At 40.7% G+C, this 247,749-nt stretch overlaps 7 protein-coding genes across 17 annotated transcripts; 3 read left to right on the top strand and 4 right to left on the bottom strand.

Moving 5' to 3' along the window:
• Positions 1 to 4,352: 4,352 nt before the first annotated feature.
• On the top strand, positions 4,353 to 20,212 carry dtx2 (deltex 2, E3 ubiquitin ligase). 3 transcript variants are annotated; one of them, XM_051402573.1, is made up of 10 exons: positions 4,353 to 4,978; positions 5,641 to 6,223; positions 8,519 to 8,577; positions 12,272 to 12,538; positions 14,378 to 14,445; positions 14,731 to 14,898; positions 15,571 to 15,732; positions 17,661 to 17,750; positions 18,511 to 18,797; positions 18,842 to 20,212. In XM_051402573.1, exons 1-9 carry the CDS (start codon positions 4,669 to 4,671, stop codon positions 18,781 to 18,783), a joined length of 1,980 nt encoding a protein of 659 aa, XP_051258533.1. In that variant the 5' UTR covers positions 4,353 to 4,668; the 3' UTR covers positions 18,784 to 18,797; positions 18,842 to 20,212. The 3 variants fall into 3 exon arrangements, with proteins under 3 accessions (XP_051258533.1, XP_051258532.1, XP_051258534.1); XM_051402572.1 differs by having other exon boundaries at positions 18,511 to 20,212; XM_051402574.1 differs by lacking the exon at positions 12,272 to 12,538 and having other exon boundaries at positions 4,354 to 4,978; positions 18,511 to 20,212.
• A 2,758-nt stretch (positions 20,213 to 22,970) lies between these two features.
• On the bottom strand, positions 22,971 to 56,487 carry gtf2ird1 (GTF2I repeat domain containing 1). Of its 2 annotated transcripts, none has more exons than XM_051401425.1 (27): positions 56,054 to 56,487; positions 49,409 to 49,538; positions 48,915 to 49,056; positions 47,400 to 47,474; positions 46,832 to 47,015; positions 43,497 to 43,813; positions 42,740 to 42,835; positions 41,606 to 41,689; positions 40,699 to 40,882; positions 38,663 to 38,688; positions 37,041 to 37,167; positions 36,452 to 36,495; positions 36,089 to 36,169; positions 34,729 to 34,872; positions 32,413 to 32,466; positions 31,714 to 31,794; positions 30,768 to 30,951; positions 30,278 to 30,339; positions 29,074 to 29,145; positions 28,596 to 28,863; positions 28,227 to 28,255; positions 28,059 to 28,106; positions 27,879 to 27,956; positions 25,561 to 25,753; positions 25,097 to 25,134; positions 24,892 to 25,001; positions 22,971 to 24,033 (listed from the first exon to the last, which is right to left on the bottom strand). In XM_051401425.1, exons 1-27 carry the CDS (start codon positions 56,146 to 56,148, stop codon positions 23,965 to 23,967), a joined length of 3,015 nt encoding a protein of 1,004 aa, XP_051257385.1. In that variant the 5' UTR covers positions 56,149 to 56,487; the 3' UTR covers positions 22,971 to 23,964. The 2 variants fall into 2 exon arrangements, with proteins under 2 accessions (XP_051257385.1, XP_051257384.1); XM_051401424.1 differs by having other exon boundaries at positions 47,298 to 47,474; positions 56,054 to 56,484.
• Positions 56,488 to 57,550: 1,063 nt separating this feature from the next.
• clip2 (CAP-GLY domain containing linker protein 2) lies at positions 57,551 to 98,937 on the bottom strand. Of its 6 annotated transcripts, none has more exons than XM_051401075.1 (18): positions 98,217 to 98,937; positions 96,197 to 96,422; positions 86,828 to 87,333; positions 81,366 to 81,490; positions 79,383 to 79,596; positions 76,788 to 76,985; positions 76,549 to 76,652; positions 75,410 to 75,470; positions 73,538 to 73,642; positions 69,697 to 70,080; positions 68,741 to 69,316; positions 68,574 to 68,631; positions 67,880 to 67,963; positions 65,689 to 65,845; positions 61,910 to 62,069; positions 60,404 to 60,592; positions 60,021 to 60,084; positions 57,551 to 59,929 (listed from the first exon to the last, which is right to left on the bottom strand). In XM_051401075.1, exons 2-18 carry the CDS (start codon positions 96,309 to 96,311, stop codon positions 59,913 to 59,915), a joined length of 3,117 nt encoding a protein of 1,038 aa, XP_051257035.1. In that variant the 5' UTR covers positions 96,312 to 96,422; positions 98,217 to 98,937; the 3' UTR covers positions 57,551 to 59,912. The 6 variants fall into 6 exon arrangements, with proteins under 6 accessions (XP_051257035.1, XP_051257038.1, XP_051257039.1 ...); XM_051401078.1 differs by having other exon boundaries at positions 60,025 to 60,084; positions 98,217 to 98,936; XM_051401079.1 differs by lacking the exon at positions 73,538 to 73,642 and adding an exon at positions 71,484 to 71,534 and having other exon boundaries at positions 98,217 to 98,936.
• A 7,019-nt stretch (positions 98,938 to 105,956) lies between these two features.
• Positions 105,957 to 112,873, top strand: cldn2 (claudin 2). Of its 2 annotated transcripts, none has more exons than XM_051399921.1 (3): positions 105,957 to 106,090; positions 108,416 to 109,109; positions 110,891 to 112,873. In XM_051399921.1, exon 3 carries the CDS (start codon positions 110,899 to 110,901, stop codon positions 111,718 to 111,720), a length of 822 nt encoding a protein of 273 aa, XP_051255881.1. In that variant the 5' UTR covers positions 105,957 to 106,090; positions 108,416 to 109,109; positions 110,891 to 110,898; the 3' UTR covers positions 111,721 to 112,873. The 2 variants fall into 2 exon arrangements, with proteins under 2 accessions (XP_051255881.1, XP_051255880.1); XM_051399920.1 differs by having other exon boundaries at positions 108,389 to 109,109.
• Positions 112,874 to 115,151: 2,278 nt separating this feature from the next.
• rbm41 (RNA binding motif protein 41) lies at positions 115,152 to 121,769 on the bottom strand. The gene is made up of 8 exons (XM_051399917.1): positions 121,492 to 121,769; positions 120,963 to 121,053; positions 119,562 to 119,678; positions 118,269 to 118,461; positions 117,701 to 117,905; positions 116,518 to 117,038; positions 115,612 to 115,759; positions 115,152 to 115,425 (listed from the first exon to the last, which is right to left on the bottom strand). Exons 2-8 carry the CDS (start codon positions 120,968 to 120,970, stop codon positions 115,286 to 115,288), a joined length of 1,332 nt encoding a protein of 443 aa, XP_051255877.1. The 5' UTR covers positions 120,971 to 121,053; positions 121,492 to 121,769; the 3' UTR covers positions 115,152 to 115,285.
• A 122-nt stretch (positions 121,770 to 121,891) lies between these two features.
• On the top strand, positions 121,892 to 190,633 carry klf8 (Kruppel-like factor 8). Of its 2 annotated transcripts, none has more exons than XM_051399919.1 (7): positions 121,892 to 122,228; positions 155,123 to 155,470; positions 173,105 to 173,374; positions 173,472 to 173,706; positions 179,538 to 179,649; positions 182,945 to 183,084; positions 183,691 to 190,633. In XM_051399919.1, exons 1-7 carry the CDS (start codon positions 122,202 to 122,204, stop codon positions 183,870 to 183,872), a joined length of 1,314 nt encoding a protein of 437 aa, XP_051255879.1. In that variant the 5' UTR covers positions 121,892 to 122,201; the 3' UTR covers positions 183,873 to 190,633. The 2 variants fall into 2 exon arrangements, with proteins under 2 accessions (XP_051255879.1, XP_051255878.1); XM_051399918.1 differs by having other exon boundaries at positions 121,898 to 122,228; positions 173,102 to 173,374.
• Positions 190,634 to 198,091: 7,458 nt separating this feature from the next.
• On the bottom strand, positions 198,092 to 223,319 carry klf5l (Kruppel-like factor 5 like). The gene is made up of 4 exons (XM_051401363.1): positions 223,027 to 223,319; positions 209,939 to 210,872; positions 208,747 to 208,806; positions 198,092 to 201,002 (listed from the first exon to the last, which is right to left on the bottom strand). The coding sequence occupies exons 1-4, from the start codon at positions 223,165 to 223,167 to the stop codon at positions 200,824 to 200,826; spliced, it is 1,314 nt and encodes a 437-aa protein (XP_051257323.1). The 5' UTR covers positions 223,168 to 223,319; the 3' UTR covers positions 198,092 to 200,823.
• Positions 223,320 to 247,749: the final 24,430 nt, after the last annotated feature.

The following is a 247,749-nucleotide window of genomic DNA, read 5'->3' as shown; positions in this document are numbered from 1 at the left end:
CTTGCCAATAAAGGAGGTTTGTTACACAAGTGATCAATTGGGGGTTAAGCAAACAACCCAACAAGGGAAGGGCAGGAGGCAGAGTCATGGAAATAGAAAAAACTAGTCACAAAGAGCTCAAAGTGCTGAACTGGTTGACACAAAAGTACTGAGAACACACACATTAAATACTCTAGTGAGGGTAGAATAACAAGACACAGGTGAAATCTACTGGGGCGGGGGCAACAATCAAACTGGCTGGAAAAACACACGGGTGGGAGATAAAGTGGTCTGAAAGGAGTTAATGTAAGTAAAAAAAATAAAACAGGAAACAGGCTCGCTTCAGCCCGTTGCAGGTCAGCCTGTTCCTCTAAAAGGACAATGTTCAGTGCCCGACATGTTTTATTCCCGAGGGACCAGAATGTCCCATGGGGAATGGATGTGCTAGCACATGAGTGGCCACAGGTTCTGTTCTAGGCATTTACACCCAGACTCATTCAAGCTAACAAGAGAGAGGGAGAGGACTTCTCATTGATACTGATAGCCCCAAAGTGGGCAAAGAGCCACTGGTTAATGGAGATTGTTCTGCTACTCTGCAGCCAGCCGTGGCCCTTTCTGCCGCACAGGGGACCTGGCACCCCGAGAGGACATATTTCATTATTTCATCCTCAGCTGGAACGCCTTGTCTTATAAGCCTGGCCCATGATAGGTTTAGTTTGAATGCAGTGGGGCTCATTCATGTCACTGACACTATTCAAAGTGCAGGGACCCTGACCACAGAGACTCTATATATGCAGGGTTTTGAACTGTGGTGTGGAAAATTGGAGACATTTTTTCATTGCTCTGTGGCTGCAATTGTCATTTTCTTCAGGAAATGTCGGATAAGGACAAGTCTGTGACACTGAATCATCAGTGTTTCTGTAGTGTTTTACATTGTAGATTCTCTGACTAGTGATGGAAATTATCATTATCAACTGAGCCGTAGTATTTCCATTTTATGCTTCTTTATACTTCAACTTCACAACATCTCTGAGACAAACCTTTTACTCCACTACATTTGTCTGACTATAGCTACTTTTCAGATTTAAATTTTTCATACCTTTCCTGTCCAGTGTAACCCACATATGTCTAAATTTCAGGATTTTAAATGTGAATGTTTGTGATAACCTGAAGGATTAGTTGTTGCTCTATGGATTGAGAAAACTCCTCTACTCCTTAAACTACATATACTATTTAAAAACCCCCTTGGATTAGCTGGAAAATCATCGGCACATGATAACAGGGCTGTTCCTCTCCGCTCATGAAAAGTTGACTTTAGAGATACATGGTTCTCACAGGACAATGGTGCAACAGACATATGATGATCTAATAGAATATGATCTTTGCTGTGGATTAAACTACCCAACAGCAGTAAAAATGCTACATACACATTAATGTAGCAGTAATATTAATCAAAATACAACTTTTTTAATATACTTTTTATATAGTTATATATTAGATCCATGTGTGTGTCCTGTATGAAAAAGGTATCTCTCCCCATAATGAGGCATGGAAAGCTATCCAGTAAACCCATTCTCATGATAAAGGTGTTTCACCTGAACAGACCTACATGCTTTTTCAAACATGCTGCTTCTGAAAGCCATAGAGATCCTATTAGACACCGGCGAGGTCTGTACCACCTCATTTTTTGTACCTTCCAAACTTGTCACTCCAACTATGCCAGGTGTGCTCAGGTGTAAAAATGGGAAGAGCTCCAAGCACTCCTCAACCTCTACTCTCCACATTCCTCAGATTCCTACATCCATGAACCGCATTCACTGTTGAACCGCATTAAATCACGCCTGTGATGACAGTGATGGAGGTGGCATGCTTTCAGGAGAGAGATGGGAGAAGTGAACAGTGTCCATACATTCACCTCCTTTCAACATTTTTGAATGCAACTCTCGCATATGGTAACCATGCACCAGGAGATGTAAATAACTACATCTGATGTACCCGTTCATACCAAGGACTGGTGCTGCTTTATTTTAAGGTAAGGACTTGACTTTTTCCATTGTGTGTCATTAGGTGAAATATGTCAGTATGTTTGTCAGGATGAACAGCATGAATCAAATATAGTAAAGGTCCAGTGTGTGGAGGATCTATTGGCAGACATGTAAAATAATATTAGGCATATTTTTATTAGTGTATAAAATAAATTGTGTTTTTGTTACCTTAGAATGAGCTGTTTTTATCTTATTGTTTTATCTTGTTTAGAAACAGGTCCTCTTCTACAGAGTCCACCATGTTGAACCGCCATGTTTCTACAGTAACCCAGTAAGGACAACTAAACAGGGCCTTTTGTGTTTTTTATGAGTTTCCCGGCCGCTGTAGTTTCTTCTAAATGCTTGGAAGACAAGCGGTATTCTGTTGGTTGAAATCTATAACTTTACCACTAAATTCCACTAAATCGTGTACACTGTTCCTTTAAGAGACCATACTAATTCTAATAATCACTACACATAATTAATTACATTAATGATATATGTGTAGAGATTTGTGGTTCTTATTTCGTGTGCTGGAAGGGAGACATAAACATTTTTTGCTTATGAATTATTCTTTCATATCCTACATCCTCTTGCTTCCTGATTTAGCTGATTCACAGTATCATAACCTTGTTGCACATATAGTGTATCTGTCACTGTTTTGGCTTCCTAGCCCTCACTGACAACTTGTTTAAAAATTGTTCAATTTAAAGAAGTGTATGACCTACAGCTACAGTAAAACCCAGATTGCCTACCTCAGTATTAGAGTAAATGGTCCCTGTGAAGCCTAGTGACAGTGAGCTGTGAAGATTATTACCAGGACATGTTTTAGAACTCATTTCTCAACGTGAGCTGTGAACACCACAAACAAAATTCCACTTACCTTCATTGTAGTGAAACCTCAGAAGCAAATATTTTACAACACGGGCAGATAAAACCAATTCTATCTGACTGGCTGGATACCAGAGGTAAATGGAAAATATGCTTGGTTTGCTTTTTGTAATTTGGACGAACTGAACCTCTAATCTTTGCCAAATATTACACACAAAATGTTTCCACTGCCTATACATCATGTGGTATGAGATCATTTCAGTGTTAACATAGTAACATAGTCTCATGTTCTCATTGTTTAATCATTTGACTCACATAGGGCTTGGATCCCATTATTGGATGCATGTTGCTCTTTCTCCCTTTTATTGTATATTATATGTAGAATATTGATTATATTGCAAAAGCAGAATAGAACAATGTAAGCTTTATATTGCAACATACGATACAATAAAAACAACAACCAGAGGTTCCTATTATTACATTTGTCAACTTGATATGGACTTAGCTATTGATTATGTGTCAGTTTATGGGTTAAATGGAATAAACTCAAATCCCACGAGGGCTGTAATTCAAACAATGTCCAAACTGGTGTCAGAGCTGTCGAGTTCTGTTATCTTTTATGTGAATTTAATGAACACCCTCCAGATAAACAAAACCCCAGTATCCCCCCAGGATATAAAAAAAGATCAGAACGCACTTTATTGTAATCTTGAGTATTTCCTATAATCCCATGTTGCATCTTTTGTGCTGGCTATTGTGGACAGAATGAAATTTAGTTTAAACCTGCTTTGTATATATTTAGGTCACCGGCTTTGGCTTTGAGGAGTAAAAACTGATGACTGTAATAACTGATTAAAAACATACTTTATTTTAAGTCGGCTTAGTTGATGACTGTGACCAAGAAAACTACAGAGATTATAATTTCCATTTTACAGCCTCTTGCGCTTCAGTATATATTTTTGGTTGAACAGCTGAAGATGGGATTTAATGATGATTTAAACAACCAGCCTGAAGTATTAGACGGATATAGACTGTTATTCGTGCCATACACATTCATCTCCAGTTGAGGGCAGCATTACTGTTGAGGGGGCTCTAATCTCCTTCAAATACAGAAGCAGAGAAAGAAGCAGAGGATGGACAAGAGAAGAAGAATTGCAACCTTCAGGTGCATTCACGGATGTATGGGTGCATCTTTTAAGCTACTCATTTTAGATGAGCTTTTGCCAGGAATTGTTGTTTTAAATATATTTTTTGCTGATTAATAATAAGCAGTCACTATCCAGCTGAAATAATGCCACTTCCTTTAAAAAAAAAAAAAAAATTAATAAAAAAAAAGTGAAAGGGTGTATAGCTGTTGAATATATGTGAAACAAAACATCATCATACAGTGTTAACACACAACTCAACTATAAATCCCTATCACATAAAGACCCCCAGGAGGGAGCTGCCTTTGTTTCTTATAAAGTTCCCATCTAATGGTTGGTTGCCACAAACGTGCCTTGAATTGCGAAAATTCCCGGCGGTCCCTGAACGCAGCCGCACAGGAGGAAGGAACCCTGGCAACGCTGTCACAAAGCTAACAGTGCTAAGCCCTCTGAATGCATCAGCTTTGTCAACATGCACCTCAGTGGTTATCCGGGCTGTCTACCAATTGATCGACACTTGGTAGCTTCATCAAAAGCGTGTTAACAAATTTACAATGGTATTTTTTAACGAACCAAGCTAGCCCAGCTTTTCCCCCCCTCCCCTCCTCCCTCTCTCCCTTCGTCGTATAGCTACAATCATTTGACCAGCTTAACCAGAGCCGAGCTGTTGTTAGCTCAAGCTGGTGAATATGGCGATTGTGTCTGGCTCCTGTGCCAGGGTGAACGGGTCTAGAAATGGGCCGTCTGTGTCCGCTACGCCTTCCGGATCCGTGGGACAGTCTCAGCCCATGATTGCGGTGTGGGAATGGCAGGATGACCTGGGGTATTGGCGGCCTTACAGCGGCCAAGTGAGCGCCTACATCGAGCGGTGTCTGGCACCGCGGGGACAGAGAGGAGGAGGACCCGGCTCAACGAGCATCTGCCTCGGACAATCAGACCCCAGCCTGTCGCCGTATCTCATCGACATACCGAGCTTGAAACAGTTTCGCCAGGACACAGGTGAGCACAGTGTGACGCGACGTGGCATGAAATACGTCCACAGTAACGTAACGTGACATTCATAATCCTTTTTTTTTTTTTTTTTTGTTTTGTTTTGTTTTTTTAATGTTGTGCCTCGATATTACACAGTTTATCAGGCCTACTTAGCATTAGCTTACGGGGCCGCTGTTGTGTTGATCAGTGTTTACATAGCTACAAGCCAAGAGGAGCCAAGCACACCAAGATAAAGTTTTAAGCTTTTTTACGACTCTGTTAAATATTTCTCTGTCCTCTGACTTTCGCTAACGTGTCCACATATAACCTTTAACTCGTCACACTGCTGACGCTTGCAACATTAGCATATTGTTTGGCTCCTTTGAGCTCAGCAGTGTGAGTGAAGGGCGACAGACAGAGCTTGTGAAGTAACAGTGACAGTTGTTTTGAAGCAGCCACAATGTTAGGAAAATGCCTTTTCAAACTAAACCAGAAAAACAGTATTATCCAAATCATTTCACTGGCTGCCATTAGGGATCATGATGTTTACAGTCCTGACTGTGACAGTTATTGTCTGTTATGACCCCACTTTGGGATTTATTTTTTTTGTTGCATATAAAGCTTGCGTAGTGTTGCTTTAATTCACTTTAATCATAGAAAATCATCTTTTTTTTTTTTATTACTTCCAGGAAAGACACGCTCAGTACGTCGGTCCCTGTTCGCCCAGTCCTCAGGCCTCGGCAGTGGGGTCTACTGGGAATGGGCCAACGACGAAGGAGGATGGACTCCGTATGAGACTCGAACCTCTATCCTCTTGGAGCACAGCTATCAGGCCCGGCAAGGCACGGCAGACTTGGGCCCGCATGGATACAATTACATAGTGGATCTCACATCTCTGGCCCAAGTTAACAAATCCACGGGTTTCAGACGGCAGGTCCGACGGCAGTGTAACCTCCCCTACCCCCTGGCCTCCTCCGGCCCCCCAGCCATCCCCTCGGGCCCCGCCTGCTCCTGCCAGCAGTGTTTGAGCCACAGCAGCACAGGACCCATGCCCAGCCGTTCACGCCATTCCTTTTCATCGGGCAGTCTGAATCGGCCCAGCCTCCAAGGGCCGGGAAGGGCTGTAGCAGCTCACCCCACTTCTGTCTATTCGCCATACCCTAGGAGACCCCTCTCTGTTGGGGGAATGTCCTGGGGCAGCCCCTGGCCTCCACCGCCCTCTGGTAGTCACCCGCCGCTTCTGACCAGCTCCACCAGTGCCAACGGGTTAAGGTTGGTATCTGATCTATGTGTGTGTGTGTGTGTTGGATTGTGATTTGGTTTGCAGTTTCATATGGTTAGGTTGGAGTAAAACAGCAGCAGCAAGGTGTTCCTCTGACTCAGTTAGTCGTCCTGGGATGCACGGCATGGGGCCCCTCTCCACCCACCCCTCCATTTCGCTTTTGTCTTTCCTGTTTGTCTCCACTTTGACCTATTCTGTAAACCAGGAATGACAAAAAATGGTCTGTAGCTCCAGCCCTGCAGTGGCATGTTTGTTTTGGCTCAGTTCCTGTGTCTCCTTGTCTGTGTCATCTCCAGCCCTCATTCTCTTGTGTTCCTAACGGCATACAAAAACTGCTTTCAAAAATGAAGGGCTCAAGTTCGTGTAATGAATATGCAGTTCACTTACACTTCCTCAAGGCACAAATTTTCTTCCACATTAAGTTTCATTTAGTGTATTCCCAGCCACTGGAAATTAATAATAGGATAGGCAAATGCTGGATGTTTTCCACCCTCTGTAGCACACACTGTGGTCTGTGTTATGAACTCATCTTCTTCATTTTCTAATAGAGAGAGCAAGAGAATAAGAAAGGCTATGTGATTTTTAATAGTGGTCACTTACCACTATTTACCACTACTCACTCTATACAGGGATTTGAAATGTTGTTACAGGTTATTTATATGGTTACTGTTGAATCCCTTTATGGGGTATTTTGATTCCAGACATTCACCCCACAGCTTCTTAGCTGATGTCAAAAGGGCATCATTATGTCAGCGACCCATTTCCTCCTATTGTTCTACCGTGTGCTCTTATTTGGATGACAAGCAATATATAAGGGTCAAAGTTCCACACACTGATTTTTATGTTTTTTGATTGTTATTTCACGTCTGCATTTTTTTGTTTTTCAAGCACTTTACGTCGTTATACGCTTGTCTTGATGATTAGAGCATACACTCCCCTGACTACAAAAATGGAGATAAACAGGATGAGTGTCAAAACACATGGTCGAGGATTTGATTAGTCGATTGACAAAAATCTAAGCAGGAATCAACCTGGACTTTTTATGTCTATGTGACTTATGGGGACGAGAACGCTGGTAAACTGATGTACAATGTACAAGTTCTTGTTTGTGCCACTGATATGCTCAAATTGTTATTATAAGTGTGACAACATTCTGAAAATGACCGTACAGAGATAGACGTTTTTGTTAAAGATTAAGATCCTTTTTGTTCAATCAGAAACAGCCGTTCTGTCGCTCTGTCCAAAGCTACCACACTCCGTTGACAAAAGCAGTAATTTTACCTAACAGAACACAGGAGTTGCTCTACTGCTGCCTCGGTCGGTTAGTTTGTTTTGTGTTATTGTGTGACTTTGGTGTTGGATCTGAACTAACATGTTAAAAACAAGCTCTATTAGTGGATGTACATTGAGGATTACAAGGATTACATTGTCGTCTGTTTCGCGGCTGCTGGCTGCAGCACTCTCGTGCAAAATGGAACTGGTTGTCTCCGTTAGTCACTTGGACACACAAACGTGGGAAAATAGGGTTGAAAAAAGTTTCCATTTTAAGTTATTTATTAAGAAATCATGCCAAAAAGTTTCTGCTTCCATCTTCTAGATTTTAGTCTTAAAAGTTTTTACACTATTGTAAATTCATATTTTTACATTTTCGACTCTCTTGTCATACGAAACAAGCACTTTGAAGAAGTCACTTTGAACTCTGTGAAAAATGGCGATCAGAATTTCTCAGTTTTCTACCATTTTATAGAACTGCATTACAAATTACAAAAAAAGTAATTAACAGGTAAAGGAAGTAATTGTAATTGCAGCCCTAAACTGGATTTGGTTTAGAGCAACATCATACTTCAGTCCTGACTATTACTCCTTTCTTTTCCCAGAACGCCGCTTCGCACAGTAAACAGATTTGCTGTGCTCATGTTCGTCAATATATTGGGAGTTGAGTCACGCGCCCTAGTTGCTCTATGAACAATCGATTGTAAGGTGTAAGGCTAATAAATCTCAGTCAGAACTTCAGTCATTTACTGGCCAGTCCAACAGTGGTTAGTGTTTCAGCTATTAAAGTAAAGGTAAATAAACATTTGCAGTTAATGCACAGGCCGGTTTTATTTTCTTGTCTTGATCTGGTGCCAGAACTATCCCTAATGTCACCGTACCTGAACGTTTTAATTCTGTGGAGTGGATCGGAAAGCGAAATCATTCAAAGTCTTTGTTTTGTTCTTCCTGCTTGGTTCATTGTTGCTGTTTTTACTGACTGAATGTCACTGTCCTTGTTTCCTGTCCTGCAGTGTTCCTTCCATCTCTGTGCAGCTGAACGGATCCACCAGTGTAAGCTCTGCCCTGGCAGGTAAACGGGTCACTAAGCATCCATCCTGACTGTTACCTCTGTTCTATTCTGCACACACACTTTTGAGTTGGTTACAGGTTTCGTTCAGTATGGTGTTTGCAGTTCCTGTTTCCTTGTTTTTTTTGTGTGCATTTGTCCTGTGAGTGTCAGTCTGTTAAGGTAACGGCATGCCACAAAAAGCTGGAAGAAGGGGGTTAGAAATAAAAAATACACACCGCAAACGTTAAGCAAAACTTGTAAAGAGAGGGGAAAATGATGTCCCTTTTTTTATTATTGTTTAAACCACCAGAGAGAGGCTTCCATTCAACAAGAAACAAAAGTGATGTTATCCTGTTTGTTACATACAGTTTTTATTGAGAGCCTACGCAGGTTTCCTCACAAAGCCTTCGGACCTGGATGCAAAAGCATGATCGACTTCAGCTTTCAGTCTCGTTGCAGCGAGCCAGCTGTTGTCCCACCTGACGCTGATTTTTGTATGATGGCTCAAGGCTAAGCAACATTATAGATGGCACTTCTACTAATAACTAATACATCACACCCCCATGAGTGGAATGCATTGACTGAGATGATTTGCATATCCGACAAATTATTTGAATGTTAATGCACAGAATTTCTTACGATGGCAAAAATGAGCCAGCCACGTTTTCCGGCACCAACGGCAGCTCATGATTTATTAAGTTTAATGTGTTTCATGTGTGTTAACTGTGTGATTATTACATTTTTTTTGGGGGGGTCGACAATATTGACAATATGCTACTTTTGCCATGCATTTCTAATTAATTATAATCTTCATCATCATGGATCATCATACGCGTAAACTATTAATTTATGATTTGTGCATGAGGGTGATTCATGACTAATTCACTTTAATAAAGATAAAACAAGATTAAACAAGCACAGTATTATTAACTTCAGATCAGAAAATATAGATAATAAACTTTCCTAGTCCCAGTCGGTCTGCGCGTCGAATCGCCGTTATTCATTTCTCTATTTTGGAGTCAGAATGCAGTCCACCCCCTACCCACAGTAGGAAAAGTGAGCTTCCCCGAAAGCCATGGTACAGTTTGCATACTGCTCAAGAGACGTGACTCTATATGGGGCTCTCAGTGAATTTCCATAATTGCTGTTGAATGTTCAGAAAAATCTAAATTTCAAATCCAAAGATTATTGACAAATGCATCAATATGGTTTTTTTTTGCATCCTCCTGTACCTTTTTTAATATATTCAGTCTGTGTTGCTTTTATACGGCCTTCCTGCTCTCCCATATTTGGCTTCTTCTCAATAAAAGGAAAATTATTCAGCAGAACACAAAAAAATGAAAAATCAAATCTGTCTTGAAATGAAAAGAATCTGCACTCAACATCCACAGAAGCTATTTATAATGCATTGCTTGTTCATTGCGCCCGGCTCACTAGTGTCAACATAATGCAAAATCATTTTTTTGTCATTTCATCATGTTTAAATATCAGTCAGATCTGATGAAAAAAAACTTCAGCCCCACAATGTGGTAATAAGGTAGAGCTGTTTGAAGAGCTAACGCAGTAGTTCAAAGTATGCATATTTATCAGCTACATCTATATCAATAGTTTATTGGCTCAAGATGATGGGCAAATTCCTGGAATGAGAACTGAGGTTTAAAAAAGAAAAAAAAAATCTTAATGGAAACCCTTTGACTGCTGAATATATTTATTAACAGCTTTTGGATAACTCATGCTAATACCATTGATTGAATTTCACATGTGCAGTTTACACGCATGGTCGCGTATTTAATGCTTTCATTTTCCCCTGCAGTTATGTGATTTAGAGTGTAGTGTAATACTGTACGTCAGCAGGCTGAGATATAGCAGGCAGGCAAGTTGTAACTGTCATAAAAAAAGGGAAAATTGACATGCGAAGTAAGCGTTCACTGTGTTTTAGGTTTTTTTCCTTCTTCTGCTGCATACTTCTCAAATTATAACTCAGTTTCTTGGCTGCGATAAGCTGACTGAATCAATACAATCAGCATGGAGGAAGCTAGAGGACCAGAACCTCATTACTGAAAAGCACCGTACCATGACTTTGGTGAATCGTTTAAAATGGAAGGTCACTCATGTGGTGTCTGTTCTAAATGTGCAGTCTTAATGATCATTAGTCAGTAATGAACATTACTGGTGATCAGCTTTATATCTTAGGCTCTGTTTATTTTGCCGTTTCAGTGTTGAACACATGCAATAAATACTCCCACCTCCATCACTGTTGGAAGTAGAATTTGTATGTTCAAAAACACAAATTTGACTTTTTCCTGTTCAGTCTGCGACGGTTCAATATGTATTTTCTTGAGTTAGGTTTGAGATTAATGAGTTTTGCTTCCTGTTTTCCAACAGGAAACTATGGCAGCTATTCCGGGAACAATGTCAAGCTTAGGGCTGTACTAAATTTTAAACTATTTGTTCCTTCTTTTTTTTTTTTTTTTTTAGCTCAGGGCCACACTAAACTCCTATATCAGCAGTTCCTTACGTGTTTACACAAGTCTGACGTTTTAGCCTAAACCTCACGTTTCAGTGCTTTTCTTCATCATCTTCGATGTAAAAAAAACATCAGATTTCATACAGTCAGAGAAATTAAAAGTGTGCGTACTGCTCATAGTTTAGTTCTAAACTTTCAGGGCACCACAGAGCATCTCTCCTGCCGGGCTGCTGCAGCGCTGTCAGCCATAGAGTCAGTCACAGTGGGCAGCAGTGGAGGAGGTTGTACCACTGTCCGGTTCAAAAGGTTCTGGTTTAGCTGGAGCAGAGCGCTTTGGAGCAGCCGCTGCCCCGCATTAACTATCACTCCTTTCTGCTTCATCTCAGTTTTGTGGTTTGTGAGCATTTTGAGACTCAGTTTGTGAAGTTTATAGCCTGCAATGCAGTCACTGTGTGTACAATGGCACAGCTAAAAAAAAAACCCAAAAAGAGCAGAGATTCGACTGACAAAATGCGATTCTACTCGGGGTCTTTGGGGTCAGCCCTAGTCAGGTTTCAGCTAAACTGTCCACTGAAGTAAACTCACCAATCTAAGGTGAGAAATGGGCCATGGGATCAAGGTGAATGCCAAAAGATGGGGTAGCCCAAGTCGAGGAAGTATCTTTATTGCTCATGAGTTCAACTTTTCATTTGTAAAACAACTTCTTAGAAGGTACATAGTCTTGCTTTAGATGATCGTGCTAAATCTTAGATCTGCACTGCCAAACCGTTCCCAAGGATTGTGGTTGTCACCGTGTAAACCATTCCTTATAGTCTGCTGATTGATTGGTCTGACTTGCAACTTCTGGGTACCATCAATCCTCACTCGATCTTTCCCAGACTCCCAAGATAACTTGCAGTTTTCACGTGGCTCGTGAGATTAATGCTAGCTTTACAACAGAAGTCCTGATTGCAAAAACAGCTTTACTCATTAATCACAAGAGGAGAACTCTGGTTCATAGTCAGTGAATAAACCATGGCCACATGTTAAACATGATCAGTTTGGTTTTAATTTCAAAGTACTTGTTGCTGTGTCTGTTGAGGGTGAATGAGGGACACAGTGGAAACATCAGTTGCTGCTACATTTCTCATACCTTTTGATTTGTTCCTTTCTACTCCTGCATTTCTCCACTTACTCTCAACCCCTCACCTGCTCCACTCTGCCCTGCCCCACCTCAACCCCACCCCACCCCACTCTACCCTGCTCCAGGCATGGCCTCCATTTTGATGTCAGCAGTGGGACTCGGCGTGCACTTCACCACTGCCCCCCTCCCTCAGCAGCAGCAGCAGCAGCAGCAGCAGCAACAGCAGCAGCAGCAGCTACAGCTACAGCAGCAGCAGCAGCAGCAACCTGCTCCTTTCTCTCTTCCTCCTCCTCTCCTCCCCCCAGCCAGCAGGCCCAGCAAGCCCCACAGCAGCAGCAGCAGCAGCAGCAGCAGCAGTTCAGTTAGGAGAGCAAAGAGGCAGCACAGGAGAGGTAGTTACCACGCCACCAGCCCTTCCTCCACCTCTTTTTTTTTTCTCTCAGTCGTTCTCTTTTGGTCCAGTTATCATCAGCACAGGCTTGAGGAGCACTTCATCCCGCATCAACTCACTTTCATTTGTCTTCACATGCTCATAGGGTGTTTTCACATGGCTCTCTCTTCTGATTGTTGTGCAACTGTCGAATAAGTCTAGTCAATGTGCTCTAAACTGACTTTAAAAATCAGACTGCCTTTGGCATGTCTGATTCAGCTATGACTGACCTCTCTGCTGCTACCCCCTCCCTCCCTCCCTCTCTCCCTCCCTCCCAATTTCATTCCAGTTCTTGTCATCATTATGTGCTGCTTAAAATCCTGCATTTTTTTGTTTTCAGCTCTCAAAGATGTGATTTTGCACTTTCCAACCTCCTCTGTGCCCATTCTAACAAAAAAAATTAAGCAGGGAGTCCAAATAATGTGAAATAGTGGGAACATAGTGAACAAATCTTCCATGTTTGACAGGATTTCAAGTCTTGCCACAGGTGTATATACAGATGAGTAACAAACTAAAAGACAAGCCAGAATAAACGAGTGGAGAAACATAACAAATGCAGACGCTTGTGTACAGGATACTAGATAGATCCACTAAATGAGGGAACGTCTTGCCAAGGAGCACTGAAGTGGTTCTGGAGGCTCAGGGTGTAACGACAACTTTATGTTGGGTTTCGATTTGATCTGTCACCCATCTGTATATCAACACATCATCGCCTGGATGCTCACTCACTCTGTGCTTCTGGAGCAGAGGACCTCGCTGATCTGCAGCCAGTCACGTCGCCGCACGTCCCAGCAGCCACTGCTGCAGTATAGAGCTGCTGAACTTAATGCGTTAGTCATTCGACAGCAAATTAATTGGCAGCTGTTTTGATAATTGATCATTTTGAGTCAGTTTAAAGCAAAAGAAAAGCCAAAACGTTGATGACTCCAGCTTCTCAAATGGGAGAATAACCACCATAAATCAACCATTATACGTCACATTCACTGTCAAACTGTGTATATTAAAATGGGTTTGCTCATAGATAAGTTAATACTGCTGTGTCACAACTGAAATATTAAGCTTCATTTCATTGCGGCCTCTTTATTTCTGCCTGATTGGGTCCCCCCCCCTCCCACATCTCTGCATTCTCATGACCATAAATTACACATCCTCCACTCTCATTGTCTGACACTTTTTAACTTGAAATCAGTACACAGGACATAAAAAGCGTTAATGTCTGGGAATTTATTCTTATTTCTCAGCTGGGAGAAAAATAGCTAACCTCCCAACCTTTTGTAAATCTGAAATTCAATGGAGCTGTCTTGTGTAATAAACTCAAAAAGACACTTGAAGATGAACGTCTAGATAGCTGTCAGAATTTTATTTCCTAAACAGACTCGACACTCACACGTGTGTGTATGTGAGAGGAAATGGTAGTGATATGCTCTAAGTGTCTCTGTCCATCCCTCATGCTGCCTGTCGTGGTTCATTCTGTCATCGTGCGCTCAGATTGTCTCTGTGGCTTAATGTGTTCGCATGTTCTTGCATCCTGCGGCCATTTCCTGATTTTATGATTTGCATCAACCCGGACTTTCTTGTATGTAGCAGAGGCAGAAACCCATATCTTATGTGGCTAATGTTCTCATGTGAAATTCTAAAGTGAGATAGTAAATTACTTGATATTGTGAGGGGGAAATCATTTCATTTCAACTCACCAGAGTCTCATCTTTTTGTTTGGCGGTTTGTTGGAATCGCCGTTTTAGTGTCTGGCCTGTCTCTGCTCATTCATCACTTTGTGGTTTCTCTTTTATCCTTCTTTTAGCCTCTGCTCAGAGACCTGAGGAGGTAATTCAGCGCTACATGGAAGTAGTGGCCGGTGTACCGGATGAGGTAAATGTCTCATGGTCAGGGGGTTTGGGTTTTCCCCCCCTTCCTCTCAGACAAACTAAAGGAAAGAGTTATTGGTGCTCTTTTGTACAGGCAGATGTATCACAGTTTATAAGGGTCACTGTCTGTGGTGCATGTCATGTAAGGTGCAACATAAATAGACTTTTAAAACACAGCATTTTGATAGACTGTTTATATGGGGGTGTGTGCTGCTGGCCTTTAACTGGGAAAACAGTCCCAGTTTTTTTTTTTAGTAATTGTGACACACATTCCCTCGTCCTCTCTTAGGACTGCATTATCTGCATGGATCAACTGTCCAATCCGTCCGGCTACGAGACACCCGCCACAGAGGATGGGGGCCAGAGCATCCTCCCAGACACTGTGGGGAAATTCATCAAGTGTGGACACACCCTGCATATGCTCTGCATGCTGGCCATGTACAACAACGGAACAAAGGTACCGAACTGTTACATACTGCATGCCGACTGTAGTTTTTTTATTGTGTGGACGAATTGTTGGCAGCATTACAATGTGATGTAATGCAGCACAGATTGATGTGACAGTCTGTACCATGTGACCGCAACCTTAATTTGACAAACGCCAATGAGGAATTGTCTTGAAGGAATATGAAAAATTAATCTGTGAGTTAAATACGGGGTTACAGTCAGGAGGCGATTAGCTTAGCTTAGCATAAAGACTGGAAGCAGAAGGGAAACAGCCACTTCCAACCTCACTGACAAGAATCCAGAAAATGACTGCACCCTGCTACTGGTTGGCAAGAAATACTTTCAGCATACCAACTCCTCGTACAACCCCAAGCTTTCTCTGTCTATAACATGTGTTCTAATGTTTTTTTTATTTATTTTTTATTGTAGCGGAATTAATGTAAGGTGTCGTATATAAACTCAGTACCAAATAACTACAGTATATCACTTTCCACACATACAAGCCTCAGTGGTTACTGGCTGATGAGACCAGAGGTATAATGACCTGGTGAGGGAGGGTGGGGGGGGACACAAAACAAAAAGTCTCATCAGCGGATCGATGAATAATTTGATCAGCACTTACCTGGTTTGTATTGATCGCTCCCGTTTAAAAAGGCACTCTGGTTGTGTTTTTCCTCCTCAGGACGGCAGCCTGCAGTGCCCGTCGTGTAAGACAATCTACGGAGAGAAGACGGGCACCCAGCCCAAAGGCAAGATGGAAATTTACAGCATCGCCCAGTCGCTGCCGGGCCACCCGGACTGTGGCACCATCCAGATCATCTACAGCATACCACCTGGCTTACAGGTACGCCTGCACGCTGAGCCACCACCTGCTGTTCAATCAAACCCACGTTGGGATTTTTTTGTACCTTAATTTAGATTGTTCCCTAGTCTTTTCTTTCATTTTGCAGTAATCATTTGTTTTCTACCAAGACTGCAAAATCAGAGCAGAATTTGAACCTTAAAAAAAAAAAAAAAATGGATTCGATAACAAACATTGGAGTTTGGGCCCCTCCCTACAGGAGAACAACCAGGCCAGCGGTCCCCAGGAAATTTGAATTTGAGATGTGGTCACATTGACACATTGACCCAAAGATCCGATGAATTTTATTCATTTATGGAAAGAGGTGTTTAAAAAGTCGGGGCCTTACTGTGGCGGTTCTGACTCCGCAGGTCTCCGCTCAGGAGAAAGGAGCCCAAGAACCAGTTCTCAAACCTCGTTAAAAAAAAAAAAAAGTAGACTTTGGAGAACAAAACTGACAAGTACTTCAACAATGAAGAAATGCCTCTTCTATAATAATGAATTCCTAAACCACTAAAGACTGCGCTGGTACAGGTACTAATGGGGGTCTGTGTTCACCCAGAATCACTTCCAGTTAGAAACAAGAGAGACTGCAAATATAGCTCTAAGTTTCTGGGTGGCAATGTCTGCTCAAGTGAGTTCTGGACTAATCTGAGGAAGGATCAGAACGCCCTCGGCGCATAGTTCGCCGCCTCTCTTATGCCTTTAAGAATGGGCGTGGTCACACCCTGACTGGCCGAGAGGGGAATCGCCAAGCTGCTCTCAGTCACTGTTGATGGGTCAATCCCCACACGCTGTGCAACAGGTGATCCGAATGATCCTGTAATCAGCGCAGAGGAGCATGAGCCAAAACCAAAGGTCAAATGAAATGGCAGCAAATACAAATGAATGAGGGACTGCTACAATATAATATTCAAGGACTTGACAATTATATACCCCCCCACCCCACCTGACAGAGAGCATTACAGGTTGCTGCAGCCTGAATGTTCAGTCTCTATTGTCCTGCGTGGGGAATTCGGCTCACAGCACGGCAAAAATAGAAGCACCAAAGCAGCGTCATCCGTCAGTAAAACAGATGAAAAATGTCACTCACTAAAATAACAATCTCTTGTTGCTAAGCGGGGCGAGTTCCCTGTTTATTTTTTTAGAGTTAGTCCTAAAAGTGTCAGTCCAGCTTCACCTGCAGGAGCTTCCGACAGCTCGTGTAATACGTTTTGCTGCCACGGAGGAAATAACTTTGAGTTGGCGAGCACTTGCGGATGTGTTTACTGTCGCAGGAAACCACATCATTTATCAACAATTAGCCGTGTTACTCAATGTCATCATGACGAGGAGCAAAATGAAATACGCAACCAGCAGCCCAAGAAAATCATCGAGGCGATACGCCTGTGTACGTGTCGTCTTGGACTAATAGTATCTCAGGGAAAACTTCCCCAGCAGTCTGACGTCTTCCATCTATTCAAGGAGCCTTTTTTTCCAGAAACGGGTGTGTCGTCAAGGTCACTTCATGTTCGGGGGTCGGTACCAGGTACCTTTTTTGATAAGTTTGAAAGGGGGAATCTGAACATAATAAATGACCGGAGGAGAGACTGCAGTCTAGACTGAAGCTCTTTCAGGGTTTATAACAGATTGATGTCCAGGCTCGAATGTGGGAGAGATTTCTCCTCCTCGCAGCGTCGCCCGCTCTTTTGTTACGGCCTTTTGGGAAAGCCCTAATTTCTTTCTGTGTCCTGCTGTAACCACCGGTGCAGATGAATTGCAGAAAAGGGCCGTGCCCACCTAAAACTACAGGAACCTGAATCAGATTTGTATCGAGCTGTTGGTCTACTGTTCAAAACATGTTATCAGATTATTCCATTGCACCGACTGATCCCTAATATTAAACTTCATATGTTTCCATTCATCAGTCAGTCTTTGTCCTTCTCCACCAGGGCCCGGAGCATCCCAACCCGGGACAGCCGTACACCTGTAGAGGCTTCCCGCGCTTCTGTTTTCTACCGGACAACGACAAGGGCAGGAAGGTAAAAAGCAACACGCCTGCAGTCTGCCCTACAGACGCTTCCAATGTACACAGTGTGAACACATCTCAGATATCAGCATCTATACTCGACCACAGGTCCCAGATTATCAATAAGTTCAGTCACAGCAGAACGCCAGTGGAGCTGGAGAGAACAACCCGACACCTACTGCTCGATACTACCAACACACAACCCCTGCGTAGCGCTCCGTCGGGATCGTACTGTTTCACTGTGATTAAATTAAGAACATTTTGTGCTCATTATGAAGTTGTGTTGTTTCCATGGTGAATTAGGAGCTCATTTTCCTGCTTGCTGGCGACGGCAGCTGCACACTTCAGCCTCTATAAATAATCTCTGATGTAATTCACTAATGGAAAACTGGATTAAATTATTCCAGCTGTAGTGTATCTGCGCGTAGGCCTCATCCTCGAGTCCCTGGTGTGATGCCCTGGTGGACGCTGCCGGTCCCACTGTGCAGTGAATGGCGAGTCTTTTTACTGGTTAAAATCAGAAACACAGTTCATTCTTATCAGTCAGGCAGCTTATCTGTCGTCATTAACTGGTGTTAGATAATCGCATTTTGGTTAAATTATTGGCCGAGTTAGATCTTTGCGTGTTTCTAATGTTAGCCGTACACGCCACTGACTGCAGAGAGTCAGCGTACCTGGTTGAAATCAATTTTAAGAACAGTTGCTGGTTCATTTTCGGACTAATGGATTCATTGTTTCGGCTCTAAAGGTTCGTGTCTCTCTCTGTTGAACAGGTACTGGAGCTGCTGAAGGTCGCGTGGATGCGGCGCCTCATCTTCACCGTGGGAACTTCCAGCACCACCGGCGAGCCCGACACGGTGGTGTGGAACGGCATCCACCACAAAACAGAGATGATGTCCAACTTGTCGGGCCACGGCTACCCCGACCCCAACTATCTGGACAATGTTCTGTCTGAGCTGGCCTCTCAGGGCGTGACAGAGGACTGCCTCAAACCTCCAGGCGGTGGCGGTGGCGGTGGTGGCGGCGGTGGCGGCGGCAGCAGCTAGGTCGCGGCTAAGAGCTTCACACACACACACACACACACACACACACAGACACACACACACACACACACACACACACACACACACACACACACACACACACACACACTTCCTCTCACTGCTGACCACTGAATTTAACCCTTGAAAATCCACCTGTGTTGCCAGGTGGACCTCCTGCAACCTCTGTTTGTCGTTACGTTAATGTCGGCACCTGCCCAAATCTCATGGAGTGAGGAAAAGGGGGAGGACGGGGGAGGGGGAGTGAGCTGGATAGAGGTCTTAAAGAATGCGAAGTGGAGTGCTTTGCTGAGAATGGTTCAGGCTCCACTGCATTCCTGCTCATCACCGATTCCAGGAGACAGAACTCAGAGAGAAGAATGGGGCTCCCTCTCACTGAGCCTCATTTATCAAACCTCCACTAACTGGAGTCGCGCTTTTTTTTTTGTTGTTTTTGGGGCGGGGTGTTTTTTTTTTTTTCCCGTTTAGAGCCTCATCTGTATCCCACCGCGTCGAGTTGCCGTGAGAATGGCAGCTCGCATCGGGGATGAAAATCTCATTAAGCACTTTAGTTGTGACAGTGCATTTAGCTGACAAGATGTGGGGTTTTTAAAGGGCAGTTAACTTGTTTTTAAAATTGGGGAGGTTATGCAATTAAAAGTGTTTCTGCTGAAAAAAACCTTGGCGGTTTGCGCACGAAGACACTGAAACGTCTAGAAGCAAAGTGAGTATATATTAGCCTATTTGATGAAAAGAGGCAATACTTGTACTAATGTAAATAAAAAAAAAACATGAAACAAGAATATTGTAAAAAACAAATACAAACAGGTTGTGTCCACAAATGACAAATGAGAGTAAAGTTTTTAACATTGAACACTACTTCTAATTTGATCCATCTTTCTGTTCTATTTGATTCCCTAGCCCTAATTCGATAAGCAGATGTCTAATGCACTCACATTTTGATTTATTCATGTTTTGACTTTGCAGTAACAAAGCCTCGGGGTGTTCTGCAGCCATTGTTTATGTCACTTAATATGTTAGTTTGTGTTGCCATGTACGCGGGAAGGGACAAGGTTACATCGTATATAGCTCGACGACCTCAATCCTTTTGTCTGAAACAGATGGGGAAAAAATGGCTGAGATTAATAAAAAAAAAAAAGGAAAAAAAAAAACTCTGGTAAAGAACATTTTACAGTGTGACAATCAAGGTCATCGAACTCGTCTTGATTAAACAAGACACGTGAAGCGGCGGCGAGCGGGTTGATGTTCCCGCCGGCTGCAAACTCACCTCCTGTATTCACATGCATTATTCTGCTCACAGTACTGCAGTACAGTTGCTGAACTGAGTCTTGACATGTATACAAGCAAAACTGAAAAAAAAAAAAAAAAAAAAGTCTGCAATAAATACAGAAATAAAGCAAAATGAATCCTGAAACTCTGATGTTTAGTTTTCTTTGTGAAGAACGGTGACGAAGATGCTGATCTACGTCCAACAACGCTGCGGTGAAGATCATGAAAAGTGTGATTTAACCCTAATGCCGGGCTTATGAGCCTTGAATATTGAAGGGAATATTGTAGGGTTTAAACAAGAAGTGCTCCTGGTCTTCCCAAATGGCCTCATATTACTCTGCTGTTGTATGACCATTCAGAGTGATCATCAGAGCTAATGGCGCTCATTACATAGTTGCCTATAGCGTTATAGATTAACCATCATCTCGTTGATAGGCACCTAATCGTGTCCTGACCTCCAGAGAAGAGAAAGACAATCCGATTTGTAAAAATCTAAGAAAATAAGATAAAACAAGAGCAAGGCGATGTTTTAGGACAAAAATCTGAGTGTTTGCTTTAACTGAAGGCCAGTGCTTTAGTACACTGGACCCAAAATAGTAAAGCTTAAAGGTCCAGTGTGTAACATTTAGTAGAAACTATTGGTAGCTATGTAATATAATATTCATAGGTATGTTTTCATCAGTGCATACTCACCTGAATATAGGCGTTGTTGTGTTTCCGTTACCTTGGAGTGAGCTGTTTCCATCTACAGGTCGCCTTCTGTGGAGTCTGCCATGTTGAACCGCCATATACACGCTTTCCAGCCCGTTCTCATTCCCAGGTTGTCTAATAAAGCCGCGAGCAGTTTCAGTTACTCGCAGTCTGTAGCTTCACCTCTAGGTGCCACTAAATCCCACACACTGGTCCTTTATTATCTAAAATAAACTGAAATGGTAAAACTCTGTTGGTACAGTTCTCTGTATAACAAAACATACATATTCTTGCTTGTATCTAAAGTCAGTGTTTGTCAAACTCAGGTCCAAGGACCAACAGGGGTCCTTGAGTGGGGTGTATGGAGACCCCAGATGAAGGAGGAATAGAATATAAAATATTTTTTGCCAGTTGGAACATCAAGGAAGGAGATAGGGTTGGCTGTTTTTAGTGATGGTATTTTATAATGATGGTAGATTGATCAAAGATGATGATGATGATGATGATTAAAGGGTTGAGGAGAAAGGGTGGACAGCTTACTGTGGCTGGTTGGTGGAAAGCTGGTGGGCAGGCAGGTGAGGTGGAAGTCCTGAAGCTGATTTTGTTAACCAGGAGTTTTACACAAGAAACAAAATACTTCTGAAAGTCTGGGACACGAAGGAAGCCTGAAAAGCACATTATCGCTGAAGCTACTAAACAATCTGAGCGGGGGGGCTGAGGCGCTGAGCCGACGAGCAGATGCAGGGCAGGTGAGTCAACGGGGGGGGGGATGATTCCAGACAGGTGTGCAGAGGAGGGCAGCCAGGAGCCAGAACAGAAGTCACACCCACAACACACAGACACAGAAGGCCTTTGTCTTTCTCACAGCACCTCTCCTCGGAGGTGAGGAGAGACATGGGGGAGAGAGGCCCAGAGAGACAGACAGGAGACATGGGGCGGGGGGGGGCACTTTCTGGTGAACAGCCATGACCATTACGAGGAAGGCTTTATAATCATGAAACCTAAAAAATAAAAGAATCAATTCAAGTTAAAGGTCGCTGGCCTACTGTGGGAACCCGTGTCTTAAACATTTCTCTATAACAAGTATCCTTGACTAGAGAGGCAACAATCAGACGGTTGCCTCCCCCAACAGCTCCACCGCTGTGATCACATTTTGATTACGATGAATCTCGATTTGTGCGTGAGGTTAAGGGAGTTTCCCATCAGCGTCTTCGGTGGAGCTGCTGGGGCTTGAACCGGCTCTTCCCGCCGAATAAATGCGTCTTTAAACATTCAAACATTTACGTGTAGTAGAACCGTTAAGAAAAGAACATGACCACTTGGCAGGGAGTCTCACTTCATCTCTGTAGTAATGGACTCTGTAAGTGCACAGCAGTACCTGAGCAGGAAGTGAAGAGTGATGGATGATGGGGGAGAAACGCGGGCTGGAGGATGGGGAACCGAGGGGGGTCTGCACTCTGACCTCAGCGAGGGTACTGTGTGTGGATTTGATCCAACTGAACGCTGATAAAGAGACAGTTTCCTGGGAGTGCAGCGTACAGTCAGTTGCCAGCCAGATAAAACTAGTGCAGTCTAATGCAGCAGTCCTGCAACGAATCCTTCCTTCAAGGTTACAATGTCGACGACAAGATAACTGAAGTTCACCAAACTTTAAAGGAGAAATTGTTTGAGTTTGTCTGTGAGCAGGGTTGTTAGAATAATTATGGAACTAACGATTATTTTCAATATTAATTATGTTGATGATTTTTATCAGTTACTCGATGAGTTGTTTGGTCCAGAAAATGTCAGAAAATGGTGAAAAATGTTTCCCAAAGACCAAGGTGACTTCCTCAAATGTATTATCCACAACACAAAGATATTCAGTTTATTGTCAGGAGACTAAAGAAGCCAGGAAATATTCACTTTTGAGAAGATGAAATGAAAAATATATATTAATCGACTAATCATTGCAGCTCTCCATCTTTACTTATCATACTCATTATACTAGGACTGACAAACTCTACATGCTACATGGGTCATCAACTTTTTGGCAGGGAGAGGCAAAAGTACTCTTACTGTAAGAAGAAAAAGTTAGCCTGCTTACATTGGATCTTGTACACAGCTTCACTGACCACGATATAACAGACAGACACAAAGTTTGCAGTGAAGACGGCCTCCCGTAGAGAAGACGTCCCGCCGCAGTACCGCACGTCAAAAAACAAGCTCCAACCAAATGAAAGTGCAAGGCAACACATTTTATTTCAAAGGCCTAATTGGCGTTAAGGTACAGCATATTAAATATTAGTCCAGAGACAGTCATTGCAGAATAACATACCATTCTTTCCTTTACATGATACATTCAGGCTGACTTTAAATGAGATATTTTACATATTGTTAATGTGGTGCTAACATAATGAGGCTGTTTGCTGAAGGTCTCGTGTGTTTACTGCAGGTACTTCCTGCCGCTGTGAAAGCAGAGGTTCTACCCGTCAGGCAAACTTCCGTTTTGTCTCCTTTTAATTTCTGATGGCTTGCGATCGCCCCGACACCCAATTAAGACACTTCATTGCTGCTGTTTAATTTGATTTCAGCGCTTACCTGTAGTTACTGAGTGAGTAGTAGCATCTGTGTTAGTGCTGTGATAGTTCCTCAAGGAGCCGTATAACAGAATAATGTATTTTACATCCCTGCACATAATGTTATATTTCAATAAATATAATAAATAAAAAGTACAAATATCTGAATATTATGGAACCAGATCGTTATCAAAGACATTTTTTTTTTTTTTTGTCAGTAATACATTGCAACCGAATGCTGGATCCGACAACATGACTCAGTGGATGGACACTTCGTAAATGCAAGGGCAAATAACGTGACTTCAGTAATGTCTTTATGCTTCGTAAAAAAACAAACAATATAACTGTCGCGATCAGCTTTAGGAGGAGAACCAAAACTGACAGCTGTCCTGCTGGCACTGCGTGGAGGCAGGAGACAGAAAACAAGCCAAGATTTTTGCCCTGCAACGTTTTGATCCACGTACATTCTGTTGTTCCTCAACACTCAGGACGTCATTCACAGAGTCAAACCTTCAGTTCTCTATATTCAGTCTGGAGAGATTGTTTAGTCTTAGCACTCTGACAAAGTGTTAGTGTCGCGTGTGGAAGAGTCGGGAATATCGCTTTGACAAACTCCTCCTTTTATCCCTTTGCTGCAGTCCAGGTTTGTCCTTCAGTAATTGACTTTCCCGGGAATCTGCACATTCACTCCGCTGTAGTCCATCATGTACATGGGCCACTGCTGCAGGCACGTGCGCACACACACACACACACACACACACAAAGACAATGATAGAGGAAAAGTCAGTCATAATGATGGAGAAAATGCTTTCATTAGTACAAAGAGGTTGTTGACCTTGCCTCAAAACGCAGTTTTAATATTAGGATTCAGTAATTACAGTTAAACACACTGATGTGTGTTTACATGGAGACATTTAGCTCGAAGGAATTACATTGGATTACACTCTGATCAAAGATGCAACCGTACTTGTAACGTTTCAACTATTATTATAACCTTTACACATTTCAAGAGAAGCGTCGATGTACTGTTAAAGGGTAAGTCTGACATTATTCTATAATTATATAATAATTCCCATCCATCTCTCAGTGCTTCCTAACCTCCCTGCCTTGTCCGAGCAGTCAGCCCCCAAAGCCCCACTGGGTTCCTACCATGCAGCAAACTCTGTGGCCGGCAAATTAAGCTAACATGGACGTTCCAGAAACTGCAGTTCCCTGAACGGCCACAGGAGGCTGGCTACAGAAGTGAGTCAATCTCTGCAAGGCCACATATTAAAATGCAACCCTAAACCCTAAACCCTAAGCCAAATGTTTACAGCCTGTTACAAAAAGGTCTCTATAGCTAAATTCTACATAACTCATCAGTATAAATTATATTAAGGTTTAAAGTGATGCATAATTAATGCTCTCTACTGAGAACAACTATTAAACATGATGGCAATAGCAGGCTCAACTCGTTTGGTTTGGGTTTGTCTGTTTTTGTTGTCGTTGACTATAGTACAAATATAGAACGTCACGAGAACTGTTCCCTGTTTGCTTCAACCCTGCGTGCACAGATCTCAGGTCACACTTTCAATCTCACCATCACTGGAATCTGATTGGTTGATATCCCCAGGTCAGAGGAGGCAGGTACTCGGTTGCTCTCCTGGACTCTCTTGCGCTTCCGTCGATTGGTGGAGGCGTTTGTTCCTACTGGAGACACCAAGCAAATGTTGTTGTTTTTTCTTTAAACTTTTTATACGGCACAGCGCCCTGCTTCCATTCACACAGGAAACTCAAACACCTACCTGTGTTACAAGCTTGGCTACAGATTTCTGCAAAGGGTCTGTGGAAGAGAAGAAGTCTGCAATTTCAGATGATACAGTACTTCAAATAATCTAAATAAACACAAATAATAGAAGCTGACAAAATAAAAACAAAACTAATTCAGATTTGAGTACAGTTCAGACTCATTTCATACCTAAAAAGCAAAAAAAAAAACAATTGCATGATATAAGTGTTCGCCTCCATTCTTTCATCATAGCTTAACTGCTTCACAGTCAAAATATTGTTCACTCTTTCACGTTATTTACATTCGCAGCTGAGGAAGATTTATTCTTTGACATCTCAGAGGCTGGATTTAAATCCAAAGCATAAATAAACCATAATGAGCTTAACTACCAAGAAGCAAAAAACCCCTAAATTCCCACTGAAATATACAGCGTGGTGACAGCTAACAGGCTGCTGAATATTCAGGTGTCTCAGCACTCACTGTAGCTGGCTCTTGATGTTGAATGTTATTTCATCCGCGGCTTGAAGGATTTTCTCCAGGCACACAATGTCGTAGGTGTTGGGGTTTCGGAAAGGGATATCATCTGGAAGGCCACTGACTTCTACAGACTCTGGACTGCCACGGATTAGCTTGTATGGGACCACGACGGAGCGGTCTAAGCCCAGAGCCTCACCTGAACACACAGCGCGACAATATGATCAAAAACACGCGACAAGGCAGGAATTAAGCTTTTTGATCACCTACAAAGAGGACAGATGCTGGTTGTTTTCCTGCCGGCTCTATAAAAAAAAAAAAAAAACACAAAGAAATACATGCAAATGTTCATATAAATAAAGTGTAAAGTCACGACTTTGAAAAATGATAGCGTTGAAGTGTGTGTATTAAGGGTAAGTTGTACTTATGACTGTAGGAACGAGCAAGTAGAACTGCCTGAGGAGAACGTGGGGTGAATATATGAAACCAATTAGGCTAATGGCGATGTGCATTTTATGCAGGATACAAGGCATTTTTAATTTTTAATTTTCATAGTGTGATACTGCTCACATATTGAGCCTGAAGAAAGGAATGTTCATTTAAGTAATTCAGGTAAGCAAACAGTAGCTATTAACCACGTGTAAATGACAGCATGCAGAAGGACAATGGTACTGATTAGTGTTAATATACATTCAATGCTGACACTCCTCGGGACCCGCAGCCTGACTGCAGCACGTTGGGCCTCATGCAAGAACATTTTCATACTTTTCTCCTCAACCTCTCGTTCCCCCCCGTCAACTTTGCTCGCACAAATCTGATGTCTGATTCAACAAACCTTCACTTCAAACGCGTCTTAAATTTCTTTGGTGAACGCCGACTGTTCGTGAGTGGGCGCATTGTTTGTGAAATTTTTTCATCAGCATAACTGAAAAAATTCCCTGGAACTGTCTTACAGGGCTCTCTGCTCCGTTTGTAGACAGGATTCACTGATCTCTGATTACACACGAGCTGCGGTTATATGCACATTTTTCATTCTGATTGAAGATTTTATATCAATACGCACCAACGTATTTAATCAATACAGCTGTGCAAAAGTGATGAAGGTGTCCATGCTTTTGTAAAAACAGAAACTTGGTTGTGTTGACTTGTTGTTTTGAGATTTAACCTCATAACAGGCTTCAGAGTTTTCCAGCTGTTTTTTAGTATGTCTGAAACATCAGTCTATCCCAGCTTTGTTCATTTTATTTTCTTGGACGAATTTCTGCATAGGTCCAGTTCAGCTTGGAAGCTGCCATTCTTTAGAAGTGGAGACACGAATGTCCCCACACATTTACTTCAAGAGGGAGGGCGTGCGCAGAAAGAATGCAGCCAGAAAGTAATCAGATTAAATCTTTTACATTTTTCTTCTGATTGCTTTTTGAAAATGTTAAAACAACCCCTCTGAAAACCGACTAAACCGGTTTATTGTGAATGAGGTGTTTATATGGAGCATTTCTATTCTGTTTGGGCTTTTAAAACCAATTATTATTTTATTATTATTATTATTAGTCCCTATATTAATATACCAACTGACTCCAAACCACAACCGGTTTATTTAAAGAGGGAATGCTTTGATCTCATCATCGTATCTTAGTTAGATCAAAGTGTGTGTGACTGATTTCCAATAGTCGTGTACCTACATGTGACGTGTGTGTGACTACGCTCCTCCTAATGAGCAACAGTCATTCATAAAAATGCCAGCCAAGAGTAAAAAGAAGCTTTTAACACTCTGCTGACAAATACATAAACACATTTAGCAATGTCAGTGGTAGACGTGAAAAACATCACTACAGCTGTCAACACGTCGCCGGTTGGAGGTTGGTTTGGAGGGGAAGTTACCGGCCAGAATCAGAGGACATGACAGTGACAGAGAATATACTCCATTACTGGATGTTCAGCTGGACAGGAACCTGCATAAAGACCCTTAGGCAACTGTTGATGTGTGAGAATTTTCCTACCATCAACTGAAATGTCAATGTCAAGCTAAAATACTTATACCAATAAACTGTTCCGTCTCTATATTTTAATTGATTTGGTAAGATATTTAAACTTCAAATGAATTCAGCTGAATGCATTTTAATGCTTAAGTCAAACCAGTCAGACTATATGTACATGAGTCATTTGAGTGGACATGTACAGACACATTCTGAATATGAGAAAATAAATGAGAGACGTTGAATCGCTCCTACGTGGCACTTAGGAACGAATGTGTTTGCAGTAGTGACTCTTGCATGAGGCCCTGAAACTGAAGTTGATGCATCACACGAGACTCCGGGACTACTTGCCGTATTTCTTGTTAAACAGTTCCTTGACTTGCTCTCGAAGGACAACTTTCTCCCCCATCCGGTTAATATCGTCATCGTCTGTCGGGTGAAGAGAATCAGTTAATGACAGCTGTTTAAAAGAAAAGTTCCTGATGAAGCAACAAACAGGAGAATGACTGCTGTCAAACATTTTCTACTCACCACTTATCGAGGCGTAGGCCTTCTTTAGTAAAGTGACACGTCGTGGTGCTGATAAAAATGATGAATCACACATTACTATTAATATTAGATGACATTAATATTAGTTGTCTGTGCTACGTTTTTATTATTTAATCAGATTTTAGGATGAAAAACAAATTCTGTTCTTACCTGGTTTTGGAATGAGTCCTTGAAAAGGTCTGTAACAAACAGTGACATGAAACATTAATTAAACTTGAAAGCTGTCCTGGAGTGGTAACGTCTTCTTTAATTGTGTGTTATCCAAGAAATTATATTATCATGACAGCTTTTATAAACCTAAAACCAAAATTGTTGACACACTCCAAATCAATTATTATCTTTAATAATTATTATTATTTTTATTTTTTTTACAAGAAATAGGTCCAACCTGTCTGTAAGTGTACTAACTGGCTGCTTGCTAATGCCTGTTAGAAAAAGAGTCAGCCACTTAAGTGTTAATGGGAAGGACAGGCAATAAGTAACTGTGGTTTAAGTGATCATGTGACCGGGGCTTCCCACCTGGTGATGGTAAAATTGATTTTGTCAGCGACCGCCAGGATCCTCTCCAGGTTCTGGGAGCCAAAGGTGCACGGCTTTCTGAAGGGGATGCCGGGGGGAAGGCCCTCGATGATGACCGAGTCCGGGTTGTTCTTGATCCTCTTGTAAGGCACTTGGACAGGGTACTTGATGCCCAATGCCTCCCCATACTTCCTGTTGAACAGATCTTGGACCTGCTCTCGCAGCGTGTTGGCCAGGTCGATCCTGGACAGTTTGGACTCCAAGCACTCTGGAGACAGGAGACAGGAGACAGGAGACGCTTTGAAATTTCATCTTTTTACGTTTCCATTTCAAGTGCAGTTATTCAGCCTTTTCCACTGCTTTGTTTTAAAAGGCAGGGCGATAAATGTCAATACACGAGGCTGATTTATGTTCAAACAATATACAACATCAAATCTAAGCTTTCAAAGTGGTGACTGAAGGGGAAACTTGGACGTACCTGAGAATCCAGGTCTCTTGGATATAGCTGCAGTATCCTCTGTTACTGGTGTTGTGTCCTTGGCGTCCAGCTCTTTGGAAAAAAGCATTTAAAGGTTAAACTTTTCTTTTTGTCGTTTCTTGAGATTTACTGAACACAACAAACATTAAGATCTGCTCCTTCATCCAGCAGCAGGAGCTTTGTCACAAATAAAAGGTAGCGATAGCTGCAGGAAATCCCTGCAAGGACTTTCTCTTTCCTTTAGAGGAGCTATTTTAAAAAATAGCGTATGAACTGGATTTGACCTCATAATTTCATGCATGCAGAGGACAGTGCAAACAGCATCTTAAACCTGCATTATGAGCTTCCAGATGGTGGAATTTTCTCCATACAGCCTGCCTACTGTCTGTAAGGATACTGCTTTATCTTCAGAGCTGCACATATGACAAAATGTGGAATGGCTGCAGGTTTATATCCTTTTCTATATGTATGCTGCATCTACAGTAGAATTAAAAAATTACTTTGCTTGTGTGCAAAAGGTTAAATGTTAACTGATCAAGACACTGTAAAGAAAATCAATTTATTGACCTCTGAGTAGAGTTTTTCTTCTAAATACAAACAGAAATATTAGTGTAAACCCCTAAAAAGAGCAAACAACTGCTTTCAGTGATCCACTGAGAATCATGCCACTGAAGCCCAAAGCACCTTGGTAAATGCAGTGTTCAGACTTACTGAATTTGACAGCTGTGACAGCAGCCACTGCAAACATTCTGTAATCTTGTATGCAGAAGAACACGTTAGTGGAGTTGCTGTTGCAACAATTTGCATGATTTAAATGATAAAATGACTAATGTAGGCAAAACAATGGGGCTAGAAACATGTAGAAAATATTTACATATTCATGACCATAACCAGCACTAAATGGCTTTATTATTATTATTGCTATTATTATTATTATTATTATTATTTTCTTCCAGTAAACTACTAATTTTATTGCACAGGGTATATATAGGAATATCCCACCCTGTTGTTATGTTGTTATGTTGGTGCACTCTTCTCTTAACAAACCCCTTGTGTGTGTGTGTGTGTGTGTGTGTGTGTGTGTGTGTGTGTGTGTGTGTGTGTGTGTGTGTGTGTGTGTATGCCGGAAAGCTGATGATTTTTTCCGTTATTCAGATTTAAATGTATTATAGATGCGTGTCGAACACGTATAAGACGGACATACCTGGGTCACAGACGGGGATGGAAGGCATCTCTTGTTTGACTTGTTCAGTTAACAGCTCAGGCCTGGAGACAAACACAAAGGTTATTACAATAGTAAACAGAGCAGTGAATGAATCCCTAAATTAAACTGTCAATTCCTTGTCTAACCTTGTTTAACTGTTAATATAAGAGTGATGGATAATGAAGTAGTGTTAAAAAAAGGATGTCATTTGCAGCTGAAATAATATACACTACGCTAAAATACATTACTGTACTGTGCTTTAGGCGCTCTTACCTTTTTAATATATAAGTATATTTTTGGGGCTTTTTATTGCCTTTATTATAGTGACAGCTGAGGATAGACAGGAGAGGGGGGCAGAGAGAGGGGATGACACGCAGCAAAGAGCCACAGGTCGGACTGGAACCCTGGGCCGCTGCAGCAAGGACTCAGCCTCGGTACATGGGTCGCCAGCTCTACCCACTGAGCTATCCGGGCGCCCAGGTGCTCTTACCTTTTGATGACAAACTGGATCTGACTGCTAGCAGCCAAGATCTTGCGCAGCTTAGCCGCTCCGAAGCAGTTGGGCCTCCGGAGGGAGATTCCCTCCGGCAGTCCGGTGACGTACAGATCCTCTGGGTACATCTGGAACTTGGAGTAGGGCACCTTGGCTGGTTCAGGAAGGCCCAGAGCTTCAGCTGAGGAAGAGGATACGGCACAAAAGGAGACTTACTTCACTGATTGTGTCCAAATGTGATGTGTGTCATTTCAGAAGTATTAAAGGATAATTCAAGATTATTACAATTTGGATATTATTTTAGTAGGTCTGGCCATCATTCCTATAACAATACAAACATAACTTTTAGCAGGGACCACATCCTCTCAATCCTTGTGTCCACTTGTATTATCCTGGCTTTTCAAAATAAAATCATATTTTTAGATCAGAAAAAAAAAAGGTGATTTTATTTACGTAGTGCTATCCAGTGCTGCTCACTGGTTGCTAGCTTTATAATACAAGCAATGTCTTAAGAAGCAAATTACTACACTATTCACTATATTCCCCTAATTTTGTGGCACACTAATACTTGTTACAGTAGACTGATGTTGTCGATCAGCTGCTTCCTTCATACAGTAACTGAAACATTACAAAACTGCTCTGAAAATACTAATGTTTGGTACCTCTCTACTTAAACTCCTCTGACATGAAATTGAGATTCATCTTCTCCAATTCGCCCCACACAAAGCAGACGGATTCTTATGTGTTCAATTATTAAAATAAAACATACAAGTTAAAATACTAATATTCAAATAGACTATAAAAGCTTCACACTTGCTGTATACTGGTAAAGGGTGTGTACATGTGGAGGAGATTAAAGTCTTACTGCAAAATGAATGGGTCTGACTTAACTTCCTGCCCTCGTATGAATGCGAGTTAATCTCCGTCACTACAGGTAGCTTACCGTACTTAATGCTGAAGAGGCTCTCCACTTGTCTCCGAAGCTGAAGAATCATTTCACCAATGTCCTCCACCAAACTCCCCGCTAAAAGAGTCAAACATTTGAAGAACTTTTACACCAAGCGCGTCAAAAAAAAAAGAATTATTACATGAGGGCAGCTGGGTTAGTGGGAGTCTGCCCACCTGTGAACATTACTACTTCTGCCCCTGCCAACTTTATTTTGATAAATTCCACCTGCCCCACACTGACCTGGTAATGACAAACTGACTGTGTGGTGTATTAATCACCGGAGACCGTAACAAATGGACACAGGAGAGGAGGGTGCAGAAATGGGGCTGATAAACAAAGTAGAAAATATTTATTGGGGTGGATGTGACTAAAAGCACAAATTAACTGTGCTGCACCTGAAGTAAATGCAAAAAATTCTTTACCATGACTACAAGCTGCTGATCCCACAGTGAAGCAATATTTTCGATACTTTATTTTTTCTACTCCATACGCAGGTGACTAGGTGAAAATAGCCCTTATATTTAACATATACAATTTTTTTTTCTTATGTATAGTATTTATAGGTGTGTGTGTGTGTAGCAGCCTGCCTGGGTCAAAAGTTAGTATCTATATTCATTTTATTCTAGTGAGCCCCTCCAGTAAGATAATCTTTTGGATTCAGCAGAGCATAATGAACGAGTCCGTCCACCCTACCTTCAGAGGATCTTCTGATGCTCTGGGAGGCCGTGGTGGGTGACAGAGCTTCAGCTGCAAGACGGAAGAAGAACGTGAGCGGAGCAAACACACACTTTCAAACATTTATAGAACAGATAATTCAAATAATGTGGCAAATTATTCAGGAAAAAAGATTAAAGACCAAGGTTATTAACTTCTTGATGGTTTACTGTTAACTGAGCTCACAAAAACATTGTCACTGGTTCTAATGCACAGGAGTCAGCGTGAGTGAACATTCATTACAGCCATATGGCCCAGTCCTATTACAATATAATGCAAGAATTGAACATTATAAAGTTGACAAACATAGTATGTACTGCATGGTGCCATCTTTGGACTGCATTAAAATACAGAATCTTCCTGCTACTTTGTACTTGTTCAGACACATTTACAACTCAGGACGCACACACGCTTTATGACAGCTATTATCTGAAAGGTGTCTGTAGACCTGGAGAGGTGCTGCAACCTCAACAGAATCACCACAGGTCCTGACGAGAACTAATGAGGTGTGACTCTTTTGCCAAAGGCCTTCAGCAACATAAACAATCCCACAGACATTAAAGTATGCCCTGTTGAGTTCAGATAAAATGTCAACATGAACTGTTCTTCCAACAGGCCGGGAACTGAAAGATTGTTCAGTGTACTCAATATGAGTTTATTATCGCGTAGTGTGCTGTCAAAACGCATGCTGTGGCTTACACATTTGATCGAGTACTTAGGCCTCCTTATAGATCCTCACATGCACAGACACCTCTGTTTAATTTAGAAAGCAGCAGCCCACAGCGTGTGACGCTGCAGAAGTGCTTGTGTGTGAAACAGAAGCATGACGGAACAACCTGCTCTATTAGTAACCTCACAGCAACAAATAAATAAAGAGCACGTAACAGCAAATAATACTAAATATGACATTTGCTGCACTTACCTTCATTTTATTTCCTTTAGTGGTCATTTGTGAAAGAAAAGAAAACTTCAACAAAGCACAATCAAATCAACAAAATAAAACAAAACGCCTCCTGAAAGCATTGTATGCTAAGCCCAAGATCACGTTGAGTAGACTCTTCATTCTCTGTTGTTATAGCGCTTCATTCAAATGTCAAAATAAGCCTCATTGTTATGTTAACGTCACTTGTGACATTTTAGGTTTTCCATTAATAGTACAGGAATTTTTATGCTAAAATTGTGAGCTTTTAGCCTTCAAAGAGTGCAGAACTCATTTTTTGAATTAGTTGTTTTATACAAAAATATCCCAACAACCCAAAGACTTTTACACAGCCATCCTTTAACCGTTCTATAATGTCTCGTTTGTAGAGGACAGCTTAAAAGGTCAGTTCACCAAAATCAGAGCAAAGATTTCTGCTGCCACCCCAAGATAATGAAGGTGGAAGTTCATTTGGTGTTCACAGCGCTGACAGATATCTCAGTGACAGATTCTCTATCTCAAAACCTGAGACAAATAAAAGCAAAACTATCTGCTTGGCTGGATACCAGCAGAGATAAGTGAGAAAAAATATGTTTGGGATTTGGGTGAACCAACCCTTTAAGGTGAAAAATAAAAAAATAGCTTCTAACCATGTTAATTAATACTTAATAAAAGAGGCTGGAGCGGTTTAGAAAGAGAGTGTAGTCTACTCAAACGTCTTGGTAGCCTCACTCTAGTCATCTATACTTTAAAGGTGAGAGCTGTTTCAGTCTACGCACAGTTCTGTGTTAGATAGACGTGGGATTTGGGGAGTTTTGAAAGGATCTTTAAGGAGCAGTTTGGTCTCTCTAATACATGAACTAACTCTAATCATTCTGGGCAGCAGGACTACAGGACAGTGTAACTCCAGATCTGGAAATATGCACAATGCATCAGTCATTATACCTTAAATGGCAAAATTTTTAAAAATTTCAGTTTACAAACTGAAATAATGACTGAAGGTGACTCAGCTGATACATGGTGCCTTTCACAGATGAGAGCTGGTATGTGTAAGACTGGGAGAAGAGAAAAGCTACGGTAGGCCAGTCTGGGGAAGTGGGGGGGGTCTTAAGGGTGGGGTTGTAGCTACTAGTGGCTGGGGAGGTTTGGTCATGGGGAAGTGGGAGAGTGGAAGAAAAAGTAATCTGAGAAAAGTGTTTTCATACGTGTGGCAGCTTTTTTAGCTCCCTAAAAAAAAACAACCAGCCAGTGTGTGGGGTGGTAGTTGCGGGGTGCGGGGTGGCACCGGGCTGTGGGGGTGGAGCTGGCATTCCGAGAGCTGCGGTGAGAAGGAGGTAGATGAAATGGAGGTGGGGGGCTGACGGGGCTGAGGTTACCTGTGTGGTTTTCCATGGGGTGATGGGGAGCGGAGGGAGCGGAGGGAGCGGAGGGAGCGGAGGGCGAGGCTGTGGCTGGACACGCTGCAGCTGCGACCGGCTCGGCCACAGACTCGCTGGGCTCCTCTCCACTCGTACCAGCGTCTGGAGAAAAACAAACATTTTTTTTTTTTTTTTACAAGTTTCAATGTTTTGCACTATAAACAGGAAATACAGTTCGCTGACATTTCCTGTAAGATTATGATATTTCCTGTATCACTGGTTTCAGATTGTCATCATTTGATACCGGCAGTTTTTAGACAAAGCCAAAACCAGCCCTTGTGAGACTCTCATGTGTGACTGGAGACGGTCTTCAATGTATCCCATTAGGAAATTTGGGGAAGCAACTGCAGCCTACTTTTAACCTCATTTTGGGGAAGATTACATGATGTGCATTTGCCAAACAATTCAGTTAGTCCTCATCCTTAAGGTCTTTAATCTTGTAAAAGCGAAAAAATAACATTTGAAATAATATTCCAGATAAGCATGAACCTCACCTGGCACATAGTTCCAACACCACAGGAACTTATTGACCCATACCCTGAACTCTTTAGAACCAGTAAGGCTTTTTTTTTAGGAGATATGTCACCAAAAACGGAATGATGCCATTTTTATGCGCTAGTAGGCGAGTGCAGTTTGCATGAATCTGACATGGAAAATTGTACGCAAAAGATGGAAAACTTTAAAGGCAGAGAGCAAATCAACCTCTCCTAAAATGCTGCTGAAGGACTGGACTCCATTAGGACCAGTGTGTAGGATTTAGTGGCATCAAAACGGCTCATTCTAAGGTAACAAAAACACAAAGATTCCTGTATTCGGGTGATTATACACAAATGAAAACATGCCACTGAATATTATATTCCATTTCTGCTAATAGATCCTCCTTAATGTTACACAGTGGACCTTCAAAAGGGTTGTTTCTGGTTGCAGCAGACGTAGCAGTGAACTGGTTAATGCTGTGTGCAGTGGTGACACATCAGCTTGACCAGTCACAACCGACAGAACTGCTAGCACCACTGAGAATACCTGTAACTTTTTGTACCACTTCTTGAGCCCTGCCGAAATGCAGGTTCACAAACTATTAAGTTCCTGTAATAGTAAAAGGCCTGTTTGTGCCTTGAGTGTGTCGTAGTCACACACACACACACACACACACACACACACACACACACACACCATACATTGCTGTGTTTGACACTGTTATCACAGACCTGTGATATGTCAGAGATAATCTATTAAAGCAACATCCCTGGACACTGTTTATAATTCAAGAAGTGAAGTATTTTCAAAGCTAATGGCTGCCAACCGTGTGCACACTTACCTGGCACTGTAACTTGAATGATCTCCCCATCTGGAGGCTCCGTTTTAATCCTTTTCAAAGGAATGCAATCTCCTGACGGACCTGCGGGGATTGAACAGTTCATTCTGCCTGAGTTCCCATCAGTGTGTGGCACTGTGTTCTATGGCTGTGTTAAACAGATTTAAGTAGGTGATAGAATGTGTTTGAACTGACTGGACTGCAAAACATGATGGGAAATTTTCCTTAGAGGCTCCTAAGGACTGTTAATATCGATTTAAAACTTTAATTTGATACTTGGGCTTTGAATACTTTCTTACTTCAGACAGCAAAGTTTCAGGGAAAACAAAGTTTTTATGATGCAGAAATGCTTTCAATTGCACATACCTGCTTCACAGTCAGCCAAGGGACTCACGCATGCACTTGTTGATCTGTGATATTAGATAAAACACACTCAGGTGAGGACCAAATTACAGAACTGATTCATTAAAAATACACAAGCCATTCTGTGCAGAGGGACACACAATTGCTAATGGCCCCAACACTGGAAACTTGAATGAGAATTATTAATTTCATTTTGTTTTGTCTGAAAAACCAAGTAAACTAGGCACCAACAAGCTTTTCTAAATATGCATCCTTGTCAGTTAATTTATTGGATAAACATGGCACTGTTTCGTTCACCGGCATACAAAAACTAAAGGCCTATTAGAAGGGAAACCAAGGGATATAAACCTTCTAAAATAAGAGCAAATGAAAATATGAATTAAAGGCTGTCGCTATAATCAGTGTCACGGTAGAATTGTGAATGTAAATTCTATAAAACAGTATATTTTAACTGTTTATTTCAGTGCACGTTATGAGTAATGCCGGTTATGAATGCTGTACAATTTGGCTGCATCCCACTGTCTTATATTTCCACATTATAAACAAAGTCTGCGGGGGTGATGCTAAATTTCTGTGAGGGCCGTGCTCTGACCTGCTGCTGTGGGGATTGCTGACCAGCTCGGCTGCGGTGGGCGGGATGCTCAGATTGTCGGGGAAGCTGTCTTCAGGCGTGGAGCCCAGGTCATGCTTCCCCTCCTCCCTTGCAATCTTGCCAGCAGCTTCAACAAACAAGACACAGACGATAAACAAACACTGCATCCCATTAGCGAAAAAACATCTGTGGGGTGTAAATATATATATAAAAGGCTTGACAGAAGAGTCCTCCGTTAGATGGTTACTGTAATTAATTGTAAAGATTCTGACAAATATTGTACGGCTAAATGCCTGGCTCAACAAAGCACACATGGAATCCTTCCAAAATAATTACATTTCACCCAGAGTTCCCTTTGAAAACATGTAGATCATTTGTCATTTTAATGAAAATGCAGGCTACTCTTGTGCAATGAGCCACACTAGCTGTGATTTTATCTAATTTTTACTCAATACTGGAAAGTCAAGGTTTGTGCACAACAATCAGGTAACCAAACAACAATTATTATCTTATACAGTCAGTTGGCAGTGTATTAGGTCCATCTAGCATAAACTAAGGCAGTCTAATGCACCAGCCCTGCAATAAATTCTCCTGTCATGAGTGCTACAATGTTCTGTTTTCTGTGATAACAGAAATATTACAGGTTCACTGCATGTCACACTGTGCGAGATGCGTCTCATAAAATCTCGGTTGCGATCTGTGTGACTGTACGATGTCAGTTTTGAGGCATGTCAGTTTGTGCATTAAATGCCTAGTAAATCAAAGTGTTTTTCTATGTCACTGGAAAATAAATATATATGCAAGCAGAGACACATCATCATCCATCTGTGCCGCTATGCAGCAAAAACAAGCTTCAGTCTTGCCAGTTTTTTTTTTTTTTACTATACTAAAAATGGCACTTAACATATATAGAATGTGGTATCTACGTGTATGTGTCTTTGAGTGCCTACTAAGCCTGTGTCAGCCTTGTGTTCTGTGTCATTTCAGGCCCTGTCATTTGGAGACGGGGGTCTTAACAGCAGTCACATGATGAGAATTTGGTCCTAAATTGTGATCTTTGGTCACCAGATATATTCTGTCCACTCCATTTATACCAGTGAGGATACACTAAACATTGAAAACATCTCTCTGAAAACGTTTTTAACAAAAGAATGAACATTTTAACCTTTGTGAAGAGAGGATTTATTGTAGAGCTGATGCATTATGTTCAGCTATGTGTACTTAATAAACTAACAACTGAGGGATAATGCCTTCAATACATACACAAGTCAGTGCTGCAGTAGGTCAATAAGATATAAAAAAAACATTTGTGTTTTCAGACAGTTTTGATGTTTAGTTAGCCGGTTTAGTGTAACTCACATGATGACTTTTAGCCTGTGAATAAATAAATGAGTAAGATTCAGTATAGAAAAGGAAGGTAAACTATTCTGCCACCAGCTTCCCAAACAGAAACTAAACTAAACTTCTAGAAACACTGGCATATTTTCAAGTACAATTAGCGACATTGGCAAAGAAGTCGTAAAGAGGCAGAGCAACGGTGTTTCATTAATTAATAATCACTGCTCATATGCATGCACAAATGGTATTAAGACAAACAAACAAAAAAATAATCACACTCTTACCGGTGAAAATCCTTTCATCGAACATTCTGGAATATAAAAAGGGGAGGAAAAAAAAGGGCCATTAGTCAGTGAGTTCAAAGAGCGTTTCAGCTCTCGGGGGCAAAAGGATCATGATGCAAACACTGTACATGTGGAGAGGAACACATCATTAACGGCTCTTTAAGCACATTAACTGCTCTTTAAACAATCAGTCTCAGTCAAACAATCAAGTAATTGAGTTATTTCATTCTTATCATTGAATCCCAAAATAACTGTACTTTTGGATCGCTTCCCCCCTCCTTCTGGCACATGCTACCACTCCGTCTGCCACCGAGACATTCCTCTCCTGCTGCGATCATGATCAATCTTTAGACACAACTATTTCCCAGAAGTCTTGTTCATTTACGTCTACTTGTAAAGTTTTGGGGGTTTTTTTTAGATTAAGATTGAATTTCTGCAACTTCCAGCTGGTGAAGAAGAGTACTGTTAACTTTCATCTAGAACTACTTCACTACCAGACTTGTTAAAGCAAGATGACCTCATTTTACATTGGGGTCATTGCTGAACAGGTCTAATAGTCTACAGCTGTTACACACACTGATATCAGTTCTTTACCCCTAGTGGAGTAAAACATTTAAAGTTAGGGTTAAAAAGGCAATACAAAATGTTTATGCTCTGTACGGTGGCCATATTAGGACATGCTTACAGTTAGCCTGTTAACATGCTATCATTACATTTATTTATTGATGGTTGAAATTATACATAGAACTATATTTGTGCTCTGTTTTTAAAGATGCAGTAGGAATGAATGGGCTAAGATATAGACAGTTGTGGTCTTTTCGTGGCATTTGTTGACAGTAAGAAAAAATATATAATAATGTCCCTCTTCAGGAATGTTAACTTGTTAGCATGTTGGTGTTCTAAAGTACGTTAGGAATAAACACCAAGTACAGCTGAGGCTAATTTTGAGGTATCTTTGGATGACATTAAGTTGTAGTCACCACATAAAAAGTCAGTTTCAGTCCTTTATTGACCATAAATATCTGTGCTGAATGTAATCCATCCATTTGCTGTCCAGATATTTAACTCTGAGTGTTTAAGCACTGGGCCAGTACACAAACGACCAATCCCGTCGCCTTTCCTCTGAGCCACAACTCTGGTTTTAAAAAAACATTCAGTGGAATTTTCATTATTACCAAAAGCCAACAATTATGGATCTACTTGCCTATAATTTTGAAACTGAACTGCTCATAACATGAAAATAAAGGTTAGGTTAGGTTGTTCTAACATGTGTATCATCTGGCTATTATTAATAGCAGGGCTACTTTTGTTCTTAAATTAGAACAAACGTTTGGTTGCAATTAAAGCAGAAAGCCATTAGAATTAACGATCAGTTACTTTTAAAATGAACATAGCCTGTAAACAAAGAACATGCCAAAAAGAAGAACATCAGGGCCTACATCTGGAACATCTCTCAATGACAATGGGAATGTGATGTAATTCTGCATTAATCACATTTTCAATCTTTCCTAATTGTATTAACACTAATGAGCTGCCTGCAGGATTTGTTAAAAGATGTGTTATCTCAAACAAGGCATGGTGGCTCATTTAAATTAGCTTAAACGAATGGATGGAAGAGCAGCCGCAATATGCTGGCAGGGGAAAGTCATTTGGGACATGAATGGAAATGGTTTACCAGTCAGCGGGACATAGTGTGCTGAAGGAAACAGACGTTTAACAGACAGATGGTATAGGCTGGCTCGCTCGGTGGCTGCTTATTAAAAAATCTTTTCTAAATAAACGTTTCAGAGGCGATGCCATACTGTAATTTGGTGGAGTGGAGATGGACCATAATGACGTAGCAAGTGGATAAACCACGATCTGAGCCCAGTGACTAAATTGGACTGAATTACACATGGAGGCATGCATTGATGTGTTAAAATCTAGTCTGAGAACTACATCAACACTGTGCATTTGTCCCAGAGATGCATACCTGCTTAAAAAGGTGCTAACAATATGCGTAAAACAGCACTTGTGATCTTAAAAGCGTTGGTTACCGTTTGACAATGAAGCGGATTCCGTGGCGCTCGTCCAGGATGCGTTTGAGCTTGGGGACTCCGTAGGTGCAGGGTCTCTTGAAGGGGATCTGGTCAGGGATGCCAATGATTTCCACAGCCCCTGGGTCGCAGGCTATTTTGCGGTAGGGGACAGGCACCATGTGATCTAGACCCAGGGCCTCAGCTGGAGGCAGAAAACCAGAGCCAGCAGGCTTTTTAGAAGAACAATGTGATGCTACCGAAATAAAATCCTTTAGATGTTGACTTGAAGTCTTGAAGTAATAGTTTATTCAACTTTAAGCACATGTTAACTCTACAAACATGAATTTACATAAGGAAAAGCAGCCTCCAGTGGGACGCACGCCCCGTATAAAGGTTTACATAAGTGAAAAATAATTCCAGCTAAATGAGAAATGAAACTTTAAAAGGAATGATAATCGGTGCTGACGGCTCGGATGAAAAATGTAAAAACAGATCCCAAGTGTTTTTTTTCCCTTAATTTGTACAAACTGCTTGTAGACATGCTGTATCCAGTACGTACACTGCAGTTGGACTGCTTGCAAGCCTCTTTAGAATACCTACAAATAAGTGGCGAAACAGTGCAAATATTTCATGAAGTTAACTTATAATTAGCGGTATTATGCTTCTGATTGGGCTCTTTCTTCTTTGTAGCAATTGACGGCATACTGTGGTTACAAATACATATGTTGTGTATCACTGAGGAAAATATGATCAAACCAAAGCACTGACCCCAATCCATCAACACCCATAGATACGCACAGAATCCCCACTGTGCATGAACAATTGCTTGAGCAGGCAGAGATACCTTTTCCAAATCGCTGCATGTATGTGATACTGAGGTCCAAAGAAAACCTAAAATGCCACAGACAGAGAGACAGCGGCTTACCGTATCTGCTGTTGAACAAGATCTGAACACATTCTCTCAATGTGTTGATGTCTTCCGTTTCCCGAATGAAAGAATCCCATTTTTCTGCAAGAAACAACCCCCGTTAATGCTTTCGCGTACAATGAAATGGACAACCGCTTTATTGGAGCTTTAACATTCAAATGAGCTTTATTTCACTGTAGCGCTAAAGATCCGAAATTAATCGTCTCCATCAGCTCAATATCAACTCGGGAAATGAGTGCAATCTTCTTATAGGATTACTAGACATCTTAATAGCTTAGCCCTTAATGGTTAAGTGTTAGTATAGTTTAGCCTTTGTTCAGTAAACAGTTACTTGGCCGTTTTTTGGCCTGCAAAATCCAAAGCAGGACAAAAATCACAAAATCCTCCTTTTTTGATATGGATCCCGTTTTGGTTACTGACTTTGCCAAATGCATGCTTGCTTTTGCAATGCTTTAGAGCTCTTAACTTCTCTGCGGACTATGCTGGTGTCACAGTTCATAAACTACCTCAAACATATCTTTCTGTACAGCAGTTTCTTGTTACTTAACAGCTAACTTAAACACTGATAACACTATATGTGTAATAAGCTAATATTGGATGATATAACGCTGTACAAGATGCACATATGTTCTATCTAACACCACATCACACTAAAACTCTGTCACAGGAATAGTTGTTATTGAGAGATACACAGCTGTATGAAGGTAATCCTCCTTCCAGTACGTTCTAATGTGTTATATCATTACAAAGTCAGTGTTTTATGACTAAGTTATGCTGGATTGATCCCTGTAGGGAAATTCATTCTCCTTTCTTCTCGCATTTGACCTATCTAAGTACTAGGAGCAGCCGCCGAGCAGAAACTGGAGCACCCGGAGAAAAGCCATGCAAACACACGGATAACATGCAAACTCCACACAGAAAGGCCTTGGCCCAGCTGGGATTCAAACACAGCGCCTTCTTGCTGTGAGGCACTGAGCCCCCACAACGACCATTTTATACTATGGGTTGTAGCCATAAGTGTAGATGTGATATAATGTAAGTGAAGTACAAAATATTCTGTCAGTGTATGAATATATACATTCACAATGAGGCCGACTGCCTATATCCTCCTGGCGTCATGTTCAGCCTCACCTGATTTTTCATGCACTATGGAGAAGAGGAGCCTCTTGGAGATGTGGATGCCAGGAGGGCTCTGACCCTGCTCACCAGGTAGTCTTGTTGTCTCATCTGAAAATGCGAGCCAAAGAATAAACATATTCAGTTCAATTAACTTTCATTTCAGTCAGAAATGTTCACTCAGCATCCAGATATTTAATTAGTTCCCCCAGCATCGATTGATACTAAAGTATTTAATTAACTGCAAACATGCAAAAGTACCAGGATAAAGAAATACACCATTCTGTGTGGGTCTTGTTTTGTAGTGTTTTCCTACATTTTAGAGGTATGACTTCTTCTCTAGGATTTCATATAAAGGTAAGCAACTCAACCTGACTCCTTTTAGAGATAAAAGTAGAACAAGGACATCAAGGTAAAAGTTAAGTGCTGCTTTGAAATAAATAATGAGCGGTATAATAATCTGACTTCAAAGCACACTGCAAATTTGCCACTTGTCTCGACACACTGGAGGCGTAGCATGAAGCACTTCTGAAACCGTTTTTCATATAGTGATTATACTCTTCCTCATTGTTATGATCATTATTGTGAATTTCGTGACAACCTTGAATTTTACCTCCTTTTAAATCTACAGATACCACTGGTTGCCTTAAATGGAGGCCGCCATGATGAACCTGCCACTAAATCCCACACACTGGTCATTCAATGCTGTGACTGTGGAACACCCGCAAGCCCAAAGATCATCTTCCATTGTTGAAACCCACCCTCCTCTTACCATTGCTTCCGCAGTCCTTGACAGATGTGCTCTTGTCGGTGCCTGCAGTCCAGTTCGCCGCTCTGTCCTTGCCGAGGTTGAGGAGGGACATGGGCTTGAAATCCAGCTTCCCGTCTGGGTGAGGTTTGGATGACATGGGCATGCCGTACAGGAAGCTTGACAGAACAGAGTTGCTGGAAGTGGCGGGACTGGATGACGTGACTACCTGGGCAGTAGTCTTCCCCGGGCCGTGGTTGCTCGGTGTCATGACGGCAGTGGAAGAGTTATGATTGACATCAGTGCTGGTCTTGGTTTCTCGAGACAAATCTTCTGCTGGCCTGTACACAGACACAAAATCAAGAGGAAAGTCATTTAGAGGGTTACATACATCACAGCTTGACATCAAGCTTTTTGTTTGCAAACTGCATCACTTGCCAAGTGTCTCTTGGCTTATATTAGCATTTGCTGCAGCAACAACAACTCTTCTTGAGTAGGACCCATTTATCTGTTCCATTAGGATGACATCCCCTTAATAACTTCTCGAAGAAGTAATTAAAAGATAAATAAAATGAGATGTTGTGTTTCTTTGGTATTTCAACTCTTTCCTTTCTCCGTTGTTCTGCAGACAAAATTCAGTTTAAACCTTATTTAAGCCTTAAACTGTCTGTTCTACAAAATATAAAGTTCCATAACTACATAAAAAAAAATGGATCTCAGATCATCTTCTACAGTTAAAAGTTAATCCCAGTGGTATTACTGTTTGTGCCACTGTTGTTAAGCGTCGCTGTCCGAAATGATCACAATCATTTCATCATGCTTCTTTTCCTTTCTCATTTCCAAACTGGTGTTTGGAAATGAGAAAGGAAAAGAAGCATGTTCACTGAAGAATTTGGGAACAGGAATAATAACATACTGCGAGTAACGTCATTGGTTCGCTTATAGGGAACCAATCTAAATGGTGTTGTTATTCTATAGCCATTAAACCGTGCAAACAAGATTTACTTCATAATAAAAAGTTAAAGCAAAAAGGTTTTCGGTTTCCACTTTAAATACAGACAACTGGTGTTGTCCCAACGCTGATAGAAAGCTTGGCTCTCTATCCTCTTCTGTTAAATATACCCTCAGTAATCCAAGTGTTTCTATGGACCAGGCTTTGAGTCTTTGACCAGCATGTCAATTGTTTGGTTCGCTCCTGTTTGTGACGTTGCGAAACTCAAGCCCATTTGATGGAGATGATTATTCACACGTTTATTTCCTCCCTTTTCACGTGTCTTACTATTCCCTGAACTGTTTACAAGTAGCCCAAAATGCTGCTGCCAAGCTTCGGACCTCCAAAAAGGTCACCGATTTTGATGTCTTCAAACTGGCTTTCCATCAAATTCAGAATCCTGTTCTCCCTTTTCCTGACCTTGCATGACCAGGCACCTGGCTACATAAAAGAGCTACTGCAGCACTATATCACCACTGAGGTCCTTTGATGAGGGTTTGTTGGTTGTTCCTCGCTCCAGGCTCAAGACAAAAGGACACTGTGCTTTTGAGGTTGTAGTTTCCAAAGTTTGGAACTCTTTCCCATTGGCCTTATAGATCTTATAACACTTTTCTACACCTTAAAAAGAAGCTCTTGTTTAGACTTTTGTTTAGTTTGAGTGTTTTATTCAGTCTTCTTATTTTAATGTTTTTAGCTTGATGTCTGCATCTCTTGTCTGTCTCTCTGTCTTTTACTAGCTCTTTTATCTTCTGTTGTGAAGCGCTTTGTGACGTCTGCTGATTAAAGGTGCTAGGTTATATAAATAAACTCACTTACTGTTTTGCTCTCTCTACCTCTAATCCTGTGCTTTTCCAAAAAAAAAGTGGCAAAGAGACCAACAAACTTTGAGTATCTGTTTCCTCTTAACAACAGCTACAGTGTGTTGCATGTATTTTTTTTTAAGACTCTTCATATTCAGCTTCATTATACAGCTGTAGAGACAGGAAACCCCCAATTTGCTGTGGTCATGTGGCATGTGACAGTTGTTATTAATCGAGCAAACACAGAGAAGAGAGTCTTTTATGCTCCAAAACAGAGCAGGCTCAACTAGAACTGCGTACATTTAATGAGTTGGTAGATGCAGGATGTTTGGTGTTTTCTAGGAAGCCAACAGGTGATCAAATTAAGTTATAATGAGGTATTCACTTCGTATCCGTTAAAAATGTGCTCAGTCTTGTGGCCCAATCTGATGACCTTGACCAGCTTGACTTAATGTATATTTCAATCATACAAACACTCTCCCCACAAACTACATATAATTAAAGCATTGTGGCTAGACATTAGGCAGTCCCTGTATGACATAGTTTATTATAACTAGATATAGTTATTTTATAACTTAAAAAGCCTTATTTATACCCTTTGTCACCATGACAACTTTCCAAAAGTTGTAAAATTGTGTCTCATAGTCTTATAAACCACTGTGCAGAGTTTTGGCGTCTGATAAGCCTTCAAGTGCATTACTTAAACTGTACTTCCTGGATCACATTTCATTGCTACTGTGGTGCCTGAACAGCACAGGCCCTAGCATTTTTTGTTTTGCTTTTTAAACCACAAGGCAATTTTCCGTCTGAACGCCCACTAAGACAACTATTTAGAGTTCACGCTGCCCTATTATAGAGTTTTATAGAGTGAACGTGATGTCACAGGGACTGACAGGTATCTTGATCAATGGACACAGAAACACACTAACAAGGGAGGGGAACCTGTCACACATCATTCTTTTCAATCTGCATAAATCTGTAAATGCATGTTAGAGATTGTGCCCAACTCCCACCGAGAGGAGCTTTGGCTTCTGGGTAAGAAGCATCAGATTAGGCCTCTATAGAGTTACCCACCCTCAGCAATGCTTGCCAGACTTTACCAGTACGCCCCCTTAATTCATATTATTAACAGGCTTTATGTTACTTGCATCGCTGACATTGACAAAATACATGTTGCTGTCCTAGTCCAGCTTCTGCAATGGATGCTGTTTAATCTGACCAGGTTTTTGTTATGAAGCAAACATGTTCTGCAGAGACTTGTAAGAGTGTATGTAACCTGAGAGAGCGTTTTCCACAACAGAATTAAAACCCTGTCTATCCCTGACTAATACACTAAAGCCTGTCTGCTACCAATAACTAGCTACAAACATCCCAAGGCGGCTACGTGCTTCGAGCCATACACAACCATGTATCTCTGCAAAGCATTAGAGGATAAGCTGAAATGCCAAACTTCCTTCCCCCCCCATTTTAGAGTGATCAGATGGGTAACAGCTGGTTTGATGATCTGATAAAAGCAATCTGTTATCCCGAACCGCAGCGGATTCAAGAATAACAGACAACAGACTCACCTTTTTACTGTGAACTGGATGCGGTGGCTCTGCTCCAGAATCTTCATCAGTGTCTTGGTGTCATACTCGGAGGGCTTCTTCAGGGAGACTCCCTCAGGCAAACCGTGGGCCACCACACAGCTGGGGTCCTTCTGGATCCACTCATAAGGCACAGGGACCAGGCTGCTCTTTCCCACGGCCTCACCTGCACATTGCACGAGGCAGTGTGAGTACTTTGAAATACATCTTATACAGAATTACAGAACTGGCAGTTCTCAAATTAAACAGCTTCTGCTCTGCTCCTGGATAACTTATAATAATTATGATTGGGTAAGGGGAAATCTTCGCTTTGATTAGTTAGGTTAGAAAGGCATTTTTTCCATATAGGTAATATTGAGGATGATGTAAATCATGAATAGAGACTCATCAGAGTGATAATTACGAATTAAGGTAAGTGGAAAACATGTTGCATGTGGTGACGCCTTACTGTAAAGTACAGTGAAGACTTCCTCCACCATCTTCCTCAGAACAAAGATGTTGGACTGAACGTCTGATGGAGCTCTCGGTTTCCCATGCTCACTGTCCTTACTCAGTTTGCTGAGATCGCCTTCCTGGTCTTTGGTATGGGCATTTGCTGTCGTCAGATTCTGCAGACACGGCACCCCTGAAGCCAAATGACAAAAGTCACATCTTGCACATTCCAATAGCATTAAAAAAATAATAGCTGCACAAGAACATTTCAGATGCTAGTAGGTCCAAATGACCTGCCTTACTATATTTTCTCCCTAATGGAGTCAGCGCCTTGACTTTAACTGTTCCAAAGAAACAAAAACAAGAAGATTGAGAATCTGGTTCCCTAAAAGTAATGAATATGTCACCTTTTGAGAAATGGTGGCGTACAAAATGAATGACTCGTCTGTCCTAGAATGTGTCTGGATAAATGTAAAGCATTTCCAACAACGTGATTAAGTAGGCAACATACAGCCATTCACTTCAAATCCTCTTCATTTGTTGCAGTTGAAGGCCAACTACCAAAACAAATGGTTTATTTCTATTTTATGTCTTTACTAAATAAAGTAAACTGGAGCTACTGCTCCTTGTAACTGGCTGGAAAAACTCATTTCACCTTGTGATACGCAGCCTAATAAAATTAAACTGCGTAATGGGAGGTCACAAACCATCAAATTGGTATTGTTAGTAGGGAAACATTGAGGACTCTGAGAGCACTATTTGTTGTACTTTTGCACTCAAGGTCAACAGGTGGGACTTAATGTCCCAATGCTGATTTGTGAAACAGGGCTCAGCTTTCAACCTTGCATATTAGTTTGTTTATAGGAAATGAAAGCTAAAGGAAATGGCTTACAATTTGGTTGAGCCTAGAATATTTACTCACAAGGTACAGGACTATTCAACCTCTTGCCAAAACAAGAGAAATACTGCAGACTATATTCTGAATGCGTTATTAAGTGTTTTATGAGAATGTTTTAAATTCTGTTAAGCCATATATAAGTCCTCTTTGACATTGACTTTAACATGTCATATCAGTTTTATTCAAAGATCAAACAAAAAGAAATAAAAATAAGAGTTAATGAGCAGTCATGTCTTATTTTGCAAACATAACACATCAGATGGTTTCACCAAATGAGATGCAACAAACCAGTTTGCTGATTTATCATTTTGTTCTGATAAAGGGCAAAATGTGTGAAACTGCAACTACTTTGTTGATTCAATTATGTTATGATGACGTAATCTGATATTGAGCAAAACTGCAAGCTGCTGCAGTTATTGGAGATTCTGGTTGAATCTGCATTTGTGCACTCACAAAACTCGCAAAAATCCTACGAGAGACAAGCCTGACACAAGGGCATTTTATGCAACTGCCTCGCAGCTGTAGCTATAATGAGAGCAATCGATGCTCTATCTAGAATGAATAATGGGAAACCACATTGGTTGTGTGTATACATCTGGATGTATTTTGTGTCTTTCATGTAGTTATGTTGTGGTGTGTAATCTATCTATGTACCTATGTATTTATGTGAGGCTCTGTACAGACTGTGGCCACAAATTTCCTCTGAGTCGGATCTGTTTCACTGCACAAACTTACGGCAAAACTTGTAGAAGTCTGTCTGGATTTCCCTTCTGGAGTTGAGGAACACTCTGCCCCTTTCTGTGCCGACTGCAATCACGCTGTCCTCGTGTATGGTGACACACGCCACCTCAGCATTGAGCTTAGACATCGCCATGCACTGCAAAGAATACGGGCATTATTTCGTCATAGGTGATTACCAGAAACTCTGAAGGAGGACATGTGCAACTCATTAAGAAAACAAAGGAATTGGAAGAAGCATTTCAAGCATTCTGATTCTCATGGGATGCCAAAAGAATAATCCACTCTCAAGTACTCTCACATTGTTGTGCATATCATCAATTGCTGGTGTTCAAAGCATATGCACATAAACAAATATTAACCATGAAACAGGTTCAGAGACACAATGCTTTAGGGTGGATTTTCACTAATTAGTAGTTAGTAGTTAATCATCCCGAGACCACAGAATAAGATCTCCGAAATGACATTGTGAAGTTCGATCTGGGACATACCACTGAGTCGAGAGCTGACACCAGGCTGGTGAGGATCTCCTGTCTGGCAGACACCAGCGGGACTTGTGGCTCGCCTCGGGAGTTCGTCCTGATGCCATCACATGCCAGCTTCCTCATCTGAGCCATGCCTCTGCGGGGACCAGATGAACACACTTTCAGGGGGGCAGCCACAGTGTGACAAAAACCCAATATGTGAGCACGCATACATGCTGCCGAGACCTGCATTCAAAGCAGTTTCTGCTGACATCATTCGGTTTGACTTTAAGCAAATATAAGCTTTCATTCAGATTATCGATCTAATGCTGGAGGCTGGGAGATAAATGAAGACAGAGCGTGGACCTTTCGACTCACCCTGGATGCTTATTTCATGCACTAACAACTTACAGCACAGCGGTGCTTTGAGCTAACTGCTAACGACATCATGTTAACATGCTCCCAATGACAATGTTAACATGGTGATGTTTAGCAGGTTATGTCTACTGTATTCACCATCCTAGTTTAATGCGTTGGCATGCAAACATTTGCTAATGAACACTACACAGTACACCTGAGGCTGATTGCAATTATCATTAGTTTTGCTGGTATTTGGTCATAAATTAAAGTATTAAACAAATCAAATTTGGACTTTCGGTGATGGCACTAGAAGGAAAAAGAAAGGGGGGGATGTTGAGATATTCAAGTGAAACATTTCCCATGTTGGTGGTGCTGCCAGAGGAAGGGACCACATTTAATGTCAGTCTGTGTAATAGCTGCTGAGATATTCAAAGCCTGGTCCAATGTGGCAGACTGACCACCACCGCCATCCCTGAAGACCCTATCCATCTGAAATCAGCGATCTTGTGGTCTGCCGTTGTCATTGGGGGCTAATTAGAGCACTCAGATGATGTCATATTTTGTACTTTATTTTCTCTCCTTGACAGATGGTGCAGAGTGAAGAGATACTGCCTCAAGATGAACAGGATAAGACCTTGCATTTCCACAGTAACCGCAGGTATACTACCGCGGTGTAACTGAATAATACATTTTTAGCATTTTCAAACAAAATCATCTAAACCACAAACAACAAAATGGCCAATGTGAATAAAAGTGAAGTGGCAAACAGATAGGAACTGTTAAAGAAAAACTGCTCGGCTAAAGCCAGGCACTATGTTCTCATGGCAACTGAAACCCGTCTCCTTGGAAACTAATCTCGGGGCATTTGAACAATGCAGCTCTGGCCTTTAATCTCTCCAGACACTGGGAACCATTATACTAGCCTCTGGCAAGCCCAAACCACTGACTCAATAGAGAGAGGACAGAGAGGTAGAGAGAGATAGACAGAGGCTGGGGAGAGAAAGAGGAGGGTGGATGGGGTGGGGTTCAGCTGCACCAGTCTGAACGTGCCAAGTCTATTGGCCATCTAAATCTGCCTCCCCTGAGGCCACAGCAAACATTAGCCCCCTCCTAAATGATTGCGGTCTCGAAATAGATGGCCTCTTTCCCTCACATATTTAAAAGGCAAAAGGAAGTAGCAACGAGGAGAAAGGTGGGGATAAGCACAGGCTCAGGATAATGCCATGTCAATTGCACAGGCAAGAACAAGCTCAAGCATAATGTCACAGTCCTGTTATGGCTCTCAGTGAATATCCAACAGTTCAGTGTGGAACGACATTAATAAATTAAGCAACCGGGAGTCAATTATGAAGCTAAAAAAAAAGGAAGATTCTTAGATGCAAATCCCGCAGTTGCTCTGTTGACAGTGAATTACCCAAACTTTGTGGACATGCCAGCACTATTCACTGTGATCTTTGACAAAAGCTCACTTATTCTCTGAGCCCACAAATGTCAGCCAGCGATCTTTGTTAGTGGGAGCTACAGGTTTTATAACTTGCTTCACGTCGTGGACTTTGGATGTTATGAGAATTGTTTGTTAAAAACATGATCAGCAGAAACCAAAAGGACTAGGAACGGCTTCCAACTCCTTACTGATGTCTTATTATGGTGTATCTTGCAGGCTTTTTCCTGCATCTTAAAATCCTGGGCAAACTGCCTCAGTGTCATTTGGAGCTAACCTCTAAGATAATTTAAATTTGCTCAGAAACTGCATAAAATCTGTTTAAGAGGACCTTAAAAAGCTCTGTAATGCGATGAGGCTGTTTACTGACAGAGGGGTGCATTGGCCACGACTCCAAATAATGTCAATATCTACACAAGGTGGCCAACTAAAAAAGCTCGATGTCAGAGTAATTTAAAACACCGAAAGCAGTCTTTGGAATTCTAAAAAGGGGCAAGATGGAGTCAAAAGGTTATATTTACTCTAGAAATAAGGTTTTTTTCACTTAAACCCCTTTTCAAAGCATTTACAGTTTGCATATTAAATCTCTAAACAAGTAGTCAACTTTTGCTTCCATACTCAAATTACTAAAAAGTACTGGCCTGTCCGGCCTGTGTGGCACCTGTCACCCTCTCAGTCCTGCCAGGAAAACACAATGACGTTTCATGATGAATGTTTGAAGAATACACCCTCACAAACAGATGTTATTGCTGTTTACCAGTTGCTTTTTGTTGATGGTAATATGTTCCATTATGGCTACAGGGACTTCACCCAGTCTACCACAGTGGGGGCGAGTGTACTGCATTGCTAATCTTGGCTGTAAATTCATCAACACATCTTTTTATGGCATTGTGTTTGTGACTTTAGGTCACTGTGCTGTTTCTTTATCAGGGTTTTTCCACCACGGGCCCCGAGTCGGTCCACTTTAGCTGTGTCATACCGGATAGGCTCGAGAATGTGTTATCGTATACGTGCAACGAGAGAGATATCAGCCTCAGGAGTTCTGTTTTTGTTGTTTTGAGGCTTTGAAATGAGGAAATGGAGGCCGCGATCAATTGTCCAACAACGAGGCGCAGGGAAGCACCAAGAGATTCGTGCTTTTGTTTTACACCAACACTGAGGAGAAATGCAACGCTCTTGATTGCGTGAGCGGCTAGAAAGTCCACACACGTGATCGAGGTGTGTTGTCCGAGCATGGCTACGCTCTCCACTGAATAAACAGGCTATTAGTCTAAATAAGCATGTGTCCTTTAAAACAAACAACGTTCATCATATGACATAGACGTGGTTTCACAGGATGTTAATATTCATTCATTCATTCATTCGTTTAATAGCTTTACGCTCCATCACATGCACACACAACATTAATTGCAGAGTTACCAACTTGGCCACTTTTATTTACATTTAGCGACTTTTCAGACCCTCTTAACAACGTTATTTCTACAAAGCGGACAACTTATCAGTGCCGGGGTCTCTCCCTCTCCTCTTGTACAGGCAGCCTGTAGGTGAGGCGTGTGGGTCACATTAATGCTTCTCTCTCACTCTTTCATTCCAGATCGCTGGATTATGGTGTTCCTATAGCTATATGTAAATAGTTCATTTGATCTTGTAAATATTTAAATAGCCTAGTCCATTTGATCTTCTCTCTCCCTGTGTAGATGTTTTTTTTTTTCTTTTTTACTTCAAACATACAACGTCCCTGTAGTGAGTTTGAGATTATTCGGTTGAAATAATAATGTTAAAAGTGCGTGCATTTGCACTGCACTTTGCAGTGATGCATTTATTGATCAAACCGTTTGAAATGAACAAGAAACAGTAACTTAGCCAATGAATAAAAGAATAATAACTACTGACACCTGGGGTCAATTTTTGTGCAGAGAACAACTTGCATAACTTCCATAGCGGACCAGAGCAATGAGGTGATGCACGTTACTGAAACAAAGTTATTAAAACTATATTTATAATGCAGAATGAAAAAAAGAACTTACATTTGGGGCTGTGGTTTTTAAATCTGGGACAGATGAAAGGCGAATTCGGGACAGTTGGAAAAAGTTTATTTCAAGTCCTGGCTACATTCCCTTAGACTTTGCTGTTTGATGTTACATCTTTATCAGCTAATAGTAAATAGTAAAGCAGCCGGTAGTGGAGACGCTTATGCGAGAGCATGCAGGTGGCACTTATTTACAGGTGCACTTGTCTACAGGTGGCCAAGAAAACAGCACTGCACATTTTTTACAGGGCAGACACACACCTTTTGTTAGGCCTCAAAGATGCACACAATGCTTTTTTGGTGAGCACCACTGAGTCCAAACAGAAACTTTGTTTGTTGGAGTTTGTTGATAACCACAAGAACTCCACAGGGTACCTTCCACTGCATATTTTTACAGCTTTTAGATGTTGGCAGAGACAATATATATACCATTTTATTTCCATTTGTATTCAGACAGAGTGTGTTTTTATTTGTCTGTATTATTTATGATGCTGTTGGTACACGTCTTATTCTGTTTTACGTGCGTTGCAGCACAGTGCCGTCGAATCAGGTCAGCATAAGAGGCACATGCCATTTTGAGTGGCGAATTTAGATGGCAACCGTGCCCAACTGGCTTAAACCGGCACTGTGCCAGTCGGGATCTGTAGCCCACTCGATGATCAGTGTAATAAGTCTATCTTTTTATGCCCTGACAGGTACAAGAAAACTAATATGAGTCTCGGAGAGATGCCAGTCAAGTGTAATCTGTACATGCCCACACACTCACAGGACGTCTAATTAGGCAAAATAACAGGAAACACAACTATGTGGGAATTCCACAGGTATACAAGGCCCTTAAGACAAATGTTTGGCACCCAAATCTTGGCTGCTCCTCTTTTAGTGGTCTGTGGCCTGCTCAATAGTTGGATGACTACAATAAGTGAATGCCTTCCTTCCAGATGAATCGTAATGCGCAATCAATCTTCACTACACATCTGGCATTTTAGTAACCGAATAAAAAGGACAATTCATTTCTTGAAAGTATGACCGCAATTTTGACATCCAACTTACAAGGTGTGGTTTGACAGCTACTATTTAACTTATTATTAGAGCAAACACCAACGTAATCTCTTTGTTTACACCCTGTGCCTAAGGCTGTGGCCTTTCGGGAATGTCATCACTGATGTTAGGATTTTTAACTACTGCGACGCCGGGCAGGATTCAATGGCAAACAAAGCACGAGAGATTATAAATATATGAGAAATAAAAACGTTCGACCTTCAGACACAGGCTTAGATTTGACTAAATTAAAGCAACATATCGGATGGCAATATCGTATACAACATTTACACACACACACACAAAAACACGAGTTATCCTTTAGGCCCAGATGAACTAACTTGGTTATCTTTTTTTAACTGAAAACAGCAGTTTTTTCCCCCTCTTCTAACAATAAACAAAGGGCTGTGTTTATAAGGGTAATTAAGTTATATTGTGCCAACAGTTCAGTGGGTTTATAATAGGTTAATATAGCCACATAAATTGGTCATTCTAATTCACAAATATCCAGAGTACCGGTTAAGTTAATAGAGAGTTAATGAGCTGTTAATAGGTTAATAAAAGGTAATTGGACATTATGATACGGACAAATACTACAATAGCTGCTTAAAAATAAGGATGCATTTCAACTGTAACTTTACACTGCCATATTCTGAATAGAGTTGGCCTGACACTATATGCATACAAGAGATATCATGGCACATTCAGAGCTGGGAGATGTGGTGGGAGCTCCTTGTGCTGGGAAAAATGCTGGCAGGAGCAACTACTATTAACTTCACATCACATGAGAGAGGAGACATATTACTTTGAAAAGCTGGACCCAGGAGAAAAACGCTTGAAAACCACAGGATGTGAGACCAGGGTGCAATAAATAAAGGATACATCTCTTATCCTTGCCTTGTGAATGCAATCCTTTCAGATAGCAAAGTTGTTTTTTTTTTTGTTTATTCCAGGAACTTTGTTTCTTATACACAACCACACAGCTGGGAGCAAAATCAGGAAGAAAACAGCACTCAATCAGTGTGTGTGTGTGTGTGTGTGTGTGTCTTCAAAATAAATCCCCAAGCAAACACTTCCACTTTTACGTTATCCCATTTGTTGTTGTGTTATCTCGATTATCTTGTTGCCTCTTTAATACCACATTGGAATAAAACAGCAAACAGCACAATTATGTGAGCTATTGTTTTTAAGTTTACTGCGCATTAACACAGCAGAGGAAGGTCGCAATTAACTCAGCAAAAAGAGAGGGGCTTGTTAGTTTAAAACCTTTTTATATTCTGGTTTTTTTTTTATCTGAAGTTCAAAACGTCGGGTTGTCCTTTCTCATTTACACTCGCTACTTTAGCTAGCTGGCTTTGTTGTTACTAGCTCGGTAACCTTATCAGTGATAGCAATATGTTATGTTATGTGTGTGTGTGTGTGTGTGGAACAAGACGCTGTATCTTAATATTAAATATTAAATAAAGACTAACAACCCTCTGGGCTCATTTTCACTGCTCACTAACACTATCCTGTCTTCGCTGGCTCATTAGCTAACGGCGTTATAAACGTTGAGCTAGCTAACTAGCTAGCTTAAAACTGCGTTAGCCCCTCTCTTGCTAGCTAGCGTTAGCACTTTCCTTTCATCTCTCTCTCTCTCTCTCTCTCTCTCTCTCCCTCTCTCTCCCCCCTCTCTCTCTCCCCCAGTCCAGAAATTAGGTTATAATCTGTAAATTTCTGAACGCACGGTCACGAAAAAAAAAGCATCACGCTGTGCGAAAAACACACCATGTAAAAGTGTTTGGGTTTAATGTAAAAATCTCACCTTAATGAGCGATTAAATAGCCTTGTTGCTGCTGTCAATCCCGGAATAGGTTTATTCCCCCGTTTTAATCCATCAGAAACGCTCACAATTCCCATCCACAATGTAGCTGAACCGTCTGCTAAAACATCGTAATCCGGAACACCACAATCCCGACTCCGATCGCACGTTTTACAGTCTATTATTTGTGTATTTATCCCTAAGTTTTATTTCTCTTTTTTTTCCCCCCTTAACAGAGCAGGGTGTCCCTTTCCCCTTTCTTTGTTCTGTAATCCAGTAAAATTGAAACTCATTCGCCTCCTGCTAATCCCAGCCCAACTCAACAACAGCATCTATTGGCTGCAATTTACATACAGGATTAGCGGAGGAACCTCTTGGAAAAAAAAAAAAACCCTCAGGGAGCACAAATTTACATGGATAGGAAATATTCCTGGCACGATTTCTTATTATATTAGAGATGTGACTGTTTAAAATCACTGTGTGCCACTTTGGCTGCAACTTCACACTGTCAGCTGTGCTTTGAATAAACCCCCCCTCCTCCTCCTCCTCCTCCTCCTATAGACTGCATGAAGGTGGTTTGGTGTTATAGTTCAGTAGCCAAATTATTTTTAGGATTTTGTCCAAAGTGGATGTATAAGCAGCTATACACGGGTCTTCTGGCCACAACAGTTTTGCCATAGCTCTTGTGATTGCCTAAAAATAGCCTGGCTGTTTAATACAGGGCAAAGTTCATATGATAGGAAAAGGAAGAAATAGTTATCCTATAATAAATGTAACCCTACTTATCGAATGTATACTCCACTAAATCACTGTAATCTGGTTAGTTTCATTTATTTTGCTCCTTCTAACCCCCCCAGACCACGATATATTATATATTAAGTTAAACTATGTTTCACCCAGAGCAAAAAAATATATTTGTTCCTGTGCTTCATGCTGAACTTGTTGCTCACTTCTGCAAATAAGTAATCACTTATTTATTCAAATGTCACCGGCATAACCAATCTGCCCTCGGGCAAATAACTGGGACGTGTGGATAAGACCTGACATTTGCCAAGACCAGCAAGTAAAAGTGATATATCTGGAGGTTTGAAATTACAAAGATTGTAAATAAACATGCAATTTCTGGATGTTTCATCTTCACCATCGAGGAACTTGGCCCCCTTTTTCCACATGAAGGAATTATTGCCTCCTCTTCTGGTTGACATCTACCAAATATTTGCCTGAGACAAGTTTATGATTTACAGCAGGGTTTATTTTATCTTGTGTGTGTGTGTGTGTGTGTGTGTGTGTGTGTATGAGAGAGAGTCTGGCTGAGAAATATATAAATGGTTATGGTTGCTGGCAGAAATTCCCAAACCACCTAACCTCTTAGTGGCATGAAATCTGACACCACTTTGAATCAACTCTGTCGAAACATACCTATCTTCTGTGCTTTGCCCTCAAAAACAAACAGACAGAAGTGACATGAGAGTGTGAAATAAAACACCACCAGCCCTTGCCCACATTGTTAATATTTAATGACTCAATCTCCAAAACCATTGCAGCAATAATCCATAGGGTATGAACCCTCCAGCTGAAAAAGGCCATGTACAATATCCAATGGAAAATTTAGTTTTTTTTTTTTTTTTTATCTTAGCTGACCAGCGCCTGCCCTACATGTTTTGCTCAGGAGACACAACTCCAAGCTTTCCACACCACTCACCTCTGCGTAATGTCCCCTGTAATGCAACGACGGCAAACTATGGCCAGCTCCAAACAGGATCTCATAGTTTAGTTGACAAATGGATAAAACAATATTTGGAAGACTTACAGTATAAATCCTATGTTGATGCCATTTTTTTTTTTTTTTTTTTTTTGCAAATTAAATCCAGATGTTGTCAGGATGAGTGTAACACCTTACACCCATTGTTTGGGTTTTAGCTCCAGTGACAGCCCTTCAGTACTTAACAAAAGGTCATTAAAGTAATCAGGGACACATTGATACAGCATTAAACAAGGCTGCTATGATGTACCGTATATAATTAATTAATACTAGCGTATGGATGGAGTCTGTACTGATACATAGTCCACAGTAAACAAAATAGCTGATCATTACCGACAGAGTAAGAAGTGTATTGGTACAGGTTCAGACAGAGTTTAAGAGAACGCAAAAGTCTGGAATAATTCACTACATAACATAACTCAGAGCCTCCCAGGTTCATTAATATTAATCTCGAGTCCTAGCGGGGAGTCCACTGTTGTGCAATTGCTAAAAAGGACTGCTTTCTTTGAGGAAATTGGCCCAACAGCCACCTTATCAAACACCTGAAGAGAGGATTAGTGGTTGAAATGATCTTTGTCAGTTCTGTAACAGATCCCCTGGAGGATGATTTGGAATAGTTTATGGTAAACAGTTGTTATGTTGTTGTTATGTCAGTTGTTATGTCACTGGCACAGTTCAAATCAATGGTCTAACCACAGTTTTGAATGGGATCCCATGACGGAATACCACATATTCAAAAAAATTAAATGTAATGTTTTCTCTGATAAGTGGCCATTATATAAGCGTGATATTACACTCACAGGATGCCAGAGAGAATAAAAGCCTGCTTTGGGTTGTGCCTCCACCCTTTCCATCTTTTTTTATTATATCAAGACGCCTCGTTGTGCTTGATTGCTTACTTAAAGATGCAAATCTAAATCTCAAGTTGTTTTTCAGGGAGTATCAGGGAGTCCAAGAGTACTGTTACTTGATGATGGTCAGACAGTGAAGGGTTTAAAACGCTTTTTGTAACTGATTTTTATAAATGATAAAGACCAAAACAAACACATTCCGACTGCTTTAAGATCTGTCTTTTTTTCAGTATCAAAAGGGGCTGTATGTGAGAATTGAGACAGTGTTTTTGCTGTATCTTGATGAAAGAAACAGTGTTTGGAACAGACTCAGCACATGGCTGGAGAGTGGAGAAGTGGATTATGTTGTGGGAGGTGGTTTTAGACATTTCTGTGGACGGTTTAAAACATTTTCCAAACATGAAACTGACCACTGGAATCCATTATAACAAATGGATTCAGTCTAATCACAACCAAGGACGTTGAAATGAAAACTTTATTCAGCTACTTAGCTCTGAGTGTGTATTTTATATTGAAAAGACAGATTTTGGGGTGAATTATTACTTTAAAGGCCCCTTTTTAATACTTCCAATAACTTTTATTGTACACTAAAGCACCGGACAGAGTTTGCTAGTAATTCTCTCATCAGGTATTTAATAAAGTGACAAATGAGCCAAACTCCCTAAAAAATAAGCCACTGTCATCCTTGAAGAGTTGCTCTGAGTATCACTGGCCAGGACAGCTCACCCGTAGAGCATCATTACAAAGCTGAGGAGCAAAGTAAAAGTAATAAATAAAAATAAACAAAGCGATTGAGACCCGGTTCTTCATTTCTTCACATCGTTGTCCATCAGCCGTTTTTTTGCCTTCCGGATCAAAATTCAGAATTGTCACAGAGTTCCCGGCAACTTGTAGCTTCAAATTTTTCTAACTACTGTAAAGCAATCGAAAAGTTGCCATTCTGTATGTTCTTGGGAGTTGTACCGATAATATCTCTTCATGTCCATGTCCCATTTCCTGTTTATATTTTATAGTACTTTAAGCGGTCTTCATGATTGGCTAATAGGTGCTTTCTGCAACAAACACATAAATTCCCTCAAGAGAGAGAGAGAGAGAGAGAGAGAGAGAGAGAGAGAGATTCGCTGTTTTGGTTTTAACTGTAAACTGAAAGGTTCTTCAGACATCCATCTCAGGATCAGGAGAAACGTCGGACGAGCTTTTCTTTTAAGATGTACGTCTGCACGTCCCAGTTCAGTCTTATCTCTTCTGCTCATATCAGTGTTGGTCCTGAAAAAGCCAAAAACAAGATGTCTTAGCACTGAGAGGCGTCAGTGTTATCGCCGCATCTCTGACGCTTTAAAATAAAATGAAAGAATACCAACATCTCGAGGACTGTCTGACTCCTGATGATGAATTCCATTGGCTGAATTCGCACCATGTGCCTGAAAAACATTGTGACACATTATGAGTGAAAGGACTATTTTGACATTTTGAGAAATACACTTATTCGCTTTCCTCCTGAGAGTTACTCTTGCTGGATACTAGGATGGTGGATGTTGTGGAATTTCTTTATCTAACTCTAAAAAAATGTAGAAATACTCTTTTAAAATGGTCTCTGATCTACAGGACACATCAAAAAATTAATTTATCTCTGCATAAAACACACATTTCAAGCCTTTTAACTGACATTAAAACCTGATATGGACACTTCTTCACAAGCTGCCTGACACAAAAACACAAAAAAGATTTTTAAAGTTTTACCGGGCTTTTATCTGGATGCCTGCGCATGGCCTGGACCAGCTGGTCGACTTGCTGGTTGTGTTCCAAGGCGTTCCTCAGGGCGTCCTCGGTGCTCAACAGCCGCTGGCGGAGGCGGGTCATCTCTGAGTCCAGGGCCGAGGGGTCCAGCATGGAGTACCGCCGGTGGTCAGGTGAAGACCGTTCCCGACCCTAAAATAAAACACAAGGCGGGAAGATAATAGTCAGTGCCTGCTGTTAAATCATTCATATCATGCTACAGTATATTTGATTTACATACATTATTCAAACATAAAGAACACATTTTCATATGTAAATATACTAAATTTACTCTCAGAGATAACCTCAATTGGCACGGATTATACAGTAAATATATAAACCAACAGCTTCCTTCACAGTCTGTATGTAATCAGTCTAACTAGCTCGTATATTACTTTGGTACAGATTATGGTGTATCTCTACGTGGACAAGACCCCAATACCAGCTATAAAAACCCGAATAGGGTTGCAGTAAAAATCTCAAAACCCATTTTACACATCAATATCAGTGTATCCATCATGGTTTCAGCCTGTGACAACAGTTGTATAATGTCTTCTGTGGCTCTGGAGGAGCTTCGTCAAGCTGAGAAAATAACCCTGGTGACGTCATCAGCCTGGTGACGTCATCAGCCTGGCGACGTCATCAGGGTTATGTCGGCTGAGATTTGGAGACTACAAAACTTTAACAAGCAGGCTGCGTTGCACATTATAGGTGTGGAGTTTGAAAGACATGGGTGCATATCCTGGCCATAGAATAGCTGGTACTACTATTTATATATATATATTAGTTCACAATGGTAAATCCTGTTCCCAGAGGTCAAAGGAAAACGCATTTTTGGACATTATTATTACAATATTATTAATGTTCTTGCCGATAGTTCAATGACCAGCTTTAGCTAACTTCCTACTTAAACCGAGGGGTCAGAGAGAGTTGTGTCCAGTAATATTTACATTTTCTTCCCCCCCCACCCCCAACCAATGGAGCGACGCCAGCAAGCTATTTCAGATCCTCGACACCACCCCAGCATTCCCCTTCCAAATTTGGCTCTTTAACTACCCGCCGCCCTGCCTCAGTATTGCTGCCGGCTCTTTCAGTCCTGACACCACCCCAGCATTCCCCTTCCAGGCTCCGGCGAGGGTATATTAGGGGATATTTGCTCACCACTTCCCAATATCTCTTTGTAAACATATCTGCAGGGAGTCATGGAGCCTAGACGCCCGTCTGTCCTTCTGCTGTAATAAGCATTTGTCTGTCTGTCAGTTATCTGTTTGAAATATGATTTGTTGACTACAATCTCCCCTTGGTAAGCCCATTTGTTGGGGAGACGTGAATAATGCATTATGCTTGCTGGGGAACAGCATTTCTAGAAAGAGTAAATGTCTCAAAAACTGATAATGACTGATGACTGTCGGGGGTTGAGTGACCCCAGAAGCAGTGTTAACTTAGCATCACAAAGTCCTTCCTTCTCACCAGTAGAAGTAATTTTTCACGCAAGGTCTTGATGTCATCCTGAAGTTTCTGCTCCTTGACCTTCCACTCAGCCTTGTGCACTTCTCGGTTCAGGTCTTTCTCCATGTCCCTCGAATGGCGATGCGATTCCAGGAGTAACACCCTCAGTTCATTCAGACTCCTGGAATAGAAAAAAGAACAACATATAGGAATAAGAAACAAAGGAACCTTGAGTGATTGGTAAAAACTGAAAAATAGAACCAGTTTTGTTGGTGTTTTTCTGGCCTGCAGTGCTGCGATGACTTGCTGTGAACTTTACGGCTCCGAATTGCAATAATGAGAGAGAAGCAGTGCAATTTTACCGTCAAGGATTCTAGGAGTGGTACATCTGCTTAGACCTTGCACAAAGGTCATTATCATTTAAACACTTACCAGCCCATTATGTGAAAAATATTTTAGCCAGTTTGGCCAGTGGGATTGTGGAGGCGGACTCATCTCTGTACATATCAAACTGGCTGGTGGATGGATGCCCCCTTCCAATAAATAGTCAAACTCTCTGATGAACTAGTACTTGGCTGTCTTCCTGCATGCTAATGTCAGTGAACCAAATACACACACACACACACACACACACACACACACACACACACACACACACACACACACACAGGACACTGCATATTAACCACAGGGGCTGGCTAGTTTAACATCTGCCCTGATTTAAAGTGCTATATATTCATTTGTGCACCTCATAACAGAAAAAAACATTTCCTATTACCAATCAGTCCCTCTGGGCAGTTTTTTCTCTTTTTACATATTTTTAAGCTAATGTTTTTCAATGCATCAAATGTGTAATGGGACTTAGGATGTGTAAATGGCCAACTGTTTTTGCTTTGTCAAGTTTATAAAGTGATAAAATGTCAATGTTGTGTTCACAGCTTTGGTCTGCTGGTGGACAAACAAATCGATTAATGCAGATTTAAGGAAAAGTGAAAAGGTTGTTTTTCATTACTGAAGTAATGGTAAATGGTAAATGGACCTGTACTTGTATAGCACCTTTCTAGTCTTCTGACCACTCAAAGCACTTTTACACTACGTGCCACATTCACCCTTTCACACACATTCACTCAATGATGGCAAAGTCCATCGAACAGAAACTAACATTTATACACATTCACACATCGGGAGCAATTCGGGGGTTCGGTATCTTGCTCAAGGATACTTCGACATGTGGCACCAGGAGCCGGGGATCGAGCCACAGCCGCTGACCAATGTTCTCCACCTTAGTGACAATGTATTCTTCCTCTTCCTTCACTGTTTGCTACAGCGCCTCAGGCATGCAACTTAGTCACCAGACTGTGTGCTCATGCAATGTCAGGGCTGTGCTCAGTGACTTGGATTTTGGGGCTGTATTATTGTTTGTTTCTAAAAAAAAAAATCATTATTTCTTCTGCCATGTGACTTGCTAGTAAGTGGCATCTTGAACTGTCTTGTCGACTTCCAAAGATAAAAATGAGTAACAATGTTCAACGTTGACTTTCTTGAGGAAATGTATTAGTTTGTTTTCCTAAAAGAAAGAGCACATTAAGGAAACTAATGATACTACCATCTAATAAAGCTAACTCAAGGGGACACCCACTGATTTTTTCATTGGATGGTATATATTTTTATTGCATACAACATAATTGCTGCCTGTGATGATGCACAGAAAAATATTCTGCTATCACCAGAGGCACTTATTTTTAATGCCTGGTAGCAGTTACTAACATCATAATCATCAATTATGTAAGAACTGCATAATGTAAGATAGCCAATAATGTGGTACAATTAGAGCAATCTGTAGAGTTCCAACAGCACTACAGAAAAAGGCATTGCCTGAATGTGAACATGTGTGGAATTTGTGGTTTAATAAATCCCTGCACGTCTGCAGTGATACAGTGACAGACAACTTTCTCTTTACACTTGGGTGGTTAAATAATGACCTCAATTATCAGAGTTTTACTGAATAAAGCCACTTTTGCAGCTTGAGTTTTAGCAATAAAAATGGACTTGGGAGGTTGGTGGAAAGTGTGCCAGAAACAACCAAGCTCAATCTGAGAGAAGTGGATGTCTGGCAGGTCTTAGCTGTTTCCCTCTGCTGGCTGCTCCCTAAACTAAAAGACCCAGAGACATGGGCCTCTAATTTCATGTTGGTACAACGTTATGAGCTGGCAAAAAGACCAGTGGCAGTATGCGCAAAACACTCATCAGGAAATCATTTTAAAGCTGCAGTAATCAATCTTTTTATATTAAAAATGGATCAAATAAGTACGTGTAACGTGAACTCTGCAGTTCCCTTCAGCTCTATTGAGCATTTTAGTGTCTTTCAGCTCAAAGAACAAAAACAATCCATTAATACTGCTTTAAATATGATGAAATGTGTCCACTTTTCTGCACTTCTTAGTATATCATTTCAAACAACCAAAACAGCCTAAATGTAAAATTGTTATTTATTATGCCTAATGTATGTTATGAAGGCAGCAGGAGATGTGTTGTATTCAGCAGGACCGCACACAAAGTATAGTGCTTTTATGAAAAGCACTTTACAGTTTGCCTCTCAATCAGACACACATTCACACACTGATGGCAGCGAGTTACCATGCGAGGTGCTGGCATGACCATCGGAAGCAATTTGAGGTTCATTGTCTTGCCCAAAGACGCGTTGACATGTGGACAGGAAGAGCTGGGGGACTGAACCACCAACCCTGTAATTTGTGAACAACTAGCTTGTAACCACATTAAATTATGCAAATCCCATCAAGAAGTACTGAAACATAAAATGTATTCAAACATTTTAAAATTCCATAACGTATTTATGTAATTTCTAACATCTTTTATTAAAATACCCCTAAATTCAGTACTGTATTTCTTGACTTTTATCCAACACTACCTTTAATTTATCATATCACTAAGGCCTACACATATATACGCCACAGTGTATTTTTGATATTCTTCTCATATGATTGGGGGCTGTTGAGGTCCATGGTTGGCCAATGGGGCCCCTACAGGTGCTATTAATAAGTAATCACACACGAGCAGCATAAGAGGAATATTCATAAGGCTCTGGCTGTTACTGCCAGTCTACTGCTGTGAAACTAGAGAACCTCTGCTGTCTTCTCCACTGCAACAACTGATATCATCTCATCTTGCTGAATATGTTTATAAAGTTACTCTTTAACATTATGCTTAGTTATGTGTCTTTACTGAAAGGTCTGTGCATGTAGAGAACATATTTCTCCTGTGGGACAACTAAGTTTTAAATGAAGGTGAAGTGAGTCCAGACTGGATACTCCCTGCATCCTCATTACTACCTGTGCTGGAGAGGAAAATTGTATTTTAACCTACTCGCAAACATGCACGCAAGTTTAAATGCAGCAAAAGCTGGTACTTGTACAATTAAGAGAACAGCTCGGCACAAACAAACAAAAAGTGTCCCGATTGAACCACACTGCACCAATGAGAGCAGTGGAGGATAAAGGCTCTTGTTGTAGAAGCTCTTGATAGTAATGTGACTCCTGTCGTAGCTAATAACCAATATAAAATTAAATAGTATGATTCAAATAATACCGTTAAAGTTGACACAAAGGTGCAATAAAATCAATACACTGCCTGTGGGTTCCAAGTATCCATTAACAAATTGATAATACAATGCATTTTGGTGCATCATGTCTGCATGAGCGGAGATATAATTTTTCACTCCAGTTTCCCAGTAAGTGGCAAGGCCAGATTGTAAAATCAATACAGCCTCGACGTCTCCATACCTCTCCTTTTTCAGCAGCTCCTGGCTGATGTTGACCAGCTGCCCAGAGGCATCATGGGACTTCTTGGTCATAGACTCCAGCTCCGCTTCCAGACGCAGCTTCTCCTTGGCCAGGGCTTCGGCTTTCTTTTCCCCTGAGCGAACTTTACCCTCCAGGGCTGGTGCAAGAGAAAAAAGAAGCATGTTTTTGCTATGTATTTAGCATTTATGATGTTATCTTTTATTAATTAACTAATAAATTGTTGATAACACACTATAATGTAGAAATATTGAGGGATATTTTTAGGTATTTATGTGTCTGTCAACCACTATATATATATATATATATATATTATGTATTAAGTATTTCCCTTTTGTTACATTTATTTATTATGTGTATTAATAAAGTATGTATTATATATGTGTATGAAATATTTATTGATTCATAAATACAGAAATAACTTTCCATGAAAACTGAGCAACTCTATATGCTGATGACGGCCACAAGTTGTGGCTGAGGGCCTTGAGTTAATAATTTGTATTACTTCAAAGGTCAAGACTAAACATGTCTTTGAACACATTTATAAAGAATTTTCAAACCACCTGTGAATGATGTGTACATGTCAATTAGAGTAATGTAATGTAATGTTTTATAACATACTAAGAACATGTATCACTAAATATGATTATACCTAGTAACTCTTTAACGGATATGGTCTCAACTCTTCATGTCTTAAGAGAACTCCTGTTCATACTGGCCAATGCTCTTCCAATGTGACTAATGAGGGGCAACATTCACAGTCCTCATTCTGTGCAAAAAAAGTTTGATCTGAAGCTAATTCAGGGCTTCAGCAGTCCAAACCAACAGGGGATCTTCCACAGTTACAGCCTTTTTAATATGAAATTTGCTCTTTGTGTTACTGTTCCTCCACTGCAGCTCAGCAAACGATCATTATTCCTTCATTCTTTGTAATTATTACATCATTCTTTCGAATAATTTATAACTTCTGTAATACCACAGTCTTTAAAAACTCACTACTATTACTCATTTCATTTCTGTAAGTCACATACTGTGGCATACATTTACTTTGTATATATGAGCATATATTGTATATATTTTATTACTGTAAGGTACATGGGCTCTTATTATATTTCTATTTGAGTTTTTATTTTTTACTTATATGTATTTACCTATACATACATTTTAATTCTATATATATTGTGTTAGATCTTGTAATATAATTATTATTTCTATTCTTTAACATTGTGTGAGCACCTTGAACAACTGTAACAAACAAATTTTCTCCTGATGATCAATAAAGTATTTCTGATTCGGATTCTAAAAAGGAAAACATAAAGGGGGGACTTTTACTTAAAACTGTATAAAGCTTTCTTATTAAAACTGCTGAAGTCTCATATAAGCTTTTTTGTGCCCCATCATTTACAAGTATGTTAGGTGTGAGGTCAACTGTTTGTAAAAATCAATTATCAGAAAATTCAAATGTAATTTTATTTAAAGCAACAGTAGAGAAGAGTAACTATACTTCACTTTGTGTCTCCTATTATTCTTTTCTCTTCTTGAATTATTCACAATCCATTCTTCAAAGTGTGTCATTTTGATTATCTGAACTACATGAAGTGTGTTTTGGGTCTTTTTGATGTGACGGAACTTCAAGTTTTCAAAAGACAGCCAGTCGACAGATTTTGCAGCGATGATCAAAGAACGTAACGGTGAAGATGAACACGATCCACCGCATGGCGAACTCAGCACGACTGGTGGGAAATGAAGTGAAGCCTGTACTCATAACACATACGGAGTCACTGCGCCGATGTACAAAGACAGCAACGCCGATAGAGTGACACTAATGAAGGTCATTATCTAAATGTGACACAGATAACGAGTTTATATATTGAGAAATATGTCATATCTTTTCCAAACCAAACCCCTAATTGGTTGGATGGGTGGGAAATGCTTTAGCCAATGGCAAACTTACCCTTGTTTTAACACTGTTAGGGTAACGTGACCTGCTAAAATGCTACAATCCCCCTACAGGCTACGCAGAATGTACTTGTTTTTATTAGCGCTGTTACTGGAGTGTGACAAAGACGTGATCTCTCTGCAGCGATGCAAATATTTAGAGATGACAAACACGAGAGCTCGGGAAAAAAGGTCGCTGACTGCTCCTGGACATGTTCTGGAAAATGGCATTTACCTCCCATCTGGGATTTGAGGGCTTCAACCTGGGACGTGAGAGTCGAGACCTCTTTTTCCCTTTTCAACATCTTCTCCATTGTTTCTGAAGAAAAACAAAAAAACAGTAAGTGTCTTGCTTGGAGCATGCCATGTTCAAGAAACCACAATAAGTGCACTGATGCAAGCTCTTGGTCGAATGTAACAATGTCTGTAAGGTGCATACTGTAGGTGTCTGTCTTTAGTCCAAATGCTGCTAGTAAGGAAATCTTTATTTAGAAATGAGAATAATAAGTGACCAGTAACTTTTTCGATCATCTGCTTCTAGTCTTAATTCTAAGCTAAGATAACCAGCTGCTGTGTGTAGCCTTATACTTAACAGACAGATATGAGAGTTATGGCAACTAAATTTAAAATAAACAGACATATATGAGAGTTCTTTTCATCTAACTAAGCCAAAAAGTGCCTATTGTAAGCATATTTCCAAAAAGGTCAAACTACTCCTTTGAATGGCTTTCAGCAAAGACAATAGTGCATTTCTCTCCAGTCCTTACATAGAAAAATGGACATTATTATCTCAGCAGCTTATAAACTCATATAAAATTAATTAAATTAAAATGTAATAACTTGGAGAAGAATAAATAATCACATTTGGAAAACGAAAAATTGGTTTTCATGAAATTGTACTTGATGTTAAAATAAATGGATGCTGATACCTTCAATTTTCTGTTTTAGCTTCATCTTCTCATCTGAAATTTCATTATCCTCTATCACCTGCAAAGGGATAAAGTTAGAACTGAACCTAAATAAAAGCAAGGACAGCATATCAAATTAGGTAATGGATTTCTGATTTGTTACCAATCACTTCTCCTTGGCCACTCACATTTGCATCATGGGATGTGTAGCGGTCTGCCTGGATGGCCTGGAGCTGGTTCGCTGTCACCCTCAGTTTCTCCTCCAGTTTCTGGATCTCCTCTTGGCTCTCTGCCTGGGCCTTCTGCAGAGCCTCGTAGTCGGTCATCTTCTTCTCCGACAGCTCCAGTCTCTCTCGCAGCTCCCCTGTGCTTTTGTCCTTCTCCATCTGAAGCTTCTCCATCTCCGCCAGCCTCTGCTCTGCCTTCTGTAGCTTCTCGGTAGCCTCTTCAAGGGCCTGTTTGCTGCTTTTGGCCACTACCTCGGTCCTCCACGTATGGTTGCCCTCAGCCAGCTGCTCTTTGGCCTCCTGAAGACGAGTGCACAGGTCTTCGCGTTCCTTGGTCAGCATGGCGGCCTCGATCTTATGTTTGGCTTTGAGATTCTCCATCTCCAGCTGGTGCTCCATCTTCAGCGCCTCCAGAGTGGTTCTCAGCTCCTGGGCGTCCAGCTCTTGGCCTGCTGGAGTAGTATGATCACTACACAATGTGGCCTTCAGTTCCTCCAAGGAACGCTGGTGGTCACTCACTAAAGTGTCAAATTTAGCCTGCAGACAAAAGTGAGAAGAATTATATGATTGAACTGGTTGTATGTTTGGGAAAACATTCATCCGAACTGATTGAAATGTTATCAGTTATTAAAATTCTTATTCTTGTTATCTCTGCTTTGTTTTTCTTGGTTTCTATGCTTTTACTTTTCCATTTTGCTATTATATTTGCAATACTTCACTCAAACCTCTTAATTTTCGCAGAGTATTTCAACATAGAAACTGTCTAATTTGAAAAGAACCCAACCTATTACCTAGAAAATCTGTTACCAGTTGAGCATACAAACTTTCATAACTTAGTGATTCAAAGAGCTCTACTCAAGTGACCCTCCTGCAAGTTTTTTGAACAGCATCGGGTTGAAAAGAATATATCTGAATACCTTCCAGGTGTCCATCATTTCCATGTTTTCCTTGGTGGCCTGTTGGACTTTCTGCTTCATCTCACCGATCTCCTGGTTCTTATTATCTACCACCGCCTTCAAGGCGTCTACCTCCTGCTGGCTCGCTGCTATCGCCGTCTCGTACTTCTCTTTAAGCTCGCTGTTTTCCTTGTAGTGCTCGCGGCCCGCCGACACAAGCTGCTCGCGCAGGAGGAGGGTCTCCTGCTGGGTGTCGGACCCCGGGGCAGCCTCACTGTTGTTGGCTTGCTGTGAGCTCCTGTCTGATCCTCTGAGTTGAGCCTGGAGGTTCTCGATCTCAGCTCTACGGCTGCTGAGCTCATTCTCCAGCTGCATGATACGACTCTGCTCTTCAACTGTGGTTTGCTGAAGAGAAAAACAACAGCATCAGTCACTGCTGCTGGCAGTCTGTCTGATGAGTACCACAGCAGAAAGATGCCAGCCTTTCAAAAGAATGACCTTATTACCGTAACAGGTGGGAGACCCTGCAACAGAATGATGTCATTCCACAGAAAAGGTGACAATGACTTTAAGAGCAGTAATCAGGCCTCAGGAAAAAAGGAAATCAAAGGGAAACCCCATGAAGGTCCTTGCAAGGATTGGAGACGGGCAAGTGCATTCCAGTGAATAAACAGTACAAATAAATTACATTACATGTGTGCACATTGGACAGTGACAAATTGTGTAACAAACTGACTCCCTGCTGTACTCTTGGGATACAAAATGATACAAAGACTGACTAACATTTAAGCAGATCTTATTTAATGAATATGTGTTTCAATTATTCATGTGAAAATAGTCACACTTAACTCCAAATTGTCTATTTCTACCTCTCTGTTTAAGTTAGTTACTATTATTAATAAACACTTATCTAAAAGGCGCTAAAATGCTCAGTTGAGTTGAGAACAGAGTCAGGGGATAATTCTCTGTGGCTTTGTCGCTATGAGCAACAACTACACATAGTTACACTCATTTCACCTAATAATATAAAAATATCAATTAATGTAGCTTTAAGTCTTCTAAATTACAAATTTGCAATCCTGTGGCCTTCCACTATCCCCTTTCTAGTAGGCCAAAATTTAAAATTGCTTATTATTTTTGAGTAGTACCATTAAAGTACTGGCACCACAAGGGGATTGCATTTCACAGAACATCAAAAAGTCTAAACAAACCATTATACTCATTTTATGGTCTTGTTAAATTTGACTGTCCACACTTAAATGTTAAAGTCAGTGTATCATTTCCATCCAAAGTAATAAAACCAAAAGGAGCCAGAGGATCAATGTGTCACTGTCCAAATATTTTTGCAGCTCACTGTATGTGCAAAGAAGTGGAAGATGAGAGGAGAGCACAGCCATTCTCTGATCATCTAGAAGCAGCCAAGCAAATATAATAAAGCCAACAGCAAACCTCCACACAGTGACACTGCACACACACTACTGCAAACACCCTCCAAACACTTGTATCCAATTAAAACAAACCAAAAAAAAGAGATTAAGAAAGAGGACCCGCTGCACAGTGCACAGATGTTAATTTCAACCATCTGGGAAAACAATCTACCAGACCTCAGAGTTACTAGTTGATTCATATCAAAGAAGTTGCCTGAATAGCATTCCGATTACAGCACACACACACAGGAGTAGAGGAGTAAAAAAGAGTCTATGCAAGGTTAATGTCCTTGACAGCATCTGAAGTCGATTTGAAGTCAAGAATTGAGATAGCTCAGCAGCGGATCAAAGCCAAAACAAGATCAAATCTTTTTTTTTCACCTTGGTTCTCTTACCCAACCTCAAGGATACTGCATCATGAGTGCATCTTCCCTGTTGGCAGAAGCAGACCTTACTGCATACAGGAATCCAGCGTTTCAAAGTGTTTTGTTATTTTTTGATGCCTGTAAATTGAAAGCACAAGCTTGTGCGGTTTGATTTGTGATACTATAGTCTATTATTGAAGAGGCTTTCGCTCTTAAGTGTAACACTGCATGTGAAAGTGGTGTAAAGGACGTCCTTTGCTACACTCAACTACTGATGGTAAATGGGCATTACCACCATGATTTGTCTTGAAACATTAATCTAGGAATCCGTGATGAATCCCATTAACAATTTAGAAATTTTTCATGTGTTACTAATTACATTACTGTTAAAAAAAAACACTAGCATTGAGCCCAGAGAGATTCATCCACCATGTTCTCCAGAGCTCAGATGGAAGAATGTAATTTTAAATGTCATGTCCTGGCATCTTAAAGTGCAGCTGGCAACTGATCCGAAAGCCAACCTTAAATAAAAAGGATCAATCACAGTTTAAAAAGAAAACGAACATGAGCTACTGCAACAGAAGACATGTGAGAAGCTGAAGCAGCCGACATTTGTTTTTCCTATCGGAGGTGAATGTCTCAAGGGAAGCTCTGGGTCAACAGTGACGAGCAGTTTTAGTGTGATTCATGATATGACAGTGAAGGAATGAAGGAGAGGATGGAGCGGATGGAGCAGATGAACTCTGCATAATATGTGATTTTTCATAGAAGGTAAAATATAACCATCTATGGCCTGTTGGATAGCATGAGCCACTACTGACATTACTTCTGACTTTGTTCAATTAAACAGTGCATGGAGTACCTAAATACATATACATATATTTAAAAAGTTAAAGCTGGCAATATACTATGTTTTTCTTATTCCAAATCCTGTGAAAGGCCAAAACCAACAATGAACTGATCATACTAACAATTACTTTCTGATACGTTGTTTTCCTCTGTGCCTTAGAGCTCCATTGTTGTCCAAAACGATTGAAAACACATCAATGAGCCAAACGATTACACTGGTTGACATGTTCCTTCTTTTCTCTGAAATATATTTTGACTCGATTCCCAGACCGATGCGAATTAGTCTGTAACATCTGAGTTCTTTTCAGATTTCCAAGGGGCTTTATCAACGGGTGCAGACCAAAATGAGCTGACAGATCTGTCTGATTCCCAGGCTAACAGACACAGCCTTCCTGCTGTTAAGACTCACACTGAATGTGTACTAATCGGTGGCTGAAAATAGTCCACAATAAATGCACAATTTAGTCCTGTTTGAGTAATGTTGGTTAAAAACTACAGTGCAGTATCTTCATTAGAAGCCAGTGGGGTGGGGGCTGAGTGCCATAGACAGGGGCAGAGGTAAAGTGCATTGGGAGATGAACCAATGCATTGATGGTTTTGGTCTTTTTTATGAGATTTGACAGAATAAAAGTGTTTAAACTGTAGGATTTTAATATTGATAATTGTTTAACTTTCCAGAAAGCATACAGTATTTATATCATTTCAAGCATTAATATTATCTTAACCGAAATATAGGTGCATTAATATACAGATATAGTATCTGTTGCATCAGGACATTGATACAGATTTCTTGCACCAACAAGTAAATCTTCCAATATGGATACTGAAAAATGGTTCCTTGCCTGTAAAAAATGATGAAATGTTGATGAAATATGTCTGTCAAAGCTATTATTCGGTTATTGGCAAGAAAAGTAAGGGGAGGCAATGCAGGCTAAATGATTCGTATGCTTGCATCTGTAATTCTGCATGTTTTGTTTTGCACATATCACACCCATAGCTGTTTGTGCAAACTGAGACTGCAAGTCAGATTGATCAATATAATGATTTTAAATTATTATCACACATACATCTCTAGTTTGATCACATGTCAATTTGGACACCGAAGACAGGTGGAGTATGACTTTAACCTAAGGCAGCTTGTGAGTTGTGCTACTATCAACAAAGAAGCAAACAGAACCACACAGGACAGTGGCTACAGGCAGAGGGCTCGTGCTTCTTTACCCTCCTCTTCTCTAAGTCTTTCTGAAGCGTCTCTACTCTCGACTTTTCGAGGAGCAGACACTGCTCAAGCTGTCGAATATGGGCATGCTCCAATTTCGTCTGAGTCTACAGAAAGGACACAAAGAGAAAGACAGAGAGGAACAAAAGAGCGATAGAAAAGAAGAAACTCAAAGGGAAAGAGACCCATAAAGATCCAAGGGGAATGATAGAGATCAGAACAACAGTCAACATAATGATGAGAGGAAAGTCGACAGCAGCTCTGAAACAGACTCTGAAATGAGTTGATCATATGATAAGGAGACTCGAAGAGAAGAGGCTTGTGATTGAGGTCAGTTCAATTTCAGGCTTTGAGGACAACTCTATAACACATTTGTCATGTATAAAAATTCCTGTCTGTATTGTTTAGTGGCCTTGCATGATCGAAAAACAGTGTGCACTCATACACGGTACAATTAACCAACTGATTTAATCATGTGTATATTGATTCTCATTAAAAACATTATTAGTTCAGTCAAACTGTTGATAGTGTGATATGTGAGTTATGTGATTGGCTGTTTTTGGGGATCTCGCTCTGCACGTCCAGGGATGGTTATGATTGAAGGATAAGGTTGGCGATATTCTTCTATTATTGTCAATAAAGTCCTTTAAAAGACCAAAACAAACAATGAACTGATCGAGTATTGTCTGATATAGCCTCTTCCTCTGTGCCACAGAGCTCCACTGTTGTCATTAGTGAGCCACGCTGTTGCACAGGGTAAAATGTTCCTTCATTACCATGAACACACACGCCACACACGTGCTGCAGCCCCAAATAGTCACTAGAGCCCCAAATATGTATTAATCTGTAGCTGAAATTAATCCCCAATATATGCACTATATACTCATGTTTGAGTAACTAAACAACTACAGAGCTCAGCTGTTTTAGAATATTATTTTAAAATTGAAAGTGTATATTTGTGACCATTTTTTGAAGATTTCAGTCTTCGAAGTAATTAGTGTGAGACTGGGGGCTACATACAAAGTAGGGAAGGCAGACATACTAATGGTTTTGGTAGTTTCATGTAATTATTTATCTTTACAAAAAGAAAATTACAAAATATCACCAGCCTTATCCATTATCACTCCAGCCTACTGTGTTTTATCCACTTCTTTGTGTAAAGATTGCTTCCAAACAGAATATTACGCTACATTATAAAAAAAGGAAGAAAATCAGTATTCTCCGCTAGTAGTCTTGACCTTTTTGTCTAAAACTTTTTAGAATACTTCAGTCACCATCTTACAGCCCGTGCAATCAGAAATGTGTCTCCTGCTGTATCCACTTGAAGGCTAAACAGAAGGAAAGCCGCATTCGAAAGTGAACAAATTACATTTACCTTCCGTTCAGGTTCTTTCTCGAGGGACACACAGGAGAGAGGACAGATAGTGCACCTTATCTAACGGATTTCAGACTTTTCTGCATAGCGTAAAAAATGAGGTACAAGTCACACCTTCATTGAAGTAAGACATTTATTCATGGTTTTTAAATCCTCGCATTTTCCTTGACTTTTGCCCCAAAATGTGCTGCTACTGAAAGCTCTCTTTTCGTTTAATATGTGTATTGCTGGGGTAGGCAGGCAGTGCAGTGACTGGGGTAGCTGTCAATCAACTGCTGAGAGGGGTTCAAGTCCAGATCGTCCTCCCTGCTGAAGCAGCACTGAACTCCTCATCTGAATTTCTCTCATTAAATCAATTTGAAATGTTTGTGTGTGGTTAATCTTCCCTCTACCTTCTCAGGGTCCATGATATCAAAGGATACACTGGACATTAATATGTGGAGGCACATACATTGCATTATTGATACAGTTTATAGGTATTGGTAATGCTGATAAATACCTCCAGGTCTCCTTTGGTGATGGATTCCTCCTCTACTCTGAACTGGAGGTCCTCCACTTTCCTGTAAAAACGTTGTGTGAAATGTGGCACAGACGGTGAAAACATCAGAGGATCATAGGCTTGCAACTGTGTAGTATTTGAGTCACTAATAATTACCAGATAGGCTCTAATAAACAAAAGCTTAACTACTTTCACAGCAGCATATGAGCAGCATGTCTTTACTGCTGTGTGCAAACATGGTTACACAAATAAGGGTATTTTTCTCAGCCTCACACTTTGTAGAAATCACAGGTTTTATCCCAATAGTCATGAGAGATCGAGGCCGTATCAGGAATAGTTCAACATTTTGGGAAACAGGCTTATTTGCTTTCTTAATGAGAGTGAGACGAGAAGATCGATATCCATTTCACGTCTGCGTGATGCCGGAGCTGAAGCAAGGACGTGTTAGCTCGCCGTAAAGACTGGATCTGTTTTTGGCTCTGTTAAAAGTGAAAAAATAAACCCACCAACAACTCTAAAACTGTCTTGTTTACACAGTGTGTCTCGTTTGTTTAGTCCGAACACAAACACAAATGTGAAAGCCAGAATTTCTGATATTACGGCGCAACAATTTTCTTGACAAACTGCCAGACAAACTCTGCCCAGTGCTTCTGTGCAGCGTCTCTGGCTATAGCGCGGGGTTGCCGGGATTGGCCCGGTGAACACAGGTTTTGGTATGTGCAAAGGAACAATGGTACCAAAACTGGCAACCTCACTGTGACGATAGGAGCTTCTGTACGAGCACTGTGGCAGGCACGGTTGTCAAGAAATAGTTCCAGCACATAATATATTTCTGTTTATGTACAGATAAAACCAACAAGATGTGCTGTTTGTGTTCATATCAGCCGTAAAACTCAATCTCAGAAGAAAGCAAATAAGTTTATTAAAAACGTCTGAAGAGAGATCAACGTTTCAGACTTCACTTCCCTTGTTAAGAACAATTCTGTTTTTAAATGATGATGTGAAATTGTAATGACTAGGATGAAAGGAACAAAAATACAATTGAATGTTTAATGATCTGAGAATGTATTTTTATAGAGACTCATGGATCCAATTATAATACCAAACACCATACAGGAAGAGTGAAAGTAGTGACTTACCTTTTTTCTTCTTCCAGCTGATTGGTCAGTTCCAGCTTATCTTTCTGTGTGCTGGCCAACATGGCTTTGACTTGCTGGAGGGTGTTCTCATTCTCTGTTACAAACTGTGGATAGTGGGAAGAAAGGTGTTTTACGAGAAGCTACTACAGACAGATTTATTGTTAGGAGTTATCTAACAGTGGCTCTGTTTACGGCTTCTATTCAGCCGTCCTTCCCCGACAGATCATCGTGCTTCGTACCTGCGTGTGCTGCACCTTGAGGACGCTCAGCTCCTTCTCCACCTCGCAGATGTGGCTGGTGGCCTTGGCCATGTCGGCTCGCTCCAGGTCCCTCTCGGCCAGGAGCTGCTCAATGTGCTGCTGCTTCTCCTTCAGGGCTTCCTGGAGCGCGGTGGTGCCTGAGATCTTACGGGCGTACCGCGACGATGTCTCCGTCAGCTGAAAGGGGGAAAAAGGACATAGCATAGGACATAAGATTAGGAAAGTTGAGCAGTAGAAATGATGGGAATGTAAAGGGAGCGAGGGGGAGGGAAGAACGTGGGAAAACAAAGAAGGACGTGGGTGGAGATGTTGGAAAAAGGTTATTAAAAATGTATTAAAACATTTTGAATTTATAAATATTGGACACAATTTAATCAGCTTCATGTTCTCCACAGATCACATCTGGTTATTTTCTCATAACAACATAATCTAATTATTTAATGATCACAGGAAAACTGCTTCCTGTGATCTCGACATAACAGGCTTTGCTTTCTTGGGATCTCTAAGTAATATTTCACAATTATAAGAAGACATACAGTCAGTTTTCATGATCATGGAATAACTATTTTGCAAAACCTAAATTTCATGTAATAGCATTATATCCTGATTATGAAAAGGAAAAGTGTGTTATCCCTAAGAAAACAATGCTTCTTACATTGAAATGAATTAGTTCAAATTAGAAATTTGTTATTTCATTATGTCACGAGACACAAACAATTAAAAATACCAAACACTGAAGTGAACAGTGTTCCTTTAGGACTACTTAGACATTAAAATAGAATATAATAAACTTTTTTTCCCCTCAAATTTTGGCTACACAAGACTCCAAACAAAAATTATTTCTCAGTTTTCTCAACGCCATGGTCTAAATTTTGAAGTCCTGAAAGATGCAATATTTTCTTTGACCACTAGAGTGTGCTCTTTGAAAGGATTCCTGCCTGACCTATAAGACCAGTTCGATTCTGTGGCCTCTCTGTCTAATTCAACAAGCTTATGCTGGTAGCTCTTAGTGATAACATACTGTACATAATCACAACATAAACATTTCACAAATAATTTTTTTCGCAGTATTTCTGGTCTGCAAACTTTGAAAAAAACTGAAATGCTCACAGGAGTTACTGGATGTTGCACAGGTCATGAACTCCTGCTTTTGTGTAGGCGCCTCTATAATGTACTACAGCAAGGACTGCAGGCAAGTAATGTATACTTTGATGAATGTTATTAATATGAACTCTCTTTATTATCATCACAGCCATAAATGCAGTAACCGACTGACTTTGTTAAGTGTGTGCTATACGATTCTTAACTAAATCTAAGCGTCTGTACCTGCAATCCACAGACAACACGACCTGTGAGCTTTAGAATATTTTGTGCAGCGTGATCAGCTTGATAATTCTGAGTGGCTGACACTGCTGCCAACAATTAAGGAAAGTAAAGGGGAGTGTTCTCCATCCAAGATCTGGCTTACAACCAGAAGCTAAAATCAATGTGAGATACCCTGACGTCCCATTCATTTGAACCGTGCCTGAGTATATTAGTCTTAAAGACACAGCGCGTTGGAACGAGCTACTTGAGTTCTCGTTCAGCAGCAGGTTTGCAGATTTGTCATGGAGGGACAAAATGCAAACTCAGTGAATCAGAGGCTCACACTGCACAGCCAGAATATGCAAATTATTAACTGCTCAGCAGATAAGGGAGTATTTCAATACAATGAACCCATTCATCATCCTGCTGTTTGAATGTGTAGACAGGATATTTCACAACACTGAACCAAAAAGTCACACTTTAAACATTTTTACTGCAATCAGACATTGTAATAGATTTTTTTATACTATACATTACTATATTATAAAATAGGGATGTAATAAGAAGAATTATAAAAAGAGATCAATAAGGATAATTGGTATTCAAAGGAGTGGAAATTGAAAAAGTTTTAGTTTTCTACTGTTAAAAGGGGACAATTATAATAAATTATAAGGTATCTTAAAAATGATGCTCAAGAACATGCCATTTCAAGACACTTTTATATGTTTTATTTTTATATGTTGAGGCCAGTCCCTGAAATTCTTGCTGTGATTATGTTCACCTTGAAGCATCTGTTACTCCGGTTTTGAAAGGCACTGCAGAAATAAAGTTTACTTACTCACTTACTCTAAAGGAATAATTTTGGAAATATGCTTTTCAGTTTGTTGCAAAGAGTTAGACGAGAAGATCGACACCACTCTCACGTATGGCACTAGCAGCCGGTTAGCTTAGCTTAGCTTAGCATAAAGACTTTGTTTAGTCCATATTAAATGAATCATGTGTTGGACTCTCTCTTGGCTGGAAACAGTAACTTCCTGGAGTCTCTGCTGGTTTCCTGGCAACCTCATGGTGAGGACACAACTGTTTATAGCTTCATGTTTACTACACGAACATGACAGCGGTATCGACCCCCTCATCTAACTCTCGGCAAGAGAGCAAACAAGCCAAATTTCCCAAAATGTCAAACTATTCCTTTAAAGAGCACATTACACTGTCTGACCAGCCCGTCTGCTTTCAGTATGTATTTAAAGGGTATCGCAGTCATCTTACCAGTCCAGCTCGGCTCGGTCGTCCACCCACAGAGGAGGCCACCGAGCTGACTGAACTGATGGAGGAGCTGCTGGGGCTGTGGGCCAGAGAGGAAACCCCCATGGCCACCCGCTTGCTCTTCTTAGCCTTGGCCGGGCTGGTGGAGGGGAAGCCGATGCGGATCACCTTGTGGTTCGGAGCAAACAGGCCGAACTTGGGAAGACACTGAAAGTATCTGCAGGAAGAGGAGGAGGGAAGATAGGCGAGAGGTTAGGAAGTTCCCAGAACTGCTGTTTGATGATGTTACCAATACATAATCAGTTAATAGAGTCCCTTTGTGTTTCGTTTGGGGTTTCAAAAAGCTTTATTAGGTACTCGGGTACATTAATAAGCATGGACATGAAAAATGCGGATGGAATTTTTACAGGAGATAATTATCTTCTTTTGCCATCTGGAAACATTTGAGCTTCAAACCAGGTGCAACAATGCCTTACAGCTCCTGCTGCATCACCACCAATTAAATGGCTAATCATTAAAATCACCTATAAAGCTTTAAAACAAAACCAGCATGACAAGTGTAAGAAGGCCGGAGTCAGCTGCAGCATTACAGAGCAAGGAATCAGTTAAATGCACAATATTGTATTATTGAGTCATTTTCCAATAAAAAAAGGCAAACCATGCTGTTTCCAGCATGTAGAATTTACTGCTTTCAAGTAGATTTATTTTATTAATCCCCGATGGCAAAATTCTTTTTTCACTCAGTTTATTTTACACACATAGACCTGAAACCCAATCACACACACACACAAAGGGTTTATAGACATCCAGATGTGGAGAGACGGTAGACACACGGGCTGCCACTAAGCGGCACCACAGGAGCAGTTAGCGGTCCGGTGCCTTGCTCAAGGGCACGTCGGCAGTGGCCAGGAAGTGAACTGGGACCTCTCCAGCAACCAGTCCACACTCCATACTGTGGTCAACCACCTGCCGCCCCATTTCTTTGTCATATATGAGAGTAAACTGACTGCTGGACTCACAAATCATCTTTAATGTGTCACTTTGGGGCCTAGGAATGTTTTTTTTTCTCCATTTTTTATTAACTGCAGTTACTTCTACTTATCTTTCTTAGACATCTTTCCAAAGAATCTTCTGACTATCAAGGAGGATTTTCATTTGAGTAATGGCTGTGTTTTGATTTAATGTAAGAATGTGCACGATATAAATAGTTTATAAGTCCCAGGTATTGTTTTGATGTTTTCACTTTTGGATTTTTTAAGACAACATGTGAAGTTTGTTAGTCTGTTTTACTGTTTTCCTTCTCTAACTTCTCTTCATCTATCTTTGATATTGTGAACATAGTTAAGAGGCCTTGAATGAGCCCCTCTGCACACTGTACGTTTTGTTATTTTAATGCCTTTTTAAATATAAACCTTGAATCCTAAATGATTTGGGAAATACAATCAGAGAGAAGATTACAAATTAAAACAAACCTTTTAGAACAAATTTTGAATCAAATAAATGTCTGCGTCTGGTTCTATAGTCTTTGTGTTGGTGAATGGGCTACTTAGAGAACTTTTTCCCTTTTTTGCTAATGGCTTTAAAGTTCAAGCAATACTCTTTAACCATATTTTACCCATTTCCAGCTGCTTTTTAATAATGGTGGGGGGAAGAATATGTGCTGTGCTAAGGAACATGTCTGATGGAAATAATAAATATGATATAAATGTGATGAATATGAAGCCTAAAAACACGACCCAACCAATGGTGCAGACCCGCTCTGAGCTAGAGGGTCAGTCAGTGTAATTTCATGGACAAACAGATGAAGGAACAAAGAACAAACAACTGAACAGATGGACTCACAGTCTTCCACTCAATTTCCTTTTAGGGGAAAAAGCTAAGGAATTTGGGCAGCTTAAAGCATACATTGTGTGTGTGTGTGTGTGTGTGTGTGTGTGTGTGTGTGTGTGTGTGTGTGTGTGTGTGTGTGTGGCTGTGTGTGTATACCTTGTACCGGCTACTGCACCATCATTCTTCCCCAGGGGCTCATCCAGCTCGACCCCACACCATTCACCCTTAGCGAAGTCTGTCTCTCCCATGTAGCGTATGACTCCCATCTTAGAGCCTCCCACCTACAACACAGACACACAGAAAGAAAGAAAGAAAGAAAGAAAGAAAGAAAGAAAGAAAGAAAGAAAGACAAGTTAAATGCAATCTCAGTAAGTAAACATGAAGCTACAGCCAGAAGCTCATTAGCCCAGCTTAGCACAAAGACTGCAAACGGGGGGGGGGGGGACCAGTTAGCCTGACTCTGTCCAAGCATAAGCATATTTCACCAAATATCAAACGACTTCCCTTAAGACTGGTAATAATAAACACTGTTTTGGTTCTGCTATTGATATTTATATTGAAAATCAACATAATAAATCAATTTTCGGTTCAATATCTTTCAATATGTGACTTAAAGGTAACTTAATCACATAAAATGACACATAAAACCTGTGGATAAACCCACACTGACATATTTTATGCATATTTTTATAATATATTCAATGCATAACAATAACAGTATAGAACAACTGATAAACTGTACAAAGAACACAAATAGTGAAAACAATGGATTTTGAGTAGATTATTTCCCTTTGTTAATATTCATCATAGATTAGTTTTTAGAAACGTTTTCTGCAATTCTGTCAGCAATATGTCATTTTTTAAATTTATAATTATTATACAAACTCAATAGGCTTCTTTTAATGCAAATTCAGTGTTTTTTTCCCTAAATGTTATATAGCTCTTTGGTAGTTTTAACTTTTCTAAAGCAGGACAAGGCTGTTTAACAGAGAGTGCAGGCTCTGTGAATATAGCTCGTGTTTAGTTTAAATAAAAATCCAATCAGTTTCTCTACAGCACTGTGGAAGCAACTGACAACATAATGGACATGTTTTAAGACTACAAAGTTATATGGACCTGTGCATGTCATTACTGTGTGAACCAACAAGTATTTTAACAAGGTTGTGTCAAGAATTCAAATGGAAAATCATCTGTCCATGGTGATATATTTAAGTTGCCACATAGTCACGCCTTGAAGCTCTGTGCTTGAAAGATTGGTTTCCTGTTAGGAAGAAGGTCTAACATCCATACTCACTGCCACTTGGGTCAGCCAAAACTGACTAGAACAGCTGCTGAATGTCTTTCACACATGGCGACCACATGTATTAGACATAAAAACTCATCAACATGTACAAACATCCCACGAGTCACAATTTCCTCCAATGACTAAGAGAAACGCGTAGGATAACACAGCAGAAAGACTTCGCTGATCCTCTGTTACAATTAGGTTTGACCTTTTACTCCAAAGAGCATTGTGCTCCCTCTTCATTCATAATAAATCAATCAGCCAATAACATTTTTCTAACTATTATTTTCATTATTTTACTAATAATCAATGTTTTTAACAGTTTAAAAATGTCTTGTTTAATCTGAGCTATAAGTCAAAACCTCTAAAATATTAAATTTATAATCACATTAAAATAAGGAAACCAGCAAAATTTCACACTTGAGAAGCTGAAGCAAAAAGTGTTCTCATTTTTTAATTGAATGACAGATTACCAAAATATTTGCTGAATCATTTTCAATCAATTCTCAACAACTGATAAAATAATCGACGCACTTCTTTTTTTTTTTTACCAGCATCTATACCTGGAGCAATTTATCCAACTATAAGACAGTAATCCCATTCCCAGGCAGTTATTAATAAATTAATACACAGAATGTGGGAAGGCACTGCAGATGTTTCAGCACCACAGCTGCTCATTTATTGAGTTTTATTAATAATGCCGAGTATTCATTTCACATTTAAGAACCACAGCCTTCCAAAAAAGGCTCTTTTTTTTTACTGGAGTGCAAACAGGTCCCATATATAAGCACTACTGACTACCAGGTTTAGTAGCTGGATGCTGAATACAAGCACGAACCAAAAGAAAAGGGTGCAGAGTGAGTCACTCTTCAGCTTTCGATTGTCAAATTAATATTCCACTCCCCTGTCTTGTCCTTCTCCTAAACCAGAGAGGCCGAAAATGAAAACGTGGCAAGAAACACTGTGGTGTCACAAGACATTAAATTGAGATGGTTCGCCGTCAGCCGGACTGTGTGATGTCTCAGTGACTCAGTGTCAAAGCGCCCGCAGTGCTAAGACAGCCAGTCAGTACAAGCCCCATCTTGGCGCCTGTTATTGCCAATCTCATCTAAAAGCTGTGCTCAAAAGGTGGTCAAGGACAGTTCCACAGGAGCTGAACCCCTACCTCAAGAGTCTTATCTCAGGCTGTTACCATCTCTACTTGAACATGCCATACTGAACTACTAAGACGTAAACTGTCATCCTTGATGAAGTCCTTGTGAGCGCAAATGGAAACTAGCTGGGGGCCCGATAAGCAGGCTGATCCTAAATATAAGCAACCAAATTTTATTTTGAACCAAATTACTAATCATTACTTATTAAAACAACAAAAATGAACATTTTATTTCTTGTTGCTTTAGTAAAATGTATAGCCTATTTCATAATGAAAACCCTTTCTTCTACAAAATGTATTAAGTATGTTCTTTTGGGTATGCAACATCAAAAGGCGGCAGGCCACATAACCTGAGGAATTCACTGATCTAAACTAACTACTGGCTAATGTTACAGTGAATTTCCTTGCTAAGCCAGGAGCAGAGGGAAAAGAGGGAGCTGGCACAGGCGTTAGACCCAGTGCCTCTCTCCCAGAGAGAGAGAGAGACAGAGAGAGAGAGAGAGAGAGAGAGAGAGAGAGAGAGAGAGAGAGAGAGGGGCATGTGCATGTATTAATATGAGTAAAGCAGATTTGGGGGCCCATTTACTGGATCTTTTAAGGGCCCATTTCTGGGGGCAGGGCCCGCTAGCAGCTTTGCTCTAGGGTTGGCAATGTCGGCCTGTCGGTCCACTGTGGTTCAGATTGAAATATCTATTGGATGTATTGACATTTATATTTCATTTTCTATTTGATTTATATCTACGTGGTACAGACGTTTGTGGTCTCCAGCCCTTAACTTTTAAGGGATCACTTTTATGCAAATTAGCAAAAAAAACTAAGAAGGTGAACATTACAACATTACACCTGCTTAACATCCATTTTTTTGAGATTGCAACATAATACAGTTTCATTTCTCTCTTAAGATGTTTATTAAAATCATTCAGGCTCCATGGTCACCCAACTACAACCGTGCTATTCTTGTGTTAAGGGACAATTACATTCACAAGCGGCCATTTGAGTGGCTTTCAGACAATCCAAATAAACACCAGCCACATCACATGCAACCCCACTGAAAGAAAACACTCTTTTAACCTCAAACTCTCCAGTAACAGAGACAGCCTCCAGTTAAATGCTAAGCAGAGGAGAGGCAGGTCTGTGCTTCCTGTGGGTGCTCAGACATCAAAGGTGCCAAGGCAAATGGAGACAGTAACCATGTGTTTAGCCTCTGAGGTTGTCTCTCTGTTGGGAAACATTTCTGCAGTTCATTTTTAATTTTTTTTTTAAATATTCCGAGTAACATTCTCTTGAGGCAATCTCTAGATGGCTGCTATTTAGTCTCCAACACACAAACACTTGCCAAGTTTGACCTTAGTTAGAGATCTGTGCAAGAAAAGCATGGCCAGCCACTGCTTAAGTCCAAAAGATGCCTCCAGTTCATCAAAATGTGTGTGAAAACAGTGTCCTACTCCTGCTACTATCACATAATTCAATACCTAGCGGAGGAACATAGTCTTTGCTTTGCGTAATCTGAGTTTCACACTTTGTGCTCATTTCACCAGGTTTTTTTTGAGGCAGTGTTGTATTTCCAAAAGCAAAAGGAGGGGTGTGAGACAACTGGATGGCAGCACATCCAGACCCCCGCAGTAAGATAGATAGATTACACGGGAGAGGCTTAGGAAATAGATGGATTCACTGATCAATGTGTCAGCACTGGTCTCTCCTCTCTTAAGTGCTGAAAGTAATCCGGAGTGATTTACAATATTGACCAGGAGGAAGGCTTCTCGAGCTGCCCGTTTGCAACAGCCCAGCATCTGATGTAACTCTCCCCTGTGCCCATCAGTTAATGGAAAGCAATGTGACCCGGGGCCAATAATTGCAAGCACAGATATTGTATACACTCATAGGGGTCAATGAGAAAATAAGCAAAAAGGACATACAAATGTTCTTCTCCCAGAGGTTGAATTTCATGTTGTATATGTGACTGCCATCTTCTGTTGGGTAAGGGTAGGGTAAAGGATAAAGGTACAATAGAGTATGGATTAAGGTTGAATTAACTAATAATAAACAGGATAAGGATCAACCTGTGGGGATTTGGGCATCAACCTTGTGTCACATTACACTGTACATTGTTTACTTGTGTGTTCTGTCCTTAAAGAGTAAACATAATGGTGTGTTTCTCTGCTTTAAATCTCCTCTAACCTGCCTTTGACTGATTTCTGGCCTGGTGCCACAATGATGATGTAGTATGAAATTCAGTATGGACACAATCTGATATGGTCTGCACACAGTATTTTATTTTGAAAATTGACCAGATTCTCTAGGACATTTCGGATGTCTGACTTCCTGCCAGTGCGATCTGCTCTGTGCTGCCTGATCCTACTTGGAGCAGAGCGGAGACGTTTCTGAGACAAGCCACAGGGCTTATGGTGGAATTTAGAGCATTGACTAGAACGTGATAAGCACTGGCGACTGTGGTGGAGCCAGAACGTGTCACGGCCGTGTCCGGTGGAATTTGGGGGTAAGGGCTTCATAGCACTGTAATTAGCCATCCACTGGCACTTCAAAAAATCCCTTTCAGCCATAATGGATCTCAAACATTTACAGGAAATCAAGTTAAACATTTTTAAATTGCACTTTACAGATTTGCACTGATAGTGGAATTATTTATATTCCCACTTGTTAATGACAATCATTTGCTTTCTGGGGAAGATCAATACAACTCTTTTACAATGTTTGTCTGTTAAATATAAGGCTACAGCCAGCAGCTGGTCAGTTTAGCTTAGCCCCCACCCCCAGCGAACCTGCACAGGATAGAGATATATAGACAATGAATGGAGTCTTTTGGACAACTTATGATACCCAAGGTTCCCACCATTGTACTTGTACTGTAAATTTCCATGACATTCCCACAATTCTCATTTGTCACAAAGTGGGAATCTGGTCTCTCTTCCTGGAATGCTGTCATGTAAACAGTCTGGCTCCCATTACAGATTGGTTGAAAAATAAATTCTGCTATGTACCTATAAACGACCCATTTCTACAATCTTCTGATATTCCCTTGCTATGCCAGATACATTTTCAATTCCCCAGACTTTTCCAGTCTGGGATTGCATTTTTAAATCCAATGATACTCCACAAATTCCCTCACTAGAAGGAGCGCCGTCCAACAAGCCATTTGTTATCCAACACAAAATTACTCACCAAAACTCGATCTCCAACTCGAAGATCCTTGTCCCCAGCTTTCTTAACCGAACCACTGTCAGACATGTTGGACCCCGACTCATTGCCTGTCTTCACTGCGCTATTGAGTAGGCCCTCTCTCAGTGGCACCACTACCCGCTGGCCAGCGGGGGCGCCACTGCCACCCTGCTGAGTCTGATTCTGGGCAGAGAGTGAGTCAGTGGAGTGGCTGTCGCTTCCCTCTCCAACCGGCTGTCGGTTGAGCTTCGAGGGTCGGGTGAAGATGCCCTGGAGGGGTTGGCACTCAAAGTAGCGAACTCCGCCCACTGAACCATCGTTTTTGCCAACTAGGTCATTCAGTATCACGCCGGCCCACTGTCCCGGGGCAAACTGGGTCTCCCCCAGGTAGGCGATAACTCCTGGTTTGACACCGTTGACCCAGACGTGTTCGCCCACTGTGTAATCCCCCAAAACATCGTCACCCTCTTCAGAGATTTTAGTTGGTGTGGTGGGCTTGAGTGGACAGTCTGGAGAAAAAGAAAAACATTATATATTATTTGCCATGTTGTAAAGCAGGAGCAAGTGTTCATACAACTAAAACAAAAGGTAACAGTAGCAAGGAACATGAACATTAGTGAAATGAAACTGATGTAGTAAAATGTGCTTTAAGACTAAATCAATACTTCTTATTGTAAAGACATTCCATTGGCTAAAGCCCTCCTCACTGGAGGGTCAAGTTGTAAACACTGCATACATTGTGAGAACATCATCATTCACAGTCCAGCAGAATCGGCGTCACACTATTCATCATGTTTTTGTGTCATGCCAGCAAAAAATAAAAAAATTAAAAAAAAGCTTGTGTGGCAGCATCTAGCACAACTGTGCAGTTTGTGCAAGATTAGGCATTACTCTAATTCCTACTGAAAAGTGGGTCAAAGAGACGGTATCTGTGATGTGCCGGTGATTAACCCTGCCTTGCAGCCCCTGTGATATCGCCTGTTTGACACATAGATGAGCTGGATCTCTGTTTTTTTCCACAGCAGCCTGTAAACTGAGCAGGGCACCATTAGCACGCGGTCTACTGCACCGCACTGCCAGTAAATGTCTGTGTTTATCTGTGTGTGTGTGTGTGTGTGTGTGTGTGTGTGCTCAGAAATGGTTGGTGCCAGGGCTGTCTCCCCAACACCCTGAGAGAGGGCTTGGGGCTCTGTGAGCCCCAATGGTTGTACTTTATGCCTCAATTGCTCCCATATGTTGTGATGTGAGACACATTTAGAAATGCAAATGGGTACAACTTCAAAGGTTTTAACTTGATGATCAGTATGAAAGTTTTTTAGGAATGCGCTGCTTCTAGTAGATGTTTATTTTGGGGAAAACTGTTGATGACAATTTTCAGAATTTAGGAAAAGACATTTGAAATATTGTAAAATATTTAGTCTTCTCTGACTTTGGGAAAAAAGTTTGTTACATAAATCAGCTGACCCAAAGATATCGATAATCAAAACATGGGAGCACTCTCTGGTTGATCAGTAATGTTTCAAAAGGAAAGTCGCCCAGGGCAAACTGTCATACAGCATCAACATCAGCCATAATTCACACTGTCTTTGACCCACATTGCAGTGCTCTGCAGCTGGAATCACAGCTGGTTTATGAACGCCATCCAAAACACCAGTGACAGTTTAAAAACCTTAAAAATCTTAACAAGGTCACAGTGGAACATTTTTAGTCAAGATTTGGTTTGATTTTGATTTTATGAAGCAGTCAAGATCGACATCAAAGGCCTGTCTCCTGTCCTCCTACCTCCAACCAACGTCCAGATCCACATAAATATTAAACACATTCAAAAGTAAATTTGCATGGCTCTCAATGAGAAGACATTTATCCACTTTGCAATTGGTTCCACGCATTACCGTAGATCCAAGCTCTTTAGCTATGCCTCACTTGCTGTCCTTACTTACAGGTTAACACTGAAACATTACTTCAGAACATAAACGTACCGGGTTATATTATAGGCTTTCCGAATCAGGATTACTTAGTGGCCATGATATAACACAGGATAACCTGACTAAGCACAACAAACACAATTCCCACTCTCTGTAGGAACAATATGCTGTAGAACTGCTAATATCATGTCAATAACTGAGACAGTTATTATACTATCTTAGATACTGTATCAGATCTTTCAGAAAATGTCCACTTGGTTGGGTGTATACCACAAGAAGGGGGCGTTCATGCAGACTCTTCTTGTGAACACAGTAAGCACAACCCCATTTGAAGGCAGCATAAAGCAGTCACTGATTAAAGGTGGAGAGAGATAGTTAATTACTGAGTCTCATTCCCGGGTTATCAAATACTGACGCTTTGGCAACCCAAAATCTTTGCTATTTGAGCACCAAGGCCACCTGTTGTGTGGCTCGCTCTGAGCTCTTTGTTTGTTTTCCATTTACCAGGACCCAAAGCTGGCTGCTAGTATTGAATATTGACTTGAAACTGTGAACAAATATTGACAGGCATCTTTAATCTACTCTGCAAATGTCCTTGTTGAGATCTGTAGCCATATTGTTTTTGTGATTATTGATTCTAAGTAAATGTTAAATTACTGCTAGCTATAACTGTTTTTGCAGTTACTCTTTTTGCATTCAGTGTCATGGACTTTATGTGAATGTTTACCTGATTATTTAGTGTGTTCTACTTCCTGCTGTTGATGTGATAATACTTAGTTTCTTCCCGGCATGAAACACAATGTGAGACTGTATTTTTGCGAATCCAGTGTCCTTGTTACTGTACTAACACATAGCTTTCGGTCTAACTCTTGTTTGTCCATCTCATTTTCTCTTGTTTATACTATAATTTAGAATTCAGTGAGTATGTCCAATATTCAACTGCTCAAAGTAAAAACTTCAAAGGAAACCCAGTGTCTTCTATATTCATTGGAAGTGTGTTTAGCCCAGTGCATAGCTGTGCCACTGCATGCACATCGAGGGCTGGAGACATACAATTATTTTTTTTTTAAGGCATAGACCAGATAAACCAATGCAACATGTGATCCTGGCCAGCAGACCCAGGGTAGTGTTTAAAACCTGAGCTAACCCATGATTTGGGTTGCTGAGGCAACAGGAGAGTGAGGGCAAAAGGATCCTCGGCAGAAGGAAGACTGAAAACACAGTCCTTACTTTCACTATTGTGCTTGGCCACCTCCCACCACCATCTGAATCCCACTATTCATCAGCTCTGCACAATGAAACCTCCACAGCTTCCTCCCGTCCCTCCTCCTCCCCCCAATTATCCCGCCATCTCTCTCTACTGTGGTTTCGCGCACACACACACACACACACACACACACACACACACACACACACACACACACACACACACACCCTCTTTATCTGGCCTCTTTAACTGTGCTTATTTATCATCATTTTCCACAGTGGCAATCATCTTCCTCTAACTTGTTCTTTTTGTTTTAAATTGGACTTATCTGTTAGACTGGGCTGGCATTGTGTCGGTGTCTTCGGCGCTGGTTGTGGCAGCTGCCTAAGGCTGAGCTGCACAGACACTAACAGATGGAGGGGGTTGAGCTTGAATGCTTTTGACTTTTGGTGCTTTCAATTGTACCATGTTTCAAGGTAATATTTTACACATTAAGGAAATCCACAACCAAAGTGTGAAGTTGGACATTTGAGAGGAAAAAAACAGACATTTAAGCTCTTTCCCATGAGCACCAACAGGTTTTTAGGGATGTTGCTCTCCTTTAAATGACCAATTTATCATCTTGAGGTCTAACTTTCAGTAAATCCATTTTCACATGTGGCAGAGCAGAACATCGCTGTATTACTACCTACATTGCATTCTTTATGTCTTAAACAGCAGCTGAATAATTAATTTTTGTTTCCTGTTTGTATTTGGTTAATTTAGCTTCATGCTGCCAAGTTACAGGAGATCTAGGACTCACATGGACTCACATGGTTTGGTAGTTTGTCTACGGGACAGCGACAAAGGAATTTCTGAGATTTTGGCAGGGATGGTTGCAGATGAGTGATGGAGCAAGCAAGAGGGTTCATAAGAAAACTGATTTAAATCACTGTCACTTTAGGCATGAGATCTGTGCTGTGAGTTACCTTCTTTGCCATTCAGTTCACAGGTTAGTCCCTCTATGCCCATTTAACCTTGCTTTTGTGGTACAAGGCTGCAGTTTTCTAACAAAGCATACCAGGGCTGTCTTGAAAGACGACAGTAAACAGCTAAATTAGATAAATAGCTCCACTACTGTTTGAGTGAGTTTGCTTTTAGTAACATTATTTAAAAGGACTGTACTGTCATTACATAATAATGACTGCAAGTTACAGAACAACTGTTGCTATTAAGCCATTATAATGTATACCACCTACAGATTCAGCATGCAGTCTTACCAGGCAATTCACCATTCAACTGTGAAATAGCTATTATGGGACACACACAAAGGGCTGAAAACATCAGAGGATCAAATTGTGGTGTTAATAATGACGTAGGTCTCCCTTTAACATCACTGGGTGTGTCAGGCCATTGTGGGCAATGCTGCAAATACAATGACGGACTGATTTAATGTATGTGAATATTGGATTTACAGGACTGATGCATCTATTTGTCAGGTTTCATTTAGTGGATTAGTCGAAAACAGATATTTCCTTCTGCCTATGTAAGTGTCTCAATTTGATTCCCCCCCCCAATTCAATATATCCCAATATAAATCTTGCTATAAAATTACATACACCATGATAGAAGATCTCCTCCTGGCAGCTCCCTTTGTGAACATTTTTATAAATTTTCGTAGAGCAATTGTCTTCAAACCTCCCGAAATCAGAGAACTGCTGTCATAATAAGAGACCATGATACGTTCTTAATGTTGTGCTTTCTTCTTATGTGCAATCTCACTTTACTCTAAATGTCCTTATGCAGGACTTTATGCATGTCATCTACCTCTCTGCCATCTTTCCAGGCTCTTGCTGTTATCCCACTATAAGCTTTAATCTAAAGCTGCTCTAATCTATATTAATAACCCCTCATTAAGGACAATACTGCAATGTGTTGATGTCTTTTATCTTAAGTTCATCTTAAAGCTGCACATTCTTGTATTAACAAAGGACCAAATGAGCATGCGTAAAGTAAAAGGGGTCTCTCCTAATGACCCTCGGAGGATTAAAACCCAGCTCTCACTTCCTAAAGAGGCCTCTCCTTGCAATCATCACTTTTGACTTTGTTGTTGCAGAACAAGTGACACCCTGTTTACACATAATTCATGAGGTTGTTATAAAGATCAGCTGTACGTGTGATTAGAAACGAGCAGAGGAGCAGAATCACCTTTTGACCTGTGCAGAGAAATGTGCCCGAACCAGGCTCACACTCATGTGGGAAGTGACCTATCGAGGTACGTCCGTCTCCTGCGTGTTCCTGGCGTAACTGTTACAAACTTAAGCATAGTTGAGCATTTAGCAGCCAGAGAAAGAGCCAGATAAGAGTAAGTGGAGAGCAAAACGGAGCTCTGAATAAATACTAGCATTGCTCCACGTCTGCTGAATGTGTAGATATGCAACTTTATGCTTACACGCTCTGAATTAAAAAGGAATAACTCAATGCAGGTTCTAGTGGGATTACAGAAATTGGCTTTTTGGGGTGCAGGGACTGCAGGTGTATACTGTACGAGGACTGTGGACTCCAGAGAGAAACAAATAGCTGAAACTGTACATCTCCAAAAAAGGCAACAGCCCCACGGCGACCGCGACTGAGATATTTCTGCTGAGGAACTAGCTTCCAAGGTCACAGGAGACGTGGCACATCACGAGAGGTGGCACGGCTAGAAAGGAGGCTCGGATACGTTCCTCTGTTCACTCATTGACTACAGCTCTCTCCAGAGGCCGAAGCAGTTCTTTAAAATTCAGCAAACTCTGCCAACTTCCGACACAGTGGCCCCTTCTCACAATCTTTCCCAGCTAAAACCAACAAACAGTGGGTTGAGATTGGAGTAAGAGGCCAGGTCAGTGGTAAGATTATCTGGGGCAGGAAACTAATCCCTTCATCTCTATTTTATTGATTTTTTAGCCAACTTGAGGTAACAAGAGGTATATCATTGAAAAGAATGAATGAATCAAGATAATAATGGATAGAAGGCATCCTCCTATTAGAAACAAGACGAGCAGAGACACTTACACCAGAAATAAGTCTCACCTCTAAAAGGAACAGGTGGGTTCAATAAAGGCTCCCATGTGATCTAGGTGCTGCTTGAGTATTGGTCAGACCAGTTTTCAGCATGATTTCAGTCAAACCTTTCATTCAAAGGAATAATCTGTTAATTAGTAAGAGCAGTTTCTGCCTGTTAGTCTAGTCTTTATGCTAAGCTATGCTAACCTGGCTGCTGGCTCCAGGGTGATATCAATCTTCTTATCAGATTCTTGGCAAGAAAGCATCATTTTTACTGCTCCTTTAAGATATCTCTAATTACATTCTGACTGATAACAATGAACCTATAAGTCAGTTTTGACTCTCTGAAAGATATTTCCATTTAAATTATAACTAGATGAAATTCTTCAATGTGACTGGATACAACTACATTCAGCACATTTAAAGATATCTTAATCCTCTTTTTGATTCAAAACTGCATTGGACATTTTGAATTGAGTTTGAGATGATAGTAATAGATAGTCATAATTCCTTTTAGGATTAAGACATTATGGGTGTCCTTTAAACATAAAAAGCACTGAGTGATGATCCCTTATCACATTTACATAAAATGTAATACAATTACATACAATCACCAGTGAGAATTAAATCTCAAGATATCTTTGATTGCATTCTGATTCTGATTCTGATTCTATGTAGAAAGATCATTCAATATATCACCAAATATACTGTTATAGGTTATAAATGAATGATGGGTATCTGTAATGTAAACGTCTATACTGATAAGATGACATGCAGATCTTACACCATTGGGAAATACTGTGTGCATCGTGACTGTGTATTTTCTTCTTTGGATAAACAGGATGTGGGCCAACTACTAATTTCATGTATGGTAGAAACAAACAGTTTAAACCACAGGCATCAATTTAGATAAGCACTAGTCCCCCATATGGACAGCTGACGAGCCCTGAGCAACAAGCATGGGTCCTGCATGCCACATTGAGGGATTAGGCTTTTTGAGCTGGTAATGGCTGATGATTTCAGAGATCACAGAGAGACACAAAGATGACCTCCAGGCCAAACACTGACTCAGATAAACAAATTCAAATGAATTTTTGCTCATTCTCTTTCAAAATGCTTATAAATGGCTTTAAGAAACCACAGAAAAGAAGGTTCTTATAATGCTTATAGATGTGTCGGGCAGCTTTTCAGTTAAGTCTCTCCGCAGATAAACAGACATAACCAATTTTGTAAAACACATATCTTATTATTATTTTACTAGATCCCATTTTCAAGTGTCAAATTAATGACACAGCTCTTAATATGTAGTGTTTATTTTTAATTTCTGGGAGAGTTTCAAAAAGGATTTAAAAGTCCTTTTCATTCCATTCATCTAACATCCACAACTTATATATATATATATAGGTATAATATAAACCATTATGAACTGGAGTGGGACAGAATTCACATGCAAGCAGACTTCTATAAAGCTTAGGTTCACCACTTAAAACAAAAAAAAAACATTAACTTAATATTAAATACTGCTGGTAGCGCACTAAACTAATTAGAAGTGATATACGGTTCAGCAAAGGAAACACTTCCTGTGTTGGAGCGACCTATATGGCTTCAGCTCTGTTTTCTCCCCCCTCGCTCTCGTGAAATTCCTCAGTCAACATGAACCATGACACACTTGTAGCTGCCTCTGATAAAAAGGCCTCCCATGCACACTGATGCTAATGAGAAACAAGCACACTATCAGCCAAATAAGGCCGGCTATTCTTCTGTTCTGTTTGCGCCGAGCTGGGAGTGAAGCTGTAATTTAGCAGAGACAGAACTAACGTGCGTGTGAAGCTGGTGGGTTGGGGCTGTCATGTGAGCTAAAACTGGGGAGGATAAACAGTGCGGCTGCGTTTGAGGGTGAGAACAGCTGTGATTACTTTTTGCAGGCAGGGGTTGTCATTTTCATTCTGAATGTTTTTCGGTATGTCTAATTTTGGTGAGTTGTCAGTTTTTCAGTAGCTGAAAGGTCAAAGCTGTGCTCAACACAGTCACTGTGTCCATATTTCACCTTTTCATTTCAGATCTCTGATAAACGGACAACGCTGGTGATTGTATATTTTTGTTTCTGCCAACAAATCTGATTAAGAGACCAAAACCAACTGTGCATTTGTCCGTCTTTCAATACTTTCCTAATGAAGGAACAGCCAGTGCAACAGTGTGGCTAACTGATGTGTTTTTAATAGTTTTTGGACAACAATAGAGCTCTGTGGCAGACGGGAGTAATATATATCAGGCCTTGGCTACAAAGACAATACCTCTTTGTAGGAATGTATTAGTGGTTTTTGCTCGTTTAATTTGTTGACGATAAGAAAAGTCTAGAGAAGGGGTGTCAAACTCATTTTAGTTCATACAGCCTAATATGACCAGTAAAACCATTGCATAATGACCTACAAATAACAGCACCTCCAAATTGTTGCCTTTTTGTTGGTGTAAAAAAGTACAAGTACATTCTGAAAACGTTCACAAGTAATGAACCATCCATTTACAAAGCCGATGAACAGCCAGAGATATCTCAAGTAAAATAAGTGCAATTCAAACAAAACGTTAAGTCACATGTATTTTGGAACTGAACAAACAATGCAGTATTTTAATTCTTTCTTTGCCCAGAGGAGAAATCAGGAATAGCAGTGCATTTTATTGAAATGCAAAGTCATCCAGTGGGCCGGATTGGACCCTTTGGAAGGTCGGTTCTGACCCACAGGTCACACAGTCAGGTGATGATTCTGTGTGGATTTGACCCCCTTTTACATTCCTTCATTCCTACATTCATTTAATCCACTTAAGAAAAAAGATGAGTGCCGCTTTAAAAGATCACTACACGAGAGAGAAACTGCCTAAAACCACAAGGCATCAGATTAACATTAAGTCTTTTTGGCTGATTATTTATCGTTTTATATATAAATCTACATTATTCTAAATGCTGAGTGAGGCGTGCATCCAAACTGCTAAGAGCTAACAAGAAAAAGTGGCGATCTGTGTAAATACACTGTTAGATTAAGTTAAAGAAAACACTTCCCAGCTTCTGTGTGTGTAAGTAATCGAATGCAGCTGTGCTCTACTGAGTCATTAACGCAAATAAATGGACTCAGCCACTTCCGGTGATGAGAAGGAATAACTGGAAGGAATAAATTCCTTCCAATTTTTTTTCCGCAGGGTCAGAAGGAGGAAGTTACTTACTGTCTTTAGGGACGACAGGGCTTGAAGTTCCACCCGCTGAGGTCCTTCCCACTGGGCTGGAATGCTTGGGCCCCCGGCCAGGGATTTTCAGTCCACTGGACTTGAGCATATTCATTCTACAGTAGCAGGGGAGACGGCCGGGACCTGAGAGCTCCTTCCTGGGTGATGAAGGCTTGTGGATCAGGCACTAGATGTGGGAGTGGCGGCTCTCGCTCTCCATGTTTAGCTGTCGGAATGAGAAAGGAGGGGAAAAGAAGATCATAAATATAGGAACAATTAACAGAAATCACATGTGAATATGCAGAGCGAGGGGTGTGATCTGAAAAGATGCACGCTCATGTGTCACCTAGCTTTCTATCCTCTCTGAATGGCCCAGACTGTCGAAGGAGAACAACTGAGAACTGGTTTGCACAAGAATATATGAGAGTGCATAAAATCTGTAGCTGTTGGTTCAGTACACAGCAGAACAAAGGTATTTAAAGGATTTCCATACCATATTTGTTATTTTCATTTCATTTTCAAGTGTCATCTTAGGATCCCCCACTGAGGAGTAAATGAATCTGAGGGGGTCATAAAGGATGAGACAGAATAAAAAGTATATTTTTTCTGACTTTTATTCCCTTTTTTCTCATATCTGAGAGGGGGAAAAAACACTGTTTGGTTGTTGAACTACTCCTAACTCATGTCCGCACTGGGCCATAAAGACGTCGGAAAAAATGTCGAAACCGCTGACTTAGAAGAAAATCTCAGTTGTTGATCTGTTGATGTGATTTTTCTTTTTTTACAGCATGTGGCTTCCATTTATCTTCCTGGTCCTCCTGCTTTACACCCAAGTATAACGACAAAAAACAAATAAACCACATTGGGATTTGTTTACATCCAGGAATCTGAGCTACTCCACCATACAGTTCCCAATACGCAGGCACTATAGGGGCTCATTTCTGGCTACGAATGTGTTCCCATTTGTGTTGTTGGCTGCTCATTACAGCAAACCTAGAGGTAGAAAACAGAAATTAATGAGAAGTGGGCTCTATTCCAAAATTGTAATACCACTTCGGTACAATACACTACACTGCTGTAGTGCCTCTGAGCTGGAGCATCTCATTAACCAACAACCAGAAACTGTAGTGGCACAGAGGAACTCCCACAGTTTAGTTGTGTCTTTGTCTAGTTACCTACACCTGACAATACAACAGAAACCTCTAAAGGTAAAACATGACACCAACAACAAGCCTGTTATTAATGTTTCTACCACTACATTCGCCACACTGAGTGTATTATTATTATTATTAATTATTATTATTATTATTATTATTAATAGCATCCCATTGCCTCATATATTCCTCCATGGTTCATTCAACTTATCAATTTCCAACAGAGTAATAACATGACAGAGCCAATGTAGGCCGGTGCCCAAGTGGAGCATGGCCTACAAATCCTGCCCCCCCCCCAAAAAAAAGCCATTAAGAAGATACAATGCTGTTATAGCCTACAATAAACAACACACATCTGGTTTTTAAAAACTACACAGTGAGAATTAGGAAAGAAAAGCAAGCATTTTCAGGCATAGCTAGTTAATCATTATTCATAATATTTACCCCTAATCCAGATAATGGAGGAAACGTTTTCATTTATTAGAGCCATCAATCCTGTTAAAGCTGTCGACAATGATGGTTTTGTTTATAACAGAAGTCAAAAATAAGGCCTTTTAAGTCTCGACTGTGGTTTTCATATGGCCTAAGCTATTCTTCACATGGGCCTGCGTTTATTTCCCCATCCACACCTGATCTGAGTGCACACGGGATCGGAAAAGCGTCAGGATGATAATGCGCACCTCCACAAAATGTAACACAACGCCAGTTTGATCCATTGTTGTAGCTACTGCGGCAACGTGGTCCAGACTGTCCTTCACTTTAAACCCTGAGTCCCCCTCCTCCTCCTCCTCCTCCTCCTCCTCCCGGCCCAAAATGACACAATAAAAAGGAGGACAAAAAGCACATTAATGCAGGAAAATACTCACCTTTTCTGTGTGAAATTAGAGCGTCCGAGGGGTGTCCGACAACCCGGGGGCGGGGGGGGGGGGGGGGTGGGGGAGACAACTTTCAATTTTCTTGCCAGGAAAAGGGGGATTAGTGGTTGCCACTCCCTGGGATGCAAATATGGATGCTGAGCAGAAACTGAAAGGGAGAGTCAGCGTGGATCGGCGGAGGATGGCAACCACTGCACAGTGTCAGCAACCGACCGGTGATGGCTTCAGCAGCTTGTCTACCGGTTCATTATTGTCTCTCTCCCCAGGATGAAAAGAAGCAACCCACAGCGGCGAAGATAACCGACATGTATCGCTGTTTGTAGACACCGAGCAGCGGCACACACGTCCTGACGGTCCCCGACGCGAAACGCAGCATCAGCAACACTCAAAAAAAAAAAAAAAGCCAACTTTTCTCTCTGTCTGGCTCTGGTTTAAACACGGTCTCGATCCGGACTCCCGGTAACCGTGGCTGGGTTTTTTTTTGTTTCCGGGCCTCTCTTCCTCAGCTCTTGTCGGTGTTCCCACACTGGTAATGGATTTCTTGGGTTAGCACAGCCTTCCCTCTGACTCAACCCACCGGCTAGACTGAACAAAGGGGCTGGGAAGCAGAGCCTCCTGGGGGTATGATGAGAGTAAACTACAGTCTAGCTCATCCCCGTGACGTTCTCCGTTTAAAAGCATAGGGGTTTTAAACTGGCCCGAGCTTATCGGTCAAAATGCGTGACTCCCAAAGCGTGACTCAATTCAATTCCCTATCATTGGTGCTGCTTCTTTTATTCGGCATCAATAAAATCGTCACAACAACATTTCTTTCGCAATAAAAGGCCACATTTATGAGCGGCTGCCAGTGTTCATTATCCGCCTTCGCCTGTGCCTCTTCAATTAGAAAACATCTGGCGTACCAATTATAAAAGTTAAAAAAACACACGAATGCACTTCTGTTTAAAACATCACGAGTATGCCGAATTGAATATAGGTTTATAATAGTTCATAATAAGCTATTAAATCACTCAAAACCACAAGTGCACTTTCATGAATAAGTGAGGAAACATTAAATAGATGAAATTCTAATTGAAGTTTGGTGCTGCGTTCTCTGACACCCAAACAAGGGGCACGTTGTAGACAGTTTACAGGCACATCTGAAACATGTATGTATGTATGGAAGAATTAAAGAGCCAATTGCTCAGTTCACCCTCAATAGCCAGGGTCAACACGTGAAACCCACGTACACGCGTGGGCGATTCATTCTCATATTTCTCTCATACTGTGGGTGGGGCCAAAACCCAGATCATATGGATCTCTTAGGCTTTTCCGGCTGGTTTTAATAGGTTGGGATTGGTCAGTGGACCCAGAAGTCGACAACCAGGGGGACACTGTGATTGGTCTGCTTGTTGCTCCTGGGAGTGTCCCCTAGTTTGACAGTTGTACCGCGAAATAGAGACCTCTACTGCTGCACTGCTCACACTGCTCTACTCCCTATGCCACTGCTGGAAGTCAATGCAGTTTGCTTTGCATGCTTGTCTGTGGAGCCTGTATTGATGATCATTCATTAATGTTAAAGTTAAAGGAATATAGCTCCACGTTTATAGCTTCCCGCTGATGGTTTAGGTATAAATATTGCTAAGATATGATAATAAGATATAGACTTTATTGATCCCACCCTGGGGAAATTCACATTGCAACAGCAGCTTCAGATACGCCATCAACAGATAAGAAAAATGCACATGAAATAAACAGAAAAAACTCAAGTTATAATAAAAAAATACTGCAGCCAGTTTAGCTTAGCTGAGCATCATGACTGGTGTCTAAAAGTAACAAAATCTCCATCTCTAAAGCTCACTAATTAATGAATAATAATAAATTCATATGTCTATGTTGTTAGTTTAATACGCTCTGAAACAAAAGTGTAAAATCAATGCGATGGACTGATTTCTTGGTCGGGAGCAGTCACTTCCTGGAGTCTCCACTGGTTGCCTGGCAACTGCTCTTGGAATAGTCCAGCACTTAACCCCTCGTTAAGGACAGTAAGGCAATATTAAGCGAAACACGATGCCACCCTGGAGGCCGCGCTGGATGATCTTGTTATCTTAATAGACCAGTGGGTAGGATTTAACGGCAACTGGCAGCAGTGGTGTGTAGATTACAACCCCCTCGCCTCACCCTGCCGTTCCAACCGGTAGAGACTACGGTGGCTGTGAAACCCGTGAAAAAAAAGCAAAAAGTGACAGTAGAAATATGGCGTTTCAACGTGGCAGCCAGCGCAGAAGAAGCTCCATGTAGAGTAAAACACAACAACTATTATTATAGCTATATGTTATATGAATATTATCATATAATATGTTACACACTGGACCTTTAAAGCTGAAGTAACCAGTATTAACATATTGACAGTGGATTGGTGTAAATGGTCTTGCTTATGGTGAACCCACAGAGAATTATTATCAATCTCTGTAGTTCCCCTCAGCTCTAGGGGGGATTTAAGCATCTTTCAGCTCATTTGGTTTTATGGCATGCAGCTTGGTTCAGTCTCACTGCTCTCATGAACCCCGTTTCCAGCCACAGGAGGCTGCTGTTTTCATCAGAAAGGCTCTGATAACCCCATTTACTCAAGTACTGTTACTTAAGTACAATTTTGAGGTACTTGAATCTTTTCATTTTCTGCTTCTTTATACTTTTACGCCACTGCAATTTAGTATTGAATATTGTACTATACTTGCAGATTCACATAAATAATACAAAATATAATCAATCAATCAATCAATAAATTAGGATGTATGATTACAGGTTAAGATACGATAAGATGGGGCATTCATCAGCTGCAACATTAAAGTGATGTACACTTTAATTTATGTATGTATATTATTCTCATATGGGCCATTCGGTATAATGATTACTCTTACTTTTGGTACTTTGCTGATACTGTTGTACTTATACTTTAGTACAATTTTGAATGCAAGAAGAAGAGATGATGTCTTCCTACAATTGTTTGCAGCTGTATATTTTTCAGGTGATGAGAGATATGATTAATGTTAATGTTGCTCCATGTCTGCTAGATGTATTAATGCATACTTTTGTGATGATTATTATAATAAAGCAAGCATTAATGTAGTGTGCCCACATCTCTGTCCTCCACTAAACTTACACATATCTTACAGCTGGTGCCCTGCATTCGGTCGTGGTTATCAACCCCACAACACAAACCGGGCACTTAACACTCTGGTCATGCCCATACACTCCCTTTAGCTGCCAGAGGAGGGAACACAGAGGCCTTCTGACAGTGTCCCACAACCTCCTACATCCTCACAGAGGGTGACAATATGGATACTTAATATATGGTATATAGTTTATGAGATAGATGAGTTAATGGGGAGCGCACGGTAGCTCAGAGAGAGTGCCTCAGTCCTTACCACAGCGGCCAGGGTTCGATTCCCTTTGCTGCAGGTCATCAACTCTCTCTCTCCCCCCTCTCCTGTCCATCTTCCCCTGTCCTATTAAATAAAGGCATAACAAGCCCCCAAAGCATCTTTAATAACATTTGATAGCCATAAAACACATTTGGAACAGATTATGAAGACTGATATCTTAAGAGTAGTGTTGGTACGTGTCAGTATAGTTTTTAATATTGACCACTAGAGGTCTCTAAAGTTCTGTAAATGAGTCAGTATATTATTATAGTATAATTATATGACACATATGTCACAAAGGAGGGGGTGTTGTATATTGAGTAGCAATGATGTGAAGATGTGTTGAAGAGAAGTCCGCTGACACCGTCTTGATTGTATTTAAAGGTTTATTACAAAAGTTCAGCATCAATACAAGCACCGCGGAGCTTGGAGAGCATCCAGCCAAATGAACAACTCTGTCTATTTTGCATTGAACATAGGTTTATATAGGTCTGTTGTTTACTCCAAAAATGGAAAGAAACATCTGGATTCAATCCAAATATGTAAGGTATAAAGGGGAGATGGGGAGTAGAGTTCAGAGGCCATTGAGAGGCCCCTAAAACATTCCATAGTAAGAATGATGTCATTGAACCTCATGAACTTCTAACACTACATATGGTAACAAAATATCATTTCAACTCATACCAAAATGTAATTTAACTTTATAAGCTTTAAGGTAAGCCTTCAGATACTACATATTTCCCCCTTGAGGCTGATAAAGTCTCGAAAAACAAAAAGCAAAACATACATGTTTAAACACTCGACAAAAATAACAATTCCTCCTACACATGCTTCTTACAGCATAACCTTAACAATACAGAAACTTTATGGAGTGCGAGGGCAAAAAACCTATCCGGCACTTTCTTTCCAAAGTATCCATCAAACAATCTAGACAGGAAAATTCTCCACGGCCCCTCTGCCTCAGGCGACCACACATAGTACTCCAAATCAATTAAAAGAAAAATCTTAACAATTTATTTAGAGATCTGGTTTAAGCAAATACATGTGAAAACCTCAGGAAATAAAATCAAAACAATGTCCAAAGTCAGGCTGGTCGACCCATCGTACCTTCCAATGGACCTGTCCCTGCCTAGACCCCAATATCCCTAAGCATCAACAAAAAAGAAAACATCTGAGGTCCCCATATATTTACCTATAACAGAAAACATCATTCTCCAAACAGTTAATACAAAAAGAATATGATACAAATGACGTATTACTCATGCAAATATGTATATATCAGAGAAGACATAAGAATGTATCACACTGCAGCTCCTCAGCAGTGTCGACTCTCAGTGTGTCGATGATGTGTCGAATCTGAACATTACATCACCATATCCTTGTTCAGAATTCTCCAGTCCATTCTTATTGTCCATATTTGAGTATCTGAATCCCTTCTGCACATTCCCCCAATATGTTCTGGAAGAAAAGAAAAACCAACCAGTATCTTTTGCAAAAACAACACATAAAAATTAAAACATAGAAATTACAAATTAATATAAAATCACAAATTAATATCATTTCTGTGTGTGTTTTGACCCTGGATCACAGGATCACACACACACACACACACACACACACACACACACACACACACACACACACAGTGTTTGATTTGGCACACCTGAAGCTACCGTTAGGTGGAATGGATGTGTTTACAGAGCACAGATGAACTAATATGGAAGATTAAAAACAGGAACTGAGCCTTATACTTCTAAAAGACATTGTTTCCTTATTGCTACAATAGTGTTTACCCAATAACATGTTTGAACATGTTTGTTAAGTAATTAAATATACAATCTCTAACATTTTGTTGCTGATTGGCACAGAGCTGGTTTACTGAAGGTGTTACATCTGAAGCTGTGTGAGAATGTGTGCTTTCCCTAATGGTGTGAGAACAACAAAATGGCATGTCATATTTTCCTACCACTGGATTTTTAAAATGATATAAATTCAGAGTTTTTTTTTGCAGGATTAGGACTGAAAAAAAGCCCCTGATTTTACCTTTTCTTTTAGAGTGATACAACAGTTTGGGGTCTGATGAACTGATCTTAAAACAAATCATACAGTCATATAGAATGGAAATAAAATAAATTTTAAACTATCTAAGAATAAATCACAATGCAGCTTTTTATTTATTGTGTATATTTAGGTCCTATTAGCCATCACATAACATCACATCAAGGTTAAAGTCCCTTAACCCAGCACCCAGCACTCTGCTTTACTCTTACCATCTGCTGTTTGAACACAGACCTAGATTCAAATAAAGAAGTTCAAAAAGCCTCTAACCGGCTCATTATTGCCATCTAGTGACAGGACACACAAACTACACCCTCCTCCTCAGAGAGTATCAGAACTGTTCTTCTTTTCAAGATCTAAAGCTGACAAATTTCAATTCATTGAATCAATTTTTTCCTCCTGTCGTCTTGAACCTTCTTTAACATATTCAATAATTTCCTTTAAATTGTTAAATTGTTCAAACTGTGGTTTTCCTGGTGACAGTAACATCCTTATGGCGGGTCTCTTTTACAGTACTGTACAGAAACAGGATTAGATTAGATGTATAATATTTTATCCAGAATGAACCACAGGCAAAGAAGGAATTGTGGTGAGAGGATTGCAAACACACACATGCAGTATATTCTGGACATGTGCTGTCCTAAATACATTTTGGAGTGGTTCTCCCTAGCTCTCTAGAGACACATTGTTAGTCATACCTGGGGTATTGCCTGGAGACATAAGAGAAAAAACATAAATACTCAGTGCTTGGCAGCTGCCAAAAAGCAATAACACTGAACTGGCTCAAGAAGAAACCTCCATCCCATGACAGGTGACAATAAATAATCTAAGCAATCTACTCAATTGGAAAAAATACCTTAATGCTGAGACTACAAAATGAACAATTACAATTTAAGTCAGTTTGGTTGAAGGCAATCTGGAGGAGAGTGGCTCAGGTGTGGTTCACCTGAGGGACAGGTAGTGGGTGGAGAGTTTATGGGAATCAAAAACAAAACAAATTTCCTGATTTTATGTTATTTTTCCATGATAATCTCATCAGGATGACTGATATTATTAGGTGAGGGTTGGGCAGGAGAGCAAGAGAGCAGATTGGACTGGGTGAACTGGAAGCATTGATGGTACTGGAACATAACCACGGAGTGAATGTTGACAGGGCTAACGAATGCTGGTAAAGAAGAAGTAAAGGTTCTGATTACTTCCTCCACCACTGGTGATGATCAGCAGTTTGTAGTACAGCATGAATGAAATGAAAGCCAGTGAGCTGAGGACAGAATTTGCGTTATGGGTTTAAATGTGTGGTTCCTGTAAGAATTATTGCAGCTGCACTTTGGAGCAATTTGAGTTTTTTGTGCTACTTTAAAGAAGACCTGAGAACAGCACACTACAATAGCCGAGTCTGGAGGAGATAAATGTATGAATGAGATATTCTGCATCTGATTGTACTGAAAAAAAAGTCAAAAGTGACCCCCAGAATGTAATTCTACACTGACAATAGTCTTCTTTCGACTTTGTGACAACACTTTGTGTTTGGCCCTCTCCTGTCAACATTAATGCACCCCCATGCACAAAGCCAAGTTTATAAAGTTTTTCCCAGTTTAGAGTAGAAGAACTTTCACAACTTCCACCACCTTTGAGGTGAACTGACACGCTGACTGCAAACCAGGCTTTATCGCACAGCATCAGTGCTTGACTTCACCAATGTTTATGTGACTGAATGGAAGCAAATCCTTGCAGCCGGATCCCAAAATCTTGTGGTAAGCCTTCCCATAAGAGTGGAGGTGGTTACAGCAGCAGCTTAATTCCCATGGTTTTGGAATGACATGTCCAACAATCACACAGGGGTCTACTGTTCAGCTGTCCACATAGTTTTGGTCATATAGTGCGTGTTGCCCTGTTTTGGAGTACTTTACAAAGTTACACCTTCACAAGTTTGACTGATTTCAGTGGTTATGGTGTTTTGATTTGCATTGTGCTGCAATATATTTTATGTTCCTCTCATTCATTCACATAGCAGACCACAAGCCAGTCACAACAGTATAACAAAGGGTCTCTAGCTGACCTGACCTGCCTCATTTATATGCAGTGTGTTGGGATAATGCCTCTCTGTGATTTATAATAATGGCTCAGTGTTTCTGAGTGTGTGGACGTTGCCCTCTCAGTCCACTTCACGAAGGGGAAGTGACTGGATTACATGCTAATCCCATTATGATGCTGCTGCTACGTGAGGGCCAGTTGGAGGGATTAGAAACTAAAGGCTCGAGCTTCAGGACAGAATCAGCGGCAAACAGGGTGACTGTAACTACTGACACTGATACAGACACTCATGGCACATGGAAACAGTTTGGATGACACCGCCACTGGGAGCATGTCTCTTTATCTGTCATCTGGAGATACACTGACAGGGTATGTATGGTTTGTTTTTATGATTTGAGGGTTTTGTAGTACTCAGCATCAGCAGTCTTCAATTGGACAGCCCAGGAAACGGTTGATGGATGATGACGCGCAGGAGGCAGCCAAGTTTGGTGTCAGCAGAGCAGTAAATTCACAGTATGTTATGGCAGGGTAACAACTATGTTTGTATGGAGTCTAGAAGGTGCCATCAGAAATAATGCTAAACATGTACAGTGTTTAAATATAATAAATTATATTAAAATACAGATTATTTAAAAAAAAAAAAACACATTGATTACATTAATTTGCATATAAACGATGCATCAATAAACTTACAAAAAATTATTAATTAATAATAAAATATTAAACTTAAATTGCAAACAAATACTTTTAAAAAGGGTTTTAAATTTGACGTTTCAGTATTTACAAATGTGCCAATCATATTACATCTTACTCGTCGTTTGTTTCTTGCTTTAACATTTACAATTTATTTTGTTATTGCTTGAGTCTAAAGAGAGGTTTTAAAGTTGTTCCACCAAAGTCCCACCTACAAAGCAGCAGCAGGAGCTGTTAATGGTCATTTTTGTCAGTTTATTAATTAGTTATAATGAAACACATGATATATTCATGTGGCACGCTGCAGTCTACATAACCTTGAAATTACAAAAAGTAAAAGTGAGTTTTTCACATCAGCAGGGACACATTGTTTTCTAGAAATGTTGACTGAGTTTGTGTATATGGTGGCAGGCAGACCTCGTGTAGCTACCATTGAGGGCACTGAGGTCAAGTCTTCGTTTCTGGGAACTGGGGGTTTTAACAACTAGAAGAGGAATTAACATTATATAATTACAAATTATGGGTTTTGAAGGCTAATTTCTGAATTCTAAATATCTCTAAATTTGACTTTTTATTCAAAAATACTCATTTAGAAAACAAAAATACAGTGATTTAGTATTTCTCACCAGAATTATATCCTGCCAGTGTGGAGAAGGCTTTGTAACAGCATTTAAACCATCATGTGGGAGCATAAAATGTATAGAAATTATAGTAGGACATTAAAATGAAGGAATAGAATGAGAAAAACGTTATGTCAAAATGTTCATATTTTTGTGGCTTATCAAAAATATCTTTGTTTGGAGTGACTTTATATTTGTAAAAGTACCCGTTTGAGGCTCTGTGTGGAAGGGAGACACTGACATATTTGGTACATTTTGCTCCTAGAATGAATTCTTTACCATAACTTCTGTTCAGTTCTGCTGTAAGAGATTCCTGTGTTACATCTTACTATCCTAAAACTGTCAATAATGACCGTAATAAGCAGTCAGATAAGAATTTCCTTGAAGAACAAATGAGTTCTTAGTAGACTGGCTTGCTGTTGGACCTTCCTGCTACATTATATGTGCATAAAACACCCAAAAATGTGTCCAATTTTCCCTGTAAAACACTAATCCACAAACATCCATATTTGAATCACTGCCCACATCTCTTTTTGTTCAGTGATTCAGAAGTAAATATGTCCAAGGAAACAAAAAGGCAGTTCAGTAAATATCAGACACAGGATTGCTTCAGCGATTAATGCAAATGTTAGCATACTGTAAGCATGTTGAATTTACTGTCAATAGGCTACTTAATTATATATTATTCCAGGCTTATTTCAGAATTTAATTCAGGTAAACAAACATATTAATCAAAGATTTTTTACCAGTGCACAAAAGACCTGACTTCAGTTCTTCCGAAAACCAGGGAAAGTAGTTCTCACTAATTCTAAAACACTTTATATCCAGTTTTATACATTTTATTTTCTGAAACCTGACATCTGTTATTATTAATATCAAGATTTTATATTTTCATTTTAAAAAAGAATGCAAATTTTCTGACAAAACAGACAAAAAACTCATTCAGACATTTGAAACACAAGTGAATGAACAAATAAAAATGGACTGAATCAATGAACAAAGTCATGAATTCACTGACTGAATAAAGCAATAAGAGAGAGGGGAGCAGGGTACGAAGGAGGAAGCAAGGAAGGAGGAATTGTCTCTAGATTAAATTAAATTAAGATAAAAACAAATTATTTTAAAAGAAATAAAATCATTCCTCTTGCTTTGGGCTGCGTTATTCCATTGCGGATTTTAATTAAGAATACAAAAAGAAAAATTTGAATTTCTGCAGCCTGAACGGAGACCCCATAACATGAAAGGAAAACTGTTTTTTAGCTCTTTTCATTAAAGTAATATGACACTTGCTGAATTAAACATTTTTCACTCAAGTACAGAAAACTAATATCCTGAAATATTCACACTCTTACAGGGGTCTGCTGAACATTTTGTCTTTTAGGACGGAGCTGCTGACGACGGTGTGCTGCCAATTTTGGAGAAATGACCAGTGAGACAATGATTAACCTGGCTGCCAACGAGGGTGTATGTGTGTCACTGTCAGAGGTGTCAGTGTCAGTGTGTGTGTACATGACAGGAGGTGAAAGTCTGGATGACGGACATAGATAACAAATAAAGCAGAGCATTTGACATAGACAGAGCCGAAGGACAGAGACAGAGAGACAATATGCAGGAACACAGACTGTGACAGTGTTTTTTCTCCTGCATTATTGCTGTTTTGAGTGGATAGTCTTTTGTAATAGGCAGTAAATCAAACTCACAAGGATTGTATTTCATCTTAAAAAGCATTTGTTCTAAAAGTGTTTTCTGGCTCGCTTGGTCCAATGCAGCCTGCAGAGTATAAGTGCCATTTACAAGTACAGCAGCAGCAGCAGCAGCACACAAGCTGCGACTATGTCAAGGTCTGAGGAAGCAGTCAGAGTCTGATAGAGCAAGAAAAAAAAACATTTTTTTTTCTACTGGAGAAGCGGGAACAGGTTCAACAGAAATACCAGTGGTGAATACAATCTGTACAGGCTGCAGGCTCTACCTCCTCATCCTCTGCTCCAGCTGCAACTTCAGCTCCTGCAGCAAACGAACATAATCAAATCCTCAACTAGTCCAGCGTCTGGCTCCATAACCTGCGGCAGTCTCAGGTAATGCATAAGTGGGCTGTGTGTGTGTGTGTGTGTGTGTGTGTGGTAATGTATTTTCAGGTGACAAGATGTTTTGAGTCTATGAGGTATTCAGCAGACACAATAATGTTAACACCTCAGGAAATGCATGTTAAGTTAGAATTAATACAGTTATTTTCTATTAGAAAGATGGATGTGTTGGCTTGAATGTCAATTAGGAGCATTTGAATGAGGTCTGGCAAACAGCACTTGAGTTTTCAAATCAACATGAGACGATTAACAAAAGAGTTTCAAAAGAGGCAAATCATCAGCTGCACTGGTCAAAAACAACGCAAAAATCTGGGGAACAATCTGGAAAATAAACACATACTGCACCAAAAAGGAAGAAGACTGGTCAAATACTACCAACACTAATATGACATGCAACCTATGTGACCTGCTATTGTGTCAGCTTGCAAAATGGTCATTTAGTTGTCCACAGTTAAGGTCATTTTTCATAAAGTATTGATGTTAATTTGACCACTCAGTCTTCTTCAGATGAAGCCTGGTTTGGGTTGAAACGTAGTACTGTAGTTTGTTGGGGTTGTTTTGGCTTATTAACTCAGTCCCAGATGGACTTTGCCACATAGAATTCCCTGAACACAGATAATACCGCCTTAACGTCAAATTGTACCGTAAAATGAGCAGCCAAGCCAAGCAGTTTAACCTTTCACATCAATCTATTAATCTAGTTGTAAAGTAAAAAAAGTAAGACAAATTCAGAGATAACAGGAGTTTCTGACGGATCATGATAGAACATCTCCCATGGCATAAAGGTTTACAAAAGTACCAACAAACCAGTGGCAAAATGGCTGAAACCCACCTTTTGCTAGCAGTTAAAACACTACCACAGTTGGTTCAGTTTATTTAAAAGGAGCTAGTGTAACACACCGCACTGTTTGTATGTGATTTCACTTGTGAACAAGCGACTAAAGTTAACTGTAGTAGTTTGCTGACATGATAAAAATCGCTAACTTGAAGTATTTTTCTAGTGTGGCTAGGCTAGTGGGAATATGAACCGTCCCAAGTCAGAAGAATGGGAGGTATTTTATGTTCTGTTATCCAAATAAAATGAAATGAATTAATAGTAAAATAAACTTTTGTCAGCCAGCAAACAAGCTTCTTTTTTGTAAGCGAAGTGTATCACGTTGTTGACCTGCTTGACAGTTACAGAGATAACAAAACAAACAGTTGTTTGTTCAGTTTAGCATTGAAGTGAGCGTTCAGGTGGCTAGTCATAGCAGCTGTTCAACTAGCCCGTTTGAGAGATAGCGAGCTAACAAAGCTGAATACCAGTAGCTCATTCAGGTTAGCTAACCTGAAGCTACAATCTGACAGATTTCTAAGTAACTTAAATTTAGAGAAACATTTATCACTATTTGGAACATGACTGGAACATTGACAGACAGAAACAACAAGGCCCTGTAACATCAGGTTATGCTCTCATCCCAGTGATTGATAGATATCATGCCATTATTGCACATCATCACATTGGTCGTATGAGGGTTAAAACACTGTGGATGGAATATTACATTTGGGTTTAACCTTGAAAGATTGACTTTGACTGACGTGAAGGATGGTATTTATGACTTGAATGTTGATATGAAAGCTATTTTATAAGTCAGAAACTCCAATATGACCATATAAAGTACACCCATCTGCTGCAGACAAATGATTCTGTATAGGTTCAGCAGGAGCTGATGCCGCTGTGTCAGGTTGTTTATCTCCTCTGTGTGTTTGCATTTGGGTCTCCTCTATCACAGTTGTTGCCATGGCATCAGCAGCTCTGGAGCTGATGGGCTTTTTCTTGGGCTTGCTGGGGATGCTGGGGACCCTGGTCGCCACAGTGCTCCCGTACTGGCAGATTTCTGCCCACATCGGCTCCAACATTGTCACGGCCGTGGCCAACATGAGGGGCCTGTGGATGGAGTGCGTCTACCAGAGCACAGGGGCCTTCCAGTGCGAGACCTACAACTCCATGCTGGCTCTGTCCTCCGACCTGCAGGCCTCTCGTGCCCTCATGGTCATCTCCCTGGTGTTGTCTACCGTTGGCATTGCTGTGGCGGTCCTGGGGATGCAATGCACTCTCTGCTTGGAGGGCACGGGTGCAGTTAAGAGTCGCGTGGCGGGCACTGGCGGGGGCCTGTTCCTTGCTGCAGGTTTCCTGTCACTCATACCAGTGGCGTGGACCACACATGAGGTGGTCCAGACTTTCTACCGACCCAACCTACCTGCCAGCATGAAGTTTGAGCTGGGGGAGTGTTTGTATGTCGGTCTGGCCTCTGCGCTGATCTCCATGCTGGGAGGGGGGATGCTGTGCGTCTCATGCTGCGAGGAGCAGGACGGCGGGCGTGGAAGACGCCTCGGCGGGGGGTATCCATATCCAGTCGGAGGCGGCATGCCGGGCGCAGGTGTACGGACAACCTCACAGACCTACCGCAACCCCACCCTGCAAGTGGGGGGCATCCACGCAGCCAGCAGGGGGCAGATGCTGGTCCGCAGCACCAGTGGCAGTTCCCAGCTGAGCACACATGAAACGCAGGGAGCCAAGAAACCCACCGCAGCAGGATATGACATCACAGGATATGTCTGAGGCTACTGTCACTCCATCACACCTTTGTGTAAAATGTGTAACTGTAGCAAACTATTTTACAGTTTTGTCTCTGGGAATGTTTGATCTTTTCCTTACGACTGCACACGTTTCTAGGCGGAAGATGTCATACATTTCCACTACTTTGATAGCAACTCATCTATTATGTAGAAAAGCCATGAAAATGAGCAGCAAACTACACACACAGATGAGCTGAAGATGACTTCAAAATACCCCTTGATCGTGTTTATCATTTTCATAACACATGGCTGGATCTGTCTGTGAAACCAGGTGCTTTGTGTGTGGATGCCTGGCAGTGTCTCAGTCTAGAAATGTATATTCGCAACATTTGTGAAAAATATAACACATTTGAGGGTGTTCACTGCCTCACTGCCCCGTTTTAAAATGTGTTTTTTTTTAAGCCACGCCTAAAGGTTTGGTGCCACATGGTGCCTGTTGACAAAGTACAACATGTTATGATTGGAGGTGCGCTTTCACAAATACATTTCCAAAGATCCAGATTACATTACAGACATTTGCGATCATCTTAACCTCAGCTGCCGTGTTCTTTCTCTACATAAAGCCAAGCAGACACTCACTATTGTAAAGAAAATAAAAATAAAAAGTGTATTTTAACGGCAACGTATGTCAAATTGATTGGTTGGTGGGGAAATGCTTGGATTCTTGGACCGTTTAAACATTCTGACATTCAGTTGATTTTTGGTAACTCTTCATTATTTGGACAGTCCAGTGTTGATACTCATCTGTGAATACTACGCAACACATTACAGTCTCTTTATTGACAGTTAGTTGATACTCTAGTGGACTGCCCAACATGAAGAGTAGCCAAATCAAAATTCAATTGTCTTCCTGATGACAATTCAGAAAGCTGTTTTCACATTGATTAATATTGTGCCTTATTATTGCTATCATAGTGTGAAAACGTGTTGTGTGTTTGGGTTGAGCAGCGGTGGCGGTGAAACCAATTGTGGTCTTTTTGTTTCATTCGCCCTCGGTTGATTGTTCACGATGGCTGATGTTTTCAGGGATGTATCTACTGAACATAAAAAGAACCTTTTGTCAACTTGTTCAAGCCAAGCAGCAGAAACTGTTTCTAGTTTGTTCTTTATTTGGAAATAAATGTTAACTTTTCTTATTGTCGTTTGTTGAATCTTTGCCACCCAAAACACTACATTATGCAACATTATACAGCATGACATGATTGTTAATGTGTATAGATAGCTGCATTAAAAAATGAGCCCAATAATTAAGAATAGAAGGGAGGATTTACATTTCTGCACACTTACTGTATGTTTGCAGTGCATTCACACTGGAAAAATTAAAAGTCAGCCATCATGCCAAAAATGTTTAATTTCTGAGTGTGGTGTTGATGGGAAATATTGTCCAAAAATGCAATATGGACAGACACAAGAGAAGTTGTAGGTGTTGCTGAGATAGCTGCAGAAATATCAGAAAAAATGTTTGAAATTGTTTCCCTTGAGACATTTAAGTCTGTATTGTAGAAGAATATCTTAAAAACAGAACTTTTAAGGTGCCGCATAAGCATACAGTAACTGGCACATGCTGGCTGTTTTATATAGTCGTTGTTAATGAATAAAGACTGAGGTGAGTTTCTGTGTTTTTACAGTGTAGGATGAGAAAAAGATCACAGCCCTGAACTGAAGGCAAACAGAAGATGGACACAAACAAACCTAAACAAACAAAGTTCAGCAAACTACTTCAGTCCGATCAATATGCAGCTTCAGTTTGACTTACAGGGGGATCGTGAGACCGAAATGCACACGATAACTGGGTCAGTTTACAGTCAAACAATTTGTGATAACACATCTGAGATTTTGTCGCATGAGTGACTCAAAACATAAAAGTACATTAGGTAATGACTGGATCTTGATCCTCTTTCAACTAGCAATCTGAGGTACTGGCTCCTCTCCAGCAGAGCAGGTCTTGGGTCTGTGAAACCTTCTCTGAGTCTGGGTCTGAGAGGACTTGAGAACAGTCTAGAGGTCAGAGCTTGAGCATTTTATATTACTAAGGTAATTAGCATTGTAGGACTCCATACAGACCTTTATATACGTCTGTGTGGTCTTTATGTGCATTGCCGTCAAACAGCAAATTAAACATGAAGGTGCAGTTTTTTGCAGACCAGTAAAGATCTTTAGTCCTTTTCAGAAAAATACTGCAGACCACAATCCCTGGTAGTCTAGTCCAGAGGGGAAACTGGAGTCCGGTCGGGATACTGAACTGGTTCAACCAACAAGCACCTGACCGAGAGAACACCAGAGATAACCGAGGACACGTGCACACACACAGTTTGGGACTGCAGGGGAGACAAACACAGTCTCAAAAACATAGAGTTGATGATCCTGAGCACCGTTTGTCGCAGCGGTGTGTGCAACCAGCAGAGCCACGTCAACGTTTCCTTGTGCACCGGGGAGATTCAGATTTTTAGAGGGTTTAGACGAAATAAAGGTCAACAAACACCCAATAAAGCAGATTTTACCACTGCAGTAAACTGATACAATTCTAATATTGTTATTACAATTAGATCGGAATAGCATGGTCACTGTATGGCTTACATTTTCTGCATGGGAAATAATAAAGCTATAGTTAGTAAAACTATCCCAACACAGACTCATTTTAGTTTCTTTAGGAAAAAGTCTAGTTTAGTCCTCAAATATAAAACTTTATAGAAAAATAATCAACTTTTCAATGCATGCGAAAAACACACAGAAAGTTCATGCAAGCTTTGATTTCTTGTTTGACAACTAATAATGCTACAGCAATGTGAGCAGTGTGAGGATAGAAAGTAGGATGAGGAAACAAATAAACAATAAGAATAAAGAAACGTACGAGTGCCGTTGTGTGGCCAAGTCTCCTTTCAAAAGCAGACTAATCTGTAACGACTGAATGGCTCCATCTAGTGTACAAAAGAAGAACGACAGCGAATTTTAACCGAGGAGCATAAAGGGCGTTTCAACTGACCTTCATGTTTTACGCTGCAGTGTAGCTGGTTTATATGTAGACTGATTGTAAGTCTGTGTGTATTAACCCAAATGAAAACTGTATTTTATATGTATATTATGTCTATTTTTGTAGTGTTCTTTATATAAGCAAACAAGCAGTTCTGGGCCCATTCATTCATGATATCGAAGTGCATCCCTGACTGAATATACACGCCTGCATTTGTAGATTACATAATTAATATGATTACGACGAAGTCAAAGGGTTCAGTGTCTGTCTGTCTGTCTGACCTGCCTGCTGACCTGTTCATATTGTAATTTGTTTTTTATTACATTATGTTAAAGCCTGCTTGCTTACATTGTCATGAGTCCTGTTTGATCGAGCTGACAATAAAAAGGTTACTTAAAAATAATAAGTTACTGCAACATGAGAAACCTCACAACACACAGCGGTTTAGGGAAAATAACTGGCATTTATTAATATGAAACATGACCTTTAGTCAAGTAAAAATAAATAATATACAGTCACATTCATCTCAGCCTGTTATTCTCTCTGGAGGATCCATGTTGTCGTCTGCAAACATTTCTTATTTCTTCTCCTCCTGCTCCTTCTTGTCCTTCTGTTTCTCCTCTTCCTGTCGCTCACGGCCAAACTCAACCACTAAAGGTTTCCCTAGCAACCGGTATCCATGGACCAGCTGCAAGGCTTTCTCGGCTGTTTCAGCATCTGCCAGAAGAAAACAAATACACTTAATAACAGATCTAAGGTGTAATGGAAAGAACACAGCTTAGATCATTACAGCTGCTGGTCACTTTGGTCCAGAGTGAAACGGATTGCCGTCAGACCTGTTACACACCATCGCGACCAACAATTATTTTTTTCACCCCTTGTACGTGAGAAACTGCTTCTCACCTGGCAGAGTGATGAAGGCTTGACCCTTCATCCTTCCAGTCAGCAGGCGGTAAAGGACTGGCGGCCCATTTTCCTGCTCGTACCTGGAGAACAGCGCCACCAGCTGGGCCACAGACGCCCGTGCACACAGGTTCTTTACACACAGCACCTACAGTGATACGGACAACATCACACACACTTTCAGTACCACAGACATGAAACGTACACATCCAAAATCTTAACTTATTATTTTACCTCATGTCCTACCACTGTCACACTGTATATCTAATGTTATGAGGGTGTGGTGCAGATGTGCCAGTATACAACAACCATCATCCTTTTCTTCTGACAGACTGAAACAAGTCCAATTTATGAGTCAGTGCTTGTTAAATGACTGTGAGAGGATTTATTTCATTTTAATGCTTCATTTGCAGAGCATCAACAGTCTCAGTGAGGTGCCCATATGACCATTCAAATTGTTTGTTAATAATACGCAATTATTCCCCCTGTTGATACTGGCCATCAGGGTCCATTCCTAAAGCAATTTCAGTGGAAGTGACGGGGGACAAAATCAACAGCCCTCAGGAGAGGGTCACAATGGACACATCACATCCACTGACCAGCCTGTCCTCACTGGTGCCCTCTGCTAGAAGATACAGGGTTCATAAATCATGCAGCTGCAACTAATGATTATTTTCATCAGCGAAGTCAACCAATGTCAATTCATTGATTAACTGTTTGGCCTATAAAATGTTAGAAAATGCCCAAAGCCCAAGGGGATGTCCTAAAATCTTTTCTTTTTCTTAGTTTTGCTCGCAACCCAAAGTTTCCTGTCATAGAGGACTGAAGGAACCAGGTTCATTAACCCTAAAGATCACCTGGTTTACACAGTAACAAGATGTAGCTGGTAGATCTAGCTGTTAGTACCTTGGAGGGTTTCCCCGGCTGGTAGTTTCTGAACCTCGGAATGCTCCGGATCCCTTCTTCAGATTCACGGTTCTTCAGGATTTCTTCGTCTGAGATGGTCTCAATCTCCCCTCTGACAGTCAGCGGACCCCCTGACCTCGGCGTCGCCGCTACGCACAGACTGCCGATTGGCTGGCTTATATCTATCTGCGTTGGAGCAGCCAGTGGGGGTTTACCCGGTCTGTTCGGCTGCTCTGAGGTGTCTGACCTCGACTCTGGCAGCACTGACCAGCTGCTTTTCTCACCCTGCAGTTCAGATTGACCGTCAGAAGCTTCTTTTGATTGGCTGTTGCCTCTCTGCGAGTCATGTGATTGGTCAGATACAGTTCTGTGTGTAGGCAGGTGTGATGCTCCACTTGTTTCTCTCTGAGAGTGCTGTTGTGAAGCTTGTTGTCTCCCCTTCATGAGAACATCTCTGTAGAGAGAGTCCATTGGATCAGACGACGACGACTCCCCCTGCTGGCCTTCCTGGTTATCTTCGTCTGTGAGCAAAAATACAACAACAACACAATTGAGATGTTATGACACACACTTAAGGGACATGACAGTAACTGTATTCCTCTCCTCTGTGCTGTTGGACAGTTTTATTTATCCTCCTGTTTTCCTACTTTACTCATTCTATTAGAAAAGTCTATGTCATGTTCCAAACTTTTCTCTCCTGTGATCATTGCAAAGATCACAGGACATTGGATTTCAGTGATTATATGGCATATTTTGGGGAAAATCTGAAAAATAACATCATTAAAAAGTCAGTGAATGAAAGCTATGTTGCCAATCAAAATACAGGCCAAACAGCAACTTATTGAATTCCACACTAGCAGTTGCATGAAGAAACCACGACATATTGAAGACTTCTAAAACTGAACTGGAGATTATGGAAGGCTATAATTTGAGGCCTGTAGATAACATCATTTTATCTTTCTAGGAACTTTGTTCTAAAGCTGTTCATGAAACTGAAGTCTACTTTAATGTTAAGAGTTTCTGGGTCAGAAGAACTGTTAAATGACTGAAATGTGACAGCAAATGTGTCTCTCTATTACTCCTTCTGACATCTCTTTTATCAATTCACCGTTTTGTCATTACAAAATGTTCAGCATGTCCCTCATCGGTCGGCGGACCCTGTTTAGTTGACAGCACTCTGTACCTCTGTGGTAAAGCGCAGTGAGGAAACCCAGGCGATCATTCCCCTGGAATAGCGCTCGTTCGATCTCCATCTCCCGGCGCGACAGAGGCCGGCTGGCGGCGAAGCGCTGTGGGCGGGACAGGAGCTCGGCCCTGGCTTCAATCTTGTCTCTGATCACCTGCAGGCGCTGCTGCTTCGCACCTGGAGCTGCACACACACCATGGGACTGTTTGGGCACGCAGCCGGGAGACAGACATTAGTGTGAAATCTGGTTTATATTAACAGTTATACGTTTAAATGTTTCAGTAATGTGTTGCTTAATATTGTGTGTAAGTATCAGCTGTCACTTTTGGAGATTTGGAATAATTACATTTGTATGTATGTGGCTACATTTAAAGAATTAATAAACAGATCATAAGGATGTAAATAAAATGAGTTCGACCTCTATTTCTAAGGTTTTTTTTGGCCTTACACTACGAGTAAATTTAGGGTTTCCAATCCATGCGACCTGAATGTGTATCGATTAAGAAAACAGGAGGAGAACATCCACGCTGTTCTGCTCCACCTCTCCATCGCCAGCAGGTTTTACCTTCTCTGGTGCATCTCTGCTCTGCCACAGCTGGATCTCGGTGTCGGTCAGGCCCAGTTCTCGCAAGCTGGCCAGCTCCTGCTCCCCGTCCTGCAGGGCCTGGAACTGGGACAGACTCCTCACTCCAGCTGCCTGTTCCCCAAACGGCCGGTAGAGTGCCGACGGGGCGAAGCACTGCCTCTTGGCTACACATCTGTAGGACAGGATGTGTTTCAAAGGGAGATCTAAGGCTTTTTGCAAACACATTTTGATTCAGTCAAAGTCTCACAGCCTAACTGTTGTTTCTGATGTTTTACAGAACTGACTGATAAAAGGACGGCTGAGTAAGAATATGTAGCCCTGAGGGTTGTGTATAAAACATCCTCCAGGCTGCTCTGTGGGACACTGGGAAGGCAACATAACAGCATTTTCTATAAAGCACAGAGAGCTCTGGAGGGAATAAAGCTGCAAACACTGCTGTCTTTTCCCACTGAGCTGCTCAGGAAGGTTTTATTAACACTGCTTATTGTTGTTTTATAGTCGCTGTGTGACGTCAAGGGAGAGGTTAACCATAATCTGTATTTGAATAAAGCTCTGGACAAATATTTTTGGAAGCAACAGAGCCAACACTTTAACCCTGTGTTTAAAAATCAAACTGATCATCATACAGATTCCTGTTTTGAGGGAGGAATTTGATTGATTATTATTATATATTATACAGTTAAAATGTATGCCATGGAGAATGGCTATAGCTTTTATCTGCTAAATTGAGCTGAATTAAACGAAAAAGAAAATATTTACGGAAATTATTAATGGAAGTGTCAGAATATATAAATACTAAATAGGCTTTTACTATTTGTAAGGTCAGATATTGCCTTATAGTAGCTAGAGTTTTATGCTACTGTCAAGATCTATCTTCACTTGAAATCTACACATTTTACTACAGAATATTTTTGCGTGTTAATTGTCGGGTATTTTTAACAGAATGTACTGTGACATTGGTCCCACTGTGCTGACAACATTAAGCAAGAGCTTGTATCGTGGTATATTTTGTATCTACAATTTGTCCCGACCACAGTGGGTGTTTGCATGACTGCGAGAACAATCTAGTTGGCAAACAAAGAATGTGGCCATAGGACAAAATATAGTGCTAGACTGTAAATCCATATGGAAACAAAACATTCCCATAGTTTATTATCAGGGAATGTCCGTGGAGGCTTGGACTGAACTTTCTCCACACATTCTAATGTTGTGTTTTTTAATGTCGGACCCATCTTCTGGAGATACAAAGACAGAGAGAAGAAAGTTTCTGACCGTTCGATGTCAACGTCAGTGTGGAGCTGCTGCAGCAGGAGGCTGTGAAGCTGCCGCTGGCCTTCCGTCTCCTGCTCCTCCAGCAGCGGGCCGTCCTCACAGGATTGCCGGCTCACTCTGGCCAACACAACACAAAGACATCAGCTCAGACACTGATGGTGGATGCTTATACAACAGTAGGAAAAGGACACATCCACAGCCATCAACAGAGTGTTACTTTCAGGTTCTGCCCTTTGGTGGTGGCAACTAACTATTATTTTCATTACAGATTAATCTGCCAGTAATCCGTAGATTACCGATGAATCTGATGATCGTTTTTTCCTATAAATCAAATAACTGTTTTTTTCCCCCCACTAAAAGTTCAAAGCCCAAAGACATTTAGTTTAATCACAAAAAAATGACTTACATGATTAAAACATGATCAAAATAGTAGCCAATTGATTTTGTTTATAGAACAATCACTGGATTGATTGATTGATTATATAACATATTTCATTCTTACACTGTTTATACTGAGGTAAGGATCTCTTTAAAATCCTTAGGTGTATGAAGCCTTTACAGACAATGTTTCACATCAATATGGGATTTACAGGATTTCTGCATCAATGTCTTTAAGTAATTTAATTCTTAAGGTGTTTAACACTGTCAAACACATACATTCCCATCTTTTATTCTATTTATAAACACAGAATTAAATGTTAAATAATGGGAGATTTTATCCACATCGCCCAACCCAACTCCTGTCCAAAGTGAACTAAAGAAAAGGTGTAACCTAGAGAGCTGTGCAGTGGGAATACATTAAACTCCATGTGTTTTTCCAGGTTGACATTAAGAAAAATCCCAGTAAGGAGCCAGTGAAAGGTTTACAGACCACCTTAGCGTTAACTGGCTTTAGAGAAACAAGGAAGAAGGTTGACGTAACGTAGTGTTTTACTTCTTTCCTACTCCCTTTCGGACATGATAATAATAATAATAATAATAATAATAATAATAATAATAATAATATGTATTTATGTTGTTTATTTGTTGTATAGTTAACTGTTATGTGATTATCTCCAGGGGTAAACTGGAGGAGCACAGCAGCCAGAGACAGACGGAATGTGTTAAGTAATGAGTGTATAGGTTAATAAAAAGTACATTTCCAGTTTAACAGTATCTTAAAATAAAATAAAAACACGACAGCAACAGAGTAGCTAACGCAAGCTTAGCTTGGCTGTAGCTATCTCCATGACAACGGCGTCACCTGCCTGACGTAAAGGCGACGCAACGACTTTAAACTGGTATTTTCTGGTGACACTGGTGTCGAAGCAAGTCTTAAAAACCAAACCAGTTTGATTCCAGTGCCACAATTACTCTAAAACCACTGGAACAGCACACCGACGTCTGAAAGGTTTTGTTTACCTTCGCATGTTTCCGCCTTCCTTGTACTTCCGGTTCCGGCGTGTGGCATCACGGGAAATGTAGTAGAATCCGTCACATGAACAATAATAAACTAAAAAGATAATGGCACATGTTAGATTTGGTGCATTTTAATGTGAAAATAGAGACATTTGTATTATATGTAGTGCAGGAATAATAATAATAATAATAATAATAATAATAATAATAATAATAATAATAATGCTAATTGAAAAGCCTGTTAGGTAAACAGATGGGTGTTTCTTTAACTGTACTTTCTGTTCATACCAGAGCCAACCTCAATGTGCTGCAGGCATATTTTCTGTCATTAAATATCTTATAAATAAAAAACACATAACACTCTTTCAAGAGCCAAACTCCGCTTCATTAGAAAGGGTGTGGTTATAAAACACCCGTGTTTCATCAAACTTGGCTTGCCTTCCCTCCATCTAGGCCTATACGAGGCGGGTTTTTTTTTTATTTTATTCTATCAAACGTAATGCTGCAAAGCCTATATAGAAACCGCTCCTACCCTGCCCACCCAGCTTAAGTGTCCTCAATTAGCCTGCTGGGTGACGTCAGTAAGGTGACATGGGTGCCTCTCTTCACCATCTCTGAGCAATAAGCAGCCCGCCGCTGCAGCATGCCACTAATAGATGGGGGGGGATACATGGATGCGAGCAGAGCCGTGCTGGTTCGCATGCAGCTGACATCGGCCATGCATTAGTGCGCGGTTCTGCAGCAGCTCCTCTCCTCCTCGCTCGCCTGCCTTGCAGCCGGTGTCGGGTCGCCGGCAGCTCGGCTCCTCTGCAGGGCTGCAGGGCTGCGCAGCTCCTGACTGACAGAGAGATGAGGGGTGGGGACGCAGGGTGGGGTCACAAGCAGGGAGAGGCGGAGGAGGAAAAGGCAGAGAGAGAGAGCCCAGCCCTTGAATACACGGCAACAACACGCCGTCAGAGAGAGGGAGAGACACACAAGAGAGACTGGCTGTTTTTTGGGGGGAGCAAAGGGAGTCTTCGACGCTGCGGATATGAACTGAAACAGAAACACTGGAAGAGGCAGGGATCGTGTTTCCTATATCCCGAAAATTTACTGTAAAGGTGGAAAACTAGCACCCCCCAAAAAACCCTCCTCTCTCCCTAACAGGTCTTATTCAGATAGAGCTACACCCAAAGCCCCGACCGACCCCCTCCTGCTCCTGCTGCTCCACCCCTCCGCCGCTGCACCGCTCCGGCAACCGAGATGCACACGGAGACCCGTAACAAGAAAGTAAGTGCACGTTATTGACTTTGCCCTGGTCAATGAAAAAAAAAAAAAAAAAGAAAAGAAGAGAGAGAGAGAGAGAAACATCTATCTGCGTGGATGATCTGCCTGTACACAAGCAGAGCTGACATTGTCATGTGCCAAATATGAATGTCACTGAGTATATTCGTATAGAAGAGTCAGCTGCGAGTGGATCCCTGCAGGCAGGGCAGTTTATTTTGCAATTAGTGGAAGAGTTTTGTAACAACGACCTCATTGCATTGCAAGAACAGCACGCTGAGAGCGCTGTCATTTCCACGGTTTATACGGAAACCTCTCTCTCTCTGCCTCTCTCTCTCTCTCTCTCTCTCTCTCTGTGTGCGAGGTTAATTCAGGTTCAATTTTAAATGCTCTGTGATCTCTGAGAGGCAGGAAGGAAACGGAAGGCAGAAACTGCAGCTTGTAGGACACCATCTTAGCTTTTAAAGGGCCAGCAGCCCCCTGAAACACACACACACACACACACACACACACACACACACACACACACCCCTGGGAAGCAGCCAGGTGCACTGCCTCCAGCTACACACACTGCATGGGCCCTGCTGCCGACTTGTGCCTTTTAAATGAGTCTTTGCCTCATCAGGGTATGTTTATGTGTCAGTCAGGCTGGCATACTCCTAAAGTAAATTCAATCTGGCGGGTGATCAGACTGTTGAGCTGAAAGCAAACACCAGTGTCCACTCTGCAGCTCCAGATCTGTCTGCTTGATGGTTTTCGCAGCAGATGATGGAGACAAGTTTCAGTTTGGCGCACAACTTCCTCAAGTTCCTCAGATAAAGGACGTGAACTTTGACCTGCGGATTTGCATGGTCCGACTAATAGTGGCGATTGTGTCTTGTGTTTGAGCATGGATTTGTTTAATGGAGTCCACTTGCAGACCGCACACTGCAGTATCGCTCCTGCTCTGTTGGTCATTTTATGATGTTTGTTAACTTCACTTTTGCTCTGTTCCATATTTTGTGCGTTGGAGCATTGGTGACATCACATCAGCGTGGAGTGGGGGTCAATTTTGTTGACCTGAAGACAGGTTTGACCTAATCGTCACTCTACTGGGGCTACGACTACCCATATTTTCCCTATCAATTATCAAGTTTGTTAACATAAAATGTCAGAAAATAGTTAAAAACGTCCATCACATTCTCCTGAAAAGTCTTAAAATTGCACAACCAACAGTGCAAAACCCAAAGATATCCAATTCATAGTGATATTCAACAGAGATAAGAGTTAAATCCTTACGTTTAAGAAGCTGCAACCTGAGTGTGCTTCATAAATAATGTTTTTAACGATTGCTCTTATTAAAATTCATTAACTGACAGCAGTTCCAGTCTTACACTCCACTGAAGTAAAGTTTAAAGTTTGCAGCCTGCAGCCATTTGTATGACATTGCTCACAAGTTGCAGGCGATGCTGGTATAAATTACTTGGTGCAGGCGTTTGTCTAATAAGCCTCTGCAGGCGTGGAAGCCAGTTGTGGCCGTTCGGTTTGGTCCTCCCCTGCAGTTGTGTGGACACATCGAGTTTATTGACTTCAGAATGGGATGTAATATACTTGGGCGGCTTCCCAAAAGCTAACGGCTCATTCTGACACCATAATAGTTTACTAGATTTACTATGCAGATCCTTTGCACTGCTTTGCACCAACCCTGAATTTCACACACTTTTCTCTATAAATCTCTCTTTTTTTAGGGTATTTCTACAGACAAGTTGGCGATTGTTGTGTTATGTCGACTGTTGTTGTATTTGCTGGGTGGTCAGTAGACTGTAAAATGGAAGTAATAGCCAACATTGTCAAGATAACAGGGACAAACCTGTCTCAGAGGTATAACTGCTATGGAAGTTGTAATAGGTAATCTCATCAGTGGTGTGAAACCAAAAAGAGCCAATGTTCCAGTAAGGTTCCCTAACTGGCAAAGATGACTAAAACAGAGATGGAAAGGATGTTTCATCAATTCAGAAAGTTTTCTTCCTTATCTAGATAGCCAACACCACGGGTTAGTGCTACTGGTCTTCATCATATCTCTTAAATATCACATTTTTTTCCACTGAGCTTCACCAGAGCAGCTCCGCCTCCAGGTAAAAGTGGTTTAGCAGAGCTAGCGAGCTAGCTGTACCCTGTCTTAGTTTCTCTTTTGTAAAAATCTGTATGAAAGGTCAAAGTACTTTGGGCTCCAAGGCAAACATGTGACTCATTTGCTCAATGAAGGGCTTTTAACTGAAAGTGGAAACCAACAGATCTATCTGTAGCCTTGTGACTGAAGAAGACCGCTTTTATCCCTACGCCGCATAACCCTGCCATTTTAAATGTAGTAACCACAGTAAGTCACTTTCATTTGGCGAGGTGTTGTCATGACTACTCCTTTACAATTATAATAAGCCTCAATGACTCCATTAGATACAAGAGGGGCATTTATGATATTATATTGCATGTCAGTAACCCAGGCACTGCATATGAACACCAGCACAGTCACAGTCCATCTGCAGAAATGTGCAGCAAGTATCGCACTGGAACACTTAATCCTCTGTAGGTTTCAAACACAGTGGAAAGGGTGCAAGCAGAGCACTGAGCACAGAGCTAACTGCTACATGTTGGTGTTACGGCTGCACAATTGATCGAAATTGTAATTGCAATATGGCCAAATTCAATATTCAAATAGTGGGAACTGCACACTTTTGATAAAGGTAATATCCAAAACAGCATTATAATGAAGTACTGTAGAGCTGCAGAGTTGCTCTGGCCTACAAATCTTATTATCCAGATGCAAAAAAACATGATTGTTGGGTCCTCACCCAAAGGTTTCTACAGTGAAAGCGAAAATGATACAGAAATTGTAATTCCTACTAATCATGAGTCATATTGCAATTGTAATAGCTGTCGCAATGTAATTGTTTCAGCCCTAGCTAGTGTTTTTTCCTGCTACCTTTGAGTCTAAAACACATTTAAAACCAAAAGTTGAAGCAGCAGGATTGAGGGAGGGGAAAAAAAAGGCTGCTTCAGTCGTGGCAAACACTGGAAGAAGACATAGATGTGTTTACCAGTTGCAGGCAGCAGCGTAACTTAAAGCGGCTGAGCCTTGCAAGTCAAAGTTATATGGCAAGTGTGTTAAATTAAAATCAATGTCAGTTAAAGCTTTGACTTTGCAGTTCACATGCTGTGGGGGTCTATGACAGTTTACACAGAGCTCTTCACTGGTGCTGTTGGTTACTGTTATCTGAGATCCATCACAGGTCCCATCGTGATCCAGGTTGGAATTATTTTCTGTATAACCGGGGCTGGTAGTGTCCCCTTCTGTTGCTTGTATCTAAGTGTCATATCCCCCAAATGGATCCAAGTTTTTTTTTAGGCACATGACGAGTGTGAACTGTGAAGTGCTCTTTATTTGGGTCTTTTAATGTTTTTGATCGGGTTTTATTATCCTCAGATTTCTCTGCAGATGTCTTCTGTGTGGCGTCTTCTCCTCAGTGGAAAGAGTTTCTGTAGGTGGCACACTTTCTCATTCAAACTGCCAAATGTTCTCCTGTTTATGCTAGACAAATCAGACAAATCACCCTGCCTGTGTGGTGGAGAATGTTTTCTCTTATAAAGAGCTGCGTAACAGGTACTGTCTACAACAGTGACTGCAAAAGCTTTTATGAACTATAATTAGAACAGTTAAATACATATTCAGTCAGTCGATTGTAGAAAACCAGACATTTATTTACACTTTTTAAATATTGTGGGTTATTACTTTAAATTATGTGTTGCTTGTTTAGACGTAATAAGTTAGTGTAATATTGTACAAATAACAGCAGGTAAGATGAATATGACCACACAGTAACAGTAGTGATACATGTGTGTAAAATGTAAGAGGACTGTTAATTCTCTGAATGTGTAGAAACACTCCTCCAACTCTTTCTTTCTTTCTACTCGTTCTTACTTTCTGTCTTTACTTCTACCTTTGACCCAGATAACTGTTTTTGACTCTGTGGGAGTGGAAATCAATTTCATCCCGTCACAGTTAAGACTGTGCATTATTGGAAGTGTAGTTAACTGATAGCAGTGCAGGGATTCTGCATCACAATGGCACAACTGAGCATGCTCCATGGTGTGTGTGTGTGTGTGTGTGTGTGTGTGTGTGTGTGTGTGTGTGTGTGTGTGTGTGGTGATCAGCTGGGCTGCAGACGCGAGAGCAGGGTCAGCTGTACATTCCTGGGCAGGGCATCGGCAGCAAAGGGCCCTTGAATACAAAGTCTGCCTGTGTGTGTGTGTGTGTGTGTGAGAGAGATGGTGTGTGTGTGTGTGTGTGTGTGTGTGTATGTGTGTGTGTGTGTGTGTGTGTGAGCAAGTGAGAGAGAGAGCTGATGCTACACAGTAGGCAATGATTAACTCTGCTGAACAAAGTTTGATCAAACTACTGAGATAATGGATGTATATGTCTATCCCCCTTCACACTACACTACACTACACACACACACATATTATGTACACACATGCACATGTTACTGAGTTGTCAGCATGACATGGATGGATGGATGGAGAGGTCAGAACCGGCCAGTTGTTGCCAGCGTGTCACCCCAGCCTTACAAATTCAGTGAAAAGAGCAGTTAACCGCGCAGCTGTTCCCCGGTCAGATCGACACTTACATTATAGTTTGATGAAATGAGGGGAGAAAATATAAATGTTCTTCTTCTTCTTGCCATCTTATCAGCATCTGGAACATTTTCAGCAGTTGTGAACTTTCTAAACTGATTGACACATTGGTGCAGGTGAATTGCATGTTTCAGCTCATCATGCTTTACAGCACTGCTAACTAGGGTAGAAGAATCTTGCCATACCATGTATCACGATACAGGGGTTATGACTCAATTTACTGCGATGTATTCCAATACTGTAAGCGGTGTGATATATATTGCATATGCATACATCAACATCATAGCCTTAAGTTTACATTTACAACACTGCTATCTTATGGTTGGTGGTTGAAGCCCAAAAAACAATACAGTGTTTTTCAGAACATACATACAATATAGCAATAGGATATTTTTCAATATTTTGTTACACCACTGTTGACTACAATCTGCTTGTTACAACAAGTACCATATGTTTTCTGTTTCATTTTGATGCTTCTATGCAACCATTTGTTTCAGTTAATTTCAGTACATCATAAAAAGTACATCCTAAAAACCAACTTGAAGAGACTTGTAGTAGCTGCTGTGTATAGGTTGTTCAACACAGTCACCTTTATCTTTTGTCTAGTCCTGTTATGTTTTGCATGGCAATGCAGCAGGATTTGCTTTGAATTAGAGTTTGCTTATAGGCAACCAAAACATCCAGTATGTCCATATACATATGTCTGTGTATCTACAGACTATTTCTAAATGCAGTCAGACGCAGGAGGAAATGTATTTTAACGCAGGTTTTCCGTTTGTGTCATTTAGATGTTACTTCGTAGTATTAGTTATGTTATTGTTTCACATAAATCAGTCCCTCCCTACCTTTAGCCACAGGTATGTGTTAGTTACGTCAGAATTTGGTTGAGTCAGCTACTAAACTCTTAGAAACACTCTTAGAAACCTCTGTCAGGTAATTCCATGAAAGTCATATCATTTTTTTGTTTCACACTCTTCCTCACCTAAAATCGTTTCAGAACCATATTTTTGTGAACCGTTTAGCTGTAATACAAGATTGTGTGTGACCAGGCGAGCCGCCATTGTTTCCTGCTGTGGACGAGTCGATATTGTGCAGCCACTGTAAAATTCTTCCTCAGACTTCTCTCTTTAAAAAAAAAAAAGAACCCAGAGTTGTCAAATATAGACGAGAGGACAATACATCTGAAAAACAAGTTGCGTTCTCTGGCATGCAACTGTCACTGTCTGTTCACTGGAAATATTGATTCCAGTATTTCTGTTGTTCAGTCCACCCACGCACATACATTATATTCCACTTCTGAATGAAACTAGTTTCCAGCACGGCTGTGTTCATTGTGAACAGGTTTGCATTGGTCTCTGGTTGAATTACTTCTTGTTTTTATGTGTGTGACTTTGCAGGATTGTGGGTTAAAAACAAAACTCCTTTGACCACAACCTAGTTGTACAGTCATACCGTGGTTCAATCAACCTTATTGCACCATAGAGTGGATTCTGCACCATCTATGTTCAAACCGTCTCTTAATGTTCAGAGAATCTACTTGTGGAAGAATTGATGTGTTGCTAGAGTATCGAGCACGATTTCAATTAAACAAAAACTTTGTTCGGGTAGCGGTGACTCCGCCGTAACTGGCAGTACATTTTGGGAAACTACTTTTGGGAAGGTAGAAGTAGTTTGTGACAAAGTAGGTGCACCAAAAAATACATTACAACATTTAATCGCAAAAAAGAACTTTGTTGGATGCCATAAATCGATCCTTTGTAACGATATAAAAGTATCCAAGGGTGCATTTGTAATTTAAAGGCACTCGTGACCTGGAGATCAGGAGTCTCATGCTTCACTGACTGAGCTAAGGGCGCTCTAATAAGCGTACGGTAAGTGTTTTCCAGGTGGTGAGGAGGTGTCGGAGCTAACCGGCTCACTGCACTTTTCCATTTTCCATTTTATGCGATGCTCTCATTCAGAGTAATTTACGGTGTGCCCAGCAATACAATAAGCTTCACTTCTCTGATCACCAACATTAAGGGCGAGCAGGAGGGACGAGTGCGAAGGGTTGGATGACAGTGTGCTGACAGAAATGTCTCTTGTATCCTCGTGCGGAGACGTTGACATGCTCCCTGGCAGAAGCTTGTACTAACCATAAAGAGTATATGTGTTTGTGTGAACCGACCCAGCCGAGTGGGTGACTGGTTAGTTGGCCAGCTGGCTGCCTGTCTGTCTGTGTGTGTGTGTGTGTGTGTGTGTGATCTGAGTTTGTGTGCGACAGAAGAGATAAATGAGAGTGGGGGTATGAGGAATGGACTGGGTGAGTTAGGGCCAACGCGAGGGTCGTTGGTGGCGCGTGGCGTTTTGGTCGGGTCATTGAGTCAGCTGAATCACTGACAATTAATGGGAACCAGGTAGTCTGGAGAGCAGTAAGGAGGTAAATGTCAGATCTGTGCTTTTCATTAGTCTACATTCCACTATAGAGCCAAACAGAGCTGCACAGAGTTACAATTTTAAACCTTCCTATTCCTGAAAATGATGTCTTTTTGATCACAGGCTGTACAGATAGGTGTAAATATAAACTTCAAACAAATTTACTGAAGGCTTTACTAGCAAGATCTACTATAAATTTAATAAATGGCATTAATTTTGTTTATACTATCCAGAATGGGGTTATGGTACCAACTGTAATCGTTGTTGTATAGTCACATGCAAACACTATGTGAAAAAAAAGCAGTTGCTTTTTCAGATGTCATCGGACCAGTCATGGGTTTTCAAGGGGCTGAAGGAACCTTTTTAATTCCTTGAAAACTAGTTACTGGGACAAAAAATTCTGTGTGGAAGTACGGCTTTAGTTTCAATGAAGGTAAATCTTAAAGCTACAGCACACAATGATATTTTAGACACGGCAAGGTTTGGAGAAGGCCCTTTTGACATGACAACGCCCCCATGCACAAAGCCAGGTCCATAAAGAAATGGCTTTCCTAGTTTGGTGTGGAAGAACTTGTCTAGCATCCACAGACCTCAACCCCATCCAACACCTTTGAGTTGAACTGGAACCGACTGTGAGCCGGACCTTATATCACCCAACATCACTGTTGGACTTCACTAATGCTCTTGTGGTTGAATGGGAGCAAATCCTTGCAGCCAGGTTCTAAAGTCTTGGGACAAAAGTGGAGGCCGTTATAGCAGCAGATTAATGCCCATGGATTGGGAACGAAATGTTCGCTCAGTCACATATTGGTGTAACGTCGGGGTATCCACATAGCTTGCAGAGTCTGGAGGAGGGTTAACAGACTTTGTTGCCCTGAATTCAGCAGAGCAGTGCAGGGGGGGAAGCTGAGTTGTTGGTGGTGTCACAGTGTCTTTTTTTTCTGTTTGCTGGGCGGCTTTGCTCAGGCTGGCCTGCCCCAGGGCTTCAGGGCTATTTATAGAGACACAGCACCGTTTATATGGTGAGTGCAGAGCAGAGTGGAGCTGGCTGATTCTCTTGTCACGGTACCAAAATTCAACCCTTAACACACCATTGCTAAGTTTAATATCTGAACATTTGAAGCTACAAATATAACAGTGAACACGATCGCAGCATCAAGCAATGTACGTACATGCTACAGCCATCTTCACACAGTGTTTATGCTGAGCTGTCGAGCTGTTGATCTGGCCTTGTTTTGGTTTCTCATCTTCTTCACCACCTCAAAGAGGGTTCAGACCTGGACCGAAGTGTGTTTGCTGTTAGCTGAAAAAATAGCACGTGTCACCATCTTGTCACCAGTGTGCACGGTGAATGCAGTGGAGGTGAAGGAGATTTCCGTAGCATCATGAAGATCTTGGTTCATCAGTACAGTGATAAATATTAATTGAGGCCTGTCAAATCTGCTGGACTTGTTTGCCTTGTTTAAAAGTTGAATTATGAGATAAACCCTCAGGAGTGTTGTTATTCGTTCAGTATTTATCAGATCTGTAAACAAAATAGTTCCTCGTTCCACTCCTGGCACCAGCATCGTCGGGATCCAGTTCAAGTCGTGATGGACTATTTGACTCTCTTACAAAATGAGGCAGACTGCAGCTTTGTCTTTTACAGGCCTCCTCCCACCCCTTTTTTTCACTACCACAGTCTACCATTTACGCCATCTGGAGGTGACACTGAATTTAATACAAATTCTGCCTCTAGAACATTGTTGAAAATATTTCGTATGTAAAGATCATCTAAAAAGCAGTGTTCATGCTTTTGGGGTAAGCCGTGACTGTTATAATGGTGAGAATTTTAAAACTTTTTCCCCCCTCTATTTTGGCTTTATGCCTACACTACAAAAACACTGTCAAATACATGGACACATTTAAAAGTTGGTCTCTCTTATTGGTCAGACATATGCATAGAAGTCAGATATTATATACACAAGCCCAAATATCTGAGGCCAACGTCAGGTGTTCACACAATTCCAAACCCAAGTGGAAGTGATGGAAAGGCACATGACCACATGGCATTTCTGTGAAGGTGTGGCAAAGTTCAAGCAGCCGGCCCGTGCACTCTGTAGCAGTCAAAGCTAAATGCAGCATTTCGATTATGGTTTTACCGTTTTGCCCATAAAAACAAGCTAAATTTGATTTGAGTTAACTGCTGGGTTTAATCTGATTAGATGGCTGGCTCGGTGGGATATACACAGACATAGAACTGGCAGCTGTTTGTGAATAATACACACCCAGACTGCCTGTGTCGGTCTTTCTTTCCATCTGTAACTTGCCTGTCAATCACCGACATGACAAGAAAAGCAGAAAAGGAGGTTGGTAGAAATACCGAGATGGAGAAGAGGGAGTGCGAAAGGTGGTGGAAGAGTTGGAAAAAAAACCTCTGTGAGCTTGTTTATACACATACTGAGTTCCTTGGAACAGCTTGGCCAACCCAGTAGCCATCTGTGTTGACTATACATTGAAGTGACAGTTTAACTCTGTCTGTCTTAATGTGCTAATCTGTCATCCTTGTATGTTTTGTGATTCTGGCAACATCTCAGTTCTCCAGTTTTCCTTCCTTTTTATTCCGAACAAACTGGAATTCTGAGGTAGTTACCAGGCAGGGAAGGTTTCGAGGTTCATTTTCTCCATATACAGTATTCAGTGTACAGCGGAATGAACCTGTGTGCTCCAGTGTACACAATAAAGGAAAAAACAGGCGCAAAAAAGAAACAAGTAAGCTGAAATGGGGTAGTTGAACACATATAAAATGTAAAAAACTAATTAAAACAAAACAATTCAACATAACAAAAAGGGATGAAAGCTTTTGAAAATGCTACAGGAAGTATGAATTTTACATTAACAGCTACATTCAAAAAACAAAATGTTTGTATTTTAGATGATCAGTCAGGCAGTCAAACATGTTGTTGCCCAAACACTGCACAGACGTAACCACACATGCATTCATTGAGATAAGCAACAGTTTAATATTAATATATATTAATATTTAAGCTTTCCTTCATTGGCCTGATGGTTACAGAAAACAATAACTTGAATGAATCATTTAGTTTTGAGGTCATATATTAAGCTCCCCCCCCCACACACACACACACACACACTTCTGAAATGACAGGGTGGATTTATTTACATATTGGTCTGATTGAGCTAGCAGTGAGTCAGTGTTTTTTCTGACTGTTTAATAAAACTTGAAAGGCTTCATTTGGGATTTGGAAAGTCTTGGCGGTTACTTTACTCTCGTACTTGTTCTTCCTCCTCCTCCTCCTCCTCCTCCCTGTTGGGTCACGGTCTCTCAGCCTCGCTCCATCCCACCCTCACCGTCGTTACTGTTAACTGAATGACTGGTTCTTCATGGAATGAGAGATTATATTAAGTTGGTTGGCTGACTCGTTAATTTACTGACTCGTTTTCTGACCATTTTATTGACTTGTTGGCATTTACTGACTGCCTTATTCAGCAGATTAAGTAAATATAAGTCCGCTCAATGGCTTTTTTTGGTAGTACAGTGAGTGACTGAATAACCACCGACTGACTGTGTGTGAAAGTGCACCTTAACACAGAAATCCCATGCATGACGAGGGACAGGGGCCACATACTCAACCGTTCATACCACACTGTCGGTCACAGTATTTACCTGTGACGAGACGATGCACAACTTTTGAAGATTTATCACGGTGGATTTATTTCTATTTTTGTTTGCTGAAGGTTTTGAGCAATCTATCTTTGAAATTTTGATCCCAATACAAGGGAGGTGACATTTGTGCCGGTCACAACACTGAGTTTCATTCACGCCAACCTCATGACTTGTAAAATCTTTGGTAACCCTTAAAAAATTGAAATAGTCATTTCAGAACAAATATCTGCAAAACATCCTCATCTCCTCTAGTCTTCCTGGTATCCCTAACGGTATGTTTAGTAGTTTTTTTAGTAGTTTAATGGAGCCCGGTGTGGCTGCTGTTTGTGGAGTTAGCGTCCAGAGTCTTCAGGAGAAAACAATACCAGCACTAATAGGAGGAACAGAGTTTAAGTTTATCTGAAGGTCATAAAGCTGCTGGGAGTTTGTCATGTGAGCTGCTGCTTCAGAAAGCACGGCTTTGTTAAGACTTTGGATTATAACAGCTCACGTCTCTTCTCTTTCTGTGTCACGTCCATGTTCTCTGGCATTTCTTCTTCTCTGCGTTCGTCTGTCTTCTCCTCGGTTTCACCTTCAGTAGTCCTTCTCAGCTTGCTTTCCCATCACATTATGGGATAAATACAGATTTCTGTCATGTGCTTTAAAATGGGGGGGTTCTCTGCTACACCAAATGAAGTATGTGTAAGCAATCCAGTCACATGCATTCAGCCCTTAGAAACCAATTAGTTGTTTTATTTCCAAATCTTCGTACGTTTTTCCAAATACATGTCTTTTTTTTATTTTTAAATTTGACAACATTTGCAACTCCACCCCTCCAGGTCCACCTGTCACTCCGAGCCAAGTATGTCTCTAAGTTAATATCTGTTTGGCGGTATTTCATCCACAGTACCTTTTTATGGCGGGACGACGGCGAATGTGCCAAAAACATTGTTGTCCTTTCTTGCTGTTGCATATTATAAATGTATCCAAAGGTTTCTGGCAGCTCCTGTTGGAAGTCGTAACACAGACAGATCCAGAGTCTGAAGATCATATCACCTGGAGGCTCAATTTTGTCATAATTCTGTGGAACTGGCATTGTGTATGAGCCTTCTTTCTTACGAGTCTGCACCGTAGTTTTCATTCATAGCTGAATATAGAACCTAGAACTGGCAGCAGCATCATTAAAAACAGCTTATCAGAAAATACAAGCACAGATACACAGATAGTATTATAAACCAGTGTGCAGTGTATTAGTGTGACATGAGCATTCATTATCATAATTCATTGATCTCTTACCAAGTGGCCTTCTTGGATTGTATTAAATCGTCTCACCTGTATCGTTAAAGAACACTTCCTCCCCGATATAGCCCCCTTGCCTTTTCTGGTCTGCGATTGTGCTGCTTTTGGGTTTCTGGACCACACCCTTGGAAAGTTGAAAGTAGAACAGATTTACAGCTCAGAACTGTAAGTGTGGAATTTGGAAATGGGAGTTTATTGTGCTGTATATGTATATCGACGTTATAACTCAACAGCCAGAATGCAGTGTGGTCTTTCCTCTTGTTAGCAAAGGGAAAAGGAGAGGAGAGGCTTTGGTACTGGATGTTCAAGGGAGAGGAAGTGTGTGTGTGTGTGTGTGTGTGTGTGTGTGTGTGTGTGTGTGTGTGTGTGGAGTGTGAGTGGAGTGTGAGAGTCCATGAGTGAGGATTCATTATTGGAGGGTTGAGTGTAGCTGAATGTGTGCTTCTGGTGGGAATGTGTGACTGTGAATTATGTGAATGAGTGTGTGTGTGTGTGTGTGTGTGTGTGTGTGTGTGGTGTGGAGGGTGGCGAGGGGTGGGGTCTGTCGAGAATGTGTGTTTGTGTGTGTGTGTGTGCATGCGCTTGTACACACATTCTTCTCAGTGGGCTCCTGTGAATGTTTGCCGCATGCCAGCGTGCATGCCCGTGTTTACGCACTTGTGTGTGTGTGGATTGTGTATGTGCATGCTTGTGTGTGTATGTGTGTGTGTGCAAGGATGTTGGCCGTGTCACCTCAGATTAGGCCATGATGCGGTGGTGGTGGTGGTGGTGGTGGAGAGTGACCCCCTACCAACCACGCCACAGTCATTAACAGGGGGAAAGAATCCCGTCGCCATGGCAACGGCGGCCGCGCTGCCAAAGCGACCACAATGAAAAGAAAAGGGGGACGTGGGAGGGGAAAGGAAGGAGGAGGAAGAGGCGGAGGAGGAGGAGAAGGAGGAGGAGGAGGAGGAGGAGGAAGGTGGTGAAGGGGGTTGGGTGGAGGTTGAGGTGGGGAGGGTGTGTCTGAAATTCTGTGTGTGTATGTGTGTGGTGAGAGATAGAGGCTATGGGAATGATAGAGAAACATAGAGAGTGGTGAGGATGATAGGGAGAGAGAGGGAGATGATCAGATAATCAGGTCACAGTTTCTCAGATGAACACACACACACACACACACACACACACACACACACACACACACGCAGGATTTATTGGAAAAATGATCCAGATCTTATATCTTGACGTTTTGGACATTTGTGTTTATTTTTACACCAGTGGAGCGACTTGAGATCGAACTGGAAGTGGAAACGGGGTTAAAGGTGATAGAGGTCAGCTAATCATTATCACATGACCACAGCAGGTTCCTGTCCACAGGGCACAGGGGATAATGGCACAAACAAAATAAATGCCTCCTTTTTTTTTCAGGGCAATTTTATAAATGTGAGCTCGTGTCTTGCGTGAACACAGTCGATACACTGAGAATGATGATCTAATATTTTTCCCCCTCAGTGTTACTCAAAACAAAAGGTTCTGAAGACAGGCTAAGTAAGCTCCGGGTGGTGCGTTTCATTCTGTGGGTCGACCATGACAACATTTGTTTAGAGTGAGAAAAGGGAACGTATTACATTTGTTAAGTTAGATCTTCTGTTTGTTTTCAAACTATTAGTCTGCGTTTTCATCGCAGCAGGAGAAACTCAGTACTTCCCCATTTGCTGCTTTTCCAAAATAATAAAGCGATTCCCGTAATTTTGGATAAATGCATCAGAGAACCACCTCATCTACCGTCATCTACTGTTTGTTTTTTTTACGCAGACTTTGGTGGTACTGATGCGTTTGTATGCAGTGCAATACATTGAGTGCATCTTCCTACAACAAGCAACAACTAACAGAGCGCTATAGTGCGAGTGTTTTCTTATTTTAATTGGTTGTAAGGAAGTGCAAGCCTGAGGTGACTAGGTGTGGTCGTAAAAGGTGGGATGTAAGCCTGCAGTGGAAGATGGGCGGCCAATCTGCAATCTTGACTACAGTGTGGAGTTCATTCTGGGATCAAAAGAGAAAAGAGCCTTGACTGAGGGTCCATTGAGTGATAAGAGTGCAGTGTTCTCCACGGTTTGACCATGGCTTGGACTTAGGAAGCAGCAGTTCTCTTCACTGCCCTTTAGTCTGCCACCAGATTCTTGAACTGGAGGCGAGCAGCAACAGGGAGCGAGTGAATGGAGAAGAGGAGTGGTAAGTGAGAGCTTTGCAAGGTTTGGTTGAACACCACATGGGGCTGCAGCATTCTGGACTAGCTGCAGAGGTCTGGTGGCAGAATGAGTCCAGACAGGAGCTGACAAGCACCTGGATGAATACTCCTCCGCCTCTTCACTCAGGAAGAAGTAAGTCCTTCTAAATTTGTACAGAAGGAATCTACAAGAGCTACTTGGTCACACCCAGGTTCCTTCCTGTCTGGGCTTCCATCGCCGCAGTTTAGTCACTTTTGATGGACTTGTCTCTGCATGGGAATCCTCAAGCTCAGTCTTATCCAATTTTAGCTTTAGGTGGTGCCTCGACATCTGCTCTAGATATCTGCCAGGCAAGAAGTGATACGTGCCTCCACCAGAGTGTTGGACAGATGGAGACATATGTGTGTGACATTTGTGTGACATAAAATGTTTTTAATTTATAATTTTTTTGGCATTACGCTTTATTTTGGATAGTGACAGAAAGAAGAGAGACTTGAAAGGCAGGGAAGAGAGAGGCAATGACATGTAGCAAAGGGCCGAGCCGTGCAGTGCACATCAACTTGATGGAGCCTGACCGAGCACTTCAAAAATGAAACAGAATCCCATTTATTAATACCATATGCATCTTTATGCATTAATAAAATAACTTAAAACATTAATCAAATCTGCAGAGACACTGAGCTGAAATGTTTATAATGTGTCCCCTTTTTGGCTTTAATCATTAAGCGTTGAACATGCAAGGTGTCATGCACCTGGTATGAAACTAGTTTCACAAATGGTTTTTCATTCTGTTTATGTGTGTCACGTGTGAAAGTGACTTCCGAAACCGTGAGCCTTCAACAGTGACAGGCTGACAGACAGGCAGGTACAAGCTCTGGGTCTGTTACAATAGACCGACTCTAAAGGCTGTGTTGAGATTCCATTAATCCTGTGCGCATTAAAACAGCTGAATGGAAAAAACTACCGATAGTAAGTATCAATCGAAAGATATAAAATCTTAATTATGGACCAAAAACTTCTGACCTGATCTGAAACAGACCCATGGAAAACCTCAACCCCGACATAATTTGTGCATCATTTTCACAAAGCCCAAAGGGCATTCATAACCTGTTCAAAATAGACCTAAGGATATTTATATCAGATCCAAAAGGCCTTTGACCAGAATAGACCCAAACAGAGAGAAAACACCAACACTGGCTGCAGCATGAGGCTCCATCAAGCAACAGTGGCCGAAAAACGTTTCCAATACCCGACACTGCACTGTACCTTTTACACCTTTTAACCAAAACACGTATTTAAATGTTTCGCCCATAATGCACACCATGTGACCAGATAGTGAGGCAGCTTGGATCTGCACGGGTATTCAACATGTTGACACAAAGACCTAAGACCTGCGGCTAAAGAGCAGGACCCTAAAGGCCTCGCCGTGCTCGCTGAAACCGCTTTCTGATGGTAAAATAAAGGGGCCATAAATTTTCAAAACATACTGGGATACTGGGAATCTGGGAGACCTGCCAAGACCTTTAGTGTGGGCTCTGGTTGTCTAGTGTTCTGGGACGTGAACCGTGATGTCTGTTGAATGTTGTTCCCTTTTCTAGAAAAAACAACCGACTAGTAATAACAAGAAAGAAACAAGTTGTATTGTATCTCAGGAGGAGGGTTTCAACTATCGGTTTCTCTTTGATAATGCCTGCTCGCACCGTCTGACGGACTGCAGATGTGTGTTATGACAGTCTCACAGAGTAAATCCTGTGAATGTGTTTGTGTGTTCATGTATGTCTGCACACTCACTCATGTTTGAGGTTACTTCTGGCCTATAAGTGCTTTAACTTCAGTGTGAGCTTTAGAGAAGTGCTCTGACCACAACTTTGTGGTTTGGGCATATGTGTGTGTGTGTGTGTGTGTGTGTGTGTGTGTGTGTGGTGAGTGTTTGTGCATGCATGTGTAGGTAGTAGTAATATGTATTTAACTTAGTGCACAGTTCACTAACTTTGTCTAGTGTGTATGTTTGTGTGGATAAGAGGGTGTGTAGGGAAGTGGTGGCCGACTTTGCGTCAACAGGGTGTGGTGTGATAACAGCTAGGCAGCCTCTCTCTCTCTCTCTCTCTCTCTCTCTCTCTCTCTCTCTCTCTCTCTCTCTCTCTCTCTTCTGCTTGCTTTCTTGGTCTCTCTCTCACTTGCTATTTCTCTTGCTCTCTGCCAGCCAGATGGAGACACACCCAGTTCTTCACTGCACTTCTCTGCGCATATACAGTGTATGTGCGTGTGGTTTTCTTAACCAAAACTTTAAGGACTCTTAAGACGATAGCATGTCACCGCTTTTTGTACCTGCACGGAGATAGAATAAACTAATGTAAACGCATCATCGAAAAGGTCTGAAGTGACTAAATTGCAGTAACACCCCTACAGTAATGGGTCATACTTGGCTGGTTGCCAGTTAGCAGCATCTGTCGGCCATAAAGGAGCCAATCAGCAGCAACATGAGTCAACTAACAGAGCTCCAGAAGAGGCCAAATAATGTGAGCCTAAACAGCAAAAGCAGAAAAAATCCAGTGTGTCAACATGGTAACAGTCTGGAAAATCACGGTAACATCTGGCACACACAGACAAACTGCACCAACAAAGAGCTGCAGTGGTCACAAGCTGAAACTAAACAACAGGGGCAAATAACAAGCATGTATTAATGAGCTTTAATTAAAGGCCCAAGTGACCATGTGTAATATGAAAGGAGTCACTTGAAGTGAGGAGAGTAATCACCAAGTCTTCAGTTTGACTGCGTGTTTACTGTAAAGTCCAGAACATAGTGGAACACCTAGCAGCCAGGTATTTCCCTCAGGCGTTGGCGAAGACCAAAAAGGAGAATGAATATTGGACAAACACGACTCACAAATTTTGCTCTTCTGGATGTGCAAAGAGGTAAGCCACGTTAGCCAAAAGAAACAGGGACAAGGTGTCCCAGGTGTGTGTTGTTTAGGTATTCAAATAATAAAAATTGATAAATTAATAAACACATTAGCAGTGAATTTGCAACTTCACTGCTAAATGCTGCTAAATCCTCCACACTGGTCCTTAAAAACATATTATAAGTTTAAAAATTAAAGGATAAATACAGTAAACAAGATTGCTGAGGAATTATTAATCTTATGTACAGCATGCAGTGCTAACAAATACAGCTAAATGCAAGGCAGCCTTGATGGGACAGTGTTGTGCATTATTGCAGATCTCACTGTAACATCTTTTTCAGTGAAGTGTGCGTGTGTGTGTGGGTGTTATTTCATGATAAATATGACAGTGAACCGGCGTTATAGGATTCCTCTGTGATTCCCACCTCGTCTCGCTCAGATTCCCCACAGCTGAGAAAACTCCCTGCAGCGTTTTCCTCGCAGACGTCGGAGAGATTGCATGAAAGTTTTGGTGCCGGAGTGTCAAACATGAACAACGTCTCAACCTATTGAAAGTCGGCTGAGTGGAAAGAGATGCTGAGACGCTATTAGATGGTTATTTTGATGTTTTGTTTGGGTGGCTGCTGCCAAAAGAGCAGTTTATTCTTGTCATTATAATGGAAAGTTGTGGATTTATGAAGCCAAAATATGATACTATAATAATATTGAGTTTTTGGACAAATGCAGCCGCTTAAAATAATGAAGTGGATTTGTAATAAAACCCAGTATTATATTTTTAAATATACAGATTATTTATTTATTATTAACTTTAGGGTCTTAATAGATTTTTGACTACTGACCACTTCATATTCTTTATCTTTTTCTGATTTAATATTGCGTGATTTAAATAATCGTTTTGTAAGGTTCATGCTTTATTTAATTTTTCTGGTAAGACAACACTAAATGTTGATGCAGTTGAGAGTTTGGTCTGATTTTGTTAAATGAGGGTAATGAACAAAGTGTGAAATTGCTCTTGGTTATTGAAAATCAGGTTTCAGTAATAATACCCAGTCCTAATGAAATGATGCACTCATAAAAAAGAAAATCCCATTTCCCTAATAGGCCAGCGTTTGCACTGATGCCACTGTCGGCGTATTAATGCATCTCTAGATATATGTTTGTCTTTACAAAATAACTGTTAGTTTGGACATTTTAAGTACATTGTGTGTACCTTGCCTCCAGAAAACGTACAACAAATAGCCACAACCACACGTAAATGCAGAATGTGCAAGGGAGGGAGTCTGTTGTTATAATAATGACAAACAGAACAAAAACAGGAAAGTGCTAAAAGCATTTTCATTCAAAGGGGCCAAGCAGAATGAAAAGGAAGAAAAAGAAACTCGAATTAACACCAAATGTTGACGCGTTTCGAGCAGAATGAATCCTCCAAATGGTTCGCAGTCTGTTTGTTTCTGGCAACACGAATGGAAGAAATTAAATTGTTAGTTGTGATGCTCTCCTGATAGAAAATGATGTTTTCTATTCTTAAGTGTTTTGTGAAATCAAATGTGTACCCAGCTGAAACATTTAGAGTCCCTGACACATTGATCTGCTTGCTCTCTTCTTCCTCTCCATCTCGCCACTCTCTTTTCTAACTTTTCTTTGGTCTGTCTCTCTTTGTGTGTGTGTGTGCAAGTCATTATTAATGTCCTCTGCAAGAGACAGGCAATATTGTGCAACAGCAATGACCTTTGACCTCGTGGTAGCCACCTCTGGTTGGCCGCTGTTGACTCAGCCCTCTTGTTGTTGTCAGAGCCTGACGGACAGTCGTCAGCTGTTGTTTTGACTTTCTTTGCGCTTCGATCCAAGTTAGATAAGATGTGTGTGTCTGTGTGTGTGTGTGTGTGTGTGTGTGTCTGCGTGTGTGTGTGTGTGTGTGTGTGAGAGTGAGAGAGAGAGAGAGAATCATGTCATTGTAATCCTTGAATTTCTGGGAATTTCAGAAACATTCGCTCATTGATGGTGCAAGTTCAAATCGAGTCCCAAACGCTGACTGAAATCCCGTATTTGTTGTTGTGCAAAAAAGCTTTTGAGTTGTTGCGATTATTATTATTATTTCAGTTGAGTGGAAAGACAACCCTCCTCAGTAGATTTATGAAGAAAAACCTTTCAACACCCTTTCATTTCATGGCCGTGTTTTCCTTATTTCTGGAAAACTAGACTTCCAATTATGCTACTTCTGTTGCTCTTATTTTGAAATAAAAATGTATAAGTCAATCCACAGAAAATGAATCTACAGGTATTTTGATAGTTGAGCACTCGTTTATGTCATTTTCCAAGCAAATAAACAAAATAATGGTTTGCAGAGGGGTTGGTTGGTACCGAGGCCTTTTACATTGACCGTATGTGACTGAGTAAGCTATTCCTGTGGTCTTCATAAAAACGTCTTCTATACTTAACTTCCAGTGTTCCTGCAGTGACATTCAGTCGTCAAATGTTCTTCATATTTGTGATGGGATGCTGTGCTGTTAGTAACAATGAGCATTCAGCACTGTGTGTCCCCGGTACATAATATCTGAGTGTGAGCACTGGCTGAATAGTTTGATCCGTTATTTCTGACATCAGAAAGAAGTGTAAAAGAAACATGTTTGTCTCGTGCCTTTTCTATTTCTTTTGCTCTTTTTTTAAAAACACAATTCCCTCGTAGTCGATTTAGCAGTCAATCGACAGAAAATTAATCTGCAATTCTTTTGAAAATCAAGCACTTGTTTCTGTAATTTTTCAAGCAGCAACAGAAACATTCCCTAGTTCCAGTTTTTCCTTTGTGAGGATTTGATATTTTTCTTTGTCCTGTGTAATCATAAACAAATTTTTTTTTAAAGACATCATCTTCGTGATATTTTATAAGAAAAACAAACGATCAATCAGTGATCAATCAATAATGGGAATAATTGTGTTTGTTGCACCTCTGCTTTTAACCTGCAGTGGACACCAGTTGGAGGGTGGAGATGGCTCATTTCTGTTGAAGTAGTGATTCAGAGCAATAAAAAAAAAAAAAAAATTAACTATTAAAGTTTTGTTTAACTCATATGAAGTTTTTGGGACATCAATTTTGATTGATCATCAATTATTTTATGTCTGATTTTGCATGGATTTCCCATATTGTGGTACGTATTGCAAGTGGAAAACATCAGAATCCCTCAGCTGTTGTAAATTGCACTCTATTTTTCAAGATCACCAGGCGTCCGTGGTGACCTGGGCTCACGGACGCTCGGCACATCTTGTCTCTCAGCGTGTGAGTGCGTGGGATTCAAACGATTGACATATCTCTTGTTTCTCCAACGAGCGTCAGAGCAGCTCTGGCCTCGAACTCTCTGCAGTCCCCTCCCTGCCCCAGCCCTGCTCCAGGGGAGGCCCCTCTCAGGAGCACCCTGGCCCTTTAAGGGGCGGTGGTCTCTCCTTAGTTGAAGGAGGGGTGGAGGGAGTGAAACCGTCAGGGAGTGGTTGGGGACAGAGATAAGTTTGTCTTCCACAGCGCAGAGGAGCAGAAGACTTATATTTGCATGCATGTGATGATGTAATATTACAGCATCATGTGATCAGCTCCCCCCCCGCACTACTTTTACTCGAGGTATTTATACATTTTTCTGAATGTATTAGAAATTAATTTTTGTAATTACCAAACTGAGACGACAGTGAAGGATTGTGAGAAGAGGAGAGAGAGAGTTAGAGGAGGAGGAGGAGGAGGAGGAAGAAGGCATATGCTTGTAAGGTCACAGCTGTGAAAGAGAGGGTGAGAAAAATTTCTCTCCTTTTACTCCTCTTCCCTCTCTGTCTCTCTAGAGTTTTGTTTTTCATTTTACAGACTTCTTCTATTCAGCTTCACCTCGTCCCACCCCGATTTTATCTCTCTCTCTCCTCTTTATTCCTCCCATTTCCTCTCCTCTCCTCTTAACTTCTGAGTCAATGTCACTGCTTTGGTTCCTCCTCTCCTCTCCTCTCCTCTCCTCTCCTCTCCTCTCCCACAGTCAGAGTTTTGCTCCCTCCTTGCAGGACAATATAGAGATGGCACTGCTTGGTACAGTGAGCCTCAGGCCACAGCAAGATGGCGGGCAGTTGCATGCAACATACACAAAGTGAAGAGAGAAGCAATCAAGCAAATGCAAATGAATGAATGAAAATCGCATTATGGGAGGTTTTGTTGTCTGTACACATTGGTTGAGCGAGAATATATTCTGATAAACAATTTCCAAGGCTGCGTTAAGACAGAAAATACCCCGCCTTATTCATTTTCTGAGAGCGCTGTAGCAAAATATGCAGTATGGATGACTGAATCTGTTTGAAGTTATTAACATTTCTTGTTGGAAAAGTGGGTCTGATCTGTGTTTTTGTTCAGTTTTTAGCCACACTGGTCGCAAGTTGGCTTTGGCGTGGCACTTTCAGTCCACCGCCAGAAATATCTCCCAGAACTATGGATAAAATGACATGAAATTATGGCTTTGGTGATCCCCCTGACTTTTATTTTAGCGCCACTAGCAGGTTGACGTGTGGTGTTGCGTGAAACATCCAACTATTAGATGGATTTCCATGACATTTGGTATACACATTCATGTTTCTTCTTAGGATGAATTGTAATAACTTTGGTGATCCCTTGAGAATAGCTCTGGTTTAAGAAAACAGTCATAACAGTTATATATATATATAAACTGTCACACCGGTACCTGAAGCAACACCCCCCACCAATTTGTATCTCAAGTGCCAGGATGGTATGCACAGGAAGTCCTGTTACACCCACAGTTGACCCTCAAATTCCCTGAAAACCTTTCCAAGAACCCGCACAGACATCCATAAATCTGGACTTTCAGGAAGATCATTTTCCAACTTTTCCTTTTGTTTTTTGTGAACTAAAGCAGATTTCTGGTGGAATGGCCCTGTAGCACCCAACCAGGCTCCACCAAAAACCCAACTGCCCGTCTCATCTCTGTCACTTATTAACCAAGCCCCACCCTTCCTCACGCACACACACACACACACACACACACACACACACACACACACACACACACACACAGACAGAGCAGACCAAGGGAGGTGAAGAGGAGGAAGAAAAATGAGAGAGGGAGGGGAGGGTGAGCAGAGAGGGAGGAGTGTGTGTGTGTTCGTGCATGTGTGAATTTGTCTATATAAAGGAAGTGCAGGCCAAAAGCTTTTGACCCTAAAAGCTCACACACCATAAGTATGCGCACACGCACACACACACATACACACACACACACACACACACACACATACACACACACACACACACACACATTGACATTGAGTTTTCCTTCATTTTCCTTCAAAGTCTCCTTCGCTAAGAGGGGGTCCTCTTGCTTCTCAGGGTTGTGGCTGTAAGGGGAGGAGTGTGTGTGTGTGTGTGTGTGTGTGTGTGGGACTCCAGTTACATGAGTTGTGCAATGTTTGGACCCTCAACTGGAAACCAATTGGAAGTGACCTCCCTGCCCTCTCCCAACTTATCTGCTCCACCTTCTCCTCTCTGCTTTCCTCTTTGCAATTTCATTTGTATTTCATTGCAGTTACTTATAAAATGTAAAGCAAGTGCAGGTAAAACTATCAGGCAACTCCCAGGCAGAGTACAGGTGATAGACACGGAACACTGCTGAAATGTCATTGGCTACTTTGACCAACCTTCCTGCCCTGCACTAGAACTAGGGCCTGTCCTCACGAATAAGGCTAGAGAGGCGGGGCTAATACGCCGTCCAGACAACTCCGGGCAATCTGGCGTTTTCAGATTTTCCCACTCTGGGACCCGTTTCCCAAAAAAACATTTTCACACCCCAAAAACGCTGTATCCGTCTGGACGCGAGGCCGATACGATAAAGTATTTATCCGGATTCGTGAAAAATGTACTTGTGAGGACAGGCCCCTAGTCTTGTCTGTAAATCGATAACTGCCCTCTGGTGTATTTTTCCTTTTTTCCCATGAATAACTGGCCAAACCTTAACAATGTGGTGTCATATGCAAATATTTCTGGCTCCTCGAGTAGAGACTGTTGGGAAGGAATGTTTTCATGCAGTATTTTCCGACAGTAAACACAATGGCCTGCGAATGTGCACTGCTGTAGTGCTAGAGTTGATGATGATGGCTACTACACTTTATCCAATAAAATCACAGAGACATATCAGTGTGTTATTTTTGTGCTAAAAGCCAAAAAGGCAACTGAAGCCTTTTAATTGGAATCAATGGGGGGCCATCTTGGAACATCACCACAGAGGTTTCAACGCCCTCAGGGGCCGCAAATAAAACCAAAATGTCCCGGAGCAGGGGACAGGCCTGGTTTGGTGTGAGGAGTGACTTAATGCTAGCTGTTATTGGTCAATCTGTAACCAACCTGGGACTCCTGCCGTACCTCGTCTTTGTCCCTTTATTTCTCTCCTGCTACTGAAATGTGTCCAAATAATCCTAAAGATGCCATAAAATCCATAAAGATGCGTAACCACCCACAATGACTGAACCCGAGCGTTGACTGCTTTTGCATTCCGTGCACTGACAAATTACAGTTTTATATCTGAATGCTATCGACAGCGTGTCTGGAGGATATTAGACAGCGCTATGAACTGGGATTGAACCCACAGCGGTATGAACGAGCAGCCATTGTTGGGTCTGCTTCTTTTTTATTTTCGGTTATTTCTCTTCCTCTTCTCATGTTGATTGTAATCTTAGTTACATCAAATGACAGTGAAGCCTAAACTGAAGCTGCTGCTGCTGCTGCTGCACAGTTTAAACACATTCCTATTAAAGGAAACTCTAACAGCGGTAGGGTATAGACGGAAACAGAAAACTGGAGCCAGACGGAGGCAAATTATCTTCATCTGCACTTCTGATGAAATGGACTGAATGTTGTGTGGAGTCTGTGTGTGTGTTCCTGTGATAGAGTTTTTTTTTTGTTGGAGATTCTTGGGAAAATTGCTGCGTCCGGGTTCATGGGTGTGGGCATAACCAGACGTGAAACGTGTACGTGTACATATGTGTGTGTGTGTGTGTGTGTGTGTGTGCACCCTGTGGGGCATGAACAGAGTGCGGCTGACTGGGGCAATCCCCCTACCCCCACCAAAAACACACACACGCACACACACGCACACACACGCACATACACACAGGGCCGGGGGGGTTTGGAGAGAGGCAGCAGTGACAGAGAGGAGAGCGCTGACCCAGATAGTGTCTCTGTCCCACCCTCTCTCCTCACACACACACACACACACACACACACACACACACACACACACACACACACACTGTAAAAAGTAATCCCAGCACGTGTTTTTATTTCACAGTGAGTCTTCACGTGATAATGGATTTAAATATGGCTGCAGCTAAGTTATTTGCATATGTTAATCTGCTGATTATGTTTTCAATTATTCTAATAATGTCTGTATATATATATATATATATATATATATATAAAAATGTCAGTCACATGTTCCCAGAGTCTAAGAGATTTTCTCACTTAAAACCAGAATGTTTATAAAGGGTCTCCAGAGTGGATAATCTGGAGAAAGTGGAGATTTTGCACTGTTATGCAGTATAGCGGTTGTGACTCACCTGTATGTGTGTTGATTTTGAAGATGTTACGATCATAAAATAATACTTTTTAACATTTATGAGCCACAATTGAATTACTATCTGAGACTTGTTCTGTGCTCTGACAACAGAAACAGAAAAATATGTAAACGAGAGCGGCTAAATCATGAATTTGGCTTTATCAAAACACAGTGTAGGTGATGGCGGAGTGCAGGCACAGAACAGAGGTTTAATGAACTGGTCTTTATGAAAACAATGCAGAAATGCTAATGTTGATGCAAGATGTTTCAAACGAAAACGTTCGATGCTTACTGTATGTAGAAGTAGTCCAAGGCAGTGTCCTGAAATTGCTCGTTTTGTCCAAAGATGTTCAAATACTATATTATGGAACAGAAAGAAGCTGTGAATCCTCATATTTGAGAAGCTGGAACCAGCAAATGTTCCGCCTTTCTAACTGATGCATGATGTAAATTATCAATCAGTAACAAGATAAGATCACATATCATCCCCAAGTGCTGAAGACAAATGTGACATTAGGGATTTTTAAGATACAACAGTTTTACATCGCAGTGAAGCTGCAATTGTAAGAATCCAACTGTCTTTGTGGTTTAATCTGTCCGATCACTCAATATGTGCTGTTATTTAAAATAACGTCTGTTGTCAGATGACTACATCAATGCAAAAAAGACAATAAAACACAAAAGGAGTAATTACTGACAGCTGAGAGGGTGAGACGATCACACAAAACTGGAGGTTTATGTTAACCGTAATTTTTAACAGTGTATGCATATAAAGTAGAAGCTGTCATTTTTTGCAGCATTAAAGCTTATCCAGCATCCCTCCTATCAGGTCTCCGTCATATATGTCTTCTTAGTACTGCCCATCTACTTCTTACTGCCTCACATTAGAAAAATTAAGATATCTAAATTTTTCTGTTAAACCGCTTTGGTTAGAGGACGGGATGGAAAAACCCTCCTCAGAAACCTGCGACATGACTCTTCTCCTCAGCTGCAGGCAGCTCAGCAGTAACAGGCTGGGTGCTCTGAGCGGGTGTGAATGTGTGGGACCGTACGAGGATGAAGAGTGTTCAGTTCACGCTCAGCCAGCCTTCACCGGATAAAAATAGATGATAAAAATGTTGAGATTGGCCTGTTTGAGACAGATCCTCCAGTGGACGGCTGCAGAACGCACACTCAACAAATCTAACTGCTCTCCAAAAGTTGTGGCGATTTTAGGTCTGCAGATAGTTTTCTCTACTGATTGATCTGTCAGTTATTGTATCTTTTTGATTCATCTTTTAGTCTATTAAATGTCACAAGTTGTTTAACTAATTACATGTAGTTAAAGAACCGGGTCATTGAAAGGTTTGCTGTTTCCTTGACTTCCACCGCAGGAACTTTCCCACTAGGAAGAAGGTCTAAATTAAGTTCTTCGGACATTATTTTACCCCCCACAAAGTCCATGCTTGGGAGGGGGCGTAGTACTTTTCCAAAAGGGCAGGAACATTTGGGGTCTGGGCTTGCAGTGTGGAACAATTCTGGTTGGTCGAGTACTCGCAGAATTTATTCTATATATTTATTAAATTTTTTTTTTTTAATATGCATCCGCAAACCAGTTTGTTTTAAGTTAATTATTCTATGTCACATCAATATGGTCTTACAGAAGGAAGCATGTGACAGAGTGACGACATCATCGCGGGCTGAAAGAGCCTTTTTATTTCCTTGTAGTAGTTCCTAGGTCCAAATGTTGTGGGTACTTTGTGCTGGAAAGGGCAGCTTCTGTCTTTTTTTCAGTCCTTCTCGTCCCTCTCTACCCCCATACCGACTTCCTGTGGTGGGATCAGAGGCTGACAGGGTCACACCCACCCCACCCTTTTTTTATTCCTGGAACTCCACAGTGGGACCCCTCCTCTGGGGGGAGGCACACACGTACTCTTGTCACTCCTCATTTACACACACATAACATGCGCATATAAACTCACACAGTCTCTCGCTATCACTAGTCGTTAGTGCTGCTCTCTCCACACACACACACACACACACACACACACACACACACACACACACACACACACACACACACACGCTCACCTCTTGGCCCCCTCACTGTACTCCTTCCCCTTGACTGCCTTGTCTACCAGCAGATGTGGATCAAGTCGGATTTGCAAAAGATTCTTAGTGTTTGCTTCATTCTGTTCAGAGTGGTAGAACGGGTGTGGTTTGTATGCTGAGGCGCAACTCCAGAAAGTTCAGACGACTTAAAATTTCAATTTAGCGTGTTTTTTTTCTGTGATTTACTGTTTACGTGGCTCTGTCTGAACTCCACCTACCCGGAGCTGCGGGTAAGGTTAAAACAAACGCTGAAGAATTATTTGCAAATCCTATTAAATCCACGTCTGGCTACGGCACTTAACTCTTCCAATCCAAAATATTTTGAGAGGATTTATTCTGGACTCTGGTACACAAGATACTCACAAGTCATAAAAGTGTGAAGACAAGTAAGCAGAATGTAAGGTCTTGCACAAAATATCTTTTTAACTCTGTTGATGAATAATGAAAACAAGAATTTGTGTGAGATTACTGATTACTAAATTCCCTCATTGCCAAAAGGACACAACATTCACAGAGGTAGAATGCATTTAGGCTAATAACAATGCTCATAGATGTTGGAATAGGCTAATTTTATTGCATTTAGTATTTGTAATATTTCAACTGTTTTGTGAATAACAGATTATCCTGAGTAGCATATGTGTGCCAATTTGTGAAAATACCTTAACCAAGATGTTTTTTGTGCCTTACCCAAATCTTAACCACAGTAATATTATATCAGAAAATGGTTTTATTTGTGAAACCGTTGAATTGTTAAATCTCAACTAAAAAGCTGTTGAAATGTTACAAGTGGACTAATAAACTAAATGCAGGCGGAATTTAAATTAGGAGTTAATCAGTGTTTTTTTGTATTGTTTTTCATAGACTGTCAGTGCTAGTTGCTGAACTGCTGTAGCTTTGGAACTAAGTGCTAACACGCTAGAGTTTCTTTCTATTTTCTCTGTAATGTGCCATTTACTCCCTCGTGACATTGTTCACAGGATTGTACTTAAAAACGCTCTCTGAGCTACCGAGCTTGCTAACAACAAGAGCAATCTTGGCAGTTTGCAAGGGTCTTAAGTGCGGTTTATTCTAAAGGCACGTTTCTACCACCGACTGCTGTCCTATAACTGTCTGTAGAGCATTCCTGTTTTGTGCAGCAGTTTATAGTGAGGAGGTTAAATAAAAGTGGTGACTGGATATCTTCCTCCATTTAGACTCACCTTCTGTTCGTTCCCTCAAAGGTCAGCAATGTCAAGGTGGCGTGCTATTGGTCGACGGCGCAAACCCACAGGGTCAAAGTTCACTAACAAAACTCAACGTGAGCAAATCCACCGGTCGCGGGGATTCCAGCTCAATGAATCGATTTCACAGCTCAGTTTTTAAATGCTGTTTTTACCAGGTCTTAAGCGTGAACGGCAGCTGCCAGCTTAAGTTCATGTCCGTTACAACCGATTCCAACAGTGACGTGTTTCTGACTTCAGAAAAAAATTATGAAACCAGGTTGTAATGGAATTTTTTTAGCGAAGTTGGAATTTAGGGAGTGTGTTTGACTTAAAGCTACAGGTGGACTTTTGCCCTTCAGCGGCTCCGTCCTCAGCCTTCAGCTCTTTCCAGCAGACACAAACAAATCCTCCTTACTCAAGACTGTCTGACACTCTAACGCAACTAGAAGGAGGGCTTCGTTTCACGTCTGGCTGACGAGCACCGGATCTGATTTATTAAGAGGTTCTGTTTTTCATTTGCAGAAGTTCCCCTACGACCGCCTTACATCTTTAGATGACAATATGTAAAGAACAGAATGTGGTTTGGCTTCCTGAAGACGGTTCAAGCACCAACAACATCCAATAATCGCTTACATTCACTCTGTCGGGTGAATCTACAATTTGAGGAGAGTTTCAGAAGGTCATGAGGCTTGTCCACAGAGCTGAATGGACCAATTCAGCCTAGAAAGCGGGCAAGAAGTGGCCAATCACAGAAAAGAACAGGTGATAATGAGGGCAGCAGATGAGAAAACATTGTGCTGGAACAAACCTGAAAAAAATGAATGATGAAGGTAAAATAACAGGACGTAAAATGTCTATAATTGCAATCCCTTTTGCTGGAGCATCCCTTAAGTTCATTATTCAGGATGTTAAATTAACAAATGATGTTTCTTTTGCTCTGCATATCCTGGAATCTAGACTTCTTAAACATTTCTCACTCATGCAGTTAACATTTGCATCTAGTTACATTTGTAACGGGAAGTTTGCATAACTTCCTGTTCCCACACTCTAGCATTATATTATCTTCTTAACTCTGTTAAGTACTGTGTACAATATGCAGTAAAGGTCTTTTACGTACTTAAAGTACTTTAGTGCTTCCTAATAATAACAGGAAATCAACACATACCAATGTAAAGATGAATGGAAAGTTGCCCTCCCTATTTAGACTGTAACCTATCTTGTAGCTGCAATGCTTTGCAATGCTTTGTGGTCTATTTCCTGCTCCCATTGATGTAGAAATAAGAAATCGGTTTCACTTTCTCCCATGAATTCCTTTGTGATTGTTGAATGTCAGATTGGCAGCAAAATCCTGCTCTGCTGTGGTAGCAACGTTCAATGTATCACATGGTCTGTTTGGACTCTTGTCCTCATACCCATGAAATAAAGGGACAGAAAGTACAAGAAGCTTTCAGATGTTTCAGGGAGGTTGTTTGCTGTATTTTCAGACTCTGGCTGTGTGTTGGTTGCCGGCTGGGGGGAAGGTGTGACATCAAGCTGCCTTTACCTTTGTTTAGAGACACAGAGGGGGCTCTGTCCCATCACAATGGGACTGAGAGACCAGTGTGTGTGTCCTCTGTGTGTATGTGTGTTCCCTGTGTGGGAGGGGTGGTGCTTGCAGCCACACCCAGACTGATTGGCTGAGGCCACACCTCACTGTGGAATCCACTGGAACCAGGTCACATGTCAGCCTGTACAGCTGTACAGAGTCTGTGTCTGCAGTCCCAGGCAGAACCAAACACTGCAAACAAATAAAATCACTGGCAATATCACAGTTGGAAAGTCCAGTTATTATGTCATTTCGGAGCTGACTTGGATTTTTCTTCATGGCTTCTCTTAACACTGGATTTGGGATTAATAAAGGAGGAAAATCAGCAATGTATCAGTGTTTGTTGGTTGACAGATGTTTTTAAAAAGAGACACATGACATATTGACTATAAGCTGTGGAATAAAATGTGAAACCCACAGGTTTTCAGTATATTAACCACAGAGCGCTCATAAATCAACTGTGTGTAAGTGACGCATTAGAAATCTAGTGAGAGAAGTTGTGGTTCCAAACTACAGCAGATAGGCCGACATTTTATTTCTGTGATCTAATACGATTACCCCGCTTATAACTTTTATATTTAAATACTTTCTCTTTTAACACCAAAAAGGGAAACACACCCGGCATATTATGTGCAGTAAAATACTCACATGCATTATTTTCTATGCTTTAATAAGTAATAACAGTATGTAGTAGTCATAACTAGTCATATTTGTTTTTTACTATTGAGTCAATATTATTTATACAAGCATATGGATACCTGAAACCCATCATCGTACGGTAGATGGTGGACTTTAACCACATTTCCCATGATAAGCAGTGAGTTGTACAGCAGGGTTGCTGCTGCAGACAGGAAGCAGAGAACTAGTTTGTGTATTAGAGCGTCTGTTGCACCGTGAGAAAGATAGATCACTTCCTGGTTAATCAAAGGTAGTTTTTTAGGCTACTCCATAATAATTAACCTGTTTCAACTAGTTTTTTCAATTTTTTTATGTCAACACAATTTTTTAAATCAATGCATTTGAATGTTAATATACCGAGTGCTGGTAATATGGTCCACTGAAGTACTTTATTTATTTTTTTTAGAGTGCAACAAACATGTCAGGTCCACATTCGAGACCCAGAATCAGAATCAGAATCAGAAACACTTTATTGATTCCCACGGGGGGGGGATATTTGAGTTGAAGTTGTGGGCGTTCAGATCTCACAAAGTCAGATTTCTTTATAAAACCACGAGTATTAACAATTCCACAGAAAAGTCCTCTGTGACCACATTCGCATCAGCAAGATCAGTCTTCAAACGGGAAGACAAAAAACTAAGAAGTGGGAGAGATGACATCTTAATTTACAACTTCCGCTAGTGTAGATCAGCAGTGTTCAACCCGTGGGTCATAACCTTGCGCTGCGTCACAACATGGAGACCAGTGGGACTAGATTAGATTAGATTATAACTGATTTCTCATCAGTCATTTTTCAAGCAGAAATGCCAGTCTCCGTTTCAGCTTCTCCTGTGTGAGGTTTTGCTTCTTTTGTCTGTGTTATATCAGTTAATAATCAAATATATTTTAGTCTTGGACTATTTGTTGGTCAAGACAAGAAATTTAAAGACATCTTTTAGACAATTTATGAGCTAAATAAGTAGTCAAAATAGTTGTTGTTGGCTCGTTTCCCACTGCCTCATTAAGCTTTATTTTCCTTTATTATGTCTTATAATATACTGTTGTCGTTATTATGGACAATATGAATATGCTATTAAGTACTGATTGCTTGTAAAAAAAATATATATATACTATTACTAGTATATATATAATATATACTGCTGATCAATGTAAGAGGGCTGTCAGGTTAATTCACCCTTTAATAACAAGTTTATTTCTTATTTATTCTAAATAAGCTTCACTCTGACAGGGTATTAAACCTCTGCTCTTCACTGGTGTGTCCATTACACAGAGTATTAAAACCTGTCAACTACAGAAGGCTTGCTCAGATCCCTTCTCTTCTCTACTTCTTCTTTTCTGATTTGAATAATAATTTTGAAACTAAATTTTAGACAAAGTTGTCGCATGGTTTCCTGTGTTTCGACAAAATGTAACATCCGAGAACTTGGGCTTTTGTTGAAATTTATTTTTTATATTCTTGAAAGGAAAGCACGAGGAAAGTATTGTGTTGGTATTGGCACAGAAACCCAGATATCATACATATATATTGTCAGTGCTGACACATTTTCAAATGATAACCAGCGCTACACCTCACAGAATATTGAGGACAAGATATGTTGAAGTTTAGAGGAAACCTTCAAGTAGATGATTTACATCTGTAGATTTAACACTATTAATAACTTCTCATACAGCTAAATTTGTAGGAGTACTAGTAATTCTCAGAGTACATTAAAATGTGTGAGAAAGGAAGTGGACATGGTGAGAAAATGGAGACAGAAAAGAAGCGAAGGGGTGTGTACGTTGCTAGAAGTGTGTGTCGAGTCCCTCTGCCTCGGCGCTCCCCACACCTCTCTCTCTCTCTCTCTTTCTGTGTGTGTGTGTGTGTGTGTGTCTCTCGCTCGGCTTCCAGAAAAGGGTGTGTCCGCCTGCTGCTGAAAGGGAGGGAGGGGTCAGTTCACGGCTACTCCTCCCTGCTCTCTCTCTCTCTCTCTGTTATTTCTCTTTCGCTCTCATTCCCTCACTGGCAGCCTCAGGATTAGGCCTTTGTCTCTCTGCCTCCTCTGTCTGTCTCTTTGCCTTAATTTTTCTTGTCTTTTTTCAAACAGAGAGTGTGCTAGTGTGTGTTTTAACCCCCCTTCTGGTAGATTTTTGAGAGGAGGGGTTTTCTTTAGCCAGCCTTTAGAGCAGAGGTAATGCTTGTTGTCATGTGTTTTTTTTCCCCCCTCCCAATTCTATTTCCTGTCTTGCTTCCTCTCCTACCTGTCTTCCTCCCCCACTTCCTGCCCTCTAATCTTTTCTCCTCCCTTTTTTCACATTTTTCTTTCTCCCCCTTGCTTCCTTCACCCCCTTGCCCATTTTACTCCTCATTCTTCAAATCCTTGAACAAATCCCCTCCTTTCACCCTCTCCCTCTGTCCTGGAAGTTTTGCCTTTTTTTTTTTTTAACTTTGTTCTCACCATCCTTCCCCTCTTTTTTTCCCCTGCCATTTTCCCCACCCCCCTTTTTCTCTCCTCAACTACCCCCCTCATCACCTCCCTTTCCTCAGCCCCTTTCTTCTCCTTCCCTACCTTCTGCTCTTCTTCCTTCTATTTTCAGGGATCCCTCCATCCTCCTCTCACCTTCTGTCTCTTCTTCTCCTCCTCAGTGCCAGTCGACTCCTAAGCAGAAGAAGAGTGCTGTCGGCGCCCAGAAGAAGCAGAGGAGCCCGGCCAAGCAGAGCGCCCTGACCCAGCAACAACCGCCGCCACCGCCGTCATCATCACCGCCGCCGCCCGCATCCCAGGAAGAGGAGGAGAAGGAGGAGGAGCCGGCGACCAGGCCTCGGCCGCCGCAGGGGGAGGAGGAGGAAGAAGCAGGCGAGGAGGAGCGAGAGGAAGTGGCGACACAGTCTGTGAAGAAGAAGGAGGAAGTGGAGGAGGAGGAGGAGAAGGAGTGCGAGACAGACATGCCCTCTGTACAGATCAAACCAGAGCCAGAGGAGATGGAGTGCACGGTGAGAAGGGGCAGGCGGGGAAGATTGATTAGAAGAGGGTGGGGGGATCTGTGGGTGAATAAGCAGGAGGATTGGTGGAGCAGATGGGTGGATGAGAGTCAGGTGGGTGTGGGCAGGTGTGGCCGCCGACTCGCATCGCTCACGATCAGACATGTTTGATCACGCCGGATTCACACTCAACACAGGCGGGATTAAAATCAGACGGGCGCAGGAGGAGGGTTTTTTTTTTTTTTAATGCTACTAATTATCTTGGCATCAAGAAGATTTAAAAATGAGCCAGTGATTAATGGAGTATTAATTAGTCAAATGATACGACTCTCACCTCTCTTAGTGTTCCAACTTTAGTTTTTAGTTATATTCAAGAATGAACTTGCAACATGGCAGCATGTGTAAATCAGAGCTATGGCAAACTCCATTTTACAGAGGAGTTCTGGTTCATTACCCCACTGGCCTTATTCTCATAATTTTGGCCGTGGTTCCTTTCTGTAGTAATAACAGTTGACCTAAAGAGTGAATAATCGCTAAAGGTGAAGGTAAATGCAAGAAACAGGAGTGGTCAGAAGACGCCAAACTGTGCATTTTAAACTTCCATCACAGCTCATATATACTGACTTCCTGTGTCAACTTTGACCTACCGTACTTGCTGTAGTTGTGCACATACAGTTTTCCTGTGTAAGGAGGGATTGCTATTGCTCATTGTCAGTTTAACCTTCAATAATCTGGCTGAACTATTGGCTTGTTTATAACCTGTCTCATCATTTTCTTTTTAAATTTTGTAATCTTCTAGCATTGTCTTAGACTTTTAAATCAAGTCCTTTATATCTGTTTAAACAGACAAAACAAATCCTAGTTAGTGGATCAAGATGTTTTATCTGATGGGTTTTCAAACCAAAAAACAGTGTTAAAAACAAGGAGCAGTCTTAGTGGGCATGTGGTGTCTCAGGTAGTATGGAGATGTTGAAACACAATACAGGAAGTCCAGTTTGAGTAACAGATTGACGCGTTTATTGGCGTAGCAGATGCCTACACTGTACACAGCAGTTTCTAATACTATGAGGAAGGAATTTACAACTCTGCTGCAATCCTTTTATCTTTCGGTGCCAATGATCACCAGGTCATGTTACAAAATAAGCTACCAGGAATGTGTATCATGTTGGGTGACATCGCTTTGCATGCGGGAAAAGTTTGCACTAAGTTCTCTTTTTTTGCCGGATGACTATAGGTGGGCGATATATATCGTTTGCGATAATATCGTCATTGTTGTTTTTACGATGTGCAAATTTCGAGTATTTTAATTACTTCGCCAAAAATATTGAAACGCGCGTGGAAACTCCTCACATCCACTTAATACACGGTGCAGCAACGCTCTCTACAGCATGGCAGGATTCAGTCACATGACTAGTGGGCCTACGTGATCACGTCGCCTCTTGCTAGCATCCTCCTTGCAACAGTTTAGCAGCACGTTGTGATGGTAGAGAGAAAATGGAACTCCTGCTGCGTCAATGCAGTGGTCCTATTCAAATGAATGAAAAGGCCTTTCCCATGCAGTGTTGTCTGTTTGAACGCAGTTTAACTAAGGTTTGACACTGATTGGCCTTATTTGGTTGCCTGACGAAGGTCCATTACTGAAACACTGTGTCATAATAAATTCAGTAATGAAGAATGTGAGTTGTGGCCACAACAGATCTCTTCACCTGCAGCGTGATGCTCAATATTCAGTGTAAACATGTCAGCGAGTTCTTTTTGTTATATCTCCTGAGCAAATTTGTTTGTACAAGGTCTGGTGTAGTTCTGCGGTTTAGTAGCAATGTGTGTTCTTTGTGAATGACGACTCCCAAGTATTTAACTGCGACAGCAAAGAAAGGTCAAGAGTGAGCTTCTGTTTCCTCGTCTCATACATGAAATTTCTATGTGAAATTACCATTTTTTAGCAGAACCAAACAAACTGAAATTTAATCAGTAGTTTTACACCTTTTCTGTTTCGTAATTTTAATGAAAATAGTTTCTTTGTCAATCCAGCTGACAGACTCTTAAAAAACAGGGAGTGCCGGCATTTTGACTCAGAATAGATGTTGATTTGACAGCTTGCTTCAAGATATTAAAAACATGGGAATTAGCAGCCTGCTGAAAGCTGAAATGATGCCTCTACCAGTCATCTTGAGAAATTGTATCCTACATACATCAAATCAAAACAAACTCTAAACTGTTCTCCTTGAACTTGTGTCCCGCTGTCATACTTTGAGGACGTTTTGTTTAAAAGGAACTGTCAACAATGAGTGATTTGTGATAAGCCATCCCACTGACAAAGCAATGATATCACGTTGTTTCTTAGTGATTGTTTCACTTCATCAAGAATTTCATTTTGGAAAATTATATTTCACGGTGAAGGAAGTTTCCTGTGAAGACAGAGGATACAGAGGAGGAATGAAAGGGGAAGGACCGAGTGAAATGGAAATTCTGGGTAGTGGATTAGTGGGCGGAGCACAGAATGAGGGATGAATTGATGATAGATCGAGATCTGTAGATGAAGTGAAGGAAGTGCCAGAGCGAAATTGATGGAAGAATGACTGGGGAGATATATGAAGGGGGTGGGTGAGCAGGACAGGAGGGTTAGGAGGGATGGATGGCGTGTTTGTGAACATCAGAAAGAGTTTGGTGATGGTTGTGCTGAAGGTCTGATTCTTTTGTTATCTTGAAATGTATAAAAGTGGTATTGTATGGTCCCTTCATGCAGTTTCTGTTAGTGAAGCAGTTTCCTTTGTTCAGCTATGGCGACTATCACAAAACATGCTTATTACCCAAATACTGCTTCTGCTCATTCCAAAGCAAATGAGAAACACCTTCATTGTCCTCAGTAACTGCTGCTGCTGGAGAGCCTTTGAGCAAAGCATTTAACCCTCTAGAACTATGGGTCCGCAGTAGCAGTGAATGAATGAATGGAAGGTGTGATGATGTGAGGCGAGGCAGAGGCAACCGCTTGTATACCCTGTCAGGCTTCTGTGGATATTTAAAGATGATGATGAGTCTCTCTGCTCTGTCGATGTAATGTCAGGAAAGTGAGGGAGTAGTAAGAGCAGGACGTCCTGCTGTTGCCTGGAAACGATTGATGGGTAGCTGAAAAGACGTAGAAAGTCCTAAAAAACACTCAGACTACGGACAAACACTTAATTGCTCTCATCGTGTTTTGACATTTGTGGTTTTGCATTTCAAGCAGCAGCGTTGACCTTTTGTTTGCTTTAGTCCTGAGTGACTTCCAGGGAGAGCATCAGGAGAACGAGATCCATGAAACAAATAGGGAGGAGGTCAGAGGTCACAGCAGCGTCAAAAGCGCCCTGACAACTGAGTGTGTGAATCATTTTGAGGATAGAAGCGCCTCTCGAAAACTAAACACCCTCGAAAACCTACCCGCCATGTCGCCCCGGCAGTTTTATTTCTCAGGATTGTACTATTAATAATAAATTGAGCTAATTTGGAGTGTAGAGCTGCATCTTCTGTCTTGTGATTTACACCGAACCAAGGAGTTTCACTGAAGCAGGGGAGTGCTAGAATTTTTCAGTCGACTCCTGTGTTTTCTTTTATATATGACTTTTTATTATCTCAGATATATACCTGTCTCAGAGGATTTGAGCTGTGTAAATATACATGACAGAATGTGTGATCGAACCCCTAAATTATGGTCGGACAAGGCAATCTTCATAGCAAAAGATTATAATACTGTTTAGTTATTAAGTCCCCACTGCTACATAAACATACAGTCTTGTGTTTCATGCCAGGTAACAGTGTTAGTCAGCCTCCTATAAGTTGCCTATGTCAGTGATGTATCTATTGTTTAGTTTCTGCTTGTAAGGAGTGTTGATCTTAATAATAATAATAATACTTCTGATTTGGTAAATGTCACAATATTCCAAATTTTACAAATGATGAATTTTTTTTTTACCTGTGCAGCAACATTTTGGATTTTGTTTTATGTCGCTTTGATAACTGAAATCTCTTGTTGTTTCCAGTTTTTCCTGAATTAAGAGACCTGTCAGTCCGCTTGATAATGATGGGAGGTTGCAGGTTAATTCCTTTGCTTACATTTTATTGTTTGATTATACCTTTAGGAATTTAAATTGTCTTCCAAAAGGCCACATTATGTTGTTCAAGAAGTGCTCACGGATGCACGGTTAATTGGGCGGCCTCATGGCTATCAGAAGACAAAAACCTGCTGATCTGTTGTAGCTTCCCATCCTGGTTAGGGACGGTGTGGCTAGACTTAATGAATGCTAAATAAATATAATCATAAGTAATAAATACTTTGGGAGTGTTTGCATGTTGCCCTTGCTGAGCTTACTGATTAGCAGCGCAGGCATGTTGCTACACCTTTGACAGTTCTTACTTCATTGTTTAGTTGATAGGTAGATCCATGTACCCTGTTATAATCCGAGACAGAAGAAGGTATAGAATAAGAAGGGCGTGAGAAGTAATGATAAGGTGAGGCCATTTGGAGTCACAGGCACGCAATGGCAGCCATTATCCCAGCCAATGTGCTGAGGAAGGAGGGGAAGGGTGTTGTCAGCTGCTGGGGAGGATGGGTGAGGTATGAAGAGAGGAAGCTATAGGAAGTGTAAGAAAAGCAGAGAGTGAAGAGAAGATAGGGAGAGGAAAGGAAACACTTTGGTGGCGAGGAGAAAGACGAGGAAAGAGTGCAGATGGAGCGAGGAGAGATAGGAGGGAAGGTAGAGAGGTTGAGGTGGAGAGGGTGTGGACAGCCAGATAAGGAAAGGCTGCACTGCAGGATTATGACTGACGTACATTTTGTCCTCCCGTATTGCCTTCAATGATTTTGTCTTTTCAGAATGTTGTTGTCCCTGTTGGCCAGCAGCAAGGAGACGGAAACCGATGCTGGGTGGCTTTCATTAGGAAAGCTTACGATGCTAACAGGCCTTAGAGAAACTGAAGGGCAAATGGACAGATGGACTTTTGTCTGTGGCCATAAAATCAATTGAGATATTTTTATATTTAAATTGCGTGTGGTTTCAGTATACTGTAGATTCATAACATATAGAATTAATCCAAAAATGGAACTATTTTAGGTGAAAATGTCAGGTATATTCATCCATCTGAGCGGTGTATTTGTTTATCTACCACCTTCACCTCCTGGGGAAGCAGAGAAACTAGTCCTCACAAGTACAAGTCCCCGGGCCAGTAGAAGACATTATGGAGGCTTCAGTCAGGGTAAAAGTTACGAACATGGGTTCAGGTTAGGTTTTGTTTAACTGTAGTGTATTTCAGCTCCTGACTAGACCTACAGCAATGATTGGAATGCAGTTTTTCCTTTAAAATCTAACTCAAAAATGTCAAAAACATTGAGTCCTTGTCATGTCAACTGTCTGTCTTTGACAGACACCTGTCAAGCCGACATTTTGTAATTCTAGAGAGGCAAACCACAATTTCTGTCAGTTAACAACGATGGCATGGCGTGTATTTTGTTCTGTTACTTTAATTGAAATGGCCCTTCATGTGCTGAGCAAATTGTGTGACACCACTGGACCCACAATTCTTAGTTACTTCTAATGCAGAATGCAGAATGCAGACTTATATTTGCATTTGTGATGGTATGTGAGAATGTGGGATACCCAGGGCTGGCTCTATTAGCAGGGAGTGGCATGTTTGGAAGGGGAGATAGGAGGTGAAGTTAAGTCATAAAACACCTACAGATTTGTGTACCTTTCAATGTGGCTCAAAGGCAGAATTTAGCAACATCATTTCAAAATTGTGCTCCCAGGTCACATGATCAGATGAAGTACATTTTTTTTAGATAAAAGCTGCAGAGAAAAAAGGAGAGTGAACAGGAGACTGAGCAAGGTCATGACAAACTTACCAAAATGGAGCTAGATTGAGTGTTTTTGAATCCCTTATATGTCTTTATTTAGGTAAAGTTTGGTTTAAGATTGGGTTTTGGCATGTGTTGCTTATAGTTGAGTTAAGACTGTACTGTCCAAGGCATGAACATATGTTCAGATTGGTCAAAAGTGAAGTACACTGAATTGTGGATGTGGAGTAACTGCATAGAAAGTTAATAGTTTGTAACCCTTAAATTAACCTTTGCTGAGGTTGATAAATTAAATAATACTTAACCAACTAGGACTCATTTTCGCTGTTGAAAGGAGATCATATTCAGTTACACTTTGTTAGTTTCGTATTCAGGAGCAGGTTGAGAGTTTTGACTTTTTGTGTCTTTTCTTGGTTTTCTTTTGTGGCCTGTTCTGATTCCTCTGTCTTTCATCTAGCATTATGGCAGTTAATGATCCAGGAACAACAGATTTAAATATGGCCGTTTATAAGCCAATCAGCAGCTAGTTTGACACAGAGCTGTGATTTTAATTTGATTTGCTCTTACTGCTGTGGTCAGCAAGGAAAGAACCCAAGATTTTGTACATTTTACTGAATTTACAGATTATTTCAGATTTGCTTTGACATACATTTCCATTGCTATATCATCTGTTCAGCTGATGCTCCTCTGTTGTTTTTGTTTTGTGCTGACCACAAAATAATTTACATAATTGACACAGAGTTGCATCATACCTGCCCAGACTTGTGCCAAAGGTCATGAAATACCTGCACAATCATCATTTGCAACATTTCCAACATGTTTTCTCTAGCAAATTATAAATCTGCTCTCACTAGTAAATAAGATAATACAGTCACCCGGCCATGATGTGGATTTCCATTTTCCAATAATAAAAGTGAGGGTTTCAAAAATGTGCTACCCGTCAGCTATTCATCTGCATACGCCCCAAAGGCTGGCATTCCCCAAGGCTCAATACTTGGACCTCTTGTATTTAACATTAACATGATTCCATTTGGTAAAATAATGTTAAACCATAAAATCATAATTATGCAGAAAACTGTATTAATATGTTAGCTCTGTCAGCAAGTGACAACAGTCCCATAGATTCTCCCACAATGTCGACTACAAAAACAAAGAGACACTAAAACAACTAAATTAAACACAACATTTTTGTTTCTTTCAATTTGCAGGTTTTTGAAAGTTAGAAATGCTGTTAGAATTATCTATAAAAACACATCTTATTCACTGTTGTGTGATTCTGCAATTATCAGATATTGATATAATTTATATGCAGGATTTTGTGTCTTTAAAACACAAAAAGATGAGTGCTGTCTTTTATAGCAGCACTCATAGAATCTTAAAAGCCCTTTGAATTCCACAAATGTTATGGTAGAAACATTGCAGGAAGAACACATTTATCTGCTGCTTTGAAGGCTATTCCACATTTGCAGTGATTCAGTTATTCATTTTTATTGACTGTCTCAGTTGATCATTTATTTCGTTGAACGGAAGAACAGACTGCCTGATAATGTATAGGAAGTGTATCATCAAGCTGAAGCACTGGGTGGCGAGGGTATGAAGGAACTGGTGGGTGCAGAGACTGGTCAATAATTGGACCCCATAAGAGCCAAAACGGTCCACCTGCTGATAGAAAAATAAACCCCTGACTGGCTGATTTAAAAACTCTCACACTTCAGAGAAAAAGCAGAATTATGTCAGTGTTCACATGAGGCTGTGGGGGTTTGGGGAGATGGGGGAGGGGCCTGGTATATGTGTGTGTTGTGTTGTGGCATGGTTTGGGTTAGTAAAGGGTGTGGGGGCTGGGTGGAGTATTATTACGTAAGGCCTCATTAAGCAGAGTGTGCGTGTGTGTGTGCTATGACCACACCTCTGTGGCTGTCTCGAACAGAGGGGAGTGGAGTTTCCTGCCCAAAGATAAAGTCTCCAGGAAGCAGATCCTCCTGGTATTCGCTCCTCTGGGAGCCTACAAACACTTAAACGCCTCACACCCCACTTAATGCTACATCTGTTGTGTTGATTCAAATTCACTATTATCACTTTTATTCTGACTAGTTTGCACCATCGCTGTAAACAAACAACAACAGTGGCAAGACAATTGTTTGCCGGTTCCGGCCTTTACATCCTTTATTTAAACAGGATGTAATATTTCTTAATAACACAGTCTGGATTCTTTTAATGACGAATGTTATTAACGGAAAACTATTTGTGTATGGTGGCCCCTAAGGACAAATACATCCAAGAATGAAATCACAAAAAACACAAAGAAGCAGCAAGGGAGGATCATAAACGAGCTATTTTAAAGGACCAGTGTGTGAGATTTATGGAAGAAATATTGGCCTTTCCTTGCTGATAATTGGCTCATGGTCTGTGTAACCAATAGATGTAATCTGCTGGTGGTCACACAGAACAATGTTATTTGTCAAGAACTTGATATTTCTTTATTTTCCATTCAATGGGGGACAATTTAAAGGTCCACCCAAGGAAATATGTAAAACAAACATCACAAATTAAGCTGGTTATATTGGGAGTCTCATTGTTCTATCTCTTGGAATGCTGTCATGATAAGCAATGTGTAACCTGCATTTCAAAATAACGACTCTGCAGTGAACTCAGTGTTCAACTAATGAATGTTTTCATTATCAGTTATCATGCGTGTCATTTTATCAGTCATCTAATAATAATTTGGGCTGTAAAATGTTAGAAAATAGTAAAAAAGTATCTAAAATGTTGTCATCGCATTGTATAAAAGGAATCCTCAGGTTTCTGACAGGTTTTCAGTCTTTCGACTTCCCGGTTGGCTTTCCGGCGTGTCCTGCTGTAGATTTATTCATTGGCAAATCTGGACACATGCAGTGCAATGACAACTCCCACAGGGATGAGAGTGCTGCAGTATTTATGCATTAATGGTTGTGGACAGAGTGCACACAGCATGAGTCCACAGTGGAGTGAGTGTTGGTTGACAATCATACATCAATGTTTTGGGGGGGGGGAGAAAATAAAGACGCTCAGATAAAAAAAAAAAGACTGTGTAAAAGATACGGCCACTGAGCAGTATAGAGGTGGAATGCCTTGCTCAAGAGCAGTTTAGCAGAGATGAAGAAAGTTGGTGGTAGAAAGAAAGAAGATTAACAGATAGTCAACTAGTGTTTGTCAGCGTGTCAGAAGAAGGTCAAATGTAATTTTGCGGTCTCGTTTCCCACAACACACACTCACAGGCGCACACACACACACACACACACACACACACACACACACACACACACACACACACACACACACACCCACCTTTTTATCTCCTATCATCTCATCTCCCGCCATCGTTCTTCTTCTGCTTTCTCTTTCAAACTCTCACACTTGACTCTCTCTCTCTCTCTCTCTCTCACTCTCTCTCCTCTTCCTCTCTCTTGCCTTAATGAGATATGTCGAGGGAGGCTCTGCTTCCGCTCACCCCGTCACCATGGCAACCGCGGCTCTGGCGGGAGTTGCCGAAAAGACTGTGTAGCCTGACCCCCCCCCCACTCCTTCTCTTCCTCCTCCACCTTTCCAGACCAGCCCCACTTACACACTCTCTCTCTCTCTCTCTCTCTCTCTCTCTCTCTCTCTCTCTCTCTCTCTCCCTCTCTTTCTAGCTCGCTGCTTCAGCCAAAGGCGAACACACACACACACACACACACACACACACACACACACACACACACACACACACACACACATACTGAATACCTGCCAGCACAGCACAGTGAATAGCCCTGTAATCTCTCTCTCTCTCTCTCTCTCTCTCTCTCTCTCTCTCTCTCTCTCTCTCTCCCCCCCATCTCTCATATACACACACAATGAGGCCCTGTGTGTGTGTGTGTGTGTGTGTGTGTGTGTGTGTGTGTGTGTGTGTGTGTGTGTGTGTGTGTGTGTGTGTGTGTGTGTGTGTGTGTGTGTGTCACTGATGTATGCACATAAACAAGTCAGTTGTCCTCCAGCAAACAGGAGCACTCATGCACAAAGACAGTCCACAACACACACACACACACACACACACACACACGCATTTATACAGTCACACACGTACACACACTCTGATACTCCCCCTGTGTTTGTGTGTGTGTGTGTGTGTGTGTGTGGAGAGAGAGAGAGAGAGCATGAGACATGAGAGGTTAGAGGCCTATTTGCTGTGCTTTTGCCAGGAGGGCTTTGCTAGCATGCATGTTAGTCAGTGTATGTGTGTGTGTGTGTGTGTGTGTGTGTGTGTGTGTGTGTGTGTGTGTGTGTGTGTGTTGTTTGTGTGTGAGTCTATGGTTGTTCAATCCATTCAAAGGACAGCACATTCACAATTTTGGGATGCAGAGAGAGAGAGAGATGATGTGAAAGACAAATGCAGTGCAGACACTGGACTGGTGCAGCTCCCTCTGCTGGTGCAAGATGATGATGTCATTGTTGGCAGCCCCACTTCCTCCGGAGTGGCGCTTCCTGGAAGTAAAAACAGCAGCTCTGATTGGGACAGGAAGCAGATACGACTCTGCTGTGTGCGTATTTTTAGTCAGAAATGATGTGAGTAACATGGAGTTGATTTAGTGATCAGCTGATTAATCACGCTGTCTGTGGTGTGCTGCACTGTGTCATCCCTGTAAAGAATCACCATACTTTTCCTCAGAGCAGATAATGTTTGTTCCAACATGCATATCATAAAGTGTCTGTTGTTGCATCTGAAGCAGACATACTCATTTGCAGCTACTGAGTAACAAACTGTGTTGGACACTCACACTGCAGATGGTATCGGTGCACTTCTGCTGCTGTGCACAGTTTTCACTTTCATCACTGCTTCCCTTCCCTTCTCACCACTGTTAAGTCATCTGACATCAGCAGCAGAAATCTCCATGTTAACAAGTCATTTAGTCTATTCAGCTCTAAAATGAGGATGTTATTACCAAGTGAAAAAATCTGCCATCTGTGGTGAGATAAATTCACCTGGTTCCAACACAAACAGACTGTTTCCCCGAGTGAAGCCGAGGCGTCGCGGGTGTTGACGTCGTCTTTAACGAGAATTACTGGTGTTGAAAGTTTCGCGGCCACAGTGACTGAGCCAAGATGTTTGCAGTTTCCAATTTATAAAGGTGATGATTGTGCAATAATTGATGGGTCTCTCCCTTTCTCCGCCTGAACAGTCTGTACTGTACAGTATATTCCACAACTGGATGCAACAAGTTTAGGAACATTCTTATTAGGTTAAAAAGAAGCTTGTTGGGAAACATAGGGAACTGATAAATGACCCATAAAGCAGGTTAACAAAGAACATCTTGGGTATGCAAAGATTATTTTTTTTTACAGTTCAATGTGGCAAAACCCTCGAATTACATAATAGAATAATATCAAGCAACCTCACTTTTTATTTTGTTGAATATCCAGGAAGTGGATACGCTGCTAGACAGACTTCAACAAGTGTGTGAGTGGATAGGGCGTTGTGGTACAAACAATCAGACAGGTTTTAAACAAGTCCAGTTTAGCCCTGTCATGAACACTATTCATTTAGAAGTGAAAACAAAGGTGAACAGTAATAGCATCCAGATTTGTTTGTTGCATTGTTGCTTAATCTACATTCCCTTGCCTCACCAGTAAAGCTCTTCAGCCCAGGTGGCTGTGAGGAAGAAGAAGTTATTTATTGACTGTTTTTGACTGTGTATTTGCTCTAACTCGCACTATAAATGCTCTACATCCTGGTTTCTCTTCTTATAGGCGCTTGTAACTGACTATATGCTTTTTCTATCTATGTGTTTTTCCCAGGGTCTACAGGGAGGGTGTTTTGCATTTTGTTGATTGCATAAAGCCCCTATACATTGACAATCTCATTAAATACTAATGGTAATCCTAATTGGTGCTTTATTAAAAACAACTGTTCTGTAAAGGTCTGCTAATTATGTCCGTATATGTTAAATCATGTACAGTGGTAGCAGTAATTACAAGCAGAATATACATAATATTATTCACTACAGATGCATAATTAGACTATCCTGGCCCTTAATTTGATTCCTCCATTTATCTATACCTATTTCCTACTCAGGTTGTCTTATCTTTTGGAAATTCACCATCAGTACTTTGATTAACCGCTTAACGAAAATGCTGAAATATATATAATATGTTTACAGTGTGAGGGTGACTGAAGGTTTCTTTTAATTAGGAAAAACTGAAGTTGCAGTGTACATCCATGTGCAATGAGCAGCTGTAATTAAAACTCAAGTAAAGTTTGCTTTAAGTTTGTCCGTGTGGGCGTTTGAGACAAACGAGTTACTAAGAACCCAGAAAATCAACACTGGCAGCTCCGATTAGGTAACATTAGCCTGAGAGTCAGCATTAGCACCGGCTAACAGAAACAGTGAGCTGTGCTGGGATCAGCCTGCTAACAGGTGGGTGAACCAGAGAGAGAGAGAGAGAGAGAGGAGAGGAGATAGGCTACGGGTGGGGCAGTTGGTGTTTCATTGGGTGGGTCAGGCTGTAAGGGGTGGAGCTGCATATGTGTGTGTGTGTGTGTGTGTGTGTGTGGGTGCTGGGCGGGGCTGCATGCTTTGTGGTTAATATCTCCCCCAGCTGTTGTTTTTCGCCCTGTCTTTATTATAACGTCCATATCTGCCTTCACACTCTCTGACAGTCACACACACACAGGATATTATAGCATAAAGTGCATTCATTTACAAATTCAGCACACATGTATTCCCCCCCCAAAAAAAAAAAAAGAAGTCACAACACTGATGCACTTCCAACAAACCAATACCAGTGGTGTCTCCCTTTCCCTCTCTTCCATCTCTCATCCTTCTTTTCTCTTTACCTTCCCTCTCTTCTGCCGTCCTCTCTTCACCTTTAACATATACCAACAGTCACAGTATTGTTTGTCTCACCTCAGGACCTATTGATTTCTTTCTGCAGAAAAAAACAACAACAGTGTCAAAGACTGAAAGCCTATTAGGCCTCAGTGGAATTAAGTTTTTACTCAATGTCTACCATCCTGTTTCTGTGGGTACTGTTGGTGGTGGTACTGTGGTGAGTTTTTTTCTTTTTACCGCACAAGATCATATTCCACCAAGGCTTGGTAGGCACAGCAAGGGTAGTGTTACCAGGTCTGTAGTTGGTCCCCTTTGTCACCATCTGGGCACTAACTTTTGGCAGTTTTGCTCCAGATAGGCAGGAACCTGTTTGCATTTCCATGGTATCTGAAGAACCGTTATGATTTGGAATATTAGACTGATAATTTGCAGGTGTTTGTCCAAGTTGAGAAACAGAAACACATTGTCATTCTGTTGTTTTTAGGCATTTGCGTCACTGTGTGATTTTTAAATTAATGTTGGAAATGAGAAATGCAAATGTTAAAAGAGTTTTTTTTTGTTATTTTCCAGCTTTCGTGCATAACTACATTTATTTAGCGAATAAAATATTCAAATGCACTCTCCAGTCACATCACTATTTAAAAAAAGAAATGACATCCTTCTACTCCTAATATTGATACTCGCAATGGTGTGGCAGCAAAGCTTGTGTTTGCCAGCTTTGATATTCAGCACTGCAGACTTGAGTTAATAGTTCCTGGGCCATTAGGAAGTCCCTACCTCAGGAGGAGGAACTTTTTGTTAGGCAGAACTACTGAAACTGAACTTAGTTGCTGTGGTTTGTACTGCTGAAGTAATAAGTAATCTATTGTATCAACAGTTTGTGGAAAATGCCCTGCGACGGATAAGAGACAACTGTGACTAACTTTGTTAAACAGAATGTTATCTTCATCCATCGATCCAAGTCCTGACATGCGTATTATCATTTCTGTTTCATATTTAGGCAGACTGGAAAACTTTATGCAACATTGTGTAAAAATTGGTCAAACTTTTCTTCCACTTACCGAGGCCTGCATGCCTTTGATATCAGCCGCCTTAAAAAAAGGTTTTTTTTTTTGGCATGTTAGGGAGCAGATTGTAATGCTACTACTACTGTACTGAAAATGTGTATTATTCAAATGTAATTTCTTAATGGGACTTTGGTACAGGACACCATTTGTATAACCTGTCATAAATAAGTGAATGTGGCTGCTGACAAAGGTGTGTTGATTGGTCCTTCAGTGCTGCCATATTAAACGATACCCCTTTAACCCTTTGTTAAACCGACACCATCACATAACCAAAACACGCAGGCGCGCTCGGTGACGCAGTGACCTGGGTTACTCCCTGGCTGCCGATAAGACCAAATTGGGAGAAAACCGGAATGATAAAATCTAAAAGCTGCCCCTCACATGCTCTGGATATTGTGCTGTAACTATACATAACCATGGCCTTCTGTGGGCACATGAGGTTACTGATAGGAGAGCTGTTACTTCATAAATCACTCATTACTTTATCTGTATGAGACCCAGTGTGAGTACAAGACGATTAAACTCCTCTGGACAGATTATGTCTTTCTCTCTGCCTGGCTTTCTCACCACTGCAGTCACAGCTGCTACCCGCTTCCATTCAAGTTAGAGATCACATGAATTAACTGCAAGGCGAAGACTGGATGACCCATTTTATGGTAGAGCAGTTGAACTGAGAAGTGCAGGAAGGGGGAGAAAGGGAATACTCCGGCGAGCTCCAAGTCTAGCTCAGCCAGGGTTTCTTCATGTTGCGTTCAGACATGTTAAGTTTGTCGTTTAAAGGGCTGAATTGTGTTCCAGCCCTTGCGGATTGTTGTGATTATTTCAGAGACAGTTAGACAGCCCTTTGCTGTTGTCTGAGTCATAAACTTCAGGTTAGGGTTTCAAGTGTACTTCAATTTCTTGCTTTTGTGTGGAAACAGAGATTATCTTTATACTAACTTAGCTGGTTCTTAAACCGGTGCTATTCAGGATTCTTGCAACCTTGGTGTGTTTCCAGCAGTTTGAGCTGAACCATAATGTAATCAGGAATGTATGTATCATCAAAGGAAGGTGTTGCACAACGGAAGTAAACAGTAGTAGCAAGATGGCGGATCATTTAACCTGCTAGCTTTCATTCTGTTGTTATTACATTGTTTATCCACAAATAAAAAAAAAAGATGGATCAGTTATTAATGATCATTTATTTCCAACCTGTAGAATATGCAACAAACATACATACGTTTGTGACAGTTTTAAGGTAAAGCTGGTTGTGTCACTGGCTGAAAATGGACCATATTTTAGTTTTGGTAAAACAACCCAGTGATTTATTTTTAGTGTGCAAGATGATTTACATGGCAGGCGTGTGCAGGTATTAGATTAAATTACTCAGTGTCAGTGTCAAATTCATGTGTGCTGATGGGCAAACAAATCAAAATCTGAAGCGTGTGACTGTTTAAATGTCACAGTTTCTTTATTGGCGATAGAGAAAGGGCTCAATTGTATTGTGACCAAAGCGAATCACAAAATGTACTTTGGTTAATCTTAACTTTGCTCCTTAAAATCCACATGAAAATCCTCCTATCAGAAAGTTTCTCCCCTTCCTACTTCCTTCATTTCTTCTCCCTAATTCTGTATCACAGATCACAGAGCCTGCAGGAGTCCAGCGAGGTTTTTCTTTTCTTTTCTTTTTTTCTAGCGGAGTTTAGCCTCTCATCCTCTTCTTTTGGGGATTTTGCAAAGAGTTGTGGGTTTAATCTGAGCAACCGTGAAAAGAGGAGAGGGGAGGAAAAAAAAGCCCCCTAGAAGAGAATGGAAATATACGAGAGTGAGTGGGTGGAAGTGAAGCCAGCGAGGGATGAGAGGTTGAGGTTGGGGATAAGCAAGGGTGTGGTTGATGTCATGAGCGAGAGATGCTAGAGGGAAAGGTGGGGGTGTGGGAGAGAAAGGTGAAAGAGGTGTGGTCATGGCGGAGAGAGAGAGAGAGAGAGAGAGAGAGAGAGAGAGAGAGAGAGAGAGAGAGAGGGAGAGGGAGAGGGAGAGAGAGGTGGGGGCTGAAGTGATGGAAAGACGAACGGACTGGGAGGGGAAGGTAAGGGAAGGGAGTTGGGTGGTGGGTGGGGAACGAGTGGAAAACACAGAGTCAGCTGATAGCTCCCAGTTTCCATGGCAACGCTAGGCCTTTCCCACCCACTCTCTTCTCTGCCTCATCCGCTTCCTCACTTCTTTCACACTTCATTTTTCTTCAGGTTTTTTCTTCTTTTTGTTTTTTTTTGGGAGGGCTGTCTCTATAATCACATTATGGCCATACTGCTCCCTTTTTCTTCCTCTTTCCTCCCTCATCTCCTCTCACTGGCTTTTCTTTCCTTTCTTTATCCCCTTTTTCCTTCCCTTTTCGTTTCCTTTCCTATTTATTCGCCAGGATAGGATCTCCTTTAACTCCTTCTTACCTCAGCCAAGTTTGTTCCGTTTGTATTCATGAAGAGAAGGAGGATCAACATTAGAAACACAATTCAGGGTGTTTCTGGAGTTTTGAAAATCCCAGTCAGAATAGTGAAACTTTGACAAGAAAAAGTTGTTCACTGAGAAGGATTACCAATTACAAGCAAAACTCTTTGCAAATCTTCTTGGAGAGAAGAAAAAAAGGGTTGCCAGGAATGCCAGAAATCATTCTACATCTACTAAATGTGACATGTAGCAACCTGTAAGGCACTAGTAACCAAGATTATTTGCATATGTAATGATAGTTGACTACAGAAGGATGTTTACCGACCTTCATATTTGCACCTTCGTCCATCATCACTCAGCCCAGCCTCCAGCTGAACTGTGTGACCCGATAAGAGGGCGTAGCGGAGACTCCACCCTCTCCTCCTCACCCAGAGCCAAGCTCTGCTCATCTGAACTGGAAGGAGGCCAAGTCCTGGACTGGAAGCTCACTGCTGCTCCCTCTCTCACTCCATTTCTCCTGTCTCTCTTTCACTTTTCCTCTTTTTCTTTTTTTTTTTTAACTCTCTCTCTCATAGTCAGTACCAGTCTCTCTCTATACCCGCCCAGCCCTTCTCTCTCGGTCTCTCACTTTCTCCCCCACCTCCCCCCACAGTGTCCCACACAGCAGCCATTGTTCCCTGTGCTTTTCGAGCTACGTAGCAGCTGAGCCCTGGGTGGCTGTAGAGGCGAATGGGGTGCTGCGTTCCTCTGAGGAGGCTGAGAAAACTAGGGCGTAGCATGAAAAAGCCTGATGCAAGTTATATGAAAGCATCGATCCAGCATGAAGCAGCTCCTCAAAGCAAACATAGTCCGTCTTAATGGATTGAAAAATGTGTTGAAAGATAAACAGTATAAGGTTGAGCTGGTTTCAGAAGTATTGTTCCACACTGGAAATTCTCAATGTTTTCTTTTAATAGATATCTCCAATATTTCTCAATAGAGAAACACAGGAGTGTCATGGACAATTTAATAATAGGATCAGTTTTATACATCAGTTTTAATTGTTCCTGCTGTGTTTTGAGACATCAGTTTGGTGTGGCTGATGGCTCTAAAACACGTACCTTTGCTGCTGTGGCGACATGTCTCTAGTTCAATGTCACTGCACAGGAGAAAAGTAATGAAATGATTTCTGTTTTGGTGTATTGTGTGGATCCTGTTGGGTTTTCAAACAATAAAGCAACATGTGTCAGTTCTTTTGGCATGCTTCATTTAACTTTAAATACATCAGTTCAACTGATACACCCGTTTCCCAATCAGTCATATGCTATTATTTAAAGTGTAGAAATGAATGGCTTTGAGGGGGTTTTCTATCCTGAACTATATATTTCTTTGTGTGCAAGTTGATGTTTGTAATTTGGTTTTGTCATTAAAATACACAAAATATCAGTTTCAGCTTTCAATACAATCAGCTTTCTAAATTCCTCTTTCCTCTCCTCTATAGCAGGCAGATGTTGGTGATGACTGCTCGCAACCAACAGACCTGAAGGTGAAGATGGAGCCTCCGGTTTGCAAGACGGAGCCCTCTTCGCCCCAGCCGTGCCTCGCCGAGGACCAGACCGAACCGGTTGACCTGTCGCTCAACAAGCCCCGCTCCTCTTCGCTCCCCGCTTCTACGACAAGCACCACAGTTAACCCTGCACCCAGCAGTGCCATGACCCAACCCAGTCTGTCGGCTACACCAGTCCCCTCTGCGGTACAATCGATAGGCTCCATGGTAACTAAAACTCCTACTTCCTCCATTGAAGCTGATGAACAGTGAACTCAAAAGGGTTAGAGTGACCAATCATATTCCCCTCCTCTTGCCCCCCTAGGTCCTCTCTCCAGGCTCTATCTTGGCCACTCAGGGCGCCGGGGGCCAGCAGATCCTTCACGTCATCCATACAATCCCCTCGGTCAGCATGCCCAGCAAGGTGGGCCAGCTCCAGACCATCCCTGTGGTGGTGCAGTCACTGCCTGTTGTCTACACCACCATGCCTACTGATGGCATGGCCACAGCAGCCATTACAGTGCCACTCATAGGCAGTGATGGGCGCTCAGAAGGATCTGGTGAGTGGTGCAATAAAAACATCCGGTATGATACCATATGACAGCGGTATTACTCATATGTTGCTAATGCAATACTGCTACTAATCTACCTTTTCGTGACTCGCAGTGGCGATCTATCGATTTCAACATGTTCTTGGACAAACTTCAATTTGTCCAATACTTAAATTGGACAAATTGTATATTGAGACTAATGTTAACATTGCATGCTGACATGCTAACAGCAATTAACGTTGGCATGTTACAACACAACAACTGATTATCAGATGGATTTGACAGGTTGTTTTCACTTCATTACTCAGCCTTACACCATGTTCATGTTGGGGCATTTGTGTTTTTTTGCAAAAGAATAATCAGCTGTGAAATAATTTTCAGTTGACATCTGGTAGCTGTTGCTAGAGGCAGCTAACTTAATGAATATGCTCGTTTAAGAGTTGCTATTTCTGTAAGTTGACTAACACCAACCTGTATAGCTGCGTCAATCAGATTCACAGTTTCTGACTCTGGTACAGGAAAACAATGTCCCAATTCTTTATTCCGCCTTAAAAGCTCTGATTGGCTCGGTTTGTTTTTCCAACTGTGGAAGAAGCCATCAATGAAATAACGGAGATGTGGGCAGAAAATCAGAGATCTGGGACCAAGTAGGCTTTGCATATTAGCATGCTAACAGGCTCACATGATAACCATTACATACTTCGGCATTATTTTCCATATAAATCCAAGCACCAGCAGTGAATCGTGTATCAGTAAGCTGTAGGCATCTTTGTTATATTCAAACTTGCTCCTGCAATTGGCTACTTTACCTTCTCTTGTAAATTGGTGACACAATCTCCTTTGTGATCTACAGTTCCAGCTATTTAAAGATAATATTAATTAATAAATGATGCAGTAAAGCAGAGTTGAAGAGGTTTACCATTCAAATGAACAGAGAGTTGTGCATGCAGAACATAACTCCAGCCTTACTTCATATGTTCTATATTATGTCTCATACATTGTGTGTCCTTGATGTGCTGCACAATGGTGCCTCCCACACTACTACTACTACTACTACTACTACTGCTGCTGCTATGAGTGCAACTAATTCAATACTGCTGATGTCATTTGTACCACAGTATGCACTAAATGCTGTTTAAAAATCATACAGCCTCATACTCAGGGTAGGAAGGGGTTCAAGTCACAATTTAACATTATAGAGCATCTTCCTTTAAGGTCATTTGTATGTTGAAACAGGATGTTGGGACGATACATAACACACCGAGTGGTCGTCCAGTTAGAAAAAGGAAGGCAATTTAACATGGATGTTAGATTGCTAGACCTCTCCTCTCCTTTTCCCTGCCAGTTGTTCTATCTTTGACTGTCACACCCGCCATTGTTCTTCCATGGTTCTGTCACTCTTGCCCACACTGTCATTTATGGGGAGCTCTCGGTCTCAGAGGAGTACAGTGTGTCTCCCGAGGGGATATTGTGTGTGTTTGTGGTTAGCGGTATGTTAGACATTGACGTCTGCCTGCCTGTCTATCTTTGTGATTTGTAGAAGCTCTCCATATGTGCCAGATGATTGATATTTCCACTTAAATAAGGAAACTCGCGGAGAGAAATGTTGTGACATGCATCTGTCAATGTTTCATCAGCAGATTCCAACCTCTAATATGTTGTTAGGGAAAGTTCTTAATGTCTAAGTGTTCCTTTTCTGAGTAGGCAGAGGAACACAAGGTTGCTGAGTAACTAATAATCTGTCATTTTTTAACTTGTACCTATTTCTGAAGTTGTGCTCTTCAAACATCCTGACATTCTCTGACATTAAGATTAATGAGAGAAAGCAGTGGTAAAGTCTCGATATCGAACTACTCTCTAAAGTCAGAGTTCGGCCTCCTGTCATCATGTCAGCCGGTAGTCAGGAGCGCCTTAAACACGCCAAGCGATCAGGTCGATTTGCGTTAAGCAGCAGCAAATGGAGAGGTTAAAGGAGCTGCAATCCACCCCTGAGTAAACACCAGGGGCAGCTCGACATTTGCTCAGGCAAGCTGGCAAAACAGGCCTCCACCCCTTTGACAAACTGCAGTAAAGTCCCTCAGTAAAGTAAGTTTAGTTCACCTTGGTTTCTAATCTAAACCAGCACGGCCCTGACTCAGGAATGTAAACGAGGGAGGAAGTGACTCTCAGGAAGAATCTCCGCCACACAAACTGGCCTAAGGATGCTCTCAGACTGTTTGACCTCATCAGCATGTTCAATACATGCCAGGAGTTCTTGTGTCACGGAGTGTTATAATTTACATTCTTTACTTTCTCCACTTTGTCTCAAACAGCCTCTTCTACTTTACTTAATTTCCAGGCACGGGATGAGGAGAATGCTATATATATTTTCTCATGAGCATTCCTAATATTTTGTTCCCCACTACCGCCGCTCCAAAATCAACATAGAGGAAACACTGTTTATTATATGGTTGTTTTTAAATTGTCCTTGTGCCCATAGTGAGAGTAAAAGAACCATTTCTTTATTTAACAAAGTGCAAATTGACTTTTTTCTGTCTCTAAAGTGCTTTCTACTGATTTATATTAGATGCAGTCGCACAGAATACAGTGAAATGAAAACATGCTCAAAGTCATTTTTGTCACTTTTGACTGCTGGCATGATGCAGTACTTGAACCATCCCCATGAAATGAGCTCCTGAACCTCTTGGAAAAAAGTTCATGTTCATTGGTGACGTCCTGCTGCACTAATTCATATAACTAATAAGTCCACGTGCATTTTTCAACAGTCTCATCTTATACCTGGAATCCGACCTAATCCGTACCAATGGAAGGCATTTAGAATAACTTAGATAGTTAGATAGATAATAGAAATAGCCAATCTTCTCGATGATGATCTTGTGTACATATGTAGATCATATAGAGGCATCAGTATTAAACTGAGACTGTAGGTCTAAGTCTGATCCCTGACTATCTAACATCCAGCCCCAACATAGTGTTTCTCAGAGAATTACACCACATTAATTAAGTATGTTAATAACATTTCATTGGGGATTTTCAAGCTGTGTTTGGCAACTTTGCTCGTTTCAGTGGCTGTAAATGTCAGCAAGTGGTAGCAGTAATCTCTTGGTACTGAGGAGTGACTTAATACCTGGCTGAAAAGCAGCTTGTTTCACAGTCTCAGTCTCTTTTGTAACCACACCTTACAGTGATGCCTGTCCTGACACACCCTGGACTCCTACGTCAATGCTTGAGGTCAACAAAAATACGTTTTTTCAACTAGAGTCAAGGTGCTCTTTAAAAAATGATTCTGGTTTACAGCTTGGGCCTTATTTTTCTTGATTTGATCATCATTTTCTGTTGATATAATGACAACATCACTACAGCAAGGCAACTGTTAATGGAGATTACCTAAAATCACTGATGACACCTAAAATATTGGTAGGATGCTGGTCTGTAAACTGTGATTTAGAACTTTTTCTCTCTTCCCAATGTGTCTGGAAACCTCCGGGGGTTTGTTTAAAATCTGTCTGATTGTATTTCCCGCCCTGTCTGACTGCTTTTAAGTAATACTGCTGTGTTTCCAGATTCCCAGTATCATATTTATCTATCTGGCCAGTCTATATCCTCTACACCAAATGAAACCAAACAGATGGGTGAAGAACTTGATCTCACACATACAGTTAGCACAGTTATCTTTTACTCAGTTTCCTCAGAGGGATCATTCAAGTGCCCCCTAAACTGTTGTAATGTAATATCGTCTAATCTTGTGAGTAGGGCCAGGTGGATTCTGAGCGTTCAGTTCTCGTAGGCCATATTGAAAGTGTGTTTTTGTTGCTGCATTTCGGAGCCCGGGAGTGCTGTACAACGCTGAAAGGAGGCTCAGAAACAAAGAGTGAAGATGTGAGCCAGACAAGGGGGAGAGAGTGAGGGAGAAAGAGAGAGAAGGAGACGGTAACTTTGATATGTCCTGTTTCCTCTTGTACCTGCAGAGCGAACAAGCAGGAAGGCAGCTGACATTCGCTGTTCCTGTGCTGTGGTGTTGTGTGGGAGGATAGGTAGACGCAGATGGAGGAATGGAATGAGACTGGGGGGTTGGGGGGTGGGGTTGAGCATGCTGCAGGGGTGAGGAAGGATGAGGAGGAGAGGGTGCAGGGGTCGAGAGGAGAGGAGATGGGGTCGTTTTGCCTTTGAAAAAGAAAGGCTGCAATGGCGGAGGGGCGGGGGGTGGCTTAATTGTCTCCAGAGACAAAGAACACTTCTTTTGGTGTGTGACCCTCTCCATACCAACACACACACAGACACACAGACACACACACACACACACACACACACACACACAGATACTCCACCCAAATTCCTTGCGTCACCCTCCCAACTGCCCCTCCCCTCCTTGCTCTCTGCAGGCTGGGTGGACTTTGACCAGTATGGCTGCCACATTCCTGCAGATAGGAGGGGGGGGAGAGACCAGTAATTTGCACTTTTGTTTTCATTCATTATGTTTTCATTTTGATGCATAAATTGTTCGTTGTTTGCTCATGTCGTGTTTTCCGCTTTGGTAATATTGTTTCTGATGAGCAGCAGCCCATGAAATTGTCAAATTGTGAATTTAGGAGGAAAAAAAGAGGGAGCGACAGGGGAGTGAGAGACTCTCACTGACACAGGGAGAAAGGGAGGGAGAGAGAGAGAGGGAGAGGGAGGGAGAGGGAGGGAGTGTTGGTAATGTACCAATAGACTAAATAAATTAGTGCTGCTGTCTGATCCAGACAGATTATCTGACAGAGGATAACCTTAGAGTTGGCTGATAATTATTTGGAGTGATGTCTTTCCTGCACATGTATTCATTTGATCAATTGTGTGTGTAAAACTGTTGATTATAGCAGCTTTAAATAGCAAATGATGTGATCTTCTCATCCAGTGTAATCTCACACTGAGACCTGACTTTCAAGAGACAACAGGTCATCTTCCTTCTGCTTATTGGTTGAAGTGGACATTGATTTAAATGTCCAAAATGCCCAGCATTCGACAAGAAAATATCTAGTGAGCAATTACTCTCAGCTATGAAGAATTTAGAAGCAAGACCACAACTTTAAAAAAAAAGGCTTATCCTCCTTGGTGAAAACCCAGAATGTGTTCATATTTCTAACAGCTTGCCGAAACTTGAAGACAACCAGCAGAGGCTTCTGATAGCCCCGAGAGATTTGTCTCCCAGTTAATTGCTAATTAGCATTGTCTTTGAGTTCTGCAGAATTTTTTTTCATTAACATCTGTTCACATTTTCTTCTTCCTGCTTTTGACTTTGTAAAAGGTTGAAAGAAAATGAGAGAAAAAGGAAAGAAAGACAGACTGGTTGGACGAGAAAACTAAAACATGTTTCGGATTTTTGAGAAAGAGGAACGTAGAAACGATGAGACATGCAGGGAAATCCAGCATGGGCTTCTGGCCACAAATTTGATCCATCAATTCTGCAGCCTAGCACTAGACCGCACCTAACTGCACGCATGCACACACGCACACACACACACACACACACACACACACACACACACACACAAAAAAAAAAAGAACCTTTGTCTTGCTAAGTTGCTGGAATCCAGACATCGCTATTAAGAAGATATTAACCCCCTGCTGTTCTCTTCTCTTTCCACCCCTCCTCTTCTTCCTCTATTATCTCTATTCTCCAATTTTGTAATTTCATTCTCTTATTTATCTCTTTCTCTGGGCCTCTCATGCTCTCCATTGCCCTTCCTCGATCTCTCTCCATCCCGCTTTCCATCTGTCTGATTTTTAATTTTCTTCTCTTCCTATTCGTACCACCGTTTCCTTCCTTCCTTTCTGTCCCCCCCATCCTGTCCTCTCTGCAGTTCGTATTAAGCCAGGTTCAACGTCTCCGGTGGAGTATCAGAGTGACAGCGATGCAGAGAGCGGTACAGAGTCCGGATCGGCCTCCCTCAGTGCCCAGAGCATCGACGCCGGGTGAGTCCAGCCACAGACGAACACAACAAACAGATTATACTTAAGCACACTCTTTGATTTTTTTTTTCCCCCCCCACACCTGCGTGACTTTTATAAATCCAGACCTGAAAGTGGTACGTGCCTGAAAGAAATAGGACACACTGAAAGACATTTGCAGAAATGAATAAAAAAAAGCTGTGTTTACTGTAGGTTTCCTCTCAACTTTTCCTATATTTCGTCTCAACCAATCAGGGCTGGGGATCTTGTGAGTGTCTTCCTGAGGGCATATGCATTAACATGTAGGTGATGCAGTCCAGATTGCTGCAGTGGGATGGAAATACAAATGTGTAGCGTGTTGTAGACCCACATCGATGAGTATATTTACACAATAAGTCCTCTGAATTCTCTTTACTATATACTCTGAACATGTAACAAACTACCATTGTCACTACATTGAGTTTACTGTTTTATGGTTTGATCTGAAAATATGCCATTGTTCAGTTAAATTTATGTCAAATTTGAATCATTTCCTATGTTTATTCGAAGCCATTCTAACTCTTGCTTGAAACCTTAAATCAGTTGTTACCTGGACCTGAATGTCAACTTTTTTTTAATATGTTTTCTGAATGAAACTGCTGCTGAGGCCTATCTCAAAGTCTGCATCTACCAAAGATACATGTAGTTCCACTTATAGCCAGCGGGGGCAGTAACATGATGTAAAACACTAGCAACAGATCACTAAAAGAACAGAGGAAGAAGGCTGCTAGTAAAAAACTAAAGTAAACTCTAAATTTGACCAAAGAACACAATGTTCAATGTTCACAATGTTACTGAATGTTGGAGCGATTTCTTTAAGCTCATAACAGTTGTTACATTCTTCTGCATGTAACACAAAAAAACATGTTAAATATTGTAGTGTGTGTAATGTATTTTGGATAGAACCAGGCTAGCTGCGTCCCCCTGTTTCTAGTGTTTATGCTAAGCTAAGCGAACTGACTCCAGCTCTAACACACAGACAGAGTGGTATCAAATTACTCATCTCAGTCTCGGAAAGAAAGTGAATAAATGTATGTCCAAAAATGTTGAACTGATCTGGCAGTGTTGCTTGTTGGTAGGAAAACAGCACACTTAGAGCTGGATATGGCATGGACAGTCAACGTTGCTGTTCCAGTGGCCAATCGTGGCACAGCAATGGTCCAGAGAGCATTTCCTCCATAGCGTCTGGACTGTAGAACTGTTGACGGGTCATAAATATCATCAACTATGCGTGATGTAATCTCACTGTAAAGTCCACGATGTGAGTTGGCAGGGACAGTGAGAAAGACACTAATGCACAGCAGGGTTTCTGGGAAATGAGGTCTTTGTGTGGACTTCCCTCCCCTGCAGCCTCTTGACTAATTACATTACTGCAGCACTGCCTTGACTGGACACTTATATAACCTTATATAACCCTCTGTACAGCAGAACATACTGGAGACGCCCTGGCTGTATCACAGGAAGACGTGTGTGTGTGTGTGTGTGTGTGTGTGTGTGTGTGTGTGTGTGTGTGTGTGTGTGTGTTTATGTACTTGTAAGAGCCTTCACTGGCACACTAACCTTCACTCTGCAGCCTTACAAGTGAAAACCAATCAAATCAAATCACACTTTCCTTGAGAGGACCAAATGTCCTCAGTTATGAAGTGTGTAGCATGCGCACATACAGTAAACCTACAGTAATACTGTGTGTGTGTGTGTGTGTGTGTGTGTGTGTGTTTGTGTTTGTGTGAGTGTGTGTACTGTATGTCCGGTGTGTTTATTAGTAAATCAGGTCAGAGCTCCTGCCACACCCAGTGGGCGAGGCCGCCTGACTGTAACTGAAATTAAGGGTGTGGACGTTGACGGTTAGTTTAGTGCTGTAATCTGCTCTGTGTATGTGTGTGTGTGTGTGTGTGTGTGAGGGATACAAAGAGAGAGAGAGAGAGAGAGAGAGAGAGAGAGAGAGAGAGAGAGAAATAGAGAATGTTAAATGTGTTTAAAGTGAAGTGTGTTTGTGGGTATTTGTGTTCTAGTTTTTGTGATGAAGAGAGTGTGTGTGTGTGTGTGTGTGTGTGTGTGTTGCTGGGCAGGGCTGTCCCAGAACTGGGGTGTAAACATGGTTTCGTAATGCAGCTTGCCGTCACACCTCCTTGTAAAATGGCAAGGGAGAGACAGAGAAGGTTTTTTCTTTTTTTTTTTTCTAAAATCAACTTTATTTATATTGTGATTATTAAATAAATAGAATGAAAACATATAATTAAATCAGAATATCACAGTGCTGACAACTCGCTCAGTGAAATAGGAATAAATCAATAATATAAATATATAATGATATTAATTTAATACAAGAAGAAGGAGGGAGAGAGGTATTTGGAGAATGAAATGGAGAGAAAAAAGTGGATGGAGTTCAGTGAAACTCTCTCTTGTTTTGTATGAGGAAAGATGGGAATAAAAAACAGGAAGGTTGAGAAGATATAAAGGAATAAACAAGAGGGAGAGCGATCCAGTAAGACTGAAGTGAAAACTGTTGGGCAGCTGTGTTGGAAAAAAGTGTGACTCTCTGACGCCCCCCAGTGGCAGTCGTGTCACCTTCAAATGAAGCTGAACCTGAGAGACGAGTTGCTCTATTGTCTGATGATGAAACGCGTCACATGAATGAAGTACGGCAGGTCATATGATGAAAAACTGGTTCAGCTTTTATTGAGAACATACTAACATAGTGTGTAGTACAATGACACCATGATGGCCCACAGCAGGAGAGAAGTGCAATGTAAATGAATCGAGCAAAGGTTGAGCATTTTTCAAGAAGGCACTTTATTTACATATTAATGAAGAAAATTAAATATTAACAGTTGAAAGAGTCATTTGCAAACACAATATATTTTTTCCACTACAGTTCTATTCTTACTAGAGCCAGACTGACCAATAACTAAATCTGATACATAACGTGAAAAAAAACGTATTTAATTATTATTTAGTGATGAGTCATGAGTAATTAATAACCTCAATAACTAATGTCTGTACTACTATATCTCATACTCACACACCAATAACAATATATTTGTGATAAACTAACACTGACTGGTGATATTTGTTTAGGCAGTGTATCAGTTAGGCCTTAATTCTCACATTCCAACATCCTCCTGTTACACTTTAGTTTGTAATTTGGTAGTTACATTTTGGTCAGGTCTCTTATTTTGGATAGCAATGTGATGTATGTTAAAGTATTCAAATGGAGGGTCCAAAAGTCAAAGGGATGTGGGTTTATTTTTCACTCACTCAATCCTTTTTCTTTTCTCAGGTCGGTTATGGACTTAGAGCCAGTCGATCCAGATTCGCCAGACATCAAGAGGAGGCGGATCCACATGTGTGACTATGAAGGCTGTAAAAAAGTTTACACCAAGAGTTCCCACCTCAAAGCCCACAGGAGGATACACACAGGTGAGACCTGCCAGCACAACAAAATCCTAAAAAAGCAGTTCACCGAAAAAAGAGTGGTTCTTCTACTTTTTAAGTTTTTTTCTGAACAATTGAATCCCTCTTAATCCCCTTATTCAAATACCGTAATGTAGTTTAAAAAAATAAAATAAATAAGCCATAAAAAGATGTGACTGGTTCATCGTATTGTGGTGGGTATTTTCCAGCAACACAAAAGCAGGTAAAGCTGTGAAAAGCTACGTGCATTTAGCTCTTAAGACTGGAAAAAGGGAAGAAATGCATTTTTAAAGCTCCTAAAAACACATTTTCTGAGCAGTTTGTGTATAAAAAACCACAGGCTTGTATTGTATTACATCTTCATATAGTCACAGTTTCCTACTAACAGCCAATGCTCATACAGGGAAACATTCTTCGTAGAAGAGACAGAGACCAATCTTACTGAGCTGAGTTGGGAATTCTGGGAAATGTAGTAAATAACCAACTGATGTAGAATTGCGTCATTCCTGCCTTTTTATTACCATCAGAATCCAGACATTCCTCTTCCTTCTCTCGCTTCCTCCCACCCTTTCCTCTCCCCTAACCTTTCTCCTTGTCTCCTGCTTCCTCCAGGAGAGAAGCCCTACCACTGTACCTGGGAGGGTTGCACCTGGCGCTTCGCCCGCTCCGACGAGCTGACTCGACACTTCCGCAAGCACACGGGGATCAAACCTTTCCGCTGCACCGAGTGCGACCGCTCCTTCTCCCGGTCCGACCACCTCTCCCTGCACCGCCGCCGTCACGTCATGATGTGAACTCTGACCTCCTTCCTCCCCCGAACACCCACAACTCCCTGATCAACCTCCCCTTCAAACCAACCTCTTACCCCCCCCCCAGAAGTCCCTCACAGCACATCTTGTACCAGTGCCCCCCCACCCCACCCCACATGAACCTCCGCTACTTCCTGTTTCTCTTCTCACCTATTCTGCAGCCCAAATAAGCAGATAAAAAAGACTGCATAACTCCTTCCTCCTCCTCCTCCTCCTCCTCCTCCTCTTCATCTTGAAATCACAGGAATATCAGGAATGTGTCTGTGCGTTTAGCGTGTGTGCACAGTGGCGGTTAGGGGATTTTTACTGTGTGTGTTTCAACACATAATCATCATCATCATCATCATCATCATCATCATCATCATCACCGTCCACCCAACAGTCCTCCCACTCCAAAACTCCCCTCCTCACCATCCTCCAACAAACCCCACCCGTCACACAAGACGTCAAGAGAAGGATGGACTGAAGGACATCCATCAGCGGGGGACGTTCATCCATCCATCAAAAGCATCCATCCATCCATCCGAAGGAGAGGAGGAAGACGAGGAGTGACGTCTTTGAACTCAAACCAGAAGGGGAATTTTAAGCAGGATGTCACTTCAGCTGCGCTTTTCTTTTTGAAAAAAAAAAAAAAATTCTGTACATATCCAGAGTTGGGAAGTTATGTGACTCAAAGCCAAAGTTTCATATTGTATGGATGTTTGGAAAACTCCCCAGAATGCCTCAAATAGCCCCTTTTCACCACCGGAACCTTTTCTGGGAACTTTTTTTTTTTTTTTTTTAGGAACTCAAGACCTTGCCTCTTTCTAACCTTTTGACTTAAAAACCATGGCAAAATCGATGATCTAATCACATTTCGGTTGGTACCAAAGAAGTGTTAACATTGAATTCCCAGCTCTAATCCTCATTCCTTGGTCTGGGCGAAGTGCTCTGGAATGGCCCAGGAACTATCATGGATCAACACAATGATTCTGGCATTGTTTCATCAAAATCATCTCTTAAACAAATAATATATAATTGGATTTATTTGCAGAATCTCACTAGTTTCCCAGGATGCAGCTGAAACGTGCAAAAGGGACCGTCTGGTTCTGTTTTTTGAAAGGGGTCCAAAAACAACTCGGTTGGATTATTATTATCAATTTGGGATCAAAACCTTTGGATAAATTATTTATTAAAACTGTAATGGATCTTGAAAGTAAAGGCTTCCCAACCCTGTGCATATCAGTGGATGAGTGTGTGTGTGTGTGTGTGTGTGTGTGTGTGTGTGTGTGTGTGTGTGTGTGTGTGCGTGTGGTGTGTGTGTGTGTGTGTGTGTGTGCGCGCATGTAATGAGCTTATTTTCACCGCCGCTGAAGTGACGTCAATCATATATTTCCTCTTCGGCAAACATCCATCTGAGACTTGGATCTTAAAGTGGTTTATTGTATCCGGACTCCCCACCCGACATCACCCCCGCACCTCCCTCCTCCCTGCAGCCCCAGCCCCACCCGCCTCCGCCTCCCCTGGTACAGGGAGCTACAAGACTGTGAACTTTATAAAGATTCATTTGTTTTCATTGTATCAATCACATTATTGTTGTTTGTGTGTTCTCCCCCCGCACACACCTTTCTGATTCTTCTTCGATAACAGTATTTGCTTTTTATGCGTCGTTGTTGCTGTTGTGTTATTAAATAAGGCCTTCAGTTATGCCGTTTTTTTTTTTTTTTCTTCTACTTTGCCAGGTTTGGCGTTTTTTAACAGAATGGCATTGTCTTTTGAAAATTATTTCAGATCCTTTTGTTGTGTTCTGAGGCTGTGAAAAAGACTGAGGAGACACAAATAGTTTGAGATTACAAGTAAAACTCTCACGCAGGGAATAGGGGAGCTTTTCTGAGTGTGTGTTTTTTGCGTGTGTTGTTTGTGTGCGTGTGTGCGTGTGTGTGTGTGTCTGTGGGTCCGTGTGCATGTTTTGAGACAAACACATAATCAGAATTTAAGATTTTTACGAGTGTGTGTTCCGGGCACTTGTTGTTCTTTTACCTCTTGCCCGTTGAGCCTTAATAACTGAAGTCAATCTGTAAGGGCGAAACCAGAACCACTGACAGAGGATGTTAGGCCAAAGATCAACTGTGTGTCTCCATTTATTAAAACACAATAACACTGTTTGTCCGTGAGTACCGGATGTTTGCAGCCTCGGCTTGCTTTTCTCGCTGCTTTCTGTGGAGAAGATCTTCCTCACAGCAGTGAGAGTTAAACTTGTTTTTTTAGTGTTTTGAAACCGAGAACTTAAAGATGTTACGTGAGGAACTTTTAAATGTCACATTTTACTTTGGGGACAAAATTGCCTTTGAAGTCTGTGAACAGTCTTCTACACAGTATTTTGCATTGTGAGGGCCGTTATAGCAGAAAATCTGCTGGATTGCTTTTTTTGGCACAAAACATAAAGAGAGCGCTCCAGAGCAAGCAGATTTAAAGCTTTTAGAATTTTGGACAATAGCGGAAGAGAAAAAATTCAGCTGAGTGTGTAAGATGTGGTCTTTTAAAAACTGTAGCAGCGACATTTTCAGAATTTGCAAGCGCAGGAAGCACTATGAACACCTCCCATCAGCCGCCATGCTGAAGCACCCGTCAATATAAACGCCATTTGCACTGGTTTCGTGATCTCACAACATCCACTGGAGCAGCAGGACAAGGAGCCAACATGGCGGCCACTGAAAGTCCCAGTGGTCGGGCCGTCTGTCAGTGGTTCTGGGAGAAACCAGGCACTGTGTCGGACTGTCAGGGTCCGTAGTGCCTGCGGTTTAAACCACGGGGAAACTAAGCGCTCTCCTCACTAGCATTTTTATCAGGGTGGGGGTCAATTCTCTTTCAACTGAGTTTGTTTTTCATCGTGACAAAACTTCATTTAATGCCTCAAAAAACTAACTCTAAACTAATTCTAACAGAGAATCTTGTTTTTAATGCTGTTTCTCCCTAAAGTTTTGTTGTCTACAACTTTGTCGACCTCACTCCCCCGGTAACTAGCCTGTGCTGAACTCTAAATCTAATCAGCACATTTTTTTAACTTCTGTTGGAACAGAATTGAACCCCTAACCCTGCCCTCTAACCCACGGTGTCCATGTCTTAAGTGGGCTGTTTTTCAGCTCCCATTCTGGACTGAACTTGATTATGCAACATAACGCAGACCTCGCTCAAAGCGCTGTTCTGAACTGTAGTAGAGCACTAGCTGGTAGTTGCACTGCTGATATGCAGCTCACATGGGTTGTAAGAAGAACCCTAAAGGGAGGCCAGGATGCGTAGAAGCCTGTGCTGTCGATCGCTGAACAAAGCCAACTCTGAAAACCGCTTAGACAACAAGGGGTTGTGACTGTGGACTGAGACAGGAACACAGACAGGAAATCAAACTTGTGTAATGATGTCTTAAACAGAGGGGCTGAGGATGTGATCAATGGAACCGGCTTTTCACAATCCTGACGCGTCCCTTTACAAACAAAAAGGCAAGACACATTTTGCTTTTGCGACGCTGTTTTCATTCGGAGTTACTGTTGTTGTTGTTATTTCAAAAGCTAGTAAGCGAGAGCAAAATGTTAAACACCTGACTTTTTCATAGTATGATAACCGAGATGGACGTGCAGGCTTCCTGTGAGCTGAGTGCATGCCATGAACAGGGCAGATTGTTGTTTGGTCTGCACACTGCAAAAAAATATCCGTCATAGCAAAGTCACTGAATCTGGTTGTGGATTTTTTTTTCAGCCTTGTTGAAGGATATTGTCACTCATATCAAGGAAAGTCTGGAAACAGGTTTAACCAAGTGTAAAAAAAAAAAAAGAAAATAGTTTTTTCCATTTGTAAAAGATTAATAAGAATCTGAACTAAATTCAGTCACTTGTTTAGAGGTATTTTGTTCTTTTTTGCAGTGCAGCGCAGAGCAATGCAATGTTCCCGTTTCTCTTAACATCCCCCCCGCTTCAACAAAAAAAAAAACATAGTTACTAAGCACATCTTTCTAGAAGAGTATATGCATTTGATTGCAATTTTCTTTCTTTTGTAAACTGTTGATAAAGACATTAAGGACAATGACAAATAATTAAGATAAATCCATGTACATAAATGTATATAATCAAAAAGTGCAGAGTAAATGTAACGGGTGAATTTCTATTTTTAACACTGACTAGATAATGTGAAAAAATCTTTTTTTTTTTCTTCTTCCTCTGTTGGTTTGATGAAATGTGTTTCATCATGTGTTCTTTTTTTCAAAATCTAATACATTTGTTTCGTAGTTTCTTAAAAAAAGATTGGTCCCACTTGTGTTGTGCACACTTGTTGCATGGAGCGTAGCCTTCTTGTTTTCCTATAGTGACGTTGGTGAGCATGTCCGTGTGTGTGAGACAGTGGGTTTCCCTCAGCATTGATGACATGAGGAAAAAAAAACCCACTTTGAAAATGATTAATTAGTGATCCATTTATTATAACAGAGCTTGATATTTCTGCACTGGACTGAATTTAAATGACTAAAAAAAAAAATCAAACAGTCCGTGAAATGGGAGATTTAGTTGGCTTGGGTCAGAAAAACATTTTTTTACAGAGCATTTCAGGTCAAACGGGGTTACAAATATCACTGTTTTGGTTATTTTGGGGTACAGGGTCTGTCTTACCAGGTCTAACACAGGTGGAAGATACAGACGTATCCAACCTGTTATACACCTTGTTATATTAGAAAAAACAACCTATAGTTGCATACAGAAACCCAGTTTGCCATTTTATTGCAGCAAAGCTTTACAGATACAAAACAGATTCATTTAAATATGATAAGGTATTTTCTCCAAACTGAAGTTCAGACATTAAAGAAGGTCAAACCTAGAAACCAAAATCATTCATTGGGTTGAGAATTCGCCCACATGCTACATGCTAAAACATTTGTGTAGTATCTGTAATCAGGAATTTAGCTTGAAATCTTTTTTGTTAGTGTTCAGCAACAATTTATGGCACACGACTGACTGCAGTTGCTAAGGCTCATGGGATATGTTGTTGTTGAATGCTAACAGAATAACTGTTCATGTATCTTGGCTGAAATGAGGAAATGTCCACAAATCTTTATATCCAGGACAGTAGCAGACAGCCATTAATCTCAGAATATGGACACGGAAAACCAGGAAAATGGTTCAGTGTTTTTGAAAAGGACTTTGTGTTCCAGAAGAACTGAGCAGAAAGCGGCTAGGCAAAGATGTCGGACTTGAGCTCTTTGTAGACTTGTCATATAACTTAAGGGCATCGTTTTGATTATTTGTGGAAATGCTCAGGTCCAATTTTCCTACCAATATGAAAAAATCACATAAAAACATTTTCTCAATTACATCCAGTGGTATCTAGCGATGGTACTAGTTTTAACCCAGTACAATGGAGGTGAATGGGATTGACGGATTGTAGTGCTCACGGCATTGTAATAAAAAAAAAGACATTCCTGGTGAAAGTCAAGGTCTACTTACTAGCATATGCATCAGATGGAGTTTGCTCAGTTGTCATGGAGATGGTTGTCATCACTTCACCTAAGTATGGAACTTTGGTCATGTGATAACAGGTGCAAGGAGGGGGTTATAACCTAAGTCTCTGTTTATAGATGCTCTTCGTCAGATCTGAAAGGCCTCTTTGATGTTTCTCCAGCCGTCGGACTGACTTTTGATCTGGTATCGCTCCAAAAGCTATAAAGTGGACTCATTTTGTCAAACTCCTACTTCAAACTAACGTATCTTAAGTAGAGTGCCAATAAAGACGGTGGCGTCTGTAACCAGAGTCTTTAAAATACCACAAACTAAGTTCCTTTCCCCTCCATTGTATCGTGATAAAGGCAGAAATCTCAGAGATAGATCTGCATTGCTAGATACCGTTAGAGATAAATGTGAATATGTTTTTTTTTTTTTTTTTTGTGTAATTTACATGAAGGAGCCCTTAAAAGTGTTTGTATTTAGTTAGATGTATCTCAAGCCCCTTTAATTCTAGGAACTTTTACCCCATGGATGTGTCATTATCTGAAAATTATACTGACCCATCGCTCTACAAGCACATTTATCAGCTCTGGTGACCATTATAACAGCAAAACTGGTGTTTTTAGAGACAAACACACACACTGAAACCTCACACTGAGGATAGTCACTCATGACATCTCATAGCCTGTTGACGATGACCCAGACAAAGTCTTATCGCTGGTGTTTGAGTTGTTGCAGGGAGACTGATGCATGTGTTTTGTGTTTTTCCTGCTTCCTGTTGGTTTTTTGCGGTTTGTGCAAGCTTGTTTTCCCTCGGTATTCCTCTAAATCTTCTGTTCATGTATTAAGCAGGAATGTTCATCTTTGAACAGGCAGTGAAACATTTGATGAATTTTATCCCCCATTGAGACCTGGACAGGATGAGTTCATGTCTGAGGGTGACGTCACTGACTGTGTCCATCTGTGTGCCTCGACTCACCACGAATTACTTCCTCTTCAAATCAAAAACTTTAGGTATTTTCTATTGAATGCAGTAACTTATGGGCCAGTACTATATTTACTCAGTGCAATGCAGTTATCATTATAATACAATTATTAATAATATTTTTTTTCTTTTTTTTGTATTTGTACAGAACAAATGTGTAAAGATCAGTGAGGAAAACGTGAGCTTTTTGATACTGTGACTCATGGTGTTTAAAAGTCAGTTTCTCCCTGTACAGTTGTGATTTCCCCCTTCCTCCCTTCTTCTTTTATAGAATAAAAAATGTTTTTGGTGCAATTTAATGCCTGTTGTCTCTGTGTTGTTCATTATATTTTGGTGACGCTACTATCCCGAATCCAGTGGTTCATCAGTGTTATGGAAGAGGACAAAAGTCCTGGGTAAATAAATATAAGCAGATTTATTTTATTTTTTTAATGATGGGAATGACATATTTTCTATTCATTTATGTTGGAGACAAATAAATACCAGATAGGCAGTTTTATATCAGTGAATTATTACAAATTTGTTAAAAAATTAAGATAAAAAACAGGCAATAATGCAAACCTTCTTTTCAAAAGGCAACTGTAATATTTTCTTTAAATATAGGAGGATATATTGACAGCAATGGAATATAAAATAAAAGTGTATTAATCTCAAATTAAGAAACATGTTTTTGTTATCCTACATTGAGTAGTTTTTATCTACAGAGGGAGCGGGTCCTCTTCCACAGAGCCCGCCATGTTGGACCACCATTTCTACAGTAGCGGACAAACCAAACACTGCTCTTGTACTTACAGCAGTGCTTTAAGAGAAATGCTAACAGGTGTAATGTTTACTATGTTCACTGTTTTAGTTTAGTTTAATTAGAACTAAACACAAAGTACAACTGAGGTTGATGGGATTGTCATTGCAGTATTTGGTCATAAACCAAAGTACAAATGAAAAGAAATGAACCAGATGATTGCACTAAATGAGCAATCAGGAGATAACCAATGCTATTACAGTTCATCTTTTGGGGATCATGAATGTCTGTTCAAAATATCATACAATCAGACTGGACCAAAGTATATCAATATGTGTGACTGTACAAATAAAATAACATGAAAAAAATCAACATCATATATTTAATGGAGGACAGGAACAAGCTGATGAAATACATGTGATCAAATAGTGCTAAAGTGTCTTAACTTTGAAAGTATAAAGAGGAATTCAGTATGGAATGTTAACAGTACTAAAGGTCGAGTTGAATGTAGTTTATCATGTTAATATTTGACTTTTTATTACATTTCTGTAATACCGCGTTCTTGGCTGAAGGTTGTCCTTTTGGATCACATGGGAAACACACACTGATGTAAAGTCAGTGTAGGGACACAATACACTTGCACGCCGAGATGTCCTCCACAAGAGGGAGTACTGGGACAGAGAATGAGACGACACCTGAAGGAATCCCATCAGTGAGGACTAAAAACATCTATGTTAGGTAGAAGAGGCAGCGCCAGCAGAGGTCTCAGGTGTGAGCATGAGTTCAAGTAATAACTAGCTAATTTCAAATGTGAATTACTCCCTTTAATGGTTAGTGACAAAAAAAGAAAACCAGCAAAGTTTACACAGAGTCCTTCATTTGCAAATAGAGGGAGAACACTGAGATCAAACTGGGTTAATAAATAAAACACTTTCAGAATAAAATGCATGAACAAAGTCATAAAAAACTTCTTACTGTGCAGGTGTGTGTGTGTGTGTGTGTGTGTGTGTGTGTGTGTGTTGGCTCGGAATGAAACTCTCTTTGCCGTTTGCTCTAAATGGGTTTATTGGCCCCATGCAGTCATGATCAGGCCAATCATTAACACACACAGCGTCAGTCGTTGGATTCATTCAGATGTACACGGAGACAGACACACACCATATAAACGCAATAAAGAAGAATCATTCCATTTTGCCAATCACCAACAGCAACTGCCTGGTATATTTTGGCCACAAAGCCTGTTCTGATCGTTGAGTGTAGAAAGTTTCTGCCTTCCACACGGAGGATCGCTGGTCTGCAAGGAAGCTGAGACTTAGTTGATCTTTAGATGTTTGCGGATAAGCAGTAAAATGCTGTGTGAACAGATATCAGTAGCTAGATCTAGGTTTACTGTAACTGTACTTGTGCAATCGATATAGACAACCCCTCTGACGCCACATCCCGTATAACCCACAAAGTGTGTGATTCAGTAAACCTTTTAGGAAATGAATGCCCCTCCGTGATTCAGACCAGTTTGAAACCGTCCACTGGTTTACTGACAAACTACTGACAGTAAAGTGAGTAAAAATGGGATTTTTGCAGTTTTCAAACAAGCTCCCACCCAGAGGTTTTAAAGTCACCAAAACAGTCACAGCAAACAAGACGTAACTACGGAAGAGTATCGTTAGGATTTTATCAATACTACTGCTATTATCAATACTGATATTGGTTCTTGTTCATTACTAAATCATTGTTTTTTAAGAAAATATATTATTTAAATAAAGGAATACATTCAGAACAAGGTTTCTCACCGATAGATGTGGGGCAGAAACTATGGTGGCCGCGAAACGCACAAAAAACACAAGCGGCTCTTTCTACATCCAGTGTTTGGTTTGTCTGTTCCGTGATACTGGAGAAACATGGCGACCTCCACGGAAGGTGACCCAGTGGTGTTTTTAGATTAAAAAATGCTCATTCTAAGGCAACGAAAACACAACAATTCCTATATTCACGTGATTATACACTGAGAGAACATACCTATGAATACTCAATTTCTGCCCATAGATCCTCTTAAATTGTACAACCTGGACCTTTAAGATGCATGGCAAACTGTTTTTACCTTGTATTTCTTAGAATTTTGGTGAATTTGGACCATGATAAGTCATGCTGAATTATCTATTTGCTATACTTGTTTGCACTTATGCATGTTATGTTATGTACGATAGACATGGAGATATTAATATCCCTCCAAAGTGTAGGTAATTCTGAATCTAAGAGAATTACATCTGTGATCTTAGTTATAACTGAGTTATGACTCTGAGAAGAGGGTGTAAGATAACATGCAACTGAATTGGCGCTATACAAATAAAATTGAATTGAATTGAACTTTCGGAAAGTGTGTCAATCAGACACCAAGGGTTAATGAGGAGAATGCGTCCATACGGCATCTACTAGAAACATTTTCATTACTTCTACGTGATTGGGCTTTTAAAAAAACTGTTACAAATGGTAACAACAAATGTATATTGTGTGAATTCTATGAACTAACCAGCTGATTGCTGCATGTTCACAGCTACAGAGAAGCAGATGGTGCAGCATAGAAAAGAGTTTTTTTCAGGTCATCTAATCGGGCAAAAAAAACACACACCATTTCATGAAAATATGTTTTGTTATAAAACAAAACTCTCTTCCAACAAGATGTCTGAGTGATATGCATCTCCCCTATCCCGAGACATATTTTCATATTGTCCACAGTTCAATTAACTTGCACACTATGCAACACTATGATCATGGTTGATAGGATTTCTCGGAAGTCTCAACGCTTTTGAGAACATAAATCTGTCTGACTGCACAGCTAGAGAGACAGACAGAGGCCTGCTGCGGGCTTTTGTGCTGCCCGTGCAATACAACCGATGTAGACAGGTTGTTTTGACATCATAATATAACATATACTTTGTGGGTCTGGCAAGTCTTGTCCAAGCAGCTCTTTGCCAAACAGTAGAGCCAGGCGAATAATATAGCTGATCCCTGCATGTCTTAGTGACAAGTCACAGTCTGCAGGCTTCTAAAATGTCAATTGGGCAAGGCACGGTGTGCAGGCAGCTTTTGTCTTGGACATTGTCATAAATGTAAGCGGTTAAAACAACGCCTACACACTGGTAGGTCGATACTGGTCGAGCCACGTTAAAAAAAAGTACTAGAATTTTGTGATTGAAAGGATCCTTACCCTGAATGCACTTTGACTGAGACAACTGTAAGATCTTGTTTTCCCAGTTGTGTGTACTGTTACTTTTATAGTTGTCAACAACCCTTTGTACACGTGTTCCAAGAAAAAAGATAAAAGGCTTCTAGCAGATGACTGATGAAGCAATCCATGGAATGTCATCCCATGTCGAACGATGTTCTCTGGCTTTCCTTGAAAGACGTCACTCATTACTGTCCTTTCTGAACATGTTGTCTGATTAAGTCTTATCCAAGTACAAGTTTGTCAATGCACAGGAGATTATTCTGATATCAGAATCTGAAAATGTTTTCCAAGTTCCAGTAAACACCGAACATTTTCTAATTAATTAGTGCCGAATTGAATTGCACTTTTTTAGGAAATGGAAATGATTAGCAAATATTCTGGAATATTTCCAGACTCGTAACATTAAATATTTGCACCAATGAAAAGAAAATATGAAAAGAAGAGTGGTATTTCTCAGAAGTTTATATTGTTTGAGAAAGAAACCCTGACAAAGTTTGACAGAAATTAACACAAGTTTCAATGAGTTCAGTCATGTCACAACCCTGCATATTCTTACATCCATTGAAAAGGACAAAGAGGGGAGACCACACATGAGCTGGAATTTAAACGAGGATTAACTCATATTAGAAAAGAAAATAAGCGTAAGGCATACAAATATACCACACAAACCGAACTACAACTTGAAACCAAGCAGGGTGGAGGCCAGGGGAGAGAAAAGGAGGCTGGTTGACTGTCACAAGCTAATATGTAATGTTGCAGAGATTTGAAATCGCAGTCACACTTAGGTAAAACCAGCAAGACTACTTGAATTTTCCTCCCACCGGGGTTACTTTGACAGTCATAACATAAACCCTGCAACCTCCTGCATGTCACCATATATCTAAATACGCTCATCACTTGTTGGGTCCATTAAGATAAAGTCCTTGCAGGTGGTGCAGGTGTTTCCACTTATTCCGGCTGATTACAGCTCTGCTCAGGTTAAAGTTGGGCAGAGTTATGGTGGGAATTACATGAGGTCACTGAACTCCATGTGCTAATAAAGATGGTAAAGGGAGAAAGTTGTCTTTCCTAACAGCCGCAGCTGCAAACACAATTAACAGGACTATGAGGGAGATGTTAATAAAGAAAAGTCAAACTAAAACGACTGTTTGACCCAAGGGTGTTTTTCTGCTCTTGCCTCTTTTCATATAAAAGATAGTTAATGGAAACAATGACTGAGTCACCGTCTATTCAGCCAAAACTTCCCAAATCTGCTTAAAACTGGCATAAAAATCTTTAACTATTTATGGTTGCAGCTCAATGGTTGGAATACCTACTGTGTGTAGCAAATTATATACTGCTAAAGGTGCAGGTAACAGCTCTGGACAACTTAAAGTTCCTTTTTGTCTTTATCTAGACCATCGTATCAACTATTAAATTACACAATCCACACACAAGTCTCTATATTCTTCATTGCCTCTTCCCCAGAGGGATATTTAAATCCTCAGAGACGATTGCAGGCAGTTCTGCAGAATCAGTCAGACAAGTTTTAACAGGAGTTTTACTGCTTCGACTGTGGAATGAGATGCAAGCCGAGCAGCCAGCTTTACCAGGCCCCCAGGTGAATGTTCAGGAGACTGGGGCCAAAGAAAATGCACCTGAGCGGTAAATGGAAAAGCAACTGATTGTAGATAAACAGGTGAGTCATATACATGCAGGGAACAGTCTGTAGCACTGCTGTTGCCAGTGTTTGTTTACATCTGGGAACATCAGGGCAGGCTGCAAAAGTTGAATGTAGAGAGTGTCTGTACAGGTTTTCATGGAAATCCAATAGTTGTTGAGATATTTCACTCAAAACCACAAGTGTTAACCTCACAGAGGCGCAGGATGAAAAACTCAGACAATCAACAAAATATTCATAGTTGAAACCATGAATGTCTGCACTCCATCTTGAAGATATTGCCATATTTCACTGGATGAGTGAAAAGTTTGCTGGTTGCGCGAGATCAAAATTCAGAGGATGACCAAAGTCAGCGGGATTCGTCCTCTGGAGACCATGAATGTACTAACATTTTAACAGTTGTTGAGATATTTCGATCTGAACCAAAGTGGACTGGCCTACTATAAAATGCTAATATTATGGCATTTTATTATTGTATGTGTTTATAGGCTAAACATGAAAGATAAATAAATATATAATATGTATCAAGGGCCTAAACAAAGACAGGCAGTACGGCTGAGCTGTGACCTGTGGAGAGAGCAGGCCCTCCAACAATGTGTTGGCTGGAGAACTGGCCCTAGTTAGTTAGATTTCCACCTCAGAAATACACCTGTGTTAACTCATGTTAAATTAAAAATGATTCCATTTGCTATCTAGGCTCATAAAAAGGCTACAAAAACTATAAATAAACCACAAAAAAGTATTCAATTAAATGTATAATTTTTTATTTTCTTTTGTATATTCTGTCATATTTTTAATATGCACTGAATACTGCTGGGTAATATGTATGCTAATGTTGTCCAATGCCAAGTCTGTATTTGATCATGTGAATAAAAAAGTAAGATATACAGTAGCTAGGGTATGTCATGATGGCATGCACTGGGGCCTGTTGTAACTACCATACACCACTGATCTTTATCAGCTTGTTCCTTCATTATAATTATACTTAAACTAACAAATACCCAAACACTGCACCGTAACATCAAAACAAAATATGATGAATGTCTTCTGCATTAGTATTTTTATTATCTTTGAGTATATAGACTCCAGCTGGAACACATCCAACTTGCATGCACATGCACAGTACATTAAGTGTTAACATTAAGGGCGTTGTCAGATGATGAGGCAAAGCTCTGAGGCTCCCTGCTGAAAGCATCTTGGCACAAACATAATAATTACTTTCACTGCCAGAAAAATACAGCGGCGGGCCCCACCCTCTGTGCCTTTATACCTTTAAACTCCCACTTATTCTTCTTGCTTAACTTTTTGTCCCGTCAAACCAGCAGGTTCTTCTGTGTCACGCAGCCCCAGCGGTGCTGCCTGCTGGTGGCGTTACCTTTCACCTGACACATAACATAAAGACAATCAGGTGTCACCGACCACAGTGGAGTCGAAGCAGGGGAATGATTAACTTTCTTTCCTGTTGGTTTTTGCCAGAAGTTGTCAATAACCTCTTTTTAATATTTGACTTAATCTATTATCTCCTCACAGATAGGATGTTATCGGCGTCGTGCAAAAATCATCTCCATAAGAAAATCAAATCTTTGGAAGACTGGAGGAAATGGTTTTAAAGGCCAAGCTTTATGATTCATATCACACAGTTGACAACTGAACTCTGACACCAAACATTGTGAAATACAACTGAGAATGTTTCTTCATGTTTTCTTTGATCTGAATCATACCATCATTGATCATTGGTCAAAGCTTTGGGACGTCCGTATGGGTTTGTGAGGGGACAAAAACAGAGGCTGATCACTGGAAGTAGACTTGAGTGTAGGAAAAAAAACGCGTCCGGTCAATCTGGCTAGGTGGACCGTCCTCAAGGTCCGGGGGTTCTTTCATGCAAACCGTACGCTTTCTTTTCGAAAGACTGCAGGTCATTTCTTTTCTTAGGTAATACGTGTTTCAGCAATAAAGCCAAAAAGAATATGAGACACTTCGGACAAAGAATTGACCATTTATAGCAAATAGTTATACAGTTAGTATTTTCTCACTATTTACTTCCGCACTTTGACTAAATACTTATATACAGACAAATATGAGGTAATAAAATTAGCTTAAAATACAAAAAGAAACAAGAAACCAGTCTACGATTGTTTTACGAATCCTTTTTTTATTTCATTGCAGCATCTTGCACAAACAGAAAACAAAAAATACACCACTGTTCTTATCAATTTGTACACAAACTGATAAATTCACTGACACACATTACGTATCAAAACAAAATTAAACAAGCGCTCACATACAACTGATCTAAATCCCATTAGTTAAAAAAAGAAAAAAAATTATATTATCATAGGAAATGAAACCAAACAAATATTTACAGAGTCTTCTGTTTAGGCTAAAACTACAGTTATGTACACAGTGGGTGGTCAGTGCTCCCTCCTTGAGAGAGACAGGAGAACTTGTTTCCTTGGGAAGAAAGAAACTATATAAAAACATTCGTAGTGTTGAAATAACAGGATGCGTTTCCCCTAAATGAACACATGCCGGACAGACCTGAGTCAATGCTTTACTCTTGTTTTAACTTCCATGGAGTACCAGGTGGGTGGTGCGCAATAAAAACAGGATTAGTTGCAATAAAAAACAACCAATCTGACTTAAAAACTGTGTCGCCTAAATATTCTCACCAACCTGTTACAGTTACATAATGCCAAGTCTAAGTATCCGCTTGTAAAGTTTGTGGTTATAAAAAGGCAAAGACACAAGTGTTATTGATAAAAGCACCTGTGAGCGGGTTACAGGCTAGTTGCACGAGTTGCTTCATAATGAGGAAGCAGCTACAAGGAAGTGTTTTGTTGATTCTGGCGGCCCCTGTGGACAAAAGCGGTAATGTTTCTAGTCTCGCTGATGGCCTCGTGTGCTTATAATCGTGTTAAATTGAGAACAGTTAAAACATCCTTGTCAAAGGTTTGAAGATGAATAAAACAGTTGATGCTCTTTGATCGTAGCTACTAAAAAAACATCTAGATGTGACATTAAAGTCTGGAGTGAAGTCTAAAAATAAGCACTGATTCATCAACTGGTTCGCAAACATTCACGGCTTCTGAGGTTCAGGATTTTTGTAGACTAAATTGTATTGATCGCTAGCTTCACTGGAAGACATTTCAATTTCAGTCAGTTTTCTGACAAATTAGAAAAGTGTCATATTTGCACTGGTTTGCTGATTCTTTTTTTCGTTCCTTGGAAACTGTTCCAGTTCAAGGAATCGAACTGTGCAACATATTTTTTTCCTCTTGTAATTGCTTTCGTTGGCAAACATACAAGCTACACGGCTGATTAAAGATGAACCTTGAGTTGACAGACGAGACGTATTCGAAATAACAACAGAATGCAGGATCCATAACTGACAGTTAATGCCACGCAATCCAGCGAATGTTAAACTGCCGTTCGTCCAGTTAGCAGGGTTGACTCTGCAATAATTGCACTGTATATTAAAACAATCTCAAGTCTATCCACCCATCTCTGTCTTTCTCGAGTTAAGGTATTGAACAAATACAGGATGAAAAAAGAAGGGAGGAAAAGAACAGCGCTGAATAGAAACTGCAAGCAAACCGCAAACTGTCGTCAGAGAAGCTTGGTCGCCATGGCAACGGGTAATGTCATGGATACAAACATTGGCAAATCACTCCGCTCTCTGAGCCCCACAGGTAGTACCTGTGCTGAAACAAGCATAACTAGGCGATTATTAACTTTTCCATGGAGAGTTCTCTGATTGTGTCTCTTGATTCTTTGTTTACTCTTTTTCTTGAAAAAAACAAAGAAAAACAAAACCCTTTTTTTTAGGCCCTTAAAGAGAGATTATATCTCAAGGAAGTTTCAACATGGAATATTACCCATATTAACATCTGATGTAAAAAAAAAAAAAAAAAAAAAGTCAAGTATAAATCTCAATACATTCGTTGTATTCTCAGACACACACACACACACACACACACATATATATATATATAAACAAGTATTTACAAAGGCAGGACGGAGGGAAGTATGCTTGCATCTCTCCCTTGAAAGTTCATACCTCAAAATAATAAAAGAATGTGACGATGATGAAGTTGGCAGTAGGAGAAAGTGTTTCCAGGATGTAATCAGAAGTCCCAAATGGTTCGTAGGAGCCTGACACCACAGTTCTGGTGACTGCAACATTTGCAGTATGTAATGCATGTCAAGTGTGTGTGTGAATGCGTATGTATCATATGTTTTATAAGAGTCGTACCGGTGAATGTTTTTATGTCAACATACTATCTGTTTAGTGATGAAGACAGATGCCAAAATCATCCCTGCGTCCCTGGTAGATCATTAGCTCTGGTGTTAAGCCACCAGCAAACTCTGCTGACTGATAGCAGATAATCAGTATTATCTCAGTAAGTTCGCTGGAACTGGAACTACTTTTCCTATATTCATAAGAAATGAAACTCATTCATTTTTCTTGCATTTTCCCTTTACATGACCCAGTGTTGGGAACAGGAGGTGTAAACCACCAGGTGACCCCTCTGATAGACCCAGAGTCCTCCTTTTGTCACCTGCCAGGGATGAGTTTCACCAGGAGATCACAAAGCTCCCTCTGACCCTCCCACTGAACAGGAACTCTCACCAAGCCGTAGATGCCAAAGATGCCATCTTTCACTGCTGAGGAGTCTGTGGTGGTATTTTTAAGATGCCTACTATCACTCAACTTGTGTTAGCATGGACCACAGGGATGATTTTGGTTCTGTATCAGTTCATGGTTCCTATAACGCTGTTTCTGGTTAAGGTGGCTGTCATGTAAAGATACTGCTCTATTTGTGTGTAATGGTGTGTGTCTTTTGTGTATACGGGTATGTCAGTGTTAGTTCTGGTGGCGCTTCATGTGCAGGGCCAGGTGGTCGGAGCGCGAGAAGCAGCGGCTGCAGGCGACACACTTGAAGGGTTTGGCTCCGGTGTGTTTCCGGTAGTGTCTGGTGAGCTCATCCGATCGGGCGAAACGCCAGTCGCAGTTCTCCCATGTACAGCGGTACGGCTTCTCACCTGCAAGAGAGAGAAGGACAGGATGGCGGCGTTAGCAATGTAAACAGCATTTTCTCAAAAATTTTAACATACATTTTTGTATTTTTTTGTACATAAATGTTTTGTAATGTTTATTTCCAGCAATGTCCTGATTTATTCAGATAGCGTCCAGCTCAGATATTCTAAATCAGTTTTGTCCATCATTTCTATCATTTAAGGTTTGTTTCCAACCCCTCTGTTCCTTCCCTGTTGGACAGATGTCAGCACATGCCCAGCTCTTATTATCTTTAAAAATGAAACCCAGGTTGTGAAAAAATTTCCCTTCACAATAAAACTCCAGTTAGAGTGAGTGTTTGCCTGCGTGCAGCTGTATTTCCAAATGGGGGTGCATTCAGTATTTAAGCATTTTTAAATGGCAGTTAGGAGTGTGAAGCTGAACGGCGAGATAAGATGTGAGACAATAGGCTCATGCACATGCACACGCACACTCACACTCACACTGGTGGTTTACACCTCCTGTTCCCAACCCTGGGTAATGTAAAGGGAAAATGCAAGAAAAATGAATGAGTTTCATTTCTTATGAATATAGAAAAAGTAGTTTCAGTTCCAGCGAACTTACTGAGATAACACACGAGCATGTTACAAGACGCTATGACTAAATTTCTCTGCTAATACAATATTTATGGAGTGATATTCCACAAGAGAGAAAAAGAGTCAGACAGAGAGCAAGAAAGAGAGACAATATGGTGCAATGTCAAGTGATTTTCATGTCTTTACTTGAATCTACAGAGGAAGTTGTTGCTTCATTCACAAACCACTATGGGATTTTTAAAAATGCACCGTTGCAGCCACAGGATGTTGCTTTTTATTAAACTCTGATTTCAGTTTGTGAGGAGGTGACAGCTGTAACCACTGTGTGTGTGTGTGTGTGTGTGTGTGTGTGTGTGTTGTTTGCGCGGTGAGGGAGCACGCATAGGCCTTTCTTGAGTATTTAATACCAGAAACAGTTTTGTTTTTTTTCGTTGTTGTTGCAAGGTGCTACACAAATACATTTGCCTAGCCTTGACTAACTAATGTATTATTTGAATTTCTTACTCACTGGGGTAACTTCCAATATGACTGAGGGTTTCTTCTGTAAATAGGCCTACTGAAAAACTGCCTATATATGAGAAAATGCTGAGCTGAGTCATACTTATTGGCCTAGGTACCATCTCCATCTTCATCATCTGAATCAAGCAGCCCCCGCTGGTAGGACGAAGACGACAGCAATTGTCGTTACAAGTCTTGGCAGCTAAATTTTGACCACTAGTAGGACTGTGGAGCAATGTTTGACGGGTGAGTCCCTGATTTGTTTGTATGTTGCGCTGCAAGATTGTAGACGTGGATGTAAACAATGCCAGAAATTTAAATACTTGAAATCATCGGCTTAAAAAAGGTTTATTGAGGAAGGAAATACGTTTATAATGTTTATTATTAACACTTTTAGATCAAACCTCCACAGGGCACCTTTAATATAAAAAAGTTGTATTTGAGGAGCTTTAAAAATGAACACTTTTGCCCACTGGGGTGTGCTTTTATGTCACCAGTAATTTTTTAAAGAAAATTCTTTAGTAAAAAAAAAAAAAAAAAAGTCTCTAACTTTTGTACTTTCTTCTTGTACCTGTAAAACGAAGCACTGAAGAACGAGCCAAGTAAATCTAACATGACACTTATCCTTCCCCACCCAAACATTGACATTTCTGTGCTCTGCCACAACGTGCTATTGCCAAACAGTGAGCTAATCATCAACAAAGAGAAAAGGCTCCATTGAATAGGCTGGTATGCACGCTCTGGGGGGAAAAAAAGTAATCTTTCATAGCCGTGGTGGAAATTAATGTCTGAGAATCAATGCGAGGCATGAGCACAAACAGAAGATAACTTAACGATAAAATTCTGCTGAAGTCAGATTCCTCAGACTGTGGTTTGGTGCTTTCCGGAGCCAAAAATAAAAGTGCAAGGTATTAAGAAGTTTGTGCTTATCGAAAGGATGGAGACGACAATTTGTTTTGTAACATTAACTCAATGTCCTCCACCTTTTTATAGAAGCACGTTATAGATAGAGTCTTTTTGTTATGTTATCACGTGGATATTTAACGCCACAAAATGTACTTTCTAAGCCATTTAGCTGAAAACCCTCCAGAAAACTCTTCTATCAGCCAGTGTTGAGGGAGTGTTTTTGGCCGTTTGAGTCATCAAGTGCTCATTACCAGCGTGGGCCTCGTTATACTGATTAGATAGCTCCTGCTATTGACCATCAATCACTTAGTGACGGCTATTAGTGAACGGAGGGGGTCCAAAGAGCACGGGGGGTTCAGGTGACAGGAGGAAAGCCATAAAACATAAAAGCCTCGTCAGTTGAGTTTTTATCTAAAAAGTATCCACTTTTTTTTCCACTGAAAAACAGCCTAGTAAGAACATATAGATAACAGTTTTTAAACATATTTCTTGAATACTACGAATCTCCTTTTACCCTCACACCTGAAAAGCCTTTCTTTAATCCAACAAGCACCTAAACCCCACATCAGAGGCTCAGAAGCACTTCTGCCTCCTATCAGGACAATATCCTGTTTCTAGAGTTAACCGCTCTTGATGTGTGTGTAGAGGCGGAGTATAAATGTCTCCGTATAAAAGGTTGAGGCTCTCGAGCTGCAGGTGTGTTTGGTTTTGCTCTATAGCTGGGCTGCCGGGGTCAAAAGCACAGCCGCCTCTCTAAGACTATTATCCCCAAGAGCTAGCAAACAGGCCGCTGAAATACGACACATCCACGCACAGAACAAACACTCCTGACTGGCATATATTCCTAAACAAGCTGCCGAAAGGTCTGCTGAAAACCTACCATCCATCCATCCATCCATCCATGCTTTCATTTTCCTTTAGTCTATAGGGGAGCAATGAGGTTTGGTGAGATTTACCTGTTGGTCAACTTATTACCTGTGAAGTGATAACAAAACTGACTGAAAAATCACTCGTCTGTTCAGTGCTAAGACTTTTTTTTTCCAGTTTCACACATGAAGCCGTAGTTTCTGGCCACATAAAACTTAACTTCTTTCAAAATAGACAGCAGTCATTCAACCTGCTGTGATTTTTTACGATGCGCAGTTTCTCCCTTCTTCCAGTTTTTAGGGTAATTGGCATTTGGAAGCATGTTAACTAAGACAAAAATGGACGACTTTATTGTGTATTTTCTCATCTCTTACCATGTCAGTTCACCAGGCTGCTCTCGCTGAACACAACTCCTTTGAAACTAAAAAGGACATCAGCGCTCAAAAAGGCCTTTATAGGCATTTGTTCACGACAGACAGCAACTGTTTGATCAGGTGGCTGATTAGAAATGACAAAAGTATTATCCCGCTGTCCAAAACAAACACACACACACACACACACACACACACACACACACACACACACACACACACACACACACACACACACACACACACACACACACACACACACTAATGAGTGCATGTCTGAATACGTCATAAACCATAATGGACAAACAAACAGTCTCACACACAAACATAACAAAACACACACACTCAGAAATGTACAGGCAGAGTAATAGCTAGAGTGCATTAATCACTCAGGGACAAAAAGCTTTTGTTACTATATTTACTCTATAGGAGGCTTCAAGTCTCTCTGACAACCTGAACCAGCTATATGAAAACGTAGTCCTCTGATTTTTGTACCATTAAGATTTGTTTGAATGAATGAAAATGAAAAAAATTCTATTTATTCAAGCTTTTTATGTACTTGCTGTTATCAGTAAGTCTGCCATTCACTGTCTGTCGAATGCAAACACTGAAGAGTTTCTGAAGCTCTCTGTGCGTTAAAAATCTGAGGAATAATAAAAATAATAATTATGTGTGGAGCCAGGCAATAAGAAACATTTAAAATCAACTGGAAGCTAATGTAACAAAGCTGTAACGTCTTATTTTATCACTTAATCATATGTATTCATAAGAAAGATAAAATAGCTGAGGAGAAACTAGATCTTCAAACCATCTTATTTATTCTACGTCACACAATTCATGGCCCGAAATGACTATACACAGACTCGTATAATATATCAGGAGTTTGTTAATAACGTTTTAAAACCATCTCTGCCTGGTTTTAGTGAGTCAAAGAGCAAACACTTTCAGGCTCTCCAGGACGCCCATAAACTCTTTGTGGACCTCTTAGCTTTATCAGTTAGTGTTTGTGAAGAGGGCTGGAGGGTTCCCTAATCAGGCTGATAGCACTCTACTCTTTACACACACATGTACACACACATATGCGCACTAACACAATTACAAAAGTCAACGTGCAGAGTTCAAATGGCTGCTGAGGCCATGGTCAAGGTTGCCCCCCTCCTACGTACCAGTGGGAGGGACAGATTGTTGTGATAGCAGAGCTAGAGATAGTGTTTCACTCCAACAACATGCACATCAACAGCTCTCAGGTGGTTTATGCCTTGATTACAGGCACTTGGAAATGGCTACTCTTCTTACAGATAACATCGAAGCAAAATACCTTAGTAAGTCTCTAAATGCTACATTACAAGTACTTAAAGGTTCAGTGGGTTATGTAATATTAATAGGTATGTTTTTGTTTCAACAAATTTCCCATCTGGGATATTAAAGACTACTTTCAACTTTGAGCCATGATTAGTATTTATCAACAGACACACAGGGACACGATGAGTGGAAATGATTGGTCGAATTTAATGAGCAAAAGAATGTTTCAAGCAAAAATGCCAAAAACTCAAATGTGAGGGTTTTATGTTTAAGTTTCTAAACTGAATATCTTTGGGTTTTGGATAGTTGATGTGACAAAACAAGAAATTTCAGTACAAGGTTGGGCTTTGGGCCATAACCCAGAAACAGCTGAATGGTTACACAAAGACTGTATTTGTTTTAATCAGTAAGTCTGTCATTCACTATCTGTCGAATGCAAACACTCAAGAGTTTCTGATGCTCTGTATGTGTTAAAAAACTGTATTGAGAATTAATGTGAGGAATAATAATAAAAATAACAATCATGTTTGGATCCAGGCAATAAGAAACATTTTATGAAATCATAAAAAATAAAATCAACTGGAAGCTAATGTAACAAAGCCATAATGTGGCTTATGTTATCACTTATATTTGCTGTGGATATGAGACTGGCTGCAGCATTCTGTATGAGTTGAAGGTGTGAACAAGCTTCACCACTCAAGAAGGCAAACAGAGAGCCACATTAATCAATTCTGGAAAAGATAAAGCATGAAAAGCTTTCTGCAAGTCAGAGAATGAAAAAAAAAAAAATGCATATTGAAACTATTTTAGGCTGATGGGAGGACTGGACTACTTTAATAATGCAGTTTTCAAATGCTAAGTTTAGGTTTAAATACTAGGTTGAATGTGAGGTATAAAATTAAATATAATATTCTTTCAGTGAACAGAGCAAGTCTATTATAATATATATATATTATAAGGTATTAGACATCTTAAATTAGTCAAACTAGACAAAAAGTCAGAAGTTCATATGTGCATTGAGCTGTGTGTTTTCTGCAGAAAGGGAAAAAAAGTTAGGGTTTTGGATGATTTGTCCTGAAGGAAGCGCATATATACAAAATAAAAAGGGGATCTAGGAAAGGGCCTTGAGGCACTCCACAGTGAAGATGATTATGACCACTGAGCTGTCTGTTGGAGAGAAAGGACATGAACCAGTTTGGACAGTGATGGCAGATGAATATCCATCCAGATCACCATATTTGTACAGAACTGATTAATACAATACTGATAATAATGAAAGAAGAGGCAGTATATGACTGAATAGCTTTGTCCACACTCCGGTAAGTGTTTTGGTAATTCTGCTTGATTTGCCTGGAACATTTCCTGTAGTCAGTTCCACATTTCTAACTCATGAGTCATAATCAACTGAATGCAAAGCAAGACTAGGCAAGCCTGGTTTTGCCAGATTGCAAAACGAAGCCCGTTTTCGAGATTCACACTGAGTGACCAGAATGAGTAAACCGGGCCGTTAGTTTTAATACAAGCCCCGGACATGCTGCAGTCCGTTTCAGTTCACCTAAACATGGTACGATTATCTGAACAAAGTGAGCAGAAGGTGCCGCTGATTCACTGATTCACAGAGTCTGTGGCTTTCTTCAAGAGGAAGTTACTTGGCTGTTTATTGTGGTTTTAAAGACTGCCAATTCTAGACGTATTTGCCAAGTTAGCAACACTGGGGTGATTTTAAGTGTGCCCTATGGCAGTGGTTCCCATCCTGGGAACGGTTGTGTGAAGGTATTTTTTAGACTTTCCTTTAATTTATATAAAATACTTTTACCTTATTACAGAATGCTTAAAATAAAGCATTCTCAGAAGGAATAATCTCTTAAACTTGTTGAACTGGTCACAACCTGTATTCATTCAACCTGTGACAAATGGTTGCAGAAAAACTGCTTCTTCTTTTTTTTCATTGGGAACCAATCTCCTTGGATCTCCACGCTCATTTCAATGATGTGTGTTGGTTGTTCAGTCAGTAAGACACATTCAATGGCCACATCACATTGATCACAGTAAAAAGAACTACAACATTTTAGAACCATGCCTACTATGCCTATAGGAAAGAGAGGAGCTTGACAGTTTGATTAATCAATTTGATATCATGTCAATAACAAAACCTCCTCCCTGATCCATACATTAACCCATACTTCTTCCTCACCCTGACATTTCCCTCTGATATAGTTTACATTTGATTTGTATAAGCTCTCTACTCTCTAACTGCTTTATTGTATTGTGTTGTTTACTCTTCTCATTGCATATTTTATAGTCTATTTGTCTTTTTGCGCTGCTGCATCCTGCTGCTGCAACAACCCAACTTCCCCACTGGGATCCATAAAGTTCCATCTTATCTATTTATGACCATAGAGAGATCTGTTTCTATTTGCACATTTATTCACAAGTTCGCTCTTTCTCTCTGTCACTGTTTTCACACTGAAAGAGCTCTGCAGCTTTTATCGCATGAGTAAATCTCCAAAATCCAGGTCTGAGGTTGCTGGGAATCCGCAGGTTTCACCTTACAGAAGGGAAACACACTGAAACCAGCCTTCCCCCATTCTGCCCTCCCCCCACCTTCCTCCTCCTCCATCCTCTGAATGGGGACTGAAAAGCAGGAGTAACTGGTTTGGCATTCATTTTAACTGTGCGTCTTCCCTCGTTTTCCTGTTTCCCTCATCCTCCCCTCCTCCCTCCCTTCTTTGTTCTCTCTCTCTGGGGAAGCTTAGAGGACAGGTATGAGCACGTATAAACATGGTGGAGAAAAAACAAAAACTCTTCAGCAAACTAATGTTGCTTCAATGTTGTTTTTCCTTTCTTTGTGTTCTTCGTGTCTATTATAGTTGCAGGGTGTATCGAAACTGGCAATGTGACAAAATATGCAATATACAAATAAATAAACTGCAGCAACTGTGCGCCATGGTTACAGTGGAGAGATTGTGATTGGATGGTCGCTGGTTTAGTTGGTTTGGGTGTGGACAATTTTGCTGATGGTCACTTGGTCAATGTCTCTGACTGAACTGTGAATACATGAAGAAGGGCTGAAACCTGAACTTAAAAAAAAAAATGCAGTTTGAACTGACCATTCAGATTTACCCAGACAGCTGATGGACACTGAATTATATATCATGGCAAAGAAACACTAATATTTACTTCCTGTCACGTCAGCATCTATTTCTAGTCACATAAAACGGTTTTCTTACCTGTGTGCGTCCTTTGGTGTGCCTTCAGATGAGAGCTCTTTGTGTAAACTTTGGTGCAGCCTGAAAAGAAATCACAGAGAGAGATGAGCCAGGCTGACAGCAGAAATGTGCTCACCTGACACAAAGCTTACCTTGGCAATAAAGCTGTTATGTAAGGACAAAATGTGCTGTTTCTTGAGTTGTTTTTCCACTCGTGACACAGTAAGAATGACACAGGAACTAGGATAACTCATTCTAGGATATTTGGCAAAGGACCATTTCAAACTGTCAGTCTCAAACACTCTAAATGATTCGCTTTCATAAACATAGTTGATGTTGATCCATTTTGGATTTCGGAATTCTGAAATCCTTATTCTCTGAAAAAGTGATACAACTGGGATGGGATTATGTAATTTATTTCCCATAAAACTACCACAATCATCGTTTAAGGAATATTGTGGCAATCTAACAATCTCTGCTTTGTTTCATTGCTCTAACACCCTGTTGATGTTTAAGCATGTACAGTGAAAGAGAAGCGGTGTATTACTGACAGATTTTTACTTTCTGAGTTGAGCATATTTACACAGCAGAGACATTGGTTGAAAGCAATTTGAGCCAACTTGCTGAAACCTGCTTTCATTAGTTGTTTGTGTAGCAAACTGTTATCAAAACCCAGAAAAAAACATTTAAAAGAGGTCAAACTTCTGATTGTGTGAAGTGTCTTGTGTCAAAAAATTTAAGTAGCTTCAATATTTACTCTTTGTATCTATGAGCTTATATTGGATGGCATACTGTTTTCTATTTTGCCAACATTTGATCAGTGGTTGCCCTGCAAGGTGTGGGACATCTCATCTGCTGCACATTGAAAGGTTGCTCACAAACAAGATAAAACATGAATTGGTTGCGCAGTGGTGAGTAAACACCAAGGTAATGATGCCTGCAAGGTTTAGCATCTTCACTTTAAACTTGCATCTTTTGCCTGGAGCAGCACAATGGCAAATACTGTACTGTCTTAAATGATACAACTTATAATGGAAAAGATGCTGCCAATAAAGTCAGATAACTCTTGAAACTAAATTTAGTAGAATAATTAGTTTGGTCATTGTCACTATACAGTAGAACACCTGTTGAAACCAAAGAGCACCAGAATTATTCTCTCAGTCTCACACTTGTCCCTCAAAATGTATTCTTAAATTGCAAATAAACCACTGACCTGGGTAGTCACAGAAGTGGATCCTCCTCTTCTCCAGCTCTGGGTTGTTCCGCCTGTTGTATTTAGGACCTGTCAGGACACCCTGGCCATGTGTCATCAGCAAGGCATGTGGAGACAACCCTGTCACCTTTATACTATCCAGACGCTGCTGGTATGGAGGCGGAGGTTGGGGCGCTAAGCTGAGCAGCTCTGCCTGACCGTCTGGGCTCCCTGGCTGAGAGTTTGGGGGTGAGGGCGGCAGACTGTGGGGCGCTGTGTGCTGCGATGAGTTGGCTGGAGAGGCTTGGTAGTAACCATGGTGCTGCTGCAGGTGGTGCTCTGCCATCATGTAGTTGCCATTGGATGTTGGCAATGCAATGCCGCCGAGGTTCAGCATGGTCCTAGTAGCGGTGGAGCCGTGTGCAGACGGACTGGTGTGGGACAGAGTCATGGTGAGGTCAGCACAGCTGGTGATGGGCATGTGGTAGACCTGCTGCTGGGGGGCTGGAGGGCCGATGTGAAGCTCTGTGTCCAAATGTGGCTGCTGCTGTTGCTGCTGCTGTGCTGTGGACACACTCACTACTCCTCCAGAGCTCATGTCTGGTTTGATAAAAACGTTGTTGACGACAGGCGGCACACTGAAGACGGAGGTGAAGTCTGGAAGGGCCTGGGTGGTGGGGATGGAGCAGGGGACCTCCAGCCCGGGTTCTGTCTTGATCTGCTGCGGCGTGAGGGTCTTGGTGTTGGGCCGGTAGAGGCCTGTGCGGAGGTGAGTGGTGCTGGGAAGGATGACGTTGATGTTGAGGCTGTAAGGGGCTGTAGGTTTGTCCTCCGAGAAGTACTCGTCGACCACCGAGGCGCTCTCTCGTCTGTATTTCTTGTCACCAGTGTCTGCCGAGAGACTCAAAAGAGGACTGTTGACCTGGGGGAGATATTTGTCCAACTCCAGTTGAGTCTGAAAAGAAACAAAGGAGAGAGAAGGTTAAAAGAGGGCTTCAACATGTGTAGTGAGGACTGGGTGTTCAACTAGACAACCTGCTTCATCTCCTCCACTCAGCCAAATTTCTTACTAAATCTTTTGATTTACACCAGAGTATGAACCTGCTCTCAGTCAACATAAGCACACTGCCATGTAAACAGACCAACTGAGCCAGGTGGTTGAACAGTGATGAACAGTGAGGTGTGTCCAGGACTGCGACTGTTCAAACTCACAAATCCCACCTGTCTACAAGATGTAGTGCATTTTGGTCTATTCTATTTTCTTACTATGCGTATCAGAGTTGGTCTCTTCCTCTTCTATGTTGACATTCTCCCTTTATGAATTTTTTAATGTCATTGGTGCAAAATGGCAACTTAAAGAGAACAAAGCCCTTACTGTTTTCTGACGGAATAACACCAACTATCACTGTATAATCTGCTGTAACAATACTTCCAGCATTTGGGGCTATGTCTCCACTGAAGCATTTCATGTTAAAATCCTTTGAACATCACTTAGTGTAAAAACATGTTAAAGTCAATTGATCAATTGTAGGAATTTCAGAGGACACTGTGGAAATATCCACAGCAGCAGCAGCTACTGTTTGGCGCAGTATTTGTTTGACATCGACATGGACGGAGTATTTGTTTAACTGTAACTGTGTAATTACTTTGTGAGATTAATGTGCTGCAGATGGTGATAAGGTGGTTGTGACATGGCTCAGTTCCACCCAATCCAGAGTTAATAGAAACAAGTGAAGCCAAATATATAAATATATAGGGGGGAGAGAGACAGCAGAGTAATTAAAAGAGAAAGAAAACTGTTAAGGATAAAAGAAAAGTTTTAGAGAAGTTGGTACCAGGACTCCCTCCTCCATCCTTCCATCATCCTCCACTCCTTCATACCTCACATTCCTGTTTCCCAATGGAGTTCACTGCCCTGACAAAGGATTAGGGACTGACAGCTGAGGATAGATTTCACTTACATCCAAATCTAAGCTGCATGTTTGGAGATGTATTTATCTGTGATCAGTACCTGTTAATGGGTACAAAATTATAATCTGCAGATTGTTATTGCTCTCGGATGACAATAATGAAACTGCAGTAATAATCCTGGACATTTTCATACGTTTTGCAACTGATATAAAATCTAGTCTATATTTATTCTCATCCCTAATTCTGCAACTCCTGTTTGGTTAAAATTTTCCTGGTTTTCTCGTTGTATGAAAGCATGATTCCAAAAAGGGGTTGTGGCCTTGGTGATTGGCACTTGATGCCAGTCCAATGTACACTGGTTATTTCACACATCAACATTTCTGTATATATGTTTCTATCTGTTTATTCTCACTGGTTTGAAGTCTGCCAGACCTCATTGGAAAAAGGTAATGTCAGGTATTTTCCATGTATGAGTTACAATACAATACAACAATAGAAAAATCTAAATCTGAGGATTATTATGTTATTGCTGTTTGCTTACATTGCCAGGACTACCACATTGCAACTCTGAGTCAAATACGATCATATCTACTTGTGTGACAGGTTTGGAAATAGTACCTTTGTTAAATACAGAGAACAGCTTTTTAAGCAACAAGACTGGACAGGTGGAGGAGCGTATAAGAAAATAAATTGCAGGTATTTTCCTTTGTTTAGGTGAACGGCATTATGTGATCTTAATCCTGATTAACGGGTGTGCGTCTGTGTGTGTGTGTCATTCAGAGTCTATGAAGCGGACAGTCACTCCTTTAGAGGTGCATGGGCTGTTACGTAAAGAATCTACACTGCAGAGACCACACGCAAACACACAGACACACACAAAAACACAGATGCACACATGCATGTGCCACAAAAATGCAAAAAAGTTAATGTACAGTATGGATGCATACACAAATGCATGCAAATGAAGGCGTGCACAACCAGATACACCGGCTAACCAACACACAAACATACACAGACAGGAGAGCGATCTCTCCGTGGGTGTGGCCGATGAAAGCGATCTGATGCGTGAAGATGATGAAGGAAAAGGCATTCAGACAAACCAAAACAAAGACTGAAGGCATGAGAAAGACTCAGAGGAACTTAAACACTGTCAGGTAAAAATAGACCTGCCAGACAAATCGAGTCCTCACAGTCACAAGATACACAGCACTGAAGAAGGGTGGGAAGGAGGAGAGACCGGAGAGACAAACAAAGAACAAAACATACAATAGACTAATGCATGTGTCATTTCAACACTGGTTTATAGTCAATGATTAATAATAACATAATTTTTTTTTTTTTTGCTTGATCAATGGGAGCTGACCTGTAATGAACTGCACCCCATTTAGAAATCACTACCCAGAGTGCACAGTGGAGTCCTGGACTGCAATGACTGAATTTGGGACAAATGACCTAATGAGGTGCTGATGTGCTCGAGGTCGCGTCCAGCAACACTGTTATTCTGCAGCAGTGCTTCAAGTGCCAGCACTGTCAGCACGCACACACGCACACACGCACACACGCACACACACACACACACACACAAACACACACACACACTCCCCATCCCTCCATTAACAATCAGCTAATATATTTTCATACACAAACCTTGGAGTGTTATTGTTCTGTGGGCACTTCAGTCTGAGAGGTCAGTTCTTTGTGTTTAGTTTGTGTTGTGTGTGTATAAATACAGTACTAATGTGTTTGTTTGTAAGTGGATATGTCATGTGTTTTAATGTGGTTTTGAAATTCAAATTTAATTTCAGCTTTGTTCGCTCAAGGCTTCATCTTACTTTACTATTAACTAATATATTCAGTTCAGTCTGTAGTTGGATAAAACATAATGTGTCAGTATTTGCAACAATGCAACAAATCTTTTTCAGAAAAGGATTTAGGCTAGAGGCACATTTTTGTGTTTTACTGGTCAGTACAAACAGTGTAAACTTCTTGGCCCAAATGTATTCTTTACTCTTAATTTTTCATGTGCAAGTGTCTGTGTATGTATGTGTGTGTGTGTGTCTATTTGAAGGCCATCATTCGTCGCTCGGCGAACTCACACCGCCTTGTCATCAGTGCAATCTGAGCGCTTGGTGAAATTAAAGTCTTGGGTATTTATTGAGGAAAAAAAGAAAACAAAAACAGCCTCTCTGTTTCCTTCCCACTGAGGGTTCCTGTGTGCCTTTCAGGATGGGACAAACAGGCCCTGTGCTGCTGGGGTGCTGGCAGCAACAACCCTTGGGCGCCCTTGGCCACGTCCCCTGCTGGCCTGCTGTTGATCCCGCTTCCTGTCACCCTCCGCTCTCTGATTCGCTTGCATCTTTTCTCCCTGTGGAAATTTCTCCATTTAGCCTCTTTTCTGCGCTGTACATGCAAAGACGACAGTGTCCAGAGAAAGGTCAGTGTTATCGACCCGAGGATGCAGCTGCAGTTTCCTAAACAGCACCCTTATAGATCTTCTGCGTCTGCATGCAGTTTGAAAGCATGTTGGAGCGTAGGGTTAGCCCGTCTTAGCTCAATTGATGGATGTCTATGAGATGAACTTTATGCTATTTTCAAAATAAGAGAAATGCACAAAAAATGATCCTGAGATTGACTTTGCATTTTAAAGTCAATAACTGCACACATGCTCAGCAAATCTTCCCCGGATAAAAAAACCAGCTTAAAACGCAATAACCTTTAAAGTCATACATCAGCAGGTTCCTCCTCCGTTTTCAGAAAGAGGAATTAAAATCTCTGCTCAGGGTTTGAAGCCCTCAAGAACACTCAATATCAATCAATATCACCCTACTATTTCAATCCAATGAACTTCAGTGAAAATGTCGCTGGTATTTTATATTATATTTTAACAGCTAAAGGAAACCCTGACATTTTAAATGAGAAGGTGTGTATGTGTATTTGTCCAGCAAGTATTTTGCCTTTTTAGTAATGTTAACTTTAACGACACATTAGACAAGAGGCACAGCAACCTCAAAGCAAAGTTTAGTTGATGAACTACAATTCTTAATGTCTCTGTATCATTTTATGTGGTAAACGAGTAGAATATGTTCGGGGGCCAAGACTTTGTCAGTTAATAATTGGAGAACATGCGCTCCACTATGAATCCTTCTGCCTGATAACAGTCTCTTATCAGTTCTGTTCAGGTTTATGGGACGGAGCGGGAGTTTCCACACTTTCGGCCAATATGACAAGGACCTTCATATGTTTAATCCCCTTTTACTACAAAGAGTACTTTACACTGCTATCCATTTTACAATCGTACCAGTGTGCTTGATTTCTACATTTTTCCCATCTTAATCCTTGCAGCTTTTCCATTCAGCTTGCAGAGGCTCAAATGTTGTGAGATGGTAATCCACCATGCTGAACATCTTGTCTGCTTTTGCTGACAAAGTTATATTATTGTTCACTACAGCTGATACGATTTTGAAACGTCTGCACTTTGTTACCAAACAACAGAGTGAATTTGAAATAAATAAGAGGTAACATGATGTTCTTAGTGATGCCATAACCTACTAAAATTTTTCCACAAAGGTTCAACTATCACAAATCTGTCCTTGGAGATTCCGTGAAGAATAATTTTTCATGAGGGCATCAAACCTAATTACAAAAAACGTATCTTCCTATGATATATGTGATAGAAATATTACTATTCATCTTGAATTTAGCTACAAAAAATGTCAATGAAATCCACAAAAGGTGGTTAAACTACATCTATAGATGTCAGCCTCATACTGAGACAGTTATCTTAATACAGACAAAAACAATCAGAGCAGCCCTTTGGCCGCCCTGCGCTTCCTCTGACCTAAAAGCCTCCAAGCTAAAACATCTGCCATCTTCATCAGACCACTTCCCCTGCTAATTGCAAAACAAATGGCGGCCTATGCACACTGGTTTTCCTTTATGGCCCTTAGGAATGCAGAGAAACAGTGGCCATTCGCCTTTGCATCTCCATAAAAACTGATAGTGTCGGGGGGGCAGGTCTGCTCGCTGTAGATCAACAGAGCAGAAATCAAGACATGTTCATCAGAGCAAAAACAAAACCTTTGAGACCGTGGTGATGTGTTATGGCCACTGATGGAGGGAGAGATAGGGAGGCTTGTTTTGGCTTCTCAGGACAGTGATGAGTTAACTGTCAGATGGCCAGTTTTGCTTATCTGGGAAAATCAGGTTAACTGACTTTGATAACTTTAGACAATACTTTGGTGTTAAAAACATGTTTGCCTTCTTTAATACTTACGTTGAATACATTTTAATTGAAGTTAGATTGGTTAAACATCCAAAAACAGAAAATTAATTTGCTTATTTGATCAGTTCACACATTACATATAAATGATACTTACAAATGTGGTTGTTTCTGAAGTCACCAACCGGTGTAGAAGTTGAATAAATGATACATCATATAAACAAATCTATAATATCCCCATCTGAGCTATGTCTATACAGTATATGGGCACGTATAAAAGTAAAAAATATAGCAGGATATCACACACAAATGTCCATGAATGAGGATATGTATTGTATACCAACGCACTGTATGCACATAAGAAGGCATGTCCATATAGTACACATACTGACTGATGTATGGGAACAGTAAATAAAGGTGTTTTCATTGGTTACAGTAATCCGACTTTCCTAACTACCTGACTTGGCTAATGATGGACTGAAATGTATCAGGATGTTTTTTTTTTGTTTTGTGCTGTTGATAACTTTATGGCGCACCGCAGTGTCAATTCTGTTATTTCTAATAAGCTGTAACATGAACCGATACGTCTGTAACAGATTTTTTTCTTTGCCATTAATCATTGTGCAAACATTTTGGGACAGAATTTATTTGGAACCAACTGCAATATCTTCATATCCAGGTTAACTACTCGTCCAAACAATAACCTCTCTCACGTGTTATCCTATTTCTGTCTCTTATTTCTTGTCAGTCTTTGTTCTATATTGTCCCACAAAACAGAAAAGGTCCTTCTCAAATTTAGCTTGCAGTAAGGGGGGGTGGGGGGTGTCTTGGGGCATTTCCAGTACTGAAACCTCTACTGGTATTTTGATTTTAAATGTCACAAGATACTTAAGAATAACCCATGTAAAGATACATAAGGCTATAAGTTAACTTTACATTTTAGGGAATTCAGACAGCCTGAAGAACTAAAGACAACATTCGAATAACAGACTTGTTAGATGACAACGTGCAAGCACATCCTCGTTGTCTGTTTCCCTCACCACAAAGTGATTTCACCTTTTGTTTTTATCCACCCGAACAATTTTCACTGTTATTCCAGACGTATGGAGGGCAAACAGTGGTAGTCATTAAAGAGATTTTGCAGCTTCAGTGGATGAGTTTGCAGACCGCAGGTATTAGGCAACAACAGAATATGATTGTCTGGTATGACATGTGTTGTCTGGTACAGAAATATGGCTGGGCATGATGGGTACAGGTGACATTAGCAGACCAAACAATCTGAACAGAGAACAGTATGAGTCAAATGATGAATCGTGGTTTCACTCCGGTTTGCTGGTAAACTGACACCCTGCAAGAGGATCAGACTGATTTATGGGTTTGCATAATACACCAGGCTGATATATTAACTACTCGTTTATCAGCCATCGATGTCTCTTTTTTTTTTAGCACATAATATATATAACATAATAAAGCTTCCCACAGCTCAATAGAACCTCTCAAAAAAGCTGCAAAAAACAAAAAACTGAGTAATTTTGTTGGTGTTTACTGTTCTTATTTATTGATGAATTTGCAAAACAGCTTAAAGCTATTTCTTTTAGTTACAAAGTTTTTCTTCTCAGGCTCAGCTGTATGTTGCTCTATTTTACACTATTTTGCAACCAGTTCGGTCTATAACTCTGGTTGAAGTGTATACATGCCAGGAGTAATTTTAAGCACAAGTTTTGTCAAGTTATGCTTGTGATAAATACAAGTAAAGCAACCTGGTTAAAGGTGTTTAAAAGCAGCTGCAATAATCTGAGAACTGCCTTATTCTAATCACATCTGAATTTTTGACAGAATCTCACTGTGAGAAAGCATACAAACAGAGCCAGTAGTGTTGGTCACCACTGACAGCCATTTAGCACAGTAACAACACTTTAAGATGTTATACACAAAATCAGTTACTGAGCTAAAAGCTGGAACTCTCCTTTGACTCAAACCCAATATCAAATCCAAGACAAAAAAGGTACAAATTAATTAACTCTCCTCAAATCACACTTAAACTCACATCACCAATCAATGTGGGATTCTGTGAGCTGAGACTTGCTGCCAGTAGATGCTTGCTCAGATGCAAATCAGCTGCTTGTGTTGTCCTGGAAGTCAAATCATTAGTCAAACCACAACCATTTCAGCCTTTAGGGGCATGAAAAACGGCAGCAACGAAAGAGCAGGAAAAGATAGGAGAATGTGCAACAATTAACTGGTGGAAGGCTGACATGACGGGAAACATGTAAGTGGGTTAGTCAGGTCACAACAAGACATCAGAAGCATAAAGTCAAACACGGTAGAGTTCCAGGATGTAAAAAAAATAAATATATATATCTCAGTATTGATCTTCAGGAATCATTAGGCATGACTGGCAACACAATCTTGAGCTGTATGTCATGAAGTTACTCTGTAACTTCCCCTGTCGTCTATACACAGTCTTCCTGGAAACCCATTAATGATATAATGGCAAAAGAATCTGGAAATAGGTTTCATATAAGTTACTTATTCTGTCATTACTGATGAGGTACATGAACAGATTAATCCCAGAATAAAAAATACACTATGGACACAAAACTAATGAACAAAAATAAAACAAATTATGTCTAATCCATGTTTTGATGACAAGTCAAACTAATTTAAGGATTTATCACTTTTCACTGATTTGTATCAAAGTAAACAGAATAGCTTTGAGTGGTGGACTGCTGGCTGCACCAAACAACATTTTTAAGACGTCACATTTGGCTCTGGGAACTTCCAATGGGCATTTCTCACTGTTTTCTGACATTTTATAGACTAAAGGACTAATCCAATAAAAAAAATAAAAAAAGCTCAACAGGACGCTTCATAGTGAAAATAATAGTTGCAGCCCTACACCGCACCATTCACCCAATGGCAACTGATGAAGAATCCTATCATTAAATGCAATGTCTGTGCAGAAACATCACCGACCAAACACACAAAAAATACTTGACCACAATGCTCTTTAAACAGTCACTGCGCTTTTACAGTCAGCAGGCGAGTTATTACCTGTGTGTATAAATGCCACTCTTATGTTCACTATAAAGGGCAATTCTGGCTCTACTGTTTGCTTGCTGCACTACGCAACAAAGCCAGATTAATAGTTACACTTACAGAACTAATGTTACATAACAGTCTTGCAGATCAACTCCAAAATGATCCAAATACCACAAGTGTATAAGAGACAAAAGGACATTCCTCCAGTGACTTATGGGTTATGCAAGAGTAGTTGAAATGATTGGTTGACTTTCTCATCAACCTTATTTCCAGCTGTTTTCAGGAAAAAAGCTCTGATACCTGATAGCTGATACACTACTTACCCATCACCAACTGGCAAGTAAAGTGACTAGCTGATGAACGTTTAGCATTTAGCAGCAAAAGAGTCAGACATTTGCTTCAGGAGTTCATAGGGTACTATAACAGAGCTAAAAGGAGGAGGTGTGTAAATACTGTAAAAACTGTTTGCTGACACTATTGCCATGACAACTTTATAAGGTAGAGGCATGGCAGCCTCTGCCGTCAGTGTGAGAATGTGTGTGAACGTGTGAATGTGACATGTAGCAGAAAGTGGGACTACTGGTCGGAAGACTAGAAAGGCACCATAAAAATGCATGTGGGTACCATAATGTCAGCGTTGGGTTTACAGCTTGTTGCACAAGTGGCCAAAAGATCAATATAAAGAGACTCAAAATGAGTATACAAAATGTTTTCACTTTTCATCTTATGGAGGACTGAACTGCTTTAACATCCTCAAACTGACACTCATCTAAAAACAACTGTGGAAAAAATGTATAGGTGCAACAGACGCAGCGAGTTCATTTACAGACTGCTTTTTGACAAATCACTCAGCACACAGCATGAACACTGATAAACACAACGAAGACAACAATATTCAAGTGAGCCAAAGACCCCTACGCATGTGACGTGTGCTCGTGGAGCCTCATCAGCCTTTCACTGCTGCTGTGACTTTCTCATGAGGTCGGCCTTTATCATCCTCCCCACTGCCTCAAGGCGGCTTGCGGAGATGCGGGCCCTGCTCAGACAGGTTGGGCAACATACTGCTGTCAGGACACATGCTCAGTTAAGCGCTCTTTAAAACACCAACACAATGACACAAAGAAATATCTCAGACGAAAAAAAAAGAAGGTGAAAAAAAGAAAAGAAGCAGACTCCCCCCCACCCCCCAACTTTCTGTTGTGCTTAAGTTGGAAACCCATTGTTTGAAACCAAATTATAGACAGGAGAAGAAAAAGGATGAAAGAGACGGAGAGTAATCTGCTGTGATCTGTGAGGAATGTGTTTGAGAAACACACTTCATGCACATTCATGGTGAATCAAGAGCACATAAGGTGAACCCTCTGCTGCGGTTGGCATTTATTTCCTGAGGGGTAACTATTTCTCTTAACCTTACGTCTTTGTTCTTGACAAAGTCATGTTTTGCATAACATCAAACACTGCATGTTACTGCAACGAGAAACAGGAGAAAAAGCAGTTGACTTGTCTCGAGCGAAACCTCAGAGGAAACACCAAAAGTCACATAAACCATGCTGTTACAGAAGTATCACATGGTGTTTTTATGTTAAAATATAGACTTCTAAGTTGTTTTATTCGAAGCAATAATGTTGACTATCAGATGATTCTTACAAAGATTTGTCTTAAGATGCTGAAGTCACTGATTGACAACTAAAACCTGTGCTCATGCTCGGGTTTTCATCTGCATTACATTGTGATTTGTGGAATCCAACAAGCACACAAACTAGTTCATTTGGGCTATAAAATAATTCTTCTCTGTTTATGACTGACCTAGATTTATCTGCAGCAAGATAGGCAGAGCAGGTACACAGCGTGTTGGGTATTTGAGCATTTGTGTAGATTTTTCATTGAACGGAAAACCGAGTATGTCATTTTCTGCCACTAGGGGGTCTCGCACATCAAAACAATAACAAAAGTTGTAGTTTGATGACGTTGTGAAGTAGTGTGGGGTCGTGGGAGTTCATTGTTAAACCACCACCCTTGCAGACGAAAATCCATCTGACGTGACGCAGAAATCGTAATCGTAAAATTATTCGCATTCGCCTACTTCCTTCCTCACTCTCTGACGCATCCCGTGTATACCCAAAAGTTATAGCAACTAGAGACAAGCAAGCAAACGGAAATATGACTCTGGGTTTAAACATTGTTGGAAAACAGAATATATAGCATATAGCACGTCTAGCGCTTTCAGACATTCTAACGTGAAAATGTTAAATATTACATCACAATCAGAATTTATACAAAACTGGATGGCTTAGATAGAAAAAAGACAATTGGTAAAGACATAGCTACATACAGAAAATATTTTAAAAAGAAGACAACAAGGCAAGACAAACTCCTGATCCATCCAAAAGTGAGTATCTGACTTTCACTGCTGCACATAGCCTTTAGGACTCCTGCACCTGTCCAGGTGACAATGCCAATAAAGTCGGCTCAAAACAACTCCAGCATGTGACCGCTTACACTCCACGTTTGCATAAAAATCAACAGTATAAGCCGGGGCCTACTCAACACGTGACGCTTTGTGCGGAATATGTTGCACGCAGGTAATCATATCCACCTACATCGACACCACCGGAGTACAAAAAAAAAAAGCAACCAAGAGCCAGGTGAACCAACATCTTCACCGTAACAAATCCAGTGGGGGCTCTGCATTTGCTGGTCATGTGGGACCCACAGAGGAGCGGAGCAGTTTCAGCCTCAGGTGTCGGGGTCTGCCGCCTGTTTACCAAACACCTGGTACGAGGCCAAACTCAGCACCGTATGAAGGCGTCCGGTTGCTGTTTGTGTTCTGTTGTGATCACGCAGGGCCAATTCACAATTCACCGCCATTTAACTTTAATGCAGCTGTCATGTCTCTGCTGTGATCAGTTGTATCGTGTTTAACAAAGCAGGCGATGGGGGTGGTCATGAAACGTTCTTTATCCTCTAGTATTACCGATTTCCTACTTTAATCATGCAACACTCCTCTGCTACAACATGACATGAGTCACTTCCTGAAATGTTCAGGCACATTTCTGATATCAGAGCATCCAGTATTCACCGACTATCTTGGGCAGACAGACAGATCTACAAAGGAATGTGATGATTGATGGAGAAGAAGCCATTTTACAGACTTGTCTAAAAGTCAACCTGCTTCTCCATCATGTGATCAAATCCCATGACTGAACAGCTTCGACAGGTGGGTTCAGTATTCATAATCTGAGGAAACAAGCAGGAAACCGCGTGTGTGCTTCAGCTCTATACTGACCCAGCTTAGTGTATGTGTACTATCAAAATAATATGAAATAAACTTTGGAGTATATTCATATCAACACAGTGTGTATACAAAGCTTATTTTCTACATCCTGAAATAACTGTAAGCTCATATCATAAACATAAAGTAAATACAATCAACGTAAGTGCATTGTGTGTATGAGAATGACATTATAGAATCTTAAAAGCAACATAAATCAATAGCAGCTTCAAACTGAATCTACTAAAATAAATGTTCCTTACATTGCACAAGTACAAATAAAGTTGTATTTGAATTATTTATAATGCACAACTGCCACTAGTTGCCCCAAACACCGTTTACACATGGCCTTTACCTGCGTTTTCTAACATGTCAGGTGTGTATGTAGGACTTTAACCTGCCTGTACAGGTGAGCTGCGTCCTTTCACAGGTAAAACCAGCCGGGCAATGTGCACACCGTGCAGCTTAGCGCCAATTAAAGGTTGTTAACAGGTTAGTTTATCCTCAAAACACTGTTCATTTTGACTGAAGCAGCCTCTGCAGCCACACATGAAAGTGAAGGTAAAAAAAAATGAATAGTGAACAGTTATCAAAGCACCCAGAGAGGCCGGACCTCCGGTTCACCGGGAGCCCGGCCGTCCTCAGCGGGTTGGCGGAGACTCTCACCGCGGGTTTGACGTCCTCAAACACGGACGTGTCGTCAGCGCCGTCCGCTCCCGACATCCTCACCGGCTTCAGCTGCGTGAAAACCGCCCTTTCGTCTGTCGTATGCGGCGGATTCATGGCCAGTCCTACACTCGTTGCCATTACAATGATTGTTTAAACAGATGTATCTTCCTGTGAGTTTGGGTTATACTCGCATAAAGTAGTTATTACTATTAACTGCGTTTTGTTGGAGCTGAAAGCTAAGGAACAATCCCACAGCCCTCCCCTCTCTTCTGACTCACAGGTAGGTTTTACCTGAGCTCAAGTATGGACCTGCTACCTGGAGGCGACGGTGAATACACAGCACAGCCAATGAGAGCAGAAAGAAAAGTCCTGTGGTCCAATCAGCTGCGTGGAGGGAGGGACTTACCTGAGAGATTCAAGGAAAGAGGAAAACAACTGGAGGGCATCAGGCAAAGTATTGTCCTCTCACCTGAACACACACACACACACACACACACACACACACACACACACACACACACACACACACACGACAATAACTACAAGCTTGATTTCTACAGTCAAGCTGATCTTTTTTTTTTGTTCTTTTAATAGAAATCTGCTCTGATAAAAGCGAATTCAAATTAGCTGGATTATATTTTTAAAGTAATTTCTACCACAAACTACCTGAAGGTTTTTTTTTTCTTTCCTGGTCATGTTTCTTGTTTGGGATTTTTGCAATAACGTGCATCCCTGCCACGCAGAAAGCAATACATGAGTCACGCTGATAAAGTTCACCTGTGGCCATGCACACCGTTAAAACCTATTGTACTCAACAATAGACTGGTAAAATAGTGAAACTGGAAAGGTACATCTGGGACAACAGTCACGTCTGTACTGTTTTACATCCTACTAACATGAAGTGCTGTTCTTTGGTCTTATCTCTTTTTTTACAGTGTGTGCACGCCAACACACAGGAAACAATTAAAAGTCGCCATGACTCTGCTTTTCTTTGCAAGTTACTGCAGCTTCGGCATATGATGAAGCTTTAGTCATGGTGTGTAATGGGAGCTACACACAAGAATTGTTTCATAGAAGTATAATAGAAACATATAAAGACAAAGATCATATTTGTGAGATCTTTGAAACAAGATAAAACATTTAATACATTTGTTTTATGAATCAGTGATCTGTGGCCAGAGATGGAAACACCTACAAAGCCAGAAGGTTTTCAGTAATGCTCCTCATCCATGTATTTTGCTTCACAGTGTTTTTTGTAGCTTTTAATATGTTACATTATACAAAAGATACACAAAGGGAGTATAATTTTCACTCATGGGACATTTGGTCACGTGAAATAAACGCTGGCTCAGTACATGTGACATGTTTTCAGAGGCTTGGCTCCAACTAGATGCAACAGGATAAACTGTGCGCATTAATGTGCGTCTTCCCTTTTCTAAAACAATGTACATGCTTATTTGTTTTAAAGACACATGAATGAATATTATCTACTCTTCAAAAACATTTCTGGTATTTCTTTATTTAAAAAGATGACACACCCTTACGTACGAAATAGCGATGAGGCTATTTTAACCAGTTGCCAAGGGTAAGATAGTGATGCAACACAACTTCTTTACTCAACTTTGACAAACACAACTAATTTTGGCTCTTGCTTCAGTTGGCCATGCCCTCTTCATCTTCAACACAAATTGGTGAGAAGAGTCTTAATCTTGACGGCAGACAGACAGACAGACAGACAGACAGACAGATACAGTTAGGACATGAATGAATGAATCTTAAATAATCAACGAATAAATCAACCTAAGCAGGGGCAGATCTAGAGAAATATATTGTACATGGAGGGGGCCAAGAGGGTGGCATGGAGCCTATATTAACATTGTGTTACCCCTAGTAAAAACGTACCACTGGGGCGTAATTGTCTGATTGTATCATTTTACTGCTGTCAAACCTGTAGAGAAAATAGTAAACCGTGAGAAAATTCAGTACTGATGTGGATTCTGTTGAATATCATAACAAGAACTTTTCTGATCTGGTCTTGTTCGTCCCACTGGTTGGCCCGCATATTTGCAGAGGATAATTATACCACAGTTCAACATCACAAGCTTGTACAATACCTACATGTTAAACAAATGTCAGAATTGTATGAGGGCTAGTTGACAATTAAAAATACCAGCCAAGTTTTGCCTAACCCTTCATGTTTTCCATCACCAGCATGGAGGTTCAACCTGCAGTGGGGATCCTAGCCTATCTGCTGTCTTAGCATGAGGCTGGTGTTATTTATTTTTCAACAAATCCCAGAAAAAGACCAAACCCAACAACATAATAGCCCACTTGTCAACAATTTACAAACCCACCCAAATCGCTAACATGCTCCTGTTATGTAAGTATAATGTTTAGCATGTTTAACATCTTTTTTTATTGCATTCTGCATATGTAAAAAAATAAAAAAATCTCTTTGTGATATTCACAAATGATCCTGAGAGGAAATTCATCCAATAGTTGTTGAGCTATTTCACTTTAAAGGTCCAGTGTGGATTTAGTGGCATCTAGTGGTGAAGTTGCGGATTGCAACCATTTGAATACAGCTCAGCCTCCGAAGCGTGAAGGAAAAACTACGGTGTTCGTTCTGGGCTACTATTAAAACATGGCAGAAGAGGAAGAGGAAGAGGACACGCTCCCTCCATAGATAAAAACAGCTAATTTTAAGGTAATGAGAAACCCAGTGATTCATATTTTCAGGTGATTACACACTAGTGAAAACATACCTATGAATATTATATTCCATTTCCTGGCAATAGATCCTACTGAATGTTACACACTAGACCTTTAACGAAATGAAGAATACATACTTAAATCTCGTATGTTTGTTAATTCAAAGCAAAATGTAATATTTTGAAACCTCTGTGCAACATTTGGGAACCATAACTCAGTTATGGCTGCTGAGCCTGTCAGCTCGGACTTTGCAAATGATGAGGAGTGGCTTCTAGTACGTTTTGTGGTTACCAAGTAGTATTTTATGAAGCTTTTATTAAGAAACCTTTATTAGATTTATGCACCTGTTTTTGAGGGGTCAGACAGGTTGGAGCCACAGAACTAGATCTGTGAGCTACATTATCGATGATTAAGATTTAATTACTCCTTTTAAAATGGGCTTATTCTACTTTTGTTATGCTTTCATTACGCAATCATACCACAGGGAATTGTTTCTAAATGATACTCCACCCACAAGCTACCCTTTGTGTATGAAGGGCTCACTCCCAATATGCTTAAAAGGAGGCTGTAACAAATTTGTGTTTGCTCATTCATAAAACTGAACAAACAACTTCCACAGTATTGTGCTTCACATTCTCCAACCATATGCTTGGCCAACTATTCATATTTCTGCTAAATATTGCCAAATACACTGCTTCAATCTCAATCCTCACACATGAAAAGCCCACAATCAGACATGTATATGTTCTACTGCTGTTAAACAGTTGACTCCAAACTTAAAACCAATCTCCAATGGTGCGTACCATCATTAAATCAAATATATCTCATCTCACAATGAACAGGGTGACGCAGGTTTCAGTAAGTATAGACTCAGTAGTGCTATATAGTTTCATGAAAAGGCTTTCTCACGCTGATGTCTTGTATCAGCCCTGATATGCATAGTGAGTGAGTCAATAATGTATAAAACATAAATAACGAAATTTGAATAAAGTTCTTAATGGTTCGATTTGTGAGAAGATTTAAAAAAACAAAATCAATTTTTTTTTTGCATTTAACAGCTTCCCAAATTGTATTCACAGTAATCCTCACTGACCTTCTTTACTGGAAAGGTTTATTTATCTTCTCTGTCTTTTAACATGGAAGTCAAACAAATAGATTGAATGACTTGATTTTCCAGTCATGCAGCAGAGGCATATCAGATAACGCAGTATGTAAAATAAAAACTAAAAGAAAATTAAACATGATCATAACAACAGGCTGCAGGTTGGGACTAAGGCCAAAACTGTAAAACCACTTCCATTTTGTCAGTTGAAATTTGTGTGTGCATTTGTAACATGTCTGCACTAGGTGGATGAAAACAGTGACATATAGAGAAAGAGGGTGTACAAAAAAATGAAATGGAAGGAGTATTTATTAAGTTTTTTTTATGCTTTATTATCTAATTGGAGGGGAAGCCATATCTGAGGATGAGAGAAGACAAAGGATACAATGCATTCCTCTTTCTCCTCAGTCTCTCTCTCTCTCTAGCGACAGTGTGTTGTAATTAGGCAGAGAGCATATGAGGACAACGTTTCCACACTCAGCTGGTTAACGCCCTCCAGAGAAACAGGGTTCAACAGAGCTAAGGGTTGCTGATCAATACCAACAACTGATTAATGTGAGATTTCTGGGTTTCAGTTCTCATTTGACTCAGTCAAGAAAGAGACAGTGTTAAATGTAAAAATGCAAATTAGCCAGTTTCATCTGGGTTACAGTGCATGGGCAAGTTCCACCTGATGACAAATAGGAGAAAAATGCAGCTCATGCCAGCTACACGTGCTACTGACTGTGCGGTGAGAATATCTGGAACATCATGGGTAACTGTCAATCAAATGACTGTCATGTGTATCATAATTTTTTTAGTAATCCATTTAAAGCATGATAGTATGATTGAATAAAGTAATGTTGTAGTAATGTAAACGTTGATTTTTTTTCCCGTTTCCTTCCATCTTTTCTAAGATAGTATTTGATTATGAAAAAAGGTGTCATAAAAGAACTGGAAATGTATTTAATGAGTTTGGTCCTGCAGATATTTACTCAGAATGGCCCCTGTAATTGTTATTATTCAGCTTTATTTGATTGAAATGTTTGCAGCAAAACTGTTTTAAAATGTATTTTTAAAAACTCAACATCAATTTATGTGGATGTTATATTTAAAATATTTTCACTGATTTACTTTGCTGTCGTAGAGCCCATTCCAACGGGGAACTGAGGCTGTTACTTGTTGTGGATCAGGGCAGCATAGGCCAGCAACTGTTCAGCAAGTGAAACCCACTGCACTGGTTTGGGTGGAACAAATGACATCTTTTTTTTTTTTTTTTATTGGTTCGACGAATTTATTGTGTCATTTTCGCAATAAATGTCTGATCATAACCACACTTAATTCCAACCCAAAAATAGCAACTTTAATGGCAATATTTTCAACACTTTGTAAATTTTGACACTTGGGTAAATGCTTACTATTATGTACACAAGACCCTAAGGCTATTGTGTATTTGCTTTAAGGAAAATCTTCTTTTGTGGGTATGTACAGTAGTACAGTACTTAACCACCACCACACATTATGTGACACCACACCTGGGGGGAATAGCTGATCTATGAGTGTGACTGCATTTGTTTCACTGGAGAGAATTTCACAAGGTCTTCAGAAACGTACTCGTAATGACTGTTCCTGTTTTTCTGGAAAAATAAAAATCTATCTATCTATCTATCTATCTATCTATCTATCTATCTATCTATCTATCTATCTATCTATCTATCTAGTATCTTTGAGACTGTAAAAAAAAGAAATCAGAAAAACCATTGCAAATTTAGAAGACAGATATTTGCAGCTAAAATGAAATTTAAAACTAAATAAACAGAGCAAAAAATAAATAAAAATACAAATTTTGGAACAAAATTATAAAACTGCATAAATGCCAGAAAGCTGTTTTTAGAGTTGATTTCCTGAAAGCAGATTAGGAAAGGCATGTCATTAAAAATATTTTAGAAGTAAAAACAGTGGAAAGTATTTGATATCTGGAGAGGGGCTTTTGAGAGACTGCTATATAGCATTTTATAACAAAATCCCTCATGTTTATTGGCCAGTCTTTTTTGGCTCCTGTTAGCTGGACCACTGACTGATGCTATCTCCTTCGTCTAGACATCAGACAGCCTCTAGTATTAACTCCTACTGTGGGGGGTGTTGGTGGTGGTGGTGGTGGTGGGGGGGGGGTCCTCTTCAGAGCCGACCATAGATCAGCTCTCTTGTCTCCGTCTTTCTGATCATGAGAGCTTCTGGCCGTTGCCACATTGAAATGCTAGCAATGTTAACAAGCCATTTAGTGTGAAGCCAATCTGAAGAATAAATACATTTTGCCAGTTTTCACAAGCCCTGGTTGTGGTCATAGTCACTGAAGCACCAACATGTGCGTAAAACAGAATTTTTATTCTGGACACCTCTGCAAAATCCCTTATTCAATTATAGTTTTTTGGAACGATTATATAGTTATATAGAGTTATGTATATACTTTCTGACAGTAAAAAAATTACATTGATTATTCCTACAGTATCCCTGAATCGCAGCTACAGTATGGCTGAGCTATCAAGCTATAAAAGATAGGCAACTAAAATACTTTTCTACTACAAGTACTTCATGAACTGTGATTCAAGCCCTTTCTCCTCTTTTGGGGTCCACCAAATCAATCAAATTCTACACAGGAGGAGGTACTAAAGTTAATTCAAAGGCATTTAGGTTTAAATGTTATCATGTTTCGTGTAAACGTGGAGGAAAATCAATATTAGTGTCTCTTTTTTTCATTGTTATGTGTCCCACAATTGAACTGTACTTGCCTTGCATATACACCGATCACCCATAATATTATGACCACCTGGGCAACCTGGTGGCAGTTTTGGAGATGCTCTGACCCAGTTGTCTAGTCATCACAATTTGCCCCTTGTCAAAGTCGCTCAAATCCTTATGCTTGCCCATTTTCACTTGCTGCTTAATATATCCCACCCAAGTGTTATTCACTTCACCTTTCATCTAGCTAGTGTTGGCTGAACATAATTTTTAAGTGAAAGAAACATCACTCTGTTACACCACTCTATAATTGTGTTCTTGATTGGTTATTGGAAAAAGTCAGCTAAGTTAACAGTTATCTTTAACCAAAGTGCTTTTGTTACCATAACCAAATACCTCACTGGATGGTGTACCTTCACCATTCATCCCAACCAAATTAAATGAGAAATTTTATTTCTAGGGGACATTACATGAAGATGCAATGGATGCTCTGTTTATGAGGTAAAATGATGTCAGATAGCAATGCAGCCAAATCAAATGTAATTTACAATAAACCAGAATAAACAATACATGGTTATTTGGGGTGTTTCTGTAAAATTAGGAACTTGCAGAACACCACCAAAATAACTCCACATTGTTGGCCTCAGGTGCATGTAGACTGTCTGGACAATTACACCTCTGCTGCTGTTACCGCTGCCACTTCAAAGACTAACTGCAGACAGTGGTTGAGGTACTTTTACTCTTTGACATTTCTGAAATTGAAATGAATGTGTCTGTTAGAGAATTACAAATAAACATGGCATCAAGAGTGTAACATTAAGATTTGTTTCCTCTAAAATGTCTTTGAGTTAGTACTGGGCTGCGTTCAACTCAACCAGCAGACTGAATGTTGATAAAATGCCTGAATAATGTTCAATGGCATTTTTTAAACACTCAATGCCAGCCTTTAAAGAAAATCTTTCCTTCTACAATATTTGTACATAGCAATTAAAGTTATGTAATAAAGATGGTAGTTATGACAAATACACTATGGCTAAGGTAGGGTTAGAGTTAGGCAACTAAAACTCGGTTACTACTGTTAATAAAAGTGAATATAACCTGTTTGACTGTGTCTGAATGCAAACTCCACTGCTACTTGCCCATCCACCACACCTTTACTTTCCACTTAACTACATAAAGTGCACCCTATGTCATGACTTGTCTCTGAGCGATGTCACTAATCAAGCAGAATCATCCAGTACATCCAGGAATACCGGGCTGACCTGTTGGGAAATACATTTACTTAATTGGATGCTGGGTGGTTGACAACTTACATTTGTGATGAGTAATGTTTACCTAGTTAGTTTTCATTTGTTTGTTTCTGAAATTATTTGTGAGAGAAAATATATTGAGTGGATCAAAAAGATAAGAGTATGAATCACAATGGACAGTAAAGATGATAATGATTCTGATAATAATGATGATAGTAATGGGTGAGGGGTTCTTATTCCATTGTACTTTTTCTATTGAATTATGGGTGTGATGAAACATTAGCCAGAGATTGGTTGTTTGGACTTACAGGCCTTATATTGACTGAGGGAGGAACCTGTGAACAGCCTCCGATTGTTCTAAGGAATGACGCCTCCAGTACATACCTATTTACCTTTCTTTGAGTTAAGAGCTTAAGCATTGATCTGAGTAAACTCAGAATGCGTATACTTCATTACGTCAGTTATCAGCAGTATGTACAGAGGTGAGACCTCGTCAAGGTCAAGGTGGTGGGAGATTAGACAAAAGGAAGCAGTGGAAGAGGCTTTTTTCCTGATGGATTTTTGACAGGTACAAGAAAAGAGGCTGTCAAGGATGTGAAACAAAAGCATACACAAACATTCGCTCCGCAGCATGATCATGAAAGAAGATTTGATAATTAATTCTTTCTTTTTTAAGTTCAGTGCCGCACTAAACTCCTATATCAGCCTACATGAGTCTCATGTTTTTCCTGCAAGACTCATGTCTTAATGCCTTTCTTCATCATCTCTGATATGAAAAAAAGATTTCTGCAGTCAGGTAAAGTGAAAGTGTCCTGCTCATCGTTCAGTTATAAAATCCCAGTGCACCATGGTACGGCTCTCCTGCTGGGCTGCTTGCAGCACTGTCAAACTAAATGTCAATCACAGTTGACAGCAGAAGAGGAGGTTGTACCACTGTCAAGTTCAGAAGTTGTTTATCCGACTTCACTGACAGTGAGCATGGAAGCAGCCCTACATTTATAATTGAAGCTGCAGTCTGGAACTGTTGTCTCCCCCTCTGTCAGTGAGAGTAATTAATATAAATAATTTACAGTAACTTTAAAAAGTCTAAAGTTTAATTACAGTCAGTGCCAATGAATGAGTCATTTTAATGTTTGTTAATGTTGTAAGAAGCAAAGAGGGAACCACAGTTCAAAAAGGAAATGTATTTTACTAATGTAAAATAAAAATGAATGCAAATCACAGTATTATATTTGTAGCATCTGGATCACTGCCAGGTTATATGCTATGCAGATGACACCTTACTTCCTGTGACGTCTTATCTCTCCAGACACGTCAATTCACTGATCACTTCTGCAATAATTTGAATGATTATGTTTGCAGGAAAGAGTCAGACTGTTTATGGCCCCTGATCCTGTCTATTGTAGTCTACAGTCATAACTGTGGAACTACTACTCAGCATTGAGAAAGCACAAGACAATTGATAAGAGAAATTCTGGGGCAGGCCCCCAGGCTATAAACTTTAACTACTTATCTGGAAATGTTATTTTTAAGGATATGCTGTAAGCTTGTTACAGTGATATTTTACTGACACAGAATGTCTTAATCTTTATGGCCATATATTACTGTAACTGACTCATATATCAGCAATACATTTTAAGACTAATACTGTGTCTAGAAAATTTACTTCTTAAAGGGAGTTTAGTAAAAAAAATCCTGTTCACATTATCAGACAAAATACTGAGTTTTATATCAGACTTACTATTAGATACAAATATATCCCTTCACCAAGTGCCTGAACCCGGAAGAGGGAAAGCAAGAAATGTGTTACGCAACCCCCAGAGTTGGTGATATTCCTGCTGGATGTGTGACCATATTTGGGTTTCAGGAAGTCCTGGAATTTCTTCAGATGAGATATGAGTGAGTTGGTGACATCATCATGCAGAGGGAAGCAGGCGTTGGAGCACACACTGAATTCTGTTTTATTTGTTTCCTGTAGCTGATAATCTGCCAAGGAAAACCAGACCATTCCACTGCAGTGCGTGATTCTGAAGGGTGCAAATCAGTGTGATCCTGTTATCACACTCTGATACAGATTAATTGATAAGCAGACAGATTTGTATTCAAAAAGCATAAATACTCCTTGCCACAAAGAATAATAACTTAGCCTTCAAACTTCACTAATATAGTGAAATCCTATTCCCCTCTGGTCTCTGCAGTAGATTTGTCGCTCCAGTTTGCCCAGTAAACAGCAGATTGTTGATTGTTAGCCCCTGAAGACAGAATGCTCCCACCATATCAAGTTACCCCTCCACCTGTTTGAGAGGGAGAAACTAAAGGGGAAAGGTGAGAGAGAGAGATGATGACCAAGAGAAAAGAGAGGTGGGCTGAGCTATTATTAACTCTTCATTGTTGGTGTGTAAAGTGGAAAAACCTCCCCATGGGTCATAAGGATTCCAACTCTCTCAAATGTGCTGCCTTTGTCTCCTGCTTTTTCCTGCTGAGCCGGGTCTTCCCATTCATCTCCATCTGGTTCTATAAAATACAATCACAATAAATATATGCAACAGGTTAACCCCAAATCAATATTATGTACAGATGAAAAAAATACTTTCATCGGAGAGCATATTCTGATTTTGCTGCCTGTTTATTTTGTTTTTTAATTTATTGCAGTGCAGTGGCTCCATCAAACTTTTCTACATTTTTGTTTTAATCTGTTTTAATCGACCTGGCCAGATCAGCTGCAGGTGCTGTAATCGCTCCTGGAGGAGAAGTGTGCAGGAGTCATACTGGCAAAGCTTGGACTTAAGGCTGCTCCTGGCTAAAGTTTGGTCTGAACAAAATGTGACTCAGGCTGGCCATAAAAACCAGGAGAGTTTACAGAGACCTCCGATTCTCTTTGACCAGGTAACAGCCTGCTGTGCTCCACCTCACCTTCCCGGTCCGGTGTGCTAGGTACCTCATCAGAAGGGTAATGAAAAAGCATTAAAAGACTAGTTTAACTCAGACAAGATGTATCAGGATGTAAACTCTCTCAGTTTTTTTTTAAGATCAGTATCATTGTAACCATCCGCTGGCTCTTTGGAAGGTTCCTCCCATGTATTTGAACTACAGGGGAGGGGGCTGGAGAAACGACGTGTGTGGGTGCTTCAGAAGAGATAAGAATTACAGAAAACCTCCAGGGTACCTTATTTCATCATCCATACCGTTAAACCTGTTAAAGAGAATGAGTAATTTGTATTCTCCGGAAAGTGTGGGTCACACTTCACCCACACCAGTTTTCACAATAAACTCACTATGGCTGCTATGAATGGGCAGAGCTACAATACGTGGCATTCTGGTTGGAGATAGCTCTGTGTTAGAAGCAATGGCCCATGTTGGGTATGTTGCTACAGGTACCAGTGCAAAATATATTCCATTTGTATAATACATTTATGAATTTGAATGCTTTTCAGATGGCATATCACTGCACAGCCATTTGGAATTCTGTAAGACAAGATTTTACATCTAGGAAAAGTCATCTTTTTGTCTCTATCTTGATTCTAAACAGTAGAATTACGTCACTCATCTTACTCTACTGACGGCCATTGAACTGCATCACTGGGTGACACTGCAATGCAAAGTAGTGGTCTAACTGAAAGGAATGAGGCTTTATTTTCCGATGCAATGCTAATGTTGGTCTGATGACCAATGACCCATACACTAAACTGTTTAGACTGAGGTATGTATGTACATTGATGAAAAGGTCAGAAGTCAAGTTTCCTAATACACAGACAGGTGGCAAATTAAAGGAAGATGCAAGACAAAGTATCCAAATTTGTGTGAAGCAGCAATCACCATGGTAAAGTTTGACAGGGTGAAACATCTGTGAAATAAAGCAATGTCTATGAGTGTTAATGTACAAATTGCATTGTTAATAAAACAACTACAGTATGTTCTTAGTCACTTTATTTGTGGAAGAGACACTTTTATTTAGAAGAATGTTGGATACAAGTCGTGATGTTGTTGCTGGGAGCTGCACACTGCATGCTGGACAAATGTCTGGCGATACTGTATATGAAACTTCTTATATTTTGATTGTTCAGAAAACTGTTTTGTTTGTTTCACAGCCTTTCAGAAAGTGTTGTTTCGCTTTGGTTTCCTCCTGTTTAGCCTTTGGCACTCTGCTTCTCCATTTCAGCCATACTTTATGATGACGTAATGATAAGCATATTTATGTACAGATGCACAGTTAGAAAATGTTTCATTAGAAACCATGTATGCATATTTTCATTCCCTAATGGGAAGAGATGATAGGAGTTTTTCTGGAAAGATTGAATCATGCTGGCGTGTGATCATTCAATCCATGCTGTGATTACAAATGTTGTAATCTTTTATAACCTATTCCTGTGAAATACACTGCAAAATGTGACAATACTGATATACAACACTGTTCTGTGAATTACTGCACTGACAAACACTTCACAACAGCTGCACAAAAGACACAAAACAAAGGTTTTTGAACAAGCATCAACTGAACACCTGTAATACACAAATATAACTGAAACAGTAGACGTTTTAATGATTTACCTTTTCACAGTTTATCCTAATGGCACACATGCACATTCATTGATGAAATTTCATGAGAAACCTGGACATTTATGCAAAATTTCATTTTGGAGATCATATCATTTCACTGCAGTGCTAGTTCACACACACACACACACACACACACACACACACACACACACACACACACACACACACACACACACAAACACACCTACACTCACACACACACTGATCGTATCAGGTCTCCAGGGGTTTGCCTGCCAGTAAATGAAGCGCCACTTGGCTGTCACCCATTCAATGGCGCATCGTTTTACTGTTGCATTGTGGTCCGCAGTGCTCCTGTTGACACACTGGGAGTGTGATGGGGTGAAGTTACGCTGGCGTGACACTGTGACACCCGTTTGGAGAGCCAGAGAACTTGATGCTGACAGATCAGCACTGTGTGTGTGTGTGTGTGTGTGTGTGTGTGTGTGTGTGTGTGTGTGTGTGTGTTTGAGGTTTATTTTTATAAAGAGACTAAGGAGGCAAAAGAAGCCAACTCAGATTGTACATTCAAGAAAAGCTCAAATGTGTGTGTGTTCATGTGTGATGTTATTATCGCAGTGTGAGATCCTGTTGGTGCAGTCAGACAATGTTTCATCTCTGTGTGGAATTACAGCGCTCCATTGTGTTTCACTGGGTTCATCCACAGATTTTTTCCCAGATGTGACGACTCTCTGGATGGCACAGTGATTAAAGAAGCTGAAAGGTCACCAGTTTGATTCCCAAACCATTCAACAATTGTCTCCATCCACAACTATGTTCTCTGTCAATAGGACATTCAGGTAAATCCTCTAAAGTGGTACTGAACTCGCATTGACTCAGACCCCATCAATGACAGTGAACCTGCTGATCAGTCCCACTAAAGTTCTTAATTTGGATAGACCCTTATATACCATACCAGTATTTCATGAATTAGTCTTACTTAAAAATTTTTGGGTGAAAAAGCAGAATGCCTTCGTTACATAGCTGCAGTACCTTTGAACTGTTAAATATCTATCCTGTGCCGTAAAGTATACCCCTGCAGGGTTGTTATAATAATCCTGGACTGAGTCATAACCGTGACCATCGGAGGATTGTGGGGTGTCGGTCCAGAGACCAAATTTGACCAAACTAGCCAATCAGTGGCATTATGGCAGAAAAAGCTCAGATTTGTCAAAAGAAATGCCGTCTGTAAAGTGTTGAGCGAGAGCAGAAAATAAGTTGAGGGAGCGGTAGTGGACTGGTGGCTGGTGAATGCGCAGACTAACTCTTTGTGAGCAGGGCAAAGTATGTATGGGCAAGTGACACTGTCCAAAATAATCTAATGCTTAAAACAAGCTGGTGTGGATTGCCTTCAAATCAGCAGCACGACACATATGTCCACAAGCTGATTACCTACAGCAGTGTTGTTATGTGATAAACTGACAGCCATAAATAATGAGTGAGATAATGCGTTATGCCTGGTTGACTGTGGAACAGACACCAGACTCCCTAAACTCGTTGACTGACACATGTAGGTCGGACCAATGTACAGACACGCATAAAATAAACAGGAGGATATTTTTATTTTTTATTATGAGATATGATGGTAGACTTTGTTTTGCCTTTTTTAAATTCAGCACATAAGATTGCAGGATTCTCTAAAGGCAAAACATATCTAAAGTGTAATAAAACCTTTTGAAACCCTATCAGATACAAGCTACACAATTAAGGCAAATTAAGCATCCAAGTAGAAATATATCCCACCAGCCAAGGAGGGAGCAAATAGGACTTGCACTTCAGAACAAAATGTCTGAATTTAGTTGTTTGTAAAGCATCACAGGCTGGCAAGGCAGCCAAGATGTTAAACCTGATTATCATGTGCAGTTTATTGACATCAGGATTTCTTGGTATTATAGTTCAGACATCACCTTAGATGACCTTATGATACTGAAGTTGGCTTGCGGCCAAAAAACTAAAAATGCAAACTCCTTGTCTCTCTATCAGCTAAACCTTAAGAGTTTGCTTTCAGTTTTACCAGTATCTTACATATACAGTGTCAGCCTTAGTCACATGGCTTCCACTTGCCAACAAACACACCAGGCAAGAGGTACCAGTAATGGGAATTGAATCCTGTGCTCTGCAGTGGTCGTCAACTTTCAATGAATGAATCCATCCCCTTTCCAGAAAGAAGCCTTAAAATAAATGTCTCAGAAATGTTTTTATTGCAATAATTACAATGGTTGCATCGCAGCAATAAGGTTTTGGGTTGAACACTGTTGTCAAGTATAACGGAAGATGTCTCCAATGGTTCATCTGATTCTGTTTTACAGCATAGAAACAGAATTATTAAAATAACTGCACCATAAACAAACCATCTAAACATCTTAGCATTTATTTGTTAATCTGATAATTGCCTGTAATTTGGATTATTATTATTTGCATACACGTAAATGTAGGAGTTGCCTGAGGGAAGGACTGCCTGAGACAATGCACTTACATGTTCGAACAAATTCTAGAAAAGAAAAATCGTTTAATACCGGTACGCACGCACGCACGTACACCCACAACATCAGCAGCAAGCAGCACACTTCCTCCCTCTGCGTCATAAATAGCATTTCAAGCTTCACTTAAGAATCCTGAATTGCTGGAGCCAACTAAATTCAACCGAACTAACAAACTGTTGTTGTGCTTTGGCAACCGCAACCAAACCACAAGCAAGAACAAATAGACATAGTGTAAAATGAATCTGCCATAGCGGTGTGTCAAAATTGATCAAATATGTTCTTTAAAAAGCTTTTGTGCCACAGCATAAATATATCAATTTTCAAGGAGACAAGCTGCAGGTGATGTTGGTGCAGGATGGGAGCCATTTTGGGAGTTGCCACTGTTGAACAATCTGAGCAAACTCTCCTTTTATGGCTCTGCCTTTCTACCATTTCATCTCTTGCCAAACTGCTCCAGAGAAAAACCTCAGAGGCTTTCGGACTGGTTGAGGCATGACAGAAAGACAGAGAAGTTTGCAGAAAACAACCAACCATTTATCTGTGTTTGGTTACGGGGCATGCTGTTCCTACTCACTGAGAGTTATCTGATTTGATGATGATGGAGATTTGCTACAAAGCATCTTTTGATTCATGGCTTTTCTTCAAACACATATTGTTGAGCTGACAGATTCTAACAACTACAAGTCAGCCTGCATGACAAAATTTCTGTCCTTTTAACAAAACAAATAATTTCCTTCAATGTAGCATTCCCTTGTCAATCAGGCTTGGACTGTGCACAGGTGCATAAAGACATAATGAATAACATTTCCTGCGTTTGAGGTTTTAGCCACAAAACATAAAATGATGACCCAAAACTGAGTTCTGCAACTGACTTTAAAACATAAATGTTAGTGACATCAACAAATCTGCAATTTTAAAAATAGAAAATGGGGCCGGTTAACAAAAAATAATAAATGAAGGAATTCACTACATACATTAAGCATTATGCATATTTTCAGAGCATGACTCCCCTCATGGATTGACCTCTATGTATTATGGATTATGGTTTGTTTAGTTTAGTTTTGCTCTAATGTTCACCATTGAAACAGTACAAAACTACTCTCAGTGTTGAAACTGTTAAACTGTTAACTGTTTGTTTCATACACTGTGTCCTGGTCTTAATAGATGATCATGTCTGCCTCTGCTACTTTATTTTTTTTATTTTTCTTCCTTCTTTAAAATGTTGGGCAGTTACATTTTTTTTAATGCACTCATTTTGTCATTTTCTAGGTTTCACCATGATGGAGAAACTAGGAACTTGCATCATTTCATACACCTTTGTCCAAACTTCAAGATATGTGTATATTACAGATTTTCACCAAAAGAAGAGGTAATATGAGTGTAAAAGTGCAGTGGTATTTAGCGGTAAAGTTCAAACTGTTCTCAGATTTCAGACACCAGACGGTGTGAACAGAAATCTGTCAAGCTCCAATTAGGAGCATTAAAGTTTTGTGTTTCAGCCACAGAGTGGCTGCTGCGCAACCGAAGGCTGACGACTGCAGTATGTCAGAGAGGAGTTTTCCATTCACCCTTGTTCTCACTCAGGCAACATTTTTCTACATCTGTTTAGTGGGTGTCAGCAGTGACTTCATCACTGACGTGTGTCTGCTTCTATAACTACGCTGACTCAGGCTAAGCAATGTGCTCTCATACGCTTGCACACAATGGGCATTTTAAAGTGTCCCTATCGATTAGGCATGTGGAAGAAATAACGAGGGGGAGAGAGAATGAGAGAGATAGAGAGAGAGAGAGAGAGAGAGAGAGAGAGAGAGAGAGAGAGAGTTAGAGAATGTGAGACAAGGCTGATTTATCACCTGCTTTGTTCAACTTCTAAATTAACTATGTTGGAACGGTTAATAGCACCTGGTCTCACCCAACTAACTCCCCTAAAAAACAGGATAATGAAATAGGAAATCAAAATAATAAAACATTAAACCAAAAATGCAGAAATTAAAGAGATAACAAGAATGTGATTCATCAACAGCTTCCCACCACAATACCAAAATGAATTATTCAAAACTTTGTGAGGCTCAACTTTTGTTGTATTGTAGTACAACATTACAAATGCCCATTCCTGCATTCAAATATTCCACTTATTCCTCTTTAATTGCTTTGAACGGCATTAACAGCAAAGATAAAATGATTGTTGCCATAACTAAGTCATAAAAAATAAGTCATAAAATTTGATTCATACTCTTATATTCGTTTTTTAAGGGGCAATATGTAAGAAATTTAGTTTTAAACATTTTTCTAAAATCATCTTTCTAATAATTAACAGATTGTGAAGAAATAACAGTTTTGACATTATTTAAAAGACATCTATATAGACTATAATGTTGCAGAGATACAACATCTTCTGAAGTTAGCATGGTAACCAGCTAGCCCTGGCCCCTCCTAATGCTATTTTGTACCTGAAGAAGATAGTGAGTCAGTCCCTTCTCTCCCCTTCCCTGTCTATCTTCAGCTATCATATACATCCCAGTTTCCCCAGAATGGTGAATAAGGTTATAAAAGTGTGTGCTTTTCTATAGTAATCAGTGATCCCCAGTCCTCACTGGCGACAGACTAATATAGAGCCAGAAATTAGCATAATAGGTTCTCTTTAATAATGGAAATTGACCTAATTAATGATTAATTGAACAAGCTCTTTGAAGTTAATAAACTGGTGCTGTAAAAATAAACCAACTGATGACAGCCTTTACTAACAAAAATGTATCCTTGCCAGCAAAACATTATAGCATGTGTGGACTCATTTTCTCACTTTTGATCTAATGCTACCATGAATCCACGCATGGATTACTCTGGTGTCGTATCACTTATTATATTTTCTTATCACATAATGTAATATATATAATAGTATAATAATACACAACATAATATGCACCAGATGGGCAGTGTCAATACTCTGTATGTTTTCACTGACAGTTTCACAGGTGGAAGTGGTCACAGAAGTGCATCCCAACATGCTGCAAATGCAGTTATTTAACAAGATAACAAGGACTTATATAAGCATAAGAGATGCTTTGCTATTTCTTTTTTTTTCTTTTTTTCTTTTTTTTTACAAGATTTTGATTAATACAGATAAGAGACAGATAGAGAGCCAGGATGCGTGGGCTGTTTGCTTTGTCATTGCTCAGTTTAGTTTGTTTTCTCTGAGATTATAGCAACAAAAGCTCCAGAATGGTGCGACCTTTGACCAGTTTCATTTTGACAGTTACTGTATGAGACTGTGATAGATGGACACTAGAGCTAACTAACTGTCTAAACACTGACATTCATACACTCACAGACATGCACACACACACTTGCTTTTGCCTCTTTTGAGAATATTTTATTGAATTGAATTTGTGTCCGAAAGGCTTACTCTCACCTTAACTTTACTACACCTTATCCTCACCTAACTTTAATTTAATCATAAGTATAACCTTAAAGGAGAACTTTGTAATATCTGATAAATGGTCTCAAGTGTGGTTAACAGACCTACGTAACCCACACCTCTTCTCTGTTTGAGGCTAGTGGCTTGAGGCTATATTAGTAGCAATTTGAAATCACACAAATCTAAAGCCAAATTGTTGGTGGTCGAGTTGCCTTTTGGGTAATGTGAGCACCAGGTTTTGACAAGGAAGAATATGTGGAAATCAAATCTGTATGTAGGTCTGCTGCTTCAATTTAAACTTTGAAAAAACTGTCCATTACGTACAACAATGTACAATGTCAGTATCAGTACTCATTAAACCCCAAAACTGGAATTTCTAAAAATAAATGGTTAACTTTGTGGGAAGTGGAAAGCAGCTTTCCCCCATAAGTTACTTGAGTCATTACACCCAAGTACCAATATGACAAAAAAGAAAATCTCTTCTCTTCAAGTCTTTTAATCTGATCTGTGCAATGAGGCCGCTTACTGTAGAAGTGCACTTTCATAAGAACACATTGTTCTAAAAGCATGAGCTCACTGCATACCATCATATTGTACGTGTGAGTCGATATTGAGTCTCAATATTAAACCACCTAAAAGACTATATCAGCACGAGGCCTAGATGACAAAAAAGGGCACATGTATGCTTTTTCATGTATTGTGTATAGCCCTTTCTGTTTGTGTAGAGAAGAGGAGCAGGATTCACATCACATTTATAGAGAAATTATTAAAAATGTATATTTCTATCCATTTTTTTGACTATTGTTATGACATGAGTGTATAACGTGTTTGTTTTTAAGCCTTTTTTGTCAAGTAATTTGAGCTACATCCTTGCATCAAACTGTCAAAACAGCTGCAGTAAAAAAGGTCTATTGTCAATATCAACATGTCAATCAGGCTGAATTTATCTTAGTAAAACTTAGGCCAACAAGCCCATGTCACAATAGGCTCACAGAAAATTATACAAAATCCAAACAGCAAAAATTCCAGTGTGTGCTTAAAAAACGACGGTAAACTGATTTTAAAGGTTCCTTTGGTGGGATCTACCGCCAAGATGAGTAATTCTTCATTTCCTGCTCCTCCTTGCTGGATTTAAGGGATCTGTGTTTTTTTTGTCTTCACTATTGTTCTCATTTTGTAAAGTTAAGCAATAAAAGGTTCAAGCTGGGCCTTGTCAGCAGTGATTGTGCATCCATTCCAAGTATGGAAAAGTTGGTCGATGAGTCATGATTTTCTTGTTCAATATTTTATTATCATTAGTAATAGTGATTAGTATGATATAGTCTGTAAACTTAAAATTCAAACGTGTACACCTGTCTTTAATGCAGTTATGATCATACACAACCCCACCCTTGACCCCTGACCTGAGGGAAACAGGCAAATACATAATACAAGTGACACCTAACAAACAAACAAACAAACAAACAAACACAAAAATAGAAAATACATCAGGAAATACATCAGGTATACATAATATCCACATGAGCCGACATACTTCACATACACAAAATCATACAACAGGATCTTGAATGTTATATATATACACAATTAAAAACATTTCACTCAAGTGATAAACACATACAGTGCCTGTGTGCTCGTTTCCCTGTTTACATCAATGATTTTTAGCGCTCACATAACAATATGATCTGCCACATAACAAAATAACAAAATAACCGATTACAGCCACGTTTGCTTGCCATGTGTGAACACAGCCTGTGGGTTTGACTGCTGTTCAGTGAGCTGCTCATCTCCTATGAGTGGGTCACACCTCCCTCTGCTGGGTGAAATAGAGACGCTTCCACCTTTAAAAAACAACAACAACAACAAAAAAACTTGCTGCATATTTTTATACATACTGTACTCTTTATACATTCCATATTGTATTGATGGGGATGTGATATAGGTATAGTCCCTCCTCCTGATGATATATATTTTTTGAGATAGGTCTGTCAATAACATTGTGTATGGGTACATACTTTTCTCTCCCACACAGATGCCAGATTTAAGATGTGATTAGCCTGTAGACCATTTTGCCTGCCTGTTAACATTTGCGTTTATTCATCTGTGTCATGTTTGAAATTTAATTTACAAACTAGACTTCACTACTTTTTTATAAAATTACCCACGTGTTTTCAGGTGCTATGTTTCCCCCCCCGTTGCTCGCTGACCTGTGTTAGTGATTTGAGTTGATTGCTGCCTCTACAAGTAACGCCCGTTTTTTACTGACATTTGCCTGAAGAAGAACTCGCAGTTAAATACAAATATTTATTTGGAGCCCATCAGTGCGGAGACTTTTTTTTCCCTTGTGCCCCGCAGTAATATTTTTTGTTCTGCACGTGGATGTGGGCACACTTGGTCCCTCTCTTGACAATGGAATTGTTTTTGGAATCAGAAATCTCATAGACATACATATATATCTCAAAAGCTGAAATTAATAGATACCACTATAAATCTTGTTTTTTGGTGAACCAACCCAAAATCATCCAGTCATCTAGCCAACAAATACTGAATTAAACCGGAAACAAAAGGAAAACTATAAATTAACAGAGTATGGACCTTCGCCTGAGGTTCTTATGCAACATAAAATGTAAAGTGAGAGTAAGAGAAAGTAGTATACAATGTGTCTATGTGTGCGTGTGTGTGTTTGTGTGTGTGAGTGGCTACCAGATTGCGCCACAGTTTCCCAGTGTGGCCACCCACACGTACACATCATCTTTATTGACGTTGTATTACGATGTCAGCCTGGGTTGGTGTGTTTATTCTATTCTGTCATTGTTAAGACACTATAATGCATATTGATGATCTCAGCACGCACACACACACACACACACACACACACACACACACACACACACACACACACACACACACACACACACACACACACACACACACACACACACACACACACACTCATCACAGGTTGAGGTGATGAGGTGTCAGATTTCCTCCTGCAACAAGGTCCTATGGTAAACAGATGTGAGCCAACCATGATAGATCAATGCGTGTTTGAGTGTGTGTGTGTGTGTGTGTGTGTGTGTGTGTGTGTGTGTGTGTGTCAGAGGGATCAGACATAATCAGAGCTGCCTAATGACCCCTCCAGAGAGACCTCAGCTAATCCCCAGCACCTCTGGGACACGCTCACACACTGTGCTTCCCCATTTCCAGCCAGCTCTCCTGGGGGTGTGTTTGGTTCTGGCCTGGTGAGGGCTGGGTGGGTGGGGTTATGAGAGTAGAGTGCTGGTGCAGGTCAAAGGGCCTTCAGAAGAGATGAGTATGTGGTGGGGTGAGGGATGTGTGTGTGTGTGTGTGTGTGCATGTGTTTGTGTGTGTGTGTGTGAGGGGAGGGGGGGGGGTCTCTGTGGATGTATTCACTGCAGACTTATTTTTCAAGGTTTACGTTTTTTTAAATTGATTTCCAACCTTTCATGGCGGTGATCGGTTTCATTTAATGTCAGTCTTGTGAGGAAAAATAAACTTGCAGAAACTTGAAACTTTGAAAAAGGGAATCTATTAAAGTGGATATTTGTCCTTTACAGTAGATTTGCGACAACATAGTTTATCAATGCAGTCATTTTTTTGGCAGATGACTGTGCTTGCTCCTCTGGGTGTTATTGAATGCATCAATAAGAAAGTCTCTGATATTTATCCCTCCTTGACGCACAATTTAAAAAGTGACATCAACTAAAAATAAGGACTGCCAGTTGAATGGATTACGTAACGTTTCAAGTTTTCACAAGTTACATTTTTAAGTTTTCTGACATGACTGCCTCTGAGGTATGAAATCAATCCACAAAAAAAATTTGGAGGTTTGGAAAAATTCAGCAGGAATCTAAAATAAATACTATTTGTAGTTGATAACCTGAAACTTTCTCGAGCTTCTGCTCATAGTTGTTCGTATCAATTCTGTGATGTAACCCAGAGGTACACCGTGAGAGGGTTGAGTGAGTACTCAGCTGAAACTGGAGTATCCAGTATCCAATAATGTACTTTTTATGAATATAAGTATCATCTGGGTAAAATATGTCAAAATCAGTACATGTACAGTAAGTAAGTAAGTAAGTAAGTAAGTAAGTAACATATTCTGAACACCGACTGAAACCGGCTGCTAGCGGAAGAATAAAGAGGTTGTGTGAAGTCTGTGATTTCAACATATATTTTCCCTGTCGTCACACATTTTTTAGCGATTACCGCATCAAAACTATTTAGTCAGGTCAATGTTGCAATGATACTGTTTCAGATCGCAAAATGAATATTTTGTGACCACACACATTTCCTCTCTAGCCCCTAATGTGACACTTACAGCCACAGTGTGAAGTCTGTGTGTGTGTGTGTGTGTGTGTGTGTGTGTGTGTGTGTGTGTGTGTGTGTGTGTGTGTGTGTGATCTGATAAGGTGATGGTTACATGAGTGACCCTCAGGGCTGCTCTATGATGCAGGAAAAGGCTGAGCTAGAGGGATTTCAGGCTTAGTGGCTATAATAGTGTGTAGTGTGTGTGTGTGTGTGTGTGTAGGCCTATGTATGCATGTAACTGTATGTTGAATTATTGAACTGCACATTAAATGTGTCTTTTTCAGCTAGAAAGCTGCTTTATATAGAGACCAGCGCTAATCTCCTGAATCCAAATATATTATGTGTGTGTCTGTGTCCCCCCCCCCCCCCACTCTTGCCCCCGCCCCTTAACCTCCGCCGAGGCTCACATCCTGACAAAAGAGTGGATTTGAATTTTAGATGCAGTACATGAACCCTGTTGAATGAATGAATGTCTATAAAGGAGCCCATACGTCCTTGAGAACAAGAAAAGATTTTGCATGAAAAGTTAATCATTGCTACTCAAACCGGGAGGGGGGGGGGGGGGGGGGGGGAGAAATTGTCTGTTTTGGCAAGGGTTTTAAAGTTTCAGCCTCTCGACAGTCCCTTATTGCCTCATAGTCCCGAGTCATGTATAAAGCGATTATATATTTGAAAAGCTTTAACCAGAGAATGTTTGGAATCGGTTGCTTCGTAAAGGACTTAATCAATAAAAGAATCAACTCAACCTTTCAGCACCACAGGAATCATTTGGTGATAAAACACCCGTGCTACTGATCTCTGGGAACTGTAGTCTTTACTATCGATAGATGGATTGGAGTGTGTAAAGAGACAAACACATAAATCATATGGTAAAATGACCCTGAATTTAATGAACACCATAGATAGGCATATTTTAGCATAAAGCACAACATGATCAGTAAAACCGGTGCCTAAACAGTCAAGTCATATCTCATACTCAAACCCAAAGATCTACATGTAGAATATCTAGCAATTAATATATCTGCAGGAACATTTGGGTATATTTCATCTATATGAGGAAGTCTATGTGTTCCTCTAATGTTGACAGAAAATATAAACAGCACCTGTGATGAAAGAGCTCGACTGGGTGAATCCAGATAAGCGCTTTGATCTCTGCACAGCTTCACCCCCTTCAATCCGCCTCCGTCGGTGCAGATGAAAGGCAAGAGGGTGATTTTAAGAGATCAGTGTTTGGACTGAGCCTGCACCTCCATGTCAGAAAGGTGATTCTGACAACGGGTATATGTTAAATTTGTACTCTGTCTCTTCCCCCTGTACTGGTACAACTCTGCCAAAGTATTAAAAGGAACAAGAAATAGAAAAACTAATTCTTCTGCTAATAGAAGCTCTTCTGAATTCACACTCACCTCTCCCAGGCTGCTGTGGAAGAAGCGTTTCATCGTCTGGCAGTGCTGACATGATCAGCCATAACATCACCTTAGGCTACCATCAGCTTCAATGTAGATCACCTGCCAGCAGAGAGCAGAGGTGGGCCGCTCGTGCAGAGAGAAACTGCCTCCAGTGTGTACGAGACCCAGCTCACCACCAGGTGGCAGTATAAGTCAGAGTTCACGGCCATCTCTTGGTTGCCAGTCAACACAGTTTCCTCTACTTGGCAGAAAGCCATATTTATATTAGGGACAAGTTATTCTGAGCTAATTGGCACCTGATGTTCACTTAATGAAGACAGAGACAGACAGAAGGGCCCAGAGAGAGCATCAGAGGCAAATCTCCTGACGTGACGAAGAAATGATACCACCTCCCAGTAATTAAGACGCAAGCATTTACACAGAAACATGATAGGCAAAAACCCCACACGCGTGTATAGATACAGACCCACACACACACACGCATACATACACACACACTCACACACACACACACACACACACACACACACACACACACACACACACACACAGAGACCACTAATGAGCTCAACAACCTATTCTAATCAAAACATCATCAGCCAAATTAACAGGAGAATCTGTGACTTGGAAATGCCTTGAAGGTGTGTTTGTGATTTGTGGTGACTTTGTTTGACTGTATTTTATGTACTTTTGTAATATACGCCTTGCATAAAGCTAGCTGTAATGTCAAACATATATATAAAGC

This window comes from Dicentrarchus labrax, unplaced genomic scaffold, assembly GCF_905237075.1.
Source record: "Dicentrarchus labrax unplaced genomic scaffold, dlabrax2021, whole genome shotgun sequence".
NCBI lineage: Eukaryota > Metazoa > Chordata > Actinopteri > Moronidae > Dicentrarchus > Dicentrarchus labrax.
This window is presented reverse-complemented; position numbering and strand designations above follow the sequence as displayed.

Bases quoted from the DNA above. Each gene is read 5' to 3' on its own strand.
- klf8 (XM_051399918.1), top strand. From the start codon at position 122,202: ATGCACACGGAGACCCGTAACAAGAAA. The intron at 122,229-155,122 runs GTAAGTGCACGT...TCTCCTCCTCAG, and splicing joins CGGAGACCCGTAACAAGAAA to TGCCAGTCGACTCCTAAGCA. The intron at 183,085-183,690 runs GTGAGACCTGCC...TGCTTCCTCCAG, and splicing joins CCACAGGAGGATACACACAG to GAGAGAAGCCCTACCACTGT.
- clip2 (XM_051401075.1), bottom strand. From the start codon at position 96,311: ATGAATATGCTCAAGTCCAGTGGACTGAAAATCCCTGGCCGGGGGCCC. The intron at 70,081-73,537 runs GTAAAGAAGCAC...TTTTCTCTTCAG, and splicing joins AAGACTTAGAGAAGAGGAGG to CAAACCACAGTTGAAGAGCA. The intron at 62,070-65,688 runs GTATGGAGACGT...TTTCTATTCCAG, and splicing joins GAGCTGCTGAAAAAGGAGAG to GAGTCTGAATGAACTGAGGG.
- klf5l (XM_051401363.1), bottom strand. From the start codon at position 223,167: ATGGCAACGAGTGTAGGACTGGCCATGAATCCGCCGCATACGACAGAC. The intron at 208,807-209,938 runs GTCAGTGGTTTA...ATTTCTTTTCAG, and splicing joins CCACTTCTGTGACTACCCAG to GCTGCACCAAAGTTTACACA. The intron at 201,003-208,746 runs GTAAGAAAACCG...TCTCTCTTGCAG, and splicing joins ACACCAAAGGACGCACACAG to GTGAGAAGCCGTACCGCTGT.
- dtx2 (XM_051402573.1), top strand. From the start codon at position 4,669: ATGGCGATTGTGTCTGGCTCCTGTGCCAGGGTGAACGGGTCTAGAAAT. The intron at 8,578-12,271 runs GTAAACGGGTCA...ACCCTGCTCCAG, and splicing joins TGTAAGCTCTGCCCTGGCAG to GCATGGCCTCCATTTTGATG. The intron at 15,733-17,660 runs GTACGCCTGCAC...CTTCTCCACCAG, and splicing joins GCATACCACCTGGCTTACAG to GGCCCGGAGCATCCCAACCC.
- gtf2ird1 (XM_051401424.1), bottom strand. From the start codon at position 56,148: ATGGGAATTGTGAGCGTTTCTGATGGATTAAAACGGGGGAATAAACCT. The intron at 28,107-28,226 runs GTAAGAACAGAA...CATTTTTATCAG, and splicing joins AGGACTCATTCCAAAACCAG to CACCACGACGTGTCACTTTA. The intron at 27,957-28,058 runs GTGAGTAGAAAA...TTCACCCGACAG, and splicing joins GGCCTACGCCTCGATAAGTG to ACGATGACGATATTAACCGG.
- cldn2 (XM_051399921.1), top strand. From the start codon at position 110,899: ATGGCATCAGCAGCTCTGGAGCTGATGGGCTTTTTCTTGGGCTTGCTG.
- rbm41 (XM_051399917.1), bottom strand. The intron at 117,906-118,268 runs GTAAAACCTGCT...GTGCCCAAACAG, and splicing joins GCAGAGATGCACCAGAGAAG to TCCCATGGTGTGTGTGCAGC. The intron at 115,426-115,611 runs GTGAGAAGCAGT...TTCTTCTGGCAG, and splicing joins AGCCTTCATCACTCTGCCAG to ATGCTGAAACAGCCGAGAAA.